The sequence below is a fragment of the Leucopleurus acutus genome (assembly GCF_964270905.1).
Source record: "Leucopleurus acutus genome assembly, chromosome: 9".
Taxonomy (NCBI): Eukaryota; Metazoa; Chordata; class Mammalia; order Artiodactyla; family Delphinidae; genus Leucopleurus; species Leucopleurus acutus.
Genome location: NC_139144.1, coordinates 38,639,726 through 38,928,083, shown reverse-complemented (window position 1 = coordinate 38,928,083; position 288,358 = coordinate 38,639,726). Strand labels below are relative to the sequence as shown.

The following is a 288,358-nucleotide window of genomic DNA, read 5'->3' as shown; positions in this document are numbered from 1 at the left end:
GAGTCATCAAAAGAGCACTTGCCTTGGAGTTCATCTGTATGACTTTCCTTCAAGTCAGTTCACTGGGCTTTAGTTTATTCTAAAATGGGAATGATCTTAGATCTATCTTTCTTTCGGGGTTGGCCTCCTTTCCATAGCTTGGTGGAATTCCCAGTGGTTAAGGAACTACAGCTGACCCTTGAACAATGCAGAGGGGTTGGGCTGCCAATACTCTGCAGTCAAAAATCCGAGTATAACTTACAATCGGCCTTCCACATCCATGGTTCTGCATCCTCGGATTCAACCAGCAGGGATCATGTAGAACTGTAATATGTAACACCGAAGAAAATCAACCTATGCATGGAACCTCACAGTTCACATCTGCCCTGCTCAAGGGTCAAGTGTGGTTCCTTTCAGTATATGTGGTTCCTTTCTGGGTCAACACCACACTCAGAGACAACATCAGTACCACCTTCTCCACGTCCACTCCAACTTGCTCATACATTTTCCATTACCCGCACCTCCCCTCAATTTACATCCTGGTAACTTCAAGCCTTCAGGAAAATAAAAAGTAACTCCTCTGTTCCAAAAGTTGGAGGACCACTGCCCCTAATAAGAAAGCATATAGGGAAGAAATAGCAATCCTTCGAGTATACATCAGCCCTACGCCTCACCTCCCACACCACTCCCGAGAGAACAGATTTATTCTTACTTACAGTGAGGATGGTTTAAACTAAGAAAAGTGCCCTACAATAGTAGTTAATATTTATTAGACCTCTTTTACTCTTCACAATAAACCTAGAAGTAATCCCGTTTACTAAATGGCCATGAGTTCTCAGACCCAGAGAAGTCAACTAATTTTCCTAAGGTCACATGGCTCATAATAATAGAGTGAAGATTTCAGCCGTGGTTCCCTAGAACAGAGTCTCAGCCACATCTGATTCGAACTCAAGGAAATATCCTCTAATTCTTCAGCGTGCTAGTCCGGACCAGAGCAGACTTCAGTTAAAGCATAAATCTGGTCCTCAGTTTCCTTTTGAGCACATTTTTTCCACCTCAGATACCCAATCCCTTTCCCACCCTCCACTAAGTCTGTTTTCTAGAAAAGAACCAGTCGGGAATTGTGAGTTGAAGCCACTACCTTGCCTCCACTGACAAATATTTGCATTTAAAACACCTTGCTCTTAATAGCGATGGTGGCTTCCCAAGGTGTATACTTATCTCCAAATGTAACAAGGTGTATACATTAAATATCTAGAGCTTTTTGTACGTCAATCATACCTCAATAAAGAAGTTTAGAAAAAAATACCTTGCTCTATTTTTCAGCCTAACAATTTCTCAGAAAGTTGCCATTAGACATCTCTGAGCAAATGTGGAGTGGAGGATGGGGCCAGAAATGTGTAGGCAGGGCAGAGGATTTTTCTTACTGCCTCAGAAAGCACACCACAAGCACCTGCCAATTCCACTCAGGGTTCCTTGCCTGGAGGTACCTCTTTCAGTGCCAAATGAGGAATGGAAATTGCACCCAAGCCTGTTTAATTCAGCTTCATTATTAACTTAGGACTCTATAGGATACCCAGATACAAAATAAATAGACGATGGTTGACACCCCTGGGCACATCACTACCACAGTGGACAGATGGAGCACACATATGAATACGGGAACCAGAGAAAAACCAAAAGTGATATCCAATGATAGGATGTGCCGACATAATTAATTGAGGCAATAACTGCTGTAGAAGATTCAGAGACTGGAAAAAATCAGTCCACGCTACAGAATTTGGAGAGATTTCCAGGAAGAGCAATGATTTGGTATAAGCCTTGAAGGATCTGAAGAGAAAACAGAAGCATTAAAAGTAGGAGAATCAAAAAACAATAGTGCACATATATACACTACTATATATAAAATAGATAATCAAAAAGGACCTACTATATAGCACAGGGAACTATACTCAATATTTTTGTAATAACCTATAAGGGAAAAGAATCTGAAAAAGAATATATATGTATGTATGTGTGTGTATACATATATGTGTGTGTGTGTGTGTGTGTGTATATATATATATATCACTTTGCTGTGCACCTGAAACTAACACAACACTGTAAATCAACTATACTTCAATAAAAATAAATATTTAAAAAATAAACAATAGTGCAGAAATGAGAACAAAAACTTGACCATGTTGAAACTAAGCATCTATAATTCTTCCCCTCTCCTCTCTGCCTTTTCAGTTATTCCACAAACATTCAATGAGCTTCTATTTTGTGCTAGACACCATTCTAGCATAAGGAAACTTACAGATGAAGACCCTTCATCCATAGAGCTTACATTCTGCTGGGGAAGACAGATAAATAAGCGAATAGAGGAATAACATAAACTCAGATAATGATAAATGCTAAGAAAAAATGGCACAATGGGATCGAGTTAATGAGGGAAGCTGTTATGGGCTGAAATGTGCCCCCCAAGAATTCGTATATTGAAGTTCTAACCCCTAATACCTCCGAACGTGACTGTATTTGGAGATGGGTATTTAAAGAGGTAATTAAGTTAAAATGAGGTCATCAAGATAGGCCCTAATCCAATTTTACTTGTGTCCTTATGAGAAGAGGAAATTTGGACGCAGACACACAGAGAGAAGACCATGTGAAGACTCAGGGAGAAGACAGACATCTACAAGCCAAGGAGGGAGGCCTCAGAAGAAACCAGTCCCGCCAACACCTTGATCTCAGACTTCTAGCCTCCAGGACTGTGAGAAAATAAATTTCTGTTGTTTAAGCTACCAAGTCTGTGGCACTTTGTTATGGTGGTCCTAGCAAATTAATACAGAAATCTACAATATTTACTGTGGTCAAGGAAGGCTTCTCTGAGGAGGTGACAGGTAACATCTGAGCTGAAACCTAAATGAACATTGTCCCAAGCGGAGAAAAGGGCCAGAGCAAGAGACCTGAGAGCAATTTCAAAAGACAGAAATCAAGCCGATATATCTGTGGCTCACCAAATGGGAGTGTGTGTTATAAATATTGTCTCCTGGAGAGCACAGAAATGTTCTCTCCTGTCTCACAGGGATGGTACACACAAGTACAGATATTGGGACCATAAGTGGGGAGCACTGTCCTTAGACAGGAACTAATAAAAGGAGGGAAGGCAAAATATGTGTGAGCAGACACGTCAGTTTTGTGTATTCTTTTTAAAATGTATTAGAAGACAAGGTCATCAGCTGAGGAAATCAGAAGAGAGACGGTGTCACCTCAATTCGTGGAAGAGTGAAGGTATGAAAGCAGTTTGTAGGACTGACAGTCCGTGTTGGTGCCCATTTGAGATCTGTGGCTACAATTTCAAAGGGAGAAAGTCAGCACAGTTGCTTTTCTCCAAAACTGCTCAGCTATTACATCAGGTTTGGAATAGGCAGAGTTGAATGTAATTGGGCTTGTGATATTGCAGATGCGTATGACTGGGGACAAGGGAATAAAGGGTGTTTTCAAGAGAGTGGTGATAGTATCAGGCCAAGGAATGTACACTTGTCCCTTCTCTGCTCCTCTGTGGACTCAGGTGCCCAGAGGGCTTTGTGCTGCTAGGAGTCCCAGTGGCTGGGTAGAATGACAAATCATGAAGAGTCTTAAATACCCAGAATGGAAAGTAGACTTGATCTTGAAGACAATGTGTAGTAATTCAGGATATTTTGAACAAGGAAATGATGATTTTTTAAATTTAATATGGTTCATAAAAAAAGGGAAACTAGGAGGGCTTTCCTGGTGGCGCAGTGGTTGGGAGTCCGCCTGCCGATGCAAGGGACATGGGTTCGTGCCCCGGTCCGGGAAGATCCCACATGCCACAGAGCAGCTGGGCCCGTGAGCCACGGCCACTGAGCCTGCGCGTCCGGAGCCTGTGCTCCGCAGTGAGAGAGGCCACAACAGTGAGAGGCCCGCGTACCACACACAAAAAAAAGGAAACTAGGAAAGACCAGGAGGTTTCCTCTTCTCTCTTGAGAAATCAGGATTTGTGGCGGTTTATATATACTTGAGTTTACACAATAGGACAGAAACACTATCATTAAAGAGCATCTTAGTAAATAAATTTTATCCACTGTGCAAAGTCTAGTAAAGAGAAATTAGTGACATGTGATTCTCATATCGTAGGGACTTTTATTATAAACATGATGATCAACAATGATGAATTTTCCAGAAAGTTTCACATTCAAGTATTCTTCCATTGTCCTGAATGATACCCTGGATATATATAAAACCACATGTCTTCACTGTTGTTTCAGAAAAAATATTATTACCATAACAACAAGGCCAAACACATTGACATTAAAAGAACAAAGACAGAATGCAGATTAAAACCTTATGTAAAAGAGATCCCAGAATATGGGCATAGGCAGTTTACTTGTTAAAAATTCCACCATTTAAGAATCCAGAGGTCCTTCACAAAAAGGACAACTGATTCGATATGTTCAGACCAACAAGTGGCCCAACACTGATTTTGCCTTAAAAATTAAGGAAAAAAGTCATTGCTCAACTATCCAGGCTCTTCCTGAGAGTCAAGGTACACAAGCTCAATTTGGGGACATTGACTGGGAGTTGAAGGGGAAAAGTCATTCTGTGTCCATTAGATCACCTTCTAGCCAATCTATTATTTAGGATATGGGTAAGATGCTGTAGCAAAGAGTCGCCAAAGTACAAGTGGCTTGAACAAAACAGAGGAATATTATTCTTTCATATACCGTATCTGGAAGGAGGTGGCTGTGTCTAAGAGCTCACTCAGTGGTCCCAGTTGAGTCCAATGTGTAGCTCTGCTATAATTGAAGGCAGGGGTTCTCAAATGTTTTGGTCTCAGGACACCTTTACACTCAAAAATTATTGAGGACCCCAGAGAAATTTGTTTATGTGGGTGGTATCTATTGATATTTACTGTGTTCAAAAATAGAACTGAAAATTATCAAATTATTTGTCTATTAATTTCTTTTTCAAACAATTATAAACCCACTGAATGCTAACATAACTAATTTTTTAATTATGTCTTTTAAAAAGTGAAAAGAGTGGCATTATTTGATATTTTTGAAACTCTCTTTAATGTCTGGCTTAATAATAGAAGACATGATGATGATGATGGTGTGGTGGTGATGACTGAACGTGTCTATATTCAATCTAGTGCAGTAGATTGTTTTAAAGTATGTGAAGAGAATCTAGCCTCACCCAACTGTATAGCTGGGAAAAGGAAGAGTATTTTAATAGCCTTTTCAGATGGTTGTGAATGTTGTTCTTTGATACTGCACCAAAACTCAAGTGGTAGTTTCTTAAAAGTTAGTTGCAGTATAGAATCTGAAACCGTATCAATGAACTTTTTATGCTCTGTCACATCAAAATCCACTGGTGGTGACTGCACACTGAATACATTTGTCAAAAACTATCACACAAATAAACAAAAAAGCAAATTTTCTTATTTTACACTTCATGTTTTACACACATGGGATATTTTACCCATGCGCGATTTCATAACATCATGCATCAGTCCTTTGGGAAATTATTGGTTCACTGAGTTATGCTGAACTTCCAAATGGTGATACATTTTCTTATACTATATCAGAAAATCATGTTCATTAATACCACCACCAATCTCATGAGAAAAGTTTTTAAATATTGAGCTGCTGTCAAGTTCATAGTGGCAGATACATATTTTCCAAAATTCAAATTTCTGTCCTCATCAGTGTGATTGATGTTCTCCAGGGGAAAGTGGGAACAATAACGTACAAAGCAAACACTTTCTAAGTAAGTGATCAAAAATGTAAACCCTAATATTCCATTAGTGAACTCGTAGTTCCATGGCTTTACCTAGTTGCAGGGTAGGTGGGAAAAAGTAGGCTCTAACTCTGAGGCAGCCATATCATCTGGAAGAGGGACAACAGATGTGGGCGTATAACTGACAATCACCACACTAGTCCAATTAATGAATAAGCACGCCAAGTGCAAGGACAGTCACAACCAAGGACCTGCAGACAACTGAGGACATAGCTACTTCGGCTTCGTGCCTGGTAACAGGGTGTAACACTGAACAGAGGGAGCCTGGAGGTGGTGGCTAGGAGCAGAGGAATTGCCCCAACCACGGCTCCAAGCCTGTGGCCAGGGGGATGGAGTACCAGGAAGAGGGTCCTCGAAAGGAGTCACCAGTATGACAGACAGGAGAGGATCACTGGAGAGACCCAGAACAGGAGCAGCAGAGAGAACAGCAGGACCCTCGAGGTCAAAAAAGAGGGCAGAGCACTCACAACCTTTGGTGAGTGTATGGTAGAGCACCCAGAAACCCCTTCAACTACAAAGAACTTTGGGTTGCAGGCGTATCACTAACTGAGCTGGGCCAGAAATCGGCTGCTCTGTAACTCTTATTGTGACCTCACTTTGTCCCCAGGCTGGAGAGCCAGGGTAAATCTGGGTGGTTCTATGATGTTTTTATAGCTCTACTTTGTCAAAACATATTCCTATTTGAGAGATGAGTCCAAATATTTTATTTGTATTCCCTTCTCTTAGCAACAAGCAGAGAAGGGAAGAGCCAGTTCTGCAGAAAACATGCTGTTCTGCAGAAAACCGATGTGAACTTAGCACACACAGGTAAAGAAACTAGGGGTAAAGGTAGCTCTGGTCACAGAGAACAAAATCCTGATAATCATAGCAAGTGTACTGGGAGCCAAGACGAAACCGTCTTTGCAAATCTAGATAAGTGGTAAATATGGGACCAAAAAGCTTTTAACTGCTATGCCTTATCTGATACACTGGCAAATGTACACAGTGGCAAAAGGAAAGAGCTAGAAGGCATTCGTTTTGAGACTGGATCCAGGTCAACCAAGAGGTCATAGGTCCTTGGGCTCCATTCCATCTGCAGCAAACAGAAAGTCTATTGTTACCCGGTTAAAGGGGTTTACGACAAAATAACTGTCTAGGGATCATCCTCATTCGTGTCTTTCCTGATTGTCTCCCTCAGGGCTTCTATTTTTTTTCCTGTACTGGCACTCTCTACCCTACAAGGGAAAGCAGTTTTTTAACATATGCTTCTGGTATATTAGCTCAGATTACAGGACATACAGACAACAAAAAAATATAAATGAAAGGCACATCAGAACCAAAGAAGCGAGAAATAAACATATATCCTAGCCTCAGGGATTTATGCATTCCCTGTGACTGGACATGAATTTTGAATCCAAGATTTTGTGCAGGTGCGGCAAAAAAGCAAACAATTATTTTCATGGTTCTCGATTGTAAGAAAGGAGGAAGCAAAATTTTTGTGGGCTCTAAATCCTCACGTTTTTCTTATGAGTTCTTTAATGGGAGTCATTGAGTTACATTATGGACATTATCCTCAATACCAGTTCTGTCGTCAAGGCAAATCAAGGCTCATTTAGCCCTAAGTCTACGACGTAACGTTGCTGATTTTCTGTGCAGATTTTCCAAGAACCTGCAGGAGGATAACAAATTCCACGTAGAGTGAACTAATAATTTTTAAATTATTTCAATTGACCTGAAGTAAGTCTGACCTAGCAAATACCTGGCCATGCTGGGGGGGACCAATGCTACCTTGGTGCTTGGTCAGGAAATGCTGCCTCCAAATAAATCAAAAGGTCCACCTCATCACAAAGGCTCTGGGCATCTCCACTGGCCTCTGTGACATGTATTTGATTTTACATTATAGGCCTTAATATAAAGTCCTGCCTCTGCCAGCAGTAACTGAAACTTGGAGCACATCACTTAACGTCTTGGCTGCGATGCCCCCATTTTTATTTTTTTTTTATTTTTTATTTTTTTGCGGTACGCGGGCCTCTCACTGGTGTGGCCTCCCCCGTTGCGGAGCACAGGCTCCGGACGCGCAGGCGCAGCGGCCATGGCTCACGGGCCCAGCCGCTCCGCAGCATGTGGGATCTTCCCGGACCGGGGCACGAACCCGTGTCCCCTGCATCGGCAGGCGAACTCTCAACCACTGCGCCACCAGGGAAGCCCCCCCCATTTTTAAATGAATAATAAGATAGCTACCATTTTCTGAGCCCCTACTCTGTGCCTGTCACCATTTCATATCTGTATTCCCAGCTGGATTATAAGTTCCATGAGAACAAGGAGAGTATTTCTTTCCACTGCTGTATTCCCATCATCTCACACAGGTCTGGCACATAGTAAATGCTTAATAAAATTTTTTAAAACTAACTAAATGTCCATTGTCAGGACAACCCCACAAGCAAGTGTTATTCCTATCTTATAGCTGAAGAAACCGTGGCTCAGAAAGTCTAAGTAACTTTCAGAAAGTCACACACCTGGTTAAGCAGAGTAGTCTGTCTAGACCCAGAGGCTGCAGCAATGGAAACAGACCAGAGCAGGTCCCAAGGCTCCTCCTGGCTCCAAAGGCAATGATTCCCCACAACTCATGGGCAGCTAATACCCCTTAGCATGGGACTGCTTGTTGTGGAAAGAGCTCTTGCTTCATGAAATTCCTCAACACTTTTCACCACCTCAGGCCCCCAAAGCTGTGGCTCCAGCAGCTCTGGGCATCAACCAAGGTGGGGAGCTCTGGCGAGGCAGGGTAATCGTCAGAGCAAGTCACCCTGGAGACCTCTTCACTTATCTAAGAGGCTCTGGTCAACGTCGCCCACTTCCCGCTGCTACCTGAGGGACATCAGTACTTCATCCTCACTCCACCCTGAGACTCAGCCAAGATGAGCATCACCTTGAAGCAAATCCATATAGTAAACCTACATTGATAAAGCAGTAGTTACGTGTGTGGAGGAGGACCACATGAGCTAGTTTATGGTCATTTTGTTATAAAATTCAAAATAGAAACACGTTCAACTTAGCTAGAGCAACTTGCTTTGCTGGTGCTCTTAACCTCCTCATTCCTTCAGCCACCTGTTATTTATGGAGGATAAAATCCCTCAGTCACTTCTTTTTTTAACATTTTTATTGGAGTATAATTGCTTTACAATGGTATGTTAGTTTCTGCTTTATAACAAAGTGAATCAGTTATACATATACATATGTTCCCATATCTCTTCCCTCTTGTGTCTCCCTCCCTCCCACCCTCCCTATCCCACCCCTCTAAGTGGACACAAAGCACTGAGCTGATCTCCCTGTGCTATGCAGCTGCTTCCCACTAGCTATCTATTTTACGTTTGGTAGTGTATATATGTCCATGCCACTCTCTCTCTTTGTCCCAGCTTACCCTGCCCCCTCCCCATGTCCTCAAGTCCATTCTCTAGTAGGTCTGCGTCTTTATTCCCGTCTTGCCCCTAGGTTCTTCATGACCAGTTTTTTTTTTTTTTTTTAGATTCCATATATATGTGTTAGCATACGGTATTTGTTTTTCTCTTTCTGACTTACTTCACTCTGTACGACAGACTCTAGGTCCATCCACCTCACCACAAATAACTCAATTTTGCTTCTTTTTATGGCTGAGTAATATTCCATTGTATATATGTGCCACATCTTCTTTATCCCAACCTAAGTTGATGGACACTTAGGTTGCTTCCATGTCCTGGCTATTGTAAACAGAGCTGCAATGAACATTGTGGTACATGACGCTTTTTGAATTATGGTTTTCTCAGGGTATATGCCCAGCAGTGGGATTGTCCTCAGTCACTTCTTAAAAATATGTTTCCCATTTGCTGAGGACTAGTGTAAAGCATGCAACAAATTTCACAGAGTGCTAATAGGGACAAGCCACGTGTTTCACTTTCTTCTCACCAAGCAAAATTGCTAGCTTCCCTTTCATCAAATGCAGGGGATTCACCATTTCATCCTCCCATCAACACAACTTACACCCTGCCTGTGACTGGGATCTAGGAACTCAGGGCCTCATTAAAGCCAATATCACAATTCCTTATTTCTTTTGGGAAGGAAAGCTGTGATTATTGTCTTCAGTGAATTTCTAAACCAGGGGAAGAAATTGTTTCAGCACTAAATTCAAATCTCTGATGCCCAATACCCCTCCCATAATGTCTTTGTTGTAGGTTGTGTCTCACTTCTTCCTCCCACAAATTTCTATTTACTCCCACCTCAAAATCCCAGGTTTCATTTCACAGAAGTAAGGTGTCCCCTTATCTTTGATAAAGGAGGCAGAAATGTACAGTGGAGAAAGGACAGCCTCCTCAATAAGTGGTGCTGGGAAAACTGGACAGGTACATGTAAAAGTATGAGTTTAGATCATTCCCTAACACCCTACACAAAAATAAGCTCAAAATGGATTAAAGACCTAAATATAAGGCCAGAAACTATCAAACTCTTAGAGGAAAACACAGGCAGAACACTCTATGACATAAATCACAGCAAGATCCTTTTTGACCCACCTCCTAGAGAAATGGAAATAAAAACAAAAATAAACAAATGGGACCTAATGAAACTTCAAAACTTTTGCACAGCAAAGGAAACCATAAACAAGACCAAATGACAACCCTCAGAATGGGAGAAAATATTTGCAAATGAAGCAAATGACAAAGGATTAATCTCCAAAATTTACAAGCAGCCCATGCAGCTCAATAACAAAAAAACAAACAACCCAATCCAAAAATGGGCAGAAGACCTAAATAGACATTTCCCCAAAGAAGATATACAGATTGCTAACAAACACATGAAAGAATGCTCAACATCATTAATCATTAGAGAAATGCAAATCGAAACTACAATGAGATATCATCTCACACCAGTCAGAATGGCCATCATCAAAAAATCTAGAAACAATAAATGCTGGAGAGGATGTGGAGAAAAAGGAACACTCTTGCACTGCTGGTGGGAATGTGAATTGGTTCAGCCACTATGGAGAACAGTATGGAGGTTCCTTAAAAAACTACAAATAGAACTACTATATGACCCAGCAATCCCACTACTGGGCATATACCCTGAGAAAACCATAATTCAAAAAGCATCATGTACCAAAATGTTCATTGCAGCTCTATTTACAATAGCCAGGACATGGAAACAACCTAATTGTCCATCATCGGATGAATGGATAAAGAAGATGTGGCACATATATACAATGGAATATTACTCAGCCATAAAAAGAAAGGAAATTGAGTTATTTGTAGTGAGGTGGATGGACCTAGAGTCTGTCATACAGAGTGAAGTAAGTCAGAAAGAGAAAGACAAACACTGTATTCTAACACATATATATGGAATCTAAGGAAAAAAAATGTCATGAAGAACCTAGGGGTAAGACGAATAAAGACACAGACCTACTAGAGAATGGACTTGAGGATACGGGGAGGGGGAAGGGGAAGCTGGGACAAAGTGAGAGAGTGGCATGGACATATATACACTACCAAGCGTAAAGTGGATAGCTAGTGGGAAGCAGCTGCATAGCACAGGGAGATCAGCTCGGTGCTCTGTGACCACCTAGAGGGGCGGGATAGGGAGGATGGGAGGGAGGGAGGCAGAAGAGGGAAGTGATATGGGAACATATGTATGTGTATAACTGATTCACTTTGTTATAAAGCAGAAACTAACACATCATTGTAAAGCAATTATACTCCAATAAGGAAGTTAAAAAAGAAGGTGTCCTTAAAATCCACATTTATTGTCATTGTGTTCTGTCTGTGTGGTTCGGTATGAATCAGGAAGGGCTTTAGGATCTGCTCTCATCAAAGCTAAGTAGCCCTGTGGACATGGCAGTGAAGTTGAGATAGAGGAGGGATGAGAAGGGGTCTTACCGTCCTGCCTATGCCATGAGCCTCCTTATTCTCCCACCACATACCTACAAGCAGCGTGAACTCAGAAACTGAGGGTCTGCAGTAGCCTCTCCTATTCTCCACAGGCACAAGGCATTGGATCCAACACTGGACAGAGAGGAAGAAAGAAAGAAAGGTGGACAAAAGTAGAGGAAAAAAGAGCAGTAAATAGAGGCAAAGGCAGCAGAGGGATGGGGGAGTGAGACAGAAACGAGGTAGTAAAACTTCAGATAGTGCCAACGCTAGTTATTCATTCACAAATATTTGAAAGACAAAATCCATGCCCTCCTGCAGCTGTCACCCTAGTCAGGCAATAAGATAAATCAGTAAAATACATAGTACGTTAAAAGATAATCAGCGCTAAGGAGAAAAATGAAGCAGAGAAGAGGGATACTGCTTGTCTGGGTGTGAGAGAAGAGAAGTTGCTTTAGTATGGTGTCCAGAGGAGGCGCATTGAGAAGGTGACACTGGAGGAAGACTTCAAAGACAGCAACACCAGCTTTGCTCACTCTCAGGCATTTCTGCAACATTTTGAGGCCCCCAAAATATTTAGTTTTTGAGCCAGTTGTCCTTTGTTGGTTTTCTGAACTTTTCTCTTATGATATTTCATCTATCATTTCTATGTATGTAAGGTGGAAGGGATTATCCAAGTCTGAACCCTCTGCATCATTCAGACCTGCGGTCGTTTCCGTGTGCCAACTGTAAAAGGACTAAAGCCTTATCCAAGAAGAGCCAACCTATCTTGTTTGGAAATCTTGTCCTGAGGAGGAAGGACCAGTGGGTGGTAGTAGTCTTCTGTGTTTCATCCTGCTGATGTTACACAGTTTAACATAGGGAGCTTCAGACCATGAGAGGAAAAGCAGAAGACATTTCATGAGAAAGTTAACCCCCTTGTTATATCATTAAAAGGTCATTTGAATCATCTTACTTGCACTTGGAATCTTGTTCAAATGTTAGGAAGGCCTTGTATAAAACTGGCTGGTGTCACATTTGCATAGTTTTTCACCTTCTTGAAAAAAAAAAAGCACATCCTCTCCATAGTAAGCTTGCACTAGGAAAATCTGTGAGGATTAACTGGAAGGAAGGGTTGACAGTGATGGGCTCATGTCTAGGGCGATTTTATTACTGATTTATTACTGATTTATGAGTCAAGAGGCTGAGGAAAGCAAGTTGAACAGACATGGCTCAAGAACCTTGAAAACATTAAGAAAACGTGGTTTGCCAAAACCCAAAATGAGAGCCTGAAATAGAATATCAATTTAAGTACATATAAATATCATATGTATGTGTACACACATAACACACACATACTTACACACAACTAAGCCCTAAAATGAAATCTTTCACTTAACATCTGCATTTGAACTAGTAAGTAAAAGAGTTGAAAAGAAATAGCTTGAAAATTCATCAAGGAAGCACTGCCAGAGGAAATTATTTTTTTTTTTAGCTGCACCACGCTTGAGGGATCTTAATTCCCCGACCAGGGATCGAACCCAGGCCCCAGTGGTGAAAGCTTGGAGTCCTAACCACCGGACCGCCAGGGAATTCCCCCAGAGGAAATTTTCATTGCCTTTCCACTGGTCAGCCTCAGAAGTGAGCTTGCACAATTTTGCTGTTTGATTAAAGGAGAGAAGCCAGCTCAGACTGGCTCGTGAGAGCTGATCGTTCACATCTCTTCCCAACTCATCCAGGATGGTAGCCTCACATAGGCCATGAGGGGAGGTTTACACTGTGGACATCACCAAATGCTACCAGTCAGGGCCAGAACACTGGTTTCTTCCCACTGAGAGCCTGATGACAAGCCTTTAGCAGCACACCACTAGGGAAGGGAGAGGCTGCTCTAGATAATCTAGGTGATTTGTGTCAACACTCAGAAGCAAGAAGGAGAGAAAGTGAAGTAAACGCGCTGTTATTAAAGGCACTCTAGGGAGTTGCGTGTCAAATTCATTTAAAGCTAAAGCATTCCATTTAGGTACAGGAGATTCCAAAAATCTATTCAACGCAGGATAATCTTGACTTCATTAAACAGAATGAGGACCAATAGCGCCAGCTGATCCACGAAGGATGAGGACTTCTGGGCAGTTTTCTCCAACAGCTCTAGAAGCCTCCCAAAACAAGTGGCTGGCTTACTCCAAGACGTATGTCATAAAGTCAGGATCAATTTTCAACTTTAAACTTATTTTTAAAATACTCTTTAATTCCTAAAGGTAAGAGATGTGGAAAAAACATGTATATATGAAATCAGGTTGATCCCACGGCTTAGCCATATACATGTCACTGTCTAAATCACCAATACAAGCCACAAACATTCCCTAATTACCCTCTCTCATCAAAGATCAAAGCTTTCATCAAAACTGAAGGACTTAAACAGTGCGGAGCAACAGTACAAAGAACCACAAGAAAACAAATGTCTGTCATAAAGTCTCTGTGCTCCTAGCTTAGAAATGTGCATGCTGACAGAGCTCATGCAAGTTCTGAGAATATATTAAATGTGACATCACTCAGTACTGAACTGGAAACTTGCTAATAAATAACGCAGAGCAGGAGGAGAGAGTTTGTTTATTTGCCCTCATTTATACACAACCCCAAAGTCATTGCCTGTGTTTTTCCAGACTCCTTCAACAAAACTTTTCTTGTGAATTCCTGTAACAGGAAGAATAAAACACTGCTATCAACTAGAGAAAATGATCCACTCCACTCAAATGGAGACTTCATTTGTGATATCTGCATTCTCTCTGTAGCTGTAATTTTTCTGAGTTGTTAGATAGTCAAAAAGCCATTACTATAATATAGCAAGATGGTTAAAAATCAGGTCTTTGGAGGCAGCCAGATCTGGGGTTTTTCTTCCTCTGCTACTTTCTAGCATTGTGACCTTGAACAAGCTACTTAGCAGAGATATTTTCCCTTTGTATAAATGGGGCTACTAACGCCTAAGCTTCATAGTTACATTAAAGGTTAGATGAAAGACTGTATGTTAAGTGATTAACACAGGGATTGGCCCAGAATAAACCCTCTATAAATGTTAGTTATTGCAGCTCTCTTAGTCAATCTTCTCTTAATCAAGCCACTAGATTAACTGACACTTGCTGATGTCCATAGACTGCTGAGCACTTACAGCTGCTACATTCACCTCTGGTACCCTCGCACCTGTTCACTCCTAACTGCTGTGTTGTCACTTGTTTTTAGGTTCTCAAAATTACAAATTCTGATGACATTTTATTTTAATTATGTACAATCAATGAAATTATATGTAAACCCATGAAATACGAATGGATAAAGCTGTATACCATTTCTCTGAAAACGTAAATGGTAGCTTCCAAAAGATTCATAAACACAGGTCGCTAGAAAAAATACTGCTAATATGTGAGGTACGGATGCATTGACTAGGAATACTGAGAAATTTTTTTTGACACTTTAAAGACCTATCTGGAAGGTTGCTTGAAAATTATCAGCAAATTATCCTTCCACTTAAAAATAACTAGCAATAGGAGAGGATGCATTGTGTGTGTGTGTGTGTGTGTATGTGTGCACGTTGAATAAATGAATAAAACCGAAGGGTTTGACCGATGCTTGGGGAAGAGGGAGTGAGGGGCAAAGGGAGGAGACTTGGTGTGACTCTTCCACGTTCTAGTTCTAAGTCTTTAGGCAAGGTATAGAGCCTAAGACAGGGCTGTAAACCAAACCGAAAGGCATGCATCTGACTCGGAATCTTTGAGGGCCCTTTCTAACTCAGTGGTTCTTGATACCATAGATTTTCATAGGAAGTGATGACGCATGCAAAATGATGCATGCTTGGTGTCCTAGCAGATGAAACACTGATCAGGGAATGGATAGTCACAAGAGGCTCCTTGATTTGCTGATGGGAATACAACAAGCACCCAAAGGACAGCAGCTCCTCAAGCAGGAACCAATAGGACAAAGCCAGAGCCGTGACCTAATCCTGCTATTGGGGCACAGGGCCAGGCCAGCTTACTTGCCTTGCTACTTCCATTTCACGATGGTGCATTTAAGCAGTTCCTAGAGATCCAGAATTGAAATCTCATCTAATTTACTTAAATGTGTGTAGATAGATCTGGTGTTCAGCAAAGGCACTTATAACCTCAAGTGAGACAAGTCTCAGATGCAGTAGCAACACTTGTCAGAGTGCTTCTTTGTGCAGTCAATAAATCAAAATTTAAATTTTGTGAAAATCACTCTAGGGAAGGGTCCACCTTGTGCTATTTTTGCCTCACTATAATCAACAGAAAAGAGAGGTGGTTTTCAAATGTTAGATTACTGCCATTTGGTAGAGATTATCATCTGAGTCCATTAATCAGAGTCTCAAGGCACTGGACAACCTACCAACAAAATAAGATAAGATGCATTAACATCAATTTGTTAATTTTTAGTGAGGCTTCAAAACGCCCTAGTAAATTACTGAATCATTTTAAGGATGTGTTGCTGCTTCTTCACTATTCCTCTTTGCTGTACATGAAAAAGCTGACTTACTTGTAATCAGTTCCGTTCCTCCTTTCATCCCATCGAAGATTACCTAATTCTCTGCTGTTACCGTCACTCAACAAAGCAGCCCATAAAATTGAAGATCAAATATAAACAGAGAGCATTAAATAGCATGGCAGGATTTTCAAAGCCATAGGATTCTTTAACAAAACTTACCCCCCAAAACTGGATTCACAGTATTAACACTGGGAGTTAACCTATAGCGTATCTTCCCCTTTGGAAATAATGCTTTCAGTTACTTAGAGGATGTCACACACTACTGCACTTCCAATGAGTTAGATTATATACAAAACTGCACTTTAATTGATCATTTTCTTAATCAATTAAATTTTAGAGCAAAGTTTAGCAAAATGAGGCAGAAAGGATTTAAAGTAGACTACAGGCACACCTTGGAGGTATAACAGGTTCGGTTCCACACCACTGCAATAAAGCAAATATCACAGGAAAGCAAGTCATATGAAGTCTTTGGTTTCCCAGCGCAGATGTTTACACAAGACTGTAGTCTATGAAGTGTGCAACAGCAATATGTCTGAAAAAAAAATGTACACACCTTAATTTAAAACACTTTATTACTAAAAAATGCTAGCCATCACCTGAGCCTTCAGCGAGCTGTAGTCTTTTTGCTGATGTAGGGTCTTGCCTTGAGGTTGACGGCGGCTGACCGATCAGGCCCATGGCTGCTGAAGGTTGGGGAGGCTGAGGCAATTTCTTAAAATAAGACAACAGTAAAGTCTGCCGCATTGATGGGCTCTTCCTCTCACAAACAATTTCTCTGCAGCACGCAACGCTACTTGATAGCATTTTACCCACAGAAGAACTTTTCTCACAATTGGAGTCACTCTTCTCAAACCCTGCCGCTGCTTTATCAACTAAATTTTTGTAATGTTCTAAATCCTTTGTTGTCATTTCAATAGTCTTCACAGCATCTTCACCAGGAGTAGATTCCATCTCAAGAAACCACTTTCTTTGCTCATCATAAGAAGTAACTCCTTATCTGTGAAAGCTTTGTAATGAGATTGCAGCAATTCAGGCACATCTTCAGGTTCCACTTCTAATTCTAGTTCTCTTGCTATTACTCATCTGCAATTATTTCCACCACTGAAGTCTCAAAACCCTCAAAGTCATCCAGGAGGGCTGGAATCAACTTCTTCCAAACTCCTGTTACTGTTGATATTTTGACCTCTTCCCATGAATCATGAATGTTCTTAATGGCATCTAGAATGTAAATCCTTTCCAGAAGGTTTTCAATTTACTTTGCCCAGATCCACCAAAGGAATCACTACCTAAGGTACCTATATTCTTACAAAATATATTTCTTTTTTTTAAAATTAATTTATTTATTTTTGGCCTCTTTTGTTCTTTGTTGCTGTACGCGGCCTTCCCTAGCTGCGGAGAGCGGGGGCCACTCTTTGTTGCGGTATGTGGGCTTCTCATTGTGGTGGCTTCTCTTGCTGTGGAGCACGGGCTCTAGGCACGCGGGCTCAGTAGTTGTGGCTCGCGGGATCTAGAGTGCAGGCTCAGTAGTTGTGGCGCACAGGCTTAGTTGCCCTGCGGCATGTGGGATCTTCCCGGACCAGGGCTCGAACCCGTGTCCCCTGCACTGGCAGGCAGATTCTTAACCACTGCACCACCAGGGAAGCCCCAAAATGTATTTCTTAATGAATAAGACTTGAAAGTTGAAATTACTCCTTGATCCATGGGCTGCAGAATGGATATTTTTGCTAGCAGGCATGAAAACAACATTAATCGCATTGTCCATCTCCATCAGAGCTCTCGGGTGACCAGTGCACTGTTAATGAGCGTACTATTTTCAAAAGAAACTTCTTTTCTGAGCAGTAGGTCTCAACAGTGGGCTCAAAACATTCAGTAAAACATGTTGTAAACAGATGTGCTCTCATCCAGGCTTTGTCGTTCCATTTATAGAGCACAGACAGAGTAGATTTCTCATAATTTTTAAGGGCCCTAGGATTTTCAGAATGGTAAATGAGCACTGACTTCAACTTAGAGTCACCAGCTGCATTAGCCCCTAACAGGAGAGTTAGCCTATCCTTTGAAGCCTTGAAGCCAGGCATTGGCTTCTCCTCTCTAGCTATGAAAGTCCTAGACGGCATCCTCTTCCATGATAAGCCTGTTTCATCTACATTGAAAATCTATTGTTTAGTACAGCCAGCTTTATTAGTTAATTTAGCTGGATCTTCTGGATGACTCACTGCAGCTTCTACATCATCACCTTGCACTTTTATGTTATAGAGATGGCATCTTTCCTTCAACCTCATGAACCAATCTCTGCTAGCTTCAGACTTTTCTTCTGCAGCTTCCTCAACTCTCTCAGCCTTCACAGACTTGAAGAGAGTTAGAGCCTTGCTCTGGATTAGGCTTTGGCTTCAGGGGGTGTCGTGGCTGGTTTGATCTTCTATCCAGACCACTAAAACTTTCTCCATACCAGCAATAAGCCTGTTTCGCTTTCTTATCATTCATGTATTCACTGAAGTAGCACTTTTAATTTCCTTCAAGAACTTTTCCTTCACATTCGTAACTTGGCCGTTTGGTTACAAGAGGCCTAGCTTGTGCCAGGCACACAAGAAATACTCAATAAATATATTTCTTTAATTATTCCTTTAAAGGAAATTTGCTTTTCCCAACAGTTGGGATCAGTTCAAAGAATTTAATGGAAATAAAAACAGCACAGGTTGAAGGCAGTTATCAAACCTGCAACTCCAAGAGAGGAAAACAGGGCTTCCCTGGAATAAAAAACAAGGCTTACACATCTGATCGAAGCAAACATAACCCACAGAATGGGAGTCAGTCTTGCTCCAGTTCATGGCGGCACCATCTTTCCAAGCTGAGTAATACGCCTCCCTACTGGAGAGGTCTGTAACTTACAAGTAAGATGCAGCACTTTCAGTGGCTCTTGAATATTAAATATTTGGAGGAGAATCTCTCATTTTCTATAACTCAAAAAAAGACAAGAAAAAGCTAAAACTTTTAGATTTTCTATTTCCATGGCCATAAATTAAACATTCTCAAAAATATTTTCACCAAAAAAGCCACTCTAAGGAACCACGTGGGGCATGAGACAATAGTCTTCAAAGTCGTCCCTGCTAGGAGGCGAGCTAGGAGGACAGGGGTCTGCACCTGTCTGCCTGCCTGTTTCCCTACACCTAGAGCAACAGAACAAGCACTGGAATTAAATCAATAGAAGTGGATTCAAATCCCAGCTCTACCTCTCACCAAGTGTAAAATGAAAGTCTCTCAGAACCTCAGTTTCCTTCTCCATAAAAAGAAAATAATCTCTCCTTCACAGGGTGCTGTGATAATTCAGGCCCAGGTATCTGCGTTTCAGACAAGCAGGCGAAATGATTCTCACTCAGGTTGTCTACATAGATAATATTCTAAGAAACACCGCCTTTATCCCAAACTTCATGTTCAGTGAGGAAACTGAGCCCCAAATCGTATCATCGAATGATTTTCTAAAAGACCTTCAGTGATTCTGAAGAAGTCTTGAGGGGCAGGGAGTGGGGTTGGCAGAGAGCAGACAGATGGGTGCCCATGATGTAGCAAGCAGAAGGGTTGCTTTGCCTCCTTTAGATATTGTAGCCATGTCATCGTAGAACTGACATCCCATTTCACTTCCAAATCCATATATATGATTACTTTAAAATAAATTTCTAGCACTGGAATTACTAGGTCACAGAATATGAATTTTTGAACGCTTTTGATACATGTTTCCAAAATTGCCTTCTACAAGGCTTATTTCAATTTTTTCTCCCACCAGTAGAGTAAGAGAGAAGGGGGACCCTCTTCAACATCCCACCAAATAATGGCTCAGGAGATAATAGAGTGCTAGCTAGGGCTCCAGCTAGAGCTACAGAGTTCCGCAGAGTCTCCCGTGGAATGTAATTTTCCAGGCAGAACATTCAGTTTTTGACACAGACCTGTGGTTGTGTCTTGTGTTTACAATATATTTTTGGTCAGTTGGTTGCATCCTTAATCTTTGCTGCTAATTTGGGACTAAACTGGATTACTTCACAAGACCTGTGGTTTCATGAGATGAAACCACAAATTCTTACTCCCAAGAGAAGCAAATTAAAAATGTTGCTTTGGATGATGAGCCTTAGTCAGTGAGTCAGAACAGAGCACAAACTTAACATGAAAGGGAGTGGAAATGGAAAAATAGTCAATTCCAAAGGCTAAAGTGAAGAAGCCAAATAGCTGGAATTTAACCATTTCACATATTTATACCCATTGCTTGCTGAAGAGAGAACTGTTATGTCTATTCAGTCTGCTTGCAGTTTTTTGCCTGTTTTTATTTTTCAATATCCATCACCCAAAATACAGCAACTCAGCATTTTCCGCAACATCTATGTACAATATTTGAGCTTACGTAGAACTATCTAAATCAACGCCACTCAAATTCTGATGTATGTACAAATCACCTGGGGGTCTTGTTAGAAATGCAAGTACTGATTCAGTAGGTCTGGGGTGGGGCCTGGCATTTTGCATTTCTAACAAACTCCCAGGTCATGCTGATACTGCTGGTTCCTGGATCACACCTTGAGTTGCAGGAATCAACACTAAATGTGCTGAGAAAATATGAAGGACATCATCTGTTTTAAGCCAATGGCTGTGAGCCATAGTACTCCATGAGTACTATCTCCATGAGAAGGAAAGTGATAGTAGAGTAAGTACCTGGACTTGAAATGACCCTTGTGCACCAAAGCCTATATTATCAATGACCCACCAATTTGTTACTGATGGGGTTGTGTGATGGGGTTGTGTTGCTCATAAGAAGTTGTGAATGGGTGGATGTGTGAGGGAGGGAGGGAGGCTCTTTCTGAGCCTACTGCATGTTCTCTGGATTTCTTTAAACCTTGGAGAATGGTTTGCAATTTTGAAAATGGCCCAAAGTCATTCGAAGCAAAGAGGCAGGACAACAAATACTCTTTGGAGAAAACAAAAATAAATAACTGGGACTGATTTTCTTCTGTGGCCAGTAAATGGGTTCTGAGTACGCCCTCAAGCTGGAGCCACAGACATGTTTGACAAAGAGCATCACATTGTGACGACTTGGAAGGCTAACACATATTTCAAGGTTATTTTGTTGAAAATTGACTCATTGCTCTTAATGGGGTGTCAGCACATCCGCAGGGCTTTCACAGATGTGTTTCAGTGGCGGGACGGGGGGGTTACAAAGTTCCTGCAATTGCATATAAAACGTGATGTGTATGTCCCTTGGGGTTTCTTTTTTTTTTTGAATCAGAGGAAAGAACTTTCTGCTCTCATCAGATTTTCAGAGATTTTCATATCTGGCAAAAAGGCAGGTTGGGAAGTCATACAGATATGTGGGCTCAAGCTGTCCACCTACTTGCAGTGTCACCTTGAGCAAGTTACTTACACTCCCTAATCCTCAGCTTCTTCCTCTGTAAAATGGCGATTACACCTACCTTGAAGAATGTGAGGCACCAAATAATAATTCGACGAATGGTAATCTTATCGATACATAATTATACAACAATCATGTACAATCTTACAGATATCCTATTCCTTGCCAAATGGCCTTGATTCTTCCTGTGCCAGGAAATGCAGTCTCCTTTTCTTGGAAATTGGGTCCTGCCCTGAAGACCCAAGTTTCTTGAGGCTGAGAGTAACTAAACTTGGAAGAGTTCCAATTATGGTGAGGAGAAATCTCCAATATAAATAAATCAGAGTTTCAATAATGCTATATATAATTATTCTAATAACGCTATCCATATTCATAAGCAAACTAGAGCTTCAAAAAGCCATTTCATCTCATTCTATACTATACATATCTATGTGTGTGATATATATGTAATATGTACACATACATATATGCAATTATTCATTAGTCAAAGATTCACTGAGCAACTTCTACACTCACATTATGTTGCTAAGCAAATGGGATACCAAAGGTGACTAAGACACAGTCTCTGTCCTGGAAAGCTTCATTACTAGAGGAGACAAATATGTAAACACATACTTGAAACAATATCAGCTGTACTAGCTAGCCCTTGTTGTTCACTTCTTGTCAGGTAGACACTATGCTAAGTGCTTTACCTGAATATTTTTATTTAGTAGTTCACAATAATATCATAGGTAGGTACTATCACAGATGAGCAAACAGAGGCTCTAGAGACACTGAGTGTCTTGTCCACGTCCACAGGTGGCAAAGGGTTCAAACCCAAGTCTGTCTAACCTGGAATGTGAGCGCAGAGCCAGCACATTTTCTTGTATCCAAAATGCTACAGGAGCAAAGAGACGAGAAGAATGCCTTGGCTTGGAGAGGAAAAGGGGTTGTTCATACTCCACAGCCACGTGTGGGTTTACAAAGAAAAGGGAAGCTGACTGAGTACCTAGAGCCTAAAGAATAAAAGGAAGCAGGGAGCTGGGATCCTGCCAAAGTCAGAGGCAGGGCCCTGGGAATCACCCTGTCATGCGGCCCAAGCAGCTTGGACATGAGCAGTGGGCACATTAGGACTCCCCCTCCACCCTCTGTAGCTCTCAGTTAGGTTCCCCAAAGGCTTAGACATTTTTATCTGGATCGTCATTTCCGTTTCTCACTACGGTATGAGTCACTGCTTCTCCATACTGCTCCTTTGAAGAGGCAATGCACGTCACACCCATCTTACACTGGTCAGTGGCGCTGGAACTGAGGAACAACCGAGGACAGTTATGCAACTAAAATCTCTAATGCCATGGGCCTGATAGCTGCCTTGTAAAGCTGTTCTTAGAGGGAAAAAAAGAAAAAAAATAGGTGTTTTGAGAACCTTCAAAAGGGCATGCTGAATACCTAGTAAAATTTGTGTACTTCTTATAAATACTTTTTGCTAACATACCAGTTCTTATGAAAGGTGCAACAGGTTCTTTATTTAGTCTTTCATAAAATGTTTTCTGAGGGCTACCACCTGCCTGGCACTGCTCCAAGCACTGGAGATATAGCTATGAAAACACAGACACAAAAAAATTAAAATATCTGACCTCAGAAAGCTTACATACTTGCAAATACAGCTGGACAGAAACATAAAAGGATAGCTCGATAAGGACCTAGTCCTGGCAACTAATTACACAGAGTGATAAAGAGAAAAAACTACCATTTCACTTATCAAAAGAGTTTCAAAATGAGTTGGTAAGTGGATGAAATTGTTTTTATCAGTTTGTTTTTTTACAAAAACAATTGTCTTTTGTTTAAAAAGTCAAGCAACATAGAAAATCGGCCAGAAAGAAAGCAATAAATCAACCATATCCCTTTTCCCAGATTAGCCCATATTATCTTTGTTGAACACAATTCTAGACACCTCTGGGCAGCTTTAGACATAGGTAGATAAAAGTGTTATATGATTAGGATCACACTATATGTGTGATTTTTAAAAACACAGTTAAAAAAAATTATACTTGAATTAAAAGAAGAAACAAAAGTCAGAGTAAAATTGAATGGAATTACTGAACTTCAAATTAATGTTCTTAACAGACAGTAGTACAAATATTCATCAAAGGGAGGCCTGGAAAACACAATGCACTGGGGGTGGGGGGCAGGGGCTGGTTGAGGAAGGGCGAGTGAGGACACAAGTCCCTTAACAAGGGAGCAGCAGTTCTCAGGTCCAGAATGGGCTTGAGTTGGATTCCAGTATTTTCTGATCTGGATTTTTGTGTAAAACTTGACCCAGAAACATGGGATTTTGTGTCAAACAAAAGATCCATTATATGACTTTAAAGTCATATTAAAACATTGCTGTCCTTTGCCGAAAACAACTAAGCACTTTTATTTTTTTTAATGTTTTTTTATTGTGGTAAAAGGCACATAATGTAAAACATACTATTTTAACCATATCTAACTGTACAGTTCAGTGGCACTAAGTACACTCACATTGTTGCAAAACTCTCACCATCATCCAACTCCTGAATTTCTCACCTTCCTAAACTGAAACTCTGTCCCCTTTAAACACTAACTCCCCATTCCCCCTCCCCACTCCCCCCACCGTCCCCCTTTGGCCCCTGGCATCTACCAATGTACTTTCTGACTCTATGAATTTGACTATTCTAGATACCTCGTGTAAGTGGAATCAAACAGTATTTGTCTGCACCTAATGTATACTGGAGTGCATTTCTAAGGTTAACTTGATATGTGTCCTGCAAACAGATTGTGAGTGGATGGACCTAGAGACTGTCATACGGAGTGAAGGAAGTCAGAAAAACAAATATCGTATATTAACGCATATATGTGGAAATTTAGAAAAACAGACGATCCTATTTGTGAAGCAGAAATAGAGACACAGACATAGAGAACAAACGTATGGACACCAAGGGGGAAGGGGAGGTGGTGGGATGGGTTGGGAGATTGGCAATGATGTATGTACCCTACTGTCTATGAAGTAGTTGACAGTTGAGTGCCTACTGTATAGCATAGGTTAAAAAAAAAAAAAACTAAGCACTTTTAGTGCCTTTTGTTTTTCAAGTATTTATCTCCAATTCCTAAAAATTGTGCTTATGCTAGTATTTCTTGATTTATCCATTTTAGGTATAGTCAGTTCTTAATATCAAAGATGACAATTAGTGTCCTTTCTTGTCACCCGATTATTTATGTTTAAATTACTATGGCATGGACATATATACACTACCAAATGTAAAATACATAGCTAGTGGGAAGCAGCCGCATAGCACAGGGAGATCAGCTCGGGGCTTTGTGACCACCTAGAGGGGTGGGATAGGGAGGGTGGGAGACGCAACAGGGAAGAGATATGAGAACATATGTATAACTGATTCACTTTGTTAGACAGCAGAAACTAATACACCATTGTAAAGCAATTATATTCCAATAAAGATGTAAAAAAAAAATTACTATGGCTATGTAAACTGTTTGCTGCTAAACCAAGTAGTGAGCTATAATTACGTCCTTCGCGTTCAACTTTTATTTTTCCAGAAAATAACTCTTCAATTTTTTTTATTTAGTTAGTTTAGTTTTCTATGCCACTATAACGACATAGTGAGGAATTCCCTCACTTTGAAACATCCTCTCAAAACAATCCTCCACAAATGTATCAGGTAGTCTACTGATCCCATTTTTCCCACCTGGAGATTTCCACCCTAAAGCACTTTTTTTTGCTACAGTGTGTAACTGTTTATTCTGGACATGTTTCTTAAAGCCTAGATTATATTCTTCTGATGTAAGGAAAGGAAGAATAATACCTTCTTAAGAATTATTATTTAAAGAAATATCTTAAATATTGGCTGCCTTTGTTTCATTAGAATTAGGCAGTTTTGTTGTTTTCTTTTGTTTTGTTTTTTGCTGAGATGGTTCTTGCTGACCCTTCTAGGCTCTTGACCACCTATATATATGGGCAGCCCACACCCAATCCTCTTCCACTGCAGTAAGAAATAACCCTTTAGAGTCAACATTTTTTTTTTAAAGTGGCTCATTTTAGGGGTTCATTTTTTTTTTTAAGAGAGCAGCAATTGCTCAATATTTTACTTTGTTTTTTTTTTTTTTCCAACATTAGTTTTGCTTCCTAATGTTTGAGGAAAGTTTGATGTTTGAGTTATTTTTCAGCAGAGTTTAGCTCTCTGAAGTTCAATTCAAATATTCTGTAAAGGTTGTTGTTGTGTGCATGCGTGTGTGTGTGTGTGTGTGTGTGTGTGTGTGCGCGTGTGCATCTTCTAAGCAATGGGTCTGTGGTCTTCATCAGATTCTCAAAGCAGTTCTTGATTCCAGAGTTAAAAACCTCTGCTTTATAGAAAAGGTGTGCTTGTGATTTGGAGAATCAAAATAATAAAGTTAGAAGGGACTAGAAGAAACCATCTGGCAGTTAAGCAATTAAACCATCCAAGAGACAGAGTGAGTTATCCTTTTCTGGGAATGGCTCATCCGTGACTAAAGTGCACAGCTCTTCACCTGTCAAAACCACTAGGCTTCAAGTCTGCTTCTGGACTCGAGAGCACAGTTAGGCTCTCTGATGAAGAGGCCTCTATTTTTCCTTATCACACAGCTTCAGAGGCCTCCTTACAGCTTTAGCCTGTTGAAAATGATTATGGGGCAACTGAACAGGGCCTGAAAAATGTGTCTGGTACAATTACCTAAGGATGATCTTAACAAATAAAACCCACCAAGTAGGTTCTTCTGCCAACCAACTTGACAAGCATCCCCCATGACGCAGGTCACACAAGTTACAACCTATGCAGATGGGCATCTCTCACTGTATGTGAAGCTGGGTTTCTGGGAAGTGTGTGGGATGGTGAAAAATGCATTGGACGAGGAGGTAGAATATTTGTATTTGGTCTTATTATGCTTTAAACTTACCATGTCCCGGGCTTCCCTGGTAGTGCAGTGGTTAAGAATCCACCTGCCAATGCAGGGGACACAGGTTTGAGTCCTGGTCCGGGAAGATCCCACATGCTGCGGAACAACTAAGCCCATGCATCACAACTACTGAGACCGCGCTCTAGAGCCCGCAAGCCACAACTACTGAGCCTGCGTACTGCAACTACTGAAGCCCGCGCGCCTAGAGCCCGTGCTCTGCAACAAGAGAAGCCACCGCAATGAGAAACCCATGCACCACAACGAAGAGTAGCCCCCGCTCGCCGCAACTAGAGAAAGCCCGCAGGCAGCAAGGAAGACCCAACACAGCCAAAAATAAATGAATAAACAAACAAACTTACCATGTCCCTCACATGCAACGTAAGGGCATTTAGGGGGAAAGGAACCAGCATTTTCTTTTTAGTACTCAAAAAGAGCCAAGAGAAAGAGATAAATAGTTATGTTCAGCTAATCTTCTCAATATTGGTATGGGATCTATTATTATTTTCATTTTATGGACTAAAAACCTAAGACTCAGACAACTTACTCAATATTACACAAACAGTGAGTCACAGAGTTGAAATTCTAACTAACCCCCTTATCTTTTTATTAATAAACTTTATTTTTTAAGAGCAGTTTTGGTTCACAGCAAAATTGAGTAGAAACTAGAGTTCCCATTTATCCACAGTTCACACACACACACCCCTCCCCCACTATTGACATCCATCAACCCTTTTGGTAAACACAAAAAAACAGGCATTTTTTTTTTCTACCGTAACTCTGAGATTCTAAACCCATTCACCTAGCACCTAATGTGTTAGAAGAATATCAGATTTTAAAGGGCCTATTATTAATCTTATTAAGCAAAAGACATTTTTGTAAAGTGAATAATAACAACTTCATTTATTTTTTGAGTAAATGTAGAGTTTCCTATATAGGATGTTCCTTAGTGTAGCATAAACTCTATTAAAATCTAGTCCGTATGACAAAATGACTCTCCTGATACTTAAATTTATGCACTAGGTCATATTAAATTATTTATTTGGAAGAATTATGTGGGATATACTATTTCTAAACCGTCTTCATCTGCATAAAGCTTCATGAAAACCAGGAAATGGAAGTACCTGATCTTGCTTCCTAGCTGGAGCCAGTCAATGGCAAATACTCAACAAGAGTAGCAAGAATAGAGGCGGGGAAATAATAGGCAAGAGAAATAGAATTCAAAAGAGTGTTTGGTAAAATGTAGATTAAAAACTTCAAAAAGATGAATGGTTTTAGAAGATTTTGAATAAGTTAATCTGTCAAAGCTTCAGTTTTCTCATCTGTAAAATGTAGATAATAATCAGACCTGCCTCATGGGACCCTGTGAGAAGGAAAGGAGATGGGCTGGGGGCCAGATGAGCCAGTACCTACCAGTGCACATGAGCATTAGAGGTTATCACGGCTAGTGTGTCTGCCGCTGCAGGAGGAGAACTCATTTCCCCTTTTAGCTGAATGGAGTAGAAGTTGTATTTGTGAGAGGTGGTAACAAAGTGCTTACAACCCTGAAGGTAAAAAAAAAAAAAAAAAAAGAGAAAACAAATATGTGGATTCATCTTGACCTTCGTTTCATTTTTTCCCTGAGAATCTACTGCTTGTTCCTTTCTTGAAACAACAGTATTTTAAGTTAAACTGAAAAATCTACGTAAGGCTTCCTTGGGAGGCAGAGCAGCCTGGGCAGCCACAGCCTTGGGTCTGAAGCCCATACTTCATTATTGGAGGCCTATCTTTCCTACCACATTAAAATCACATGGCAAAAACTCTATCCTATCTAAATAGAGAATCTCTTAGGCAGAGATTAAAAATTAACAGAACTATAACTTAAACGACTTGGGTCCCTGTTAAAACCTCAAGTCACGACTGTGATCTAGAAATTTTGTCTGTCTTTGCCCCACTTTCTTCATCAACAAAGTGGATTGTGAGTATACATATTAGAATCAGAGTATCTAAAATGTAACACATAAACTGGATTTTAGATGTCATTCAGTTTGACTTTTCCCCCCCCAAAAAAGCTGGAAAGAATTCCTGAGAAAGAAAAATGCAACTAAGGTTTAATTTTTCTCTACAGAATTTTAAAATTCTGTCCACATTCCTAAGCCTTGAAGAAAGAGGCCTCAAACTGAAGTGTTAGAGCCAAAAATCACCCAACAGGGGCCAAACTAGGATGAGCACCAAAATCTCATAACACCCAGCTCAGCGCCCTTTCCAGCACCTCAAGCTGCCTGACTCACAAAATAACATTTTTAGAAGCTAGCACACTTTTTCCCCACTCCAGGCTGTCTGGGATCATTATGTTCTGAGGTAGGAACAAAGTCCAGGAACACCAACAATTCAGCTCCAACAACTCACCCAGAAGCAGAAAATGAGGAGCTCTCTACCAAGGTTATATAAAACCTCCCCCCAAAACAATATCCCACTGACAGAAAAAGGCAGTAGTGTCAGAATCTTGGCATGTGGCCGTAAAGCTCAAAGATCAACCCCATTTCCAGATGTGCCTAAAGTTGCTCAGGGAATTCTCCCCAGATGCTTAAATTCAGCAATGGAGAAAGTCTTTAAGTTACATGGGAGTAATTATCCTTATCCTTTCAAAATATGTTGCCTTCTTTGAAATATAAATTACATATACCCACTGTAATTAAATTTCTCTGATGGAGAATGAATGGCGATTGGAATTTGGTTTTCCACTTGCTCTGTTTACCACAGGATACACTTACTCTGATAAATATTCTTCAAACTATTATTCTCAAGCTGATTATGCCATTTTCCTTTACAAGACCAAATGCTTGGGGGGAAAAAATTTTAAGTTAAAATGCCTAGGAAGGGTTTGTATAGTTCTAACTTTAAATGATCAGTATTCATTATTCTATTTAATTTAACTAGTAATGAAAATAAGTAAATGTCTTCCCAGGAGAGCCCAAAAGAAACCAAAGTGCAGTAAACTAGATTCTAAGAAGTGCTCTTTCACCTTCTAAGTAAGCCGTCTGCTTTCCTTCCCTTTCCCTTTCTCCTTCAGTCTTCTTTTCTCCATTTACATTGCCATCACCACTTTAATCACCTCAAAACCTCAAAAGGAGTTTTATCCCTTTGAAATACAATTTGTTCCAACCTGAGGATTGTTCTAAATGTGAACAACTCTGGAATCAAACATGATGGAAGCAAACTAATAAAAAGATTCTTTTGTCATCACTACCATCATTAATGTCATAATTTTGCTAAGATATAGGGCAAATTATGCATAGCATGTACCTATTTTTAATATTTGCAATTATTTGGGAAGCTAGATTAAATTAAGTACAATAAGTACAATAAGATATAGTCTAAAAAGTGGACCCCTCTGCCCCAGTCCAGGAAACTCCATCAATCAGTCTGTCCACTTCAAATCAGAAGACCAGATACATACAGAACATTTCATCCAACAGCACCAGAATATACATTCTTCTCAAGCACTCCAGGATAGATCATATGTTAGGTCACAAAACAAGTCTTAACAAAGTGAAGACTGAAATCATATCACGTATCTTTTCTGACCACAGTGGTATGAAACTAGAAATCAATAACAGGAGGAAAGCTGGAAAATTCACAAATGCATGGAAATTAAACACACTCCTAAACAACTAATGAGTCAACGAAGAAGTCAAAAGAGAAATCAAAAATATCTTGAAACAATGAAAATGGAAACACAATACACCAAAATTTACAGGATGCAGCAAAAGCATTTCTAAGAGAGAAAGCTATAGCAAGAAACACTTATATTAAGAAAAAAGAAATATCCAAATAAACAATCTAACTTGACACCTCAAGGAACTAGAAATAGAGGAACAAACTAAGCTCAAATTTAGCAAAAGGAAGGAAATAAAAAAGATCAGAGCAGAAAGAAATGAAATAGAGACCAGAAAAACAATATAAAAGATCAAAGAAACTACAAGTTGCTTTGTGAAAAGATAAACAAAATTCACAAACCATTAGCTAGACTAAAAAAGAGAAAACTCAAATAAGAAATAAAAGATGAGATGTTAAATCTGATAACACAGAAATGCAAAAGACAATAAGAGACAACTATGAACAATTATTAGCCAAAAAATTGGACAACCTAGAAGAAATGGATAAATTCTTAGAACAAGCAACGTATAGAAGGTGAAAATATATTTGCAAACCATTTACCTGATAAGGGGTTAATATCCAAAATATACAAGGAACTTATATAACTCAATAGCAGAAAACCAAATAACCTGATTTAAAAATGGGCAAAGGATTTGAATAGACAATTCCCAAAGACATACAAATGTTCAACAGGTACATGAAAAGGTGCTGAACATCACTAATCATCAGGAAAATGCAAATCAAAACCACAATGAGATGTCACTTCACACCTGTTGTGATGGCTATCACCAAAAAGACAACGGATAACAAATGCTGACCAGGATGTGGAGAAAAGGGAACCCTTGTACACTGTTGGTGGGAATGTAAATTGGTGCAGCCACTGTGGAAAACAGCATGGAAGTTTTTCAAAAAATTAAAACAGAACTACCATCTGATCCAGCAATCCACTTCTGTATTATATCCAAAGGAAATGAAATAGTATCTTAAAGAGGTATCTGCACTCCTTATGTTCACTGCAGTATTATTTACAATAGCCAAGACATGGAAACAATGTAAGTAACCGTCAACAAATGAATAAAGACGGTGTGCTATGTATGTATATACATATATAAATTTATATACACACATATAATGGAATATTATTCAGCCATAGAAAAAGAAGGTAATGTTACTATTTTCAGCAACATGCATTACAAGCTAAGTGAAATAAACCAAAGAAAGATGTACTGTATAGTATCACTTGTATGTGGAATCTAAAAAAAAAAAAAAAATCATAGAGAAACAAGAAAGTAGAATGACTGCCAGGGACTAGCAGGTGGGAGGAATGGGGGGAGGTTGATCAAAGGTTACAAACTTTCAGTTAGAAGATGAATAAGTTCTGGAGATATAATGCATAGCATGGTGACTACAGTTAATAATACTCTGTTGTATACGTGAATTTGCTAAGAGAGTAAATTAAGCATTCTCACCATAAACCAAAAATAAAAGGTAATGTAATGAATGTTAATTAACTTAATTGTGTAATCATTTCACCATGTATGCATTTATCAAATCTTCATGTTGTACACCTTAAATATATTCAGTTTTGTCAATTATACCTCAATAAAGCTGGAAAACATTTATCATTATCTGTGTAGGTGGAAACTAATTAGAATTTAGATTGACTTTCATTTACATTTATAGCAAATAAGTCAACATGCCCTGGTCTTCCCTGGGAAAAACTGTATTTTCTAAGTGAATTTGATAGCCATGAAATGTTGGGCAGTTCCAATATAACTCTCTTCCTTTCTTTTTAAGATAAAAAAACAGCCATGGGCTCTGTTGGGCATGGTAAGGACATAAGTTTTTATGCCCATTTGTATTTTCCCATTGGTACTAAGGGCATGGAGTCTAGAATCAGTGAGCCTGCTTCGTTTTAAATCCCAACTCCCTCGCTTACTATCTGTATCTCAGCAACTGTTTCCTCCCCCGCTGCCCTTCTGCGCCACAGAGAGCACAGCCCTGCCTTGTGCTGAGCTGAAGAACCCAGGAAATGCTCGACTGCAAGGCTGTTCTTTGTTCTCTAATTTATATTGAAGGAAAACAATTCTCCCACATTACAGAAAGGCAGGCAAGAATCCCAGGAGTCTCTTTACATCTTTATAACAACCCACCCTGGTGAGACCTGAGACCAGAATGAATGAAATCCAGTACCCAATACACACATCCCTACTACATGCAACAATTCTATTTGCTATTCAAGAAAAGCCTTGCTAAACGTATCTGCCTTATGATGACATCTGCTGGGAGTTTCTGGCACTGGAAGAAAAAAAGGCCAGATATTTGATATTAACAGCACTGCCCAGGGAGAAGAGAACTTAACAGGATCAAGAGTCAATGTCTTAAATAAGCTTTCAAACTGGGAATTGCATTGTTAAAAAATAATAAAATAGACCACAGGTGAGCCCAAAATACCAGATGCTGAGCTATGAAACTGAACACAAAACACAAATTAACATTCTAACACTGTTATCCAGCTTTTAAACATCCATCTAGAAAGAAAAGGATGAAATATATGACATTCTTCTTGGATGTGCTTGTACTTCAAAGAGTTTCTCATGCTAAAAATTGTCATTTTCTTTCAAAAAATCAAAGTATTTATTGAGCTTGATTATTCTTCATATTTAAAGAACAACTGCTATAAGTTTAGGTCAGACATCTTCAAGGGTTGGTTAAAAGCTTTCTCCTCTAACCTCAGGCTTAAATTCCAGTTGAGGGTGTGGCCAAGGCAGAGAATGGAAAGATCATGAGAATGAATCTTCCAGCAAGCCACTGACCTGTCTCTTCAGTGATGCTTAATTAAGATGATGCTTAAATTAAGATGAATACGAATGTTTCCCTGAAGAAGTAACCTAAGCTACAATACAAAAAGCACACTGTTGGGATGGGGTCTCCTATCATTCTCTCCCATGGAAGAGCAGACATTTGAATGAAGGAGGAATTGTAGGAGTCCACAGATGAATCAGAAAGTCAAAATGTATTATAACATGGACAAGTTATAATTTGACTTAATTGTCCCCGCTAAGGCAGATTAACATTAGATGCAATTAACCTACGTATTAGCTCAAAGTCCAATCTTCAGCTGCGGGTCAAAAGATTCATGTACCTAGATAGTTTTCATCATTCATTAAGGAAAATTCAAATTGGTATCATGTATTTGAGACGGTTAGACAAATTCTCTTTCCCCTGTTTTGTTCAGAGTAATAATTGGGACCATTCTTTAACATGTGATTAGAGATAAATTTAAACTAAGAAACGCCTGAACGTAATAACATTGCAATCTTGGGATTTCCAAAAAGAATGAAAAAAAATTATAAGACAAATTGGACAAGTCTTCTGAGAAAATGCCCTGGGCTATAAGAAAACCTCATCGCATAGTCCTTTGCTTCTACTTTAAGAGCTAGCATCCCATAACTGTGATGTCCAGATTTCAGTTTCATTTTCGTATTTAAGGACATGAAGAAACACAGTATTGAATCTAATAAAGTCTGAAGGCTTTGCTTCTAGCAAGACTCAAGTTATTCACCCATGACCGGCATGGGGTGAAAGAATGTAATATATTAGTATACATTCTAAAATCCCCCTTTTTTTTTTTCCCCATAAATTGAGCTCATCTTGAGGCAAGGCTACATAAGACCAAAGACTGTGTCCAGCTTCATTCAGTGCCATATCCCCACTGCCTGTGCATGAATGTCTGTGGAACTGAACCAGAAGCCTCTTCCTATGAAATAGCTACTTTCATACTTTTCAGCTACTTTGTAAGCTGCAGACCTGATATATCTGCATCTCAAAGCAAATTTTTCCAAGTCCTTTCTGACTCTCATTGCTTCCCCATCCTTCTCCAAGATCTACAGATTCCAGAGGTTCCCCCTCACCGTCCCCCTGCCCAGCTAGTCTGGGTCTCTCTTACACCACTCTGGTTGTAGAAAGAGGCCTCTGATTCTTACATAGGCCATCTGCTGCCTTGAACCAAAGACGTCTCTGCTGAATGAGTCCTTTGGCATCAGGACTCTGGAAGTGAGAGAAGAGGAACAAGGAGTAATTGCAGCCATCAGACTGGAGGCAAGCCATACAAAGGGGCCTCCAAGGAAAGAGTCACCCAAGAGGTAATTTTTGAAATGGCTCTTGAAAGATAAGTAGGGGCATGATGGGACGAAGCCAGGAAAATTCTAGCCTGTCTGTTGAATCCATGTCAGACGTTACTAGGTGCGTATAAATCATTTAAAAATTACAAACGGACTTCCTTGGTGGCGCAGTGGTTGAGAGTCCGCCTGCCGATGCAGGGGACACAGGTTCGTGCCCCGGTCCGGGAAGATCCCACATGCCGCAGAGCGGCTGGGCCCGTGAGCCATGGCCGCTGAGCCTGCGGGTCCAGAGCCTGTGCTCCGCAACAGGAGAGGCCACAACAGTGAGAGGCCCGCATACCGCAAAAAAAAAAAAAAAAATTACAAACATTATGCATCACGGAAGAAAAGACTATTCAAACAGCTTTACAACTAAGTATATTCATTTCTCTTACCTGATTATTCACAATACTCAATGCCTGTCTGCTTCCTATACAAACAAAAAACTAGAGTGACTGTATACTCAGATTAAGTTGAAAAAGTTTTGCCTCTGAACATAATAAAAAATTTTGTTAATGCTGTGTCTGAAGGTTTTTGCTGATCAGTTTTAAAAGCGGCCAATTTGACTAAAGAAGTTATTTTGCCATTGTGCAGTTATTTTATGCCTTCCTCTGCATGAGATGGTCTCTTCTTAAGGAGAAAATTTCTAAATAGTCCGCAAAGGAAATAGTGTTCTTTTAGGCTACTTCTATACATATTTACCAAATCTGCCCTTCTGGTATTTCCCAGCCACTCCCAAATGCTATCTCCTTATTCTGCATTACTGCCACAGCCTTGGCCCCTGAACTTGTGCACACCCTACCAAAATAAAACGTTAGCACTTTACTCCTGGGCACACACAAAAATGTTGTAATGTTTCCTAATTTTTTGCAAGTTCAAGCCACTCCCTAGACCTCAATCCACTCTGTGCATTTTATATTCCACTATTTCCCACTACATAGGCTTTGTTCTGTTACCACAGTGCCCCACTAGCGTGGACGTCTAGGGTCCATTTTAATAACTTCACTCCTTCACTGACCTCACCTAGAATTCTCTGCTCTCCACTCCACTACCTATTCAGATACCACCCATACTTCAAGGTTCACCTTAAGCTATATCTGAGAGCTTCAAGTGTTGAAGATCTCTCCTGCCCTTCTCAACAGGACTTAGGCCCATGACCAAATATCTACTGATCACATGCAGAAGCTAATCGTAAAACAGTGAAACAAACAATTTTAATCATCTTAATCAAACGAATATTATTTCTGTATACGCAATTCAGCTTCACTCAGTACCCAATACTAGTAATCAGCACTTCTCCCCATTAGTATAACTCAGATTCTCAAAATAAACTGCCTTTCCAAATCAACTATAAAGCCTATAGAAGGATAGAGATCGTGACCCCTCCCTAAGATTATGATTCAGAAGGTCTGGGGAAAATATATTTTCGAGTAGCTCCACAGGTGTTTCTGATATCCACCTAAGTCCAGGACATTATTTTTCTAAGAAAGATTCCAGCTGACTGTTTATCAGTTGACACACAAATGACTCCCCAGGAGTCAAAGAAGCCATACGAACAACAGGAGATTGGGGTTGATCTACTGATGAAACAAAAAGTGAAAAGTTTTGCCTTTACATACCAAAATTCGGCAGACCCTACACGGGTGATCAAATAATTCAGAATATTTACTTTGTTACTACAGTTACTCATACTGGCAGAGGTTCTCTATCATGACTGTGCCCAGAATAATCTGGAAACGAATGTATATACACACTGACCCACTGAACCAGAAACTCTCAGAATGGGATCTGGGGATCTACACTCTCATTAATCTCCAGGCAATTCTTTTGAGAAGAAAGATTTGGAAATCTCAGGCCATCCCAAGTTAATAGCTATGTTCCCTTGAGTCAGATTTTTGCCTTAAAAGAGCAGCCTGGTAAGTCTCAAGCCAATTCCACTAGACCTTCCTGCTATGAGTTCTTCCCAACGGCATTCCAGAAATCCATATTTGGACTGCTAACGACATAAGGAAGTAATAAACGATTGCTGTGGACAAATACAAAAATTTGGTTTTGGTTAGCTGATATTCTTTCATCTTTCCAATGGCCATCACAATGATTGCTTAACTAAGCTATTTTAATGGCATGAGCATTAGTGTGTTGTTCTAAAATCTTTCCATTGGCCATGACTCCAGCGTATATACCACTCCCCTTGCCTAGAAATAACCTAATATCCCGCTGTACAGATGACAAAAAAAAAGCAGCTGAAAGGTTTACTTTAAGTGCTTCACAGAGTAAATATCTTAACTGGGTATTCATATCATGAGCCATCCCCCTCTTGAAATTCACTTGGAGACAGTTTTCTCTCAACTGCAAAAATAACCATCATGAAACTTCTATTTTAATTACAACACAGGAGATATTTTGCTGTACACCAACCAACAAAGAAGTGTGTTTGCCAGTTGGTATTTTGCCCTTATTATACAAAATTGGAAATGGAAACTGCGGCCTTGATGAAAACATTGAAATTCCAGTAAGTAGGATTAGTCATACATTTTGGGTACCAGGGTTAGATTTCAAACGGCAAGTAAAAGTTCCCTGAGCTACTAGTAGAAGAAAACATTCTCAAAGGAAAATAACAAGAGCCAAAGCGGGATGAGTAACGCTGGACCTTTGAAAGGCCGGGATCTGAGCAAATGGCCTTCTCCCAGAGGAGAAGCTTCTCACCGAAGAGCTGGCCCACGGAGCTGTCTAGCTTGCTTTGAGGCAGCAAGCCTAAAATCTTCAGGGAGAAGGCAAATTAATGAAAACCTTTTTGGCTTAACTCCTCACAGCCTGGGAACTGCGGCCATCAAATCAAGAAGCTCTGAGCAAGGGAGTTTTAAATCAGACCCTGGCCAGAGAAGGGGGAAGGGCATCAATTGTAACAGACTGCTGACAGGCCTGGGGGCCTCCAGCTACCTCACTCACTCTATTATTGAGTGTCTGGGGGCTTTTTACTTCCACTCTCAATCAGGTCTCATTTTGGGGAGGCAACATTTGGACCTCCTTCTTTGTTTTGTATATTAGGACAGTTATCATTTTAACTGCAGAAAAAAAATTTTCATTATAAACAAAATCTTCATCATTAGGTAAAAGGCTAAGCCAGGGATCAAAAAATCTGCACTGTCACCCACATAATTCAGAGAAAGAAACAGACAAGCAGAGAGAGAAATAGGGTGGACACTTAGAAGTCCTAAGCATTTAATTAAAATAAGATTTATACATGTTCCATACACCTCATAATCCTTCAGAGCAGTGGAGTATAAAATAACCCTGCTGCAGTATGACACTAAGTGTCTTAAATGCCAATGGCAAAGGTTAGAGTATTTATGTGTTTTTCTTTCAAACCATCTATGCACTCCAAGTAATCTCTTTCGAAGCCATCAAATCCCCTCACAACTCACACAGAAAATTCAAGTCTTACTGTACTTCTTCTACTAAATCCTTCTCAATCAGAGAAGGAAATCAGCAAAAATAGTAAGCTCTTAGTAAACCTGAGGCTAGGCCTGCTGCCGTGCCCTGTTCTGCTCGGTCTGGGTGGCATTTGTTCCCATCCATGGCAGGATAAATATGGGAACAGATTGCCCATCTATCTTAGAGTCTGACAGTGTCCACGAACTTTCATGGTGGCACACTGCTCCTTACATGCCCCTTCCTCTTACCAAGTCAGTCTCTAATACGTAGTTCTGGGTTAGTCTCCTAGGGCTGCCGTAACAAAGTACCACAAAATGGGCGGCTTAAAACAGAGATTTATTGTCTCCCAGTTTTTGAGGCTAGATGTCTGAGATCAAGGTGTTGGCAGGGTTGGTTCCTTCTGAGGGCTGTGAGGGAAGGCTCTGTTTCACGCCTCTCTCTCTGGTTTGTAATAGCCATCTTCTCCTTGTCTCTTCACATCATCTTCCCTCTACATGCATCTCTGTACAAGTTTCCCCTTTTTATCAGGACAAAAGTCACACTGGATTAGGGCCCACCTAATGACCTCACTTTTATTTGATTACCTCTATAAAGATGCTATCTCCACATAAGGTCACATGTTGAGGTCCTGGGGGATAAGACCCCAATATATAAATTTTGGTAAAAATTCAACCCATAACAATCCTCTATCCAACCTTATACAGTAAACACTAATGCTAGGACTTCCCTGGTGGCCCAGTGGTTAAAACACTGCACCTCCACTGCTCGGAGCATGGGTTCGATCCCTGGTCAGGAAACTAGGATCCCACATGCCACATGGTGTAGCCAAAGAAATAAATTTTAGAAAAGTTAATAAAAAAAGAAAAGAAAAAAAAAAAAGATTCAAACAAAAAACTTAGTCCCCGGGGCTTCCCTGGTGGCGCAGTGGTTGAGAGTCCACCTGCCGATGCAGGGGACGCGGGTTCGTGCCCCGGTCCGGGAAGATACCACATGCTGCAGAGCGGCTAGGCCTGTGAGCCATGGCCACTGAGCCTGCGCATCTGGAGCCTGTGCTCCGCAACGGGAGAGGCCACAACAGTGAGAGGCCCGCGTACCGCAAAAAACAAACAAACAAACAAAAACTTAGTCCCCAACCTGATCCAAAAATATTACTAGACATGAAAAGAGGCAGGGAAATAATAAACCATATGGAAAAAAACATCAGTCAGTAGAAACAGATTAAAAATATAGTATCAGAAATAAAAATTTTACTGGATGGAATCAACAGCAGATCAGACACTGCAGAAGAAAACATCAGCAAATGTGAAGATAGCAGTAGAAACTATCTAATATGAAGCATAAAGAGAAAAAAAATACTAAAAAACCCCCAAAGCTTTAGTGATCTATGGGACAATATTGACAGCTTTAACATAACTGTAGTTGGAGTCCCAGAAGGAGGAGGAAAAATGAAAAGAATATTTGAAGAAATAATGGTTGAAAATATTCCAAAATTGATGAAAAGTATGAATTCACAAATTTAAGAGACTCAACAAAACCTAAGGAAAAATACAAAGAAAGTCACACTGAAGGAAAACATAATCAAATTGCTTAAAGCCAGTAATAAAAAGGAAACGTTTAAAAAGAGCCAGAGGAATAAAGACACATTAAATACAGAGGAACAAAGCTAAGAATATCACAGACTTCTCATCAGAAGCTATATAAACTAGAATACAATGAAAGAGCATGTTAAAGTGCTAAAAGAATAAATGAATATTCACGGGAAACAAAAGCAAAAATGGACAAATGGTCTGCATCAAACTTAAAAACTTTTTTTAACATCTTTATTAGTATATAATTGCTTTACAATGGTGTGTTAGTTTCTGCTGTATAACAAAGTGAATCCGCTATACATATACATATATCCTCATATCTCCTCCCTCTTGCGTCTCCCTCCCACCCTCCCTATCCCACCCCTCTAGGTGGTCACAAAGCACTGAGCTGATCTCCCTGTGCTATGCGGCTGCTTCCCACTAGCTATCTATTTTACATTTGGTAGTATATATAAGTCCATGCCACTCTCTCACTTTGTCCCAGCTTGCCCTTCCCCATCAAGTCCATTCTCTACATCTGTGTCTTTACTGCTGTCCTGCCCCTAGGTTCTTCATAACCATTTTTTTTTTAGATTACATATATATGTGTTAGCATACAGTATCTGTTTTCCTCTTTCTGACTTACTTCACTCTGTATGACAGACTCTAGGTCCAGCCACCTCACTACAAATAACTCAATTTTGTTTCTTTTTATAGCTGAGTAATATTCCATTGTATATATGTGCCACATCTTCTTTATCCATTCATCTTTCCATGGACACTTAGGTTGCCTCCAAGTCCTGGCTATTGTAAATAGAGCCACAATGAACATTGTGGTACATGACTTTTTTTGAATTATGGTTTTCTCAGGGTATATGACCTGTATCAATCTACATTCCCACCAACAGTGCAAGAGGATTCCCTTTCCTCCACACCCTCTCCAGCATTTATTCTTTGTAGATTTTTTGATGATGGCCATTCTGACTGGTGTGAGGTGAAACCTTATTAAACTTAAAAACTTTTATTCATCAAAGTACACAACAGAATAAAAAGGCAACCTATGGAATAGGAGAAAATATTAATATTTGAAAATCATTTATCTGATAAGAGGTATCCAGAAAGCCATTAAGACAGCTTCTATTAAACAAAACAAAAAAGGAAACAAGTGTTGGTGGATATGTGGAGATGTTGGAACCCTTGCTCCAGCCCTGTTGATGAGACTGTAAAATGGTACAACTGCTACAGAAAACTGTATGACAGTACCTAAAAAAATAAAAAATAGAGCTACCATATGACTCAGCAATCCCACTTCTGGGTAGATATCCAAAAGAATTGAAAGCAGGGCCTCAGAGAGTTATTTGCATACCTACACTCATAGCAGCCTTGTTTATAATAGCCAAGAAGTGGAAGCAACCCAAATGTCCATCAAAAGATAAATGGATAAATAAAATATGGTATATACATAGAATGGAATACTATGCAGCCTGAAAAAGAAAAGAAATCCTGTCACATGCTGCAACATGGATAAACCTTGAGGACATTATGTTAAGTGAAATAATCCAGTCACAAAAGGACAAATACTATATAATTCTACTTATGTGAGGTTCCTCAATAGTCAAAATCATAGAAATAGAAAGTAGAATGGGTTTAGGCTTGGGGGAGGGAGAAAGGAAAACTGTTTTTAATGGGTACAGAGTTTCAAATTTGCAAGAAGAAAAAGCTGTGGAGATCTATTTTACAGTCATGTAAATATACTTAACACTACTGAACTATACACTTAAAATGATTCAGATAGTAAAATTTACATGTTTTTTAACCACAATAAAAAAAAAGAATAAACAAATGTTAACCTAGAATTATATACCCTGTGAAAATATCTTTAAAAATGAAGGCAAGATGAAAAGGCTTTTTCGAAAAACAAAAGCTGAGAGAATCACTACCTAACCTGCACTTTAAGAAACATTAAAGCATATTTTTCAGGCAAAAAGAAAATGAGGGCTTCCCTGGTGGCACAGCGGTTGAGAGTCCTTCTGCCGATGCAGGGGACACGGGATCGTGCCCCGGTCTTGGAGGATACCACATGCCACGGACCAGCTGGGCCCGTGAGCCATGGCCGCTGAGCCTGCGCGCCCGGAGCCTGTGCTCCGCAATGGGAGAGGCCACAACAGTGAGAGGCCAGCGTACCGCAAAAAAAAAAAAAAGAAAAATGATACTAGCTGGAAATCTGGATCCACACAAAGGAATAAAGAATGCCAGAAATAGTAAATATGCTGGTAAATAGAAAGCTCTTATTTCTCATTTGTTAATTTCTTTAAAAGATAATTGACTAAAGCAAAAACATTATAAGGATATACATAGAAATAAAATTTATGACAACAAAAGTATCAAGAATGGGAGAAAGAAATGAAAATATACTGCTGTGAGAGTTATAAATTATATGCAGAGTGATATAACATTATTTGAAAGTTGGTTGTGATAAATTAAAAATGCATATTATAACTCGTAGAGTAACTTCTAAAAATATAAAACAGGAATAGCTAATAAGCCAATAGTGAAGATAAAACTGAATCCAGAAAAATACTCAATCCAAAAGAAGGCAGAAAAGAGGGGGAAAGAACAGATGGTACAAATAAAAACAAATAGCAAAATGGAATATTTAAAACTAATTCATATTGTTATTTGCATTAAATGTAAATAATCTAAACACTAATTAAATGGCAGAGATTATCAGACTAGATAAAAAATTATATGGTACCAAGAAATTTCTTTAAAATATAAAGATACAGATAGTGGGAAATAAAAGAAGGGAAATAGAGCTACCACACAAAAGCTACTCATAAGAAATCTGGAATCTATATAAATATTAGAATGGCTGTCAGTGGCTCCATTAGCTAAGCATTACCAAGGTGTCTGCCTCATTCTGTTTTACTAGTTCAACTTTGCAGGCTCACCTTCTTCTACTCACACCACAAATAGTAGCCAGCCTGGCCCAGCCTTAAAACGTCCACCCTGAACTTCCTAACCCCTAGTCAATTTTACTTTGAACCAGACCTCATGCCACTGCAGGGTCTTGTTAGGCCATTCTGCCTTGTCAGGGCCACATGCCTTCTTGGTTAAAAAGAGAACTAGCCCCACATTAAGTCAAACTCTCCATCTGTTCCCAACCATCCTTACTTCTCTAGCCCCAGGTATTGAGCTCTAGGTCAAAATCCATGTGGCTTTATCCTAGGTAGCACTGAAGTACTGCCATACTCTCTAGAAACACGCTACAGCAGGAATTAGTTTCTGCTTCCACCCCTACGGAAACAAATGAGAGACACGTGGAAAGACAGAAGGGCTCTATCCTTTGCCTAGCACTGCTCAAATTCTAACTAAGCTATTTCTACCAAGGTGCCCACATTGGTAACCCTATTTTACTTATATCTGTATAGCACACTGCATGTTTCAGAATAGTTTTAGCTACTTCATCATTTCTAGTGTCCTCCTCAGACTAAGAGAGTAGAGGCAGATTGCCAGGCTTTAAACACAGGGTCTATCATGTATTAGCTTTGTAAACTTTGGCTAGTTACTTAAACTCTTTAGGTTTTAACTACTTGTATGGTAGTGGGTGAGCAGACTTTCAGTTAAAAGTCAAAAACTGAAACCCAGAGGTATTATACAGGGTGCCTGAAGCTACCTACAGAATAATAGATCATGGATTACAATGCCAAGATTTTCTACGTATTTTGTTACCACTTCTCACCACCCCCATCACTACTTCTCTAGCATCATCTCTTGCCAAGGTTGTTGGTTTTTGAAATGGCTGGCAATGATTCCCACCTCTTGATATTCACACCCTTGTGCAATCTCTTCCCCTTCAGTGTGTGCTGGACTTAATGTCTTATTTCTGACAAATATGACAAAACTAATGGGATATCACTTTAGAGTTTAGGATTTAAAATACTTTGACTTCCAAATGAATCTCTCTCTCTCTCTCTCTCTCTCTCTCCCCCCACCCCACCCTCTGTCTCTCCTTACCCATTTGTTGCTCTCCTGAAGTAAGCCGCCATGTTCCTTTAAGCTCTCCTATGAAGACGATAGTATGGCAAGGAACCGAGGGTGTCTTTGACCAATATCTAGGGATCAGTCCAACAACAATCCACAAGGAACTGACTTCCATATGAGCGAGCTTGGAAGCGAATCCTCCCCTAACCAAGCCTTGAGCTGACACCTTGCTTGCATCTTTCTGAGATACATTGAGTTAGAGGACCCAGACAAGCCATGCCTAAATTCTTGACTCACAGAAACTGTGAAATAATAAATGTTTGTCATTTTAAACTAGCAAGTTCGGGGGTAACTTGTTATGCAGAAATAGATAACTAAGACACCTAGATGACGGCAACAGCCTTCTACTGGTCTCCTTACTTCTACTGTTGACCATCCAGAGAAGAGGCTAGCTTCTCCTTATAAGCAAGCCTGATCAACCTATCCCTCAGCTCAAAATCCTGCAATGGCTCCCTTTTCTTTTAGAGTGAAAGTCCTTATGTGACCAGAAGATCCTAAACTCCACTCTGCTCTGACCTCAAGTCCTACTACGCATTCACTTGCACACCAGCCCCACAGGCTTCTTGGCTGCTCTCACACGTGCTGAGTGTGGTCGCACAGGGCCTCCTCATTGGCTACTGCCTTTCCCTGAAATGTTCATCCACCTCCCCCACCCGAACTAGATACCCACACGACTAACTCCCTTGCCTCCTTTAAATATCTGATCAAAAATCACCTTCTCAGGGAGGCCTAATCTGACCATCCTACCGTAAATTGCCATGTACCTCCCACCCCTCACTCCTAATTTCTCTTGCCCCATAATATCTTTTTTTATTCTTAACACTCACCATCTTCTAACTCAGTGCATATTTTACTTATTTATTATGTCTGTTGTTTATTGGCTTTTTCCTCCACAAAATGTAGACTCCAAGAGAGAAATCTTTTTTTTTCTGTTTTTTTAGCAGAGGACTAATGAACTACCCTGCATTCAGTGATAATCTAGGAAGAGTTTATTCCTGTACAAAGATCACTATAGTTTTCTTTGAGCATGTAAAAATAGTTACCATGGACTCAAGTCAGATGCACTACTCTTTATAATTACTCTTTATTTAACATCACAGTTTTCAAGACTTTTGAAGCACTAATGAGATTTTATAGTGCCGAAGTCTATAGAGTCTACGGGGATCGTGCGAGCAGAAGTAAACAATCTCTGCTATAATTCCCTCTCCAAGGGGCTTTTATCACCACACCAGAACTTTAGAATTAAAAGGATAAAGATAGCTTAAAAACTAAAACCACTGATATAAAGTAAAAGTTTGAATGACATGTCCTTATTAGATGTATTAAACAAAATAAAAGCTCACACTCACCTATGAGAATATATGATAAGAAAAAAAGATATTTGGCTGCCAGATGAATTTTGTACTATTACATACTTGCCTTGCTGTGTGGGCGTATGGAATAGTCCCAAAGCATCCTTTATGTTTATCAGAAACTTGATTGTGAAGCAGTAATTCAATTTCTTTGTCCAGTTTTTATGGGCTTATATCAAACCTTGATTCTAAAACCAATTTCCCTGGTAACAGAAGCAGGATTCAGCTTGTCAGGTGCCCACAAATAAAGGCCTCTTTCATTCTTACTTCCTTCTAAGTTGAAAGGCCCTCCCTCATCTGTGGTGAGCAACCTGATTCCCAAGGCAGCCTTTGTGTCCAAGTAGGGGTGCAGTATTTTACTTCCAAGTAGGTGAAGGGCAACAACCCCCCACTATGTGTGTTAATAGGCTGCAAAGCTTAACAGTCCCAACTGAAGCGACACCTTTGCGTTTTGATACTTGAAACCTGACTGCCATGTATCTGTACCTCCATCCCTGCCCTTTCCCTCCCAACTAGGTACACAAGGCTGCAAACACCACACCACACACACACACACACACACACACACACAGAAGTAACGTGCTTTTCCAAAGCTGCTGTTAGACTCGCTTACATCTCAACAGCTGTGTGGCAATAAGAGAGAGCATGGGAAATTGAATGTTTTATACCTAACTGTTTTTAAGGCTAATGCAAATGCTTTCTGGGCTCAGCCACAATAATCCCTCCCCCTCCCCCTCCCCCCTCCCCTCCCCCTCCCCTCCCCTCTCCTCCCCCTCCCCTCCCCCTCCCCCTCTCTCTCACACACACACACACACACACACACAAAGGAGAAAATGAAGGCTTGTCCCCAGAGAGAGCTGTTTATGAGTGACATCAAATGAATACAATATGAGTCAATGGAGGCCACACATTTTTTTGGGCTAAACAACTTGTAAGGCCCTGGGATGAGACCCAGGACACTGATCTGGGGACATGCAGGCCCTGCCGACATCACTAACTCAGCTGCACATGAGAGGAATGTAGTTACCTGGATGTACAAGCAGATCTGCCTTGAGAAGCTTCTCCCAGAGCAGCCCCCGGTCCCCAGAAACCCATACGCAGGCGAGGGAAGGGTGGACAGAAGATGAAGAAGGGGAAGCACAGGTGTGAGGGATGGGGGCAGCCTGCATATTATCCTTGAAAACAACAAATCACACCTAATTGTTGAGAAGAAGCCGGTCCCAGTAGCTCGCCTCAGCCCCATCTCAGTCTTTGATGGCCACTGCCCCTCCTCGAGGCAGGGACATCACATTTCAGGCTGATCACTCATCTATTCAGAAAATATTTATTGAGAGCTTAGTATGTGTTGGGGGTGGAGGCACAGTAGGAAAGCAGGCAGTCGAGGTTCCTGCCCCCATGAAGCCGTAGGTGCAAATGCTGGAGCCACTCAGCCTGGGTTCGAATCATGACTCTCCCACTTAGCAACGGTGTGAGTTTTGGGAAAGATTTGCTTGATTTTTCTAAGCTTCAGTTTTCTCCTTGATAAAATAGGGATTAAAATATTACTTATCACCAAAGGCTATTGTGAGGATCAAGTGACATAAACTTCAAGTGCTTTAGAACATTGTCAGGCATGTACAGTCAGTGTTAGCTATTGTCACCTATTACTGTCACTGTGGTCACCAGCCTAGGGGCTGGGTGTACAGAAGAAGACAAAGCACATGGTCTGTGCCATTATGACATTTATACTCCACTGGAGGTGACAGACAACAGACAAAGAATCAAGGAAATATACAGTAGGTCAGCAATATGGATAAACATAAAGGAATAAAGAAAAATAAGAAATAAGGAAATGAAATGAAGCGACACTGGGCAAAAGGAAGGGAAACATGATTAGTACAAAGCACCTCCTCTTCTCTAACACACCAGACCTCCAACCTCCAACCACTGAACAGAATCACCGGGCTCTGCCTTCTTTTTTCACGCAGAAGAAAATAACCCCCTTGGAAGCCATCCTACAGATTCCTGAGAGTTGACAGTATTGTCCTATTTATTTTCTCTTAGAAGATTACCATTATTGTGCCACCCAGCAACTATAACTGTCAATCTACTTGGTATCCAAGCAATTTCAAGACACTCCAGTTTAAGAAGTACTACATGGAACGTGTAGTTGGGCACAGTTTTTTTCTTTTGACTCCATTCATGATAAAAGGCCTGAAAACATGAGCACCAGCCAATGTCACATCCACCCCGTAGCCACACACCCTTGAAAAGACACGAGACCATAATGCTGCCCTGACTTTGCAAGAAACAGCAGGCAAAGCGGCTTCCAGTTGACGAGGAAAACCAACATACATGGTACATCTCATTGCTCTTACCAATATAATCCCCAGAGAGCACCTTTAAGTGGCCTCTAAAATGGTATTAATTATTAAATGGAAGCCTCAGGGGCAAGGAGAACCTTCCAATTACATTTTTATTTACCCTCCTCACCTGCTGTTTGCTCAGGGTTTATTTAAAGTCATAATCACATCTCCGGTGATGGAGGATTTGGGCTGCTTTGTGGTCACATGTGGAAAATATTATATATCCACATCAAATGTGCATGTGGTCTCCCTTAGTAGAAACCGATGTCATGTCCCTTGAATTAGACCATGTTGCCCCTGTGCGCATGTAAGACTGAAGTCCACGGGGAGTCCTCAAGAAAAAATAATTCCTTAAATGATCCACAAGGAGCAAAGTTACTTAGACCTTAAACAGCGCTTTGCAATCATTGCTCACCACCAAAACACAAACAAAAGAACAAAAACTTAGAGAGTAAAAGAATAAAAACATGTACTGATTTGCAATATTATTTGGGTCCAAAAGTTTGTTCTGCTTTATCCATGCAAGAACAACGAGGAGATTCCTCAACACCTGTTAAACACTGAGGACCCCAAAGCTCCCGTTGTGTCTACTGGAGAGGAGAAAAAGGGGTTTGTCCCTAGACTCGGGGCAGGTTTCAGGGGCCTGTGACCAGTGTGGTCGCACAGGGTCTCTGGCTCAAAAGGTCCCAGAATTGGTATTTAATGCTTTTTAGTCACCATCTTGAATTTCCTCATAAGCTGAGCTTTAATTTTCCGCAGGTAATTTAGAGCCTCAGCTCACACAGAGTCCTGCCGCCTGCACCTCCCCACGGTTCCCGGATGGGCTCTCAGTCAGCTGCCCGACCCCTGACAGCCTAGACCCCATCCCTTTCCCCTTCTCCTTGCACCATCGGTCCACTGCGGCCCTCATACGCGGGCCACTGGGTCAAGTCCACAGAGCAGGGCTCGCATTCCACCACTGTGCTCCTCCCCCCAGGAGATGCCTGGGCGCTGGGAGGTCAGGGTCGGGCACACCCAAAGGCCCCAACTCCTCCGTCCACCGCCGCCCCAGCACACACACGTGGCTGGCAGCGCCACCATGCACTGAGCAGGTGACTGCGAGGACCAGCCTCTAGCCCACCGGGATCCAGCTCCTGCGTGCACCCCAGGGCACAAGCTGCAATGCAGTACGCTTGGCGGTCTCCACTTCTGACACGGCGGATGTCCCCACAGAAGGCATAAATATTCCGTCTCTTCCAGGACCTCACTGTTCCCCTTCACCAACCCCTGGCTTAAAAACTCCATTGCGGGCTTCCCTGGTGGCGCAGTGGTTGAGAGTCCGCCTGCCGATGCAGGGGACACGGGTTCGAGCCCTGGTCTGGGAGGATCCCACATGCCGCAGAGCAACTGGGCCCGCGAGCCATGGCCGCTGAGACTGCGCGTCCGGAGCCTGTGCTCCGCAACGGGAGAGGCCGCGATAGTGAGAGGCCCCCGCTCGCTGGCAACTAGAGAAAGCCCACGCACAGAAACGAAGATCAAACACGGCCAAAAATAAATAAATAAATTTTTTTTTAAAAAAAAACAAAAACCCATTGCTATCACGAGCACGTGCCCGTCTCCTTTGGAGTCTGGTAACCGAATTCAGCCATAATGCAGCTGGGACTTAGGAAGCACCGAAGGGTATAGTTACCTCCATCTATGTCGCTTGAGAGAATTGTTGGCACAGGTGAAATACTGATGCATCTCAAGTGCATATATATTAATGCATCTGAGCCTAGTCAGGGTCAAGGTCGGTCAGTCAGTCAGGGGTCAACTCCAAGCCCTTCGCAATCCTCCCCCTCATACCACAGCCAGGAGAGCCACAAGCTACTTATGTGTTTCCAATGATCACAACCGGGTTCAGGTGAAATCCAGCCACAGAGAATTCTAAATAGTCATCACTTTTCAGTTAAATGTAAGAACACCAAACCAACAAGGGAGTAGCAGTGATCAGATCAGGAGAAAATATCATCTCTTAAAGAGAAGCTGGTTCCTATTTCTCAAAGCTTAATGTTCAGACATCTGCAGTACTGTATCTAGAGTAGGGGGGGCCCAGGAAAGGATGTTTATTAAAAATGCAGATTCCTGGCCTCCACCACAGACCCACTGGATCTTAAAGTCTCAGGGGAGCTCACTGAATCTGCATCTGTTCAGGCTTTCTAGTTGCTTTTCACCCCATTGTGTGTGGGTCATTCTCATCACAAGCTTTCTATCACTGGAACAGCCATTCTCAAAAATTCAGTATTTATAGGAGTCGACTGGAATTCCTATTAAAAATCCAGATTCCTTGAGCGCCAAGCCCCTCAGAGATCCTAACTGAGTAGGTCTGGAATCTCCGTCGTAACAAGCAGCTCTCCCCACCCCCATGCCATCCCATCGCCCACATTTCTGATGCAGGTCTCAGAACACACCTTGAAAAATACTAACATTTTAAAAATCCCCCAATTCTTAGCTTTCTATTATTTTAGCACAGCTACAATTAAACTTCAAATCTTCTGACAACCAACTAATGTTATTTCAACACCTTTTATATGCTAGAGCCAAGGATGGGAAGATGGATTGGTCCTTTTCTAAAGATCGGAGCTCAGGAAGGAAAAACTGCCAAGTAGGCCACAGCTGCCACACACTTTAAATGTGTAAACCCATAAAATGTTGAATTATGTTATTGTTTATATACCATGAATTACAAGAGAGCGGAATCCAAGTTCTTACAGTAACAGTAGCTTCCATGTATTGAGTTCCCACTGTAGGCTAGGTGCTGAGGTAACAGTAACTACCCAACGATTTATACAGTAACTACCCAACGATTTATACATTTTTTGAGTTTACAATGTATCTTCAATTATAATGTTTTAGCTGATCTTTATTGCAACAGTAAAAGAAAAAATTATTTTTATTTCTATCTTGCTGAGGAGAAAACAGTTCTTAAAGAGCATGCCTATGAAACATGAAAGATCAAACTTGAAACCAAGACTCTATGAAATTGATGGAATTCCCATGATACCATGTATAATCAATCAGCTAATTTATGCTTGGTTGAAAACAAACAAACAAAATGATCCCACAATCTTTGTGGTTTATAACAACAAAGGTTTACTTCCTGCTCACATTAGCGTCTACTGCAGATGTTTTTCAGTTTCAACTGTCCATACCTTCTCATTCCAGGGCAGCCCTTAAACTGGGAGGTGAGTGCTGCTGTTGTGGCAAAAGGAGAAAAGCAACAGTGGATCACGCAACAGCTCACAAAGCTCCCACTTGGAAGTGACATATGTCACTTCTTGCTATTTAAATGGACAAAGCAAGTCACATGGCCAGGCTGCTGTGCAGGTGCTACTGAGAAGCAATACTTCTTTCCTGAGTGAATGGATCTGACATCGCTAAGCACTTCTGCCACTGAAATTCTGAGTCTGAAGCAGCGTCATTCTCTGATGTCAGCAGGAACACTAGCTCTCAGCTTCCATGGCATTCAGACGTGGGTTATCAAGAATATGGGATGAGAGACAAGGAGAAGTGTTTCTCTAGAGACAGTGTTAATCACAAGAAAATCTGTTCGGATTTGCAGGTTGCTCTCTGCCTGAGACAAAGGTACTCACAGGCTCTTTGTATTTGTCTGCGTAGTTTGCATTTGTGTGTGTATTTGTGGGGTCCAGCCTCAGAGTAGTATTACTAACCCAAGCACCGATTATTGCATAAATCAGCACCTTTCAACATCTAAACTCTGTGGGCAGTCAGTCATGAAGTAATTCATTACTAGTGACAAAATACCAGAGTTTTTAAAAAACCAGCATTTTAAAATAAATGTGAATAAATTTAAGGATATTCTTTAAATACTAGCAGGCTTGTTCACTTGCATTCTGTTTTTGTGAACAGGAGAGAGGGGAATGGGGTTACAGCTACTTCCTAAAGAATTGTTTGACCATGATTACACACATGGATGTGCATCCCATCTGTGAACTTCAATTTACATGTGTTGAGGCAGAAAAAACAGGTGGAGGGCCACTTATCTAAACCACGGCCACATTTATCACTTCTATATCATCACAGATATTTCCATGTGTGTTCTCACTAGCCAAACAGTAAGCGTCCCAAGAACAAGAACCACATTTCCCCCTTTTCATCCTGAGCGAGTGAGGAAAGAGAGGACTTTTATTTTCTCTTAGAAAGCAGATGAGCCTCTGAAACCCTCCTCAAAACAGAAACCTGATGTATCTGTTATCATTTTTCCCTTTGAAGTCAATAGGACTTAAACCTCCAAGATACACGGTACAAAGCACGGAATTATCAGTATTCCAAGCTCGTACAGAAACAACCAAGCTCCAGACAGCTTTGCCCGGGAACAAAAAGGAGATAAATGATTCAAATACAGACCCTATTTCATCATGACACAGTCTTCTATTTTATTTTTACATTTATTTATACGCTGGCTGACTGACTGCATGAAAGAGTTGAGTCAGATAAAGCCCTGCCTTTCTTTAAGTAGATAGGAGCTCCTATGCTAATTCTTCCTAAAGGCTCGGCCAACACTGGCACATCTAATAAATGAAAATGTATGAATAATAGAAAAATAATTTTAACTTCCAGGGAAAAAAGCTCTTTGATTTTCTCAAGGGAATCAATTTCACACACATCCTTTAAAGTGGGATCAATGCCTGAAATTTATTTGGAAAGGCAGAGTGTTTAGGTTTCCTGGGAGGAAACTGATTTTTTCACTTAAGAAGAAAGACTTCCACTTGAGAGAAGAAAAGAACATTCGTGCATTATTGGGTGTAACCATAGTGAGGTGACACTTTCCTATTAATTTGTATCAGGAAATGCCCCTTCTCCCTTAAACTATATCTTCCTGTCTCCTCTCTCTGGGGTTTGGCTGTACCTAAAGTTAAACCCCAATTTATACCAGTCCTTTAAAAAAAAAAAATCTGTATGACCCTTTCCATAACTAGTTTGCTATGCACAAAACTGCTAGTTAATTAACCTCTCTCTCCCTCCAGCCAAACCTTTCACTGTGAACTTGGACCCAAGGTTAAAGTCATGTGCGTCAGTCACAGGCAGCGGGACAGAGGAAGTCACAACCACAGTGTGGAGGTAGGAGGCTTTGGGAAGCTAACACGTTCTGTAGGTGAAGACCATGCCGTCATACAAGCTGTTTTCAGTGACAAGTACTTTGCATACATGACACTGTTTAATCCTCTCAGCCAGCCTAGCAGGCAAGATTATTGCCCCCATTTTAGAGTTGAGGAAACTGAGGCCTAGAGGGTTTGGATAACTTGCTTGTCCAAGTGTGTGCACATTTTTTGAGGCTAGATCTGTTAGAATTCAAATCCCCTATTTTTAACCACTCATTTTGTCCAAGGGGCTATGAGGAGGATACCTTTGAAAGGATAAACAAGAGATTGATAATAGAAGTTCCCTGAGGATAGGGAAGCAGGGAACTGGGGGGTCTGAGGATAGAGGAGAAGAGACAGACTTTTCATTGTCTGCCCCTTTGCACATTTTTGAATTTTTTTTTTTTTACCGTGTACAGTTGGTCCTCATTATTCATAGATTTCATACCTGTGAATTTGCCTACTGGCTAAAATTTATCTATAACACCAAAATCAATACTTGCATGCCGTTAATGGTCATTTGTAGACACGTGTCCAGTGTCAAAATATTTTGTTCACTGGAAGGAGCACGTTCCCAGCTGAGGTGGAACAGGGCCTATGCTCTGCTTCTGGTTGCAGCTCAGCGATGAGTCGCTGAGCATGGAGCCGTAGAGAAGCTGAGAATTTAGGAATCCAACATGAAGGAGTCATGCTAGACCAGAGGCTCCTCTGTTTATGTAAATTTTTCTGGGGATAGAGTCAGATCTGAAATCAAATTCTGAAAGGATTCCATGACCCAAAAAAAAGTTAAGAATTTTACCAATAAAATGTACAAATACTTTTTTTTTAAACTTCCATCATCAGTCTTAGCAGTTCTCTTTTTCAAAAAAATTTCTGAAAAGAAACAAAGACTACCCTCGTCAACCTCCAGCTTTACGGTGTGTAATAGACAATGACCCCAGCTGCTCTGAAATCCATTGTCATGTGTGCCATGAGGTCATGCTTCCCACTGGCTGCTTTGTGTGGGGCAGGGATACCGAGGTAGGCCTGTTCCTGGGAGACCGGGGACTTCTCACATGGTCTCTCGGAACCTTCCTCAGGCTGGACTATGTCTAGGGCACTTCCACCTAACCTTACCTCCCATTTCTTGTCTCTCTGCATTAACGTCGCATCCCAGCCTGGTGGCCTCATCCAGCTCCATCCATTCCCTCTCCCAAGGCGGTTCCCTAATAAAACTCCTTGCATGTTTAATCCCAGCCTGGTGTCTGCTTCTCAAACGAGCAGGACTAACCAAAGAAGCCAATGTCTAAAGTTTCGCAAAAGTTACCAAGTTATGGCCCAAAAACTGGGAAGCTGCGCTCTGTGCTCTGTAGTCAGCTTGACTCACTCACTGCCCACAGGACACACTCTGCTTCCAAGACTGAAAGCCACCAAGGTTTAGATTCAAGTCTTGAACAAATTACAGGTTACTGTACGTTACACATTACGTGCATAATTAAAAGCCTTTAAAGATCACACGTAAATGAATTTAAATCCACAAATGCCATGAATGTATTCCACTGAGAATCTGGATACCTCAAAACCATGAATTAGTCTAATAGGTCCAGGTGTCAGTCAGCCTCTGAGTCATTCCACACGCACTTCCTCCACCTGGATGCACCTCCCTGCGATTTCTACCTAGTGGATTTCCACCTGTTCTTCAAAATGCAACTCAAAGTTTACCCCATGTAGGAAACCCTGCCTGATTTCCCCTGGCCAGATTACCTCCCTGTACTCTGTTTCTTTAAGGATTTGTACCTGACTTTATCGAAATACCTATCAATTAAGCATTTTATTTCAGGTGCTGGTAATTAATGACTGACCCAAAGTGCCTGAAACAAACAGACTGCTAGCATGATTACCTCACAGAACAGGATGCCAGAGAAAGTCGGTGGTGCGGTTGATTCCGTCGCTCCACAGTGTCATTCAGAACTTACTCCTGTTCCATCCGTCCACTCGATCATCCTCAGTGAGTTAGGAATACTGTCCCTCAAGCTCTAACCACTATCACCTCAAAAACCTACCCAAAGTTGGGAAGGGAAGAGGAAGCACCCTACACACTGGCCTCTCATTTTTGACTAACGAGAAAACCCTTTCCAGGTCCGCCCTTTTATCTCATTGGCCAGAAAGGGTCACGTGGCCATTCCAACCAATCACAGCAAAGAGAAATAGGATTACATGATTGGCTTAAAACAATAATGATTTATCCCTTGAATGGAGCCCACCTTCTCTGAGCACCTTGCTGCCTCATGCCTAATTTCTTTTTTGAACTCAAGGCCCTGTTAGCCAGGAAGCTGGAAAGAGTGTCTCTGAGCAGAGAACCAGCAATGTCTGGCGCATCCCCGACTCAGAGTTCCCGGTTGACCTGCCTCTGTCTGCCACTGCACGCTGTGGAGTCTTGTCTCCCGTCCGAAACTGGCCCACAGTAGCATTCAATAAAAGTTTGCCGAATACTGGAAACATTTATTTGTTTGTTGAAAAATAAATGCAGCACACATGAAAAACTGTAGGAATGCTAAAAAAAAAAAAAAAAAAGTGGCTTACAAAATAAAATACTAGATAAATTTTCCAACACCTCCCCTAAAAGATTAATAGGAATGCTATCACAATTGTAGACAGGAATAGACTGGGGCTCAAGAATATAAATAACCAAGCTGAAACGACAACATGAACATTCTGACTCAGTTTCCATAGTCAAAATCACAGACCCCTGAGCTCTCTGACTCACACTCCAAATACGGTTTTGGTGTCCCACACAGGAACACAACTATTTAAATGGGGGCCACAGAATACATGACACACTGGGAGGTGTTACACTAGATAAAAGAAACACGAATAAAATTTCACTGGTGATCACAGAAAATCACAATCAAAACATGGGTTTTGGCGTTACATAGGATGAGCTACTCACCGAAAACCTCTTGCAGTTCTCCGACTTCAGAGGTTATCAACTGACAAATTGAATCGCCCTGTGTTGGTTCCCTGCAACAGTTCTGATCACACTCACCTGGCAGTTTTGTTTGCAATTGCATGTTTAGGTCACAGAAAAGATAGGTCTTATGAATTTGGGGGGATGAGAAGTCAGGAAAAGGATACATAAGGACGCCCAAATTCCTAGCGTGAGCAACTAAGTGGATGGTGGATGGAGGAGCAAATCCGAAGAAAATCCTCTGCCTGGAACGCTCTCCCTGAAGAGAAACCATGACTCTCCCGCTTACCTTGCACAAGTCTGGGCTCCGAGCTACCTCCTCCGAGAAGCCTTCCCTGACTCTACCTAGAATGTGAACACCATCATCCTCCATCCCCTTACCCTGCTTCATCCCTTCCCGACATTACACTCTATTGTTTTCTGTCCATCTCCTCCACTAGAATGTAAGTTCCAAGAAGGGAGGAACCGTATCTGTCTTGTTCACTCCTGAGTCTCCGGAGACCAATACATCTGGCACATAGCAGCTGCTTGGTAAACAAGTCCTAAAATACAGAAGAGCCAAGAGGATGACGATAGAGAAAATGTTCTGTGGTTTACACATATATCATGCAATCTCTCTCTCTAATGGAAAATATCTAATGGAAAAACGGCAAGATTGCAGAATCAAGTCATTTCCTTTTGATCGTTAATCATAATTCCACAGAATCAATCATTTCTTTACCTTGAAATTCATATCACTTCTTCTCATTAAAGTTTCCAGCCTATGTATTACTGTATTTTACAAATGTATATCCATCCATAAATATATATAATACACACGTGGCAGAAGCAGCCTAAAACAATTACTCCTAATTCATTTTCAAAGAGGCATTTTAGTTCTAGGTCAGAACGCCCAGGATCCCATATAAAAAGCTCTGGAGAAAAAAAACCCTGGAAAACATTTCTGACTCCACAGGCCTCACAAGGACACCTTTCAGACTGTCTGATTCAGAACTCCCGGGAGCAAAAAGCGATCCAGCACTTGTCCTGATAAAAGCCAAAACCCTTTCTTCAGAATGTAGCAGCCTTATCACATGACCTCAGCTGGCCTGGAGGAGAGCAGGTGGGTGTGACAGTAAAATGCGATACGAAGTTCTCCGAGCCCTAGGGACACTGGGGAGGGACTGGATTTGCTTCCAAGCACGCTCATCCCTTTGAGGTGTAGATGGGGGTCGGGCCTGAGAGAATGATTAACCTCCAGAGCAGCTCAGAGCTGAATTCCTCTCCAGCAGAGGGCTTCCCAAGTCTTTGTTTCAGGATGAACTGGTGCTGAGAACAAAGGAGAGGAGGGACAAGGTGGTGTCCTTTCAGCCTGTTACTTGCCTTTCGGTTCACAGTAGTGCTCAGGCTTGCTGTACATGACAATCACCTGGCAGCTTTTAAAATGCTGCTGTCGAGGTATGGGGCCCAAATAGCTGTTTAAGCTTCCCAGGTGATTGCAGTGTGCAACCTGACTGAGACCTTTAATGCAACTGTCTAGCCTGAGCTGGGAGGACACTTGCCAGACTCGGGTATCACTGATTCCGCAGAGAGGGCCATGGTCATGGCCGAATGCAGGAACAGTCCCTGACCTTGTCATTAAATCCTGCAAGCGGCTGCACTTTCGCTTTCTGCATGACCCCCAGTCAGCCCGAAAGGGAATTAGCCACTGCAGCTGTGATGCTGCTTAAGGCAAAGGAGCTTTCCCTTATGTTACTCATTCACCCAAATAGGGCACACACTTTTCTGATCCATCCTAAAGAAAGATTTGGGGTTTTGAGAATGCAGTCATTTTTCCATAAAGCCTTATGATTTAAAGGGTGGTCCTCTAGTATTGGCATTTGGGGGAAGCGTGGTGGAAATTCAGACCCACCCTGGACCTGTCTCAAACTATAAATCTTGCTAGATGGCGCAGAACGTATTAAAATATTTCTACTGTATTAAAACATACACAAGAGAGGGAGAAATACTCATAAACTGACAAATTTTGAGAGAGACTTGGGGAAAGAGGCAAAACAAGCATCTCAAAAAGGAGAAAAGTAACATAAACTTTGGTTCATCTGAAATTGACTTTTGTTATTGTTATTTGTTTTTGTTTTGTTTTGCTTTATGATTACCACCAGGAAGTGGCTAAATCTGGTAAAGGTTTCTTTAAACTTAAAGGAACAAAACTGGGGGAGCAACCAAAATCTTAAGAGCAAATAATTTAAGAATTTCTATAAATCATGTAATTAGTTTAGTGGGTCTAAAGGATTTTCCCTAAGTCACCATCTTCTCAGGCTCAGAATAATACATTTAACTTGAATCATAATTATTGCCTCCACTTGCTCAACATTTTACCATCTGAAGATCCTTGAAATCAAATATCCCATCACAATAAAAGTATTTTCAAGTCACGCAGTCTTAAGGATTATGTTACCACTAGGTGGCAATGTTGACCCAAAAGTGCTAGAAACCTAGGTAAACATCCTCTTTTTAACCATATTTTGCGGTTTATTTAAATTTGTTTTTCAAAGATCAAGACATCTGGAAAGGTTAGAAATTGCACTACTGTGCAGTGAAGACCAAGAACTGAAACATGTAAATGTAGAAAATCATCAATGAAAGACAACTGGAGGAGAAAGAAAGGGAGCTGCAGGAAGCAACAGACTGTCTGAAACAGCAGGCGGCCCCGGAATTCACGGGATGGACCTGAGAAAGAATTCAGTGAGTCTGGACAACCAGAGAATTCCTGATCGTGGTAATGTCCCCAAGGAGATCGCTGCCCTGTAGAACTCGATGCTAATATATCTCCTTTGCTTAGTAGCTTGAGAGGGCCCAAGGGAAACATATATTATGAGGTCTGATTGCAGGCAACCACATCATTCATCAGAATTTTCCTGACTTGCCCTGTACCTGATTCCTAGCTATTACCTTCAATGTCTGGCTTTGCCTGTGGGTTCCTGACCTTGCTGTGCTCTAGGACTTAGGACTTCAGCCCTCCCCTAGGAATCCATGCTACTCCCCCTACAGCCTCACCTTGATGTTACCTCCTGGACCTTAGAAGAATTTGACCCTAACTCGGACGATACTTGCGTCCCAGTCCAGACCCCACTCCTGCCAAATCTTGTTGCACCTTAAAACTCCCCACGCAGTTGCTTTGAGCAAAGAATCATCAATTGTTAGAGCTGGAAGTAATTTAGAGGTGTCATCACATCAATCCCTTTTACTTTTCAAGAGAAATCAAGGGGAGAGGAACAACAATAATAAATACTTAATACATTTCAGGCAGAAGTGAATTTACTGTCCCCTGGAACAAAAGTCCTGATGCGGGCAGCTCCCAGGGGAGTTGATTCAGTGGCTCAATGACATTATCAGAAGGCAGCTTGCCTCCACTTCCTCTACTCTGCTGTCCCCAGCGTGTTGCCTAAGAGGTCTTTGTGGTACGAAGAAAGCTGTCTCAACTCCAAGCACCACATCCTCACACACCAATGGCCTAGGCCATTTTCCCCTTGCACATCTCTTACTAAAAATGAAGAAAACTTTCACAGAATCCCAATAGCTGAGTTGCCTTCACAATTCATTAACCAGTACTGGGTCACCTGCCCAATCCTCCTTGAGTCTCAGATGAGGGAATGGAAGTATCGTAATGGGTTGTGACAAATCAGAATCTGACTTGCCTGGAGGAGGGGCGGGCGCTGGAAAACAATCTTAGGGACTGCCAGGATACAAAAAAGGGGAAATGCATCTTGGGTCAGCCGGCCGGCACTGACAGCTGCACCGGGGCAGTGAAACCAAGCACGAGGATATTGATGTGCTTGAGAAATGGGAGAGATGAGAAAACAGGGACATCCAGGCAACTCAGAGTCAAAGAGCATCCCTTAACATAGGGCATTAGTCCCACCATGACCTTCACTAGTCAGCCGATAGGAAGCTGACGGCCCCTGCTACGTTTCACATCAATTTCTCAGCACCGGCATACGTTGCTCAGTTGCATGCAGCATCATTCACTCGTCAAGCTGCCGTGAGCAGAAGTTTCTCACAATGAACCTGATGAGAGTGGAAGGTCAAAGGCAGGCTTCTAACAATTCATCCATTGATTCATGCACTGAGATTGGGCAGGCATGACTGCAGGCTCACTTAACAAGAGTTACACTCCATCATTCGGTAACTCTAAAAGCCCTATTTTATAGCTGAACCAACAAGTGTCAAGAATGAAGAGAAGCCCTCCTAGAACTCCCTCTAAGCCAGTGGTTCTCACACATGGACATGCATCAGAAGCATCTGGAGGGCTGGTTAAAATACAGATCGCTGGATCCATGCCTAGAGTTTCTGATGTAGTGGGACTAGGATGGACCCCCAAATCTGCATTTCTCACAAGCTCCAGGAGATGCTTATGCTGTTGGTCCAGGGATCACACTTTGAGGACTACAGCTCTAGGAAGGTCTGAGAGACTCCAAAACTGTCCTTGGAGCCTAAAGCTACTACAGCCTTGGCTGTAACCATTAATGTAGTTGAAACTTTCTAAATCCCAAAGGCTGCCACAGGCCTAGCTCACTCACACACAGTTGATTTAACTTTTACATATTTCAAAGGCATTACATTATAGCTGGTGGATCCTAAACCTTGGGTACATTTCTAACTCTCTCCCTCTCTCTCTCCCTCTCTCTCTCTCTCACACGCACACCACACATACACACAATTATTCACTTATTTATTAATTAAAGAAAATATTTACTAAATGCTACTGTATGCCACACACTGTGCTAGGCTTTTCTAGAAGAAATTATTACACATATAGGCCCTTCCCAAAAGGCCTTATATGACATTAGAGAAGACCAAGGCCTTATATGACATTAGAGAAGACCAAGCATGTTCACACATAGTTACATGGGTAACCACAAAATGCAAGCTTGCAATGAAAGCCATAAAGGAATTACAAAGTGAGATGAAATTTTGGAAGGTGAAGCAGTGTTTTTAACTCAGGAGAATAAAAGAAGATTTCAAGAAAAGATGTGATAGTTAAGCTGGACCTTTAAAGAAAGGGTAGAATTGGGACACAGGAGACCAGACAAAGGCCACTTCAAAGTGTAAACATGAGTCAACATAAGAAAAAGTGTTAAGTATATAAGGAAGATAAGCAGCTCAATATTACTGGGGTGAAGATGCCTGAAGATAAACTACATAGGGAAAGTGTTGGAAAGGCTTTTTAACACCAAGATAAGAAAATGAGTGAAAGTTTTAAAACAAGGAATTGAAATACTAAGGAATATTAACCCAGCAATAAATAATATGGGAAAGACACACTGTATGAGGGAAGGACTTGGAGTCAGTTGGGAGCTAGCTACTTTTAAAAAATAATCAAGGTATAAGAATAAATAAAAAATTCAACTGAGAATTCCCTTGAGATAGTTAGGAAGTCATTCAATGCATGATACCTATTTTTAGATGAAAAAATTAATACTAAAATATCTATACCTGGCCCATACATGCAAAGAAACCCTAGACTAAAATTTAACTTACTAAAAAAGGCATTTATTCAGGGCCACTATAATAGAAAAGAACAGCATATCAGAAGTTAAAACCTTCTTGAATTTTAGAGGAAATCACGTATTTAATGCTTCTTTTTTTTTTAGCATTAAGTCAAATGAACCGGTTGTGACTCTCTCATGATGATATCCCAGTCAACCAGAAATGCCATTCTGTAAACAGCAGCTTTACACCTATGGGGTTTTTTTCAACTAAATTTCCCCAGAGCTTTTTTTTTTTTTTCTTTTTTTCTTTTTTGCGGTACGCGGGCCTCTCACTGTTGTGGCCTCTCCCGTTGCGGAGCACAGGCTCCGGACGTGCAGGCTCAGTGGCCATGGCTCACGGACCCAGCCGCTCCGCAGCATGTGGGATCTTCCCGGACCGGGGCACGAACCCGTGTCCCCTGCATCGGCAGGCGGACTCTCAACCACTGCGCCACCAGGGAAGCCCGAGTAACTATATTTTTATTTTAATAGTTACATATTTATTTTAACATGTGATGAAAAAATATAACCAGCCTACCGGACCCCTTAGTTCACAGATATTATTTTTTTAAACATATATAATTTTAAACATGAGCCAACCTAAAGAAAACATTAAGTATATAGTAGTATTATAGACCTATTAAATATCAACTATTCCAGACCTGTTTTGTCAGATCTTTGACACCTCTGGGGATATCATATGGCCCTAAAACAAGAGTTGGAGATGGTCATTTTATCTCATGCCAGTATGGGGACCACGTAAAACAGGGATTCCACTTAAGGGCTGTGAAGGGGAAATACCTTAAAGTTCTTTTAGTATTTTCTTTTTAAGCCTGATTTGATTGAGAAAAAAAAATTGCGAAGACCTCTGGGTGTGCAAACGTGTCCTGAAGCCCCTTGAGGTTGATGTTGCTGTTTCTCTTGACAAGGTTACTCCCAGGATAACAAACAAACAAATCAATCAATATAATAAAATAATAAAAGTTGTCATTTTTTTTCAGAAGCAAATGCTGCTGTATAACACCAACAGTCCACGGTTGGTGGACTGTTCAGTCCACCAACCATGGAATTCACATGGAATTCACCCCATGAATTCCTAAAAATTAAAACACTTCCCTCCTCATATGACAAGACTCTATGTATTAGTCAGCTTGGGCTGCCATAATAAAATACCACAGACTGGGTGGCTTAAACAGCAGAATTTTTTTCTGACAGTATGGAAGCTGTAAATCCAAAATCAGGATGCTGGCCGTGGTTGGGTTCTAGTGAGGGCTCTGTTCCTCGCTTGCAGAAGACCACCTACTCACCGCATCCTCAAATGGCCTTTCCTCAGTGTGCACGTGAAAAGAGAGATTTCTCTCTCTCCCTCTTCTTATAAGGTCACCAATCCTATAGAATGAGGATCTCACCTTCAATGCCTCATGTGACCTTCATTACCTCTTTAAAGGCCCTGTCTCTTCTACAGTCACATGGGGGTTGGGTCTTCAACATACGAATTTTAGGGGAAACCAATTCAGTCCACAGCACCCAACTTTATAGCCTTGCTGTAATTTCCCAAGGACTCTACCTCCCTCTCAACACACACATGATTCTCCACCATCTGTCCCAATGGATCTGGGAGTCCGTTTTTCCAGCTTGCTTTCCATCCACTTTGATAAAGTGAATTTTGATGAAGAGAACTACTGTACTTGGAACCACAGGACTGCAAAGGCTCTCCCAAGAGCTGTAAATCAGCAAGAATTCTAAGCTACTGCAGGTGTGAACTAACTGGCAGTTTTCCCCAACCCTTCTATGTCGTGGCAGCCACAGCGATTCTTGGAACACGTTGAGATTCTCCACTTCTATCTGGTTTACAGACAAAACACTCAAACCCAGGAAGATAACCTTGTTGAAAATGGTGGCCACCTCAGCCAGCTCTCAGATGCCCACACTACCCTGACCCCATAAATTCAATAAATTGAAATCATTTTCCTGATGAAACAAGATAAAGCCACATCTGCCAGCCTTTCACTGCACTCATGATCTGCTCAGCTTTGATGCTAACCTGGGAGCTTCACCCTTTCTCTAATAGTATCTGAAGGCCTAGTCAATTTATTCTCAAGCCTTTTTCAAAACACAGATATTCTCTGCTTACTTATAGGTCATTCAATACTGGCTGAAGGTTTAAGCATTTAATTGTGTTATTTGTGTGGTGTGCTGGATTTTAAAATCAAATAGCTTTGCCCTTTATATCAACGACCTTGAGAAGTACATCAGGAAAAAAAGTAGATTGCTTTTATTTCTAAGTCATACAATACCCAACAAACAGCAGCTTAATCAAAAGATAATAAATTATCTCATATAAGCCAAGACTGGAGAGAGGCAATACCTGGCATTCTGTGAACAGGCTTCACTGTGTTAGGACTGGTGCCTAAGATTCTCCTGGCCTCTTCTTTGGGGCCCCCAATATTAAATCTGGCCTTAGATTCTCTTTTGATCACTCAAAAAATATTGGTTGAACACTACTACATTCCAGGATGATGCTAGGCCTTTCTGGGGGAAATACACACAAAGGCCCTGCCAGTAAGGCCTTATAGGACAGCAGAGATGAGCAAACATGCACACACAGAACTTCAGTGAAAGATTGCATTGAGAACCAGAAAGAAGATATAGATAATGTGTTGTGGAAATATAGAAGCTGAAATAATCACTTTATTCAGGAGGACCAGAAAAAGGTTTCAAGGAAAGAGGTAATAGTTGAGATGAGCCCAGAAGTCTGAGTAGGATTGGGACATGGGTTGGGGGTGAGGATAGAGCAAAGGCCACTCCAGAGAGAATAAATGCCATGAGCCAATGAGTATCACGGGAAAAGCATTAGGGACATTGGGAGGAAAAGCTGCTCGGCATTGCAGGTGTGTGAGTTGCCTGAAGACACAGACATCCTCAAGACGGGAAGAAAAGGGTGATAAAATCTCCCACAGAAGTTTCCATCACCCTCCTACTTGTCTCATAGCCAAACACTGTGTCCCCGGGCCACCCCTGGCCATCAGTGAGGCTGGGAAAGTGACTCTTTAGCATTTCCAGTCTTTACAAAGGAGACAGAGGTGAGAGAAAGAAGTGGGCGAGTGTTGGAGATTAGAAGTCAGCGATGTCGATCACAACAAGATACCTCATCTTTCCGGACCTCTGCTGCTTTCTCTGAAGCAGGGAATAATGGTGCCTTCGTGGGCCTATTATGAGGATTAAATGAAATGCAAAGCACCTGGGTGTCCCAGCAGCTGGCGTATAACAGGGACTCCATGTGTTCCTTTTCTCTCCTAGTTTATGTCCCTCCATCATATATAGTTTCTGCTCCGGGTAAATATGGAGCAATGCGACATCTATGATTATAACAGGTTAACTGACAGGCTAACTTATTTTGTTCTCACTACAGAGTGAGTCTTCTCTTTCTTATTCTAAAAGGGTAGTCAAGGTTTTTCTTTCCTTATCTCAGAGGTTTTGTGTTACAGGGATGCATGCAGCATTGTCTGGTATCCCAAAATCCACGTCCCACCACCACCCTACCTCACTCCTACTGGCCTTGGTTATTTCTTTATGGAAAACTCAACCCACTCAGAAGAATTATACCAGATAGTCTGAGGAGTAGAGGGGATGAAAGAATGGACTTGGACTAGAAAACGTGGGCATGTCTGAAGGAGGCATAAGATTTTGATGGTTTTATCTCAAGATTGGGAAGGGGGTGAGGGCTTTGCTGGTCTCTACAGTATACCTTAGTAAGGCTCCTTGTCTTATCTCAGCAAAGCCCATGATAAGGCTTGACCAAAAGGCAGACAAGCTAAGCAACTTAAATGTCCATCAACAGAGGAATAGATAAAGAAAATGTGGTACAAATGTACAATGGAATATTACTTGGCCATCAAGAAGAACAAAAGAATGCCATTTGCAGCAACATGGATGGACTTACAGATTGTCATATGGAGTGAAGTCAGACACAGAAAGACAAATATCATATGATATTGCTTATATGTGGAATCTGAAAAAAAGGTACAACTGAGCTTACTTACAAAACAAAAGTAGAGTCACAGATATAGAAAACAAACTTATGGTTACCAGGGGTTAAGCAGGGGAGGGATAAATTTAGAGATTGGGATTGACATATACATATATACATATTGTACATATCCCATATGTATAATATGTACATATCCCATACATATTGGGATTGACATATACACACTACTGTAATAAAATGGATAACTAATAAGAACCTACTGTATAGCACAGGGAAATCTACTCAATACTCTGTAATGGCCTACATGGGAAAAGAATCTAAAAAGAGTGGATATATGTATATGTATAAGAGTGGATATATGTTAACTTTACAGCACACCTGAAACTAATACAACATTGTAAATCAGCTATACTCCAATAAAATTTTTTTTTTATTTTTTTTTAAAAAGCTACTTACCTTCATGGAACCAAATAGGTCAAGATAATTTAAATACCAATATTGAATACTATAAACTCAGGAGGCCACAGGGCCTTATTTAAATGCTCTGGACAATAAAATGCACCTGGGATCACTCATATGACCCTGGGGTCAAGGTAAAGAAGACTCCAAATGACAGAGAAATCCCTACCTACCTTGCTGAACAAGAAAATAAGTTAAATTTGATTTAAACAAATAAGAGAAGCATGACTTTTCTTATACCTTGTATTATGAGTGACATTAATACCCCCTCCATTTTACACATAGTCCCACTTTTTAATTTTTGTTTTTGTTGCCTTTGCTTTTGGTGTCAAATCCAAAAAATCATCAACAAGATTGATGTCAAGGAGCTTACTGCCTATGTTTTCTTTTAGGAGTTTTATGGTTTCAGGTCTTACATTCAAGTGTTTAATCCATTTTGAGTTTATTTTTGTGTATAGTATAAGAGAGTGGTCCAGTTTCATTCTTTTGCATATGGCTGTCCAGTTTTTCCAACACCATTTATTGAAGACACTGTCTTTCCCCATTGTATATTCTTGGCCCCTTTGTCATAAGTTAATTAACCATACATGCATGGGTTATTTCTGGGCTCTGTTCTGTTCTGTTGATCAATGTGTCTGTTTTTCATGCCAATCCCATACTGTTTTGATTACTATAGCTTTATAATATAGTTTGAAATTGGGAACCATGAAGCCTCCAACTTTGTTCTTCTTTCTCAAGATTGCTTTGGCTATTCAGGGTCTTTTGTGATTTCATACAAATTTTAGAATTGTTTATTCTGTTTCAGAGAAAAATGCCATCAGAGTTTCGATAGGGATTGTATTCAATCTGTAGATTGCTTGGGTAATATGAACATTTTAATTGTTTCAGTCTATGAGCGTGATGTATCTTTCCATTTGTTTGTGTCTTCTTCAGTTTATTTCATCAATGTCTTATAGTTTTCAGTGTACAGGTCTTTCAGTGTACAGGTTAAATTTATTCCTAGTTATTTTTTGATGCAATTATAAACGGATTTTTTTTCATAATTTGTTTCTGGTAGTTCATTATTAGTGTATAGAAGTGCATCAATTTCTGTATATTGATTTTGTATCCTGCAACATTACCAAATTTATTCATTAGTTCTAACAGTTTTTTTATGGACTCTTTAGGGTTTTCTCTATATAGAATTCTGTCATCTGTAAGTAGTGACAGTTTTACTTCTTCCTTTGTAATTTGAGTGCCTTGTATTTCTTTTTCTTGCCTAATTGCTCTGACTAGAACTTCCAGTACTATGCTGAATAAAAGTGGTGAGAGTGGCATTCTTTTCTTCTTCTTGATCTTAGAGGAAAAGCATTCAGTTTTTTATCGAGTATAATGTTAGCTGTAGGCTTGTCATATACGGCCTTTATTATGTTGGGTAGGTTCCCACTTTGTTGCGTTTTTAGCATAAATGGATGTTAAATTGTGTCAAATACTTTTTCTGCCTCTATTGAGATGATTGTGACTTTTCTCCTTTGTTTTGCTAATGTGGTGTATCACATTGATTGATTGTGGATGTTGAAACATACATCCCTGGAATAAACCCCACTTCATCACGATGTATGATCCTTGTACTATATTGTTGAATCTGGTTTGCTAATATTTTATTGAGGATTTTTGCATCTGTGTTCATCAGGGATATTGGCCTGTAATATTTTTCTTGCGGTGTCCTTGTCTGGTTTTGATGTGAAGGTAATGTTGGGCTTGTAAAATGAGTTTGGAAATGTTCCCTCCTCTGCCATTTTTTGAAAGAGCTTGTGAAGGATTGGTATTATTTCTCCTTTGAATGTTTGGTAGAATATACCACTAAAGCAGTCTGGTCCTAAACTTTTGTTTGTTGGGAGGTTTTTGATTACTGATTCAATCTCTTTAATAGTAATATTTTTACTACTCAGATTTTCTATTTCTATATTATTCAGTCTTGGAAAGTTGTATGTTTCTAGGAATCTATTCATTATAGGTTGTCCAATTTGTTGGCATAAAATTGTTCATAGTTGTCTCTTATGATCCTTTGCATTTTTGTGATATGAATTGTAATGCCTCCTCTTTCATTTCTGATTTTATTTATTTGAGTTCTCTCTTTTTTTTCTTGGTGAGTCTAGTTAAAGGATTGTCAGTTTTATTTATCTTTTCAAAAAGCTGTCTCTTGATTTTATTAATCTTTTCTATTGTCTTTTTAGTAAATATTTCATTTATTTCTGCTCTGATCTTCATTGTTTCATTCATTCTGATAACTTTGGGCTTCATTTATTCTTCTTTTCCTACTTCCTTGAGGTGTTAAATTAGGTTGTTTATTTGAGATTTTTCTTATTTCTTGAGGTTACCATTTATTGCTGTGAACTTCTCAGAACTGTTTTTGCTGCATCCCATATGTTTTGGTATGTTATATTTCCATTTTTATGTGTCTTAAGGTATTTTTATTTCTCTTCTGATTTCTTCACTGATTCATTAGTTGTTCAGGAGTCTGTTGGTTAATCTCTGCGTATTTTCCAATAAATTTTCCTATTTTCTTCTTGTAATTGATTTCCAGTTTCATACCATTGTGGTTGGAAAAGATGTTTGATATGATTTCAATCTTCAAGAAGGTAAGTCTTTATTCAGTTGCTAGGATTATCATTGTCAGTTTTATCTTTATGAAATAATGATTACAGATTTATCTCCTGGCTAATTTGGAACAGTAGCCACACATAAAAAGAATTCTCTCCTTTGAAGAAGAATGTGTAAGTTAGAATAAATCCTTTATGCAATAAGATGTATTGGTGTGTTTTAAGGTGATCTCTGTCAGTATATGATTCCAAGACTTTCACCTGGAATACTTCCTTTTGGAAAACTTTCATCTGGCTTCTCTGAAACTCATTTTCCCCAGCTCCCAACCCCATCTGTCCTGAGACTACTCTAAGTTTCTATAGTTGATGAAAGCACAGTGGGCTAGAAAGAATAGCATAGGGAATGTGGTTTAGAAAGTCATTTCTAGAATTATTCTTGGCATGAAGCACCACTGGTATGGTAGGTATTCAGGGCTGAATCTACCGGGTTTTCCTCATGCTGTGCACTCAGACAAGTCTGAGATGGGTGATCTAAAGCCACTGACACTGCACTGTGATAACATTACTTCTCATTAAAGCTGCCATCCTGCTCAAGTAGTCCTCAAAAAATGGAACCATTTCTAGGTAGAAAAACACGTTCCTTGTTGTGGTCTAAAACCACCTCTCTCCTCTGGGTTCAGTTACAATGCACAGGGCGAAGTGCATGTCTCTCCCATGCCCCACCCCCTACTCTGGCCCATCCCCCTTTATTACCTGACCTCTTGTCACACCCCCAGGTATTTTTATCCCAGACTAATTTAATGTCTTAAGGGAAGAAGAAATGTTTTGGCAGTCACCTTCTGTCCAGAACAGCAATGATAAAGCATACATACACAGGGTGTACAAAGTGCTCCCACACATACAATTACATTTGATCCTCACAAGAACCCTATAACTTTCTTACCTGTAAGATTGTCTGTCATAAAATTCTTATATGTATATGTCCTTGCAGGCATATATCTGCCATGTGACAATCCTCCCCCTTGAGAGGGAAAACGATGCACTTGACATCACCAGAATGCATAATACTCCAAGGTTTGGGCCATTTCGTTTACAAGAGATAATTTATATAAAACAAAAAAGGGAGGAGTGGAAAGTACACAATTACTGCAGTCTTTGCTTTGCCTTGTGTCATAAAAGTTTTTCCAGGCTCATGTCTCGGAGACCCACATGAGAAAGGAAAGCATTTCTGAGAAGATACCATCATGGTACATCAACTTAAGTACAAAGGAAGGAGGCAGTCACTTCACCCTGGGAAGAAGAAGTGAACAGGCCACATACCTGGAGCTGCACCGTGGATGACTCTCTCCATGTCTGTCTCCCAAGACTGATGGGTGGAGGGAAGATATTCGTTATTCCAACATGTGAACCAAAGTGGAGAAAACTTCACCAACAGAAGGCTGAGAAAACAGTATGGGCAATGTCTGATGTTAACTAATGTTTTTGAGTATTAAAGACTTTGTTTAAAATAAAAACCCTTCTACCTGATGTCTATCTTTTAGAATTCTGAACCTTTTATTCATGTCTTATATAAAGAACTTGCTGGTTAATTTAAGGCTTGACAAGAAGAGAGTCATGCTTGAGCTTTAGCCTAAACTAGTTACGAGCTATTACATTTATTTTGCAAATGAGAAAACTGAGGCTTAGGAAGTCTAGAACTTCCTCTTTCCTCACATCCTTCTCCACATCAGGGGACACACAGAAATTGATCACTTTGGTACAGTTCTTCCTTTCTCTCATTGACACAGCAATATCAAATTCTCCAAAATAATGCAAGTTGACTTTCAAGACAAAACAAGTTTTTTACATCAAGTATTTCCCGATAAAGATAAAGCTCTAATCTGCAGAGGTGCAGGCATTGTTAGAAGAGTCAGTGAGCTTGAATCCTATTAAAATGACCCATCAGCCAAAATGGGACAGAAGTGTCACAGATATGGAGAGAGTAATTAGAAACAGGCAGGTGGACCACTGCCCTCAGGAGTCCTACTCAGAACGCCCGTTCTAGCCCCACATCCTCCTGACCACCCACACCTTGGGCTGAGCTCTGTACATATTTGGGCATCTGGAACATGAATCACCCCTCTGCCACAGACCATGGGCCACTTGTCCATGATGGGCGTGGTCCTGCCTGTCCCCGGCTGCTGAAGAAGTCCTATTGGCGGTACACAGAGTGTGACAAAGGAGCCATGAATGATGACATAGCTGACAATGCTCACCTCCTGAGATACCGTGCACCTGGAACCCTGTAGACTCTGCTAGGTCTGCCCTCGAGGTGGCCTGGACAAGCCTGCTGACAGTCAAAGCTGCTCTTCCTCGGGGCTTCAACCACCAGGGCCCTGAGTGACCCCAAGGGTGGGAGAGATCATTAATTTGAAAAACTACTTGTAACTCATTCAACACTGTGGTTGGGAGGCTCCAACCTCTGTCTCACAGATAATAAGGGGGTCGCTTTACGATCAATGTTTCTGATTTCTGATCTCGTCTCTTTCCACTGCACCATTATGCTACAAAGGTACTGAGAGTGAAGGCCAAGGTCAAAGGAGTGATGGTCTTGGAAGAACTGCAACAGTTGGCGAGAAGAAGAAAAGCTGAGTCTCCTTAGCAGACAGTGTGGCACATAGCACCCAGTACATTGACTTCAGAAGAAACCCTGCATCAAGAGATGCAGTCAATCAGCAAATGTCAACTAGACAGTCACAACCGAGGGAGAGGTGTCAGCACGCTAAAGCCTCGGGGTAGGAGAGGCTATCAAGCAGGTCATATTAAGTCCCTCTCACAGCTGGCCCTTTCCTTTCCACACTACTTCTATCTTCTCTGGGTGTCTACAGTCCCACGCATTTCATTTAGTTCATCTCATTTGTTTGTAGTTCAGAGGTGGTCACTTTCAAGTGTCCTGATCTTTCAAAGGAGGTAAATGGTTGTTGGACGAACTGAGCAGTCTTGAAGAATAAATAGGGATGGTCCCTTTCAGAAGATACAGGTGAGATTTGCAGGCAGGTGTCGCTGAGCAGCCCCAGGTGCTCTCTCATAAGAACAAACCCTCCGCTGTAGTCCACTTGGATTCTACAACGCTCCCTTGTGCAGAGCTGAGCCGTCACTCAAAGAGGATCCCCTTCTCCACGGGTTGGGCGAGGGTCCCCCCCAGCACAGGAGGCCATAGAGCCCCCTCACCTAACCTCTCATCTTCCTATTTTCATGCTTGTTGGTTTTGCTGTTTTTATCATTGCTGCTATTATTATTATTATTGAAATATAATTCATGTCCCATAAAAGTCTACCCTTTTAAAGTGTACAATTCAGTGACTTTTTCAGTGTACTCACAAGGTTGTACAACCATCTCCACTGTCTAATTCTTGATCTTTTCACCACCCCAAAAGAAATCCCTTACTCATTAGCAGTCACTTCTGCCATTCCCTGTCAACCAAGAATTTACTTTGTGTCTCTATTGATTTACCTGTTCTGGACATTTCATATAAATAGAATCATACAATATGTGGTCTTTTATGTCTGCTTTCTTTCACTCAGCATAATATTTTCAAGGTTCACCCATGCTGTAACATGTATCAGTACTTCATTTTCTTTTATGGCTAAATAACATTCCACTGTATGGATATACCACATTTGTTTATCCATTCATCCATTACTATACATGTAGGTTGTTTCTACCTTTTCCCTAGGAAAAATAATGCTGCTATGAATGTTCGCATACAAGTTTTTGTGTAAATACTAAAAAACTTTCTGATTTGCTTTTTATTTGTTTACAAAATCTTTTAAAAATACACTCAAATAGAAAGCTTTAGCTTTTACATTATATTGTCTCTTAAGTTTCTTTTGGTCCTATTATCATGTCACAGCTGAGCAATCTTCCTTTCTTATTCTTAAGCATCTCTAGAAACGTTGTTTTCCCAAGGCAAGTGATTGAATTGAGGAAGATTTCCTATGGAGGCATTCACAAGAGAAAGGATATTAATATACTTCAAAATAGCATTAGACAATACATCAATGATGTTCTTTCAAAATGACACTTGTGTCCATTACGCTAACCAGCAATTCTCAAATTGCGGAAAATTAACTAACTAGACACCAACTCGCATTCCTTAAATGCGCTTTTCAAGAAAAACCAAAGCAAGATGTATTTTTGACCTGCTCTACAACATTCATTACAAAGCCCAGCAGTGTGCCGAAATAAGTTTGGAATAAATAATTTTCAAATAAAAACATTAAAAATGAGTAAATAAACGTACATTTGATAGGTAGGAGACTCATCATGGGGGAAATTAAAAACTGTTTAGGCACAATTTCTTTAGAAAAATGCCAATCAAACACTAGAGATTTTTAAAATGTAAAATTTTATACGTTAAGGTAGTATTTCTAGAAATACAAAGTATTAAGGATTAGAGAATGTTGTTGTCTTTCAGATCAGTTTTGCTGATACTATTTTATTGTTCATAGGAATAACGATGAGCTGTACAAGCTTGTTAATATAAGCGGTAGGTCCTTCACCTCCTGGACCAACACAGGCTTCCTGATGGAAGAGCCATCACTCTTGCTGGGCCCAGCTCATTGACAAGAGTTAAGAATCAATGAAACATAACATGGAAGACAGGAGGGAAGGGAACAGAAGAAGATACTGAGAGAAATAGAAGGCAACTCGTCGTGATGTCAGGAGGTGTTCATGTGTCACAGATACATTGTCTCTGCTCTTTCTATTCGTTTTTAATTAATTTTTATTGGGGTCTAGTTGATTTACAGTGTTGTGTTAGTTTCAGGTGTACAGCAAAGTGAATCAGTTATACATATACATATAGCCACTCTTTTTTAGCTTCTTTTCCCATATAGGTCATTACAGAGTATTGAGTAGAGTTCCCTGTGCTACACAGCAGGTCCTCATTAGTTATCTATTTTATATATAGTCGTGTGTATGTGTCAATGCTCATTCTATTCTTGACATGACCTGCAAGCTACTTGGTGGCACTGAACACATCACTTCAAGTTCTGTTGCCTCAGTTTCTTGGTGTATAAATTCAGGCTAACATCACTCCCACTTAACAAGTTCCCATAGCATGCGAGGAAGAAAGTTGGAAAGGCTCAACCTGTCCCTGTAAAGATTTACAGCTCCCTGGAGCAAGGCAGGTTGGAGCTAAAAGTATCATTATTTTTGTAGTTAGAAAGTCAGAATCCACCCTCCATCATGCTTTAAGCCTTTGAAAGAGCTCTTTGTTTTTCTGCCTAAGCTTTGGCCCACCGGGAAAAATATGCTGTCTTTCAAAAGGTTTCTTTCATAAACAGGTCATTCTTTTTAAGTGGATTTCACTGACTATGTTTATTAACATGTAGTAACACTTAAGGAAGGTTTCATTTGGTCCTGGGAATAAAGCGATGTGGGCAGCCTGCCACCCCTTAGCCTAAAAAGAAATATTGTCTAGAACAAGGCCTGAAGCGTTTGGGGAGGCCAGCACTGTTGCAGGTTGCCGCCTGGGTCTTGCATCACTCAAAGCAAAGCAGTGCAAACAATGATGTGTGTCCCGGGGCGGGGGGCCCTCATCCTGGATAAGGCCAGTGGAGGAAGGCTTTCTTAGTCACTGAAATGATCTCACCAGAGAGAAATCTCTATCAATTAAAGGGAAGATGAAGATATTCGAGTTCACAAACAGCAGAAAATTTAGCTTGACAAGCTGTCGGTCCACGTTTTCTTTCTGTCCGCATCGTTAAATTCTTCCTCTGTTCTCTAAGTTAAACATTCCCATCTTTGATTTATGTCATGATTGAGCCTGTTACCTCTCCCTGTTATTTTTTTCTGATCTCACCTCTCACTACTTGTCTTAATTCAGGCCTTTTTTTCCCCCAACATACAGAAATCTTTTTGATGAAGGCCATCCTTAGAGATTTCTGGGACTTCATAAATCCTACAGTAGGGTTACCCATTAAATTCTTTACAAAGGTAAAGTCAGGTTAGAATGTGTCTCTAGGGCTCTCTGGAATGAAGACTGTAAGTGAGGAAGGGCAGCCTGTTGCCCAAGGGGTGTGTGGGAAGAGTGTGGGTGCAGCAGAGGGGCTGAAAAGAGGTGACCAGCTGGGAAGGCCCTTCGCTTCCTTTCCACTGGGTCTTTGTCTCCAGCAGAGCCTAGTGTTTGAAGCAAATGTTCTGCTTCAATATAAGGATATGCACTGCCTGTCCTTTCAAGCTCCCACCCCTTCCAGTTTCATTCCAGAATCATGAAATTCTGCCCTGCCATACGAGCTCAGAAACTGACAGAAGATTTACTGGAAGCCAGAAAGTTAAACTCTGACCAAGGTTTTTATCCAACACCCTCCCAGGGCTGGATGAAGATCTTCAGAAGTCCTGAGCCTGAGACCTGATGCTCACCACCACCCACCATATGTAATAGCATATTTTTTTTAAAGATCTAAACCCCGAAGTAAGTAAAAGGAATTTCAACGAAGTTCAGAATGTTAACAAGATAATGCAATCCCTTCTCTAAAACACCCATTCCCCCCCAGTTTTTGTCTATTTGTTTGTATGTCCCTACCCACTGGTGATCTAAGCCTAAGCTTGGCCTTTCTACCGGGGATTCTCCATCCGCCAACACGTACCCACCAACTGTCTTTCATTTGATTGGTTATTTGTACCACAAGCTTTTCCACTGGAACGACCATCCTTGACATGACCATCTCTTTCTAGAAGGAACTCCAAAGAAGTAGGAGGAGATTTTTTCTGGCATTTTAAACATAGACTCAGTGTATTTATTTAATACCTATTTCTTGAGCTCCCATGATGTTCCAAGGAGGACCCAGAAAGTCAGCTACATTACAAGAAGCATTAATGCTAGGGGCAATGTCACATGTGGACAAGATCTTGAAAGATGAGAAGTGAGTTAAGTGAAAAAGGCGTATGGCTCTCCCCAGTGCAGGGAAAAGCATCTGAAAGGAACTGTTTTAGTCTGCTTGAGCTGCTATAACAAATATATCACCCACAGTCCGGGTAACTTAAACAATAAACATTTTTTTCTCACAGTCCTGGAGGACAGTAAGTCCAAGATGAAGGTACAGGTCCATCATATGGGTTCAACCCTCATGACCTTACCTAAATCTAATTACCTCCCAAAGGTTCCACCTCCTAATACCATCACATTGGGGGTGGATAGGGCTTCAAAATATGAATTTGGGGAAGGGGGGAAACAAACATCAGTCCATAACAGGGACAGAGGCAAAGATAACATGGAGCATTGAGGGACTGAGAAGAGATCCACAGAACTCAACAGCAGGGTATAAAAATGGAGCTCTGAAGACAATGGAGATGGCACCATGTTAGGAATTATCTTCCAGGCTTTCAAAGAAATTTTTTCTGAAAACAATGGGATGCAAAAGGATTTTAGGCAGGGCACACCATGGCGAGTTTTGAGTTTTATAAGAATCATCCTGACCAGCTGCGTGTGAAGATGGATTGGTAGGATGTAATTGAACTAACCTAGTGGAAAGTTGGCCATGACTCTCCAAGAAACCTTTGTACCAATCAGAAAAAGTCACCAAGGCACCCTCTGTGGGCAGAGGAATTAGAGGAAAAGATCTTCTTTGAGCAACACAACACTGAAAAAGAGCCCCTTTGTGGAAAGAAAGATTGCCCTTCCTCCCACCCGAGGCAGACTTGTGCCAGGTGCAGGGCTGGGTCGTGGCTTTCAGCCACATTCACCCCGTCGCCCAGGCGACCTTGCACAGTACACACACTGTACACGTCTATGCACAGTGGTGGGGCTCACAGAGAGAGGCAACAGAATGGAGCAGCTGAAGGATGCGGGGAGAACAGAGATGCCTGGGATGACTCACAAGTCCACAGCTTGGATTTCTGGGTGAGACTGATGAGTCTAGACTTGCGTCACACTGCAGGTGACTGAGACATCCAAATGGGCCATCAGATATGATCTGCTCCCACTAGACTGCAAGCTCTGCGAGAGCAACGATAGTGTTTTATACGGGGTTGCCAAGTAAGGTTGTACGGTGGGCAACCCACATGACCCTGAGAAGCAGCCCTAGAAATGATTCTTAATACACGGCACTGAGTGAATAAATAAGTAAAAGGAAGCTCAGGAGAGAACTGGGCATTAACACCTTAACTCCTCAGAATACATCATTGAACCAACCTCCAGTTTCCGATTCAGCTATACACATTTTTAACCAGGGCTTGTGAAGTCTGGCCTTTTGACCAGACCTAAACATTGGGAGATAGAGTGGGGAAATGGGGTAAAACAAACAAATATGGTCAATCTGGGGGAAAGACCATATAATTAGGTCAATTGGTAATTTTTAAAGCACACTTCAGTCAGCAACTTAAAATAGACAGGGGAGGGCCTCCCCTGGTGGTCCAGTGGTTAAAACTTCACCTTCCAATGCAGGGGGTACGGAGTCAACCCCTGGTTGGGAGCTAAGATCCCACATGTCCCGGGGCTACAAAAACAAAACATAAAACAGAAGCAATAATGTCACAAATTCAGTAAAGACTTTAAAAATTGTCCACATCAAAAAACAATCTTTAAAAAAAAAAAAACCCAAAACAGACAGGGTAGGGTGTAGGGGATGGCAAGAGACAGAACAGGAAAGCAAGAGGGAGAAGCACTCCTCTCTATTCCATAGTTTCAATACCCCCTTTCCTCTTGAGTAAGGCTCAAACCACTGCAGAATGCCCTCTCACTATTTCCTTGCTTAACCTTTCTTGCCTTCTTACATCTTCATTCTTTTAAAAATCAACGTTTTCAGGGGGAAGAAGGATAAGGCTCAGGGAATAGAGATTAAAAATGAGAGTCGGGCTTCCCTGGTGGTGCAGTGGTTCAGAGTCCGCCTGCCGATGCAGGGGACACGGGTTCGTGCCCAGGTACGGGAAGATCCCACATGCCGCAGAGCGGCTGGGCCCGTGAGTCCTGGCCGCTGAGCCTGCGTGTCCGGAGCCTGTGCTCCGCAACGGGAGAGGTCACAACAGTGAGAGGCCCGCATACCGCAAATAAATAAATAAATAAATAAAAATGAGAGTCATCTTTGATGGTTGAGAAACTCTCCATGTTCAAATGTTCATCACAATACCAGTCTATCAGTTTGATGGAAATGCTACATAAGTGGCTGCTGCCTTTAAGGAATTACATCCTGTCTTGTCCTATAGCAATAACAGGGCTGAACCAAGACACAGAGAAAAGGGCTCCAAATCGTGTGCGTTGATAATTCCCGAGTTTCTCTGGTCCTCTGGTTTCTCGCCCACAGAAAGGAGTGGGAGCTACTCTGACAATAAACTGAAATCTACATCGATTTTCCTGCTTTCATGCATCTAGTCCATTTCCTGCTGTCATGAAGCATTCCTTACTGAGTAACACCACACCTGGTATTGTTTAACTATACTCAATTGGCGAAACACCTTGAGGTTTTAGAAATCTAAGAAACATTAAATTACTGGGGGGATGGGGAGGCAGGTCGTGATTATGAGAACACCGGAAATGTTCTTGTTCTTTTAAGATAAAAACTTAATATCGGGGGCTTTGTGAACCTGTGACGGCAATCTGTGGTAAAAACAGGTGGTTCACAAAATTTAGGTACCTGTTAGACTATACAGTTTTGTTATAAACAGACAGCAGCAGTGGCCCTGAGGGTACTTTTTCAAGCCGGTCATTTTTTGAGTTTGCCCACAAGAGGGCAGTGCTGCGTAACAGTTGTAGCCTTTGTGTGGGACGTTGAGGGCAGGCTGGGCAACTGTGCCCACCTAGGTAAAGCTTGAAGACTTTGGTTTTGTCCGTGGCCATGTATTAGGGAAAAATCTTAGCAAAAGTTACTTTTGTCGTCTCAGAAATTGACAGAGTGATCCTGGCTTAATAAATAGCTACACATTCTCTTGCTTCAACGCTGGAAATGAAGAGAATTGAAAGAGTATCATTTGGTTAATGACAGGATAAGTTGGGTTACTGAAACCCTTTTTGGTGATCTAATGCACTTTATGGGCACTTTTGGAGACTGTAAAAATTCATGAGATACACATAAGTATCCCTGAGACATGAACCTATCCTCAGAGGAGAGCTAAAAAACGTTTTACACAAGTACATTTTACAGGACAATTTAAACCTTATAACATTCTGACTATGTGAACAAAAGGAAAGTTACTAATCAAACTTCTGAGTTACAGTGACTGAAGTCTAAAGAATAAGACAGTTTCCAAATGCTTTTAGAAATGAAAGCTTTTGTGTGTCTCTCTTAATGTGCACTAGCCACGATTATGTCACTGACAACTTACTACAAGGATGAATACATATGCTAGACCTCCTCTAAAAAGAGTAAATTCAATTTCAGAAGTATGAGTTCAAATTTTGAACAGTTACCAAAAATTACCTACGTGGCTTTAAGGTTCCCTCTAAATTCTTCATGTCACAACAATCATGTTTTCTGTTAAGCCATATTTGAGAGTGAATTTCTGAGGGCTATTTCTATCATATGTAAAGGTCATATCTGGTAAAAATAGAATGTGTTCTCCAGCAATGAACAATCCAAACCTTAAATTAAGAAAACTACTCCATTTATAATAGAATCAAAAACAATAAAATGTAACAATTTAGGAATAAATTTAACAAAAGAATTGCTATACTTGTTCACTGAAAACTAAAAAATATCATTGGAAATTGAAGACCTTACTAAATAGAAAATTATCCCAAGTTCATGGACTGGAAGACATTGTTAAGATCTTCCAAACTTCTTAAGATGGTAACACTTCACAAATTGGCCTACAAATTCAACACAATTCCTATAAAAATTTTAGCTGCATTTTTTGCAGGAATTGACAAGCTATTCCTAAAATCCATATAGACATGCAAGGGATCGAGAAGAGCCAAAGCAATCTTGAAAAAGAAGAACAAAGTTGGAGGTCTCATTTCTTGATTTTAAAATGTACTACAGAACTACAGTAATCAAAACTGTTATTGACATAAGGATAAACATTGAGTAATGGAAGAGAATTGAGAATTTGAAAATAAACTTATACACTTATGGTCAACTGATTTTGACAAGGGTGCCAAGATAATTCAACGAGGGAAGACAAGTGTTTTCAACAAATGGTGCTGAGACAACTGTTATCCACATACAAAACAATTAATTTGGGGACTTCCCTGGTGGCGCAGTGGTTGAGAAACCGCCGGCCAATGCAGGGAACACAGGTTTGATCCCTGGTCCAGGAAGATCCCACATGCCACGGAGCAACTAAGCCCATGCACCACAACTACTGAGCCTGCGCTCTAGAGCCCGTGAGCCTCAACTACTGAGCCCACATACCACAACTGCTGAAGCCTGCACGCCCTAGAGCCCGTGTGCTGCAACTACTGAACCCACATGCCACAATTGCTGAAGCCCACGTGCACTCTAGGGCCCACACGCCGCAACTACTGAAGCCCACACACCTAGAGCCCATGCTCCACAACAAGAGAAGCCACCACAATGAGATGCCCGTGCACCGCAATGAAGAGTAGCCCCCGCTCGCCTCAACTGGAGAAAGCCCGTGCACAGCAACGAAGACCCAAACACAACCAAAAATAAATAAATATTTTTTAAAAAAAGAATGAAATTGGACCCTGTTTCATACCATGTACAAAAATTAACTTAAAATGGATCAAAATGTAAGACCTAAATGTAAGAGCTAGAACTATAAAATTCTTAGAAGAAAACATAGGTATAAATCTTTGTGACCTTGAATTAGGCAATGATTTCAAAGATATGATATCAAACCACAAAATGCATAAAGAAAAAAAATACATACATTGACTTCATCAAAATTAAAAAGATTAGTGCTTCAAAAGGACACTATCAAGAAAGTGAGAAGACAACCCAGAGAATGTGAGAAAATAATCACAAATCATATATCTGATAAGGATCTAATGTCTGGCATAATTAAAGCACCCCTAGAACTCAACAATTAAAAGACAAACAGCCCAATTTTAAAATGGGCAAAGGTTTTGAACAGAGATTCATCCAAGAAGATATACAAATGACCAATAAATACACAATAAGATACCCAACATCATTACTTGTCATGAGGGAAATTAAAAACAAAACCACAATGAAATACTACTTCACACCCACTAGAATGGCTATAATAATAGTTTTTAAGAAGACAGTAACAGATGGGCTTCCCTGGTGGCGCAGTGGTTGAGAGTCCGCCTGCCGATGCAGGGGACACGGGTTTGTGCCCCGGTCCGGGAAGATACCACATGCCGCAGAGCAGCTGGGCCCGTGAGCCATGGCCACTGAGCCTGCGCGTCCAGAGCCTGTGCTCCGCAATGGGAGAAGCCACAACTGTGAGAGGCCCGCGTACCGCAAAAAATAAGAAGAAGAAGAAGAAGAAGAAGAAGAAGAAGACAGTAACAAGTGTCGACAAAGATGTAGAGAACTGGAATCCTTATGTTGCTGATGAGAATGTAAAATGGTACAAACTCTTTAGAAAATAGTTTGGCAGTTCCTCAAAATTTGAGCCCAGTAATTCCATTCCCTAGGTGTATACCCAAGATAGTTGAAAACATGTGTTCACACAAACACTTGTACACAAGTGTTCATGGCAGCATTATTTATAGTAGCCAAAAGGTGAAAACAACCCAAAAGTCCATCAACTGATGAATAGCTAAATATCGTATGATATATCCATACAATGGAATAGTACTCATCCATTAAAAAGTAATGAAGTGTTTATATATGCTACGACATAGATGAAGAATTGAGCCAAATGAAAGAAAGAACTTATTTTAAAAGGCCATATATTGCACTCCATTTAAATGAAATTTCCAGATTAGCCAAATCTGTAGAAACAGAAAGTAAACAAGGGCTGGGGGTAGGGTGGAATAGAAGTGACTACCGATGGATGTGGGATTTCCTTCTGGGGTGATGAAATGTTACAGAATTAAATAGTGGTGATGGTTGTATAATTTTGTAAATATACTAAAAACCATTGAATTTTATGCTCTAAAGAGTGACTTTTATGGTTTGAGAATTGTATTTCAATTAAGAGAGAGACGGAGAGAGAGAATGAACTTTGGCATAATATTGCCAACCATGAAAGAGATGCAAGTGAAAATGAGGTCATTAAAATTTTTTAAATATGGCGCAGTGGATGAGAGTCCGCCTGCCGATGCAGGGGACACGGGTTCGTGCCCAGGTCTGGGAAGATCCCACATGCCACAGAGTGGCTGGGCCCGTGAGCCATGGCCGCTGAGCCTGCACGTCTGGAGCCTGTGCTCCACAATGGGAGAGACCACAACAGTGAGAGGCCCACACAGCACAAAAAAAAAAAAAAAAAAAAAAAAAAATTTAAATAAGGAACAGCACTGGAAATTTACTCTCCATCCAGGTCCCAAGAACATTGTTTGCTGAAGACAAAAGCTTGACGTTTTTCAATATATACTGGTTAGAAAATGACAGCTATTGACCTAAACAAAAAGAAACCCAAAAATTGTATTATGGTTTCTCTTTTTTTCAGCAAATACTTCTCTTACTAGTTAATATAAACAAATACTCCTGAACAGGAAAATTGATTAATATAATGTATTAATGTAATGGAGTATTATACAGCAGTGAAAATGAATAAATCTGTATTTCATCAACATAAACATGACCAAAAAGCAAATAACAAAATAATATATATATACAGTATGAGATCATTTATATAAAAATTTTAAAATGGAAAGCAATACCCTACACACAACACATATCACTTACAGAGTTATATATCTATTATACAGTATTCACATATTTATATGCATACACTAACACATATATAGTACATATATTTACACTATATAACATATATAGTATTAAAGAATTAAGTAGTAAGGATTATACATAGTAGATGGTATAATGTATATATACTGAAAGATTAAGTTTTAGATATATATGTAAAGTATTAAGAAGTTCATGCAGTGATAAGCATCTGATTGAAGAAATGGATACTCTTGGAGGATAGAGGAGGGTTATGAGAAAAAGGAGTAGCACCCACAGGACTATTTCAAGAACATTAATAATATTGTTTTCCTTAATCTGGGTCATAAGCACATGAGTTTATATTACTTTATTCTTTATGTTTTTGGTCTGTCAGAAACTTTCTAAAAAAACTCAAAAAAATTTTTTTAATTTAAATAATTATCATGACAGCTTTACTGTTCACCTTAAAATCACAGCCATCACACTACAGATGAAGCACTAAGAGCTTCTCCAAAATACTTGGCAATTGTCCAGGGGCAAGTATCAAAGCTTTAGAATATTTTAAGAAACGAAAGCAAGAAACCATGAGGTGGCCTGTCTAGGGTTCTCTTTCCATTGTCATCTGCTGAAAATATTTCTTAGTGCTTGAAAACCCATAAAGAGCTGGTACCCCAGAGCATCAAGTCAGTAGTCAGATCTCCTGGCCTGTGACTGGATTCACTCCAGCTCTCTGGTGCTGTGTCCATCTCCTGCAACCCAATTCTCAGTCCCACACCCATTTGCAGCGTTTTAGAGGACTGAGCCAGAAAGTATCCAAACTTTCGATCAAGTGATGAAAAGACTGTTGTTAATCTAAGTGTTTGCAAATATATGAAAGACGTGTGTACAAACTGTCTACATGAAACCAGTTCACAAAATTAAATTTTTTTTTTAAATTCAGTGATCTACCATTTTAGCTTCTATGACAAATTATCTAACTGCTTGCATGATTTTTTTCTCCAAATGGACCAAATTTAACAAGACTGGGGGGTGTTTTAAAAAGTATTAATGTGTGTCTCTGTGTGTCTCTTATGAATGTTAATGGGTGTTTTTTTTTATATTTTTATATGACTACTCTGTAACGTATACTTTTTAAATCAATTCATTCAAGCTATTACTAGGTAAGTAACCCCTAGAAGTAGCCATGAAAAAGTTAAACAGCAAAAATCCCAGGGCAGCAGCAAGTAGATAGCCTTGGCTGTCAGGGCTCTTGTCAGGGGCATATTTGTTAGCAATAGACTAGAAAACAACCGCAGCTGAAAGGACTTCTGGGTGATGCCCAGCCCAGAGGTATCTCTTTCTTGTCGAAAGCTAGAGAGATTCATAAAATTGCCATCTTCCCAGCATTCTGAACCAGCAATTTTTCCCAAGACCTCAGTTGAGTGCAGTGGCACTGGGAAAGAGCCCCTCTTCCTGTAGGGATCTTGTTGACAGCTCTGCAAAGTAACAGTGATCAACGCAAACAGCCAGTACAGATGAAATCCAGCTGTTGATGTCTTCCTAATAAAACCCAAAAGGTATTTCTGTATTTCAACATCTCCAGCAATTACAAACCAGACCTCAAGTCCTTCCTGATTGAAGAGGTTGCCGACCTGATTGAGAGGGAAGGACGGAAGCAAATTAGAAGACAACACAGGGTCAAGTAAGAGTGGAAGGGAAATGAGACTAAAGCAAGATATTGATAGAATCCCTCTCTCAGTCTCTGTCCCAACTGAATTTTTCAACTATAGTTTTCATTAAAGTCTAACATGCATATAGAAAAGTACGTAAATGATACAAGTAGCGCTTGATGAATTTTCTCAAATCAAACATACCCCATGACCACACATAATCTAGCTGCCCGGAAGCCTCTTTCGTGCCTCATTCCAGTCACTTGTTCTTCTCCAAAGGCAACCACAATTCTGGTTTCCACCATCATCAGTCAGTTTCACCTTCCTTTGAAATTTAGTGCACTCTTTTGTATTGGGCTTCTTTGCTTGACATTATGTGAGTGAGATTCATCCATGACCTTCTGTGTGGCAAGTTTGGTCATTGTATGAACAAACCGCAGTGAATATCGTCATAGTCCTGTGGATGAGCATTTGCTCATCTCCGAAGAGCCAAAGGTGCTGACACCCTAGATTTTCTAAGATCGGAGGATTTCTTCTGCAGTGCCAGAGCAGCCTTCATTTAGCAGGTTTGGGCCTCCAGGGTTGGAACAACAAAGAAGCATTTCCTTTCGTTTTTTAGTTTCAAAGGATTTCAAATGCATTGAGTCAAGTTGTTCTTAATATCCTCTCTCTCTTTAATGCCTGTGTAGTAATATCCTCTCTTCAGCCAATAAGTTGGTGAAGTTTGCCTTCTCTAATTTATTCACAATCAATCTTACTAAGAGTTTGTCAATTTTGCTAGTTTTTTTTTTGAAACCACTTTTGGCTTTATTGATTTTCTCTCTGATACATTGATTTTCATTGTCATTAATTAGTGCTCTTGTCTTTAAAATTGTTTTCTTCTCCTTTCTTTAATTTGGTGATTTTCCTAACGTTTGAGATGGAAACTCAAAAGTTAGGAATGATGGAGATCACTGATTTTTCAGCCTTTCTGGTTTCTAATATTAAGTTTTCTAAATTAAGGTGTTTTTTTTTCCATCTTCAAACTGTACTCTATGATGCTGGAACTTTTACTATGCAAATGACGTTTCCCCTCCCCCAACAGGTTACACTCTGCAAATAGGGGGAGTTGGAGGAAGACAGCAAGGCTGGAGAAGGAAGAAGGGCATCACTCCTTCCTGTCCCCTTGTTCTCCTGTCAGCATCTCCCCAGCAACAATGGCCTCTCATCCTAGCAGCACCCAAAAGCTCCTGATTCTTTTCAGTTCTCCTGGTCCAGCCTCATGATCATTTCTCAGCCATCTATCTCGACTACATATAGCATCTCTTCCTTGGTCTAAAGTCTCCAATTTCTTCCCTTTGTTCCCTCAGCCCTAGGATGGAAGCTGTTCCCTGCCATTGCTAGCCCTGTGTCACCTAAGTGTCCCTTATTAGCTTTTTCTTAAGTAATCCCTTTATTAATTTCCTTCCACTAAGATAATTGGTTTGGTTTCTGTTTTCTAACTGGACCCTCACTGCACTTGCCCCCAAACCACATGAAGCAAAGCGAAGCATATTCAAAAGTGGACTCACAATCTCATTTTCCTCTCCCCCAAAATTGCTTTTCCTCCTCTGTTAGGTATCTTTGTTGGGAAGCAGCCAACCAGAAATCTGGGAGTTTTTTCTCATGTTTTTCTTCTCCCTTCATCTGTATACCCAATGTCATCAAATTCCATTGATGCTGCCTCTTGTATATTTCCCTGGAATCTCTTCCCTCTTTTTATTTCCATTGTTAACACTTTAATTCAGGCTCAGGTCATTTCTCACCAGGCCCAGTTAATTAGTCTCTTGGCCTGAGGCCTCACTATATACCAATCCCTATTTTGATACCAAAATCATGTCCCATAAAGGCAAAGCTGTTCTCTTTAAAACACTCCAGAGGCTCCCCATGGCTACAGGGCAAAACTCAAATGCCACAGTAACACATTCATCTTCCAGCCTCTCGTGGGCTGATCTTCACCCACTCCCTCAGCTTCATCTGTCACTAATCCCCACCTCCCACCAGCGCAGCCTGCCCATCCCACCACACACACCCAGGACTCCTGTCTCAGCGGGCTGTGGCTTTCTTGAGATACGGAGCATCATACACACACAACTTGGCAGTCAGGGCATCAAGAAGCTTCCATGATGAGAAAACGATATTTTCCCTGTTTCTATATTGTCTTCATATTCATAATTTTGAATAACTATGGTAGTTCACTAAACTGATGCCCACAAATTGATAAAACATTTCTCAGTTTTTAGGTATGTAACTATACTAGTTGTGATGATTAATGTTAAGTATCAACTTGTAGCCACAGTACCCAGATATTTGGTCAAGTATTAGTCTAGGTGTCTCTGTGAAGATGTTTTTATTTTATTTTATTTTTTTGAATTTTATTTTATTCATTTTTTATACAGCAGGTTCTTATTAGTCATCAGTTTTATACACATCAGTGTATACATGTCAATCCCAATTGCCCAATTCATCAGGTATTTTTTAGATAAGATTAACATTTAAATCAGTAGACTTTGAGCAAAGCAAATTCCTTTCCATATGTGGGTGGGCCTCGTCTAATCAGTTGAAGGCCTTAATAGAAAGAAACCTAACTTCCCCACAAAAGGAGGGAATTCTGCCAGCAGACTATCTTTGGACTCAAATTGTGACTGATGTCCATCTTGACTGATGGACTACCCTGCAGATTTTGGACTTGCCAAGCTTCCATAATCACAAGAGCCAATTTCCTAAAATCAATCAATCAATATCTCTCCCCCATATATATGTATATGTACATGTATATGTATACACACACACACACATACACACATCTTGACTCTGTTTCTCTGCAGAACCCTGATTAATACGCTGGTCTTTATATTTTAGGTTGTTTAGTGTGTTTGCTATCATAAATACAATTTTATACTGGTGATGTTTATCTCAAATAATCATTTAGGATTGCTATCTAGGACTAGGTTTCAATTTTAAAAGGATGAATGTTACAATGCTTTTAAATAAATATTCCTTGATTTCCCTCCAAAAATGATTGTACCAACATAGGATGCCTCAGTGTTGTGTGATGTATGTGGGTCCCCACAGTCTTGTCAGCACATTTCACATTTTAATTTATAATTCCTTAACTATTCTCTAGGTAGAATATGGCTCTGTGCATTTACTTATCAGGTATGTTTCCTATTATATAAACTACTTTTTTACGTATCATTTGGTCATTCGTCCCTGGAGTTTTAGAGGTGTTATATGATTTCTTCACGGGAACATTTGTTATGAGAGAATAATCCTTACAAGCAATAGGTCTACATGTGTCATGGTTCAAGTACATGAGGAATCTGTTCTCTGCTTATGCAGGACACCTTCTATACAATGACTGGGACCCCAGGCCATAGAGGCTACGCCATCTTCAGCTCTAGGCTCCCAAGTTGCTTTGCAGTACATCTCCATTCCAGTCAGCCAGAAAAGGGAAAAGAAAAAGATGAGTATTCATAGGATAATTTTTTTTAGGTCAGGCCTGCATATGGAACACTTCTTTCCACCGTCAATCCATTCAATACACTCAGTCATACGGCCGACTCGGCACAGAGGTTCTGGGAAAGGCAGTCCAGCTGTGTTCTGGAGAAGATAACATGGATCAAGTGAGCAGCTGATGGTCTGTACATAGTGTGGAACCTCTGTGCTTGGTGGTAAGAACGTAGACTCTACAGTCAGACACACCCATCTGACTATCATATCAAGCAAGCAAGGTACTTCAACTTTCTGGTCCTGAAGTTTTTATTTTTCCAATCTGGCCATAAAAATAGGGGCCTTGTGGGGCTTCCCTGGTGGCGCAGTAGTTGAGAGTCCGCCTGCCGATGCAGGGGACACGGGTTCGTGCCCAGGTCCGGGAAGATCCCACATGCCGCAGAGCGGCTGGGCCCGTGAGCCATGGCCGCTGGGCCTGCACGTCCGGAGCCTGTGCTCCGCAACGGGAGAGGCCACAACAGTGAGAGGCCCGCGTAACACACACACACACACACACACACACACACACACACACACACACACACAAAATAGGGGCCTTGTAGGGCAATTGTAAGGACTCAGAAAAATATGTGCAAATTCCTGGCCTATAGTATATATACATACATACATATGTATGTCATATATATATACATATATGCATATATAATACATAAAATACATATTAGATTCCTTTCATAATTTTTCAGTTATATTTTTGGTAAATGTGTGTTTATATTTTGAACTTTTTGTCATTTGCATTCATGTTCTTCTGTTTGGGGATGTTAAATTGTCATGTTTCTATGAAGTTTTTAGTCATCTTTCACTTCGTGATTTCTTATGTTATTTCTAAGAGTTCCAAGCTATCATTCCTCCACTGTGGAGTAGGATGTCTGCTCCGTTCCTTCCAGTTTGTCTATGGTTTGAATTTTTATTTTCTTCTTTGATTCCCGTGAACTGCATGTTCTAAAACACCATCAGGATCCTTCCAAATGTCAAATTCCAAGGGTCAACTATGAAATAAGTTGAGTATCTCTCCTACCAGACTATACCAGGTAAGTTTTTCCCTCCCTTTTTTCCTCCCTTGAGTGTTGCCCCATCTTCCCCCCGCCCCCTCCTGAGCGCCCTCTAGATCTCTTCCCCACCGAACATTTGCCCAGTTACAGCAGCCCAGTTATGACAAAATGACTACTAATGGATTGAAGTAGTAACAGTGATCTTGTTGGGGAAAAAAATCACCTGGGAGCTTGTTAAAACGTAGAATCCCAAACTTCTGATTCAGAGGGTTTTGGTACCAAATCTTTATTTTAACAAGTATCCTAGGTAACTTTAAAACAGCTAGTCCCACACTTAGAAAAAGTAGCTTACCTCCATGTGTACATAAGATCTTAAACTATATAAAAGAAAAAGTAATACCATTATTTCAGGCACTTGACAATGAATAAAAAAGCTTTTCTGGGGAGAGTGTAAGTCTCCTTTATGCCTTCAAAACTGCAGATTCTCTTCTTTATGCTTACCCAGTACTGTAACCACCTCTTTTTCTTATAGCTAAGAATAAACACTCACTGTCTGTGGCCTTATCCAAGATCAAACCACGTGTTTTCCAGTCAACCTCTTCATGGGCTACGTGATTTACTGTCTAAGAAAACTAAAACCACTAGACCTCTCAGTTGCTTTGTGATGTGCTATTCTTATAGCCAGGAGGGAAATCAAGCAGGAATAGCAAGTTACATGTCCAAATGTGTATTTCTCTGAATGCTCCAGCCACTTCAATCTTATTATTGAGTCCTCTAGCAATTTTTCTCATTCTAAAGAAAAGATGTTCCTCTCATTTTCTTTTAAAATAACACATGCTTGTTTTCTTTCTCACCACATGAGACTTACATTTCCCAAACCCCCTTACGGGGTTGAGTAGATAAAACAAAACCTTTCTTAATAGCACAGTGAGTGTGACAATAGAAGAATCGCAGGGCTTGACAGAGTCAAGTTACATGAGTGGCTTCGTATAGTACCAGAGGCGTTTCACCCCAAGTGACTGCCATTTCAAGCATCACCCAACAGAGGCCTGATCTTAAAAGCACTAAAGGAAAAGAACAATAATTTAAATAGTACCCCGATGTGGAAGAAAGTGCATACACGGTGCGCTAAGACCTGTGCTGCTGACAGAGTGAAAGAGGACTGAAGGCCAAGAGCCTGCGGGATATAAATATTCTTCTAAGGACCGTCTAAGACATCTCTAACAGAATTATTAGTGGCTCCGTTTGATCATCAAATGAAAGGCTGTCATAAATCAAGAAGATAAAGGACAGTTTTTATCCAGAGGACTGAGAAGTCTTCAAACATCTGGTCTGGAAAAGTTCAGTGCAGTGAGTGTAATTCGTATATCCTATTGGAAAGTAGATTGAAGGATTGCAGTTGGCGCTTGTCTTTATTCAAGGTACAGGGATTAATGACCAGATAGGAGAGCTAATGACCCAGCCGGAGTGGATTATTATTCAGCCTGGCTGGCAGAAGTCCCTTTGAGGCTATCCTTTGTCCCACATTGTTCCATTTATTAAATGATCTCTTTTTTTCCTTAAAAGGAAAATTCACCTGTATCCCCCGCCCCAATTATTTTAAATTTTATTGTGGTAAAATACACATAACATAAAATTTACCACCTTAACCATCGTTAAGTGTGCAGTCCACAGGCATTGAGTACAGTCACATTACTGTGCCTCACCCTCCCCAATTTATTTTTAAATTATTAAGCAAACTACTGCACTGGTCAAGGACAAAAGAGAGGGTCCCGATAACAGTGGAAAATGGTGTCTCTGTCTCTCTCTCCACCTGTGATCTTAGGACAAATAGACAATTTTAAGTGCTTCCTCCCATATACCCTCCCCCCCCCACACACAGACACATACACATACACCCCACTACATAATGATGGAGTCCCAGGGGAGTCTCAGATGACACGGATGCCACTTGTTCTGTGTTCTGTCACTGCCAGAACTGCTGGCACCAGAGTTGCCAATCCACCAAAGCAAGGCTACAAGATTCCTTCTTCTATTTACACAGTCCCCGAAACATAGGCATCTCAAGTCCCTAACGGCTTGGTGAGACTTTCTGTGAACCCCTCTCTTTCTGCTCTGCTCAAAGCCTCTTCCCGTGAAATCGATTTTGTGGGCTGGGCTGGAAGAGACCCCAAATGACGGTGGCCATGTTATTGTCAGTTCTACCCTCCACTCCCAAACCAGAACCTTCTTATTAGAACAGACCTGTGTCTTCTGAATCTCTTACTACTCAGGATGTATACCTTTCTTCTCCTGCAACCACTCACTTCAGGACCCCCTGCCATAACCCTGGGTGTTGCTAGGCATTCCAGAGCAAGGGGAGCCCGCCGAGGCACAAAGCTGATCTCCAGTCTGCTCACCTACCGTGGGCTAGTGGTTGTGGATCTGAAGATGTGTGCCTCTAGCAGTCCTTTTACCCAGAATTGAAAGTAATTGTCAGCATGGATTGATATTAATAATGAACTTATTTGCTACTGGAAGAATAAAACTGAATCCTTGGACACTTTCCAGTTTTTAAATAAACAATGACTTGAAACAGTCACCATATGCCATCATCTCAAAGGTCAAACCTCACATTCACTCCACAAGTGCTACTCCCCCGGCCACCAAAGTAAAAACTGTACGACGGCGTAGATACAGAAAACATACAATAACATCGTACTGCTCTGTAGCTACAGCAGTGACAGAGTGCCTTACATTTATTTCTTTAGGTCTTTGGAGTATCCCTGTTGCTTGTCTATAGATAGGCACAGTATAATTTAGCACCTCTGTCAAGGTGAGAGGGGAAATATGAGTACCTCCATTTTACAGATGTTGTCGTGAAACAGAACCTGAGATAAAATAGCTGATAAGCAACAAAGCTAGGAGAACGGCAATCTCTTCAAACTCTGTAAAAATACGGTAATGCCTTAATGTGAAACTTGAAGACAGGAATATTGACCCCCAGATTATTCCACTCGTCTCTCCATCCCATTTCCCACGCATCCTCACCAGTTCACTCCCAACATTTTCAGTTTGGACCAACTGTTATTTATAGAGGTGAGACCTAAGGTAAGTGTATGAGTGTCACAGAAAAAGATTTGCAACAAAGGTTTGACTTTGGGTTTTCCTCAAGAAACCACTGGGATCTGACCAGAAGTCCTCATTGCCTAAGAACAGCATTGTTGACACTTAAACCAACTGCAGTAGGTAAAAGGCCACTTGTAGCTGGTACATACACAAGCAAACAACATAGTCAATGGGATTTGGTTTTGACATATTTAGGCTTGAGCAACAGAGCTACCACGTCATAAAATTCTTCTGACAGTTTTCTCTTTCTGATAATTTACTGGAAAACACCATAAACCTTGTAAACTTTCCACAGATGAGAACTGATCCTGTAAAATAATTCAATAAAAACAGAGTAAGAAAAATCGAAAAGGGTTTTAAGTGTGCTATGTAAAAATTTTGACCAAGTAATTACATTGAATTAAAGAAATTTGTGAAAAGTCTTCAATGTCGGTACAATTCCATTAAAATGTAATCATCGATCATTTCTTAAAACATTTTCATTGTGAAACTGGGGGTGTTCCAAACATGAACGTGTGAGCTTGATTACAATGGCTGGTGGGAAAAAATATTATAAATTTGCCCTGGGGAGATGGCAAATGATATCTTTTAAAAACCGGTGCCTCAAGAACTGGAGTTGCTAGGTGAGGTAGGTAGGGCTCATTAAGTAAGAAGTCAACCTGGCAGAAGGCAGAGAGGACCTGGAGGATGTGTCGCACCAGAAGGAACTGGAGAAAAGACCTGAGTCATAGACTCTCATTCAGCTCCCCAGGAAGAGGAAGTCGGCACGGTCAGCACCCTCCATTCTCCCACACACACAGTTTCAGGGGTCCTGCTTTTGAAGCAGGTGCCAGTACTTTTACAGCACTATTGTCATCAAATCCTGTGAGAGAGTAATTATTACCCTCACTTTATAGATGAGGAACTTGAGGCTCCTAGAGCTTAAGAAACCTGTCCCAGGCTAACAAAACAAAGCAAGACTCCATCCCATTAATCCCCTGGATTGCAACATCCTTTAAAATGTAGTGTAGAGAGAGCACCAAATCCTAACCACTGGACCACCAGGGACCTAGAGATTGTCATACTGAGTGAAGTAAGTCAGACACAGAAAGAAAAATATGATATGATATCCCTTATATGTGGAATCTAAAAAAAAATAGGGTACAAATGAACTTATTTACAAAACAGAAGTAGAGTCATGGATGTGGAAAACAAACTTATGGTTACCAGGAGATACAGAGGGTTGAGGGATAAATTGGGAGATTGGGATTGACACATACACATTACTGTATATAAAATATATAACTAATAAGAACCTGCTGTATAGCACAGGGAACTCTACTCAATACTCTGTAACGGCCTATATAGGAAAAGAATCTTAAAAAAAAAAAAAGAAGAGTGGCTATATGTATATGTATAACTGATTCACTTTGCTGTACACCTGAAACTAACACAACATTGTAAATCAACTATACTCCAATAAAAATTTTTAAATATATATAGTGTTGAAAACTCCAAGATGAAAAGATCTTTAGCATTATTCTAGGCTCTGAATTCTGTAATGATATTGATTAAATTAAGGAGATGCATCTTTTTTAAGAAGTTGATCTTACTTTCCAGTTGTCACCAAGAAGCGGAGAAATCAAGATTTTGTTTGTTTTGCTTTTAAATAATTGCTAATGAATAATACATAGATCAAATAATTGTTGTTGACCATTGTGTTAAAGGGATACACTCAGAATAATAGGTACACTGCTGGCCATTTGATAAATGATTAAAATAACTTGAAAATTATGGGTGAGTCCATATGAACTTTACAACCGTGTTCTTATAACATAAAACTTAAAGGAAAAGTGCCAAGATGCATCTGTGCTGGATTATAATGTGGCAGTTGTTTGTTACATGCAGAAAAAGCCCCAATTTAATAATGGCACTGAATAATGTTTGCTTAATGGTATCATTCTTATTGGTTATAAAATCATTAAAGACCATGGGAAGTCAAGATGTAAAGAGATCACATCAGCGCCTCTGGTTTGAACTAGGAGCCCAGTCTGGTGTGTGTGTGTGTGTGTGTGTGTGTGTGTGTGTGTGTGTGTGTGTGTGTGTGTGTGTGTGTGTGTGTGTGTGTGTGTGTATTTAAGGGGACAAGCAGGGGTTGGGGGAGGGTCTGGAGGGGGGATGGGGGCGCCCTGTGAAATGAAGCTCATCACTTCAAAGGGGTGGCTCTCAGAGAGCAGGTGGGCAGCTCTCTAGGGAATGTGCGGGGACAGTTGCTGTGCAGCAGCGCACATGTGGCCGGGCAGCAAATGAGGGGGGCTGGAAGATCAAAAGGAAACCTGAAAATCACAGGTCACCCCCAATCTGTACCTCTCAACTAGGATTACAATGTCAGACATTTGAAAGGGAGTGCCCGATCTTTACAAGGTCAAGAGCCACAGACTCCGGTGGGTCTGTAATGGATCTGATTCAGCAAGTTTCATTACTGCCAAGTACAGAATACATCCTGGCCTGAGAAATCAGGTAGCTCCCAAAGCCCTTTAAAGTTTGTGGAGGAAACCTGCATTCCACAGGCTTCCATGGGCTCTTTTGAAGTATCTCCAGGAGCTAAACAGCCTTTCCAGAAGGCTATGCTCATAAAGAGTGATGAAAGCTCTCTCACTTGGCCCCATTTTGTTCCTCCAGTGCTGCCGTCCAGGTAGAAAGAGGACAATCTCCTGCCACTTTGCCCTAAAACAAGGTCACCAGTCATGCAGTGATACCATTTCCAAATATTTCCTGTATGAGTGACATCCGAGGTCAATATACTACTCTTTGAGCCCTGGTCTTTTTCGTTGGTTAGGGAAAAAAAAGACTATGTTTCTAGGTTTATGTAGATAGAATTTCTTATATGCAATTTTAGCAGAATCAAATCCATGAACAGCCCATCTTATGCCACTCTGTGGTTACAGCAAAGGGTCTGATGGGATTGTTTCCTTATACATTATGAAAAACAAAACAGTCTAGTCATTGATTCTGTTAATTAACTTTATGAATACAAGCAATTCTCTATGGCCCTCTGTGTTCCGGTTTCTTCCTTTTGAAAGCCCCTTACCCAGTCTCAATGGAGGTATTTATGAAACATTTTGCCTAGTTCAACATAACATCTTAAATGCTGTGTTAAGGATTAAAAAGTCAGTTCAACGTTTTGTTCATGTAAGTCTTATAGATTCCATTTCCAAAATTACATTTTTTGATTGACTTCTACTGTTTTTCTTTAACTAAATACATTGAAAACATCTGCAAAATGTAGTCACAGTTTTGAGGTTCCTTGGAGAAAAACCCCTCTGGCTGAAAAGAATCCTTTTTTTTCTAGCTGTAATCACACTTGTACGGGTAATATAAGCCAGCATTACTCAGGCCTTTTCCTCCTCAGGTGGTGCTAAAAAGTCTGGAAAGCTTAGATAAAAGTATATTTTGCTCTGTGGCTAATACGTGAGGCTTATTACATTTCATATCTCATCTTGCATGGTTCAGTGTGTCCATCAGCACAATTTCACAAAATAACAAATCCAGTCTAATAAATGTTTAAGTCATGTTCTCTCTGCTTGGGTACGTAGAAATGTTAGCTTATTTGATTTAATTACAAAAGAGCAAATCAATAAACACTATCACCAGAAAATTTTAAACTATGCACACTCAATAAATGTATTCATTTAGTTGCCAACAAACATGCCAAATACTCTGGCAGAAAATTCAAATTATCTGATTATATTTGATTAAAACTGAAGTAAAACCAATGGGGAAAAAATATCAGTCGTTTGTAGTGAAACCCCAACAGGGAAACAGCTTACATAATAATTAAGTTTCCTATTGGATAATGTTTAAGATTCATTGTTTGAAAAACCAGGTCTTTATAAACAACAGGGACTGAAAAAAATCAATTCAATTAAAAAGGTCTCTACTTCTGAAATGCAAGTATTATTGACTTTTTATGATTTTCAGCAAAGAGTAATGACGAGACATCATTACCCAATGGATGCGTGAGGCGGTTCGACATGGGGAGGGACATGGCAGGAACAGTGGGGCCAGTTGTCTGGGGACAGGTACAAGGTGGCAAAGCTACCAGCAGTGATATCCTAGGTAGACCATCCTGTGTCAGAATTTTGGCTGTGATTTACCTGTCATGGTTTTTGCCCAAGTTGTTTTTCCAGCTTCCCCATAGATTCTGTCAGCCTAGATAGAGTTTTTAATAAATTCAAGTTTTACTTAAGTTAGCCACAATTTTACCATTGTTTGCAACAAAGCATCTTTTTTTTTCTTAACACTTTTATTGGAGTATAATTGCTTTACAATGGGATGTTAGTTTCTGCTTTATAACAAAGTGAATCAGTTATACATATACATATGTTCCCATATCTCTTCCCTCTGCGTCTCCCTCCCTCGCAGCCTCCCTATCCCACCCCTCTAGGTGGTCACAAAGCACCAAGCTGATCTCCCTGTGCTATGCAACAGCTTCCCACTAGCTATCTATTTTACATTTGGTAGTGTATACATGTCCATATATACACTACCACTCTCTCACTTCGTCCCAGCTTACCCTTCCCCCTCCCCATGTCCTCAAGTCCATTCTCTAGTAGGTCTGCGTCTTTATTATTCCCGTCTTGCCCCTAGGTTCTTCATGATCTTTTTTTTTAGATTCCATATATATGCGTTAGCGTATGGTATTTGTTTTTCTTTCTGACTTACTTCACTCTGTATGACAGACTCTAGGTCCATCCACCTCACTACAAACAACTCAGTTTTGTTTCTTTTTATGGCTGAGTAATATTCCATTCTATATATGTGCCACATCTTCTTTATCCATTCATCTGTCGATGGACACTGAGGTTGCTTCCATGTCCTGGCTATTGTAAATAGAGCTGCAATGAACATTGTGGTACATGACTCTTTTTGAATTATGGTTTTCTCAGGGTATATGACCAGTAGTGGGATTGCTGGGTCGTATGGTAGCTCTGTTTTTAGTTTTTCAAGGAACCTCCATACTGTTCTCCATAGTGGCTGTATCAATTTACATTCCCACCAACAGTGTTTGAGGGTTCCCTTTTCTCCACACCCACTCCAGCATTTATTGTTTGTAGATTTTTTGATGAAGGCCATTCTGACCGGTGTGAGGTGATACCTCACTGTAGTTTTGATTTGCATTTCTCTAATGATTAATGATGTTGAGCATTCTTTCATGTGTTTGTTGGCAATCTGTATATCTTCTTTGGAGAAATGTCTATTTAGGTCTTCTGCCCATTTTTGGATTGGGCTGTTCGTTTTTTTAATATTGAGCTGCATGATCTGCTTGTTAATTTTGGAGATTAATCCTTTGTCAGTTGCTTCATTTGCAAATATTTTCTCCCATTCTGAGGGCTGTCTTTTCATCTTGTTTATGGTTTCCTTTGCTGTGCAAAAGCTTTTAAGTTTCATTAGGTCCCATTTGTTCATTTTTGTTTTTATTTCCATTTCTCTAGGAGCTGGGTCAAAAAGGATCTTGCTGTGATTTATGTCATAGAGTGTTCTGCCTATGTTTTCCTCTAAGAGTTTGATAGTATCTGGCCTTACATTTAGGTCTTTAATTCATTTTGAGTTTATTTTTGTGTATGGTGTTAAGGAGTGTTCTAATTTCATTCTTTTACATGTAGCTGTCCAGTTTTCCCAGCACCACTTATTGAAGAGGTTGTCTTTTCTCCATTGTATATTCTTGCCTCCTTTATCAAAGATAAGGTGACCGTATGTGCGTGGGTTTATCTCTGGGCTTTCTATCCTGTCCTATTGATCTATCTTTCTGTTTTTGTGCCAGTACCATACTGTCTTGATTACTGTAGCTTTGTAGTGTAGTCTGAAACCAGGGAGCCTGATTCCTCCAGCTCCGTTTTTCTTTCTCATGATTGCTTTGGCTATTCGGGGTCTTTTGTGTTTCCATAGAAATTGTGAAATTTTTGTTCTAGTTCTGTGAAAAATGCCAGCGGTAGTTTGATAGAGATTGCATTAAGTCTGTAGATTGCTTTGGATAGTATAGTCATTTTCGCAATGTGCAACAAAGCATCTTAAATGTACAAAATATGATACAGGAAGAGGAGGTAAGGCAAATAAAGGAATGTAAAATGTGAATTTATTTGAGCGGAAAATGTAAGGAAGAAATAAATGAGAACCCAACTAATTTTTTAATCTGAGAAATTGGCAACTTATGAAGTTGTGAAACAGCTGACAAAACAGTTGATTTTTTAATCTTAGGGTGACAAGGCTGATGTATAAAGAGAAATAGGAAAATTTTAGGATGTTGGAACATATGACATATGACTATTTCTCAAAAAAAAAAAAAAGAGGAAGGAAGGAAGGAAGAAATCTGGGCAGATGGTAGCCTATTTGGAAGCAGAAAGCTTAAACATGTTTCAACTGCTGAATCCACCAACTTCTGGACTTTCTCTTACCTGAGTTAATACACTTCTGTAATGTTACACCAAATTGTTTTCAGTTACTTTTCATTATCTATCTGAAGTGCCTCAGGCCCATAGCCCATGCCTCTTCCCTCCTCCCCCAACATCGCCATTGCTGCTAAAGCGGGAGAAGCCAAGGACCTTCTTAAAGATCAAGCGAGTACACCCTGGAAATATGGAGTTAATATCTTGTGAAGAGTTAATATCCTGTGAGGTAAATCTTTGACCAATGGGAAATGGGGCTTATCAGATAAATTCTTTCCTACAATGAAATGTGGCCAGCTCTGCAATGCACTTCCTGGCACTCCCCCCACCCCCTCTTCCTCTGCCTCATTTTCCATTTTCCTCTCTCCTTCTTCTCTGGGATTGCACTCCCAAATAAAGTACAGTCTTCTCACATTGCTGGGGATGCGGGACCCAGGGAGGGGCGCTGGTGGGGAGGATGCGCCAGGCCAAGTGCGCTATGCTATTTTATAGAAGGGACTTGAGCATCTGCAGAGTCGGGTATCTACTGGGGTCCTAGAAGCAGTCCCCCCACGAATATCGACGGACAACTTGTATTCAAAGATGAAAGCTTCTGCTGCCTCTGTTTTCTACCAAGTTTGGGCTAAAATACCCCCAGATATTTAAAAATAGATCACATACTTCCAATCATCTTATAAAATTTCAACCTTGGCATCTAATTTGCCCCCTAAATTAAAAATGTACAAGCAAGTTGGATCTGTCAGCTTTATATTGAAGGTTTACGTATATCTAATAATTTAGGGGACAGTCTGGGAACCAAAGCAGTATTTGTTTGGGACCAGATCCCAGAAGAGGCCACAGGAAGGCGCCAACACTACCCGTTTGCAGCCTTGGGTTGCTTGTCCCTGTGGTCAGGCTTGCCACACACTCCACACAAAGCTTTTGTATATGTGTCCCCAATTCTTGGAATGCTCTTTAACTACTCAAGACACTTCTTCTCCAGTCTTGCACACACATGTATTTCAACTAATTATTCCCAGGACTCCTGACGGCTCACCACCCTACCCACCCCAGAGATAGACTCTGACCTTTGAAATTATATTAGCCTTTGGAGCCCACATCCTGACCATCTTGTCTTTATTCATTAAATATTAGTCTGAACTGGGCTGATAGTGAGAGATTTCATCACCAGAAGACACTATGGTGTCAGAGCTTCTTAATCTTTTCCAATAGTTCAGAAGACAAATTTGTGAGTACGTGTATCAACTGCACTTTCTCTCCTCATTAACTTCTATTTTCCCGAGAACATTGATAAGAAATAATAAAGTGACTAACGTTTGTTGTTTGTTTGTTTGTTTTTAATATAAGCACCTCTTGTCATAGGAGAGGTAAGGTTAGAGATAAGTTAAAAACAGCTTAAGATTTCTATACCTGAAGCATCTCATTTAATATGGGCCTGGTTATCCTTACCAAAACTTCTTTTACTGAGGCACTAACAGTACTTCTTTAGTTATTAAAGCCATTACACAATTAGAATACATTTGCCTGAAGTCTAAATAACATGCTCTTTTTGCCACATATTACATATTTTTGAGTCTAAATATCACCATCAATAACATATCAACAGATCTGAATCTCGGAGAAGAATCAACATTTCATTTCCAAATGATAGAGATTAACAAAGACATTGTTTTCACCAACAAATATTTGGACTAAATGGCTTCTTTCTCTCCAACACGTTGATGCTCCAAGTTTCTGCTAGAAACCATTTATCTCCAGATAGCAATTTCTATTTTCAGAAATAATCAGATACTGAAAGAGCTTAATTACTCCTACATAAAAACAAAACTCTGGTAATCAGTCCAAGAATTCAAGGAGTGGCATGACAAACTGCTAAAAAATAATACATGGTTGGCTCAATTTCGGAAATTGAGAGGAAGAGACTTATATAAAATAGAAACTGCGCATAAAATCTTTGAAAAATCAAGGTCCTAAGTTATAGTGGGGCAGAAAATCACCATAGATGATGGCTGTTCTCTCAGCCATTCACACTGTATACATCCTGGGAAGAATCAACCAGCCCCAAACTCCCATCCTCAGAGAGCCTCCCTGCTTGGAAGCCAGCCATCAGGCTGAGAGCACACAGCAGGCAGATTTCTTGAGAAAATACCTTTCCTCTAAAGTGGACAGCAGTACCTACTCTTGATTAGGCTGTTGATAGGATCAAATAAAATTCAAAAATGTAAAATAATAATCACAGAGCCTGGCACAAAGTAATTCTTCAATAAATTATACCTCTTTTATTATTGTTATGATTATGGAAAAATCACACATGCTCACAAAGTTTCTTATTTCAAATAATGTCCTTACTGCTAAGTCCTCTTGCCTGTCCCCTACCCTGCAGTTTTGGTCTCATTTGGCTCACATTCCCTGTTTATATGGAAATAAAACAGATTATTCTTTTCTGGCTTTTCAAAGAGAACAACTAAAGCTACATGTTTTGACTCAAGTCTTCTTGATGGGCCAAAGCAGGGGATATACGAGTATTTATAATATAAATTAATCCAATATTTCTCAACAGGGACAGTGCCCTTCATGGAAAACTTTGGAAACTTGTAGACACGTTTTTTGTTTGTTTGTTTGTTTTCTTTTGTTGCAGTATGTGGGCCTCTCACTGTTGTGGCCTCTCCCGTTGCGGAGCACAGGTTCCGGACGCGCAGGCTCAGCGGCCATGGCTCACGGGCCCAGCCGCTCTGCGGCATGTGGGATCTTCCCGGACCAGGGCATGAAGCCATGTCCTCTGCATCGGCAGGCAGACTCTCAACCACTGTGCCACCAGGGAAGCCCTAGACACGTTTTTTGATTGTCCCAATGTCTGAGAAACACTGTTGCTATTTAGTGTGGGACCAGGGATGCTAGATAGTCCAGCACTACAAAAAAGTTGTCCCACATTCCTCCAAATATTCAAATATTTCTCCAGACAGTCATGTGGATAAGAAAAAAATACATTAGACCTGCTCACAAACATCTGAGCCCAGATTCTATTTCTGTTCCATATGTAAACACAAAGTATATCTGAACACACTGCTTTAAAAACTCTGAGACTCGGAACAGAGGTTATTTACCAACTGGAATGGGAATATTTCATTATTTAACAACTGCTATGTCCATATTGGAATAAACCAGCTCTCAGCTCTGCAAAAATAGCTGTGCTTTTTTCTGTATTTTTTTTTAATCTGAAGAAATGAACCTGACAAGATGAACTGAACATTTTATAAGAAACACATTAATAAAGTTGGCAAAAAAGTTATCAATCTTTGTAAGAATATAAAGAGAAGTTTGAAAACTGTAAATATTGCCACTGAACGTTTTAAAAAATTTTCTAATCAGAAGGATCATCAAATAGCACAAATGATCACGGATGGAATAAGGCACCCAATGTTGCAGAAAAGGTGATCCTACCGGGTGTATGATAGCCTTCTTAATGTGAAGGAGGAAAACAAATCTAAGTGAAATAATGTATTGTCTTCCATTAATGAATAGTACTGTTTTAAGAATAACCAATAACATGGCAAAAGTCAGCAGCTGTGTAATTAATAGCAGTCAAATGAGCAAGACTTCCGTGTAATAATGAGGACTTATACAACAGTTTTAAGGAGAAAAAGTAATATAAGAAATGACCTTTTGGTTACTAATAATATAGAAAAGCTGTCAATGTACAAAACCTTTACAATTAATTAACAGGGAAAGTATTACCTTCCCCAATGTTACTTATACAAAAGGTAAAGTTGCACCTCATCGTTTAGCCACATAGGTTTACAGCAACTTTTAAAAAGTAGAACCAAGTATTGTGCCTTGACCATTAATTGCTAAGAATTGTAGTGAGAAACTCAACAAATCAGTAGATGCTATTAGTTTTATTCATAAAATTAAGAGTAACCCCTTAAATGATAGAGTATTTTGTAAAATACTCAAAGATATGAAGAAGAGTTTGTATACCTTATCCTACCAAAGGAAATAAGTTGATCCTCCAAAGAAAATTATTTGAGCTTGTTGGTTTCATGTTTGATACTACTGTTGAATACTATTGTTGATTTTTTATTCTATCAAATGAAAAATTAAGGAAAAGAATTAAAATGTTGTGAAATTACATGAATTCCTCTAAAATATATTTTAAAACTTAAATGAAATCCTTCTTAAGCTGGAAGGAAGTGAGATTATTAAAGTAAAAGAAAGTTTAATGGGAGTTAATAGAGAGTTTTACACAATTTTAAAGTTAGCTTGGCCACAGAATTCCCGGATCTTCTGTTTTTGCAATTAGAAAATGATTAGCTTAAACTATTGATTTGAAAATGCACTCCCAGTTAAAAGCTCTTTAAAACATTTGATAATGACATTTAAACATCTATATGTCCTTTATAATACCATTTTCTGTGATTTATCCATTTTTTTAAAAACATGGAACATATTAGCTAATATTTTCAAGAAGAATTAATTAAGTGAAAAATTGACTTTAGGAGTAAAGCATAATTTTACTAGGGTAACTGAAAAAGAATTGGATCCATTAAGACTTTTATACTTATTTCTTTAGAAAGAATCTAAATTATTTACTTGTAGCATTTTCCATTTACATATGTGGTTGGAAAAAAGTTTCACTGAAAAAGTGAAATTATTTCAAAATGCCAAAGCAACAGTGCATTGTAACAGAAGAGATAGGAGACTCCTTCTTTTACAGATTTACAACAAAATATTATTAAATTAGCAGATACACACAAAATGCTGGGATATCATTGAGTTTTACTGCTAAGATTGCTTTTTAAATAGTTCACATCATTGTCATACTTTAAAAAATTTTTGAAACATATAGAGAGGGTGTGGAGAAAAGGGAACCCTCCTGCACTATTGGTAGAAATGTAAATTGGTACAGCCATTATGGAAAACAGTATGGAGGTTCCTTAAAAAACTAAAAATAGAGTTACCAGATGATCCAGCAATCCCACTCCTGGGCAGGTATCTGGACAAAACTATAATTTAAAAAGATACAGGCACCCTATGTTCATAGCGACACTATTTACAATAGCCAAGACACGGAAACAGCCTCAATGTCCATCAACAGATGAATGGATAAAGAAGATGCAGTACACGTATATAATGGAATATTATTCAGCCATAAAAAAGAATGACATAATGCCATTTGCAGCAACATGGATGGACCTAGAGATGATCATCCTAAGCGAAGTAAATCAGAAAGAGAAAGACAAATACCACATGATACCACACATGTGGAATCTAAAATATGACACAAATGAACTTATCTATGAAACAGAAACAGACTTGTGGTTGCCAGGGGGAAGGGGATGTGGGGAGGGATGGGTTGGGAGTTTGGGACTAGCAGATGCAAACTTGTACATATAGGATGGATAAACCAACCAGGTCCTACTGTATAGCACAGGGAACTATATTCAATAGCCTGTGATCAACCATAACAGAAAAGAATATTAAAAAGAATGTATATACATATGTATAACTGAGTCACTTTGTTGTACAGCAGTAATTAACACAACACTGTAAATCAACAATGCTTCAATTTTAAAAAATTAAAAATATTTTTTGAAACATAATAAGCAACCTAAGTTGTGAAAATTCTATTTTGAGATTATTTCTTTGTATTACCCATTGTTTTTCAGTGTTGCTCCACTAACACTGGTGGGGACAGACGTTCAGACCAGACAACTTTTCTATTTGTGCTTCCATTTCCTTCTCCAATCCACACTCTGTTCCCCATTACTTTTCAAAGGTTATGGTCCTCAAGGCCTTTTTCTTTTTTCATTTTTAAATACTTCTCTAACTGATAAATACATTTTAGAAATACAATCAATGCTCCATTACCACATCTAAAACTATGACCATAAGTTGTTTGGTCAAATTTGATCGTTTCGTTTTTCAAATATTCTGCGACATTACGGGTTTATTTCGTACACTTGTTCTGTTAGTTACTGAGCGAGATGTATTACAGTCCCCTACCATATCTGTGGATTTGTCTACTTTTGTCATTTGTCCTGTCAAGTTGGTTATATATATTTTTAAGCTGAGGCTATATTATTAGATGCATACAAATAAAAAGTATACAACTTCCTGGTGTATTGATCCTTTTATCATTAGGAGGTGTCCCTCTCTATCTCAAGAAACACCTTTACTAAAAGAAAAGTAAAAGAAGCTTCAGGAGATAAGCTTATCTGATATAAGTATAGCTACAACAGCTTTTTTTTCTTGGTTACCATTTGCATGCACATCCTTTCATCCATTTATTTTCATTCTTTCTTTTTCTCCATACATAAGGTGTATTTCTTGAATGTAGTGTTTTATTTTTAAATCTAGCCTGATAATCCTTGACTTTTTATTGAATTGCATTTATATTTAATACAATATGTGTATTCAGGTTTGAGTCTAACATCTCACCTTTTTTATTCTATTTGGTCCATTTGTTTTGTTACTTTTTCCTTCCCTTGTTTGCCTTCTTTCGTATTAGTCAACTATTTTTATCCGTTCATTTTCCCCCTCTGTTAGCTTGTTAGTTATATATTATTTTAATCTGCCCTTATTTGTTATTAGAGACTATAGCATGCATCACTGACTTATTACCTTTATCAGTTCCCAGACATTTCAGGAATCTTACAACACCGCGACTCCATTATTCACTTTCCTGTCTTCTGTGCTGTAATTATCAGATATTTGCATTCTTCCAGTTTTAAGCCCCTAAAACATTATTCCTAAATGCTGTAAATAGTTATTTAAATTTACCCATCTATTTACCCTTTCTGTTATTCTACAATCCTTTTTGCACTTCCATCTTTTCACCTGGGATCATTTTCCCTCTTTCTGAAAACTCACTTTAAATTTTTCTTTTAGTGTAAGTCTAGTGGTACTGGCAAATCCTCTTTATTTGTGAATACATTCACTTTGCCTTCATTTTTGAAAGATCTATTCGTTGAATATATTAGTCTAGGTGGGCATCTACTTCTTTTAGGACTTTAAAGGTGTTACTACCTTGTCTTCTGTTTTTTACCATTTCTGTGGAGAAGCCAGCTTATCGTTTCTTCTGTGAAGGTAATATATTTTTTCTTTTGGCTTCTCTTAATATTTTCTCTTATTCTTTGGTATTTAACAGTTTTACTAGGATGTGCTGAGGTGTAATGTCTTTATATTTATCCTACTTGAGGTTAATAGAGCTTTTTTAATGTGTAGCTTGATATCTTTTATCTGTTTCACAGAATTCTCAGTCAGTGTCTTTCCAAATATTGTTTTTGTCCCATTTTGTTCTCTATTTTGGAGACTACTATTAAGTGTACATATCTTAGACTTTTTCAGTGTGTCATGTACCTTCTTTTTCCTCTTCATCTGTATGTTTTCTCCTACTTTATGTTTCTGTTCATTAATCCTGAGATGCCTTGTTAAACTCAGCTATAAAATTATTTTTCAATACTTGAATTTCCATTTTATTTTGTATAAACCTTTTATAAAAATAAAAGTTTTTGATGAAATACCCTCTCTTCTCTATTTTATTGAAATAATACTTACAGTTATTTTAAAATCTGTGTTGGAAACCTCCAACTGAATCACCTATTGATTTCTAATATATTTTTCCTTTCTGTTTTTAGTCATTTATACTTTCTTGCACAATAAAATGAATGAATGGAATGATAAATTCTAGAGATAATTTGAGCCTCTGGTTGACGTTTTATTCCTCCAGAGAGGATTTATTTTATTTTTTGGAAGGGAGGACATGGAGATAGACATAGTATTGGTAGATCATCTTGGTCCAATCTGGGCTTTAACTGTTTCAAAGCTGGGTTTCACTCTTTATAAAGGCTGGTATTTTTCCAAATACCCTTACTCCTGGGTATAGTTCCTTTTGATATCCTTACTGGAAGTGTGGGTGTTTCCAGTGTTCCTACTTTTTGGTGGACGCTGAAATCTTCATTTTCATCTCTGCACCCTTGTGAGATAGCTCAAAGCTCTACTCCATTTTCTAGCCTCTTAGCAGCAGCTGTCTGACTTCCAAGCTTCTTGGTTTAGTGTCACAAATGCACTATGTTTGAGGGGCAAGGTACACACCTCAGGGAGCTTCTCGTCTCCCTGGGCTCTTGGTGCCTCAATTTCTGATTGCCTCTGTAGTGATCTAATGTCTTAAAACCAACGTTTGTTTCTTTTGTCTAGCATTCCCAGATGTGCTCAGTGAGAGAGTTTGTCTTCAATTAACTACTCTGTTATTGCCAGGAGCCAAAGATCAGTCCTCCTGTTTCAGTCCCTACTGTTTTCACTTAGAAAGCTTCAGGATGGAGTCATGCTTTCTCTTACCATATCCAACAATAATGTGCACCAGGATCCTACAGACAGGCTTCATCACAAAGAAGTTCCTCAGCTCTGCCCGTTTATATCAGTGTATAAAGCATCTTTTTGACTCTCATCCTTTGGACTGGGGTTCAGTAAATCAAGTTTTAATGCTCGTGGTTTAAAGGTTCTTCCATTCAGGGTCCAATTCAAGATCCCATCTTGCCATTTCATATGAAGATTTAATAATAAATTATACTGTGGAATAACACTGAAGGCTGTCAAAGATTCTACTCTCTCAGATTCACAGAGCAGTCACAACTTTAATGATAATAATGTCTTTGTAGTTTGAAATTGCATTCTCATCTATTTTTATATTAATTTCTTATAGGGGAAATGAGACACAAAGAGCTTAAATTTTCTGATCACAAGGCTAGCTAGTGAGAGTTAAGACTGCAATCTATTTATTTTAATATATAGGCTATGTTTTCCATATTCAGCTACACTCTATATTTTGAACTGACAGTGTAGTTTGTTAGGTGATCTCTGCTTCCATTTCAATAAATCTGCATAAGAGGGCTGTGACATCTGTTATCTAATGGTAGTCACTGCAGGAGGTATCATCTGCACAGAGGCCTAGTACTTCTCAGACTTCAGCATCTTTTCCCTTTGTAATTCCTACCAGGGCTCCCAGTTAGGCTTCTGCAGCTCCGATGTTCTTGCCATTGCAGCACATACCAGTGCAAAATGGGGAATCCCACGCACACAGCTTCAGTCTCCCATGCTGTCGCCAAACATTTTCTGGTTCTCTCAGTAGTGTCCCACACTTCCTTAAGTGATTTCACTGCCTTTGGCCATGATCTAAAAATGGAAGTGAAATCCCAGTGGGGCAATATGAAGCAGGCTTTGTGCTCCCTACTCCTTTTGAATGCAATTCAGTGGCCCATGCAGAAGCCTTTGCCTTGCTTCCAGTACCATATAAACCTAGCCTGGCATTTTCTTGAAAGATAAGAATCTCTCTCTAAGCAAGTGGCATTCATAAACTACCCCTATCTGGGCTTCCAGTTCAGTTGTGCCAACATTCACATCTGTACGAACAGCAACCGAGCTGCGAGTTCTCAGCCCAAGGTTTGGTGTTGGGCGGCACCGAGGTGCGACATTCAAAGGAAAACCTCAAGAATCCTTTCCGTGTAGGCAGGACTTTCTGCCCAATTGGGGTGTCCACATGTGTGTGCCATTATGAAAAGGGCCTCAAGTTCGTTCGAATTTTTTTTAAGGATTTAAAAATAATTTTTATTTTATATTGGAGTATAGTTGATTAACAATGTTGTGTTAATTTCAGGTGCACAGCAAAGTGATTCAGTTATACATTTCCATGTATCTATTCTTTTTCAAATTCTTTTCCCATTTGGGTTATTACTGAATATTAAGCAGAGTTCCCTGTGCTGTACAGTAGATGCTTATTGGTTATCAGTTTTAAATATAGCAGTGTGTACATGTTAAGTTCATTCAAACACTGGTTTTTGGAAAGCAAGTAGAACATGCCCAGTACTGTTAATGCCAATGGATACTTTTCTTTTCAATATTTTCTCTTTGGCTTCGTGGCTCTGTCACTACCACCATGTGATAATTGGTTAGTCAGTAACTAAAATTGCTAAAAGCAAATGATCAAACAGAGTCAAACTCTAACATTAACCTGTCAAAAACCAGGAACTGTTTTTATTTCTCCCCAGGTATTGCCATCCGGTTCAGATAGAAAAAAAAAGTGGATCCTATATGCTCTGGATTAGCAGACTCTGTGAGCCCACATGGTCCCTTGGGACACATAAAAAGGAAAAGGTTTAATAAGTGATTGGTATTTTTATGCTTTATTGAGAAAGTTTAATTTTCACTTTTGTCAAGCTGTCCAGTTATAAGGATGGAGGTGGTAACAAGCAGAAAAGTTATATGTGTGCAAAAATCCCTTGAAATTAAAAAAATTAATTTTCTTTTGCTTATTTATGGATATCCCAAGAGAATTTTAATACTTTCTAGAAGGAGGAATATACCTCTAAAAAAAGATAATGGATTCATACCAACAGTGGGAAAAGGCAGTCATGTGTGGAGAAAAAAGTGTCAAATACATATTTTTATATTTAAATGTGCTATTGTTTACCATAAGAGATTTCAGTCAGTTTGTTCCAGAGGTTTCCTTAAACCTTACTAATAGTTCATTTATCTGTGAATAAAAAGGATTTGCTCTTTCTCATTATTTCTGCAGATCAAGCTGAGCATTTCTCTTGAGAAACAACTCATGTTTTTAGGACCAGCTCTCATGTCACGGGAAATAAAAAACACCATGTTGCAAAACAAAATTCCTTCCACCAAATTTCTTTTTTAGATTAATTTACCCCTTGTTCTTGATTACAGTCAAGAATTCCAGTCTCATGTGCATCCCCCAGTGTAAAAGCAGAAAGTATTCTGTTGAATTCCCTGAAGATAAGGAAAATGATTATTGGGACATAAAGTTTGGCTTCAAAAAATTCTAGAATTTCTGTCAGTGAACGTTTATGGGGACATTTTTAGTGTGTGTTTATTACAAAGTACGAGGTTTATAGGATAGCTTGTAAGTTAATTCCTGCACCAGTAGAAATTTAGAATTGCAGAGTAACTCAGAATGACAAAAAAAAAAAAAAAAACCCTGATATTCTGTCCTATGTATAAAAAATTAACTTAAAATTTATAAACTCTCAAATACCATGATCTTCATTTCTAAGGACTTTTACACATTCATGCATCTAGAAAGCACTCATAAAATTTTTGACAACCATGCTATTCTCTGCACTGCTAAAAAATTATGGTAAATATTAACTGTTTATCTTTTTTTTTTTCCCGACCGGGGCACGAACCCATGTCCCCTGCATCGGCAGGCAGACTCTCAACCACTGCACCACCAGGGAAGCCCTTAACTGTTTATCTTAATCTATTTTTTATTAGCTTTGCAACAAAGAAGGGAAGAAAGGGTAGTGACATAAATATCAATGAAAATTTGGGGACCTGTTTATTTGGGATATGTACTTTAAGATTCGAATTGTTTTTATGCTTCCTATATAATGGTGACTGTTATGAAACTGTGGAAAATCAAACCTTCGTTGTTGGTTTTTTTCATTAAAAATGATGTATTTTCTCCCTAAAACATGGGGATCTTGAAGACATTGATATCAAGTTTACACGGTATCCCGTATGGATTGCATTACCAATTTATGTAAACTTGTATAGGAATCTCTCCACATGTACATAGGCTCAGAGTCATATCATATCTGGGATTGTGTTCATCAAAGTACGAAATAATGTTTTCCTCTGGTGGAAAGACTTGAGATGAATTCTAATTATAATTTCATATTTCTCTTGATTATTTGACTAGCTTTCAAAGGAAGACACATTATTTTTGTCAGTATAGTCAAACCATGTATTGGATGCCCCCAAATGAAAGTTTCGTTCCTTGGGCCACTGCTGTGGTTTCCAACTTGAAGCAAGGTCTCCTGGTCTCCTCCTGAGACAACAGGTAGGGGTCAGCTTCTTGAACACAGTAGCTCTCTGAGCACCTCCAGGGCCAGAAATGTAATAATTTCCCGGGAGCTTCTTAGTTAGCAGCGCCTATTTGCAGGAACCTGTCAATTATCATCGGATTCTCTGCCCTTATCCCACCCAGCTGACAACACCAGGCAACGATGTTCAGTTTTTGACTCTGTGTCTGGGGTGAGGTCTGGATATCTGTATTTTCAACAAGATTATCAGGTGATACTGAAACACACGAAAATTCCAGAGCATTTGGACTCAGCTTTTCCCAGTGAATGTTCTCTGCCATGGAACAGAACTTTATATGTCCCACACATCAGTCCATCTCGCCAAAGTCTTAGCAACCAATGAATAACTCCAGCATCCTGAGATGACTCCTCAATGAAGTGGTGAACCAGAGTCATGTCAGAATAATCTTAGAAGCCAGGCCTGACCATTAAGAAATAGCTCCCTCCCTAGCAGGTCTAAGACCACAAGTGCCTTGTAAAAGCTACCTCAGGTTCTCTCTCTAGCTCAGGAAAGCCTCATAGCATTAGAACATTCTGGTCAAGAGTCCAGGCTTTGGATTTGACAGACTGCTTTTGAATTCTGGCTCCATCACTAGTTCATTTGGCCTTTGGGAAGGAGCAGTTACTTTATCTATTCAATAGAAATAATACCTACAGCATAAGATTTTTTGAATTTTCATTTATTATCAGCTTTACTAATATATAATTTGCACATATAATCACACGTTTAAAGTATACAATTCAGTGATTTTAGTATATTCACAGAGTTGTGCAACCATCACTACTGTCTAATTCCAGAACATTTTCATCACCCTGAAAAGGAACTCCATACCCATTAGCAGTCATCCTACAACTCCCTTTCTTCCCCCAGTCCCTGGTCACCACTAATCTACTTTCTGTCTCTATAGATTTCCCTATTTGGGGCATTTCATAACAATGGAACATGCATTATGTGGCCTTCTGTGACTACTTTCTTTCATGTATGTTTTCAAGGTTTATCCATGTTGTAGCACATACCCATATTTATTCCTTGTTATTGCTGGATAATATTCCATTGTACAAATATGCCACATTTTGTTTATCTGTTCATCAGCTGATGGACATTTCTGTTGCTTCCTACTTTGCGCTATTACGAATAATGCTGCTATGAACATTCATGTACAAGATTTTGTGTGGACATTCATTTTCATTTCTCTTGAGAATATACCTAGGAGTGGAATTACTGGGTCGTATGGTAACTCTATGTTTAACATTTTGAGCAACTGCCAAACTGTTTTCCAAAGTGGCTGCATATTTTACACTCTCACGAGCACTGTATGAGAGTTCTAGTGTCTCCATATCTTTGTTGTCTGTATTTTTGATTAAAGCTATTTTACAACTGAATATGAAGTGGTATCTCCTTGTGGGTTTTTGTGTGTGTTTGTGTGGTACGCGGGCCTCTCACTGGTGTGGCCTCTCCCTCTGCGGAGCGCAGGCTCCGGACGCGCAGGCTCAGCGGCCATGGCTCACGGGCCCAGCCGCTCCGCGGCATGTGGGATCTTCCCGGACCGGGGCACGAACCCGTGTCCCCTGCATCGGCAGGCGGACTCTCAACTGCCGCGCCACCAGGGAAGCCCCTCTCCTTGTGGTTTTGATTTGCATTTCCCTAAGGACTAATGATGTTGAGCATCTTTCCACATGCTATTGGCTATTTGTATACCTTCTTCAGAACGATGTCTATTCAGATCCTCTGCCCATTTTTTATTTGGGTAATCTGTCTTTTTTTCAGTGAGTTGTAACAGTTCTTTATATTCTGTATACAAGTCTCTTATCAGATATATGATTTGCAAATATTTTCTCCTTGTGGGTTGTCTTCTCACTTTCTTGACAGTGCAAAACACTTAATTTGGATGAAGCTCGATTTCTCTATTTTTGCCTTTGGTTTCTTATGTTTTTGGTACTGTTGCCTAATCCAAAGTCCCGAAGATTTATTTATTCCTCTGTCCTATAGAATTTTGGTGAAGATTAACTGAGATTATGTATGTAAATTCTAGACATGTAAATACCTGCAGAAAGTAGTTATCATATTTAATATTACTATTCAGAAAACTCTGGGCTCTGCCTTCCACCCTTATCTGGTTTCTCTTGTTCCCACCCCAGTGCCTTTCTCCTGGATTGTCTTCTTAGTTGGACTGGCTATCGGGCTTTGATTTCAGACTCTTTCTGAAACACTGCCTCTGGAAACCACATGACTTTTAACTTGAAGCAAGTGAGCTGACCCTTGCTTAATCTAAGTTCTGGACTGTCCAGGAGGGGGCATCAGACAACCAGAATAGAATCACCTGGAAAAATCAGCTTTAATCAAATAATACCTACTATTCACTGAGCACCTGCTGTGTGGCATACTCTTTACAAATATTATCTCATTGGATTAACTGTAGGCATTAAGTATTATCATCCCGATGTTATAAATGAGCCAACTGATTTTCAGGAAAGTTTAGTAACTTTTCCAACATTTCTCACCTTAGTAATTGATGAGCTGAGATTTGACTGAATATGAAGCCTGTGCTCTTTCTTGCATGCCACCAAGTCTTGCTCTTACAGGGTGGCAAGAAATCTTGAAGCAGCATTAGAACTTCCTTCTTTCTTTAGCAGCTCTAAACAGTATGAAAATATCAATAAGAATGACCGAAGAGAATATGTCCTGGACTTGGAGGACATTGAAGAAACTGGAAATCAAATTCATGGACCTCAAGGACTTGCAATATAAATTAGAATACAAAACACTAACAAGCAGCATATCTGAAGGCAGTTACAATAGGATACTGCCTCAATAAACTCAGCATTTTCTCTTCTGGACTGGTTTAGGATGTTTGTTATAGTTAAACACTGGCTTAACTTTTAAGAAACTTGAACCTGACCAATTTCTCTAAGTCACTATGCTTACAATTCAAATACACAGCCAGGGGACGGTTAGCAGTACTTTCTCAAATTCTTGTCTGACGCTTATTCAAGTGCAGATTCCAGAGCTGCTCTCCACATTTACTGACATCCAGCCCTCCTGCCTGTCATGCTGCCTTTCTAAGCAGCTCTTCACTAAAAAGCAAGAAGCAGCAAGTAAGAGAGTTATTTCCTCACTGCTGGATCCCACTTTTTGCCCTTAGAAAACAGCATCTCCCCGTTAAGTTCTCTTTTACTGAGAGTCCTAAACATTCTGAAATCAGATGTTGTTTATTTAAAGCCAGTAAAATGTATATTGTTTGGCACATAGTGACAGTAATAATAACTAAGACTCCCATAGCAATTATCATGGGCCAGGTACGATTCTAAGTCCTTTACCTAGATATTATCACATTGAATCCTCACAAAAGTCTCATCTTGTTGATACAATTATCGTCAAACCCATTACACAGATGACGAAACAGAGAGGTCCAAGGTCAAGGTCAAGCAGCTTGAAATTGATAATAGCCAAAATCGGAACCCACAGGCAATCCGGCTTCACAGTCTAAGCTCTTGAACATTACAATTCTTTTTCTTAAAAAATGATTTAAAGCAAAAGAGTAGAAATCAAACCCATATGTCCATTAATAGGGGACTGGGTAAAGAATTACATATTCCCCAAACAATGAAATACAGAGGTGAAAAAGTATGAAGAAGCTACCACTTAAGTAAAAGTCAGATGCAGAATGTGTATACTGTGCTGCCTTTATGTGTAGAATAAATCTTTTTCAAATTCATTTTTGAAAGATCTTATGTACTGGGAATTTAGCCTTTGGTTGTTACCATTTTCTTTCCAGTTTATCATTTGATTTTTGATATGGTTATAGTATAATTTGCCATGAAAACTTATTTTTACTTTATGTACTTTAGTTAATCTTTCCCTTTACAGCTTTTGGATTTTGAGTCATCACAAGAAAGACCTTCCTCACTTCAAGGATACAAAGAAATTCTCCCAATATTTTCTTAGTGCTTTTAAGGTTTGTTTTTGGTTTTTTTTTTTTGCGGTACGAGGGCCTCTCACTGTTGTGGCCTCTCCCATTGCGGAGCACAGGCTCCGGACGCGCAGGCCCAGAGGCCATGGCTCACGGGCCCAGCCGCTCCGCGGGGCATGTGGGATCTTCCCCAAACGGGGCATGAACCCGCGTCCCCTGCATCGGCCGGCGGACTCTCAACCACTGCGCCACCAGGGAAGCCCTAAGCTTTCTTTTTAAATATGGGACTTTTAATGTATTTTAAGTTTATCATGATATACAGGTGAGCTATGAACAAGCTATTTTCACAACACCCATTATTTTTTAAAATTTATTTACTTATTTATTTGTGGCTGCGTAGGATCTTCACTGCTGCAAGCGGGCTTTCTCTAGTTCTGGTGAACAGGGGCTACTCTTCGTTGTGGTGTGCAGGCTTCACATTGCAGTGGCTTCTCTTGTTGCGGAGCACGGGCTCTAGGCACGTGGGCTTCAGTAGTTGTGGCTCATGGGCTCTAGAGCGCAGGCTCAGTAGTTGTGGCGCACGGGCTTAGTTGCTCCGCGGCATGTGGGATCTTCCCGGACCAGGGCTCGAACCCATGTCCCCTGCATTGGCAGGCAGATTCTTAACCACTGCACCACCAGGGAAGTCCCACAACACCCATTATTAAATTGCCTTCTTTGCCCCACTGGTGTGAGATGCCCTGTTTATCATAAGTTGAATTCTCTTATGTATTTTGTATTATTTGTGGATTTATTCTGTTCTTTTGGGGACAATGTTTTTGATTTACAGGGCAGCCAGAAGCCATTGCCTTTGTACTCAAATATTATTATTTCAGTCCTGGAGATAAATTTATGGCCTATTTAATGTACCATATTACTGCCAGCATCCCTCATGGTCCTGGGGAAGTTACAGAACTAACAAACAGTGGGTTTATAGTGATGGCTCCAGAAGCAAACAGATCTAGGGAAACACTGGCCCTGTTGATAAAGATATTGTGCCATTCCCCCGATGAGATTTTCTAATTCATATCATTCTGTCCACTCAACTGTACAGGTACCTTTGGACAATAGCAGCCACGAGGATTGGGATTAGATTCACATTGTCTGTGGCCCGGAAGAAAAAGAACCACCTCCATCCATTCGCATGTCCTTGGCATTGTGTGAAAGTGCAGGATCAAACTCAAACATTTCAAATTTCCAGACTCTTAATTTGGTGTGTGTGTCTCTGCTGTTGGCTTCCAGGATCTGCCCATATTCCTCCAAAACCACAACAAAATGGCAGCTTGACTCAAGAATATGGTGAGAATGCCACAGGGCCTACTTTACCTAAAATCACTTTTCATATCACAAAGCTCCTGCATGGGCCACTCTGTGACCCAAAGTCCCTTTAATCCCCTAGAAAGCCTGTTTGAATGGCATAGACTTTCTGACAGTTTTTGAACTTTACAGACTCCATATCATACCCCAAGTCTAAAGTTACCCACGAATAGTGGGACAAGGCAGTGGGAGAGCTGGGTCACAAGACCTGCATGTGATGGAGCCAATGTTCTTGGTTCAACCCCTGCCCTGTGTTAAGCTCCAATAACCCTGAATGAATGTGTGTGCCCTCTTTAGGCCTGAACAGCTGGGAGGAAGGGGGTCAGTCACAAATTTAGGAGGTGTAAAATGCTGTGGGAAGAAAAACAAACCAAGATGGCAAAAACAGGTGCCAAAGGGCATTTGTTCACAATTCCATCACAATTTCATTTCTTTGTATATGATAAGCAGCTAAGCTGCATTAAGGAAAATTTCATGCTTCTTTGACCCTTTGATGTCCTGAAGAGAGAAAGAAATAACACCTGTTGCTGAAAGATTTTACAAGAGAGTAGTAGGCTTTGTTCACCAGCAATCTCAAGTGCTTGACTGTTCAGCACTGTGTATGAACTTAAAGATGTGTCTTTTAGATGTGTCTCTTCAAGTACTAGCTGAACAGTATAACTGTCCCTTTGTTATAATATTCCAATAGTCTGAGGATTATTTATTCTTAAGCCTGAACTTTTTATTAGAGAGACTTTAGAAAGTTTCAAGCTTACATCACAAGAGCACTGACTGGTCTGTCGTGGTCCAAAGCATCTCTCACAGGCCCCTGATGATTCATGAATTGTAAGTAGGAGACCCAAAGCGCAACACTTCTAGAGAACAGCCACACAGCTCTATTCCCAAAGAGCTTTGCCAGCACAGCCTGCAAGTAAACACTGGGTTGCAATATAGCCACTAGTGATTGGCTCTCTGGCTCCATTCACCCTTGCTAGGGGAGCTGCACATGCTTCAGTTTTCCCTCAAATTGTTCTAGGAGGCATCTCATGTGTCCCTTGGCCTGGTCTTCCTGGCTACCCTCCAGCACTCAGCCTTTTCTTCCTTGCCCACTCAGCTGCTAATTAATGTCTGTAGAAGGTACCACCATGGCTGCAGAGGCCCTCATGGTCACATCTGTGTCCAGATTGCAAACCAATGAGCTCCACACTGAGAGGTTGCCTCTTGGTGCTGACACCCAAGTTCCTGACATTTCATGCCCTCAGGATCATGGCTTGATTAATTTTTGACCTGGTCTTTCATTATAGCCTTTACGTTCAGACTCAAAGTGGAAATAGCACTTGAGGGCCATCTAAATGAAAGATAGACATCCTACTTTTCCCTTGAACCCTCTACCCTTAGAAGAGGTTCTAAGAACTTTCTTCCATCTCAGAAGGCTTCTCAGTCCTTCATGCCAAGGGAGCCCTGGCCAGCCTGTTCCCAGTCCTTTACGTAAGTCTGAGTCCCAGGACAAACTTACGTAGGCCTTCTGCTTTGAGATTAAAAGCAACACCGACATAAAACAACTTTGGAAATGTTATTTCTTCTTGAAGCTGGCATTCTGAATATATAATCCTATGGGTGCAGAACAACAGTTTTATTTCCTTTCAAATCATTGGAGCGGAGCAAGAATCGGTAATTCAAAGGAAATGGTCTGCAACCATGACTGTCACTTCACAGAAACAGGCCCACTAATTGATAAGCAGCATTAACGACGTGTTACATTTCCCGTGCGCAGCCCAGGTTTCTAGAAGATATTCTCTTCAAATATCAGATATTCACTTGGCCTCCCAGATCCATGAACCAGTCAACCTCATATGCTCAGACCTCATGGGCCATGGGTTTTCTCGTCCTGGCCATTTGTCCCCACTGTGATTCATGATCCAGTCCTGTTTTCAAGCTTAACTTTCCACCCAGTGGCATTCACCTCACTACTCAGAAGCAGGATGGAATAGTGATTAAGAGCAACTTGGAATTCTTGGTTTAACCAAGTCTTAAATGTATGACCTTGCACAGAGTACGTGCCTTGTCCCTGTAACTGAGTCTCTGCAGCTATACAGAATGGGGATAATGATAATAACAATAATAATACTTACCTCATGGAGATTTTTCAAGGATTACACAAGGCAAAATATGTAAAGCACTTCAAATGTCAAGCACTCACTAAATGTTAGTTAGGATGATTCTTCTTCTTCAGGAAAACGTAAGCCATGCTATCGATAAAGAGCAGTCTTGTGAATCGACTCTGAAGGGCCACTCTGAAGTACACAGTAAGAGGATGTAATGTAAAAATAGCTAGTTATTTTTTTAATAGTTTGTGAACTGCTTCACGGTAAACTTATTTCCATGACAACTCAACAGAAATAAATGACTCCATAAGTTAAAGGCTGTATCATTGTACCCTTCACACACCAGCATGACAGGGTGGCTCTAAGTACCAGCTGCAGATGGAATGAAGGAGAACAGAATCATTCATTTCTTTACTATTTATTATTTGATGCTGTTCTATCCACATAAGAAATCCCCCCAAGTAATCTGTAAGCTCAGCAATAATTCAAGAAATAGAAATGGCTCTGCAAAAAAATGTGTGGACATCATCTAGAAAACCTAGTTCCTAACAGGTGAAAAGTCTCGAAAGGAAAACAAATGATTCAGGCTAATAGGAAAATAACTCCTAAAGGAATGCACACAGGAAGAGCCAGGGCCCAGAGCTCTGCTGGGCCTTGCCTCCATCAGGGCTGTGCTTGCCAGTGGTTCACAGGTCCCCGAGAAGTGCTTTGATCTTTAAAGCCCCCAGTGCAACAAAGTGGTCCTGCTGAAGTGAGGGGAATTCATCTCAGTGCCATTTCTGAGCTATGCTGTCAGTTACATGAGTCCCAGATAATTGTCTGTGACTCCAAGGTTTTGCAGAGATTTGGAAAGTCCCGTCTTTGAGATGCCCTTTCTGATCAATGGGCAATGGGCAATGTTATTTTACCAAGCTTCTAATCCAGCCTCCCTCTTCACTTGGGACACATTCTCTTCCAGGAGGTTCTTAAGGACTCTCCTTAAGTCAATTACACATGCCTGAAAGCATCTGATTCGAGAATGAGCACAGCTGGGGCTCAAGCTGGTCCCAGCCCCAGAATGATTTTGTCAGTGACCAGGGTTACAGAGTCAGTGGGTTATAGAACTATTACTGAGAATCTTATCCCAACGTCCTTTCTCTGTTTTCCCTCACTGCATACTGCCTCACTCTGTGAAATATCACAAGGCAAGTACAAGCAGGAACAGTAGGCAGGAAGGAACAAGGTCTCACTACAGTTAATAAAGGAGTATCTTTCCCCTCCATTACCCTTCAGCAGAGGGGATTAATTAGTGAATTCCTTAAAAGCTGTTTTCTATGTACTGACTTCAGCCAAGCATAGCTTTGGTGGGATGTATGATGCTATTGTAATAGGAACCCAGACCTGGTGTCTAATCTTCGGTATATTACTAACTACATGATTGTAAGTATCACTTAAACCATCCTCTGCCTCCTCAGAGGTAACTCTATCCTAATTCTACCTCATATAAATTCTAGGTAAAATGTAAGTAACTGTCTCCTATGAAGATATGGACACCCAGAGGATGGATGAGCTTCTCTACAATATTTCTGGGATTTAGGACAGGAGTATGAAAATTATCTTATTTCCCTCTCCCAAAAAATGATTTTACTTTTCCTACGTTGCCCTCCCTGGTAACCTGTATTGGACAGGAGTTTGCCATGCTTGGGATGCTGGCTGGCCATGCCTACGACATCTATCAGAAATCTCCTTGCCTCTGATGCCTGCTGAGACAATCAGCTATAGGCATTCATGCTCTATACTACAAAGCCCTGCCAAAGATGACTGGACAAAGAATGGCTCCTGACCCAAGGCTAACTTCTGAGGTGGGCTGTCCTGAAATCTCCACCCAATAGGAATGCCCTCAACTGGATGCTGACTGGATAAATCAATCAAATCCTCTCTCCTGGACTGAACACAGAGACCAAGGAATGGAAACAAATCCCAGAAATGTGTTATGCACATAGACACATGCATGTCCACATACAAATCTAGACACATCATAGCCAAACTGCTGTAAAGCAAAGATAAAGAAAATAATCCTGAAGGCAGTTAGCATTTTTTAAAAGGATGCAATGTATATAAAGAAACAACAAAAAGAATTACATCAGACTTCTCATCCCAAAACATGCAAGACCGACAACAGTGACATTTTAAAAAAATTATTAATAGACTTTATTTTTGTTAGTAGTTTTAGATTTACAGAAGTGAGAGACAGTATGTAGAGTTCCATATACCCAGCCCCTCCCTAGGCTTACCCTCCAACTCTGCACACAGTTTTCCCTATTATTAACATCTTACATTAGTGTTGTACATGTGTTACAATTGCTTATTGTAATATAATAATTAATGTAGTTAAAATAATTATGTAATGTACAATTATAACAATGTAAACGATGGACTACATTAACTATAGTTCATGGTTTACACTAAGGTTTACTCTTTTTTTTTTTTTTTTTTTGTGGTACGCGGGCCTCTCGCTGTTGTGGCCTCTCCCGTTACGGAGCACAGGCTCCGGACACGCAGGCTCAGCAGCCATGGCTCACGGGCCCAGCCGCTCTGCGGCATGTGGGATCTTCCCGGACCGGGGCACGAACCCGTGTCCCCTGCATCGGCAGGCGGACTCTCAACCACTTGCGCCACCAGGGAAGCCCTAAGGTTTACTCTTAATTGTTGTTATGTGGGTTCTGACACATGCCTAATGACATGTATCACCATTTGATTTATAAAAAATAGTTTCCCTACCCTAAAATCTCCTCAACTTCACCTATTTATCCCTCTTTTGCCTCCTCCCAAACTCCTGGCAACCACTGATCTTTCAACAGTCACAGAGTAGCATATTTAAAATACTGGGTGAAAAAAAGCATAGTCAACCCAGAATTCTATGCACAGTGAAAATATTGTTCAAAAATTAAGGTGAAATAAAGACTTCTGTAGACAACTCAATGACAGTCGATGTGTACCACAGCAATGTTAATTAAAAATTTTCAGGCAGGAGTATTATGACCAAATGGAAACTTGGCTTTGCACAAAGAAATGAAAAGTACCGTAAATGGTAAAAATGAACATAAATATACTTTTTCTTCTTTTTAATTACTTTAAGAGATATTTGACTAACATAAAATAATTAACAGTTTACTGTAGGGCTTATAATATAGCTAAAAACAAAATGTACAACAACAGTGAAGGCAGGAGGAATTCAAAATATACTGTTGTATAATTTTTACACCACACATAAAGCAGTTTAATATTATTTTAAGGCAGCTACAGCTATGATAAGTTACAGTTATCCATTTTAAACCTTAGAGAAACCATTAATATTTTTAAGAGATAAAGCTAAAAGCCACAATAGAATATAAAATGGATTCATAAAAAATAATGCAAAAGAAGAGGAAAGAGGGAATAAAGAACAAACGTGAAAAAATAAAAACAACCAGCAAGATGATAAATTCAACCATTTAATAATTAAAGCAAATAGAAATGGTTTAAATACTCAAATTAAAAGGCAAAGATAAAAATACATAAAAAACCAACAATAACAACAAGAACAGTCAACTATGTCTTATCAACAAGAAACTTTCTAACACAGGGGTCAACAAGGATTAAGGATTTAGCTCATAGGCTAAATCTAGCCTGAAGTATTTTTTAAAGGCCTTTATTAATATTAGACAAAGTAGACATCAGAACAAAAGACATTAGCAGGGATAAAGAGGAACATTAAGCAATGATAAATGGGTCAATTCATTATGTAGACATAAAAATCTTAAATATGTATGAACAAAGCCTCAAAAACATGAAGCAAAACCTGAGAGAACCAAAAGGAAACATAGAATCACAACTGCAATCGGAGACTTCAATACCAACACTCCTCTTTCAGTAACTGAAAGATAAAGCAGGAAAAAAGAGGTAAAGATATAGGCCTGAACACTACAACCAAACAACCTGACCTAACCAACAATCACTGAACACTCCACCCAATTACAACAGAATATACATTCTTTTCAAGTGCACACGAAAGATTCACCAAGATAGATCATATTCTGGGCCACAAAACAAACCTCAACAAAGTTAAAAGAATGGCAAGTATATAAAGTATGTTCTCTAACCAAAACACAAATAAACTAGAAATCAATAGCAGATATATGGAAAAATCCCAAAATGTTTAGAAATTAAACACACTTCTAAATAACCCATGGGTCAAAGAAGGAGTCAAATAGAAATGAAATATCTTTTTAATTGCATGGAAAAGAATAAAAAACAAATCCAAATTTATGGGATGTAACTAAATCATACTTAGAGGGAAATTTATAGTATTAAATGAACATATTATGAAACGAAGTTTTCAAATTAATAATCTAAGCTTAAACCTTAAAGAACTAGAAAAAGAACAGCAAATTCAACCTAAATCAAGCAGAAGAACAGAAATAGTAAAGGGCAGAAATAAAACTAAAAGCAGAAAGTCAATGAAACCAAAAGTAGTTCTTTGCAAAGATTAATAAAATTAATTAAACTCTCTAGCCAATCTGATGAAAGAAAGAGAGAGGAGGTAGAGCAGGAAGAGGATGGAGAGAAGGAAAAGATACATATTACCAATATTATAAATAAAAAAGAGATCCCACAGATCTTACAATACATTAAAAGATCAGAGGGGAATACTATGAGAAACTTTATGCCAATGAACTTGTTATCATAAGTCTGTGGTTCCCAACCAAGAGCAGACACTTGGCAAAAATATGTGAAGACACAAGTGGGGGACTTCCTACTGGCATCTAGTGAGTAGAGGCCTGGGATGCTGCTAAACATCCCATCATGCACAGGACACACTCCCAAGACAAAGAATCATCCTGCCCAAACATCACTTTGGTTGAGAAACCCTGACTTAAATGAAATGGACAAATTCCTTGAAAGACATCAACCACCAAAGTTTTCTCAAAAGGAAACAAATAACCTGAATAATTCTTCTATGAAAGACACTGAATTCTTAGTTTAATATTTTCCACCCAAAAAAAAAAAAAATCCCACAAAACTCTAGGCCCTTCTGGCCTCACAGGTGAACTCTAACAATTAGGAAGAAATAATACCAATTTTGTATACAGTCTTTCAGAATATAGAAAAAGAGAGAATACCTCCCAACTCATTTTATGAAACAATTACCCAGTTACCAAAACCAGACATTACAAGAAGACTAATGACTAACACCCTTCATGATCACAGGCATAAAAACAAATGTAATAATAGTGGTTCAAATCCAACAATTTATAAAAAGGATAATAAATTATGAGCAATTGGGATTAATCTCAGGAAGACAAGGAGTATTCAACATTGGAAAATCATCAATGCAATTCACCATATCAACAGACTAAAGAAGAATAACCATATGATCACTGAAAATGAGGCAGACAAAGCATTTGAAACCCTTCAACATCCATTTGTGATCAAAACTGTTAGCAAATAGGAATAAAAGGAAGCTCCTGAGTCTGGTTAAGGGTATTTACAAAAAGCCTACAGCTCACCACCAAACTTAATGGTGAGCGAACAAGGAAGGGATATCCACTCTCATCATTCCTATTCAGTGTTATACTGGAATTCTTAGTCAGTGAAGTAAAGCAGAAGTGAGGGGGTGAGGGAGGGAGACGGGGAAAGGGGGCATACACATTGGAAATGAAGATTTAAAATGGCCTTTATTTTCTCCCTGTCCCCAAAATCTCAAAGAATCTTTAAGCAAGTTTAGCAAGGTCACAGAATATAAGGTCGATATAAAACACTGTATTTCTCTATACTAGTAATGCACAATGGGAAGTTAAATTATAGTACCATTTGCAATAACATAAAAAATGAAACACTGTTAAATCTAAAAAATGTAAAAAACTTGTTCAATGAAACTAGAAAACACTTATAAGTCATACCAATTCATGGACTGAAAGATTCAATATTAAGATGTCAATTCCTACCAAATTGAGCTAGTGATTAAATACAATCCCTATCAAAACCCTAAGAGGGTTTTTTGGTTTTGTTCGTTTTGTTTTACAGACAAGCCGATTCTAAAATTTGTACAGAGAAGCAAAGCAGTCCGAACAACTAAAACTATTTTGAAAACTAAAACCAAGTTTAAGGACTCATACAACTTAATTTCAAGACTTACTATAAAGCTATTCAGTATTGACATAAAACAGATATATATAGCTCCTTGGAACAGAAATCTAGAAATAGAACCACACACGTATGGTCAATTTATATTCAACAAAGGTGCCAAGGTAATTCAATGGGGGACAGGATGGTCTCTGCAACAATGATGAAGGAATAATTGGTCACTGATATGCAAAAAAACTTCAATTCATACCTCACACCATATATAAAACTTAATTTGAGATGTACCAAAGACCTAAATGTAAAACCTAAAACTATAAAACTTCTGAAAGAAAACACAAGAGAACATCTTTGTGGTATTGAATTAAGTAAGGAAAGCTTTCTTAGACAAGACAGAAGAAACAAACAGGAAAATTTGATAAACTGCACTGCATCAAAATTTTAAAATCATGTTAGCTGAAAGACACTGTTAAGGAAATTAAAAGATAAGGCACAGACTGGGAGAAAACCTTTGCAAAACACACATCTGTTAAAGAACACGTTTCCAGAATATAAAAGAATTCTTAGGACTTATTAATAAGAAACCAAACAACCCTATTAAAAAGAAATGAGCAAAAGATTTGAACACACAATTCACCAAAGAGATAGGATGGCAAACAAGCATATGAAAAGATGCACCAAATATTAGTCATCAGGAAAATACATATTTAAGTCACAAAAAGAGACAACCATACACATATTAGAATGACCACACTTAAAAAATAAAAGCCTTATAATACCAAATGCTGACAAAAATACAGAGAAACTGAAACTCTTATAAACTGCTAATGGAAGCGCAAAATGCTACAACTACTTTAGAAAATAGTTTGGCAGTTTCTAATAAAATTAAATATATACTTACCATATAGCCTAGCAATCCCTCTCCTGGGAATTTACCCAAGAGAATGAAAGCATACGTCTACACGTAGACTTGTACCGAGTGCTTATTCTGACACCAGCTGGTGTACTGCAGTACAATTTTGGTGCTAACCACTAGCAGTTAACATCACATTCTACAGGTTTAAAGGCACAGTCTCCAACCCGACTGCCCTTACTCCTGATGCCAGCCACACTTGGGGGTGGCCAGGCCACTGGTACTTTTGATTAACTGGCCACAAATCCAGGGGTTACCACAATTCCCTCAGGTTTGATAATTCACTAGAACAGTTCACAGAGTTCAGAAAAGCAACAAATTATGATTACAGCTTTACTATAAAGGATAAAAATTAGGACCAGTCAAGTGAGAAGACACAAAGAGTGAGGTCTGGGAGGTCCCACAATATGGAGCTTCCATGCTCTCTTCCCTTCCCATGGAATCAGGGTGGGTGGTCACACTTACTGGCACAGCAATGTGCTCTCCAACCAGGATGCTCTACTGAACTTTGATGTCCAGAGTTCTTATTGAGGTCATCACAGAGAGATATGATTGAAATCACTGGCCATTGACTGAATTCAATCTCCAGTCCTCCTCCTCTCCCCAGAGGTCAGCTGGCTCAAAGCCCCAAACCTCTAATCACATGGTTGATCTTTCTGGTGACAAACCCCATCCTAAGTCAACTCATCTCCTTAGCATAAACTCAAATGATTGAAGGAGCTCATGAATAGCAAAGACAATCCTAATGCTCACAAAATTCCATGGACTTAGAGTATACCTCCCAGGAACCAAATTCTTTATTATACAACAATGTTTATAGCAGCTTTATTCATAATTACCAAAAATCTTAAAATAACTAAATGTCCTTTAACTGGTGAGTGGATAAAATAATTATAGTATGTCCATATTATGGAATAGTATTAACAAGAAAAAGGATGAGTTATTGATACATGTTAACAACATACATGAATTTCAAAAGCAATATGACAGTTTTTTTTTTACACAGGCATTGTAAATGCAATAACTATCTACATAGCATTGTCTTATGATCTGTAGCATCAGAGGAACATATCCTTTTTCTATAATAATTACATTTAGTTCAGGGTTTTGCAACCTCAGTGCTATTGACAATTTGGACCAGATAATTCTCTGCTGTGGGGTGCCATATATAGGATATTTAGCAGCATCCCTGGCCCTACTCATTAAGATGCTAATGGTAATTTCTCCAGCCCTGACAGTCAAAAATGTCCAGATATTCCCAAATGGTCCATGAGGGGTAACTCATCCCCAGTTTAAAACTGCTACTTCAGTCAAACACAGTTTTTACAGTTTTCATAATCTTAAATATTTTGTGGAGACAAACATAACTTACATCAATGTAGGAAATTGATAGCATTCAAATTATGCTTTCCATTGGAAAACTCATCCAAATTTTGTATAAGTTAGAAACTTTAGAATAATGTTACTTTTCACACCAGAGCAAAAACATAGTCATTTTAAACCAAAATTATTAAAACTAATTTGTCCAAGTACTCCCCTTGTTTAGTAATATTATCTCATATTTTTCTACATTTACATACCTAATTATTAAAACAAGGACTAGCATTTTTCTTATTTCTTCTTGTTATACACATACAACATATGTATACTTTTGTTTCTTATGTTGTATCCTAGGCAATCAAGGCCATTAATTTAAAGAATGGCTAACTTTTTTCACTCACCTCCTTCAACAAGTATTTGAGTTTCATTAAAGTGCTAGCAAATTTGCCCATTGGACTTCTTTGCTTTCTCTCTGAAAATTATTTTGTTCTTTCATTTTCAATTTATTTAAGTCTGGATTAGTTTATTTATGCAATCAAAGCAAGAGCTCCATTAACTTTAAGAGACTTTGTAATTAACTTATTATCTACAGAGATAGGCAAAGGCATGTAAGTCTATCAACAAATACATTTAGAAAATACTTCATACTCATGTGATAAAAGAATTTCATCCAACTCTGAGCAAGCTGAGGGGACTCTAGAGGACGTGACTGATGGATTTCTTGTTACTTCAGTATATATGCCTGTGTATTTTGTTTTGTTTGTTTTTAACACAAAGCTCTTTTTCATATTTTTACCTGGCTCATCATGGAGTTTTGTTTTTAAAGAAATAAGAAAGAAAACTCAGGCTACTCAGCACCCTTCAGGTTGCACAGAAAGTCATGAAGCTCGTAACAAACCAGAAGTAATCTTTTCCATTCAACCTACAGTCCCATTCCACCATACATACAGACCCATTTATAAAACTCTTATAAAAACCAAGAAAAATGCTTAATTTCAACCACTCTTACTCTAAAACCACATAAAACTAATTTCAATTTTCCTTAAATTTTTGTATGAACTCTCTATTTGATGGTTAATCTGTATATCTGAATTAGATATCCTCAGTAGTGCATATAAATGATCAATTGTTGTGCTCACTCAATTCCCAGAACTTGAGACAATAAAGTGGATGAATGCCACCGGCGTATATAGTATTACAATTATATAGAGACCATTTTTAAAAGGCTAATTACTTCTCTTTTACAAAGACAGAAAAGGTTCCCCCCCACTTACACACACACACACACACACACACACACACACACACACAAGTAGCAGGCTTACTTTTACAACTTAATCCGTGAATCAAAAATAAAGAAAAAACTCACCGATTTGTTGTAGCAGCTTTGGAAGGAGGGAGGTCAGAAACACAAAGGATTGCAGGGAGCCACCATCTTTCAAGCAGGCACAAAAACTTTTTTTCTTTAATGTCTTTTTTAGCTTTCTGTGCTGTGCAAATAAGACAAACAACATGGAGGATTCTACCTGTGGCAGAAGAAACACCATTACGGGTGTAGCCTGCAACGTGAACTTCTTAATCCCAAGGCGAGACCTGCTATTGGCCAGACTAAACCTATGTCTGAAATGCCAGTACATTTTCTTAAGAATCCTCAAGATATGCAAACAAAAAAAGCAAATGGCTGCTTGAGAGAGAATCAGAAGTTCAGACCACAAAAAAATCAGCTTCCCAACATCGCTTCCACCAATAGAGAAATAAAAAATCTGTGCACTAATCAAAATCAGAACCAGACTGACCTAGACTCAGAAAAAGAACCAGAGGGAAGAAAAGTAGGAAACAGTCAGCAAGGGTGAAAGCTCTAATTGTTGAATGAGGTTCATCCCCGGAGGCAAACTCAGTTCACCTGGGCATCCCAGGGGAACTTTCACTTGTCAAAGGAAAACGTAGATACAAGAGCACTTTAGGAAAGGCTTTTACTTATAAAGAAGACTGCAAAAGAATTTTCAGGCTCTAGAAAGACTGACTCACAAAATAAAAAGGACAAGAGTTGAAAGTAAAATATCCCACAAGTATCAACGTTACTGAGTTAATAGCCTGGTCATGGGAGTAAAACAGCAATTTTCTCATGTAATCATCTCACATCTTTAAACATCAAGAAAAACCCTGCTTTTCTTGTTTATCTCTGTTGCAAAGTCCCTCTCTTCCCTTCCCCTTCTTCCCAACTACGGGATGCCTACTTAAATCAAGACAAGTTAAAATATTTGGTTTTGCTGCCTCTAGCTCTAGCCTTCTCCTCCTCTTAAAGCAGGGCTAGGCATCCCATTTACATTCTCCCTGTGACCACCTAGAGGGCTGGGATAGGGAGGGTGGGAGGGAGGGAGATGCAAGAGGGAAGAGATATGGGAACATATGTATATGTATAACTGATTCACTTTGTTATAAAGCAGAAACTAACACACCATTGTAAAGAATTATACTTCAATAAAGATGTTAAAAAAAAACCACAAAGAATTCTGTAACAGAAAAAAAAAAAAAACTAGCCGCAGATTCATCAGGTGTTAGCTTGTAGAGAAAAAACAATACCCAGAACTTAAGTCTTCAGTTCCTACTTTATTTTGTAAGTGAGAGCACAGATCAGTGGTTCTCAGCTGGCGGCAATTTTGCCCCCAGACATAATTTGGCAACGTCTGGAGACATTTCTGGTTGTCATAGCTGGGGGTGGGGGAAGTGCTACTGGCATTATGTAGTAGGTGGAGCCCAAGAATGCTACTGAACATCTTTAATGCACAGTACAGCTCCCACAACGAAGAATTATATGCAGCCCAAAATATCAATAACGCCAGTTGAGAAACCGTGGCAGACTCGAGTAAGATCACCTGTGTTGACATTTCAGCCTAATCACTTACCAGCTCTAAAACTTTGGTATGCTTGAGTTTTCCCATCTATAAACTGAAGAAGGTAATAGTATCTACACCTCACAAACTTGATTAGTAAGTGCTGTATAACTGTTGCTACGGGAATCTTTATTGGAAATACACAAATATGTTCCTCCAGCTTCTTGGATTGCAACATACATTCATAACATTATCACTATCTTTTCCCCTTTCATCTGCATCTGAATTGTCATGTTTCCACTTCCAGGTGTGGAGGCTTCTACACAAGGATAAATCTTAAAGATCTTCAGTGCAACTCATTGCTTTCTATTAGCCATTTCTTTGAATCAAGGGGTTTAGTTGTGTAGAAAAGAGTTAACATAGAAGGTATGACTGCTGTCCTTTGAAAGGCCTGCTTATAAGGTTGGCCTTTGTTCTCAGCTATCTGAGAACTTAGATTTTAGGAGTAGGCCTACCATTCCCAAAACTGATAGAAGTGGCTCAGTATGTGTAAACCGTTTGTACAAAATATATGGTTTATGTGGAACACATGCTTTCCTTCCAGGAGTCCAGAATTTTGGTGTTAAGCAGAGGGTGCCTACATGACCTGCCCCCAATAAAAACTGTAGGCAGGGCTTCCCTGGTGGTGCAGTGGTTGAGAGTCCGCCTGCCGATGCAGGGGACACAGGTTCATGCCCCGGTCCGGGAAGATCCCACATGCCGCGGAGCGGCTGGGCCCGTGAGCCATGGCCGCTGAGCCTGCGAGTCCGGAGCCTGTGCTCCGCAATGGGAGAGGCCACAACAGTGAGAGGCCCGCGTACAGCAAAAAAAAAAAAACCAAAAAAAACAAAAAAACCAAAAACTGTAGGCAGTCTTGAATTAGCTTCCTTGATTGGCCATGTTTCACACGTGCTGTCACAACTCATTGCTGGGGGGAATTAAGTGTATCCTGCAAGACTGCATTGGGAGAGGAACTTCGGAATCTCGTGCCTGGTTTCCCTGAAACTTCACCCCATGCACCCTTTCCCTTTCATCTTGTTCTATATCCTTTTGCTGTAAGAAATCTTTGCTGTATGACTAAAGGCCGAATCCTGAGAGGCCTCCTGGTGAATCACCGGGGGGTGGTCTTACAGTTTTCCAACAATTAGACCTATTGTTTTATTCCACTCAATTATATGTAAAAGTTCATGTTTGCCAACTTAAAATGTCACATTTCATACAATTCTCATACACTGTGCATTGGGAAACAGACATTAAGTATAATTTCCATTCTATTAATTGTTTTTCTTGTGAAGTACTAGGCTTAGCTGCTGCCATTGTTCCTAGATCAAACATAGCGTCTCCCTATTATATATGGATTAATGTCTGGCACATATTTTAAAATCTGACCTATATTACATTTCTCTCTCCTCTTTGTATTTCCTAGTTACTACTATTTTGATCACATCAGCAAGATAAGGATCTCTAAGAAGTAGCAAGTATTTTTCCTGCTTCTCAGGAGATATACTCTATTATCCCTCACTGAGTTCATTATTCTGGTATCCAGGGCCAAATTCAACTCCAATATCTCCTGTTAATTTTTCTAACTGTCCTTTTTCTTTCAAACACTGAACTTCGTATATGAATGACAAGCTAAAGAAACAGGAAAAAAAAAAAAAAACCCAAAACACCATCTCCCAAATTCATGGGTTTTTCTATATAGAGTTTAACTAAAGATGCCTCACCTTTTTTCCTTCCCTACTAAGATTTTTTTTTTTTTTTAACCACGTTCCTTGGGAACACTCTCCTCAAGCTATTAATAGGTATTTATGACAAAAGATTCTGTAGTTAACTAAGTTTGGGAAGTCAGGAAAACAAAGTTAAACAGAGTTATTCACTATATAACTTTTCAGAACCTTTGATACAATCATTTGAATTGTGAAGGAACATTTTAGGGTTTTGAATAGCATGTAGATTTACATAAGTTACATAAAAGTATAAAATTATTCCTTCAGGAACATCTTAAAGGGACCACTATTTTACAGTATGCATTTTGAGAAACACTATGCCTGCCCCTGGTAGGGTAGGAGTAATCACACTGATGTCTGAGAAGTCTTTGGATATAGATCCAAGAAGCCTGCAAAGACTATCGCCAACTAGGCAGAGCTACATTTCTGAGTATTGAGTCTATTGCCTTTAGAAACGAAACCTCTAAAAGAGCAGGCAGGCCAGGAATTTAAAATGAGATCAAACAAAAATTGTTAATGGATTACTTATAGATCTTCCTCTCTATGAGAAAATTATAATTTTGCATGTAGGGAAGTATGAAGTTTCTTTAACAAGTGGTAGTAAATTAACTGCCCCATAAAAGGAAAAATTAAATTCAGTTAGCTGTAAGTCAGTTATCATTCAATAGTTCATCTATCAACCTGGAACTTGAATTGCTTGATTTCTAAAATGAAAGGAAAATACACACAGATAATAAAGATAAGACAAGTGAGCAAGCATTTTTTCAAGTAATAAAAATACATCACTACTAAATAAAATTCAACAAAAAGGTTTGTTAATACTTTATTAGTATTTTCTAATGGACAAAACATAACGCAAACCAAATAAAATTTTTAATCTTCTTTTTAGTTCAATAAAAATAACTGACATTCTGATTGTTGTTCCTTCTTTGTTAAAGAAGTATTGATAGAATAGTTAGGCACACAGTTGACACTTACTGTACAATGAATGATATGCACAAGTTATCTTTTAACACTTATAATCCTAAAATGTGCTCTTTATATTTTTCCCTTGTAATACAGGAGCCATGCTCCTATAAGCAAAATTTACTAATAACAAAAGAATTTTACAAGGAGTGACAAAAAGACTTTTAAAACAAGTCCTTAAATAAAAGGATGCAGCAACAACGGAATGTAAGTTGTTGGGTTAAGAAGACAGCTTAAACTAGATCTCAAAACATTAAAAATTCATTTATTTTACAATTACTCAAATACACATGCATTAAATGAAAATATTGCACAAATTAAAATTTTAGATTGTGAAATTTTATATTGTTCTTAATTTTTTTAAAAATTGGTACACTTTCCTGGTAGCACTTAACTGTTTGATTTTTTTCCAAACACCAAAGCACAAACTTAAAATGAAGGAAGTGAAATATTCAAGGTTTTAAATTTAAAAAGAAAAAAAATTAAGGCTAACCAAGTGCATCCATTAGTCAATGGCACAATTGTTTTCAGCAACTATCAGAAAACCCTAATCATAGGAAATGCCCATCTAACCCTTATATATAAATCATACAATCAATTTTTTAGGTGAATTACTATAAGTTAGTAGTGATGGTTTCTAAAGTCTGTTACCTGAAAAGTCAGAAAACCCAAACAAAGAATGATTAATTTAGAAGGTTCTTGCCTAAAGGCACCACTGACTTAAAAACACATTCAAAAATCAAATATCAGAAGACATAAAGCCTCTTCATGTATATATTCATATATGCAGTAAATGCATTAAATGTAATAACTTTATTAAACATAGTACACTGTACTTGACTTATGGGTTAAATATTTTACACACAGCTCGACCAAGTCATTCAAAAAGTATCTCTAATTTTAGCATGACCACGGCTCTCTCTGATGTAAAACATAGATGTGCAAGGAGAAGATGCATAACCATTTACACAGACTACCATTTGACATTTCTGCTTTTGAAATATAAACTCTTTTAAACAAAAATTATTTTAAAAACCCATTTACTCAAACAGTTTTTGGTATGATTGCAGTTCTCTTGCAGGGCTCCATGAAAATTCACAATCCTGCATGACCTTTCTTTCCCTGGTTGATGGCCAGTGTTCCTCACATTATCTAGAAATGCTTTTTCACATGTACACACTAGGCTCTTACTCTTAGATTTATTTATGGCAAAAATATACTTGAAATGGGCAGGGGTATATCTGAAAATCATTGCACTTACGGCCATGCTGATGCTTCCTACAGACATGTTTCATATATCTTTTCTTCCAAAGCCTGGGGCATGAGGAGAGACCAGGGCAGGAAGACACATTGAGAAGAAGAAATATTATATCTTCCACCAGAGTCAATAAGGATCTTTTCTCATTTGGAAGTTTAAATGAAAGGGATTTCATTTATGTAATTCTGAAGACATGCAACACAGGCTGAAAATATGCATACTATAAGTATGCACAACAGCATTATTAATAAATATGATTATTATTATAAAGCTTTAAAGGAAGGCTTTATTCTATTCGGCTTCACTTTGTAAGTAGGATCTCAGTGACAAGACAATAACATCTTGTTCCAATCTTAAAGCTCCCAAACAACTGGGATACCAATACTCTGTCCCTTTATCTTAAGCACCCGGACGTTCTTTTAATACCAGCATCTTGGCTCAGTGGTCTGATAAATAGCTTCACTATTTTAAGGTTTTAGTGTTAAATATTTTTAAAACAAAAAACGCTGACACACCCAAACCCTTAGTCAGTGGAAGTATTTAAAACTATGCAGAAATCCTGCATACAAAACATATGAAGACTTCCAAGATTGACAAATGGAGAATGAGAAAACTATAGGAAATGCAGAGGCTCCAAAACTGGAAAAGGTATTACGTTGTTGTTGGTATAAAATTATTTTAGGGACTTAAATGTATACACCGAGGGGTTTTGCCAACTTGCTTTATTTAGTAGAATTTTACATTATGCAAAATATAAATAAAGCCTATTTTAAAAAATATTATAGTTCTGTTTTATTTATTTTCATATATGTACACTATAATAGAGTTAAGAATTTGTATGTTTACATACGACTAATAAACTCATTTAATCCTTTGATTTGCTATTTTTGCAATCACCTAACGTATGTCTAGATCACACAGTTTAAAATCATCATATAGTAACTTTCAATAGAGTACTGTTTTTTAAATTTCCACATTTTTAGAAGTATTTGGCAGTTCTTTCAACAAATTATAGCCCCTATTACATAATCAGTAATCTCTTAAAGATAAAGAAAACTGTAATAATTTTGTAACTTAACTAAGAGCCATCATATGCTTCTTTTTACACACAGAATGCCAAAATAAAGCTTATGACTGAGTACCGTTAAGAGCAAAATAGAGCCCTTAAGACACATAAGAATCAATTAAAATCTGTTTTCTACCAATGAATAACAGATCCAATGAAATTTTTGTTTTGACTGGTTTTATTTTATACTAGGTTTTTACTTTATGTCACAAAACTGTAATTTGGATATAATGTTACTTCATACTTTAAGGGCATTCTGTCACTTTCCCTAGACCTGAAACAGATGTTCCAAAGATCACTCACCTGGCTATCTACACTATATCAAAATTCTGAAAAAGACCTATAAAATCATTATGCAAAACAAATCCCTCCAAACAGCACATTGCACAGTTTCCCACTGTTAAACAAATCAGCCAATTTATCTGTGAACTCTTGTTTTGTGCTTTCCTTAGCTCTCATATCTACACTCTGGCACTTCGTCATTGCTGGAGAATGCTGATTAGTTTGAAACAGAAGAGACCAACGTCATTCTTGCTTGAGATGGGGGCAGTATCCTCTCAGTGTTGCAAAAATATGCACCAAATCATTTAAGACACAGAAATCTCTCTTGGTAGTGGCTGGATTATAGACAAGGATGAGAAGAACCACAGTCTTATGGATGTATTAATAATCTATTTTGAGACACTAAAAGACTGGTGCAGACACAACAGTATATGAGTTAAGCCCCAGAAGATCCGTCCATACCATCAGTCCTGGACAAAACGAACACCAGCTTCATAGATTGGAGTGTCACCTTTTCTGTAAAGAAGGCGCTTGAGTAGTATGAAGTTTCTGTTTATATTTCTGCATCTGCTTTGACCGTGAATGCAGTCTGTTGAAAAGTTCACGGAATTTATACTGTGGAAATAAGCTTTCCAAAAAGCCTTCCAAAAAGACATAAACCATCCTCCTATTTAACTGGTTGTGCTGAAACATTTCAAATACACGAAGAATACCTTTCCGTGTTGTCTCAGCCCCAATAATGTGCTTCAGTTCATCTAAATGAAGCGGGGGAGAGGGGAAATAAACACAATTCATTATTCAAAGGAAATCCAAGGCCTAAACTATGCTAAGTATGTAAAGTACAAAGCAGAGTAACTGATAAGTAGCAAGTATTCAGTTAATGACCTTAATATAAGTTTAATAACTGACTTAAAACTTATATACGTTTGCAAGCATGCATGCACTTACACAATAGATACTGTGAGACAAATACAGCACAGGAGAAAGCAGGAAACCCCAAATTAGAGTTGTAATCTTGTCCCTTAATACCTATATGATAACTTACCCACCCTGAGTTTGCATCCTCATCTGTAAAATGGGAATTTATAATAACCAATATTATTATAACTGTAAGAATTTATAAAGCCTTGATGAGATAATGTGAAAAGTGATCTGTAAACTCTAAAACACTATACACATACTTTTACTACATTTAATGCAGTCAGAAATACTATAAGAAAATGTGTGAAAGCTGATCTATGATTTCAAAAAACTTGCAACACAGAAACAGTGCCATTAAAATACTAAAAGCATAAAGACACTTACAAGGAGGGAATGCAACATGAGATAATAAGGAAAGGTTCCCTTCAAGGAAGTGACAACTGAAGTAGATTTTGCTACCTGGGCAGCATTTTCATAGGTGCAAACAGATGAAAGATTTAAGAACAGGAATGAGCAAATGAGCACTAAGTGGAAACAAAAACAAGACAGGCTCAAGAAATGGGGTAGTAAAGTTTGGTTGAATTTTAGGATTCCTGTAAGAGAAAGTGGTGAAAAAAATGGAAAACTGACAGTGCTGTGACTGTCAGGTTAAGCAAGTTCGGAGTTTACTCATAGGCAACATGAAGTTACTAGAGACACGTAAATATGGGAGCACCATGTATTATTCTTTTTTTTCCTCTTTTATTCTTGAATTTTATTTTATTTTTTTATACAGCAGGTTCTTATCAGTTATACATTTTATACACATCAGTGTGTACATGTCAATCCCAATAGCCCAATTCACCACACCACCACCACCACCCCCTGCTCCTTTCCCCCCTTGGTGTTTTCTGCATCTGTGTCTCTATTTCTGCCCTGCAAACCAGTTCATCTGTACCATTTTTCTAGGTTCCACACATATGTGTTAATATACGATATTTGCTTTTCTCTTTCTGACTTACTTCACTCTGTATGAGAGTCTCTAGATCCATCCATGTCTCTACAAATGACCCAATTTCGTTTCTTTTTATGGCTGAGTAATATTCCATTGTATATATGTACCACATCTTCTTTATCCATTAGTCTGTCAACGGCATTTAGGTTGGTTCCATGACCTGGCTATTGTAAATAGGGCTGCAATGAACATTGGGGTGCATGTGTCTTTTTGAATTATGGTTTTCTCTGGGTATATGCCCAGTAGTGGGATTGCTGGCTCATACGGTAATTCTATTTTTAGTTTCTTAAGGAACCTCCATACTGTTCTCCACAGTGGCTGTATCAACTTACATTCCCACCAACAGTGTAAGAGGGTTCCCTTTTCTCTGCACCCTCTCCAGCATTTGTTGTTGGTAGATTTTCTGATGATGCCCATTCTGACTGGTGTGAGGTGATACCTCATTGTACTTTTGATTTGCATTTCTCTAATGATTAGTGATGTTGAGCAGCTTTTCATGTGCTTCTTGGCCATCTGTATGTCTTCTTTGGAGAAATGTCTATTTAGCTCTTCTGCCCATTTTTGGATTGTGTGGTTTGTTATTTTAATATTGAGCTGCATGAGCTGTTCATATATTTTGGAGATTAATCCTTTGTCCACTGATTTCTTTGCAAATATTTTCTCCCATTCTGAGGGTTGCCTTTTTGTCCTGTTTATGTTTCCCTTTGCTGTGCAAAACCTTTGAAGTTTCATTAGGTCCCATTTGTTTATTTTTGTTTTTATTTCCATTACTCTAGGAGGTGGATCAAAAAAGATCCTGCTGTGATTTATGTCAAAGAGTGTTCTTCCCATGTTTTCCTCTAAGAGTTTTATAGTGTCTGGTCTTGCATTTAGGTCTCTAATCCATTTTGAGTTTATTTTTGTGTATGGTGTTAGGGAGTGTTCTAATTTCATTTTTTACGTGCAGCTGTCCAGTTCTCTCAGCACCACTTATGGAAGAGACTGTCATTTCTCCATTGCACATCCTTGCCTCCTTTGTCATAGATTAGTTGACCATAGGTGAATGGGTTTATCTCTGGGATTTCTATCCTGTTCCATTGATCTATATTTCTGTCTTTGTGCCAGTACCATATTTCCTTGATTACTGTAGCTTTGTAGTATAGATTGAAGTCCAGGAGCCTGATTCCTCCAGCTCCGTTTTTTTCCCTCAAGACTGCTTTGGCTATTCGGGGTCTTTTGTGTCCCCATACAAATTTTAAGATTTTTTGTTCTTGTTCTGTAAAAACTGCCATTGGTAATTTGATAGGGATTGCACTGAATCTGTACATTGCTTTGGGTAGTATAGCCATTTTCACAATATAGATTCTTCCAATCCAATGACATGGTATATCTCTCCATTTGTTTGTATTGTCTTTAATTTCTTTCATCAGTGTCTTATAGTTTTCTGCATACAGGTCTTTTGTCTCCTTAGCTAGGTTTATTCTGAGGTATTTTATTCTTTTTGCTGCAATGGTAAATGGGAGTGTTTCCTTAATTTCTCTTTCAGGTTTTTCATCATTAGTGTATAGGAATGCAAGAGATTTCTGTGCATTAATTTTGTATCCTGCAACTTTACCAAATTCATTGGTTAGCTCTAGTAGTTTTCTGGCAGCATCTTTAGGATTCTCTATGTGTAGTATCATGTCAACTGCAAACAGTGACAGCTTTACTTCTTCTTTTCTGATTTGGATTCCTTTTATTTCTTTTTCTTCTCTGATTGCCGTGGCTAGGACTTCCAAAACTATGTTGAATAATAGTGGTGACAGTGGACATCCTTGTCTTGTTCCGATCTTAGAGGAAATGCTTTCAGTTTTTCATGATTGAGAATGATATCTGCTGTGGGTTTGTTGTATATGGCCTTATTATGTTGAGGTAGGTTCCCTCTGTGCCTACTTTCTGGGGAGTTTTTATCATAAATGGGTGCTGAATTTTGTCAAAAGCTTTTTTCGCATCTAGAGATGATCATATGGTTTTTCTTCTTCAATTTGTTAATATGGTGTATCATATTGATTGATTTGCGCATACTGAAGAATCCTTGCATCCCTGGGATAAATCCCACTTGATCATGGTGTATCATCCTTTTAATGTGTTGTTGGATTCTGCTTGCTAGTATTTTGTTGAGGATTTCTGCATCTTTACTCATCAGTGATACTGGTCTGTAATTTTCTGTTTTTGTATTATCTTTGTCTGATTTTGGTATCAGGGTGATGGTGGCCTTGTAGCATGAGTTTGGGAGTGTTCCTTCCTCTGCAATTTTTTGGAAGAGTTTGAGAAGGATGGGTGTTAACTCTTCTCTAAATGTCTGATAGAATTCAACTGTGAAGCCATCTGGTCCTGGACTTTTGTTAGTTGGAGATTTTTAATCACAGTTTAAATTTCATTACTTTGTGATTGGTCTGTTCATGTTTTCTATTTCTTCCTGGTTCAGTCTTGGAAGGTTACACCTTTCTAAGAATTTGTCCATTTCTTCCAGGTTGTCCATTTTATTGGCATAGAGTTGCTTGTAGTAGTCTCTTAGGATGCTTTGTATTTCTGTGGTGTCTGTGGTAACTTCTCCTTTTTCATTTCTAATTTTAATGATATGAGTCTTCTCCATCTTTTTCTTGATGAGTCTGGCTAATGGTTTATCAATTTTGTTTATCTTCTCAAAGAACCAGCTTTTAGTTTTATTGATCTTTGCTATTGTTTCCTTTGTTTCTATTTCTTTATTTCTGCTCTGATCTTTATGATTTCTTTCCTTCTACTAACTTTGTGTTTTGTTTGTTCTTCTTTCTCTAGTTCTTTTAGGTGTGAGGTTAGATTGTTTGAGATGGTTGTTGTTTCTTGAGGTAGGATTGTATTGCTATAGACTTCCCTCTTAGAACTGCTTCTGCTGCATCCCACAGGTTTTGGATCGTAATGTTTTCACTGTCATTTGTTTCTAGGTACTTTTTTATTTCCTCTGTGACCTCTTGCTTATTTAGTAACGTATTGTTTAGCCTCCATGTTTGTGTTTTTTATGTTTTTTTCCCCTTAATTGATATCTAATCTCATAGCGTTGTGATCAGAAAAGATGCTTGATATGATTTCAATTTTCTTAAATTTACTGTGGCTTGATTTGTGACCCAAGATGTGATCCTGGAGAATGTTCCATGCACACTTGAGAAGAAAGTGTAATATGCTGTTTTTGGATGAAACGTCCTATAAATACCAATTAAATCTATCTGGTCTATTGTGTAGTTTAAAGCTTGTGCTTCCTTATTAATTTTCTGTTTGGATGATCTCTCCATTGGTGTAAGTGAGGTGTTAAAAGTCCTGCACTATTATTGTGTTACTGTCAATTTCCTCTTTTATAGCTGTTGGCAGTTCCCTTATGTATTGAGGTGCTCCTATGTTGGGTGCATATATATTTATAATTGTTATATCTTCTTCTTGGATTGATCCCTCGATCATTATGTAGTGTCCTTCCTTGTCTCCTGTAACATTCTTTACAGTCTATTTTATCTGATATGAGTATTGCTACTCCAGCTTTCTTTTGATTTCCTTGCATGGAATATCTTTTTCTATCCCCTCACTTTCAGTCTAGATGTGTCCCTAGGTCTGAAGTGGGTCTCTTGTAGACAGCACATATATGGGTCTTATTTTTGTATCCATTCAGTGAGCCTGTGTCTTTTGGTTGGAGCGTTTAATCCATACACATTTAAGGTAGTTATCGATATGTATGTTCCTATTACCATTTTCTTAATTGTTTTGGGTCTGTTTTTATAGGTTCTTTTCTTCACTTGTGTTTCCCATTTAGAGAAGTTCCTTTAGCATTTGTTGTAAAGCTGGTTTGGTGGTGCTAAATTCTCTTAGCTTTTGCTTGTTTGTAAAGATTTTGATTTCTCCATCAAATCTGAATGAGTTCTTTGCCGGGTAGAGTAATCTTGGTTGTGTGTTCTTCTGTTTCATCACTTTAAATATGTCATGCCACTCCCTTCTGGCTTGTACAGTTTCTGCTGAGAAATCAACTGTTACCCTTATGGGAGTTCCCTTGTATGTCATTTGTCGTTTTTCCCTTGCTGCTTTCAGTAATTTTTCTTTGTCTTTAATTTTTGCTCTCTGAGCTTCCTGGACTTCGGTGGCTATTTCCTTTCCCATGTTAGGGAAGTTTTCGACTATAATCTCTTCAAATATTTTCTTGGGTCCTTTCTCTCTCTCTTCTCCTTCTGGGACCCCTGTAATGTGAATGTTGTTGCATTTAATGTTGTCCCAGAAGCCTCTTAGGCTGTCTTCATTTCTTTTCATTCTTTTCTCTTTACTCTGTTCCGCGGCAGTGAATTCCACCATTCTGTCTTCCATGTCACTTATCCGTTCTTCTGCCTCAGTTATTCTGCTATTGATTCCTTCCAGTGTATTTTTCATTTCAGTTATTGTATTGCTCATCCCTGTATGTTTGTTCTTTAATTCTTCTAGGTCTTTTTTAAACATTTCTTGCATCTTCTCGATCTTGGCCTCCATTCTTTTTCCGAGATCCTGGATCATCTTCGCTACCATTATTGTGAATTCTTGTTTAGGAAGGTTGCCTATCTCCACTTCATTTAGTTGTTTTTCTGGGGTTTTATCTTGTTCCTTCATCTGGTACACAGTCCTCTGCCTTTGCATCTTGTCTGTCTTTCTGTGAATGTGGTTTTTGTTCCACAGGCTGCAGGACTGTAGTTCTTCTTGCTTCTACTGTCTGCCCTCTGGTGGATGAGGCTATCTAAGAGGCTTGTACAAGTTCCTGTTGGGAGGGACTTGCCCACCAGAGCAAAAGAGCTGGCTTTTCCTCTGGTGGAAAGAGCTCAGTAAAACTTTAATCTGCTTGTCTGCTGATGGGTGGGGCTGGGTTCCCTCCCTGTTGATTGTTTGGCCTAAGGCGACCCTACACTGGAGCCTACCTGGGCTCTTTGGTGGGGCTAATGGTGGACTCTGGAAGGGCTCACGCCAAGGATTACTTCCCAAAACTTCTGCTTCCAGTGTCCTTGTCCTCACGGTGAGCCACAGCCACCCCCCACCTCTGCAGGAGACCCTCCAACACTAGCAGGTAGGTCTGGTTCAGTCTCCTACGGGGTCACTGCTCCTTCCCCTGGGTCCCGATGTGCACACTACCTTGTGTGTGGAGTCTCTGTTTCCCCCAGTCCTGTCGAGGTCCTGTAATCAAATCCCGCAAGTCTTCAAAGTCTGATTCTCTAGGAATTCCTCCTCCTGTTGCCAGACCCCCAGGTTGGGAAGCCTGACGCGGGGCTCAGAACCTTCACTCCAATGCGTGGACTTCTGTGGTATAAGTGTCCTCCAGTATGTGAGTCACCCACCCAGCAGTTATGGGATTTGATTTTATTGTGATTGCGCCCCTCCTACCATCTCATTGTGGCTTCTCCTTTGTCTGTGGATGTGGGGTATCTTTTTTGGTGAGTTCCAGTGTCTTCCTGTTGATGACTGTTCAGCAGTTTGTTGTGACTCTGATGCTCTCACAAGAGGGAGTGAGAGCATGTCCTTCTACTCCGCCATCTTGAACCAATCTCCTATTATTCTTAATTATTCATAGTCAGGACCCTATAGCAGGGGCCTCAAAAGCAATACTTTATTGCTCTCGAAAGAAACATGCAACTTCCAAAATGTATATTTCTAACTAAGGTACAATATAATTTAAAGCAAATAGTTTTTAAATTTACTAAAAAACAGGTGAGAGATTACGTATATATAAAAATATATACTTTTACATCTATCCTCACTTTCTTCACATAAGTGTCTTCATCTCAGGGAGGCCCCCAATGGCTACCCTATCTGCAACTGCAACTCAACTGACACCTCCCTTTTCCTGCACTATCTATCTCCTCAGCACTTACCACTATCCAGCATACTGTGGTTTATCTATTTCTTTCATCTGTTTTCTGTGTCTCCCTAGTAGAATGTAAACTCCAAGAAGGCAACGATAAGTGTAAAGAATAGTGTCTGGCTCATGAAAGGCTCTCAATAAATATTTACTGTATAAATGCATTAAGATTTCTTCCAGCCACATAACTGAGTCAGTCTATAGCACCATCTGGTTTATTCTAACAGTATATTAATATCCTACATTATTGTTTCTTTTTATTTTTCTAAAATGTTATTTCTGTCACTTGCTTTTTATCTCCAAATGCAACAGTACAGTCTATAGGGCAGAATAAATAGCTATGTGGCAAATTTCCAACTTGTCAGAAGACAAAGTTGATTAAAATCTATGATGAAAATATAGTTTAAATTAAAAACAAAATTATATGAAAAGAAATAGAAAATTGAGAACTTAAATATAGAAATTTAAGTTAAAATAGAAATTGAGAACTTAAATATTTTTCTATTCTCTACATCCACAATTAAAATGTGGAGAAGAGATATCTAGGTATTTTCAAAGGTATTTATAACCAAAGAAGAGATCAAACAACCACCCAACTACACAAAACTGCTCTTATTGAGAGAAGACAAAACGGACAAAGTGAATCTCAATTAGTGAGACAGCAGTGTTCTAAAGTAACTCAAATTAGACCAACAGAATGCCACTATGTACACTTTCTTTAGGATCATGTTTTAGTAAAGATTAAGAATGGGCCAATCAGCTGTTTCAAAGGGATTCTTTGAAAAAATGTGTTTGTTCTCTTAAGTAGAACAAATATTCTTCCTGAAAACCTCATACTTCATATACTTTTATCAGCCCGTTCATCTGTCACAGAATTTATCATCAACTTCATTCTCAAAATGTTTCAAGGCAGCAAAGTGAAGTGGTTAAAAGCAACACTTTTTCTTCAAATGGTTGAAAGCAATGGCTTTCGGGGAACTCAGAGCTGAGTCAGAGTCCCAACATTCACTTACTAGCTATAAACCTTGGGTGACTCACTTAACCCCTTTGAGCTTCTGTTTCCTCACATATAAAGCTATGATGTTAACAGTACCTTGGCTTCATAATGTTGTTATGAGGGTTAGTTAAAGATATATAAGAAATGCCTAGCACAGTGCCTAGTATATGATAAGCCATCAAATGATAGTTATTATAGTCAAAAGGCAGCTATACTTAGAATGCTCAATGCCTTAAATTCAGAAGAAGTACAAATTAATAAGATTTATACTAAAAATGTTCACTTACCTGGCATAATTGAAAGTAATTTAGTTTTTCCTGCAACTCTTGTTCTCATTCGAATAGCTTTATCTCTGCATGGAACAGTCTCTGCTAAAATGCCATTTGGCCAAAAGGCATCTCTATTTAAGAAGATTAAATAAATTTTGTAAACATTTTCATTTTCTAATGATACAAGTTGGTAAAATTATTCCAATTTTCTAGAGAAAACACAAATGTAAACAGAAAAAGGAAACACTTCTGCAATTTTATATAGGTGTGATATTCAACAAACAGTAACTACATATAGGGTTCAATTTTAGGTATAAAAGGATATATACAAGAAAAAATAACAGAAGTATGCCCTGGAACAACTTAAAACTAAGCCAATATAAAACAAATTCTGCACCCACACCTTAGAGCTGTATTGATTACAATGTTTCTTTCACACATTTAATCCATTCTCCTTTACTTTCACAGTGTGCTTCATTCCTGTTCCCTAGTTCTCAGGCCAAAGGTAGGAATTGAGCACAGTAACTAAGCTTCCATCTGGGAATTTGGTCTGAGAGAAAGAGACTGCTCAGAGTAGTCCTTCTTAACTCTGACTGCACATTAGAAAACACCTGGGAGCTTTAAAAGAGCTTAAGGACCAGGGCCTCCACCAGATTAATTAAATCAAACTGTTTGCAGATGGGACCTAAGCATGAGTACTTTTTAAAGCTCTCCAAGTGACTCCAGTGTGCAGGCAAGGTTGAGAATCAGTGCTCCAGAAAAACAATATTTACCCACCCTGAAACAGAATGAAGGTGCCAGGGCAGGTGGTACAGCTTTTAGAAACAGTATGGTATTGTGAGGAGAAATTTAGCTTCAGATTAGAGAGACCTGTTTCCCCACTATCCAGCACATGAGGCTTTGGGCAAGCTGCTTAACTTCTCAAACCCTCAATTTCCTTGTAACAAAATGGAGACAAAAATCCCTATCTCATAAAATAGGATAAAATCAGAAAGTGTACATGAAGTAGTTAGTGCCAAGTAAACAGTGTTCGTAGTTCCCTTCTTTCTGTTACTTCAAAGTACGTGATGCCATGAATGTTTATGCCTTGCTTATCTCTCGCTTTTAGAAAAGTTGTTTGTCTGCCATGGCATGCTTTCCTTGAAGGGACTGAACCTTACCTCTCAGTTCCTGGTAAGAGGGCTAGACACAGAGAAGGGGTTCAGAATATTTTTGTAGAATGAACATATGAATTGGAGTATCACTACTATTAATCTGAACCTTTTCAGAGGTTCAAATAGTTAATAAAAATTTCGACCATGGACATACATATTTCTAAAATTCTTCATTTAAAAACAAGGTTAGCAGGGACTTCCCTGGTGGTGCAGTGGTTAAGAATCCGCCTGCCAATGCAGGGGATATGGATTCGATCCCTGGTCTGGGAAGATCCCAAATGCCATGGAGCAACTAAGCCCGTGTGCCGCAACTACTGAGCCCACGTGCCACAACTACTGAGCCCATGTGCTGCAACTACTGAAGCCTGCCCACCTAGAGCCCACGCTCCGTAACAAGAGAAGCCACTGCAATGAGAAGCCTACGCACCACAATGAAGAGTAGTCCCCGCTCGCGGCAACTAGAGAAAGCCAGCATGCAGCAATGAAGACCCCATGCAGCCAGCCAGCCAGCCAATCAATCAATCAATCAATCAAATCAAGGTTAGCAAATACAACTGAGAAAAATTAATCCTGGAAACTAGGTAACCTGATTATATGACCATGCCATGTCTACATTAATATTTCAATTATTTTAAAGCCACATTACTATGATAAAATATAGCCTAACATCTTAAAGATTTTTCATTTACACTTTTTTCTATTCTGGTTTTAAAAAAACAAAGATGAATAGGTCCATGGGACAAATGTTTATAATTCTTGCAAGTCTTTTTGCTCATCAGTGATGACTGAAACCAACTTTAAGGCCAGGAAGAGAAGGAATGCAATGAAAGTTAGTGATAACAATGCTCAACTCTGTACTATCTGAAAGAAGTGACTGTGTCTTAAGACATACCTGAAACGTTTCACTAAGTCGGCTACTTGCTCAGGTGAGGTCATCCAGTCAACATGGTCAACTATTTTTCTGAAAGGAAAGAAATTCAAATAAGTAAGGTCAAGATTTTAGAAGGTGAATAAAATAAAGAAACATTACTTTCATGAAGTAAGCAACTTAATTTGTATGAAGATTATCTCTGAGAGCAATAGTCTGCTTTAATGATCTTCAAAGACCCAGAGAAGGAAATTCACCTACAAAAGGTTGAGCAATCTACTTCCAGAAGTAAAACTTCAAAAGCTAAGTAAGATCAGCTCTAAGTAGTTTAAGAAAAAAAAGTGGTACCTATTAATAGTATCACCATATGTGGCTCTAATAAGCTGTTGAAGTAGGTTTTTGATATTCCTTCGCAACCACTGATTTCTCTCTTTTAAGTCGAATACTTCATCCATGAGAAGCAGCATTACCCTAAGTGGAATATTGTCATCCACCTGACAAAATATGGGAAGAAATAAGGATACGTTTATTTGAGTTACCTATCTACTATGAATGGCTAATTTTGCTGCTTTTACCAAATGACTGTTACTATTTACAGGTTAGAGAACAAGTTCTACTATAGCCTTTGTAACCAATATTTCATTCTAATTTAGAAAAAATATTTTTAACAGCCATTTTGACAGAATACAGAATTTTACAACTCTACAATGATGAGTAAATTCCAAGGCTGTAGTGAAAACAACTTCTCAAACTGGATTCATGATGGTCTTAGGAAAATATGATTTGGGATCTTGCAGTAGAGTCTGTATTAGTTTATAAGGCAAAGGCTAGCCCCTTTGCCTATTCTCTGAGGCATCTTTTTCAAATGAACAAAATAGTCTCAACATTTCTCTTTATTTAATAGAACAAAATACAATCTACACAGAGCAATCTGTTTTGCTCGGTTACTGCGTTGTATGTATATAGGTATTTTCATGGAAAAGAAGCTGAAATAAAATCCAGCTAACATTACAAAAGGCAACTAGATTACTAGAATTTTCTTTTTATTTTTAAGAAGTAAAAATTTGTACACTTTTATCATGGGAATATTCAATTAATGATATAAAAAGTAAAGAAAGACAACTAGAATGCTTTGATGCCGAAATATATCAATATATAATAGGGTGCAGGCTTAGATATGCAACAAAACTGCCATAATTGCCAGTAATTTTGTAATTCTTTCATCACTAAGCTACTCTTTCCAATTATTTCCTTATCAATGTTGTAATTTAAATACTTAAATTTTTTCATGAGAAAACAGCATGAGTCATACATTTTTCACTGTGTTGTAAACATTTTCTTAGCATACCTTCTCTTTCACATATTTTTCAATAGCTTAACCACTTTGGAGGCAAAAATCACTACTGCTCTATTCTCTGATCGAGTATAGTCATGAGTCTGATGCCACATGACAATTCTAATAAACAGTTAAATTGTAAAAACCCTTAACAAAAAGTATAATGTTATGGATATTTCAACAGTACAATGCATAATAAACATTCTAAAATATTCTTAAAAAAACAAAAATATTATCTTTAAGACAGTTTATTATAAAGAAATTCAATGAGAAACTGAAGAGAGATAATTATAACTTTAAAATAACTCTGCCTAATAGAATAGAATATAAAGCCCAGACCCAAATATATAAAATAAAAAGATTTGTGACAAGGAAAAACCATACACTGGGAAAAGAGGGTCTTCTCAGTAAATGGTGCTTAGGTCAACTGCACCCCTACCTCATTCCATACACAACAATTGATCCTAGATGAATGGCAAATCTAAGTTTTGGCACGGTAAACAAAAACAACTTTTTTTTTTTTTTTTTTTCCAGTATGCGGGCCTCTCACTGTTGTGGCCTCTCCCGTTGCGGAGCACAGGCTCCGGACGTGCAGGCTCAGCGGCCATGGCTCATGGGCCTAGCCGCTCCGCGGCATGTGGGATCTTCCAGGACCGGGGCACGAACCCGTGTCCCCTGCACCGGCAGGCAGACTCTCAACCACTGCGCCACCAGGGAAGCCCAACAAAAACAATTTTTAAAGAAAATCATAGGAGAACATCTTTGTGACCTTGCAGTAGGCACAGATTGTACACAGAGCATAAAAGCACACAAAGTAGAAGATATTCACAATACACAAATACTTATATCTGACAAAGAAACAATATTCAGATTATACAACGCACTCTTACTAATCAAAGACAACCAAGCCAACAGATAAAAAATGGGGGAAAGAGATAGACATGTAAGACAGGACACCCAAATGGCCAGTAAACTTATGAAAAGAGGTTCAACATTTTAACAGTCATCAGAGAAATGGAAATCCGCATGAGATACAACAAAGAGAATGGCTAAAATTAAAAAGGCATAACATATTGAGTTTTGGCAGGCTGTGAACCACTGATTCTCATGCATTGCTGATGGCAGCGGAAGCAGTACACACACTTCGGCAAATTATTTGACAGTATCTATTAAAATTGAACTTTTGCATAACCTCTGACCAAGTAATTCCATTCCTCGGTACAGAAAGAAATATGTACTTATTTATTTAATCAAAAGACAAGTACCAGAATGTTCACAGGAGTACAGTTCGTAATATAGCAAACATATTGTACTATACTTACAAAATGTAATTGTACTATAATTACAAAATTGCACTGTAAGGCCACAAAAATGAAGAAACCACAATCACACGAAACAAACATGGAAGATTATCACAATGTTGAGCAAAAAATGCCAGACTTAAAGAAGTACATACCTCACAGTTTCATTTATATAAAGTATAAATGCAGGGTAGAAGTCAGGATAGTGTTTATCCTTGGCAGGGGAGAGGATAGTGACAGGAAGAGAGCATTAGGGGCTTTCTGGGGTACTGGTAATGTTCTGTTTCTTGTTTATAGTGCTGATTACATGGATATGTTCAGTTTGTAAGAATTCATCAAACAATGTTTACAATATATGTACATTAATGACAGATATACATATTATACTATATTAAAAAGTTAAAAAGATCTGCCAAGTATGATGTGAATTTCAACTGAATGCTACCAAAATAAAATTAACTCACAGTATCATCAAGTTGAGCTGAAACTCGACAATGTTCAGGATCTGAATCAGTCTTTGGAATTAAAGGAGGAACCTAATATTTAAAAAAACAAAAAACACAGTAAACACACTAAAGCAGAAAATGAAAGAACACAATACAATAAACCAAAATTAGTAGTATCAAATATAATGAACAGCATTTGATTTGATTTTGGGGACAATATATAAACAAAATTTATATAGCATTAACAAAGTATTGACAATCTACAGTTAGAAACACAATATAAAAGGGTAATTATTTCATTACCAACAGATTTTCTTTCCTTTAAAAAAGGATTCATTTTGAGGTGGATGGAGATATTACTCAAACTCCCATACTTTTTAGAATTTAAAGCTAAGTAAGATTAAATGATTTAAAGACCAAAAGTTAGTAGCACAGTAGGGGAACAGAACTCCAATCTTTTTTCTTTACCATAAAGAGCCTGACAGTATGCTAAGAGGCTTAAAGGAACTAATTAACTGACTGTTATATAATGTAAGTTATGGAGGAAAAGGACAGAAGGACCAGTGCCAGTTGATAACCATTTCTCAGCACAGGAAGGACCATCAAGATCACCTGTTATAACCCCTTCACATTACTGGTGAGGAAAAAGAAGCCTGGAAAAGTTCAGTGACTCTTGTAGGAAGTCATATGGGTAGCTATCAGCAGAAGCAGCACAAGACAACCCTCACTTCAGTGTTAGTGTACTTCCCCATGATTAGAAATTAGGATGAAACATCAGAAAAGGTATGAGAATCAATAGAAAGTATGATTTACACACACTGTATTTCAGGAGTTGCCTCTTACAATAAAGAAATTCTATCAGTGTTTATATATATTTCCTCTTCATTGAAACATTCTAATAGTTACATGATTTCTTTTATAGTCTTGATTATAACCTTAAACAACTAGGTCAAAATTATTTAAAAAATGTAAATTAGAAGCAAAAAACTACTTGGTCAACTACCTATTCTGCTAGCGAAATGAAAAAGCTTCCCAAGAAACTCTTCTATGCCTCTCACAGGTATATACACAGTAAGATATGGCTGCAGAGACTGATGATGTTGAAAGACTTTTCCTCTCTTTGATCTCGTGAATCTTGATCGTGTGACTCAGGAGAAATTAGACTTTATGTTTGCTGATGAATACTAGTAAAACTAATTTACACAACAGCACATACCTGTTTTGTTATAAATTTTAATGACACTATAGAATAAACATGGCTAAATGGAATAAAAGAGTACAAAGAATGTTAACTTTACTTATTTTAAATATGTGCTTTAAATGGATTTTAAAATTCTACTGTAGTAGAGACTGAGGAGTGACTGGATTTTACAGTATCCATTTTCGATAAGCATTAATTCTCTTTAGTTTTTTAATTCTTTATGAGACTATGTGTCTATAGGGCTTTGGACTTATAAAGTAAAATAAGGTAAATCTAAGCAAGAGCTCAGTAAATCTTACTTGACCTAAAAATAGTTTCCTTTAGGCATTACTGAAAACATCTTACCTTGAAAAATGATTGCCTTATGTCTTGACCTAATCTTTCTGACATTTTGCCCATGTTGTCTGACATTTTAGTCATTCCCTCTGCGAAGCTATCAGGAAGGGATTTAACTGCATTTGAAACATTCCTCATAGAATTTCGAAGCGGATTTACAAAAGTGTCCATCTAAAGGGGAAAAGATATTATATATCATGACTTCACTGTATCAGATTTGTTATTCAACTGAGAAGCATGGGAAAATACAGAGTGCAACACATGAAAGATGTAATAATTTTCCAGTCTATATTATCTCATTGCATTTTAAAAGGATAAAACTGTTGTCTTCAGTGTGTCTTTAAAATCTATTTTCAGACATAAATATATGAATAAAATTTTTGAGTGACATGGTTATTGGTAGAAATGAATATAAACCTTGGGCTGCCTTCTTATTAAGAAAAACTCTGAAAAAATGAAAATTTTTCCAAACTAGAAATTGATGCAAGTATAAACAGCTACAACATACTTCTGGCACAAATTCAAGGCAACAATGACATAGATATTTTGAGGTGATATTAAAAAGCAAACAAGCAGATAAACAAACAGCTCAAATAACTAACAAGTAAGATTTATTTTTTAAAAAAATAATTTTTAGGATATGTTACATGCTCAATTACAATAAATGGAAGGAATCTGGAATCCATTAGGAAGAAAAGAAGCTGCAAATCAGACACGTAAGCCATACTTTATTAAGGGAGAATAGAAAACCATAAAGAAAATATGACAAGAGATATAAAAAGAACTGATCTCAGAGGGACAGGAAGCTTTAAAATTGACATTCTGAGAGGAACTTCAAGATGGCGAAGAGTAAGACGTGGAGATCACCTTCCTCCCCACAAATACATCAGAAATACAACGAACTACATGTGGAACAACTCCTACAGAACACCTACTGAACACTGGCAGAAGACCTCAGACCTCCCAAAAGGCAAGAAACTCCCCACGTACCTGGGTAGGGCAACAGAAAAAAGAAAAAACAGAAAAAAAGAATAGGGACTGGACCCGCACCAGTGGGAGGGAGCTGTGAAGGAGGAAAGGTTTCCACACACTGGGAAGCCCCTCCGCGGGCAGAGACTGCGGGTGGCGGGTTGGGGGGAAGCTTCAGAGCCATGGAGGAGAGCGCAGCAACAGGGGTGTGGACGGCAAAGCGGAGAGATTCCCGCACAGAGGATCGGTGCCTACCAGCACTCACCAGCCCGAGTGACTTTTCTGCTCACCCGCCAGGACGGGCGGAGGCTGGGAGCTGAGGCTCGGGATTCGGAGGTCAGATCCCAGGTCAAATCCCAGGACTGGGGTTGCTGCGTGAACACAGCCTAAAGAGGCTAGTGTGGTTGCCACAGCTAGCCGGGAGGGAGCCTGAGAAAAAGTCTGGAGCTGCCGAAGAGGCAAGAGACTTTTCCTTGCCTCTTTGTTTCCTGGTGCACGAGGAAAGGGGATTCAGAACGCTGCTTAACGGAGCTCCAGAGACGGGCGCGAGCCGCGGCTATCAGTGCAGACCCCAGAGACAGGCATGAGACGCTAAAGCTGCTGCTACAGCCACCAAAAAGCCTGTGTGCAAGCACAGGTCACTATCCACACCTCCCCTCCCAGGAGCCTGTAGAGCCTGCCACTGCCAGGGTCCCACGATCCAGGGACAACTTCCCTGGGAGAACACACGGCGCGCCGCAGGCTGGTGCAACGTCATGATGGCCTCGCCACCGCAGGCTCGCCCCGCATTCCATACCCCTCCCTCCCCCCGGCCTGAGTGAGCCAGAACCCCCGAATCAGCTGCTCCTTTAACCCTGTCCTGTCTGAGTGAAGAAGAGATGCCCTCAGGTGACCTACACGCAGAGGTGGGTCCAAATCCAAAGATGAACCCCGGAAGCTAGGTGAACAAAGAAGAGAAAGGGAAATCTCTCCCAGCAGCCTGAGGAGCAGCGGATTAAATCTCCACAATCAACCTGATGTACCTGCATCTGTGGAATACCTGAATAGAAAACGAATCATCCCAAATTGAGGAGGTGGACTTTGGGAGCAAAAAAATATATATATACATATATATAAATTTTTTTTTTCCCCTTTTTCTCTTTTTGTGAGCGTGTATGTGAATGCTTCTGAGTGTGATTTTGTCTGTATAGCTTCGCTTTTACCATCTGTCCTAGGTTTCTGTCTGCCCATTTTTGGTTTTTTTTTTTTTACTTTAAAAAATTTCTTTCTTAATAATTATCTTTTCCTTTTTATTTTGATAAATTTTATCTTTCTTTCTATTTTTTTCTCCCTTTTATTCTCACACGTGTGAATGAAAGGCTCTTGGTGCTCCAGCCAGGCGTCAGGGCTGTGCCTCTGAGATGGGAGAGCCAACCTCAGGACACTAATTCACAAGAGACCTCCCAGCTCCACGTAATATGAAATGGCAAAAATCTCCCAGAGATCTCCATCTTAACGCCAAGACCCAGCTTCACTCAACGACCAGCAATCTACAGTGCTGGACACCCTATGCCAAACAACTAGCAAGACAGGAAAACAACCCCATCCATTAGCAGAGAGGCTGCCTAAAATCATAATAAGGCCACAGACACCCCAAACACACCACCAGACGTGGACCTGCCCACCAAAAAAACAAGATCCAGCCTCATCCATCAGAACACAGGCACTAGTCCCCTCCACCAGGAAGCTTACACAACCCACTGAACCAATTTTAGCCACTAGGGACAGACACCAAAAACAACAGGAACTACGAACCTGCAGCCTGTGAAAAGGAGACCCCAAACACAGTAAGATAAGCAAAATGAGAAGACAGAGAAAGACACAGCAGAAAAAGGAGCAAGGTAAAAACCCACCAGACTTAACAAATGAAGAGGAAAGAGGCAGTCTACCTGAAAAAAAATTCAGAGTAATGACAGTAAAGACGATCCAAAATCTTGGAAAGAGAAGAGACAAAATAGAAGAAATGCTTTACAAGGACCTAGAAGAACTAAAGAGCAAACAAACAATGACGAACAACACAATAAATGAAATTAAAAATTCTCTAGAAGGGATCAATAGCAGAATAACTGAGGCAGAAGAACAGATAAGTGACCTGGAAGATAAAATAGTGGAAATAACTACTGCAGAGCAGAATAAAAAAAAAGAATGAAAAGAACTGAGGACAGTCTCAGAGACCTCTGGGACAATACTAAATTCACCAACATTCTAATTATAGGGGTCCCAGAAGAAGAAGAGAAAAAGAAAGGGACTGAGAAAATATTTGAAGAGATTATAGTTGAAAACTTCCCTAATATGGGAAAAGAAATAGTTAATCAAGTCCAGGAAGCACAGAGAGTGCCATACAGGATAAATCCAAGGAGAAACACACAAAGACACATATTAATCAAACTATCAAAAATTAAATACAAAGAAAAATATTAAAAGTAGCAAGGGAAAAACAACAAATAGCACACAAGGGAATCCCCATAAGGTTAACAGCTGATCTTTCAGCAGAAACTCTGCAAGCCAGAAGGGACTGGCAGTACATATTTAAAGTGAGGAAGGAGAAAAACCTACAACCAAGATTACTCTACCCAGCAAGGATCTCATTCAGATTTCACGGAGAAATTAAAAGCTTTATAGACAAGCAAAAGCTAAGAAAATTCAGCACCACCAAACCAGTTTTACAACAAATGCTAAAGGAACTTCTCTAGGCAGGAAACACAAGAGAAGGAAAAGACCTACAATAACAAACCCAAAACAATTAACAAAATGGTAATAGGAACATACATATCGAAAATTACCTTAAATGTAAATGGATTAAATGCTCCCACCAAAAGACATAGACTGGCTGAAAGGATACAAAAACAAGACCCATATATGTGCTGTCTACAAGAGCCCCACTTCAGACCTAGGGACACATACAGACTGAAAGTGAGGGGATGGAAAAAGATATTCCATGCAAATGGAAATCAAAACAAAGCTGTAGGAGCAATTCTCATATCAGATAGAATAGACTTTAAAATAAAGACTATTAGAAGAGACAAAGAAGGACACTACATAAAGCTCAAGGGATCGATCCAAGAAGATATAACAATTGTAAATATTTATGCACCCAACATAGGAGCACCTCAATACATAAGGCAAATACTAACAGCCATAAAACGGAAAATCAACAGTAACACAATCATATTGGGGACTTTAACACCCCACTTTCACCAATGGACAGATCATCCAAAATAAAAATAAATAAGGAAACAAAAGCTTTAAATGATACATTAAACAAGATGGACTTAATTGATATTTATAGGACATTCCATCCAAAAGCAATAGAATACACATTCTTCTCAAGTGTTCATGGAACATTCTCCAGGATAGATCATATCTTGGGTCACAAATCAAGCCTTGGTAAATGTAAGACAATTGAAATCATATCAAGTATCTTTTCTGACCACAATGCTATGAGACTAGATATCAATTACAGGAAAAAATTTGTAAAAAAAATGCAAACACATGGAGGCTAAACAATACCCTACTAAATAACCAAGAGATCACTGAAGAAATCAAAGAGGAAATCAAAAAATACCTAGAAACAAATGACAATGAAAACACGATGACCCAAAACCTTTGGGATGCAGCAAAAGCAGTTCTAAGAGAGAAGTTTATAGCAATACAATCCTACCTTAAGAAACAAGAAACATCTCTAATAAGCAACCTAACCTTACACCTAAAGCAATTAGAGAAAGAAGAACAAAATAACCCCAAAGTTAGCAGAAGGAAAGAAATCATAAAGATCAGATCAGAAATAAATGAAGAAGAAATGAAGGAAACAATAGCAAAGATCAATAAAACTAAAACCTGGTTCTTTGAGAAGATAAAGAAAACTGATAAACCATTAGCCAGACTCATCATTAAGAAAAGGGAGAAGACTCAAATCAACAGAATTAGAAATGAAAAAAGGAGAAGTAACAACTGACACTGCAGAAATACAAAGGATCATGAGAGATTACGACAAGCAACTCTATGCCAATAAAATGGACAACCTGGAAGAAATGGACAAATTCTTAGAAATACACAACACTCCAAGACTGAACCAGGAAGAAGTATAAAATATGAACAGATCGATCACAAGCACTGAAATTGAAACTGTGATTATAAATCTTCCAACAAACAAAAGCCCAGGATCAGATGGCTTCACAGGCGAATTCTATCAAACATTTAGAGAAGAGCTAACACCTATCCTTCTCAAACTCTTCCAAAATATAGCAGAGGGAGGAACACTCCCAAACTCATTCTACGAGGCCACCATGAGCCTGATACCAAAACATGACAAGGATGTCACAAAGAAAGAAAACTACAGGCCAATATCACTGATGAACATAGATGCAAAACTCCTCAACAAAATACTAGCAAACAGAATCCAACAGTACATTAAAAGGATCATACACCATCATCAAGTGGGGTTTATCCCAGGAATGCAAGGATTCTTCAGTATACGCAAATCAATCAATGTGATACACCATAACAACAAATTGAAGGAGAAAAACCATATGATCATCTCAACAGATGCAGAGAAAGCTTTCGAGAAAATTCAACACCCATTTATGATAAAAACCCTGCAGAAAGTAGGCAGAGAGGGAATTTTTCTCAACATAATAAAGGCTATATATGACAAACGCACAGCCAACACCATCCTCAATCGTGAAAAACTGAAACCATTTCCACTAAGATCAGGAAAAATACAAGGCTGCCCACTCTCACCACTATTATTCAACATAGTTTTGGAAGTTTTAGCCACAGCAATCAGAGACAAAAAAGAAATAAAAGGAATCCAAATCAGAAAAAAAGTAAAGCTGTCACTGTTTGCAGATGACATGATACTATACATAGAGAATCCTAAAGATGCTAACAGAAAACTACTAGAGCTAATCAATGAATCTGGTGAAGTAGCAGGATACAAAACTAATGCAGAGAAATCTCTTGCATTCCTATATACTAATGATGAAAAATCTGAAAGTGAAATAAGAAAACACTCCCATTTACCATTGCAACAAACAGAATAAAATACCTAGGGGTAAACTACCTAAGGAGAAAAAAGACTTGTACGCACAAAATTATACGACACTGATGAAAGTAATTAAAGATGACAGAAATAGATGGAGAGATATACCATGTTCTTGGATTACAAGAATCAACACTGTGAATATGACTCTACTGCCCAAAGCAATCTACAGATTCAACACAATCCCTATCAAACTACCACTGGCATTTTCCTGAGAACTGGAACAAAAAATTTCACAATTTGTATGGAAACACAAAAGACCCCAAATAGCCAAAGCAATCTTGAGAACAAAAAATGGAGCTGGAGGAATCAGGCTCCCGGACTTCAGACTATACTACAAAGCTACAGTAATGAAGACAGTATGGTACTGGCACAAAAAAACCAGAAATATAGGTCAATGGAATAGGATAGAAAGCCCAGAGATAAACCCATGCACATATGGTCACCTTATTTTTCATAAAGTAGGCAAGAATATACAGTGGACAAAAGACAGCCTCTTCAATAAGTGGTGCTGGGAAAACTGAACAGGTACATGTAAAAGTATGAAGTTAGAACACTCCCTAACACCATACACAAAAATAAGCTCAAAATGGATTAAAGAGCTAAATGTAAGGCCAGAAACCATCAAACTCTTAGAGGAAAACACAGGCAGAACACTCTATGACATAAATCACAGCAAGATCCTTTTTGACCCACTTCTTAGAGAAATGCAAATAAAAACAAAAGGGACCTCATGAAATTTAAAAGCTTTTGCACAGCAAAGGAAACCATAAACAAGATGAAAAGACAACCCTCAGAATGGGAGAAAATATTTGCAAATGAAGCAACTGACAAAGGATTAATCTCCAAAATTTATAACCAGCTCATGCAGCTCAATATCAAAAAAACAAATAACCCAATCAAAAAATGGGCAGAAGACATAAACAGACATTTCCCCAAAGAAGATATACAGATTGCCAACAAACACATGAAAGAATGCTCAACATCATTAATCATTAGAGAAATGCAAATCAAAACTACAATGAGATATCAACTCACACTGGTCAGAATGGCCATCACCAAAAATTCTACAAACAATAAATGCTGGAGAGGGTGTGGAGAAAAGGGAACCCTCTTGCACTATTGGTGGGAATGTAAATTGATACAGCCACTATGGAGAACAGTATGGGGGTTCCTTAAAAGACTAACAATAGAACTACCGTACAACTCAGCAATTCCACTACTGGGCATATATCCTGAGAAAACCATAATTCAAAAAGAGTCATGTACTAAAATTTTCACTGCAGCTCTATTTACAAAAGCCAGGACATGGAAGCAACCTAAGTGTCCACTAACAGATGAATGGATAAAGAACATGTAGCACATATATAGAATGGAATATTACTCAGCCATAAAAAGAAATGAAATTGAGTTATTTGTAGTGAGGTGGATAAACCTAGAGTCTGTCATACAGAGTGAAGTAAGTCAGAAAGAGAAAAACAAATACCATATGCTAACACATATATATAGAATCTAAGAAAGAAAGAAAAAAAAGGTCATGAAGAACCTAGGGGCAAGACAGGAATAAAGACACAGACCTACTAGAGAATGGACTTGAGGATACGGGGAGGGGGAAGGGTAAGCTGTGACAAAGTGAGAGCATGGCATGGACATATATACACTACCAAACGTAAAACAGTTAGTGGGAAGCAGCCGCATAGCACAGGGAGATCAGCTTGGTGCTTTGTGACCATCTAGAGGGGTGGGATAGGGAGGGTGGGAGGGAGGGAGACGCAAGAGGGAAGAGGTATGGAATATATGTATAGCTGATTCACTCTGTTATAAAGCAGAAACTAACACACCATTGTAAAGCAAGTATACTCCAATAAAGATGTTAAAAAATAAATAAAATAAAATTGACCTTCTGACTGTACAAGTGTCAGATAATTTCAATTAAGAGAACCATCTAAAGAAACCAAAGTAGATGCATATGGATCTCTCTGAGATTTTTTTTTTGCAGTATGCGGGCCTCTCACTGTTGTGGCCTCTCCCGTTGCGGAGCACAGGCTCCGGACACGCAGGCTCAGCGGCCATGGCTCACGGGCCCAGCCGCTCCGCGGCCTGTGGGATCTTCCCAGACCGGAGCACAAACCCGTGTCCCCTGCATCGGCAGGCGGACTCTCAACCACTGCACCACCAGGGAAGCCCTCTCTGAGATTTTTAACAGACTAAAACAAACAAAAGAAATGAAAGAAAGAGAGAAAAAGGAAGGGAGGGAGGGAGGGGAGAAAAGAAAAAGGGGACACAATAACCAAAGTCAAACAAAACTGTAAGACTATTTTTCAGAAAGTACTGAATCTCATAAAAACTACCACAGATATGAGTTATGTTGTATGCAAAAAGAAAAAAAAATAAAAGCAGTAAGAGCAAAAAAATGGAACCCCACTGCTTAAGGAACACAATGTTAACAGATGATATCAAGAAGATAAAATTCTTTAATATGCTTTCATGGTTTTCAACAAGAAAAATTAGAAAAGGTGAAATAGGTACTGTAATAAACAATAACAACAAAGAGCTTACTTCAAGATAACTGTAAAAGTTTTAGTAATTCCTTGGGTTAAGCAGAGCCAACAGTCTTATAGATATGCTTTCTGGAATATACAACCTTTAGGAGGGACACTATCACAGCACAACAAATTTAAAGAAGAACCAAAGGACAGAAAGGAAGAAGAAGGGTTTGAAAACCACTACCACTGGTGAAGAGAGATACAGAGATTACAAAGGGTAAAAAAGATGAAGTTAACTCTCTTGTGTGTGTACACACTTATGTGTACAATTATATATTTGGGTGTAAAATTATATATATGTGTATGTGTAATTCTAATTCTATATACAGTAGTTCTGAGTTAACCAGAACAGTGTGTTCAAATCAATCAGGACATTATTTCCAACACTGACATTACTGCTAAGTGTTTTTTTTTAACTGTAATAACTCTAAGTCATAAGAACACAAGTAGAATTTTTAAGAGAGGTAAACATGAGAATACCACACTTAAAATATACATTTTGTATGAGGTAGAATTTCAGAAGCATAAAAGGCAAGAATTTCACTTTAATCTTAACCTACATTAAAAACTGAACACCGTCAAAAATATTTTAGAATTTTATGTATCTTACACTTCGCAGTAGAAACATGGGTTCAACTAACATAACCTTAAGTTGGTTAAATGAATACAACCTCAAATCCTATCTAGGCATAGGGCTAACTACCACTGACACTCTTTCAAAATAAGAGAACTTATATCTATATCATGAATTAGATAACTGAAAAGAGCTGCCTGTGCACCAGTCCCAGACCTACAGAATCCATTTCTTTTTCTTTCCTTTTCTTTCTTCCATGTTTTTTTTCCTCCAATTTCTGAGGGCAAAGCTTAATCATCTGTGTTGGGGGTGGGGAGTGGGGGAACCAGGGGGCGTGGAAAAACCTCCACACATGATTATGACGCTCAACCCTGAAAGCAGCAGAATTTAGAAGCATAAAAGCAGCCTATCACAATATGATAATGTTTCCAGAATCAGGACTCATCTTAAAACAGATGTTTAAAGCAAAAAAAAAAAAAAAAAAGAAAATTGCAAAATTACCAGGCAGAAGAGTAAATTATGGATTGCCAGCAAAAGTGTACACTTAGCCTGACATACATAGATGTTGTCTATTCATTCAATTATCACCTCAGTTGAGTTATCTGTATGGGTAAAAACACGAACAAAGGAATTTTAACTTAAATTTAGGTCCCTATCTACAGCTTAAAACTGCCATCACACCATGATACAAAACTGGATAGAAAGGTACTGTGTACATGGAGGAAGACTGCTTGTCAATTACTTCTTCTAGGAATTGGCCCATAAATTTTGCAAAGCTAGACAAATTGTGTGGCCAAGTTAATGTGTTATAAAGTATTATTTCTCAACCTGAGTAGCTACTAATAAAATGTTTACAGGTGATTTTCTCTAATAGCTATTTCATTTCCAATGAAATATAATTAAGGAAAATATTAAACTACAATTTAGCCAAAAAGGAAATGTAGCTGAAAACTCCTAATTCTTGATATGCATGAAAATTATTCTGACAATCTAAAAGAGGTCAAGATGAACTTGGTAATTACCAATATGATTTATGAAAAATGTATGTTACTGTGGATTTCCAGAAATGATTGAGAAGGATTTTTAGACTCTAATTTTTAGACTCTAATGTGTATATGTGTGTGTGTGTGTGTATATATATTGGGCTGGCCAAAAAGTTCCTTCAGTTTCTAAGTAAAAATAAAAGCCGTATTATTCATTTTCACCAAGAACTTTATTGAACAACGTACTTACCCTTTTGTTCCACTACCTTTTGCCATTTTTCAGGCAACTTCATAATTCCATCCTCCCAAAACTTTTTATCTTTTTGAGCAAAGAACTGTTCCAGGTGCCTTTTACAGTCTTCCAGGGAATTGAAATTTTTTCCATTAAGAGAATTTTGTAATGATCTAAATAAATGGAAATCTGAAGGGGCAGATGAATCAGAATTTCCCAGCCAAGCCGTAACAGTTTTTGCCTGGTCATCAAAGAAACATGCGGTCTTGCGTTATCCTCATGGAAGATTATGCATTTCCTGTTGACTAATTCTGGATGCTTTTTGTCAAATGCTGCTTTCAGGTGGTTTAACTGGGAGCAGTACTTGTTGGAATTAATCGTTTGGTTTTCTGGAAGGAGCTCCTAATAGAGGACTCCCTTCCAATCCCTCCATATACACAACATGACCTTCTTTGGATGAAAACCGGCCTTTAGTTAGTTGGTGGTGGTTCATTTCACTTGCCCCACCATCTCTTCTGTTCCACATTATTGTACAGTATCCACTTTTCATTGCCCATCACAATTTGTTTTAAAAACGGAACATTTCCGTTGCGTTCAAGTAGAGAATCACACACGGAAATATGGTCTCTTAACTTATGTGGAACCCAAACATCAAAGCAGTTAACATAACCAAGTTGGTGCAAATGATTTTCAGTGCTTGATTTAGATATTTTGAGTGTGCCAGCTATCTCCCACATGGTACAACGTCGATTGCTCTCAATTAATGTCTCAATTGGGTAGCTATCAACTTCAATTGCTCTAACCAACCCGACTGTGGAGCATCGTCCAGCGAGAAATCTCCAGAATGAAACTTCGCAAACCACTTTTGACCCATTTAGTCACAGCACTTTCTCCATACACTGCACAAATCTTTATTTGCGTTTCAGTTGTGTTTTTACCTTTCTTGAAATAATAAAGCATAATATGCAAAAAGTGCTATTTTTCTTCCCTCTTTAATATTAAAATGGCTACACAAAAATTTACCAATTTTGATGTTTTTTTTTAATGCACGCTGATATGACAGTTGTCACAATACAATCTAACAAAGTTGTTTTGAATGAAGTTAAAGACAACTAAGCACTACTAGAGCCATCTTACGGAAAAAACGAACTTTTTGGCCTACCCATTACATATATACATGCACAACTGCTGGTTGGTAAAAAAGACATTGTCTACATTTAATATAATGCTTCTTTTATCTCAAAAAGCTCTTATCAATTTATTAGTTTATCTTAAAATTGATACAACCTTGAGAGAAGATAAGGTAAACATAAAAAAGATGGAATAGTGAAATGCATCTCTATTGACAATAAAGCCATTTAGAGCTGGAATTTAAACTCAATCACTTCAATCACGAAATATAAAGATAAGGCCACCATATTTTTTTCCTACCATTATAAGGTACATAACCTGGAATTTCTTATTAAAATAAAACATTCCACTTAGAAATGTTAACATTCACTTGGATGTTAAACCGTAGTATCCTTGAGAAATCACATGAAGTTCTTATGCTTACAGTTGTTAATCTTACTTATTTTGTACCAATTCCTTAATCTTTTTTAAGCAAGTTAGCCTTTTTAGAAGAACGAGTGGTGGGGAAGTCTTTTACTTTTAATTTTCATTTTGAAATAATTTCAGACTTTTAAGAAGTTGCAAAAATAATCCACAGAATTCCCACTTCCAGCTTTCCCAACTGCTGCTACAGCTCCTGCTACTACTGTTACTACTTCTAAGAGCCAACATTTATTCAGACAGGCACTGTAATACATAGATTATCTCATTCGATCCATACATGCTCTACACTGAGGATTAACACCTTCAATCTTTAGAAAATTAAAAGCCCAGAAGGTTAAGTAACATTTTGCAGGACACAGCTAATAAGTGGCAGAACAGGAATTTGAACCAAAGGTTGCCTGATTCCAATGTTTGTGTTCTCACCCAGTGAGCCTGTCTTGCCCAGTTTGAGCAGTAAATCATTTATTGCCTTAAGCTAGCATCTTAATAGGTCTTGTGTCCCCGGAATTTTAAACAATAAATATTTCACTCAAAAGGCACAAATACTTTCAGGAACATATCCTATTTAACATTTTTCTTATCCTTACTCCAAATAAAAGACATTTCCTCCCAATAAGAAGTAGCTCCTACTCAAGCTAACGAAAGCTGTGACCTGTCTTAGGCCAACTCTCCTTACTGTATCATTTCAAAAGCTTTTTTTTCTTGCAAGCTTTTGCTACATTTTAATCAATATGTAAAGACAGGAGTTTGTATTTATTAGATATACTTCAATAGTAGGCTTAATAAAGCATAGAAGATAAACATGCCAAGGAGCATTTAATAAAGTTTTCTAGTGTTAAAACATACACACAAATACAAATTTATCTTCTTTTATTAAAAACAAAGTATGAAAACAGACCTATAAAGAAAACCAATGCAATGGTCTGCTTACCTTACGAGCAAAATCCCCTTTCCCTTTACTGTAGGCTTTGTTCTCAAGGAAATCATACACATAGTGAGCCAAAGCTGGGGATGCTTTCATCATTTCAGGAGTTAACAGTAACTAACAGGAAAAGAAAAGAGGTATCTTATATTGATAGTATACTGAAAATTAACTATTATTTATAATTTCATCTGCTAGAAAGTTAAGAATGTATAGTAAAAATGTTATTTTTTAAAAAAAATTTTAACACATTTTTCTATCTACCTATCTACCTGCCTATCTATCTATCTATTTTGGCTGTGCCACGCGGCATGTGGGATCTTAGTTCCCTAACTAGGAATCGAACCCACACCCCCTGCAGTGGAATCACGGAGTCGTAACCACTAGACGGGCACGAAATTCCCCCAAATGTTATTTACTATTCCATTTTCAGGTTTTATAGCTTATACTAAGAAGACCCACATCAGTAAACTGTTATGTTTTTCACATTCTAATTTTAAAGTTAACATTAATAGAAAGTACATAAAATAATTCAAATTTTTTTAAGTATTAGAAGGCCCAAAACAAAGTATTGCTTTTACACTGTTAATGATACAGTCTAACATTCTAGCTTAATCTCTTCAATTAAAGATGTTTTGACATATTGAGATCATTACCTAAGAAGTAGACAATATAGCCACAATTAAAATACATATTTATGGCCCCAGATTTGGAAGAAACATGCTTATGTTCTAAATTTTATAAATAACTGATACAGATTTTAATGCAACTCAAGTTAATACATTTTAAAAAATCAAAATGTTTGACAAGAGTCATATAAATGATTTCAGATATTTAGCCTTAAGCCAGAAGACAAAGGTGAGTAATAGCAGATGTATATGTTTTTCCTACCCTTTCAGTAAATTATAATGCCATGGAATTACAATTATGGTTATAAACAAACCCAATTAAACCTATAAATGTTTAAGAGAGAGAAACCTTCCAAACAAAATATCAAGTACAGTATTAGCTAAGTTTCACTAAATATAATACTAAGACATGGTCGGCAAATTTTTCCTGTAAAGGTTCATATAATAATTATTTTAGGTTTTGTGATGCATGGAGTCTGCTGCAACTACTCAACTCTGCTGTAGTAGTGTAAAAGCAGTCATAGACAGCAGTAAACTAAATGGGTGGTTGTGTTCTAATAATAAAATAAACTCTTAATAAAACAGGTGGCAGGCTGGATATGGTCTGCTGGCCGGAATTTGCTGACCCCTGTTCTAAAGAGAGAAGTGGGGAGCTAATAGATGAGAAAAGTTTATAAATCATTCATTACTATAAAAAACCATAAAGTGATACTATTAAAATCTGGCATTTGGGTACCCAGGTCTAAAACAAAGTTATTTCTGATAGTCCCAACGGCTTATGCAGTACGTAACCTATGAGACACGTTTTATTATCCCATTATTCCAGAAGAGAAATCTACATGCTTAGCATGCTACACTTCGGGAAAGTCCCTTGGATCTATTCCTCTCTTGAATTATCCTGTAATTTTAGAAGCTTTAGAATCATTCTGGACCATGGCAGACAGCTATTCACTTTATCTGAGAATAAAGATCTATACAGGGGACTATATTTAATACCATGTAATAAGCCATATGGAAAAGAAAAAAAAATCTACTAGCTTTGGATACATCATGAAGAGCAACTATTTACTGAACTGGGAACATTTAACTGTCTGCTGTAAAATACCTAGACTGCTTAGACTTTACAGTAATGTAGAATGGATGTGTGCCTGCCGGTGTGTGTGTATATTCATCCAAACCTGAAGAAGCAAAATTCCTAGCACTGAGTGTCCAGAAAACTTCTAAGTTAATAAACAAACAGAGAAATAATATTTATAAATTACTGAGCAGATTGCATGTCACATCTCAGCACCTCAAAAGTGGCTGCTATCCCACTATTATAGTACAAACATTCTCTAATAAAGAAATCAGCTATATTTCTATGCTATATTGAAATGAAAATCTATCGGTAATAATAATGAACTTACCTGCAAATATGCATTTAGATCCTTTTTTCTCTTTTCTAAAAAATCTCTATCCATATTATTAAAAGTCTTTTTACCGGGAAGCTTTAATATGCTTGACAGATTTTCAAACTAGAAAACAAAATACATTCAGTAATCTTAATTTTTTTTTTCAAAAACAGAGAAGTATTTTCCAACTGACAATTTCTCTACATATCAAAAGCATCTAGAACAGATTCTGCAATATATTAAGCCAAAACCAGAAAATATAAAATACTGTCCAAATATGTCCAAACCACAGTTCGAATGTTATTTATTATAAAGAAGTTATTTTCTAAGAATGACAAACATGGATTGCTGATGAAGATGGGTGATATCCACATGGAGTTTCATTTTATACTCTCTCTGATTTTAAGATTGTTCAAAAGTTTCATAACAAAAGGTTTTAAAAAATATTTTGCTATTCAATTGGCTAAAAAGAACTTATGATACAGTACTGAATACTCTTATTATTTGTAAATTATGTGTCTTTAATATTATTAAAATTAATAATAAACGTAAAAAAATATTTTAACAACGCTTTAACTTGTGAATAAAGTATTAGCCAGTAAATTTTTAATAATCAAAGTTATGAGTTCCTGGTTTGGTAAAAAAAACTCAAAGAAATATTTTATATTGATGACTTCAAATCAGTTAATCACTGTAATAGCTAATTATTAAAGGAAGAAAAAGCAAATTTCAAAATATAGATTACAACTATATCATAACTCTCTATATACAAACAGTACAACACATACTTCTCCTACATGAAACTACATGAAAAATAAACTAATAGATAACTAAGAAAAAAACAAATTAAAAGCTATCAAGTATGTATCTTATCTTTGTAAAGCCACAAACAAAAAAAACTAAGTGTACATACTTGAAATCTAGCATTTACAGACTCCACCTTCAAAAGTCCAGATATGTAGGAATCTGCTGTGCTTTGATGAAGCACAGATTTTAACCATACTAGCTGCTAACAAAGTGGAAGAGCAAAGTCACTGAGCAAAGAATTGTGCTTGGCCAGCAATACCTAGTATCTAAAACTTGAATGAGCAGCCTCATTGCTTTTCCTTTGTGATACACATTCAGAAGTGCAACAAACTTTCTAAAACCATTCTTTGTTTAAAAACAACAACAAGGCTTCTGTAAAGAAAACTCATTCCTGGTGCAGAGATTAAAGAAAAGAGGAAATGAAAAGGTGTAGGATAATTTTCATCCCTAAACTGGAAGATTCTGATAAATTATTAAATGGAATGGCAAATCAGATGGTCGCTTGGAGCTATAATGAGAACAAGTTCATTACATGTTAATGCATGAAACTTAAAAGCAGTTCTTTCGCCCTAGCCAAGGCGAAAAAAAAAAAGGGGGCGAGGGGGAGGTCATTTACAGCAGCGGTCCCCAACCTTTTTGGCACCAGGGACGAGTTTCACAGAAGACAATTTTTCCACGGACCAGGGTGGGGTGGATGGGGGTATAGTTCAGGCGGTAATGCAAGCGATGGGGAGCAGCAGATGAAACTTCACTCCCTTGCCCTCTGCTCACCTCCTGCTGTGCGGCCCAGTCGCAGACCAATAGTGATCTGCGGCCTGGGGGATGGGGACACCTGATTTACAGGGCAAATGTTATGCTGTAGTAATAGTCACAAGTTTGGTGGTTCACAAAATATTACAATGGGTCAACAATGAATGAATGTACAATATAGAGTACCTGGTTTTATGAATTAATTTTTTTTTAAATGACACCTTATAGAAGTACATTTACAGTTTTCAAGGTGTCCTAAAAGATATTTAGTTTCCTAGAATAGGACTTATCCATGGTATCTTAAACTACTGACTCAATTTTATAGAATGCATAGTTTATTCAGGCATTACCAGTATGTTTTATTCCCTCAAAAATCGTATGTTGAAACCTTAACCCCCAATACTTCAGAATGTGGCTGTATTTGGAGACAGGGCCTTTAGAGAGGTAGTTAAATCAAATCAAAGCCCTTATAAGAGGGAATTTGGACATACAAAGAGACACAAAGGATGCGAGCACACAAAGAAAAAGTCATGTGAGGCCACATCAAGAAGGGGGCCATCTGAAAGACAAGGAGACATGCCTTAAGAGAAACCAAACTTGCCAACACCTTGATCTTGGACTTCTAGCTCCCAGAACTATGGAAAAATAAATTTCTGCTGTTTAAGCTACTCAGTCTATGTTATTTTGTTATGGCAGCCCTAGCAAACTAATACACCAAGGCAATATAACAGTACTCAGCAAAACAACAATTTATTTCCAAAACTTTAAAACATTAAAACTTATTAATAAAAAATTAAATGTAACACTTATTTTGTTAGAGTCTAAATTAATCAAACTCCTCTTAAAATTATCTGTCTGGAACAGAAAAAAATTACAAGTATTCACAGAAAGAAAATTTCGTATTATACCAAATTCCCATAAATTTGCAAGTAAATAAAAAAAGATATATGTGCTATGTGATGTTTTTTACAATGTATATCTTAATTTAATTTTATTTTTAACATCTTTATTGGACTATAATTGCTTTACACTGGTGTGTTAGTTTCTGCTTTATAACAAAGTGAATCAGCTATACATATACATATATCCCCATATCTCTTCCCTTTTGCATCTCCCTCCCAGCCTCCCTATCCCACCCCTCTAGATGGTCACAAAGCACCAAGCTGATCTCCTTGTGCTATACGGCTTCTTCCCACTAGCTATCAGTTTTACATTTGGTAGTGTATATATGTACATGCCACTCTCTCATTTTGTCCCAGCTTTCCCTTCCCGTTCCCTGTGTCCTCAAGTCCATTCTCTAGTAGGTCTGTGTCTTTATTCCCGTCCCGCCCCTAGGTTCTTCATGACCAATTTTTGTTTGTTTGTTTTTAGATTCCATATATATGTGTAAGCATATGGTATCTGCTTTTCTCTTTCTGACTTACTTGACTATGTATGACAGACTCTAGGTACATCCACCTCACTACAAATAACTCAATTTCGTGTCTTTTTATGGCTGAGTAATATTCCATTGTATATATGTGTCACATCTTTTTTATCCATTCATCTGTTGATGGACACTGAGGTTGCTTCCATGTCCTGGCTATTGTAAATAAGGCTGCAATGAACATTGTGGTACATGACTATTTTTGAATTACGGTTTTCTCAGGGTATATGCCCAGTACTGGGATTGCTGGGTTGTATGGTAGTTCTAATTTTAGTTTTTTAAGGAAACTCCATACTGTGCCCCATAGTGCCTGTATCAATTTACATTCCCATCAATAGTGCAAGAAGGCTCCCTTTTCTCCACACCCTCTCCAGCATTTACTGTTTGTAGATTTTTTGATGATGGTCATTCTGACCGGTGTGAGGTGATACCTCATTGTAGTTTTCATTTGCATTTCTCTAATGATTAGTGATGTTGAGCTCCCTTTCATGTGTTTGTTGGCAATCTGTATATCTTCTTTGGGGAAATGTCTGTTTAGGTCTTCTGCCCATTTTTTGATTGGGTTATTTGTTTTCTTGATACTGAGCTGCATGAGCTGGTTGTAAATTCTGGGAATTAACCCTTTGTCAGTTGGTTCACTTGCAAATATTTTCTCCCGTTCTAAGGGCTGTCTTTTGGTCTTGTTTATGGTTTCCTTTGCTGTGCAAAAGCTTTTAAGTTTCATGAGGTCCCACTTGTATATTTTTGTTTTTATTTCCATTTCTCTAGGAGGTGGGTCAAAAAGGATCTTGCTCTAATTTATGTCACAGAGTGCTCTGCCTATGTTTTCCTCTAACAGTTTTATAGTCTCTGGTCTTACATTTAGGTCTTAAATCCATTTTGAGTTTATCTTTCTGTATGGAATTAGGGAGTGTTCTAATTTCATTCTTTTACATATACCTGTCCAGTTTTCCGAGCACCACTTATTGAAGAGGCTCTCTTTTCTCCACTGTACATTCTTGCCTCCTTTATCAAACATAAGGAGACCATATGCGTGTGCGTTTATCTCTGGGCTTTCTACACTGCTCCATTGATCTACCTTTCTGTTTTTGTGCCAGTACCATACTGTCTTGATTGCTGTAGCTTTGTAGTATAGTCTGAAGTCCGGGAGCCTTATCCTCCAGCTCCGTTTTTCGTTCTCAAGACTGCTTTGTCTATTCGGGGTCTTCTGTGTTTCCACACATATTGTGAAACTTTTTGTCCTAGTTCTGTAAAAAATGCCATTGTAGTTGGATAGGGATTGCATTGAATCTGTAGATTGCTTTGGGTAGTAGTCATTTTCACAATGCTGATTCTTCCAATCCAAGAACATGGTATATCTCTCCATCTATTTGTACCATCTTTAATTTCTTTCATCAGTGTCTTATAATTTTCTGCATATAGGTCTTTTGTCTCCTTAGGTAGGTTTATTCCTAGGTATTTTATTCTTCTTGTTGCAATGGTAAATGGGAGTGTTTCCTTAATTTCTCTTTCAGATTTTTCATCATTAGTGTATAGGAATGCCAGAGATTCCTGTGCATTAATATTGTATCCTGCTACTTTACCAAATTCATTGATTAGCTCTAGTAGTTTTCTGGTAGCATCTTTAGCATTCTCTATGTATAGTATTATGTCATCTGCAAAGAGTGACAGCTTTACTTCTTCTTTTCCGATTTGGATTCCTTTTATTTCCTTTTCTTCTCTGATTGCTGTGGCTAAAACTTCCAAAACTATGGTGAATTAAGAGTGGTGAGAGTGGCCAAACTTGTCTTCTTCCTGATCTTAGTGGAAATGCTTTCAGTTTTTCACCATTGAGGATGATGTTGGCTGTGGGTTTGTCATATATGGCCTTTATTATGTTGAGGAAAGTACGCTCTATGCCTACTTGCTGCAGGGTTTTTATCATAAATGGGTGTTGAATTTTGTCAAAAGCTTTCTCTGCATCTATTGAGAGGATCATATGGTTTTTCTCCTTCAATGTGTTAATATGGTTTATCACATTAATTGAATTGCATATTTTGAAGAATCCTTGCATTCCTGGAATAAACCCCACTTGGTCATGTTGTATGGTCCTTTTAATGTGCTGTTGGATTCTGTTTGCTAGTATTTTGTTGAGGATTTTTGCATCTATGTTCATCAGTGATATTGGCCTGTAGTTTTCTTTCTTTGTGACATCCTTGTCTGGTTTTGGTATCAAGGTGATGGTGGCCTCGTAGAATGAATTTGGGAGAGTTCATCCCTCTGCTATATTTTGGAAGAGTTTGAGAAGGATAGGTGTTAGCTCATCTCTAAATGTTTGATAGAATTCGCCTGTGAAGCCATCTGGTCCTGGGCTTTTGTTTGCGGGAAGATTTTTAATCACAGTTTCAATTTCAGTGCTTGTGCTTGGTCTGTTCATATTTTCTATTTCTTTCTGATTCAGTCTTGGCAGGTTGTGCATTTCTAAGAATTTGTCCATTTCTTCCAGGTTGTCCATTTTATTGGCATAGAGTTGCTTGTAGTAATCTCTCATAATCGTCTGTATTTCTGCAGTGTCAGTTGTTACTTCTCCTTTTTCATTTCTAATTCTACTGATTTGAGTCTTCTCCCTTTTTTCTTGATGACTCTGGCTAACGGTTTATCAATTTTGTTTCTCTTCTCAAAGAACCAGCTTTTAGTTTTATTGATCTTTCCTACTGTTTCCTTCATTTCTTTCTCATTTATTTCTGATCTCAAATTTATGATTTCTTTCTTGTGGGTCTCCTGTAGACAGCATATGTACCAGGTCTTGTTTTTGTACCCATTCAGCCAGTCTATGTCTTTTGGTTGGAGCATTTAATCCATTTACATTTAAGGTAGTTATCAACATACATGTTCCTATTACCATTTTCTTAATTGCTTTGGGTTAGTTATTGTAGGTCTTTTCCTTGTCTGTGTTTTCTGCCTAGAGAAGTTCCTTTAGCATTTGTTGTAAAGCTGATTTGGTGGTGCTGAATTCTCTTAGCTTTTGCTTGTCTGTAAAGGTTTTAATTTCTCCATTGAATCTGAATGAATCCTTGCTGGGTAGAGTAATCATTGTAGGTTTTTCCCTTTCATCACTTTAAATATGTCCTGCCTCTCTCTTCTGGCTTGCAGACTTTCTGCTGGAAGGTCAGCTGTTAACCTCATGGGGATTTCCTTGTATGTTATTTTTCCCCTGTTGCTTTTTTTTCTTTTGTGGTACACGGGCCTCTCACTGCTGCGGCCCCTCCCACTGTGGAGCACAGGTGCTGGACGCGCAGGCCCAGCGGCCACAGCTCACGGGCCCAGCCGCTCTGCGGCATGTGGGATCCTCCTGGACCGGGGCACAAACCCATGTCCCCTGCACCAGCAGGCGGACTCCCAACCACTGCGCCACCAGGGAAGCCCCCTTGCTGCTTTTAATATTTTTTCTTTGTATTTAATTTTTGATAGTTTGATTAATATGTGTCTTGGCGTGTTTCTCCTTGGGTTTATCCTGTATAGGCCTCTGCGCTTCCTGGACTTGATTGACTATTTCCTTTCCCATATTAGGGAAGTTTTCAACTATAATGTCTTCAAATATTTTCTCAGTCCTTTTCTTTTTCTCTTCTTCTTCTGGGACCCCTATAATTCGAATGTTGGTGCGTTTAATGTTGTCCCAGAGGTCTCTGAGACTGTCCTCAGTTCTTTTCATTCTTTGTTCTGTATTCTGCTCTGTGGTAGTTTTTTCCACTATTTTATCTTCCAGGTCACTTATCCGTTCTTCTCCCTCAGTTATTCTGCTATTGATTCCTTCAAGAGAATTTTTAATTTCATTTATTGTGTTGTTTGTCATTGTTTGTTTGACCTTTAGTTCTTCTAGGTCCTTGTTAAATGTTTCTTGTATTTTCTCCATTCTATTTCCAAGTTTTTGGATCATCTTTACTATCATTACTCTGAATTTTTTTTCAGGTAGACTGCCTATTTCCTCTTCATTTGTTTGGTCTGGTGGGTTTTTATTTGCTCCTTCATCTGCTGTGTGTTTCTCTGTCTGCTCATTTTGCTTAACTTACTGTGTTTGGGGTCTCCTTTTCACACAATGCAGGTTCACAGTTCTCGTTGTTTTTGGTTTCTGCCCCCAGTGGGTAAGGTTGGTTTGGTGGGTTGTGTAGGCTTCCTGGTGAGGGCACTGGCGACTCTGTTCTGGTGGATGCGGCTGGATCTTGTCTCTCTGGTGGGCAGGACTGTGTCTGGTGGTGTGTCTTGGGGTCTGTGTACCTTATTATGATTTTAGGCAGCCTCTCTACTAATGGGAGGGGTTGTGCTCCTGTCTTGCTAGTTGTTTGGCATAGGGTGTCCAGCACTGTAGCTTGCTGGTCGTTGAGTGGAGCAGGGTCTTAGCGTTGAGATGGAGATCTCTGGGAGAGCTTTCACCATTTGCTAGTACATGGAGCCAGGAGTTCTTGGTGGACCAATGTCCTGAACTCGGCTCTCCCACCTCAGAGGCACAGGCCTGACACCCAGCCAGAGAACGAAGACCCTGTCAGCCACACGGTCTGTTCCAGGCTGTTTTTGGTGCAGGTGACTGAATGGAGTACAAGAGAGATAAGATCCTTGCCTCAGGGAGCTCACAGTCTCATGGGCAAGATGGATAGGAAAATCTGGAATACAAGACAGTGGAGCAAAGGAAGTTCTCAAACTCAGGAGATGAGCCTCTTGGTTACTTAAATCGAGCTCTGAGAAGCAGTGGCAGGCTGGCATGTGATCTGGGAGGAACATAGGACATCAGTAGCACCGGTGATGTTCTAAGCCAGGCCAGGGGTCGGAAGACGTTTTTAGATTGCTGGTTTGTTGTAAAAGGATATAACTCAAAAACAGCCAGATGGACGAGATGAATAAGGCAAGATATGGAAAAGGGCATGGAGCATCGATGCCCTGTCTGAGCGTACCACGTGTTTGCCAACCCAGAAGCTCCGAGCTATGTGATTTTAAAACAATATGAAACAGGTAATAATATAAAAAGTAAATAAAGCAATTATTTCTTCAACGTGGGGCAGAAAATTCTTTCACCTGTGCAAACAAATCAAGCTAAACATGAAGAAAAGATCTATTCAACAAGAACAACAGAACAGTTATGTCCAAAGTTATTAATTTCCTTATGAATATATAAAAACAGTCCTGTTAATATGGGCTCAAAAGTGTTTAGAGACCAGGCTTAACCTGGTCTCTGAACACTTTTGAGCTATTAATATTTTATCTCACTCTATTCACGAAGTACTTTAATGAGATTATCATGGTGGCAACCATATATTTTCCACTACTCTAATTGAAAAATATACTCTCTGGGGCTTCCCTGGTGGCGCAGCGGTTGAGGGTTCGCCTGCCGATGCAGGGGACACGGGTTCGTGCCCCAGTCTGGGAAGATCCCACATGCCGCGGAGCGGCTGGGCCCATGAGCCATGGCCACTGAGCCTGCGCGTCCAGAGCCCTGTGCTCTGCAATGGCAGAGGCCACAACAGTGAGAGGCCCGCGTATAACAACAACAACAACAACAACAACAACAACAACATATATATATATGTATACTTTCTGATTACTTAAGTAGTAAACTGTCATTTCAAAGCTTTAGTCCACCCAATCAAATGTCACCATTAATTATTATTATTTTATTGGCTTAATAATAATTGTTTATTTTAAAACGCTGAAAGAAGGATTCTCATGACTTAAAATAAATGTCACAGAACACCTATTCCAATTTATCCTATGATAAGTTATTTTGTTCTAAGTTAAAAAGAAAGAATATTTAATAAAAAATAAAACAGAGAGGGCTTCCCTGGTGGTGCAGTGGTTGAGAGTCCACCTGCCGATGCAGGGGACACGGGTTCGTGCCCCGGTCTGGGAAGATCCCACATGCCGCGGAGCGGCTGGGCCCGTGAGCCATGGCCGCTGAGCCTGCGCATCCAGAGCCTGTGCTCCGCAACGGGAGAGGCCACAACAGTCAGAGGCCCACATACCGCAAAAAATAAAATAAAAATAAAATAAAACAGAGAAATAGTTTGTTTACATTCGTTATGTTTAAGAGTCCTCATACTTCTATGAAACAAGAGGGTTATATTTGGTAAGAATTAAAAACATTATTTGGTTAATGTTAAACTTAATTTAGATTTTGGTTCTTCATAACTTAATGGATCAAGGATTTAACTGTTAACACCTGGAAAAGGACGCCATTTTAAATAACCATAGCTTTAAATTATACTGCCAAAAATAAAACCACCAAATGTCCAGTGATCCCCATCCGTACTTTAAACCAAACCCAAATACCTCTGCAAAGCACAGCACATACACACACTCTTAATATCAGAAATATACACTTATTCTAATTTTCCAAGGTATACCACTGATACTTCGTCACTAGTCCACAATGGTTAAGACTGGTTAAAATTTGATTTATTGGTTAAATGTGCAAAATCATTATAACATTCATGTTGCTTATAAAAAAATTCTTACCTTATTTACTTAGCTTTGGTCAATACCTTAGCATCCCTCAGAGCTATTTAGAATCAAACATGGAATCAAGAAACAATGTAAAGTACACAAACTTTAAAAACCTCATTACCTGTTCAGTGATCCTCATGTGGAAGTCGTGGAAGTCACTATAACGACGGTAGGTTTTCCACATCTCCTCACTGTTTAGACTGCGCCGGTGTACAGTGATGGCATATAATGCGTATGTCTTGCCATGATCATTACAAACGCCTGCCACAGCATATGGGTCATAGTCAGCATATACTAGTCATTTAAAACAAAATGAAAAGGAACAAAAGACACAGAAAGGAGGAAGATGAAGAACAAAAACAAACAAAAAGGACAACATGAAATGAAGAAGAATTTGAAATGACAGACTGAGACGAAAGGATGTCACCAAAGGATAAAATAGATTCCCATCCTCTGTACTCACATCCATAATGCGTTATATATGATGGCTACATTACAAAATGATCTACAAGTTTATGATGATACTGCCAACCACACAGCAATGTCTACTTTGGACTCTCTTCCCAATGAGCTTTTATTTATTATCAGTTATGATAACACAGTACCACCTCATACTATAGTATTAGAGTCTCTTAAATTTAATAGAAGAAAAACAACAGAAACAAAATAATAACCTCTGTACTAGCCTTCACTATTCAGCTCTAACTCGATAGCTTTTTAACTGAACAGCAAGCAAAAGCTATAGGATAAGACCTATCTTCTCTTTTGGCAAATCTCTTTCTTGTTTAAAATATTCAACAATTTACAAGTGTAATTTATTCTGAAGACTGTTCTAAATACTTATTTTCCTACTTAATTGACACAAACCATCCAAGCCAGGTAGGCTCAAAAATCAAAACCTATTCCTATTCTGTACTAATCTTAAGTAAAAAGACATATTTTGAATCATTTTGTCTTTCTCATGTTCCATTTTTTCCCTCTGTGTTGTATTCTATTCTAGATCATCTCTTCAGGTCTCTAAAAGTTTATCAGTCTCCACTCATTTGTACCTGGTCTGTTTCTTAATTCAGCCACTCACCTTAATTTCAATAAGTAATTTTTTTTACTTCTATAATTTCATATGGTTCTTTTTTTATAGTGTGGTATTCTTGCCTCGTTTTATCTCTACAAATGTTTTTAGCATACTCTTGGGCTAGGAAACCCTGTGGTACACAACCACTTCAGGATGGCTGAATCTAGACACACCAATATCGCGATACAAGACAGGCTTTCAATTTCATATGGGTGATAGATACCATTCCCAACCACAACCTTGACATTCTTTGTTCTTTCCTTTGACAGTAGGCTAAGTTCTGGTTCCTCTTTCACATCAAGCCACCTCTGTGACTCTGGGCTTTATGCAAATGACTGTGTTCCAGCTTCTCCTTGCCTTAGCCCATCCTGCCTCTTCTAAACTTGAGGGCATGAAAATGCTGTCAAAATCAAGACAGCAGTCTTCACGCTCCTATAAGCTCCTTGGCTTCAACTCCTCTTCATTTCCCTAAATTTGCTTTTCCTCATGGTCTATTACACCTGTAGATTTCCCCTTTTAGCTATTTTTATTCTGTTGTTTTCAGCCCTTAGATGTGTGGGAAGCAAGATTTCCCACAGCAGTTTAGACTACCATGTTGACCAGAAGTATAAACTGCTCTTCTAATAACAGATTATACTGATCCATAATTACAAAAAAAAAAAAAGTGGCCAAGCTTTGGAGCTGACTAAATATTTGTATTTTGTATATAATTAGGCAAAGAAGGGTCTGTGCAGCTTCTTAGTAAATTATTTTAATAATATAATAGCTACAAATCTATACTGGCAAACGTAGTTGGACAGGAACCTCTCCCAGCCTTTCATTAAAATTTTTCTAAGATTTGCACTTTCTATTCAAAATTGTCCTTCATTCCCTTACCATCTAATATTAGTGTTCCTGACTTGACAAAATAGAAGACTAGGGATAGACCTGGGTCATCTTGCTGTCAGAGGCTTTAACTCTAATATTCACTGTTCACCTCTTTCAAATATCCTTCACTCGGAGGAACAAAGTGTACAGCAATTTTTTGACTATGTGGAACAAAGTGTACAGCAATTTTTCATCACCCAAGAGAACCACCATCACTCAACAGAGTTAGCAAGGCAACAAGGGAATGGATTCACCTGTTGTGTTCAAGATACGTTTGGGAAAGGATAATAGGAAGCAGGGGCCAATTAGGCAGCAAACCATAACCAATTAGGAGTTAATAAGAACAAGGAGAATAGCAAGAAATAGAAAAGGAAAGAAGAAAGGAATGTAAGAAAGCATTCTAAAAAAGAATGATCAGATTTGTCACAAATTGATAGGCAAGGGAGATCATGACTAGGATGCATGCACAATAGGAAGAATAATGGGGCTATTATAAAAGAAGCACTAAGACAGAAAGGTAATTTGATTTTAAAAGATAATGAGGTTACATATATTTTGAGATGATGGTGAGATATTATAGTGGAAATAACAGGTTTTGTTTGCATTAGGACAATGTTACTACTCATAACAGGTGATGTGCAACCTCTTTGTTCCTAATCCATAGCCAGACAAGGAACTAGGATCAGAATATAAATAAATCTCATCACTAAACACATTGCCTAACGTAGCCAATATTTTTTAAAACAAGATTTCTCAGTGAAGAAGCCAGTACACTGTAGTCTATGGATCACTCCTTAAATAGCACTGCATTGGACTCTTAAGTTCTACTTCCCATCATACAGATGTTAAGGACATGGGATCCAGACTCAAAGAGACTCTGAAGCCCAACTCATAAAAGAAATCTTTATTGAACAAACACTAATATATAATGCCCACCATGTAATTACAAATACAGTTAATTAGTCCCATAACAATCCTATGAGGCAAGTATTATTATTATTATCATTAATATCCCATTTTACAGATGGGGAAATTGAGATACAGAGATGTTAAGGAACTCATCCAAGTTCACCCAACTATTAGGTGGAAGAGCTGGAGTTTGAACCTAAGCAATTTGGACAAAAAGCTGTGCTCTTAACCATTATACTATGCTGCCCCTTTAGCGTTTATATATAAATTTGTCTGACAGAAATTACAATTTATTAAAAATGCTTAGTATTATGCTACCGTATCTTTTAAGAAGCTAATAAATACTTGTTGAATGAATGGACAAAGCAGCTAGAAAACTAGAACCCTCAGAGAAGAGAAAGATCCACATAAGAAATATGGACATTAGTATCTTCTTCCACACACAAAAGTTTAAGGACTTGAAGAAAGAAATAAAAGGACAAATTCTAAATGTTGCACTTTAACAAAGGCTTTCATATTTCGAAGACAACTCAACAAAGAAGATAGTTCTTTAAAAGAATTTTAAAATTTTAAGGAAGGAAAAAGTGAGACAAATGTACCAAAAGCTAGAAAGAAACGCAACTAGACCCTCTGGTTTTATTGACAACAACGTATGCACCAACTATTTGGAAAAGATAAAGGAAAAACTGAAAGAGCAATTATAGATAACTTATTACAGAAATCTGGCAGAAAACACAATGGAAAATTAGACTCCAGCTCCAGTGAAAAGAAAACAAGATCTTAAAAAAAGAGATGCAAATGATCTTTTTAAAACTACACTTGTACTATTAAATCTCTTTCCAAATTATCTAAATTATAAGTATGAAATTGAACTCAGGTATTTATCTGTACGTTTATACTTCAGTATGTAATCTGACAAACACACTCTTATATTGTAGGAATACTGAGAAGCCAAATAAGAAAATCGGCATTGGCATTATCTAATAACCCAATAACAATGATGGAAATTGATTTTTTTCCTCAGTTCACTAGCCACTTTGCACATATGCTGATTCAGTCATGAATCTCACCTCATCCAAGCATTTGTTGAACTTCTATAAACTCCTATACCAAAAAGCTTCATTTATCCAGATATCTAATCTGACTTTGCATGTATGAAAACAAACATTAAACTAAAATCTGCCCCAAGACAATTTAATAAGAATTATGCAGACAATTATCAGCTAGACTCAAAGAAAAAGAAGATTGGTTTCAAAGTTTATTAGCCATGACAAAATGCTTAAAATTTAACCTTTTTCAAATGATAACAGTGACAACCTTAAAGAAAGGAAACACCCATGTAATAAACATCATAGAATCTAATGAAGAACATGTTACAGAAAAAAAGTAATTTGAAAACATGACTACAGAACAATGATTTATAAAAATAAATGTGGAAAATAATGTAGGAGTAATAATAGTCAATAGTTTTTAAGTAATAATTAAACCATGAAGCCTCTTACCAGTGTCTGAAATGTAAGCATGAAGTTGTACTGAGTCATCAGAAGACACATTTGAAAGGTCATCTAAAGACTGGGTGATGGAGGGGGGGAATCAGAACACAAAATTGTTAAATTTTACAGGAAAAAAAAATGTTAAAGAATTCTACATCATATATAACATTACTCATCTTTGCCCTATGTAAGCTTTATATTATTTGTATCTTCCCCCTCAAACAATAATCCTCTTTATTTATACTAATAGGAGAGAGAGAACCTAAGATTAAGAAACTATAAAACAAAGTAATTTAGTAATCAACTTAATACATCAGATTATTTCTTCCTTCATTACCTGTCCACATACTATAATTTGCTTCTTCTCAGTTATATATATTCAATACATGGCAAAAAAAAAATGTGGATAAAAATAAGCAGACATATTCTTAAATCAACATTTCAATTTTAATGCTGAAATATACTAGAGCCAACTTTGTATTCTTTAACTTAACACTGTTGTTAACTTAGAAATAGTTTTAGTTAATTTAGATTCCTTATCTATAAAATGAGAACAATCGTACCTACATCAAAGGGTTATGTGAGGACTAAAGGAAAAGACATGTAAAACATTTAGAAAACTGCCTAACATAAAAAATGTTAGCCATTATTATGATTACTCACTAAATGAAGTGAATCCACAGTTTAAGATATTTTAAATAATTTTCAAAAATTATTCCATAAACAAAAAGTATTACTGATCGATTCAGAATAAATCTTTTGTAACTATGGACTTTAGCTCTAAACTTAAAACTTTTTTGCTACATATCCATATACCCACACATACAAAGAAGGGAACATAACGCTTTATAATGAAGGCAGACTGTATGGAAAAGAATTAACACAACAGACTTGAAGTTGCTCTCATTAGAAAGGACTGCTTTCAAGGTTGGCCCTTGGACAATATCTGGGAAGTCAGATTTAGAAAAGGTTCCCTCCATTCCCTAACTGCTAAGAGTGACTCACTCTACGTAACTATCTGTACAAACAATGTGGTTTATGCTGAATACCTGCTTTCCTTCTGGGAGTCATTTTAGTATATGCTAGGCAGAGGGTGTCTGTGTGATCCACCTCCCATAAAAACCCTGGGCACTTAGTATCAGATGAGCCTTCCTGGTGGCAACATTTCACACATGTTGTCATATTCACTGCTGGTGAAATTAAGTCTGTCCTATGTGACTTCCATGGAAGAGGATTCTTGGAAACTCGTGCCTGGTTTTCTCTGCACTTTGCCCCATGCACCTTTTCCCTTTCTTGATTCTGCTTTATATCCTTTTGTTGTAATAAATTCTAGCCATGAGTATGACTATGCCGGGACCTGTGAGTCCTCTTAGTAAATCAATAAACATAGGAGTGGTCTTGGGGACCTATAACACACAGACATTATATGATTCAGACATATTTTACACTTAGAAAACCATAGGATTGAATGAACTTTGGAGTATTAATGTGATATTACCAGTTATTACTAAGAGTCATCTAAATGACTTAAATGAAGCCATGCATATGACACAAAGCCATTTAAATTAAGCAATTACAGTCTAAAAAGAAAGCCAAGATTCTATCTACTAAAGACTGATCATCAGGAGAAGCAAAATTTGATAATTCCATACAGATTAACCACAAATCAAGTGGGAGAACCATTCAATTAAATTAGGTCTAGTCCAGGCTTCACCACTGATACCTTAAGAGACTTTAGCCATATCAACTAGTCTTTCCTGTTTCTCAGTTTTCCCAATGTTATAATGGTGTAATACCTGTTCTACAATTCTATCAGGATATAAAGTGAATGAAAATACTTTGAAAAGATATAGAATGCACTTATTTTTTTAAGTGCTCACCTGACCTACAATAAAACATTTTGACAGAAACAGCACAACTTTTGTTTTAGTATTATTTTTACATGAAAGATAGAAGCCCCAGAGGAAATGGAATATTCTACAAAATTTAAGATTGTTATCTACTGTAATCTTCTTCTAATTACAAGCTAGCACCAAGAATATAAAACAATCACCTTTTTCAAAAAAAACATCATTATTATTGGTAACCTTCCCTTGCAGGTAACATTTAAAAAGCTAAATGCCGCTTACTTATTACTTTAAAAACGTTAGCATCTTATATACTATGCAACCCAGAAGTTGTTGAAAAACTCTGTATAATATATAAATGTCTTTTTAGCACATTTAAAATATACAAGTAATATTATTTTCATTAAATATGATTAAAAAAATCCAATGCGATATCTCTTAACCATTAGTCACAGTTACAATGCATATGTAACTATCAACTAGACTACATAAAGTTACAACTGGTGAAATAATAACCACAGAACTACATTGTGATTTAGAACTATAAGTATCGATTAGTCATAGAAAACTGTGATTTCAAAACAAGTGCATTAATGCTGTCCTGAAATAAAATCAGTTTGTAATGTAATTCTTGGGTTAAGATTCTTGAATTCCTTGCCAAAAAAAAAAAAAAAGTGTTTTTTTTTTTAACACTATGCTAAGATAAAAACCAAAAATTCTAATTTACTATGATAATCAATTGAGCAAACACAACTACAATGGCACTTCTAAAAATGTTTATAATTTATGTGTCAGTTTCAATCACAAAATGAGTAAACCACCACATTAAATATTTTCTTTGCTTAGTATACTGGAATAAACTATTATGATCTAGTTTATAATTTTAATACAATTAATAAATGTTATCTTCATCAAACATGAAAAATATCTGATGGTTTTTAAAACAATTCTTTATAATCTTAAACTATTTTTTAAAATGCAGCTGTTCATTAAAATCTATGTATTAAAAAAATAGAATTGAAAACAGTCTAGCTACTTAAAAGCTTAGATTTAACAGATGTGAAAACCAAAAAACTGTAAGTCACTGACCTCAAGTGTGACCTTTTTCAATCCACACTGTTCTGGTTTATATCACTATGTGATAAAAGGGATCTCTTTTACTTGAAAAAGCATTTATTCCCAATAGGGAATGAAGAAAAAAAATATTTTTTACTAGTGTTCAAACACTTGTACAAGCACTACAAAGGTGAATATTAAAAAATTTCAAACCAAGGAAAAGTTTCATCACATTTGGAAACTTTCTATATAATGGGCATTATATTGCTAACACTCTTCATTCTCCAGGACCTATTCGTTTTCATTATAACTCTGTGGAATATGAGAAGTAAATGGTAATGACACCAAATAATTTAGGAAAACATTTAAAATGTTACTAAATATATGACCTAACGCTATGGCTGATTTGCTTTAGTGTTTTGTTAAAGGTTATACGTTGCACAATAATAGAACATTTATACAATAAAGTAATTTTAGAAATAAATGTAGTAGTGAGGAACATAAGACAATGGACCTCTAAACTATTTAGCTATCACAAAAAGTTTGAAAGAAAATGTGTTGTAGGTAGAAGGAAAAACAAAGCAAACAATCTCCGCCCATCCCCCACAAATTCTGGACTGAAACTTTCATAGAACACTAATATTTCTTTCCAGCAGCATTTTATGAAATAAGGTATTCAATGGCAAGGATGGATATATAAAAGAACTGAAATGTTCATTGTTTCACACTTCACCTTGAATATATGAAATGTCAATGACAGTTTATATGCTAAAAACATGTCATTCTTAAACCTGTAATCATAGAATACAGTTGCTTAATTCTTGTAAAACCCTCTAAGCTTAAAAAAAGGGTTTTTTTACAATAACTTGAATCTTTTATAGTGTAGACTTTAAAGAAATATCTTTTAAGTTTTCAGATATCCCAACTAATTTTATATTTCTTTTCTAAATACAAGAAGAAAAAACTAATTCCAGTGTAAACATTTATATGTCACAAATTTACTGCCCATCATAGCACTGATCAGAGTCATTTTCAAATATTAAATACTGGGGTTGAAAATAATAAAATCATTTTTTATCAACTGCAACTAAATCATTCAGGTGTGGCTTAAGCACATTTTTTAAAATGAAAAAAAATTTCATGTCATTTTTAAGTTCTAATTAACAGATCCCTTATTTGTGAATTCAATATTTCTTTAAAAGCATAACAACTTCTTACAAAGGATGACTTGGGGACTTCTAATAAATCATTTATTTACATATGTTAAGGCTCAGTCTTTCATATTGTTTTCAGGCCACTTTATTAATTAAGTACTCATAACAGTACTTACCAAATTTATGCTTCCTGTAGGAGACCCATTAAAAGATTCTGTGAGAAGGGAAATTCAACTTAGTATACAGTAAAAAACTTTTGAAACAGTGCTTTATCTATCTAAGGTTCAAACACCAAGAACAAAAGTCACACAAGCCAAGATATAACAAAACAGTAAATTGTGGTACACTATTCCCAAACACCTATTCCCATTGTTTTCCAAGCCAGATATTTCAGTGAAAATAGTTATGTACCTAAGTTGCTCCCCCCCCCCAAAAAAAGGTATTTATGTACAGGAAAGCAATTATTATATATTTTATTCTCACAGTATCATATTAAGTTGTCTAATACAATGTAGATATGAGGTAAACACTGCAGAGTGAAGTCCACTAGGAAATGTCAGAGGTATTTTGCTATTTCTGTCCCACTGGATTAATATTACAAATAAAATTATTCTTTAATATGAAGGATAAATAGATTGACTTTTAATATATCTATAAAGTCTACTTATTCTTGGTTGATCTGGATCAAAAATATTCAAAATCTAGATTCTTAAATGAATATACAATTAATAGAACAAAAGATACATAAAATCCCATGTGTAATGTCATTTAATTAAAAAGCAACTAAAATTATTTTTAAAAATTAACGTTAGAGAGTAAGTGAATTATTAAAATTAACATCTTTCCCTCAGAATTTTAGTCTATATCTGAGCAAATTAGGTTACCAATTAAGATATCCCTCTGTTAAAAACACAAATGAATATATGGTAAAGCAATATTCATAAACAGTTTAAAGTTAATGTATGGCTTGTAGCCCTTAAGAGATTATTTATAATTTGGATCTCTAGATGGGTCTTCAAAGGAAATTTCTATTACTCTTGAAATAGGCAGTTGGTGTTGCTTTCCAACTTCAACAACTCTAAATGCCCAAGAACATTTCTCGGTTCCTCAAAACTTTGGTCACAAAAATAGGAAATCCCACCTAGGATTACCCCTTGGTTAACAGCAAGGTGAAAATTAAAATGAGTAAACAAACAGTTCTCTAACCTCCTTATTCAATTATATGCCTCCTACCTCCTTCTGTGGTCTGCCCACCTCTTAAGTCTTCCCACCAAAGACATGTCAAATTAAAAGAGAAACTAGGAGCAAAACAAGGCATAGTTTACTTTCTTGATCAATAATAAGATCCAGAAATAGAGTCTAAAGCCAATCTAGGTCCACATTTAATCAAAACTTTAATAACTAGTTATTAATATTAGAAAACAAAAGAAACTATTGTTTGACATGATGAGAAAAACGTGACTGAAATTAAAATTTAAAACAGCACAATTTAAATATTTTTAAAAGGCTGTGAAAGTATGTAGGAAAAAATACTCTTAAAATAATTTAAAGCTGAACTAACTAAAGAAGGCAATTACGAACAAAGAAAGAGAAAAGGAAGAAAGGGGAGGAGAGGAGGACAGAGAGCATGGGTTAGCACGCCATCCAGCCACCTACCTACCTACCTACAGAAGTCTAGTTAAATAGGAATGAAATTTCTTCCACAGCAAAGAAAAACCACCAGCAAATACTATTACACATGGTAAGATTTGGCCCACTAATTTTGTGCTCAGTTTAGGCTGCATTTTCTTAAAATCAGCTACATATTAAACACTAGATTAGGTAATTATTTCAAAATGTCTAAAAAGTAGCCAAAACTTCAGGACGTTAAAAAATACACAAAGTGCCAGGAAGCTTAATTTGAAAAGTCAGACAATGAATTTATAACCAGAAGATTTAAGAAAGGCCTATTTTTAATTAAACAATCTTATAAAGACAAGAAAATCATAAGCATCACTATTTGAAAAAGTTGTCACAAGTGCCTAAAACCTAAACAATGACAAAGATAATATACCTAACTGCCATTTTTAATAATAATGTTTCATATTATACCCATCATTCCACATACTTTTTTCAAATCATTTCAAAAAAGGGTTAGGCAATTTCTCAGTTATAAAATATATAAAAGCTCATCAATTAGGACACAGAATGTTAAAAAGCAATGTCCTAGAAAGACGAAAGAGATATATATATACACTAATTCCAAACTACAATCAAGGATTCCGATGTGAGGGACTACTCAATGACTGATATATAATAGAAGTACATTTACTTCAGATCAAAACTAGTTGCAGAAAAAAAACTTTTAAGCTACTCTGTGTTTTAAATAAGTATGAGGTTTTGAGAAGTTTGAGACAACATAAATAATTTGCTTCCATTAGTTGCATACAAGACAAATATAAATGGAAGCTAAAAGTCAATTTAGAAGAATTTGAAGTTCTTACACTATAGGATCAAAACCTACTCCCAGAGAATATATTGTTACTGTCATCATTATATAATATTTAGACACTCAGATATTAGCTGATTATGATTCAATTTATCCTCTTTCATTCTGGGTCAGATAGCAAATCTGTTTCACAATACTAAGGAAACTTCTAAAGTAGACAAAATCAACAATAAAAACATTTTAAATAGTCCTTTCTGGAAGTAGAGTTCCTACTGCAAATTTCATAGCAGCTATGCAAAATATTTTTCAAGAGACAGTAAATAGATATACTATATAACATACTTGAGGTACACTGAATTTTACTATTCATCTCCCACAGAAGTGCTCTTAAAAAAAAAACACTTCCTCAATTATGCAATCAAATCCAGTTAATAAAATATTATCCCAATTTTACAAATAACCAAGATATTAGATCAACAATCAATATAAAAGTTATTACAACATGGAAACTTCTGTAACTAGATTTCTTAGATTATTTAAAAAGTAAAATCTTGCTGGAGAGGGTGTGGAGAAATGGGAACCCTCTTGCACTGTTCGTGGGAATGTAAATTGATACAGCCACTACGCAGAACAGTATGGAGGTTCCTTAAAAAACTACAAATAGAACTACCATATGACCCAGCAATCCCAGTACTGGGCATATACCCTGAGAAAACCATAATTCAAAAAGAGTCATGTACCACAATGTTCATTGCAGCTCTATTTACAATAGCCAGGACATGGAAGCAACATAATTGTCCATCAACAGATGAATGGATAAAGAAGATATGGCACATATATACAATGGAATATTACTCAGCCATAAAAAGAAACGAAATTGAGTTATTTGTAGTGAGGTGGATGGACTAGAGTCTGTCATACAGAGTGAAGTAAGTCAGAAAGAAAAAAACAAATACCGTATGCTAACACATATATATGGAATCTAAAAAAAAAAAAAATTGTTCTGAAGAACCTAGGGGCAGGACAGGAATAAAGACGCAGACGTAGAGAATGGACTTGAGGACACAGTGTAGGGGAAAGGGAAGCTGGGACGAAGTGAGAGAGTGGCATGGACATATATACACTACCAAATGTAAAAGATAGTCAGTGGGAATGAGCCACATAGCGCAGGAAAATCAGCTCGGTGCTTTGTGTCCACCTAGAGGGGTGGGATAGGGAGGATAGGAGAGAGATGCAAGAGGGTGTGGAAAAAAGGGAGCCTTCTTGCACTATTGATGGGAATGTAAATTGATACAGGCACTATGGGGCACAGTATGGAGTTTCCTTAAAAAACTAAAATTAGAACTACCATACAACCCAGCAATCCCAGTACTGGGCATATACCCTGAGAAAACCGTAATTCAAAAATAGTCATGTACCACAATGTTCATTGCAGCCTTATTTACAATAGCCAGGACATGGAAGCAACCTCAGTGTCCATCAACAGATGAATGGATAAAAAAGATGTGACACATATATACAATGGAATATTACTCAGCCATAAAAAGACACGAAATTGAGTTACTTGTAGTGAGGTGGATGGACCTAGAGTCTGTCATACAGAGTCAAGTAAGTCAGAAAGAGAAAAGCAAATACCATATGCTTACACATATATATGGAATCTAAAAACAAACAAAAAAAAATTGGTCATGAAGAACCAAGGGGCCGGACGGGAATAAAGACACAGACCTACTAGAGAATGGACTTGAGGACACGGGGAGGGGGAAGGGAAAGCTGGGACAAAATGAGAGAGTGGCATGTACATATATACACTACCAAATGTAAAACTGATAGCTAGTGGGAAGAAGCCGTATAGCACAAGGAGGTCAGCTTGGTGCTTTGTGACCATCTAGAGGGGTGGGATAGGGAGGCTGGGAGGGAGATGCAAAAGGGAAGAGATATGGGGATATATGTATATGTATAGCTGATTCACTTTGTTATAAAGCAGAAACTAACACACCATTGTAAAGCAATTATACTCTAACAAAGGTGTTAAAAAAAATATAGAAAAAAATTTTTAAATAAACAGTAAAATCTCACTAATATAGACTAGGGAGTGGGGAGGATAGGTAGAGAAGAGGGGAGGCTGGAAAGCTTCCATAATAGAGGTATTTTTTAAAGCAGTGCTCACTATCTAATACATCTATTATATCTCCAACTTCAAGTGGCCCTGTCCATAAAATCTATTCATAAGTAAATAAGCATAATTAAAGCACTTTCTTAAAATAATTCCTTAGTCCAGGGCTTCTCTGGTGGCGCAGTGGTTGAGAATCCGCCTGCCGACGCAGGGGAAACGGGTTCGTGCCCCTGTCCGGGAAGATCCCACATGCCGCGGAGCGGCTGGGCCCAGTGAGCCATGGCCGCTGAGCCTGCGCGTCCGGAGCCTGTGCTCCGCAACGGGAGAGGCCACAGCAGTGAGAGGCCCGCATACCGCAAAAAAAAAAAAAAAAAATTCCTTAGTCCAATCTTTCCCATTTACTTTGTATTTACATTGCTTATTTGCTGGAAAGTTTATCAAATACTAGATATTTAATTAGAGTTTAATAAGTACTTCTGAACTGAATCACAAGTAAAATGGTCATCAGGTCTAAAATCTGCAAACTGTACTCTAAGTGCTGCCTCTCCCACTATTCTTAAATAACAAATTATTTACTACTAATAAAAACTGATATTTGCGTTTTAGTTTATATTTGATTTTTATATACAGAATTCCATTAAAATATGACAACTCTGAGGTAAGATATTATTATGAGAAGAATATTATTCCAGATTTACAGCTGAGAAAGAGGCTTAAAGAAATTGTTTGGCCAACATCACACAGGCAATAAGAAAAGGATTAAAATCTAAGTATTATGACAAAGTCTGCTTTCTTTACTATAACATGTAGATAGAAAAAAACTGAACGATTGGAATAAATGACTCTTATAGCTTCTCCCAGCTTATATTGGGCAGGATTTGGAAAAGGGTACAGTTAAAGAGGGAAAAAACTGTATTTTTATGTTTTATAGTTTATGGTATATTCTCAGATTCATCACTTGTTATTTCATTTAATCTTCTCAATAATCCTATTGCTAGTCATGACTATTATTACTTATAAACAAAAGGGAAACTACCATAAAAACATTGGGGTGACACAACTCAAGAAAACATGCTTCTTTAAGAATTCTATTTTCAACAGTTACATTCAAATTTGTTATTAAATTTTAACATTTTAGTTTAGTATAGTAAGTAAACTTTGTCATTTAATTACAGATTTTTAAATATACTACAATTTATATTTGGGTTTCAAAAACATTTTTTATCTTATTTGAAAGGACTTTTTTTGGTAAGCAGAATATATACAGGAAAATACATATACACATAAATGTACAACGTGTGCCACCTTACCTCCATCACCATCATCTGATCCTCTGAAACTAGGATCTTTTAACATATCCAGCTCAGCTAACATGCGCACATAAAGTGCATTCTGCCTGAAGGAAGGATAAAATCTTTCATCTCGTAGCATCAATTCATATACCTTATTGAAATAAATCAAGATATTCAATCATTAATGCAGATAATGCAGTGATTTCCACTAATAAGATTTCAACGAAAGCTAGATAGAGGTCTTACTGTAATAAATTACAGGTTCCATATTAACAAGATGTCAGTAATAAGACTATGTCACAACCAATAATTTTTTTCTGGTCCCTCCAGCACCCAAATTGTACTGAAACAGGTCCTACTGCAACACAAGTCACACGACAGCAGGTTACATAAAATGTTCCAGAAAGTAGTACTCTCTAAGAAACAAGTACACATAAAGGCTCAAGACACATATTCAAATAAATGAATCATGTTATTTATACATCATCAATTCATAAAATTCTAGAATCTATATCTGGCCCTGCAGTCAGATTCAAATTAAACAACCCAGCTAAGGATTTTCCTCATTTGTCAATTAAATAAACAAAGAAAAACTGGCCTACCTTTTTTGTAATTGTGAAGTACTGATATTATTACCATAACTCATCTTTTTAGTTACCACCGTACTTTCTTAATGCTTCAATAACCTTTTATAAACAAATTACATGCATATAGAAATATACATTGTTTTCGAGAAAGATATAATGATAAATGTTGTACATAATACCTTCCTTTGAATGTCATCAAAGATTTCAGGAGTTGGATCTTCATGATTCAAAGTATCTGCTAATTTTGCTACCAAATAATCATCAACAGTAACTCTTGGAGATGCCTGACAAACAGAGAAAAATAACAGTAGTATTGATCTTTGGATTTTCTATATACAAGTTAAGCCTTAATAGTAGGAGAATAATGGAATCATATTATTGAAAGTAACTGCCAGAAAATCCTTGGTTTGCAAATGACACCCTGATGATTAAAGGCTGAAATAAGAGCTAGAACCTTCTTGTCATCACGTACTACACAGTCGACGTTCGACAAACATGGATTTAAATCTTGACTTTTGCCGAGCAACTTACCTCTCACTAGGCTTCACTTAATCTGCAAAATGGTGGTAAATACCACATATGGTTATTATGAGGATGAAAAGAGATTTACGTAAGGCATATGGGTCTAGCACATAAGAAACTCTGTCATTAGGAGTTAGTGTTGAGCACTCAGTAGTCCTAGATGTGTATTTAATAAAATACCAAAAGAATAATCCATTCGTTATTTATCATTTAAGGTTAGAAACAATCCTTTTGAATGGCATCTAAAAGAGACTATGCTTATCTTAATTTGGTTTTATAATACTGCAGCAAAGTTCCCACATGATACAGGATGGAAAAAATCTGAAAAGTTAATTTGTTCCAACAATTTCCATCTCAAGGTGCATAATGTGACAGATACTACACAGAAATATAAAATATCATGTTCAGTGTGAAAAATTACTGAAAGAAAATAACGCTGAGAAGCTAGAAATATGGTCATCTTTGGCATGTCAACTTTTGTATTTTTAGTTCTGAAGGCTCTAGAGAATAAATGAGCAACAAGGATGGTAACTTTTAGAGAAAGTACCAAAAGAATGCATTGTTCAAGTGATTTCTCTATGCTAATAGACTATCTAAGGAACAGAAAAGAAGATATATCAAGAAAAGAAAAAAAAGTAAAAGTAAGTAAGTAACCTGGGTATATATACAGACAAAACTATAATTTTAAAAGATATATGCACCCCATGTTCAAAGCAGCACTATTCACAATAGCTAAGACATGGAAACAACCTCAATGTCCAACGACAGATGAATTGATAAAGATGTGATAAATATATACAATGGAATACTACTTGGCCACAAAAAAGAATGAAACATGCCATTTGCAGCAATGTGGATAAATCTAGAGACTATCGTACTAAGTGAAGTTAAGTCAGAAAGAGAAAGACAAATACCATATGATATCACTTATATGCAGAAGCTAAAATATGACACAAATGAACTTATCAACAAAACAGAAACAGACTCACAGACGTAGTGAACAGACTTGTGATTGCCAAAGGGGAGGGGGGCTGGGGGAGGGATGGATTGGAAGTTTGGCATTAGCAGATGCAAGCTATTATATATAGAATGATAAACAACAAAGTCCTACTGTATACCACAGGGAACCATATTCAATATCCTGTGCTAAACCATAATGGAAAAGAATATGAAAAAGAATGTGTATATGTATAACTGAATCACTTTGCTGTATAGCAGAAATTAACACAACACTGTATATCAACTACACTCGAACAAAATTTTTTTTTTTAGTTTTCTTTCAAGTAAGTAAACAGGAGGCAAACGGCTACACAACTTCTAATGCTCCCTTGTTAATTCAACACTCCTGGTAGTAAACCCAAGTAGGTTGTGTGGTGGTTGTTTTTTGGTTTGTGTGGGGCTTTTTGGAGGAGGAAGAGAAGGATACTTACCTACTATTTGTTTGTGTACGAGTGTGGTGTTTTGTGTTTTTTTTTGCGGTACGCGGGCCCCTCACTGCTGTGGCCTCTCCCGTCGCGGAGCACAGGCTCCGGACGCGCAGGCTCAGCGGCCATGGCTCACGGGCCCAGCCGCTCCGTGGCATGTGGGATCTTCCCGGACCGGGGCACGAACCCATGTCCGCTGCATCGGCAGGCGGACTCTCAACCACTGCGCCACCAGGGAAGCCCATGAGTGTGGTGTTTTTTTATTTCCCCCCAACTAAGAACAGGAGAACTAAACAACTTCAACTATGTGACAAAGATCAGAGAGGAACAAGATTTAAGTTAGTTTTGTCCTTTCATTTGCCCTCTAAGCTCAGTAAAACTCAGTTTCTAGGAAATAAGAGAAAAATTTGAAAATAATAACATTATCTATTTATCTAGTTTAATTTTTTCTATAATCTCTGGAATACAGAATTGGATTAAGCCTCATCCTTGGAAGAGGGTGACCAAAACTTTCAGAGAGCCCACCTTTCAAAAAAAGTAATATGGAAGAAATACTTACACATGTTACTTCTTTAACATAAAAATACAAAAATGGGTGTTTTTCCAAAATTATCTATTAATCTGTATTCTTTACTTTTCTGTTACACAAATGTAGTTATTTAAACAAAACAAAAGGACTAGTTAACAGTGGCAATTAGTAATTAATTGGACTAATCAAAAAAATGTCTGAGAATATTAATATACTTAAATGTTTCTGTACTCTGATACAGCAACTTATTTTAACATATTTTAAACTTTTTACTTTTAAATTTAAATATTGTAGGCGTTATATTATATATTCTTAAAATATAAAAATGTAAGACTTTTTAAAAGATTATACCTATAATAGGACTAATTAAATAGATATATCTATATTTAATAAAAAGTAAACAATTACTTTTCTTTTTATTCCATGATCTTGTAGGGTATTTTTGTGTTGCCCTTTTAAACGATACTTCTCTGATCTGCCTGCAGCCTTCAGGATATTATTTTATGCAGTGGTATAACTAAGTACAATCAACTATAAAATAAAATTCACTATGACTTTCAGCTCTGCTCTTAAGGCTATATATCACACTTATTTCTCTAACCAGTGCAATGTCATGACATCAAGTAAATATCCCTTCAATAAAACCATTTAGGCAAAGAATAATGGGATTTTACTCACTAAAAACAGCAGGTTTTTAGACCTGTAGGGATTTGTATCTCCAGATTTGTTTCATAGACCAGCTGTTTGTCTATCAGGTCCTTTGCATCTATGAATTCATCATACAGGCTACCCATGTCTAAAATGCCCATTTTTAAGTACTTCGAAGCATAATGAATGCCATAAGTTAAACCTCTCCTTTTCAAGGAAAATGGTTTTAAAACACACAGATCATTTAAATGTGGTAAAGGTGCATTCCAAATAAATTATAGTTTTAGTAAAGAAAGTGAGAAAATCCTCTTTAAACTAGCTGTTCCCTTCTGGTGATATTTGAGTTCTCAATAGCCTTAGTTCCAAAAAGTGAGTCATTTTTTTCATTATATGAGTTTTTGTTACAGCCTACACATAAAAAACTCAGTTCAGTCCATCCATTTCAAGGTTTATTTTAGTCCCTCCAAAAATCATTCAATAGTTTTAGAGAAAGCATATAAATTTCTGTTTACGTTAATTTATTTCACCATACTCATTCTTGATGCATTTTCAAATGAGAGGACATTATTCTTGTCCCATTCTTTGAAAATATGATTTACCGCAGGCCATTGTTGGCATCTTTACTATGACTGGCAACAATGATAGCCATCTGGAAGGCAAATGTCTAAAGTTTTCTCCTGACATTTTGGTAATGTCAAAATCTCAGAAAGCTGAAGCAATAATATTGTTCAGAACATACAGGTATAATAAAACTGTATGGGAAAGCAAGTGAATAATTACAGAAAATGGGCTTCATCAGGAAGCAAGGACAGGTAAAGAATATATAGGGATCTTTAAAACTATAATGAATGTTCTATTTCTAAAGCTGGATGGGGTATAAAGGTGTTTGCTCTACTATTATTCTTAAAACTGTGTACTCTTTTAAGTAGGGTATATTTCATAAGGCAAAAATGTAAGCAAATGCACAAATAAGCAGTTTCCAAGTAACACTCATACTTAAAATTCAAATACAATTTTTGTGTTAAGTATAAATTAAAAGGTTATTATAGCATAGCCATTAAAAGTACTGGAGTGTGAGTAACCTTGAATCTTGAGGATTTTTGTGTCCATATTCATGAGGGATATTAGTCTGTAGTTTTCTAAATGATGTCTTTGTCTGACTTTGATATGAGAATGACACAACTCATAAAATGAGCTGGGAAATGTTTTATTTTTTCTCTATTTTCTGGAAGAGTTTGTGAAGTATTGGTATTATTTCTTCTTGAAATGTATGACAGAATTCATACCTAGTGAAACCAGCCAGGCCTGGGCTTTTCTTTGAAAGATGATTTTTAATTATTAATTAAATTTATTTACTATATTTTCTGTTTCTTCTTAAGTCAGTTTGGCAATTAGTGTCTCCCCAGGAATTTGTCCATTTCATCTAAGTTGTCAAATTTGTTGTCATAAAGTTGTTTGTAATATTTCCTTATAGGCCCTTTAATTTCTATAGAGTTGGCAGTGATGCCTCCTCTTTCATTCATGATTTTGGTGATCTGTATCTTTTTTCCGGGCCAATCTAGCTAAAGGTCTGTCAATTTTGTTGCTCTTTTCCCAACTTTTGGTCGTACTGATTTTTCACTATTGTTTTTTCTGTTTTCTATTTCACTGATTTCCATTTTGATCTTTACTATTTTATTTCCTTCCTTCTGTTTGCTTGGGTTTGTCTTGCTTTTCTTTTTCTAGATTTTTAAGGTGAAAACGTAGAATGTTGATTTGAGATCTTTCTTCTTTCTCATTAGGCATTTAAGGCTACACATCTCCCTGTAAGCACTTCTTTAATTGCATCCCATAAATTTTGATGTACCGTGTTTTCTTTTTTTTTTTTTCTTTTTGGCTGCATTGGGTCTTCGTTGCTGCATGCGGGCTTTCTCTAGTTGTGGCGAGTAGGGGCTACTCTTCTTTGTGGTACGCGGGCTTCTCGTTGCGATGGCTTCTGTTGTCGCGGAGCAGGGGCTCTAGGCGCGCGGGCTTCAGTAGTTGTGGCTCGCGGGCTCTAGAGCTCAGGCTCAGTAGTTGTTGCGCACGGGCTTAGCTGCTTCGAGGCGTGTGGGATCGTCCTGGACCAGGGCTCGAACCCGTGTCCCCTGCATTGGCAGGAGGATTCTTAACCACTGCGCCACCAGGGAAGCCCCGGAAGTCACTTTAAAGTAAATGTACTTTAAGAATAAAGGAGTCTGGAAGCCTGGGTCACCCTATTATTCACTGCTTCTCGCTCTCCACTCCTCACCCTGCCTCACTGACTTTCGTTGGACTGTGGCATGAGAGAGAAATAAACCTTTGTTGAGTTAAGCCACTGAGAATGTGGAGAGTTCTAACGGGTTTATAGGGCTGTTCAATTCTTGTATATCCTTGGTCATTTTCTGTATAATTGTTTTATCAGTTTTTGAGAGTGAGTATTGAAGTCTCCAACTATTATTGCTGAACTGTCTACTTCTCCCTCAATTCAGTCAGTTTGTGCTTCATTTACGTGGGGGCTTTGTTGTTTTATCATCCTCATCAACTGACCCTTTTAGAATTATAAAATGTTCCTCGTTTCTCTAGTAACAATTTTTTGTCTTAAAATCTATTACTAATATTGGTGTAGCCACTCCAGCTCTATTTTAGTTACTGTTTGCATGGTTTACCTTTTTCCATCCTTTTACTTTCTACCTATTATCTACAGTGTGTGTGACCTTGAATTTTAACTGTCACTTTGTATCTGCATGACCCTGGACAAGTTAATTCAATTTCCTAACTGAATCAGTTTCTTCACGTATAAAATGAGGATAATACACAATAATACTATTACCAGGATTAAATAAGGCAATGTAAGGCAGCTGCGCATAGCAGCATGAATAATGGATATTTACAAGTACTACAAAAATCATTATCAATGATACTGCCAGAGAAGATAAGAAAACAGTAATCAAAATATATTCTCACCTTTTCTGATAAATACTGTTCATAAATTCCAACAGCAGCTGCTCTTAAAAGACCTTTGGTTTGGTTGGTTTGATGTCTTCCATCTTTCTGACGACTTGATAAAACTTCTAGCTGTTGTTGGGCTGTAACCCGGTATCCTTCCACTGTCATCCAGAAGAAGAGATGTGCCTGACCTCCAGTTTGCTGCATGTAATCTACCAAAATCCATAACAACATAGATATTAAAGTCACACATTTTTGGGTGCACACAAGTTAAGAAGGATTAAAGTTTCAAATACTTAAAACTCCACATTTTCAACATGTTTAGAAAATGCTTGAGGTTAAAAAAAATAGTTATATCATAAACTGGTTAGGCTGAGAAGACCAGTTATGCAGAAAAAACAAATGGAAGCACGTATTTTTTTTAAAAAATCTGATTTTTCACTAAAATATCTCTAGGGGATAAAACTGCCAGAGAAGGCTTCATCAGAAATAAACTACTTCACCAACATTCAGCTTCCATTCTCAACAAAGATTATTAATCACAATATTACTATTATCATAAATATTAAAAATAACGTTTGGGCTCTTCAATAAGCCATGCATTTTTGATCGTGAAATGAAGAATCAGGGAGTTTTGCTGGAAATGTCCCCCAGATAAAAGCAATTTTGATGTAATATTAATAAAATTAATAAATATTTATATATTAAAATGGCATAAAAACAAAGCCCTCTCCCATTCATGCACCAAAATGATATACACAGGTTATACACACCAAGTATTCCTGATAAAGTATTCTTTCTCAAATAACTTAAATTTAAATTCATTGTAGAATCTCCTGGGGTTTATTTAAAAGCAGATTAGCAAATGCACATTGGAGTTAAAATAAGCATTTATTTCCTCGACAACAAAATAAATCTCTGGTTTCCAAAGAAAAGGGAGTATTTCAGAGAATGAGGGGTGGAAGAGAGATATATATGCCACACCTAATACCAGGTATTTAAAATTTAACAATATTTACAATTATTAAAAATTTCAAGGGTTATATTATTTTTATAAAATGGATTTACCTACCCATAAAAAATTGTAGTGCAACATTGTCTACAAGAATGCTGTCCAGGGGGACTGTGCAAAGTTTCCCAAAGTTTGCTGCCAGTTTCACAGTATTTATGTCCTACAAATAAAAGTTAATGTAAATTAATATTTCATCTATTCACTCACTAGGTTAAAGATCTTTACATAGATGTAAAAATTTAAGTTAAAATGGAATAAAAATAAAGGTTTCTCTTCTTGTACATGTGGGTGCCCAATAAAAAGTATCAGCTCACTGAATTTCCTAGAGTTATTTTAAGAGCTGCTTAGTAAATATACATTAAAAGTATGATAAGCACTCATTTCTTCTAATAAAAAAATAAATCTAAATGTATTTTCATGGATTCTCTAACTCTGTATATTCCAAACAAAAATGAACATTTTAGGAGCTAAAGGGGATATCTGGATCACCTTAATATGTTCAAGAATAAACAAATCCCAATATTTTCAAGTACAGATTGACGTCTATCTACTGGGAAAACAGAAAATATTCCCGAGTTAATCTGCTCCTAACGGAGTAAAAATTCTATAATCTTTATAGAAAGTGTATTTCTTTTCAGTCTACCTAAATAGTAAATTACATATACTTCAAAGCAAGAGAGCTACATAGGGTGGAAAAAAAATTTGTTAACAGGTTCAAATTTAGAGAATCTACATGTCCAGCATTGTGCTAGGTGCATTATACACATTACTTCATTAATCTCCACAGCAATCCTATTGGATAAATACTACCAATCCCACTCAACAGATAAGAAAGTTGAGGATCGGAAATGTTGCCTGGGGTGACAAAGCTGGTTAGAATGAGTCAGTGTCCTCAAAACCTGCTGCCCCTTCCACAAAGAGCCATAGTGTTTCCAGGAATGATTTTCACCAGCTTCTCTGCGTTCCCAAATCCATATCTCACAATCCTCTATTTTTAAAAAAAGATAGACAGGTTTTCTGAAAGTTAGATAGGCTGCCTTATTCAGGAGCAGATACTAAATTAGGCATAGGAAAAGGAAGATGTTTTGAAAAAAGGAGAAAAAAGCTTTCTCTGTAATTAGTATCTCTCCTTCATATAAGTACTTAATAATAACAGATTACCAACTTAAAATGTCTGGGGTAAAGCAATCTAGTCCCAGCGCATGATTTCTCCTAAGTCTTCCTTCCACAGATTTTATCATCTCTTTTTCCTATCCAGCAGCACCTCTATAGATAGGGAATGGAAAAGAGTATTCACTATCACTTTATTTCTGATAAAAAGAATAAAGCACCTCCTAAGACTTTAAGATAAGTAGCATGGTTAAAAAATTACATCTCTGCGAAGAGTGTGAGTTTTCTTCCAAAGGAAAACACTGTATGACTTGAGCTATTAAAAAAGGTAAAGGTTGATATTCAAAATAGAATTGACAAGCTTCCAAACAAGGTTTCAAAATTTCAAAAGGATTCAATATCGGAAGGTGTTTAGGCAAACAGACTTTAAATAATGATGCGTATGGATCATTAACTCTTAAGATCTAGGTAAGGTAACTAGATAAAGAAACAGTAAGAACAAGTGAAACCATATTATTCTTCTATTCTGAATTTACATGCATGTATAAACTCACTTTAAAATATAGTTAACTGAAACAAAGACAGACAGACATACACCCGCACACACACATAAATGACAAATGTGGGCCTCAAGTAATGTAAGTTATAATTAAACTAGCAAACTAAACTCAAGATTTTTAAAAATAAGTCTTCCATTCCTTAAGGAATTTAAGTACACTGCAAATTACAAGACCAGAGAGTCACAAATAAATTTCCAAAAGAAAACCAGCATGAAAAAGGTGACTACACTAAAAACTAAATGTAGTAAAAAATGTTTTTGTTACGTTTTAAAGCCCCAAATCTCTGCTTCTCCTTTACAATGAAAGTCTTCCAAACAGCTACCTGTAATCACAGTTTCTAATTCACCTCTTCCCATTTTCTCCTGGACTGACTCCAGTCAGGGTTTCTCTCCACTATTCCAACAAAATGCTATCATCAGATCATCAATAATCCCCCTGCTGGCAAACCCAATAGTCAATTCTAAATCTTCATCTTACTCAACTTATTAGTCGCCTTTGATATACCTGATCTCTCACTTCTTTAAACATTTTCTACACTTGGCTTCTAGGATATCACACTCCCAGGTTTTCCTTCAATCTCACCAGTCACTCTGTTTCTTTGGCTAGATCTTTCACTTTGTCTTAAACACTAAGTAACTGCAGGGCCTCAGGACTAAGTCCTTGATATCTTCTTACTTAAACTCATTCTTTTAGGTAACCTCATCCAGTCTCTTAACTTTAAATAAACATCTGATAATCCTGAGGATTCTCAAAGTTTGTTGCATCACTAAACATTCCCTTGAACTGGAGTTTACGAATTAGCATGTGTACTTGAATGTCAAACCGGGATCTCAAACTAAAACATTCAAAACTTGATTCTCTCTTCCAGACTTCCTCCTCCCTCAGCTGTATCCATTTTAGTAAACAACAACACTTCATACAGTTGCTCAGGCCAAAATACTCTGGAATCATCCTTGAGTCCTTTTTTCCTCTCTCACCCTGTATTTAAACCATTAGCAAATCCTGTTAGCACTGTATCTAGTCTCTAATTACTTCTCACATGAACCTCCACAGACATCTCTTACTGAACTAATGCAACAGTCTTGTAAGTGATCTGTTTCCATTCTTGTCCCCACCACTCCACCACAATCTATTCATCACAAAGAGTCCAAGTAATCATTTTAACTCATAAGTCACATCATGTCACTTGCCAGGGCAAATCTCCAATGGATTCCTATCACAATTGGAAATTTTTAAAATCTTACTATGGCAGTAAACCCCAAGGTTCCTCTCTAATTTCATTCCTACTACTACAATCCTTTTCATGCATTCCATACCAGACACAATGACCTCCTCTAACTCACCAGGCACTTTCCTATTCCAGGGCCTTTGCATGCTCTCACCTTTGCCTGCAAGATTCCTTTAAAAAAAAAAAAAAATTCACAGGACCCTCTCCTTATTCACATCTCTCTCCGCTCAAATGTCACCAAATCTCTCAGCATATATCTAAAACACTCCCAGACATTCTCTATCACCATACTTTACTTTACTGATTTTTTTCACATTTACTTATTTTTTACATTTTTTACATAATACATCAAGTTATATATTGGTTAATTTTCTGATTCTACAACTACTGGGTTGCCCAAAAACTTCGTCCGGGTTTTTCTGTAAGGTGTTATGGAAATGTAAGCTCCATGAGAGAGATTTCTGTTAGGTCCATCTAAAAAAAGGTGCCCAGTGTACAAAATATAATAAATGTTGAATTTTGAATAAATAATACATGAGTAGATAAATATATAAATCAAGAAATAAAATCTTTAATTACTTCAGTATTTTTCATGCAGCATTTTAATCTCTTTAGCTTGTTTTAACAAATACTTTCACTACATTGTGTAAGATAAACTTTTTTCTAAATTCTTAGTTCTTTTGTAGAGTGCTACACTGGTTAATATTCTACCTTTTGTCATTTGCTAGACGTTTTAATGAATATAAAGTATTTATAACTAAATATTAACTCAAAAGTACTTTACTTACCTTGCCTGACTGCAACCGTTGTATTCTTGAGTCACATACTTTCTTTACAAATAATAAGCTATTTATTTGATTTTTGATGGTGTTGATATCTAAAAACAAACAAATTGATTATGAGGTAGAAAGTGGCAGTGTTACTTGTGAAATACTTTAAACATACATTTACTATAATTTAACATAATAACCAATGAATAGAGCAATTATTTTATTTAATAAAAGAAACTGGAAACTTTACAGTGAAATTGTTTAATTAAAATTAAACCATGCCAATTATCTTTACTTCAGAGATAACTGCAATAATAAGAGTCTCATATTCAGAAAATTATCGTGCTTTAGTCTCAGCACATATTAGCATAATAAAAGTCAGATTTACTTAAGGTGAAAACAACTAATAGCATCAAATGACATTTAGGTAAATTAAAGTTTTGTTTGAAGACACAGTAATCATTAAAGGAGTAAAACATTCTTATGCTTAAATAAATTATCAATACTTACCATCACCAGCTGTATCTAGAGATCGAAGATATTGTAATTCTTCTGCTGCTTTATCTCGGACTGCTTCTAGCTCTCCAATATTGTCACTCAATTTAATAATGTTCATAAAGGCCTCATAGTTGCAGTTAGAATCACGGATCTGAAAATAAAGTTTAAAATACAGATGGGAGGGAGACTCGCTTAGGTGAAAACAGAATCTTGAGTGCCTACCATGGGCCAGGCACAACTTTCCTCTATATCCCCACTGTTTATAACAAAGCAAAATGAAAATCTCTGTACTCTTGGTACTTAAGTTCCTGTGGGTCACAGACTATTAACAAAGTAAGTAAGATATATAGCACACTACAAAGTAAAGAGCATGCTCAGAATGTCTGATAATAGCAAGGAAGCCATGATGGCTAGAGCTAAACTAAAGAAGTGTAGAAGAGTAATGGAGATCAGTGGTAATGGAGGGCAAATATGGTAGGGTTTAGTAAATATTTTGGCTTTCACTCTGAATGGAATAGTTACTGGAGAGTTTTAAACAGAAGAGTGGCATTCTCTGACATAAATTTAACAGAATCACCGTAATGACATAAGTAACTGTTATTTCATCTTTTTTCTCCAGCCACTTGCTATTTAAGAATAGAAATGGAGTAGAAGGTTAAGTTGGATTTAACCAGAGTGTGGTTTCACCAAGCAAATAATAAAGTGAGAGAGACAGGAAGGTAGTTGAGGATGTTGTGAAGGAATGTATGACCGCCAACAAAATTTAAGCTAAGTGAAACAGTAAGGGGAGCTATGAAAAGGTGGCCAACTTGGGATACTGTCCATTCTAAACAAGGAGTCAAAGCACTGGGGATTTGTGTAAGTCTGGAGCTACGGAAAAAAAAAAAGGCCAATGAGCACATGAAAAAATGCTCAAAATCATTAGTCATCAAGGATGTGCAAGTTAACCATAACAAAATGACAATGCCAAATGTCTATCAGAATGTGGAGAGACCAAACTCAGTGCGAGTGGAAGTACGAAATTATAACACAACTTTGTAGGACTACTTGGCAGTTTCTCTCACTTGGTATAAATTTTACTTCAATAATACAACAAGAAGTAGGTTTTCAAAGACCTGATTTTTCTAAGAATACATTAAGAAACAAGTTAAGTAGCTGTTCACTTATCTGCTCTGGGTGGGGTGGTAACAATATGAACCAATTAGGTACTCTATTCCACAGTCAGAGATAGGACTTAACATTAACTAGTTTGTCTTAAAAAGAAATAAAATATATATTTCGAGATGAATAATGCAAATCCGTCCACACTGTTTTTAGAAATGACTTAAAAATTTTAAACTATTCTTGGGTAACACGAACACTTTATATAGAGAAGATGTATGTTACTACTACACTGCTCTAAACTTTTCCTTTCAAATAGAAATAAACTATGCAATTAGATATCATTAATATGAAATTTAACTGGGTGAAAGAGTAAGAACTGAGCCAATTTTAATCTTTATAATACCTACACATGTAAAGGGTTTTCCACACAAATAATGCCAAAAGCGTGCAAACCAGACAACAAAGTAGGCTAAAGATCCTTTATTGATATATTCTTCTCTTTTAAACATATTTTCTGATATTTTATAGCTAAGTACAATAGTGATCAATTCCTGTTCATTAGATAACAAAAAGACCCACCCATCATACACAATAATAGTACCAGCCCAACTGTGGGGAGAACAAGTAAAAATTTGATGGTCTGAATTCTTTCTTGAGTATGTGTTAAATCCCCCCAAAACATTTTTCCCATATAACTAATTATATACTTAATATAAGCTTAGCAAAAGAAAAATTGAAAACTGAAGAAAAATATAAATAGGAATAAAAATAATTCCTAACCTCATGAGTGAGAGATAACTATAACATTCTGGTAAGCATGCATCCTTTTCTGTACTATAGGTAAGATTATACAGTACTGTACCCTGATTATTTAAGGTAAGTATACAATATCCATTTTTGTGTTACAAAAAAAATTTTTTTTAATGTCATTTACTCTTGCTTTATTACTTAAATGTTTTTAAATTTGACCTGTGTTTCCTACTTCTTAAAAAATCATTTTGTGGGCTTCCCTGGTGGCACAGTGGTTGGGAGTCCGCCTGCCGATGCAGGGGACGCAGGTTCGTGCCCCGGTCCGGGAGGATCCCGCATGCCGCGGAGCGGCTGGGCTCGTGAGCCATGGCCGCTGAGCCTGCGCGTCCGGAGCCTGTGCTCCGCGACGGGAGAGGCCACGGGAGTGAGAGGTCCGCATACCGCAAAAAAAAAAAAAAAAAAAAAAAAAAATCATTTTGTTACATAACCAATACTCCTTGTGAGTAAAGTGAAATATATAAACAAAAGAGAAAAATTAAAACTTTCAGGATCCTACCTCTCTATTAACATTTTAGTCAGTATACATCTTATCAGAATCACAGTCATTCATAAATATATAATTACTTATATATTTATTTTTTAAAAGATTAGATATCTATACATACATCATTTTAAATTATGCTTTTCACATAAAAATATACATATCTTTTCATATTCATAAAGATACACTACCATAATAATGGCGGCATAGTATTTTATTGTATCAATATGCCTAAATTATCCCTCTATGTGGGACAATTAAATTGCTTTCAATTTTTTAGTATTACTAGCAACACTGTCATTAATGACCTTAAATCGGATTGTTGCAAACTTGCTTATTAGCACTTTAGAATAAATTTCAGGAGTAGAATTCCTAAGCAAAGGACATGTATTGTTTAAAATTTTAATTAAGCGGATATGCATATTTTTAAAGCTCTTAGAGCCTAGCAGTACTCTGAAGAAGCTGACAAAGGAAACGAAAAATCAAGTTCTGTGACCTCCATGAAAGGCTCTGGGAACACAAAGATAGTAAGATAATTTCTGCCTGCAGGTAACCCACCATCTGATGGGAGAGACAAATACTGCAACAGGAACAACAATAAAAAATGGCACGTCTGATAATGGATATGGTTAAACAAAGAACAATTAAGTAGTTCCTTCCTAGGAAAGCTAGACTGAGTTAACAGAAGACACTGTGGGGAAGAAATTTCAGATTCAAAAAAAATGAATCAAAGACCTAGAAGTACCTATCAAAGTATTCCCAGTAATAGCCCATTTACACTCTTCCTCAGCCATGAATTTATTGAAAGCATATATAACCAGAAAAAAGAAATCAGAGCTAGTAAACTTAATAACCACTAACCCTCTGATATATCTGACGAATAAGAAAACTGAGTTATCTTATAGACATACTAAGCAACTTACAGAAACAAATTTAGAATAAAATGTAAAGTACATACTATTTAAGTAGTTCAGAACACAGCTGTATTTAAAATCAAATAGTTTTTTAAAATACTCATCATCTATATACACACAGACAATAAAATATCCTTTTTTAAATTTAAATAAGTAGAAACAGCACCAAAATTGTAAGGAAGATTACCTTATCAACAAACTTTCTTACAGAGAATTTGGCTGGTACATTCAACACATAAGCAAATAGAAATACTGAAAATATAAAGATTATCTTTAGATGTATTTTTACTTAATTTCTTGAATAAATTATTGCTTAATCATCCTGACCTCCAAATCATATTTGTACATTTTAAAAAACTGTTTTAAAAACAAGAGTTGTAATTTTACAAAGTACATACCATCCATATGATATATTGATTAATATAATCAGGATCACTGAGTTGATTTATTAATGGAAGAAGAATTCCTCGTGCAAGGATTTCCTGGACAAAAATTTTAAAACACAAAAACAAACTTAATCTAATATACTTCTCAAATCAATAGCACAAAGTAAATTTCCTAACACAATGCTGTTACTTAAGAAAGGTAAGGTACATGTAAAAGTAAAACTTGATAAATGACATGATTTTACAAAAAGGTGAGCTAGTACACCTCATTTAAATGAGATGAAGCCACCTATATCAACTTGGATACATGGCCACAATGATAAGTAGAGTTGAGTGAAAAAAGGCAAAAGGATACTTCTAATATGTTAGCATTTATACTCATTTTTAAAAGGCAAAACATGGCACTAAAAGTGTTTATGGATTCCTACATCTACATTAAAAGTATAAAAACAAACAAGAAAAGGAAAAGATACCAATCTTAGAATAGTGATTGCCTTCAAGGGAGGGACAGAGCAACTACAGCAAAATATTAACAGTGGTTAAATCTGGGTTGTTGGTACATAAATGTCTATTGTATTATTCTCTATACCTGTCTGAGTTTGAAATTTACCTAATAGAAGATAATAAAAATAAAATAACATATGTTAAAACAATTACTCAACATTCTTTAGAATATACCTTCCCATTCTTTGCAGCTGTTTATGCTCCTACCTATTAAGATTCTGCCTCTCCTTCAAGGACTGAATCCAGAAATAATTTTCCAATTAAATAAACCCTGATCATTCCAGCTGAACACTTTTTCACTTATATGTTTAAAATACACTAATGCCCTGTATTTAAGCCATTTATCACATACCATTCTCTATGTAATTTTGTGTCTTCTACTTCTCTCATACACTACAGCTCTTCAGGAACTTTTTGTATATGAGTGAGATTAGTTAATCTATTGATTTATCTATCTTCAAAAATATTTAGCCTCTTCTTCTCAAGGTCATTGTCTTAAACATGGCTGGAATTTGATAAATATTAAATGATGGAAATGAAGAAACTAAGAATTTAATGCTGATTCTACTAAGACAATATTTTTACCTGTTATTACTCTTCAGTCCTTTATGCCTGTGAAATCTAAATTTATGAAATATCATTTCTTATGAATACTGGAGAGGCTAAATAGCTACAAGTTTAACAGGATGTTTCACTTTTCTAAGTAAAGGACCAATTTATTTACTTATCCCTTTCCAGATCTCTAATTTATCTGTGCCATTTTCTGGTGTAAGTTCATAGAAGGTAGCCTTCACTTTATTTTCCTTTAAAGAAATACGTTATTTAAATTCTACTTTTGTAAGTTGCACAAGTCTTTTGACAACGTTTCCCCCATGATGAATTCGTATTTCCAAAAGGCACTAATGGAGGCTCCAGTAACTTTCTGAAATCTCTTTTGAGACACCGTACAGTCTCAAAGTAGAAGAAATTGCTTATTCTTTCAAGGTTAGCTTTAACTCTAACTTCTTAAAAATTATATTTATTTATAGAATCCCTTCCTTCAAATTATGTATCTGACCACAGAAGCTCACATTTTAAAATGTACTTTGTAAGGAGAAAATTCACAAACAAGTATTTTTTGAAAGTTTCTTTTCAAAGTGAGAGAAAAAAACATGTGGACAAAATTTTTGAATAAATCTAGTGCTTCTTATTAGTTAATGCAAACAGTCAATATATCTCAGAAAACTACGCTGATCTCCTAATCTGCCTCATGAAAGGGTTTGGTTAGTCAAGATGTAATCATATGACTCAACAATTCCTCTACAGGTTCTAGTGAGAGCTCTAAATATTCCAAAATATGTAGCAATTTCCAGATAATTTTCATATACTTTAAGACAAGCACCAGCTGCCAAATATGAAGGCTCAAAAGATAGAGTCATTGAGGACATGAATCTCTAAATCAATAAAACACGGTAATGGAAGAAAGGAGTAGCAATTAAACAGCAATTATCTCAGTCAAATACTGTGATCTGTACAATCCATACAAAGGATCCATCATATAAAGGAAAGAACTAAGAACTCTCTAAACTGTTATTTAATCTGAACAAAATGTCTTTTGGGAAAACCTAGATTTAATTATCAACAAAAGAAAACTGATAAAGAACTATCAAGTTAAAAGAAAAACAAACTGATTGCAGTGCTCCAACAATTATACTCAACTCAATTAGACTCAAGCAAAAATAAATAAAATATTGGTCTAAAAGAACAATCTATGGCAAAACATATTTGCTCTTTAAACAGTCCTACTTAAACTATAACCCCATGTAACAAGACTCATCTTCATTCCTGTCTCCTAAAAGTCAATTTAATCTTTAAGGAGCAGCAATAGCGTGTCCACCACAGCCAGCAAGAAGGACAAATAGGTTTCCTTTTGCATTAAACCCAATTCTCTGATTGGGTATGTGCTATGTGGCAGGCACTGTGATAACCACTAAGTACATAATCATGATAAATACAAAATATGGTCCCCGTCTTTATAGGACTTAGGATTCTACTGGGGGAAAGAGGCATCAAGCAAGTAAATGCAACAACCAAATTGTCATTTTAAAATATGGTAAATGTTATGAAGGAAAACAGTACTTACCTACACTAATAGGGAATTATGAGGGGGCTTTTAGATTGGAGGCCTTTCTGAGGAAGTGAGATATGTGGGACAAATACAACTTAGCCAAGAGAAGAAGGAGAATCATTCTAAGCAGATGAAAAAGCGTACGAGACAGTCCTGTGGTGGGGAGAAATGGCACTTCTGGAGAAGCCAATGTAGCTGGAACATAGTGACGGCATGGCATGAAGGCCAGAGAGGTAAACAAAGCCACTTCATGCACAGTCTTATTGTAAGCCTTTTAAAAGGACTTGAGATTTAAAACATTTCCTGGATAGTTATTACTGGGATGAAGAAAAGACTTATAAAAGGTAGACAGGATTTGGAGGCAAGAATAAGATTTCCATCTTGGGCATCTAAAGTTTAAAAGGGCTGTGAATCAATCAAATAGTGATTTTAGTGGGCAGCTGGTCAGAGGGGCCTAGAGCTCAGAAGGGAATCTGGCCTATAGACATAAATTTTTATTAGCATTTGGCTGGTGTTTAAAGCCACAGGAATGGATGAGCAAGAAGAGGGCTAAGAACTGAACAACTTGGATAGTTAAAAGTTAAGAAGAGGAATTAAAGCATACAGAGGTGACTAAAAAAGAGACCGATGGAGGAGAAAAAGAGAAGACAGTAATGATGTGGAACCCAAGAAAAGACAGAGTTTCAAGAAGGAAGACATGGCCAGCCATGTGAAATGCTGCTGAGATACTGCCTAGCAGTGGCTATCTGGAGTACCAGGCAAAGACTCTGCTGCCAAATAATCAGCATGAATGAGTATGATGACTGATTAGCAGTATCTTCCTTCAGTGGTAAGTGTGAATCTAGTGATAGACATGCCAGATATTTACCTCCCTTGATAATGACTAGCCCAAATGATTGGTCTTCACTATATATAATCTATCAGACTCTTCCCATCAAAATCAAGCATTTTCTTCTCACTTCACAGTACCATTACCCTACCTGAGAAGTGCACTGAACTCAAGTTAGAGAGCTATTAGGAAATTGATACTGCTTAAATAATAACAAACAAGCATTAAATAACAACAGACACCTTAGGAAGTGGTGTATCTGTTCTGCAGAATGGTAGACTAAAGAGATCATAAGCTTTCATTTTTAGAAAAATTAAAAACTTCAACTTTACCCATTCAGCCAGGGTAAGGGCTAATGTTAGCATTAGCTAGCATTTCTCAATCACAACCAGTAGCCAAAGCCAAAATATTATTCCTTTACATGTGTACAAAGAATATTACTCCAAAGGTTTATACTCAGGGAATAGATGAGTCCAAGACTACTGTTCTCATCTGACTTAACTTATTTTCCAATGACAAGAAGTAGAATCTTAGCTACCCAGGTTTTTTTGAAAGTTTCTATCCAGAAGTGTTACTTTAGTCAGTCTAATTTAAGTAAATTTATAGGTGAAGCTATATTAAAGAAAATTTAAAACATATCTTTGTTATAACCCAAAATCCAAGTATCTAACTCTAACTCAGGCAGTTTTCAAGGTGTTGTCCAGGAACCTCTGGGGTGTAGGGGGAGACAAGCATACAGTGATATTTTCAAAAAGGAACATGATGGTGTGATGATACCATTAATGGAATGTGGGCTTGTGTATTTGTGTTCCAAAATTTCTTAGTTTTAATTTACAATACAATAAATATTGATAGATAAAGCCCACATAAACAGAAGCTCTTTGGGGTCCTCGATAATTTTTAAGAGTGTAACAGGGTCCTGGGACGAAAATTTTAATAATTACTACTCTAAGTTTCTTTACAGCCATGTATTTTGTATGAGCTTAGGCTTACCCTGACAAAGTATCGCATGATCTTGTTCTGGAAATCTCCAGGAGGTAGCAATAAATATAATAAGACCTCACACAAATCCCTTAGGAATCCTAGAAATAAAAGAAGTAGCTATAACAACATTAGAAAATATGAAGTCTCCACCTACTCTTGATATAAAACACAAATAAAGGTAGAAATAAGCAGTTGCCTGATTATACCAGCTTATTACCTTAGTAATCAGTATTCACTAAAAATCCCTTTATTATTCTCCAAATAGCAAGTATTCATTCATCAAACGAATACATATTTTTTATTCTGCCCAATTCTAACCCACATTTTGAATTGTTGAGAAACTTCAATTACAAAAGTATTTTCCCCAAAAAGTTTTAGTTGTACCATGTATTCTACACTTCTACCACACATCTTTGCATACTTAAAAGTTATTTGCACATTTAAAAATACACTTGTAACTATTTTTTCAGGAAAGAACTTCCACCGTCTTGGCAGGTAATAACAAGAAGAGTATGCGCTTCTATTGGGTTGGCCAAAATGTTCGTTTGGGTTTTTCTGTAACATTATGGAAAAACCCGAACAAACATTTTGGCCAACCCAATATTTTACTGATTGAGGAGGTCTTGATTTACATAAAAGGACTGTACATTATTATATCTATTTCTTACATTTAGTTATTTCGTATTAGTGCTAATGAAGTAGCAGTTAAGAACTGAATTGCACAATAAATATAAAAAAGGAAAGAAGGAAAAAGGGAAAAAGCGGAAAGGAAGGCAAAGAAATAAAAAAGCTGAGCACATTTTTTAAAATCTAAGAAAACAATTTCCACAACCAGAAATGCGTTTCTGAATTGTTCATATGCTGACACTTCCCGGGAATATAATTACTGGGTCAGAACTAACTTTTTGGCCAATGCAATAAACAGCTAATCAGAAAAATGTGCCAAGTAGCACAGACTCCTAGTCGTTGTAAAACTAGGAAAAGACAACATCCTCAGCTAAAGCTTATCGGGTCTAACCTCTCAAAAAGAAAAGTACATTCAACTCTATAAATTTCATTTGAAATATTATAATCATTCCCTTAGGAAATATTCAGGGTAACAGGTGTACTCTTGAAATAGAAATAATAAATTCAAGGGGAAGATAAATTACTATAGATCAAAAAAAGTAAATTTATAATTATATAATGTTTCAGTTTGCTGTATTTTAAAAGATGACGAAAGAGGTACTCTTTAATTGCCATCTTTAAATTTTAAAGATGACCCTTAAAAGAGAAAAAAGAATCTGGAAACTATTTTAAAGAGTTAAAAAATACAATAAAGTGAATAGTAGCAGTGTCTTTACTATGCTGCCTGTCCTGTAAGAATAATTTCACTCTTAGATTTTACACTTATATTTGTTCACTGATTCTGCTAACTTGTCTCCAACCAATGTGAACAGTTACTGTTCTCAAAAAAGTTAAACTGAAAAGAAAACCTTCTTCATCTTTGGGAGATGTGCACACTAGGTCACGGCAAACGTCCTTCTCCATTTCAACTTCAACTTCAAAGAAGGTATCTACAAGATCTTCTGCTGTACCTGGACAAAGAAGGAACAATTCAAGACATACAGAATAATAAAGAAAAACAGATTTAAAAATCCGAATTTTCAAAGGGGATAAAGATATTACCTTTTACTTGATCATCTTTCTCTGTTATCTTCTGTTGAGCCTTTCTGAATACTCGTAGGTGTGTGCCAAAATCATCTACAATGCGTGTAGTAAAATAAGGTTGCCAGTCTATTTCTTTTGACCTTACAAAAAACACATGACATAAAAGCATTATATAAATGCTTTTTTAATCAAAATATAAGTTTATTTAATGACTACTGAAAGACATGATTATCAAAAGAGACTGAATTTATTTATACTGAGATTTTACTCATTTAACCACTACTACACCTTAGCATTCCCTTTCAAGAGACCCAGTTTATCAAATCTACTTAAACCCTCGAACAATATTCTTTGAAGTATTTTATGTGCCAAAGCTTAAAAGTACTATCTAAATGCTTAAAATAAATAAGAGAAAAAACAACAGGTATATTATGCAATTTCTCACCCCAGACATAACAATATATTAGGAATTCAGAATGTTTTTGCTTGCTTTTAAAAGAGCAGTTGAGATATTTCTTGGTTCCTTCTGAACCCTTTCTGAATTCTCCACATTCTTCCTTTTAGTTATACGGTCCAAGTTTTGAACCAAATATCTTTGGTATGAGCCTGACTGGTTTCTGTTTGCATATAAAACACTTAAAAACTTAACTATTTGAAATAACTATAGTCACATGGAAATGGTTTAAAGAGTAACGTAAAATACCACACTTACCCATGAAAAAGGTGATTACTAAGTTTATTAAGTTACCTAGTACCCTTATCTCTAAAGCAACAGACCTCAACAAACATCACTAATTTAGTAAACCAGTGAAACAGATAACAAATACAACAGATAAACCCAGATTATACATCTCCTTGGATTAAGTGATATTTTTAAACAAACATGTTATTCAATGCTGTTTTCCTTAAGTTAGCACTAAAATTAATTCACCCCTTTAGGAACATACCAAATAAACAGAAGATAAAGAGGCTACTCATGAAGATGCTAGACAATGGGGGAGCAAAAAAAAGTTACCATAATTCATTATGCTAATTCACCATACCTGTATAATAAAGAAGCTAGTGAATAAGTTGACTTGATTACTGTCTTTTGAGAAAAAACTTTTAAATGTGGTAATGGCATTGAGGAATGTAACAGATGGCTATTTTCAAACAAAAACATAAATTATTAACACTCATAATTTCTAATGCACAATTATGATTTTGTTATATACATGGAAAGAAAGAGTAAATTATAAGTACATGAATACAAACAATTTAACAAAAATAAATGTAACCTGAGCTCTGGGATCTGAGGAGGGGTTACCATTACTCAGAATGTAAGAGCCATGTATATAAGCATACACTAAACTTGGTAACAATACTCAGTCTCAACATAAAACCTAAAATAAAAACTTAAACCTAGAGGTCTCTAGAGTCTCTTTTTGCCCTTATTTTAAAAAGAAAAGCACAATCTGTGTAAGCATCTTTCAAAACTCTTTACATGAATATTTGTACAAAATCATCCAAACCTGAAAATTTTATAAGAACAAAATTTACTTGGTATAGGCCATTAGCTCATTTAATCCATAAAAGGTTCATTCTAACAAATTTAGAAGAAAGCAGAATACATAATCTTTCAAATTACATATGTTCTGTTTCATGGTACAGTGCTATTTATAGAATTTACTGAAATTTTCAAACAAAACAAAATTTATTAATTTTAGAAGGCATTTTAAAACCTATCTCAATTCATTATGGAGGATGTAACGACATTTAAAATGACTGAAAGTTAACAAGTAATGCAAATACATGAAAATTATTTTAAGTATTAAATACAGATTTCTACTTTCAATATACAAATATATTGAGGGTGGGGAAAACAGGGAACACAGTATTTCATGTTCTCTATCCAAGGTCATCATTTTCCCTCTGCTTGACTCATTTACCCGGAATACATGCAAATCTATTGTAAATCTCAACTCAAAGGAACTGTTCTAGGTTAGGAAGATAAGAACAACAGTAGTACATGACTTCCCATTTACATAATTAGGAAAATATCTACTAACAATTTCTAGTAGTATTTGTCTTAAAATTTGAAAGCCACACTTCCTTCTATTGATCCACAGGTAGTTTTCTATTAGAGCTCTTAATATTATTTATTCTTAAGTCATGCCTACAGTCAAGGCTCTTTTTCACTTTGTTTAAAATATTCCCCCACATGACTCCTAGTAAAAACACCTGGATTATTACACAATGAATCCTATTATCTACACTTCCATTTTATTATTACTTAGAGGCTTTCACTTCTTGAATTTAAAAATGAGAGCATACTTCCTATATGACCAAGAGAATAAGGGATATGTTCAACCCTACCCTGAGAATATACAATTTATATTAGGCCCCTGAAGCTTATATATCTTGACAGAATGCTTGTAAGAATTATGATGGTTAATTAGGAATGCAAATAAGCAATGAAGTCTCAATTAAAGAACAAAAGGAAAAGTCAAACTACCAAGTGTAGCTCTCTGATACATTTGGCATGCCTTATCTTCATCTCTAACACCATCATCTTATTCCTGGCCTTTTAATTGATCTCCCACGTCCACCCTAGTCTACCCTCCATTCTATTTTCCATACAGCAGCCAGACTGATCTTTTTAAAAATACAAATATGATAATACAAAACAAGAGCCATAAAAACCCTTTAGTGACTCTCCGATCATACACAGCTGGGACCCTGCTTACTTCCTCATCATTTGTTCCACTGTCTTCCTTTTCTGTTCTGTGTTTACCTCAATGCCTCTGGACAGACTATTCCCTCTGCCAAGTTTGCTCACCCTGTCCACTCTCCATAAATTTACCTTCGCTCCCCCACATTCCTTTGACAATTCTCACTTATACTTTAGAGTTCACCTAAAATGTCAATTCCACACGGCACTCTTCGTTGACCCTCACCCTTTGCTTTATTCCTTCAGACAAGTCTGGATCTCTGGTTACATATTCTCATAGCAGCACATTTTTCACTTTTTATAGCACTTACAACCTGCAGTTAAATAATTCAACTGCTGAGATAAAAATCTCAGGAAGTCAGGGATTTTGTCTGTTTTATTCCACTATGTTTTATTCACTACTGGTGTTCCCCAATGGCTAAATAATATGTTAAACACTGGAGGCACTTGATACATACTGATTTATTGATTTCTCTTTCAGGGTCAGAGCACTGTTAATAGGTGCTTGGAGAATGGCCACATGAACCGCATACAGCAACTGCTTCTTTACTCCTTAAAGTTCTGAAATAGGACATATATTGAGAAGCTCTTTTTGCGTCTCTAAACCCCAAAGCTACTTAATGCTAATGCCAAAAAAAGGCAATGAATGTCCCAAATATGTGGGCTGAGACTGAGATTACATAAATTGCTTCACTGGGGCCATCTATTCTAAGCAGTATACAGCTCATCATCAGTAACACAAAAAACACATCAAAATCAACTAAGGCTGAACTGGACAGAATACATGTCCTTGATTCAAGTAAAAGATACACCATTTCATTAGCTGTGAAATTCAGCAAGTCACGTCACCGCCCATGGTTTTTCTCTAGGGACACTTACAGCTTTAAGAACCTATGATTAACTACATACCCATCCCAACACACACACACACGCGCGCGCAGGAACACAATACATAGAAAAGTGGTAACTGGTAAGTAAATTGAAATATTTGATCAAAAGAAGGAATCATGAATGTATTTCATTTTAACTTAAATCATATAAATCTTTCAGTATAAGACTAAGATAAGACCTTTTGATTAATGTTTTGCTAAGTGTTATTAATGTGGCCTTTGTCTTGAATAAACCATTCTCACATTGAGGAAGTTATGGTTTCCAGTTTCTTTTAAATGGCATTAACAACTAACGACATCTGTGAACAAATCCAAATGCAGAGTAAGAGTCTTTCAAGGCTTTTCACCAACATTTTATAGTTGTCTTTTACACACCTAATCCTACTGTGATCTATTTAGCAACTAGCTGAGTAAATTCCAAAGCAAGTGATCTCTTTTTCATAGGAACTACCCTGTCATACTCATATTCTTTAATCTATGTAGAAGTAAATTAAATTATATGATTATAAAAAAAAGTATAAGCAGGGTACACAGGTTCAGAAACAAATACAACTTCCTTTTTTAACACACTCAATTGTCTTCCTCCTCTAAAGCATCCATGCTCAGCTCATACCACAAAACAATTATATCAGACTTTCTGTGCCCAGGAATCGACAACTAACTTCTGATAAGTTTAAAAGTCAAAAGGTAGGGACAGAAGTGGACAGAAGTACTAGAATGTAGCCTATTAGCCTAGCTTTAATGCTAAGGGCATGAGTCAGTATGTCTTACAAAGGGAATGGAGAATAACTGGCTAACTAAAGAGAATTTCTATTACAGTAGTACAGAATTGGTACCATTCCAAAAATAGCTTACAATTTTTTTTGATGATACCCACACACAGAAATAAGTAGAAGTTAGTTAAGTGCTATGTCGTAAGTCAAAAAGGATTAATTAAAGAGGCCACACTACAAACATATTTTGATGAATGACTAGTATTTAAATGGGGTAAAGAAGGATATAGGAACAGACAAAAGAGGGATATGAGCATGGCCTATGCAAGAGTCATCATGTAGACCTGCCTAACTAAAGAAGTGGGTGACCATTTGGCAATAGAGGCAATCTTCACACACTGGGCAGAATACTGCCCTGGAAAAGGTCCTTTATGTCAAAACGATAAAAGTAAAAACTGATTTTCCCACAGAAACAATCCTATAATAAATGTTACATTCCTGATGCTGTATTATTTTTTCACAGAAATGACTACTAAGACTTTATTTTAAAACAGTGAGAATGACATAGTAGGGACCTCCCTGGCGGTCCCAGTGGTTAAGACTCTGCACTTCCAATGCAGGGGGCATGGGTTCGATCCCTGGTTGGGGAGCTAAAGATCCCACGTGCCATGTGGTGCAGCCAATAAATAAATTAATTAATTAACTAATTAAATAAAAAAAGAATGACACTGTATCTGCAAGTATGTATGTACGTGTATGTATGTATGTGTATATATATACACACACATGCACATGCATATATAAAGACTTTTTAAATGTGTATTAATCAATAAAGGTGATATAATAACCAACTGCATAAAATTACAATAATATGTATTAATCTCCTATATGAGGTCTTTTACCTTCTAATTACAAAATTCAGACATTTAAAAAAATCATTAGTATAGTAAAATTCCTATACTAATGATTTCTAGTTTTTCTGGGTAGATTTTGACAAGCATCTTTGAAGACATTTTGAGAAGTTTTATTCCACTAGAGGATTTTTAGATCACTGACTCAGACATCTTTTGCTGAAAGTGGGTGTCCTATCTGTGAAAGAAAAAATTCCTTCCTTGAGTCACGGAATCAGACAGTAACTTCCCCCTCAGACTTCACTATTATAAAGGATATACTCTTTAAAATACATAAACCTTTACATGTTTCCATCCTTCAAGAGTCCTTGAAGGAGTACGCTGTTAGCGTCAAAAGCTTCAGCCTAAAACTGAATTTGAGCAATATTTTAAAAGCAGAGAATTGTAAACTTGCTCCTAAATCCACTAAAAGATTTCCCCTTCTTCCAGCCTCAATTTGCTCATATTATAAATACTTCACGTTACCATAACCACCTCCCTAGAGCACCTTTGTTTCCCTTTTAAAATCTACTTTAAGGATGTAGTTATAAGGATTGAGTATAAAATAATGAAACTGAACTTACATTAAATTTACTATTACTCTATACCATAATTCTTAAAAATATATGGAGAATTACTCTTTCATGGGAGCTATATTAGCAACCACACGAGGTAACAACTTTCATTACTTCATGGTTGCTAACCTGTCTGCTCCCTTCCCTTGGCTGCACTGTTGTATGCTGAGTAGGAGAGCCAAATGTGCACATCTCTCTCCTAACTCCACATTCAGTGACTTCATACCGACAGCTTAAAATCAACCATGGTGGGAGTATTTACACTTCACAAAACTTAAAGGAGTCGACTTATAAAACTACAAATTTATTGTTTTCAGTATTCAGTACAGAATAGTACTAGTTTGGATAATCAAATAAAAATTTTTAAAGTTTCACTGATACAAGACTTTTAACTACAGAGAAAAGACTGGTCTAGTAAATATCTTTCACGTTTAAGTCTTGTATCCTTTCTGACCATGCAGAAATACAATAAAAGGTTTAAATAAAGTTTATCATCACCCTACTCTAAGATCTCCTATCAGTAAAACAACAGACTAGAGGAGCACTTTAATCCCAAAGTAAATTAAATCTAATTAGCAACCCCACACACTATAAAAAATAACTCCCCAAATGGTATTCAAAATGTGGGGTGTGACAGAGAATGTGAGTGAGTGTTTTGAAGAGGAAGTATGAGTGAAAACAAACAAATCAAGATTAGTACCAACCATACCAGGGAATCTCAGTCTTTTAGAACTGAAAGAGATCTGAAATAATTACCACAAACCCCTATAATTACAGAGCCAAAACTTAAATTACTTATTCTAGATTATATAGTTTTGAGATCAAGGCTTTGTTTAAAAAAAAAAAAAAAAAAGCAAAAACAGCGTTCCTAACTTTCAATCTGGTGTCTTCTCTGCTATACCTTAACAACACAAAACCTTCTGACTCATAAACATTATAAACAAATTGGTAGAAATGGAGAAAAATTTAGGCATGCAGTTTTATATAACCATAGTAAAGGAAATGGTATTTAGTGAACTATAACTCCACCTAAGAAATCCATCCAGTTCTACATCCTGTGCCCCAATGCTTCAAAGAGGTCAAGGATGCATAACTTTTAAAGAACTTGGATCTTCAAATATAAAGAAAAACTTAGATAGAGGAACACACATGAAGCACACTCTATTTTAGGGGTTGAGTATAAAGAACACAGAGCTGGAAGCCTTAATCAAGCTACAGGAAAAGAAAAAAAAATAACCTGGGGCTAAGTGTGAATCTTCTTAAGTATAATGTTAAGTATTAAATATTAAATTCATGCTATTAAGTATTTTAATAAATAAGGTTTTCAGTAAAATTTACCTGATAAATGAAAAATTCCTAGACCCAACAGTGAAATATATTAAATTTTGTGGAGAAAAATTACCAAGGAAGTCATAAATGGAAACTCGATTAACAATAATTTATTGAGTATTCACTACCTTATCATGTACAAAACACTATATTTAAGCATTAGTTTCAAGATAACTTCCCAAGGAAATAAAGATTCAGTGGCTACCTATACAAAAAATGTCATCTACACCTGAAAAACGGTTTATTTTATTTATGTGTTTGCAAGAATATAAAAAACAGAGAAACAGGAAAAGGAATTTAGTTGCAAAGTCATCCTAGATATTTTTATTGCTGAGCAACAAATGTTTCTGTCTTGGGCTACAAGAATAATACATGCCCGTTTTGTAAAATGTAATTTCCTTCTTTAGATTTTCTGTATCAGCTATAAATTAGCCTTAAATCCACAATCCAAAGATCACTGTTAATATTTTAGTGTTTTTCTTCTAGTCTCTTTGCTATGCTCACATACTTACAATTTTTTACACAGCTAAAAATCATATAGCGTACACTACTATGTGTGCTTTTTATTCTAATGTATTTCCTACTTCGTTAATACTACGTTAATATTTTAATGTATGCAAATCTATGTATTCCAGGGGTCAGCAAACTCTTTCTCTAAAAGAGCCAATTAGCAACTATTTTAGGTTTTGCAGGCCACATCATCTCAGTCAACTCTGTCACTGTAGCACAAAAGCAGCCATCGACAAAATGCAAACAAATGAGCACAACTGTCCAATAAAACTATACTTACAAAACCAGGCAGCAGTACAGTACACTCAATAATAAAATGATAAATAACCTAATTTTAAAATAAGGAAAAGATCTGACAGACATTCTCTATATACAAATGACTAATTTGCACATGAAAAGATGTTCGACATCGTTAGCTATCAAGGAAATGCAAATCAAAACCATCATGAAATACCGCTTCACACCCACTAGGATGGCTATAATCAAAAAGACAGACAATAACAAGTACAGGAAAGGATGTGGAGAAACTGGAACCCTCATACATTGTTGGTGGTAATGTGTAGCCACTTTTTAAAAGTTCGCAGTTCCTCTAAAGGTTAAACTAAGTTACCATATGACCAGAAACTCTACTCCTAGGTGCACATCTAAAAGAAATGAGAACATTAAGTCCACACAAAAACATGTACATGAGTGCTCATAGTAGCATTCTTTATAAAATCCAAAAGATAGACGCAACCCTACTGTCTGCCAACTGATGAATGGATAAACAAACTGTGGTGTATCCATACAATGGAAAATTATTCAGCAATAAGAAGCAATAAGTAATATATGTAGCACCATATATGCTACAACAAGGATGAACCTTGAAAACATCACGCTAAGTGAAAGAAGCCAGTCACTAAAGACCACATATTGTATTATTTCATTCATGTAAAATGTCCAAATGCATAGAGAGAAAAAGTATATAATTGACTGCCCAGAGCTAGAAGCTTAGTGGGGGATATGGGGAGAGACTGATAGCAGATATCAGGTCCCCTCGTGGGGTCATTAAAAAGTTCTTAGGGCTTCCTTGGTGGTGCAGTGATTGAGGATCCACCTGCCAATGCAGGGGACACGGGCTCGATCCCTGGTCCAGGAAGATCCCACATGGCACATGAGCAACTAAGTCCACGCAACTACTGAGCCTGTGCTCTAGAGCCCACAAGCCACAACTACTGAGCCCACGTGCTCCAACTACTGAAGCCCGCCACACCTAGAGCCCATGTTCTGCAGCAAGAGAAGCCACTGCTATGAGAAGCCTGCACACTGCAAGGAAGAGTGGCCCCGGCTCACCACAACTAGATAAAGCCCGTGTGCAGCAACGAAGACCCAACACAGTCAAAAATAAATTAATTAATTAAATAAATTTATTTTTTAAAAAAAGTTCTTAAATTGACTGTGATGAAGGCTGCACAACTCTGTGAATATACTGAAAGCCAATGACTTTGAGTGAACTGTACAATATATGAATTATAAAAATATACAGTTAACCACCCCTGGTCTATTCTATAGATATAAACACTTTAACTTTTTCTCCCCTTTTAAATATTTAGATGGTTCCTAATTCTTTTTGCATCTTTCTGATTAACATCTCTTTTGAGCTAAGTTTTCAAATGGCAAAGAATATAAAATGACAATAGTATAAAACTTCACTGTTGCAAATGTCCATTCATTGTACTTGCCTTTTGGACAAGTCTAGGAACATACGATTTACATTTCTATGGCAAAAGGGAGTGAGAAAAATGGAAAACAAACTAAAATCAAGCAGGACCCTTGGGAGCTTCCCTAGACAGATCCCACCACCACCACCACGTCTTCCACCTGCCTCTTGTCTGTAGAAAAACTTCAGGCAAAGAATAAATTTAATCAAAGAAATGAGAAAATACAGAAACAAAGGAAAATAGTCAAACAGGACAAAATAATAATAGTTCAGTCCTTAAAGTCAAGGACCTTTAGTTCCTCCTCAAGGGCTACAGATAATATTGAGCCATATCCTCTGAGCTGTTTTACAGATATTAAAACCCCCACCAGGTGGAAAAAGTTAACTACTTGATGACCAGACTGTAGCCCTGGCATAAGCTGCTCCATTTTACACAATTCTAAGAACTGACCTCAAGGAAATGGGAACAAACTGACCCTGGAACTGAAGATTCACTGTACTTAAAGCAATCGAGATGATGCTAATCAGACCACCTCATGACCAATTTCAAGACGACTATCAGAGCTTACTATGCTGCTCTGCACAAAGCCCCCTCCCTCTGCCTATACACCCCTGAAACTCCCTTTTAAAAGCTCTTGCCCCCTGATCAGCAATGGGGAGTTGGCTTCTGGACATGAGTCCACCTTCTCCCCGGGTTGCCAGCCTCCTGAATAAAACAACCTTTCCTTTCCAACCAAAATTTGCCTCTCAAGCAGCGAGCAGTGGGACCTGAGTTCAGTAGCAAAACCCCCTGTTATTCCAGGAACAGTGATACCATCAGCATCAGAACCACTGAATCTCAGAACCTACATTTCCTATGTCCTTACACCATGGGAAAACCCTTCAGGAAGGAACACAGTAGCATTAGAATATATCTCCTTTCCACTAACCCTAGGGTTCAGGGAAACAGATGTGTAGAGTTAGTAACCACATTTCACTTTTGAGAACAACAAGGTTCCTTGTTCACTTGTACCTCCTCATACACTAACCTTATCCCCCTTCTGAGAACTGTGCTCAGATTATTCCTTTTGCCTAACATGTCCTTTATCCCTCCCTCTCCATCTCAATACACCCATTCTTGAAGTCCAGTTTTGGCCTCAATCCACATGAGGTCTTGATCAGTGACTCTGGTCCATTCTATCTCTACATGAAATCCTCTAAATGCCACACAAATCACCACTTTATTTCTCTCCATTTCATGTGCTTTAATTTTGTCTCCCTTTCCCTTCCCCCTCAAAAAAAAAAAAATAGAGCTAAGAAGACAAGGTCAAAGAATCTGTGTATATATCCTAGGAATGTAACAAATAACAAAAACAACAATAATAACAAAGAAGTTAACATTCACTGAACACATGCTATGTGCCAGATCCTATGATGTTTTACATGCACTTTTCCCCCATATAATCATTACAACAATCCTATGAGAAAATTGCCCCATTTTACTGATGCAGAGATTTAGGCACAGAAAGTCAAATAACTTGCTCAAAAAGTCATTTATTGGTCGACAAATACTTTATGAAATATTTCATGCACATCATCTCCTTTGCCCCTCACAAACTCAGAGTGTGCTACAAGTTCAGCATCACTGCTGTACAGAGTTGTTAAGAAATGTTCTTTTAAGTACATTGTAACTTAATGGTACAGGTAGAATTATAATACAAATCTCCCAGGGCTTTCTATCCTATATCATACTATCTTATTTGAAGAGAGAATAAAAATACATGGGTTATCACAGATTCACCTGCTAAAGCTCCAGCCTAATTTATGCCCAGGCTCCACAGAGAACTCAAGTGCTATGGGAAGGTTTCCTTCCCTAAACTGTTACTAGAATAACAGGTACTAATGTTAGTATGAGGTGTTATCATTACAAAGTACTCTCTCACATGCGATGTCATTTAATCCTAACAACAACCTGATAAGCAGACATAGGTTATCACTAGACTCAAAGAATTTATGGTTTTTACCCATTCAAGGCCATAGAGCTTAATAAATAATAGAGCTAAAGCTCAAAACCAGAACTTCACACTCTAAGTATATCCTTTTCTTCCTGTTATATCTCAAAATGAGTATTTTGTTTTATGTTGATGTTCTGTAATTGTTTCCCCAAGCTGATGAATAAATATGAACACTAGAATTTGGTGGTCCTAAATCTTTTCTGGGTTCATAGGCCCTTTTTGAAAATAAAATCTATGGAATCACTCAATAGGAAAAATAACAGACAATTTTGCATACATCTTCAGGGCTTCATGGGCTGTTGGTTAAGAACCCTATGCAAGATTGTAATTTGAAGGAGAGAAGTGATAACTTATGCTTCACAGTGCACAGCAGACAAGAATAAGAATTTTTAAAGTATTTGAGTGATTATAACCAGGCTTAATTTTCTTGATATTCACATTGGAAATAGTCAAGGAGCCTCTGTGAAGACATACATTTTAGTAGTAACAGAAAAAGCCAATGAAGGACAAAAATAAAGTCATTCACAGAAAAGGCACAAACAATAACTGAGCTTTACTGTATGCTACAGGTTTTACATCATATTGTTTTTTAACCTGAAAGCAGCCTCAAAAGTAGCTTATTATCAGCTCTGTACAAATAAGGAAACTAAAGCTCAAGAGAGGCTGATTAATTTGCCCAAAAACTTAAGACCAATGAACAAGCAAAGATATAAATTCATATCAGTCTAGTATGGAAGAAACCTGGCTCTTCCTGTAATTACCCAAATACTTAGCTTGAACGCACAGATTAGAGGAGGGGGAAAAAAAAACTTACGACAGGAAGTTTAAAGAAAAGGTGGTTATAAGATCAAAAACAGGGAAAGCATTGCAATGATATGAAAGAAAGGTGGGAGAAACTAAGATTAATAACCTAGATCATAATATATCTGGTAGCGAGTGGAGGAAAGAATACTAACTATTAAGAACAATCTGATTCTAATTCTCGCTCTGCCCCCAACTCAACAGATAATCCTAGACTAATCGCTTAATCTTTCTGGAATTTAGCTTCCTTCCTTGTCTGTGAAATTATGGATGTTGGACGGCATAAAAACTTAAACTTCTAAATTCCTTCACAACTTTGAAAACATTTTCACAAGAACTATTTTCATTACATTCCACTGAGCAGGGATTTTGCTTTATTCATTGCTGTATCCGCAGCACCTGGCTGGTACAAAGTAGACACAAAATATTAGTGGAATGAATAGATGAATTTGATCATGACAATAACCCTGTGAGGAATGCAGTACTGGGCAGGTATTTATTATTAGGCTTATTTCACATGTGAGAAAAACCAAAATCCAAAAAATTTTTAATACTTGCTCACAGTACTGCGGCTAAATGGTAGAGCAGGATACAAACTCAAGTCTTCCAATTACTAGTTCAAAGTTCTTTCTAGGTCTAAAATTTTTTATATTTTCATATACTCTTAAGCAGACACAAGAATAATGAACTCTTCTTATTCCCACTCTTCCAAAGGGAGAAAAACATCATTAGGATGGTGTTACCATAAAAAGCAGTGAATGACCGATTCAAAAGAATGATCTTAAAAAATACCTAACACACAGTAATGTTACATATATGAAATAAGGAGATAAAATCCAATTTCTGACTTCTTTGATTATACTTTATTATATTTTCTGTGTTCCACAGTTAAGTCTACACTCCTAATTATGGCTGGCTACTTTACAATGTTTGCTGTTAATCATAAGGGAGAAGGAGCTCAAATCTATCTAAGTAAGGTTAAAATTCAAACCATGAAACTTACTGTAGGCCTCCTCAGTGACCTCAGGCTGAGGAACTCACCTCACACTCTAAAGATCAACTGAATTATAGAAGAAAAAGTCTTGACAGGGCAGCATGAGCTAGAAATATCTAAGTGAACAGAGATGGAAACAAAGTAACAGCCCTAGGGCAAAGCTCTATTCTCCAAGACTCTCAAAAGTACAAAAGTATATTTCAAGAACCTAATTAGGGAAGAAGAGGGGTTGGTTGGAGAATAATACCTTCAGATTAGACAGTGTACTCCTGGCATAGCAATGCAGCCTCCTGCCTTGAGGCCACAGGCTCATAGGAAAATCACTCTGTGTACTGGGTAGCAAATTCTTTTATTTAAGAAAAAAAAAGATTGCAAATTCGCCCAAAGATAGAATCCTTTCTTTCAAAAATAAATAATTTCTGCATATGAAATGCCCTCCCCAAAATCAAGCAGTTTAAATACAAGGATATAGACCAAAATATTTTGTTATATGGGAGGCAGTATGTAAGGGGTGTTTGTAAAGTGAGAATTTTTGTATACCTCAGAAAAGTTTCTTAAAGGAAACTCATTAAAATACACTTCTCTTCTGAAAGTAAACAAATAAACTGAATACGTATTCTCCACTGACTTATGCTCCTTTGGTTTCTTCTTCCTCTAAGAGGACCCCGCTAGGTATGTGCCAAAAGTGAGCAGTTATGCTGAACTATTTTCAGAGCGTTTGAATAAAACAGAGTATCTGGGGTCATGACCTTGGCATCTCAGTGAGCCCCAGTCTATGCCGCCATGGCCACCTACAAGGTGGTGCTGATCCCACACAGGAAAAGCACACAGAACCTGTAGAACAGCTTCAGTGGCTGGAGCAAAGCCAACATGAGCCCAGGAGGCGTGAGGAGGTGAAGCACCACATGCAGGTGCTACAAGATGCTGGCTAGGAGTTTGACATCTGCTTCACCATGGTGCAGAAGAAAGCCATTTGGATCTTCTGGACAGCACTGGATGCCAATGACCAAGTGTGGCTGCCAATAGTGAGGACTTGACTTCAATAAAGCAGAAACTGCTGCCAAGCAAGACGAAACCCAGGTAAAGATCTGGACACGCTATTATGTCCTACCACCTCTTATGAAGCTCAACCACCCTTCTACAGCAACATCAATAAAGACTGAGGTATGCAGACCTCACTGAAGATCAGCTACCCTCCTGTGAGAGTCCGAAGGACACTATTGCCAGAGCTCTGCCCTTTTGGAATGAAAAAATAGTTCCCCAGATGGAGGAGGGGAAGGGGGTACTGAATACAGCCCACGGCAATAGCCTTCAGGGCACTGTCAACCCTCTGGAGGGTCTCTCTGAAGAGGCTACTGTGGAGCTGCACCTGCCCACTGGTAGTCCCAATGTCTATGAACTGGACAAGAAGCCCATGGAGTTCCTGGGAAATGAAGAGCCCATGTGTGAAGTCATGAACGCTATGGCTGCCCAGGGCAAGGCCAAGAAGTGAAGGCAAGCAAGCAGCCTACTTTCCCAAGGACACCCCCCTCCCACCCCATTCCTCTGCACCTCTTCCCTGCACATGTCTGTGGGTATCTTAAGTTGTAGCTCCAGATGGGGATCAGTGGCTCCCAATTTTCTTTTAGCCATTTTGTCTCCTGCTCCCATTTCCTTCATACAATCTAGTCAGAACAGCACCTATGGGGCAAAGGGTCCTCAGTCCAAGCCAAGGGAAGACTTATTCAAGAGGGTGGAGAGGAAGTAACTCTGGGACTTTTTGCTAGTGCTTTGTTTATTACTAAGGCCCTGCTTGAGTAGAAGATAGGCAAGAACCATGCTAAGATGTGACCAATGAGGAGGAACAAGAGAGCTTATTTGTGTTCCCAAAAGCTAATCCTGTACTATTTTGTAGTCATGTGACTGTCTGGGAGGCTCTAGTTATTCCAGTAGAAGATGAATGTAACCTGCATGGTGATTCAAACAAACATTTCCTCCATTACACCAAAGGAACTCGCTCCAGAAGATTAGGATCAATCCTGAATGTTTAAGTGTTGCATTTACTTTTACAAAATATATATATAAAATACATATATGTTGTGTCTATATTTGTACATATTATATATATTTCATATATTATTTATATATAAATATTAATATTAAAAATACCAACAACAACAAAAACCTTCTGGGGATTTTAGTGGTGGTTAACAGAAAACAAACTATTCCTTACACCAATATGAGATAAGCTCCCTGACTCCTAAGGTATAGGACTTCACCCTGTTGTATGTTTCAGAACCCCTCCCCTGCCTTATTGTTTTATGGCCATAAAATGCTTCTTGATCATGTCCAAGCATGTCTTTCACTGTGTCAGATTTCCGAATCATGTTCCAGTTGTTTGGCGCTGCCACTTGGCCCAGTACTCATTTTGAGCATAACTGTACTAAATCCTATTTCCAGAACAGTATAATAAGGGAGTGATGCAACTAAAAACAAAATAAAACAGAACAAGAGTATCTGGGTAAGAGGGGAAAAAAGTATTATCGGTAAGTGGGATGAAAGACTTTGAACAGTCACATGATTGGACAACTGGACCCTGAGGAAGAAACGGACGTACAGACTAAGAGAACAGGGATTAGTCAAGATAAACATTCTGTAAATGTAAAGGAACAAAGGTTTTTATGACTCTAGTTTTATAATCTAAGAGTTATCCCACAATATTAATCTACTGTTCTACTTACCATGTAATAAATCAATTTTCTCCTTCCATTTGAAAGTTATTTTCCCTATTGATACAAACAATATTTAAATTTTTCTGCATAAATACAATGCAGTGACCTTACCTAGTAGCAAACTGAATGAGTGCATTCTGAAGAGTCTGCCTAATTTCAAGAAGAAAAGATTCATCATCACTTAGTGTATAATACCAATACTGGACATAATCCCTCAAGGAAAATTGGATAACCTAAAACAAAAATATGGAAAACAATACAATTTTTTAGGATTTAAAAAGTAACAGTGGCAAAGTAAAACCTGAAAAGATTATTTGCGATTTATATTTACTTGCTACATACTAAATTGTAGTGGTAAATAACTGCCTTCATTAAAAAAGCATCAATATACTAAAACACATTTCAAAAATTTTTCAATTATTTTGGTAGCCCAATTCATCCACTGCCCAAATTTTTTAAAAAATTAAAGAATTATCTATGGCGAAGCCCCACCCAATTTCAGGTAAAGATGAAGCCTGCAGAAAAAATAAATTTCCAATGCTATAACATAATGAAGTTTTAATCAGTTTGATGGAATGAGATGCAAAATAATGTCAAGAGACGCTAATAATCTTGGAAATATGTTTTCTTTTGAGAATATCATCAGATTCATTACATCAAATTATAAAAATGACAATTCACTTAATTCTAATACCGGTGATGCTGCCAACAGCACTGTTAGCCAATAAATAGCAAATAATACAGTTTAATGTATTATGTTTTTGCAAATCAGACAAAGTAAATATGGGTTCATCTAAAAAATAGTATTACATTTTAAAGTATACATTATTTGTAATAATCACAAAATCAAGAATCGATGAAAAATATTTTTGGAGGAGAATAATTTGAATTCTAATTTTTAAAATATTTTTGAATGAAACCATAAATATCCATTTAAAAAAGTAATTAAACTAGTAGGAAAAACATCTGATTTATCAAACCACTAAGCTTGTTCATTAGCTGAAGAGTAACATTTTAACTATAAAATAATTAGAAACATTATCAGATGTCAGTAAAACCTTTTTTTTCCTAAATGTAAATTCAACCAAAAGGCTTTAATATCGTATTAAGCAAACACCTTATTATAAATAAGTTCATAAGTAAGGCAGCATCTTTATGTACAGACTCCAAGGACAGCATTATAATGAATTTCCAGCATATTACACAAATAGCAAAAATTCTTCTTTAGTATTTTCAAAAGAAATGCACCTAGCACACAACATATGGAATTCAAATACCACATACTGAAACTCACTTGCTGGAGAGGTTCATCAATTATATTGGCACCTGTCAATCTTCTATCGATCTTTATAGTCCTGGCTTCCCGTTTCATTTCTTCTAAGCACTGAAAGGAAACCATAACATTCTATTACATAGTTTCTTGATTTAAAGTCTCTGTAGTTTACTTCTAACTAAATATTCATTGTAACTTCCCTGTCATTATCTTCAAGTTAATAAATGACCTTATTTCTTGAGACTCGGGTATAAAGCAAACACTATTTCTCAAATTAACAAAACTAGACATCTAGAAAAAAAATCTTGTGTCATCACCAAAAACAATTATCAGCAAACATTATTTAGAATGTGAGAAATTGAAAATATCAGATATAATATTGCCATATTTCAATGAAACTTTAAAATCATAAGTTAGTGTTTCAGGTGAGTCAAATAATTATCTTTATTAAACACACCCCTATTTCCTCCTTCTCCCTCCCAGCCCAAAACAGTATACCAGCTGCCAAATGAATATATTTTAAATTAATTTTACTTAGGGATGGTTTTTAGCAACTAAAGAAAATGAATATTTCTCTGTAGTCTTCAGAAAGACCAGTGACCTGGAAATCGGGTGAAAAGTAGTAAGACACTCTTCAATTAAAAATACAAACCAAAGCACACATACATATAAAAAACATATGCCTCGAGTTATCACATGCAACCTCTAAGATTTTTTCATAAAATATACTTAGGAATCATTTTAGAAATAGCAATCAAAATCACCATTTTTATACCATATACTAAAAAACAGATTATAAAGACTTAACCAGTCTTGACTATGATTTATTACTGTTTAGGATCTTAATTCTTAAAATATTTTGCATCCTCTCTATGTACCACTCAAGTGAGTGGAAAATATGGATGGCTAGGAAATGATTCAAAAAGAAAAGGCAAAAAAGCAAACAACCCAATAGAAAAATGGGCAGAAGATCTTAATAGAGATTTCTCCAAAGAAGACACACAGATGGCCAGTAGGCACATGAAAAGATGCTCATCACTAATTATTAGAGAAATGCAAATCAAAACTACAATGAGGCACCACCCACCTTACACCAGTCAGAATGGCCATTATTAAAAAGTCTACAAATAACAAATGCTGGAGAGGGCATGGAGAAAATGGAACCCTCCTACACTGTTGATAGGAATGAAAGTTGGTGTAACCACTATGGAAAACAGTATGGAGGCTCCTCAGAAAACTAAAAATAGAGTTATCATATGATCCAGCAATCCCAATCATGGGCATATACCTAGACAAAACTACAATTCAAAAACATACACGCACCCCTACGTTCACTGCAGCACTATTCACAATAGACAAGACATGGAAACAACCTAAATGTCCATCAACAGATGAATGGATAAAGATGTGGTACATATATACAATGGAATACTCCTCAGCCATCAAAAAGAATGAAATTATGCCATTTGCAGCAACATGGATGCAACTAGAGATTTTCTTATTATATAAATGAAGTAAATCAGAAAGAGAAAGACAAATAGTATATGGTATAACTTATATGTGCAATCTAAAATATGGCACAAATGAACCTATCTCTAAAACAGAAACAAAATCACAGACAGAGAGAACAGATTTGTGGTTGCCAAGAGGGAGCGGAGGAGGGAGGTGGGTGGACTGGGAGTTTTGGGTTAGTAGATGCAAACTATTACACTTAGAATGGATAAGCAACAAGGTCCTACTGAAGAGCACAGGGAACTATGTCCAATCTCCTGGGATAAACCATAATGGAAAAGAATATTTTAAAAAAGAATGTACGTATGTGTATAACTGAGTCACTTTGCTGTACAGCAGAAATTAACACAACATTGTAAGTCAACTATACCTCAATTAAAAAAAAAAAGGTTCATTTCCTCAGAAAGATCTGTGAGCAAACTCAAAGAATACACACTAAAGGGAGTTTTAAAGGGAGACAGAAGTAAGTTTCAGAGATTACTTTAAAAGTTACAGTAAGTATTAGAAAAAAATGTATTTATCAATATGATAGTCTTATTAGCACATAATGGATAAGTTAATAATTGTAAAATTCAGTTACTGGCATCAACTCCAGACCATTTGCCTCTCTTCATACAAGAAAAACCATCCTAATCCCACAATAATAATTGAAGGCAATGAGAATCTGAAGCCTACTTCTAGTACGCAATTCCAATTTTATTTAGAGTATGATATTGAAAACAAAAGAATAGGAAAGATAATATAAAATTGGACTTGAATTATTAAAATTATAGAAACTGCACAGCCTAATCGCAAGCTCTATTTTTCAAGTGAGTTAAAGAGAAAGTGCCCATTTTCCTCCCTCTGGTTCCGATGCATTTATTTCATTCAAAACAGTATATTCACTGACATTTCCACAAGTCATACACATGATGCACTGAAATTCTAAGTTAAGACAGCAGGAGAAGACCCCAAATTTCTATCTTTTCCTCAAATTTGCATTCTCACCTTTAACATCTAACATGCATTTTCTAAGCCTGATCAGATAGACTCTCATAAATTTACAGTGAGCATTAGTGAATTATAGGAAAATCTGCCAAGCCATATAAAGATGATCACATATCATCACTGCGTACAGCAGGACTTTAAGGTTTCACATTCCTTTACCCTTCTTACCTTAGGAATCCCAGTTGATGTTGGAGGAAGAAATGAGTGTTCACACTGCTCTAGGTACTTCTCTGAGTTTGTTTTTCCAAAGAGGAGAGTAACCACAAAACCCCTGAAAGAAATTTAATTATAGATACAAAAACAAAACTTCACTACAATTTAACACATCTATTTATAACCAAATATATTTTTCAGATTTAATTGATGGCTTACCATTCACTAAAAAGTCAGTTTGCGACTTTTGACGAGGCGCAAGGAATTGACAGATTTTGTTAAGTTCTCAAGTTTAAAACAACTATAAACATTTTGTGAATTTATACAATAATGCCTTTACGAGTTTTCATCCAATATATTTCATAAAGAATCTCAGGCAACATTTTCAAACTTTAGAAAAATAAACCTTCATTAAATAAGTAGGCAAGCTAATAACCAAAGACAAATGAGATGTACATCTATAGCTATACCCACATTTCTATAATTCTGTTAACTAATTAAAGAGAGATATAACTTGCCACTATGAATACAGAATAAACAAAGGCTATACAGGAAAAAAAAAAGATCCAATTTACGATTTGTTTAAAATAAGACTGGAATTTAAAAAAGAAATATAAATATATCCCCAAAAGTTAATTATTTTTAAAACAACTATGGAGTCAAGGTAAGATAAAATACTGGTTTAGAATACTTTGTATTGACTAAATGCTATCAGTATTTCCTACATTTAAAGTTTCCCAAATAAATCTAAGCACTACTAAGTAGATAGGAAATCCATAAAAGAATATTAAATTTTAATTTTATAATGATTTACAGTAATCTTACAATGATTGAAAGAGTGCAGTTGGGGACTTCCCTGGTGGCGCAGTGGTTAAGAATCCGTCTGTCAATGCAGGGGACACAGGTTTGATCCCTGGTCCAGGAAGATCCCACATGCCGCGGAGCAACTAAGCTCGTGTGCCACAACTACTGAGCCCACGTGACACAGCTACTGAAGCCCGTGTGCCCTAGAGCCCGTGCTCCGCAACAAAAGAAGCTACTGCAATGAGAAGCCCACGCACTGCAACAAAGAGTAGCCCCCGCTCGCCACAACTAGAGAAAGCCCATGTGCAGCAACGAAGACCCAACACGGACGGACGGACGGAAGGAAGGAAGGAACGAAGGAAGGAAGGAAGGAAGGAAGGGTGCAGTGACAAGAAAGGAACAGTAAAAAATTAAACACAGTCAGCCTTAGCTATTGAAAGGAAGATTCTCAAGGTCCTCTGCTTTTTGTGGCTATCTGCCATTTCACCACTCTTCAGTACAGGCACCACATAAGCAAGGAGGAGCTTGGAGAAACAGATAAAGTCAAATCAACTCATGTCATCAATTCTGTTTCTGTTTCTTTTTTAAAAGGCTGGCCTCAGAATTATCAGTAAATTTCACATATCTGTGTTGTATCTGACATTATTACTAAAAATCAAGTTGGCCTTGTATTTCAGTTTTACCTAGCTGTAAGCATATTTAGACACAATAAAATGCTGATATTAAGTTAACAATGCATTTCTAAAAACATTATCATAAAATAAACGTTCACCTTTGCCCACAGTGTGACAGTAGGAAAGTAAGCTAAGGAATAATATGATCTTAGAAAGAACCTAATTAATAGCTTCAGCCTTGAGGTTTAAGTAAAAACAGGTGCTACTGCATAACCAAACAAACATAACGGGAATGCCATTAAATAACTCATATCAGTATTGAAGGTATCCCAAAATAACCAGAAAAAAAAAACCACCAAAATTCAAAAAAACAAAAACCAAAAACTTCTGAGTCGTTTTCTTTCCAAAGGGTTTCTTTATTTTAGAAAATAAGGGGTTACCATTGACTATAAGCAAAACATATACATTATCAACACTGTATACAGGTAAACTGCAGAACTCAAAAACTTAAGTTTTACTAGCCAAAAAAAAAAAAAAAAAAAAGATAGTTTCCATGAGAAAATGTATTAATTCCTCTCTGACTTGCATTTTAACTAGGAAAAAGAACAAAAACAAATCTTTAAAACTTACACAACAAAAACAAAAAAACACTAAAACTAAGAAATGATTTTTAGTTATATGTAATGTAACTATTTAAGATTGATATATAAAAGCCTATTTTTGCTCTTAAAATTCATAAGGCACTGAACTATATAAATAAAGCTACATTAAAGAAAGGACAATCATTCTTCATAATTAGAGCCAAAATTAGAAAGATTTTTGACTCAGGAATTGTGATACTCACTGACTGTAACTGAGTAACCTGGGAATGCTTAATTAACTAATCCTCTGATATGATTCTGGATGCTTGTTAGTATATAAATTGAAGTCCCCTTACTGTGGCACTATATTTCCTGACATCAGTAGTCTGGAACAGAATATCAAATCAATTTATGACATAACATGAACTTGGAATTTCAGATCCTTCCATGTGACTTAATATTATCTAAAGAGTTTATAGTGGCCCTCCCACACCTACCAATATCCCAACTTATCTAAAAAACTTCACAGAACTTTACAAATATCCAAAAACTTTCTTGAAATTATTCCTTAATAAATTAGCAGACTCAAAAAGGGAACAACAAAGGTTCCTGGGACTTCGAAATGAATGGACTCGTGACCCTTTTCCCTTTCCCAAATTTTATATGGAGCAGTTGAGTCTAAGAGAAAGGATTCTCACCCCTCTACCTTCATCTGTAACGCTGCAATTTCTTCCCTTTCTGAAGTATTGTAAAATATTCTGAAATCCTTCCTCACTTTTGCCAAAGGCTTATTCCATTAGTGAAATAAAAGAAATCTTTCCTTTGTGAGAGAAACATCTCCTCAATTTCCTTTCCAATCAATAAAAGCAGCCATGACCTTGTGGGGGAGTGGTGCAACCATGCAGGTCTGGCCTTGATTTGTGACTAAAGAATGTAATTTAGGAAGCCCAAATGGCTGCAGATCTGTAAGTCTTCAATCATCTTTATAATCAATAAAGATATTCAGAACTCCATTTATCTGATTCCTATGGCTTATTTCTTAATTGTCTCAGTATATAATACCATATCCAAGCAATTATAAGGAAAATATTAAATCTAATATAAAATACAGTTTTATGAATAGTCCTCGATGTAGCTTCCCAGTTAAATTAATTCTCACTTGTTCAACAATCAGTGGGTGACCTCCCTATAAAATGGTTACACATGATTTTCAAACTCATAACCTGAAAAATGTGACAGGTGGTATATATATTCAGAAGCCATCCCTTCAGTGTCTTATACAGTCTCTCTCAGGCCACAGTTTATATATGCTATTCAATTCAGCTAAGTCCTCTAAACCTACAGGCTCAAACAATTCCTCCAAATATTTGGGGTCTCAAAAGATTTTTCTGAAAGAACTCATAGGTATTCACTGCACAAATAATTACATAAATGTATTACACATATACAAATACACATATATATACATACACACATAAACATTAACAACAAAATGCTCATTTCAGCTAAACTACCTTGTTCAGAGTACCTAAGTAGCAAGCATCTCTCTTGTTTATACATTTTCTTACATATAATTTATATCTGATACCAAACATTCTACATAGGAAGCTATACTAAATCATGACTGAAACCTCTCCTGTAAAGTTTTATCAACTCAAGGTTAAAGCATAAATACTGTAAACCAAATAACCATGAAGAGAAAAATGGCAAAATCAGGTGTTTGTTGGAATTTTCTAGAACAAAATGACAGCATTCACTAAGGGAAATAATTAACACAATAATTAACATTAACATAATAATTAACATTAGTGTCTGAAGTCTAATCAATGAAACAGTATCTTCTAGTCTGTAAAACTTGATGTGTCATCTCAATTTAACTTATTTATCTTATTATTATAATAGATAAGGAAATTTCAACCTTAAAGGGGAAATAACACCAAAAGGAATAAAAAAAATCTTAAAAACTTTTCAAGTTACACAAAAAAGTTTATATCATCAGAAATTGAAATTTATTTTTAAAGATGATGACCCATATTGCTGGTACAAATCATAACCATCATCGTTTTTATTTCTATAGTTATCTTAATTTTACTATTTTTAACTCTGGTAAAAACAATTTGCAAAAATAGCATTCACAAATCATACTGCCATTTCTCATGATCATTTTTTTTTCTTATTGAGGTCTCATGGTCATTTGTTTCCATTTTGAACAACTGAACATGACATGAATTATAAAATTATCATTGAGAATACTTACCCACCCACAAAGCAGAGGATATAAAATGCCAAATAAAATATTACAAAGGGTCCAAACGTTATTAGAGAAAGGACAATGCCAAGGCTTCCCCATCCCCATATGGACAGACTGGTCTGAAATAAAGCAGGAAAAAAAATCTTTTTAATAAATAAATAATTTTCCATAGGAACTAGAAAAGAACCAACAAAACTTTTACATAGTTTATGTTTCTCCTTTTAAGCATTCATGGTATTGTTTCAGTAATTTTAAAAATATTTACTTTTGAAAGTGTTAAGTACATTCTTGGAAATTTATCTCCCAGAAACAATATACAAAATCTATATGTAGAAACAAATTTATAGCATATCAGCAACGATTTTAAAAAACAATCTATTGGCAATATAAATGAACAAATTACATAAATTGTTGAATGACATGAAAAGTGATAAAGTATTTATAATAAAAACATTTATACATTTATATATGCAAAAGCATGTATGAAAGCTTAAGTAGACAACAGATTGTACTTGTTTATATTTCATCTTAAAACTACAGCATGAGACTTTTTAAAAATTAAAATTTCAAGGTAAAAAATCCATGTCTCACTAAAAATTATATTTTTATTTACTCAAATTATTTGCAGAAATTTGTAAAATTATAACTGCACAACTTCCAACTTCCCGTTACCAAAATTTACCACGAGTTCAACAAAACATCTCTAAAAATTCTCCATCCTGTTTCCCTATTTTGTTTAGAATTATACTGTATTATCTATTAAAAATACTCCTTTTGTTGAAGGCAAACTGGATTTTAGCAATTTAAGTCATTATGAAATAAATAAATGTATTCAGTTCAACAAGTTCCTATATCCATTTGCCTTATACTGTGAGGTATACAAAGGATGCATTTGTCCCACTCCTGCCATCAAGAAGCCCAGAGAAGAATGTCTTACAGGAATGAAACAATTAGACACTGAACCAAAAGAAAATAATAGAAAGCATTATAAGATGCTAAACTGAACGAAATTAATGACAAAAAAACTATGGAATAGACAATAAGTGCTATGGACTATGAGAGAAAGCACAGTTTTACTTATTTATTCATTCATTCATTCATTCATTCACCAGTCATTGACTGCTTCCTATGTGCTGTAAGTTCAAAGTGCTGGGGATATCACAAGGAATAAAGTATACCCTCATAAATCTACATTTTAGTAAGGGAAGAACAACAAGCACACCCTCATGAATTTACATACCTTTGTAAGTTTACATTCCAGAAGAGGAAAAAAGACATATAAATAAGTAAATATATATCAGATGGGGATAAATGCTATAGAGAAAAATAAAACAATTGCATGTGGTTGATCTAAGAAGCTTTCAATGATTAAGTGACACATGAACAGAAATCTTAGGTAAGATATATGGAAAATTTATAATAGTCTTCCTACCCCCAAATAATATTTTTCCATTTATTCATATCATCTATGTCCCTCAGTGAAGGGTTTTTTTAAATTTCTTCTATATAAGGCCTTCACAACTCTTGTTCATTTGTATTTTTATTACCTTTTTTCCTCATCCTGGCCACATCTTTTTAACCAGAGGACAGAATGCCTACTGATGTTTCTACCCTGCCTTCATGATCTCCTCCTTGAATCAGCTGGGGATACTATTGCACCTATGAAGTGCTCTCCCCTGACTTCTTTCCAAGAGCTGAAAGTAGGCCATGGTGGTTTAGAATAAAGTACAGAACATTTCAATCCCTCTGACAATAGTTCTGCTGAACATCCGGGACCTGATCCACACTATAGTACCGCCAGATGGCCAACTATAAAAAACAGATGTGATTTCCCAAGATTCATTCAAAACCTTTTCCACTGACTTTCCTGAAAAGAGTTCTTACAAACTCTCAGGAAAGCTCAGACCAGACTATGACCCAGATACTTTATCCAGCCTACCTTCTTCAATGATATTTGATGTAATATTAGCAATATTACTCTTTCTTTACAAAGTTATATTTACGCTTGCTCGCCATTTTTCATAGCTAAACAACTTACTGTTTAAGGATCTATTCAGAGGTTTGAACAATGAAACCAAGCAAAATGGCTATCTCTGGAGATAAAGGAAAGAAGGGAGCATGCAACTGGAGGACAATACACAGGGGGCTTCTCAAATACTCAATACTCAAATGTTCTATATTTTTTAACCAGGTGTTTGCTCTAAACTGTATAAATGTGTTATGGCTCCAACTGTATGACTATCAATTAAAATTTAAAAATTAAATTTTCAGGGCTTCCCTGGTGGTGCAGTGGTTGAGAGTCCGCCTGCCGATGCAGGGGACACAGGTTCGTGCCCCAGTCCGGGAAGATCCCACATGCCGCGAAGCGGCTGGGCCCGTGAGCCATGGTCGCTGAGCCTGCGCATCTGGAGCCTGTGCTCCGCAACGGGAGAGGCCACAACAGTGAGAGGCCCGCGTACCGCAAAAAAAATAATAATAAATTTTCAAAAAAGAATCACAATTATATAATGTGGGAAAGATTATTAACTCATTTAACAAGGGGAGATGCTCAATTGTCTAAAAGCTCAAATTTTCAGAATCTTACAAGTCTCTTCTTACTCATTTGAAAATGGCAGCAAAAATCATCAAAAAACAAACTCTTATTCATTCAACAAATATTTGGTAATAGCTACATGCCAGATGCTAGTGATTTAACAGTGAACAAAGCAGACATTACCGTCATATGAAAAAAAAAAAATCTATGGAGAAGAACCTTTCCTTAATTAAGTTTGAGAGGAATTTCTATATTCCAGGGACTAATAAAATTAAACATTTCTAATCAAGCAAGTCAGGTGCTCATTTGTTTTGTGGTTAATCTCATAATATTTAACTTCAAATAAACTATTCAATGAAATATCAGAATAGAGAATTGTCCAAAATTGAGAAAGTTTCATGTTATATTTAGTGTTCCCATTTACACATTTGGCTAATATTATAATCTTAACTGGTGAGATTAAGAAGAACATTTGATCTAAAACCATTTAAAATTTTTGAGTTCTAATTATTTCCTAAGATGACACAGGATGATAAAATTTACAAAAATTTTGCACTACATCAGAAACTTTTTACAAATTCAGAACGGAAGCCAAAAAATATAAATAAATCCACTTCACAATGATTTACATTAAAATAATACTTGATATGTTACTATTTTCTTCTCCAAACACAACAATCAACACTGAAATATTCATGTGTCTGGTTCCCTAAAATCACCGACACACCAACTGTGAGATGGAAGAAACCTTCGTGATCATCTACGGCAGTACTTCTCAGACTTTAAGAATCTTAAATGTAGGTTCTTAAAATGCAGATTCTGATCCATTATATCTGGGGTGGGGTCTGTGATACTTTTATTTCTAATAAGCTACCAAAACTGTTCAGAACTAAGGACAATTATATATTTATAATTCTCCTAAATTAGCCTCTAGGTCCACAAAACCTTACAATTCCAGAACCCAAAACCTCTGAAAATCAAAATTGTACCAAGTATTCTATATACCTATCTCATTTAGTCCTCAGAACAACTTATGAAGTAATCAAGAAGGTAATACAGCATAGTGCTCAAAAAATATGAACCCTGGAGTTTAACTATCTGAGTGCAAATCTCACGTTTACTATTTATTAGCTGTGTAACCACTCCACGCCTTCATTTCCTCACCTACATTACGTGGTTTTTTGGGGAGTAAATAAGCCCATGGTCTAGTGGTCGATTTTAGCTTAATCGTTATTATTATCCCTAGTTTAACAACATAGAAACTAAAATACAGAGAAGTTTTTTTAAAAATGGCCCAAGGTCACACAGTTAGTATGAGAGTGGGATTTGATCCTATTCAAATCCTGACTCCATAATGAACCTTAAAATTTGTCAGCTGACAACTGCCTGAAATTAAAACTCACAATAAGAAAAAAATGTTAAAATCATAAATGAGTGCTTTCTTTTATTTAAATATTCATCAGCTTAATATGCCTCCCAAGAAATTAGTCAGAACACTACTTGTAATGAATGTTATAAATTCCTGGTTTGAGTATCAAGTACATAAATATAAAGTATAATTTTTATTAGACAATCAGTTTATCTATAAATAATGAAAATAATTTCAGTTTCAAAGGGTATCAATTTTATTAGCATGCCCTGGTTCTTATATGTATCAGTTTGGCCTTGAGCAGAGGGACACACAGATATAAAAAATGACTCCTGCTGCCAAGATGCTTAAAATCGAGAAGTGACAATGTAAAAAATCTTAAATGCCTCCTGATAGTAGAAAGCAAATGGAAATAATTTACATTGTGGTATTTTATGCCTATCAATTCATACTACCATTTATCTTATTTCATCCTCATCACAGACTTTTATTGGGCTGGCCAAAAGGTTCGTTCAGTTTTTTCCGTAAGATGGCTCCAGTAGCACTTAGCTGTCTTTAACTTCATTCGAAACAATTTTGTTAGATTGTATGTGACAGCTGTCCTATCAGCATGCATTTTAAAAAAAGACTTACAAAAATTGGTGAATTTTTGTGTAGCCCTTTTAATATTGAAGATGGAAGAAAAAAAGCAACATTTCCGGCATATTATGTTTTATTATTTCAAGAAAGGTAAAAACACAACTGAAACGCAAATAAAGATTTGTGCAGTGTATGGAGAAAGTGCTGTGACTGACTGACTGGGTCAAAAGTGGTTTGCACAGTTTCGTGCTGGAGATTTCTCGCTGGACAAGGCTCCATGGTTGGGTAGACTAGTTGAAGTGGACAGCGATCAAGACGTTAATTGAGAACAATCAACATTATACCATGTGGGAGATAGCCGGCACACTCAAAATACCCAAATCAAGCGCTGAAAATCATTTGCACCAGCTTGGTTACGTTAATTGCTTTGATGTTTGGGTGCCACATAAGTTAAGTGAAAGAAAACTTCTAACCGTATTTCTGCATGCGATTCTCTACTTGAACGTAATGAAAACGTTCCGTTTTTAAAACAAATTGTGACGGGCGATGAAAAGTGGATACTGTACAATAATGTGGAACAGAACAGATCGTGCGTGGGGCAAGCGAAATGAACCACCACCAACCACACTAAAGGCCGGGTCTTCATCCAAAGAAGACGATGTTGTGTATATGGAGGGAGTGGAAGGGAGTCCTCTATTATGAGCTCCTTCCAGAAAACCAAATGATTAATTCCAACGACTGCTCCCAGTTAAACCACCTGAAAGCACCATTTGACGAAAAGCATCCAGAATTAGTCAACAGAAAACGCATAAACTTCCATGAGGATAAATGCAAGACTGCATGTTTCTCTGATGACCAGGCAAAAACTGTTAGGGCTTGGCTGGGAAGTTCTGATTCATCTGCCCCTTCAGATTTCCATTTATTTAGATCTTTACAAAATTCTCTTAATGGAAAAAATTTCAATTCTCTGGAAGACTGTAAAAGGCACCTGGAACAGTTCTTTGCTCAAAAAGATAAAAAGTTTTGGGAAGACGGAATTATGAAGTTGCCTGGAAAATGGCAGAACATAGTGGAACAAAAGGGTGAATATGCTGTTAAATAAAGTTCTTGGTGCAAATGAAAAATGTGTCTTTTCACTTAAAAACCGAAGGCACTTTTTGGACACCCCAATATGATAGGAAAGGTAGCAGAATACAGTACTAAAAACACAGAATCAGAAATTACAGGTTCCAGTTTGCCACTAATGTTGTATGTAACCACTGCAAAATCACTAACCACTTTTTGATCCAGAACTCACACTAGCGCAATGAAGAAGCTGAGCTGTGAGACCATCCCTCAAGTCAAGCCTATCTAAAGCAGACTTGATTAAGTAACTTGGATGCAGAGCTACGCATAGACTCTCCCGGCTACGTGTGGAGAATGGGGCTAAGTGCAAACAGCTATTTTATATATTAATAGATCACATGAAGAACAGATTGTCAGAGCTCCCAGAGAACGGACCTTGGACTCTCATAAGAGTCTTACTAGAGTGAGTCAGCCACTCTCAGTTATATTCACCTGATATGTCTCAACATATTACATGGCATAGGGCAGCCAGATAGGGCTGAGAATCTTAAAGCTGATATTACTTCAGTGCCAACCTGGATCACAGAAATTATATAAAAGAATTCAACAACAAAAACAAGTACCCATAAGAAGAGTCGCTTTATTGAAACTATAGATTGTTTTCCGTCCACCTTATTCCACCTATAATAAATTGGAAGTTCTTCTCCAAGTAATTTCAGTAGAATGTGCTCCTGACACAGAACTTTGGCTCATTCAACATTACATAATAATTTAACCAAGGCCTGCTACAAAGAAGCTGCTCACTAAATACAGAACTAATTAATTAATTTACTAACTAGAGAAATTAAATAAGGGAGGGAATGGAAAGAGAAGGAAGGGGAGAAAAGAGAGAAAAAGGGAAAGGGGAAGAAAAGGAAAAGGGGAAGGGAAAGTGAACGCTAAATTGAAGTCCTGCCCCTCACTCCCACCTTAGGACTTTAGGCAGAGTTATACATTCCTACCAGCACAACCTTCACCAAGCCCCCAACCTCCAAAAAAAATAAATCTCCCAAGAGCTTGGTCCTTTTTCTCCCATAGGACTGATGTACAGAAATAACATACTTTTGACTGTCTCAACATAACCTACATCAGCCTACATCACAACTTCCCTTTCAGGGAGGCAGCCACGAAGAGGCAGCCACACAGGGATCATCAGTACATTTAGCTAAGTTGGTCCCAAAGCCCCTCTTTTCATACTCCTGGGACACGGAAGTAAAGATCCTCTTCCACTCACGTGTATTTAAGATACCTAGTATACCCTTGTGAGGATGATTAAAGACTAGCATGATATGGTGCACATTTTCAATCCAGCTGTTGAGCCAGGAGGGATAAAGGGTCTTGTCTCCAAGATGGCTAACTGCCCAGCTGGCAAAGATAATGGCCACTGGCTACCTGTGGAGATTATCCTCTCTCTCCCAACTAGGGGTGCCCAGAATAATTAGGTTATATACACACATATACACCAGCCCCATGTATTTTTACTTCTTTGGTAACAGAACCCTCTCCCTTAAAACAGAAATCTATTGTTCAACTTTTATATATTTTCAAGAATTAATTATGTACACATATGTAGGTAACTACTTTAACAAACCCTTCAATGTTATATTAGAGCAGTAGTTATAAAAGATCATACACTACTACATAATTAGGACTCCTAGCATACAATGATGAAGAAAATACAAGAAAACAAAAAAACCTACAATTACTTCAGTGTTTTTTAAACTAGATACCATCAATTACAAAATAACTATACAGTCTGAAACAACAGCAGGTACATTCATATGCACTTGTTTTTTCAGGATACAAACTAAGTTAGGCTGCACAACCCCTCCCCAGCCCACAGCCCATACATTGGGGATCACTGGAATTAGAGTCTAAAAGAAATTACAGTACTGAAAAAACAAAGGACTGTATTTACTGAGTGCTTTCCCTTATAAAGAATAATACAAGTATTTAAAATGTGGATGGAGCAGTATAGCAAAGAACAGTCCTGACAGGCTTCTAGTAGACTCAAAGCCTCCAACTTCAAAACCATGTTAACAAGGTTTCCTGAATTTCCAATTAAAGGTCCAGTAGATACACAAAGCTGAAATAAATTAATCAAAGGTGATTTTTAGAAGCTGTATTTTTATAGTTATACATAATGTTTTTGTGCCTTAATAATAAATAACTGCAGGACTTCCCTGGTGACAGAGTTGATAAGAATCTGCCCGCCAATGCAGGGGACACAGGTTCGATCCCTGGTCTCGGAAGATCCCACATGCCGCAGAGCAACTAAGCCCAACTACCACAACTACTGAGCCTGCGCTCTAGAGCCCATGAGCCACAACTACCAAGCCCACATGATGCAACTACTGAAGCCCACACACCTAGAGCCAGTGCTCCGCAGCAAGAGAAGCCACCGCAATGAGAAGCCCGCGCACCGCAACAGAGTAGCCCCTGCTCTCCACAACTAGAAGCCCGCGCACAGCAACGAAGACCCAGCCCAGCCAAAAATAAATAAAAAATAAACTACAATTAAAATAATAATAATGAAAAAAACTGCAAAAAATCATAGTAAAGACTTTTTAAAACAAACGTTTAACCTAGAGGGATGGGATAGGGAGGATGGGAGGGAGACGCAAGAGGGAGGGGATATGGGGATATATGTATATGTATAGCTGATTCACTTTGTTATAAAGCAGAAACTAACACACCATTGTAAAGCAATTATACTCCAATAAAGATGTTTAAAAAAAAAGAGAAATAAAATAGATTATTTTCCTTATGTTTCCATTTGACAGATAAATGTCTATTTCTAATTTACATATACATCAGTCTCATTCCTAAACAAATACATATGTATGTATACATGTATATATAGATAACATACAAAAAGGAAAAGTAGTCCCTTAAAAATAACTGATTAAAGCAAAATTTTTAAAGCTACTAAAGAATAAGACAGCTAAATTTCTAATTATGTGAACTAAAAGAATCCATCAAGATATCAGAAAAAAATACCAATCCTGGGCATTTTGAACAAATTTTTTTGTATCAGCATACTTAACCTGATTATTTTTTTAATTCAATTACATACCAGTAGAGGAAAGCATGTATAGCTATCATTCATCTAAGAAAGGGAGGGTGAGAGTTATAAATTTATAAACATTTGCTTATTTTTTTTAAATATAAGGATATACAGAAATTTTTTTAAATGACGATCTTTAAGGAATGGAGAAAATGGGGTAGAGGGGACAGGGATAAGAACTGGACACTGAAAATACCTTGCTCTGTAAATCTGACTTTGTATCAGTATAAATATTTTATATATAAAAAGAATTCCAAAAGCAATCTCTAAATTTCAAAAGCAAAGTGAAATTTAAAAATCTAACTCAATATACTAACAATGTTGGAATAACCACACAGAGAAAGCAATATAGTAATTTTACTATGAATCATTGCTTCGGTAAAAAATAGTGTTGATAGTTCCACTAAAACGAACTAGGGCTATTGGAGGAATGGCTGATTCCAAGTCTGGAGCAGGAACTGAGTTTAAGATGGGCCTGGAACACTTTGCCATACCAAAAAGCTACCAAAGATTACTAAGAATATGTCAAAACTCAGCAGACAACCTGAAGAGGCTTCACCTGGCTAAAGATGGAATCAGTTACACTAACAACTGCAATGTATTGGAGCACTTCAAATATTTGAGTTCATGAAATCATAGAAAGATTTTTAAATTTCATTGATCACCTTTGAAGGGTTCTAAAGAACCAGCTCTTTTTGAAAAGTGGTAGAGAATTAGGCATTTATCAGGCTAATCAGAGAGTTGATGAAAAATCGGTTTCTCTTTAAGGAAAAAATCCATATAAGAAGAAGAAATGACAGAATATTGCCATATTGCAATCCCTAACATAGTTAGGGATCTACCAGTCTAACATGTGCAAGGAACGGATGGAGGGGGGGGGAGAGAGAGAGAGGATGAAAGAGAGAGAGAGGATGAAAGAGAGAATATGAACCAGACATTACATGCCTCTTGAAATAAAAATACACATCACCATCTATCAAAAAGTTTTGTGCGGGTGGGGTTGGGGGACTCGAACCTGAATCTGACTGAGGAAAAGCAGAAGACTGAGAAAATGTTACAATACATCATGGAGATGAACTTAGCAAAATTCAGACTGTGAGAAACACTAAAGGGCAAAAGACCCAATTCCTTCAACAAATAAAGGGCAAAGGGAAAAAAAAAAAAAAAAGAGAAAGCGGGAAGAGGAAGGTTGAGGAGAACCTGTGGGTTAAAACTGCAATATGTAGAACTTATTCAACTTGATTTTAACAAAAATACAGTGGAAAAAGAAGAAGAATGAGGAGAGAAAGAAGGAAGAGAAACTGGGTAATTCTAAATATCTTCTGAATATTTAATGACATTAACAAGTTACTGCTTATCTTTTAGCTTAAATAATGAATGGTGCCAGCTATTATGTTATAGCAAAAAGAACCCTTATGTTTTAGAGATGCATGATGAAATATTTAAAGATGAAATCATGTATCTCGAATATGCTTCAAAATAATTCTGAAAGTGGACAGTAGAGGAAAAATGAAAAAGGATATAGACAAAATATAATTAGCCATGAGCTGGTAAATGTCTAAGCTGGGCGTGACAGAGGAAGTTCATTATACTAATCCTTCTACTTGTAATGTTCAAAATTTTTCACTAAAAACATTTTTTAAAACACACACAATAATCACAAAATTCACTTACATAGTAAATGTACTTGCATTTCTTAAGGAACCAATGCAGGAAATAAACAGTGCACAAACATGCTACATGTTCACAGCCCAGAGATTAAACTGGGATTAAAAATTTCCTGTGATTAGTTGATAGTAGAGCAATATACACTCGGCTATTCAATTAAGAAAAAGATTCTTTTAAATATGGAACTACTGTGAGTAATGACTTTTAATATCCTATTTTATGTGTGGGTTATGTATTTATTTTATATAAGAATTACTGCCTTTCAAAATAATTATTTGGAGGGGTTACACTGATCCTATAATAATTAGATAACCATGTATTTGACTTTAGTTATACAAAGATGAATCAGGCAGTTTCTGCCCTCAAAACGTTCATAAACTAAAAAGGTAAAATACACATGTAATGATAACACAAATGCAGTAAGTGCCATAATAAAAAGTTACAAAGTGTTTGGGAATACAAAAAAGATAAATCCTCCAGAGCTTGAACAGTATTGACACTCCTTTAAAATTGGTTTCCAAAGGCAGTTTTGCAGTTGAACAAGAAAAATCAATCTCTTTTCTTTTCAGTTACCCACTTCTTTCCATCAAAATGGTATTACCCGAAATTAATTACTCACTTGATTTACTAAAGTTTTGGTAATTTCCAAAAATAAAAATTCCAAGTGAACAAAGATTCACAACTGCTAACGCTACATAAGAGTGTGCCACAGGGGAAGTAATCTTTCATGCAAAAGTAGGACAGAGAATATCATTTGTTTACTAAACTTCTAAGCCCAATGCTCAAGGCTATTTATACTTTTATGTGTAAATGTATTTAAAGATTCCATTTATAAATGGCAACAAAGTAAGTTGTGAGAGATAAATGCACTATTGAAGAGTTTCCAAAAACTACACATACCCAAATACAATCTTTTAAACAAATGGTGCTGTCACAGACATCCACAAAGAAAAAAATTAATCTAAGACACGGATCTTATACCTTTCACAAAAATTAACTCAAAATGGACACAGACCTAAATGTAAAACATAAAACTCCAGAAGAAAACTTAGGAGAAAACCTAGACAACTTTGGGTATGGTGATGCATTTTTAGATATAACACCAGACATAATCCATGAAAAAAATAATTGATAAGCTGGACTTCATTAAAATTAGAAGCTTCTCTGTACTTAGTACTTTCCTTTTAATTTTGTTATAAATCTAAAACTGCTCTTTTAAAAAAGTCTTTTAAAAAACTACATATAATCACAAATACAAGATGATTTTACAACAGGAGAGAATGGTAACAAGACAGCACCAGTCATGAATTATAATAAACTGATACATAGTCATTATCAATGCACAAAAGTATGAAACTCAATCGTCAAACTGCTCAAAATTCATTCAACTTTATAAAAATGTAAAGAAACCTATTTTTACATAATGTTAAAATTAACTATTTAGGGGCTTCCCTCGTGGCACAGTGGTTAAGAATCCACCTGCCAATGCAGGGGACACGGGTTCAAGCCCTGGTCCGGGAAGATCCCACATGCCATGGAGCAACTAAGCCGGTGCACCACAACTACTGAGCCTATGCTCTAGAGCCCACGAGCCACAACTACGGAGTCCGTGTGCCACAACTACTGAAGCCCACAAACCTAGAGCCCCTGCTCCGCAACAAGAGAAGCCACCGCAATGAGAAGCCCACACACCACAACAAAGAGTAGCCCCCGCTCTCTGCAACTAGAGAAAGCCCGCATGCAGCAACGAAGACCCAATGCAGGCAAAAATTTTTAAAAATAAAATAAATTTTTTTTAAAAATGTGTCCTTTAAAAAATAAATTAACTAGATTCATTTCATAGATTTCATAATCTCTTATCTTAGGACAGGAAACAAGAGGTCAACATCTCTGATACAGAAAACCTTAAGAGAAACAATAAACATACACAGAATATGTATAATGTAATTAAGGAAAATTGAGGATCAGAATTTTAGTTGACATAATACATTAGCACATACTTCAACTACCTCCACCTAGACTCCCCTCCTCCCAAAGAAAATCACACTGTCTTTATTCAGGATACCTAGTGTATGAATTCCTCTCATAATCTACTCTAGTGCGGTCTAACATTCTAACATTTTGTGGCACAGTTTTTTAAATATAATTTTTACTTGTGAGATCTAATTTTTAAACAAATGGAATTTATTTACAAGGGAAAGCTGTTGCTAAAAGGGAACATGTGCACTCAAAACTACGTAAGTTCCACTTGCAGGAATAATTACTTTTCCCTCCCATGGAGAACAAATAGAAAATCCAAAGGTCAGTTCCAACATATCTCCCTGATTTTCCTATGGAATGAGGATATTTTCTATAAAAATTCTTTGACTCGACAAAAATAAATAAATACAGTAAGCCCTAACAAATTATACTTTGAGTACACTGAGTAAATCAGGTGTTCAGAACTTGAAACCCACCAAGTGACAGAAACATTATTATTCACGTGGGTTACATTCTGGTGACAAAACACCAAAGCTGGGTGTGGGGATGGGGGTGGGTGTGTGTGTTTAATTTTGTATTTAAATATGCATGATAAAATAATAGAAAAATATCCTCCCTAACTAAACACTCCAGTTTCAAGTCACTGATCATGGTGCCCAGGATCAAAACCTCAGCAAAGAAGGAATTGAAGATAGGGAGGATTCATTACCAGAATACTTACTGCAGATGGGATGGGAGTCAGCCCATCTGATTTCATGACCCTTTATTACTCAATCGTCCAAATCAAGAGATTGAGCCTGTCTCCTTTTCCACTACAGTCTTCTGAGGCTTCCAAGTCAAGTTTCCTCTCTTACCCTAGTATGCAATAGAACCAAACACACCTCAGACATCTCAGTAGGTGATGATGGTTGGTCTTTGTTACAAAGAATTTAAGGTTTGAGAAAGGGATCAAAAACTGCCAGCATATTTTAATTCAATAAACATTTTTTAAAAATCACATAAAAATCAGATTTCTGACTTTTCTTGAAAAACAGAAAAATCTGGCATCAGTGGAATCACCTCCCTGCAAGGCAATAATGGAATGAAGCTAAGTGTCAACAATCCCCATGAAAATGAGCCACAAACTCCTCGGTAGTGCCACAGTCCCAAAATTTGCTATAAGGTGTACCAGATGTGAGTCCAAGACGTGATTTATCACCGTAACTTTACAGTTGTTTTAATGAAAGAAGCAAAATATTTATCTGTATCTATGTTACTATCAGAAGAGGAAAAACAAAAGATAAACCAAGAAAGTAATATGTTTAAAAAATGGCAGACAACCTATTTCTTAGTGGAAGTAGAGGTAGAAATACACATCCCCATTTCATGAAGGGATGTGAATTCACATTAAGCGTTTCCTTTCCCCTAGTTTAGTCTGACAACAGACACTTCAAAGAGGAATAAACTAATAGCCTCAAGAAGAATCCAGTGGAGTAAAGAATGGAAGGAACAAACAGGGGCTGCAAGGGGGAAATTTCTGAAATCTGTTAAAGTGGGAAAGAATAAAAGGCAATTAAAGAGATCAAAAAACTTTCTACTGCTTTGCAAGTATACCAGATTATCTTTAAGCAGAAGAAAGCCTGCAACGCCCAGGATTCTGTTTTCACTCTCCTACAGTCTTACTATATATGCAATCCCTGAGTAATTTTGTTTTCTAATCTACCACTTTTAACTACCTCATACGTACCATGACTTCCAAAACTGTGCCTCCAGCCCAGATATACCTCCTGAATTTCTAACACTTATATTCAACAGCATACTGAACGCTTCTGCCTGAATTTCTCATGGGTACCGCAAACTCATCATGTCTAAAATTAAATTCATTCCATACCCCAATTTCCTATATTCCCTCATTTAAATTAAAAGGAGGAGATGTCGACATAGAGAATGGACTTGAAGACACAGGATGGGCAAGGGGAAGCTGGTAAGAGTAGCATCGACATATATACACTACCAAATGTAAGATAGATAGCTAATGGGAAGCAGCCACATAGCACAGGGAGATCAGCTTGGTGCTTTGTGACCACCTAGAGGGCTGGGATATGGAGGGTGGGAGGGAGGCTCAAGAGGGAGGGGATATGGGGATATATGTATGCAGACGGTTGATGCACTTTGTTGTACAACAGAAACTAACACACTATTGTAAAGCAAGTATACTACAATAGAGATGTATTAAAAAATTAATTAATTAAAAGGAGGCATCACTGCCTATCCAATCACTGAAAAGAGAAGTCGTAAGAGTTACCTTGAACTGTCTGTCCTCTTAGAACTCCCACATCTAACTAGTTAGTTATATTTTACATCTTAAATATCTCTTGGGGCCCCCCTCACCACCAAAGCCTTATACAAGACCTTCATTACAGCCTGCAAGACTACAATTCCTGCCTCTCCTCTGTTACATCCTCCTCACTGCCAAAATGACTTGAAAAAAAGAGTCTGAAATACCTGGCTTTTTCTTGAGTAGGACCTGTTCTCTTGCTTTTGTTCTCTAGGATGGATCACCTTTCCTCTCTAGCAAAATCTCTATCAAGTTCCCTTCAAGAACCAGATCAAATTAATACCCTCCATAAAGCGAGTCTTCCCTCATAGGCACCTCTCCCTCTTCCCAGATAGAATGTTCAGTCCTTGCATTCTCTGCCTCCACTGCACTATTTAAAGTTCTATAGTAATTATTTATGAATATCTGCTTTTTCTAAACTAGAAACTTCTTTCATTCATTGGTCAAACATTTATTACAGTCTAGCATGTGCCCCCTATATCCAGGCTCTGCAATAAAGGATTATTCTGGGCCTCAAGAAGCTCACAATCTTGTGGAAGAAGAGAATTACATATAAAATTATACAACAATACAGTAAGAAAAATGATAGGCATGCATCAGCTATTACAAGGCTCTAAAAAGAAGGAGCAGGTAATCTGACCCAGCCCGAAGGGGAGGAGGGGCAGCAAATCAGAGGAAGCGTCCTGAAAAAGGTAACACCTAAGATTAATTTCAGAGGATAACAGGACTCAGCCAGGTGAAGAAGAGGGCAACTGATAAAGAGAAGACAACAGGAGTGGGCATTGAAGCAAGAAAGAGGGTCCCATGGGGAAGGCACTGAAGGTTGTTTTTAAAAGGTAGATTGTGAGAAGCATATGGAATTTTCAAGTTAAACCATTCTATCAATTATGTGCAAGATTTGAAATAGGCAGGAAAACCTATGAAAAGCAATTACAGTCATACTATCTAAAAGCCAGAAACAGGTCAGAAGTAGTGGGGATGAACACATGTCTGCATAGTGGAGAGATATCGAGATGACCGACCAATAGATCAATAGATTGCATGGGGCATGACAAAGAGCCATCATCACAGCTCTTTAAGCTTGAGTAGTATCTGGCTGAACAACTAGTCACTCCAAACAAGATACAAGAAAGAAGGCTGGGGGATGGTAAGTTTGTTGTTTTGCTTTGTGGATGAAGAAGTGAAGTTCAGTATGGGACATGTTCCGAGCAAAGATACATACAGATCTCAGTGAAGACAGACAGCAAGCAAATGGATATAGTGATACAAGTTATTTTCAAGGGAATCCTCAGGACTACTAATACATAGAATCAAAATTGATTACTACACAGTCATCTAAAAAAATGAGACGGGCTTCCTTGGTGGCGCAGTGGTTGAGAGTCCGCCTGCCGATGCAAGGGACACAGGTTCGTGCCCCGGTCCGGGAAGATCCCACATGCCGCGGAGTGGCTGGGCCCGTGAGCCATGGCCGCTGAGCCTGCGCGTCCAGAGCCTGTGCTCCGCAACGGTAGAGGCCACAACAGTGAGAGGCCCGCGTAACGCAAAAACAAAAGAAAGTAGTTAGGAATTCTAATCCTAGCTGGTTTCTACTCCTAGCTCTGCTCAAAGATCATGTGAACCTGAGCAATCAAAATGTCTCTCAACCTTTGTTTACTCACTTCTAAAAGGAAGTGGATTATAGACTTCTTATATATACTTAAATGGCTTAAAAATTAACTTGAGATGATAGTATGAGGGGTGTGTGTATGTGTATATACAACAAATTCAAAGATATACTCAGAGCAACTCTGGAAGTCTTTTGTGAATTTCTGTTACTGCAAGAAGAATGTAAACTTGGAGTATAAAAGGGCTCTTTCCTAAAACGCTTAACTGGATTATATGTAATAAATTATTTTTCTATTGAGATCATCACTAAGGCTACCAGAAATCCAAAAAGCAGTACCCGAAGAAAAATGTAGTATCTATGTGAAAATACGAAACTGCCGTCCAGGACAAAGTATTCATCTACTACACCGCCTCCCTTCTTGGACTTCTTAAAAATGCCTACCTACTATGGTTTAAACCATCTTCTGAGGGACTCCTTAAGTACAGATCACCATGCTCTGAAGTATAAGAATGACTCCCACCACACTGGGCCACAGTTACAAGGGTGGATTTCTAAGGCTGGTTTACTGGTCTGTTAGACAGTCTGACAAAATAGCTCTATCAAATAATATAGGTAACCCAGAGTAAATGGTGACTCTGATCTGGCCAATAAAGTCTTCTCTTGGGGCTGTCAGTTGATGGTGATGGGAATAAAAGCAGCAGTGAGGCAGTAACAGAGTCAGTCAGGATGGCACAGCACCAGCACAGTCACTTACAAAAGCCTAATGCTAGGAGTGTCACAGGTTACCCATGTAGCTAGATCTGTATTATATATATTGTACATGACCTTCTGGTGGCCAGATATGTGTTGTATCCATAACTCCAGTCTACATCTCAATCTATCTGAAACCATACAAGGCAGCCGTTTCTGTTGTATTGTGAAGTCTGGCTATCTAATAAGGCTCTTCTTTCACTGATTTCACCACTACCTCATAATAAAATTCTTGTCGACTAAGGGATTATTCCAGAATTCCTCTGTGCCTTACATCCTTAAAAAAAAAAAAAAAAGTCTACCATACCTAACACTTTTCAAAAAGCTAAATGCATTCTATGTACCTTTTAGTAGGTCTCTATCTTCTAAAACTAAAGAAATAAAAATAATGACCTTCAGCTTCTTTCCTCAGTACTAAAGATGTAAGTTTATACTCTGTTTTCTCTGTTAACAGAAGAACTCAATTAAATCTTCCAGAGCTGACATTAGCTTCTTAACATTTTTTTCTTTCTTGGCAAACATAATTTAGTGAGGGTCATTTTATGATAAAAAACAAATTAAAAAATGAAATATTGAAAGAAATAGGCAGACTTCAATAATGTCAGAAGGTCATTATTTAGTCCAAACTAAATCAAAATTAGCCTTATCTAAAAAACCTCAGATATCTGATGACTATTTAACCTATCTTAAACCATTTACTTTATATTTTCTACAGTATCCATTTATCAAGTATAATACAAGGCACTATTTTCATAAAGATGTTACAGTGATAGGATGGCCCCCAAATGTAAAGAGACTCAAAAAACAATTCCCAAACCCTTGGCAAAAGTAGAAGACAAAGAAATGTGACCTGCACTAAAGTCAGTTAAAACCTATAAATAACTTCTTGAAGGTTCCCAAGACTATTTGTGTTACTGTTTCCCCCCATTTTTTCTTTTTCATTATTTTCATTTTACCTTGCACAGTAGGGAGATTTACGTTTACTTAGACCTCTAAAACCGTTCTCTGGGTTCTATGAACATAAATAGAGTGAGAGAAAAGAAATGAAGGAGCACAACTTCACTTCAGTTTGAATGACATGAACAAAGCAAAATCATATTCAATAAACAAATAAACCACTGGAACAAAGATAAACAAACCCGTTTGAAAAATCTATTGTATAAAATGTACTAAATAAGAGTTGATATCCTAAAAAAACAACAACCAAAAAAAACTGATCTTTGGCTCATTTTCTTTTTCAAGTCACCATGATCTTACATAGGAGAGTAGAAGGGAAACAAATAAACAAACAAAACTGGGGTTATGTAAAATGGTACAGCCACCATGTAAAATGGTTTGACAGTTAATCAAAAATTTAAACATACAATTACCATATGACCAAGAAATTTCACTCCTAGGTATATATCCAAAAAGCCTAAAAACTCAAATACATATACATACATGTTCACAGCAGCACTATTCACAATAGCCAAAAGATAAAAAGAGCCCAAATGTCCACTAATGAATGAATGGATAAACAAATTGTGGTCTCTACTTACAATAGAGTATTTATTATACAATCATAAAAAGGAATGAGGCAGTACTGATATATGCTACAACACGGATAGCACATTATGCTAAGTGAAAGAAGCTAGGCACAAATGGTCAAATACTGTATGATTCCATTTATATGAAATACCCAGAAAAGATAAATTCATAGAGACAGAATGCAGAAAGGTGGCTGTCAACGGCTGGGACGAGAATAAAATGGGGAGCAAGTGTAATTCGGGGTGATTAAAATGTTCTGAAACTATATAGAGGTGGTGGCTACACAACTTTGTGATTGTACTAAATGCCAATAAATTGTTCACTTATAAAACGGTAACTTTGTTATGTCAATTTCACCTCAATGTTTTGAAAACTTAAAAAAAAACTGGGTCAGCTGTTAGAAGACACAATTTCTACACCCAGGTTGTAGGCCAACCACTTATAGCTGACCTCTCTGAGCCTCAATTTCTTCATCTGTAAACGCGTTGGGAACAGATGATATCCAAGCTTCCTCTCATTAACTGATGCTCTATATCTGCAGCTCTGAATTTTTAAAGAATTGTATCATATAGGAATATATCTGAAAAACAAAGCATGAAGTACTGGTTAATGTTCTCAGCAAGTTTTACAGGAAAGTCATTAGAAAGTTTAACAAAATTGCTTCTCCTAATGACTTTAAAGAAAGTGGACATAAACATTAAAAGGCACGTCAATGAAGGCAACTCTGCAAGAAGTAAAACTAATGTGTTCTAAGATTGTAATTTTCTAGTAGTCAAGCTATATCCAAGGATACAAATTAGAGAATCTAACCACAAGTATAAATAAACAAATAAATAGATGAAATTTGAGAATCTAAAAGAAAGACTAGATTAAATAACTCTCAGGCATTTTCCCCTAATGTCAATTCTTTCAGGCTTTGAGAGGTGCTGAGAATCATATAATCTGCGGTCACTGAAAGTGGGTAGTCTATATTCCGATTTAGAGTTAATCTATATACACCTAAAAATAAGGTAAACCATAAAAATTAAAGAGCCTAACTAGTGTTCTCACGACGCTACTTCTACAAGTTAGCAGACTAAAGCCGCATAAGCAAGCCAAAATTTTCCTCAGGAAGCAGCTTTGGATATATACTCTAACATAATAAATGTTCAGCTGAGTTATCAGAATTTACCACCATACAGTAGAGCAGAAATAATTTTGGCCTAGAAAATTTAAGCCAAATGATGTCAGCTGCCACAGCCAAAGAAAAATCTTATTAACATTCCTATGAATAGTCTAAATCCGTATTGGGAAAACTAAACTATGAAATGTCCCCACAAATGACTGAGACAACTGACTAGCTGTGCAGAGTTTTTCAATAAATATGAACTGACTTTTAGAAAAATGAGAACCATTCATACCCACCTAAACATAGGTAAATCAATGAATGCAATCCAAAAAGAGAAAAGGAAATCAAGCACCATTTAGCATAATTGCTCCTCAGTTTTCATCTTGCTAATAAGCACATCTGAAAACTATGAATACAAAAGATACATATAAAAAAATACATGTCACAACCCAGCGTTAAAAGCATCCTTTTGATGTAACCTAAATCCCTATGACCCATCATAGGTATCATATGCTTGGTGTCACAACCTCAAAAAGTTACTTTTACTTTCATAATTCAAACACATGTGAAATAAAGTCACTGTATACAAAATCATCTAATTTTAAAAAGTACAAAAGCTTTGGGCTTCCCTGGTGGCACAGTGGTTGAGAGTCCACCTGCCGATGCAGGGGACACGGGTTCGTGCCCGGGTCCAGGAAGATCCCACATGCCGCGAAGCAGCTGGGCCCGTGAGCCATGGCCACTGAGCCTGCGCGTCCAGAGCCTGTGCTCCACAGCGGGAGAGGCCACAACAGTGAGAGGCCTGTGTACCACAAAAAAAAAAAAAAAAAAAAGTACAAAAGCTTTAATCATGGACATATATTTTGCTCAGTAAGGGCATATGGGTTTAAATTACTAGTTGACATGATATACTGTAATTATGCAAAAGTATATTTTCTACTAAGCATACAATTTTCTTATTTCTACATCAGGCTATTACCAAATTTACTACTTTACTACTTACCCTATTCTGACCAAAAACCTATTAAAAATTTTTGATAATGTTTCTGAATGAACTCATCATTCAAAAGTAATTCCACAGTTCATTTGCATAACTAGAGTAGCTCTTGAACTCTGCAAGTATTATACTTTAAAACACTTTCTTTATTTTAAAAGAAATATAAATTTTCTGCACTCCACTGACAGTGATATCTGATGTTCTCATCTTCCAAGTTTAACAATGCAAAAAAATCAAGTTACATGTCAAATTAATCAAATGAGTTGCAGTAAACCAATTTATTCTGACAACAAGTTTGAATCAGTGTAACAATTATAAATTTCTAGTCTCATATATAGCTTATACTTTAATCTAGGGTGAATGGTTTCTTTGTGAAACTGACTTCAATTCTCTATGCATAAAATTCCAACGTATAAATAAGGGAAGTTTGCGTAAATAATATACAAGGTCCCTTTTCACTGTTTCTAAGTCTATACCATTTCTTCAATGTTGAAAAAAATCTGGAATTGGGCAATTAAAATTGTTCCTGAAAAGCATCAAGTGTAAAAGTAAAGAAATAGCAAAGGCTTTGCCATTGTTAGGTACAGCAAAGTGTCAAACTCACACAAGCAAGCACGCTGGAGTGAGCAGAGCTATGCTCTGCAGACCTAACCAAGCCTTGACACTCCAGAGCCTCCTCCTGCCAGTGTCAGGACAAAAGAGACCAGGCCCCTAATCACTCACCTAGGAGCCTGTGGAACAGCAGCATGAAACTCTGGGCCTCTCCATGGATCTTATGCAACCAATCCAAACCCCTTAACAAAGAGAAGAATACAAAGCTAGGACTTCCTACTAAGTTCAACCCCAGGTCTTAAACTGACTCCTGAGAGCCACTCACCCAATTCCCAACTTTCATCCACCATGGGACTGCGTAATGTATTTTCCAGATTCATTATGAACCCACTATGCCCTGTTATCTTTGGTCACTACCAAAAGATAAATTTATTACAGTTATCAGTCCTCTCCTGGACTCTAACCACTGTACTGTTCTTGTTTTTTCCTCCTTTATCCAACCTCCCACTGCTTACCTTCCTCCCAAAACCTCCCTCTAGGTTTACTCTGCTCCAGGGTAAAAATAAATGGATCTATATCATCAACAATTTCACTGTTTGCTTTAAGTAAAAGCTGCTTCTCCTGCCTCACTCTCAAAGGTTGCTCATTCTTTCATTTGTCATGTACTCCAACTTCATGATGCAGGGTCATGTTCCTAACCGTAACTCCCAGCCAGTTTCCCATAAAAAAACAAAAAACAAAAAAACAAAAACCCTGCCACTGTGCAATTGCTGCACATTAGAATTCCCAGGGGCATTTTAAAGCCCCACTGCCCAGGTTACACCCCATACAAATTAAATCTGAATAGCTGAGGATGGGAGCTAGCCATTAGAATTTCCAATGTGCAGCAAAGTTAGGGTAAGAGCATTAGTAGTTTATAAAGTTCCCCAGGTGATTCCAAAATGCAGTCACAGGTGCAAACCACTGCTCCCCAAGGCACTCCTAATCATTCACTCAAAACTCTTGACATGCTTCTGTCCTAAGTACTACATAACCTTGAATTATTTCAACATGCATCCACCCAACATTCTTTTTCTTTCTTTTTTTTGGCCACGCCGTGCAGCTTGTGGGATCTCAGTTCCCCAACAAGGAATTGAACCCGGGCCACAGCAGTGAAAGCGCCCAATCCTAACCACGAGACCAACAGGGAACTCCCAACACTCTACTTTTAATATCATAAGCATTTCACCTCCACTGACATTCACTGCAAGTCCATTTTAGCCACTTTAAGACCACACTCCAGACTTCATCACCCTGTCTTCTCTGAATGGGAAATGTGAAAATTAACTATCTTACTCTCTGATCACAATCTTCCAGTTCTAAATTAGTTAAACCTACTGCATCTATTTTTCGTTATCATTCAGAATTGCAGACACTTAATTCTACTTTCTCCTTACTTAGCCCACTTCTGCATTCACTTCCCTATCTAGACTGGACTCCACAGTTCACCATTTCAACCACTCTCTTGCCAATATCTTCATTTATCACATTACGTTGGCACTGTCTATTTATTTTCCTGTATATACCATATACGTAAGTCTCATGAGATCATAAAATGTATATGCTTTATTCATTGATGTATTCCTGTTGACAAGTATAACATATGGCACATCCAGTATACTCTGAATAAGTATATATCGAATCCACAGATCTTCTCAGTAATCATCTAAATCAATGTGATATACACATCAATATTTTTTCCTAGTGATAATCTTCACCAGATTACGTTCCTTTCTTATCATTAATTGGCATCTTAATACTTCAATTTCACTTGCCCTTTGTTTCTGTGTCAAATCAATTCAGTGAGCACCTATCTATATGGCAGAGGGAAGGGGAGAAGACAGGAGTATAAAGTGTAACAATAAACACTACTGGAAAAATCAGATAAACACTTGAGAAACTTATAAAAGTGGGAAAAGATAATTTACAGCACCACTTTTAAGAGTAATTTTTTTAACTTAATGAAAATTTTCTCTCATGTGTATTAAATATAAAGAAAGGTATAGAAGTATGTACCCAGACTGCTTTCAAAACAGAAAAAGCAAATACTTTCACTTCTTACTAAATACACTTCTGCACTGGTTTACTCTTCAAGCAGCATGAACTTTTTTAAAAATATATATTGCAAATAATACTTTATTCTTTTTAGATTACACATACCACTTTTCCTACAAAAGACACACCATATCCTTAACTCATTTTATTTACATTCAATTAATAGTCATTTAAAATGTTTAAGTGAATACACTATTATGGATGTTTATTTCTATCAAGCAATCATCAAAAAGGCTGTCATAAAATCTGTACTCCAGCAAGTGAAAAACATGAAACTAACATCTTGTTTGAGAAAGCGACACATAACAATTGGTCAAATTATGGTAATAACGAGGGAATAGCTTAACACACATAACCTTTAAAATGAACTGGAAAATCTTAAAAAACAGATATGTATTTGTATATTGTCAAAGTTTAATTAGGTAGTAAATAAAATTTTTAAAACGTTAATAAGTATAAAAGAAGGTGGAGATGATGAGAGCAGACACATTGCTGCAAGTGACTATGAAGAGGCAGCGGGACCATAATCAGAGATGATCCTCAAGAATATCATGACTGAGCTGTGATTCCTGGACATGTAGTGTTGCTGAAAGAATAAGCCGGCCTAGTTAGGGATCTGCAAAGTCAAGACCCAGAGACTCAGAATGTGCCGGGAGAAAAAATAATGGATAAGCACACCAATAATAATGAAATAATAGAGCCAGGAATTCAGGAGAAGGTAAACAGATTACTACAGACAGAGAGGGCAGGACTAGAAATAAATAGTCTCTGCTTTTGGAGGATTCCTCCTCCTCTAGGGGGTGCGGTTAACCATGAAAACACTCAAAGCATGGCAACTGAGGATTGGAACACTGCAAAATTTTAGGTTACTGTAGCTAGCTACTCCACTACAGAGCAGAGTGGTTTTTAATTACCTAGCACTGCTACAATGTAAACCAAATGCCTCATCACCCTCAAATTCTCAGTAAAGTCTTCTATCAACACACACACACACACATCTAAATATGATAATAAAATTTAAGAAAAAAATTATTTTTTCAAAATTCAAGTTGGGGAAAACTATAATGGCTTAATTTCAGCTCTATTTTTATGTATTTAGTTTGTCTTGTTTATGTGATCCTTGATACCATTTCCTGAAGCTAATTACAGAAAATATATTACAAAATTTAAATATTTTTGACACAAAAAGCACAGTCAACAAAAGAAAAATAAATTGGACTATGTCAAAATTTTTAAATGCTGTGCTGCAAATGATACCCTCAAGAAAATGAAAAGCCAACCCACAGAATGAGAAAAAATATTTGTAAATCATATACCTAATAATGAACTTCTACCTGGAATATACAAAGGACTGTTAAAACTAAGAAGGACTTCCCTGATGGCGCAGTAGCTGGGAGTCCGCCTGCCAACGCAGGGAACACAGGTTCGATCCCTGGTATGGGAGGATCCCACATGCTGCAGAGCAGCTAAGCCTGTGCGTCACAACTACTGAGCCCGCACACCACAACTACTGAGCCCGTGTGCTGCAATTACAGAAGCCCACGCGCCTAGAGCCCATGCTCCGCAACAAAAGAAGCCACCACGATGAGAAACCCGCGAACCACAACGAAGAGTAGCCCCCGCTCACTGCAAAGAGAGAAAGCCTGCGTGCAGCAACAAAGACCCAACACAGCCAAAAGTATATAAAAATAAATTAAATAAATAAAAACTGACTAAGAAATAAATAATCTAATTTTAAAATGAGCACAAGATTTGAGTACACATTTCTCCAAAGAAGATAATATAAGTGGTCATAAAAAGCATATGAAAAAATGTTCAACATTATTAGACATTAGGGAAATGCGAATCAAATACACTACAAGATATCACTTCTCAGCCACCAGATGGCTATAATCAAAAAGACAGATTATAACAAATATTCTTGAGGATGCAGAGAAATTAGAAGCCTCCTATATTGCTGGTGGGAATAAAAATAGTGCAGTACTTCTGAAAACAATTTACAGTTCCTCAAAAGGTTAAACATAGAGTTACCATATGATTCAGCAGTTCCATTCTTAGTATATACCCTAGAGAAATGAAAACAGGTCCATACAGAAACGTGTACACAAGTGTTCATAGCAGCACTATTGATAATAGCCCCAAAGTGAAAATAACCCAATATCCATCAATAAATGAAAGAATACACAAAATGTGGTGTTTCTATACAATGGATTACTAGGCAATAAAAAGAAATTTGAAATACTGATGTATGCTACAATATATATGAAACTTGAAAACATGTTAAGTGCAAGAAGCCAGTCACAAAGACCACACACTGTATGATTCCATTTATATAAAGTGTCTGTAACAGGCAAATCCATAGAGACAGACTTGTGATGATAGCCTGGGGCTCAAAGCAGGGAAGATTTGGGAGTGACAGCTAAAGGGTAAGGGTTTTTCTGTTTGAGGGTAATGAGTTCTACAACTTACTGTGGCAACAGATGCACAACTCTGTGAACATACTAAGAGCCACTGAACTGTATTCATGAATGGTATATAAATTACATGTCAATAAAGCTGTTTTTTAAATTACTACTTACTAAACAACAAAGAGAAGTAAAATAAATAAGCAAAAGAGGCTAAAGTCCAGACACACAGATCAATGGAACAAAACAGATTCGAGATAAAAACAATTCTAGAAATAAGTATCTAAAGAGATAAAGTGCAGAAAAGGCACTATCTTTACTGCAGTGGTTCTCAGCCAAGGGCAATTATTTCCCCAGGAAACATTTAGCAATGTATGGAGACATTTTTGGTTATCAAAATGGGGGGTGGGTATCACAGAGGCTAAGGATTTTGCTGTGTGCATCCTACACAGCATCCTAATGCACAAGATAATCATCCACAACAGTGAAGAGCAGAAAGAGGATGAGAAAGAGGAGGGACTTCCCTGGTGGTGCAGTGGTTAAGAATCCGCCTGCCAATGCAGGGGACACGGGTTCGAGCCCTGGTCCAGGAAGATCCCACATGCCTGTGAGGGATAATACAGGTTATGCTATTCCTGTACCTAGGTCAATGTATATGGATAAAGAAAAGAAAAACTAGATTTCCACCAACAGTTTGTGAGAATTTTGAAACGGCTGAAAATTATGTTGCTTGTAATTCTAATCATATTCTTAGAAATAATTAAACACACTAAAACTTGTATTTCTTCTAATACATTTAACAACAAAAAATGATTTTTTAAATTACACTTAAATCATTCCTTTAAAAAGCTCTTTTTCTGAATAACAGAGTTCTAATTCATTACATTTCTTGAAACTACTACGGGAATATTTTAGTGAGGAAGGAAGCTTTATTCCACTATATTTTTCAAGGCCAGAAAGAAAACATCAAAAGGAAATTAAAATGTTGAATGCCCAGGTTTCTCAATAATTCTCCTCCTGTTCCATAAATATCTTGTTCTCTTTAGATTCTGTCACTTTAATACTACTAAAATAAAATCTATTATTTTGATATAATACAGTATTGCACTTGGCATTTCTAACCCAATAATTTGTCTACAGCCTACCCACTCTATTTGAGCCACATTACAGTAAGTACATAAAGATCTTCAGGGGCTTCCCTGGTGGCGCAGTGGTTAAGAATCCGCCTGCCAATGCAGGGGACACGGGTTCGAGCCCTGGTCCAGGAAGAACTCACATGCCACGGAGCAACTAAGCCTGTGCACCACAACTACTGAACCTGCGCTCAGCCCACGAGCCACAACTACTGAGCCCACGTGCCACAGCTACTGAAGCCCGCGCGCCTAGAGCCCGTGCTCTGCAACAAGAGAAGCCACCGTAATGAGAAGCCCACGCACCACAGCTAAGAGTAGTCCCCACTCTATGCAACTAGAGAAAGCCCACGTGCAACAAGGAAGACCCAATGCAGCCAAAAATAATTTAAAAAAAAAATCTTCAAACACCAAGATCATTCTCTATCATTACCTCATACTGAAAAATAAACTCAGTCACACAGCAATTCACCTTAAGCTCCTTTTACAAAAGTGAATCAGAAAGAATGAATTTAGTTTATACATTAGAAGACTGTTATTTACCAAAGTGTTCTCTACTACAGCACACAAAACTTTTACTACAGCAGTTAAATAGTGCAATGCAAGATAAAACAGGCCATATTCATAAGTGGCCCCCCTTCACCTCATTCATATAAGACTGTAACAATACAAGAATAATAGTCCCAATATTGACAATTCAACTTCTGCTTTTCCCCATAATATATAATACAAGGGGAAACTACAGTAAACAGGGTTAAATGTTCAAAGCACAGCCTAGCACTGAACTGTCACCAATCTCCTACCTCTCCCTTTCTTCTTATGAAAAGGAGCATCCTCTGAAACAGCAGGAGCCATGATGTATTAAGTGTTAGTATTAACTGTTTAGTGCTTTGCTAACCACTTTATATAGATTTCTAATTCTCACAACTCTATGACATAAGTTATATTACTAACTCTATTCTATAGATGAGGAAACAGCTAAGTCACAGAAGTGGACCATGAACTGAACTTGGTTTAAAATTTAAGCATGGGGCTTCCCTGGTGGCACAGTGATTAAGAGTCCACCTGTCAGTGCAGGGGACATGGGTTCAAGCCCTGGTCCGGGAAGATCCCACATGCCATGGAGCAACTAAGCCCATGCGCCACAACTACTGAGCCTGAGCTCTAGAGTCTGCGAGCCACAACTACTGAGCCCAAGTGCCACAGCTACTGAAGCCCACGCGCCTAGAGCCCGTGCTCTGCAACAAGAGAAGCCACCACAATGAGAAACCCGTGCACCGCAGTGAAGAGCAGCCCCCACTTGCCACAACTAGAGAAAGCCCATGCACAGCAACAAAAACCCAACGCAGACAAAAATAAATAAATAAATTTTAAAAATAAAAAAAATAGGGCTTCCCTGGTGGCGCAGTGGTTGAGAGTCCACCTGCCAATGCAGGGGATGCGGGTTCGTGTCCCGGTCTGGGAAGATCCCACATGCCGCAGAGCGGCTGGGCCCGTGAGCCATGGCTGCTGAGCCTGCGCGTCCAGAGCCTGTGCTCCGCAACAGGAGAGGCCGCAACAGTGAGAGGCCTGCATACCAAAAAATAAAAAAAATTAAAAAAATAAAATTCAAGCATGTCCTGAACCATTATTTTACACCGACTCTTAAGTAGACTTTTTTAAAAAAAGGATATGGAGGGGGATGGGCAAAATTCTGCACATATATCTAAGGAATCAAATAAAAGTGATTTATTAAGATTTAAAAATTCAATTTATTGGGCTTCCCTGGTGGTGCAGTGGTTGAGAGTCCACCTGCCAATGCAGGGGACGCGGGTTCGTGCCCCGGTCCGGGAAGATCCCACGTGCCGCGGAGCGGCTGGGCCCGTGAGCCATGGCCGCTGAGCCTGCGTGTCCGGAGCCTGTGCTCCGCAACGGGAGAGGCCACAACAGTGAGAGGCCCGCGTACCACAAAAAAAAAAAAAAAAATTCAATTTATCAGAAAAACCTGAAGTAACTAAACTGACACTAATATCTTAGTCCTTGGTACCCCTTAAGAATCTGGTGTAGATTTTGTAGGTATTAGTATTCAGATAACTTTCAAGGTATATTCTAGACTTGGTACAGGTTCAAACAAATTTCCTTCATGTTCCTGAAGGCTGTACAGTAACAACTCCACATCAAAACAATGACCCTGAAAGTACTACAAGATGCTCTTAATTCACAATAAAAAATAAAGCTCAACATTGTTCTCTGTTAACTCAGAGATTATGAGGCTTTTTAATCAATATAAATTCAGACAAGAGGTATACAATCACAAAACGAAATTATACTGAACTGTATATTATTTAAACTGTATTTATTAACTGTATATTATTTAAAAATATATACAAATTGTTGTATACATTCGCCTTTTAAATTTTTAAGCAATGGAAAGTATTTTTAAACCCATTAAGTGGAGTATAACTTAAAAAATAAAAGTTAAATTATTGTGGCCTCTTTAATTTGCTGGAGGTAGGGGAAGGAAAGGGTGAAGGTTAGGGGGAAAAAACTGAGAAAGCAAGCACGCCTACAGACATAGAGGAGAATAATAAAAGAGGTGAGGGAAAAAATCAACACATCCACAAAGCAACAGTGACAAGGGGGAGAAAATAAGTATAGTAAGGAAAATAGAGACAGACACAGATTCACCCACAAAGGACCTTGATGGTATAATCTTCAGCTAACTAAAATGTTATTATCACATGAACACTCCACTCTTTTTTTTTTTTTTTTTTGCAGTACGCGGGCCTCTCACTCTTGTGGCCTCTCCCGTCGCGGAGCACAGGCTCCGGACGCGCAGGCTCAGTGGCCATGGCTCACAGGCCCAGCCGCTCCGCGGCATGTGGGATCTTCCCGGACCGGGGCACGAACCCGTGTCCCCTGCATCGGCAGGCAGACTCCCAACCACTGCGCCACCAGGGAAGCCCAACACTCCACTCTTTGAATATAACAATGTATTGTACTATTACATGAATGCAGATAAGCAGCTCCTGAATAAAGGAACTGAATTTACATTCTTAATACCCATATTTAGATGTATAAGTACAAATCATATTTGTAATAACTTAGCCCTAAGTCTTTTTCTTAACCTACTACACAGTATACTAATACCAATCAAGCTAACTACATAATTTTTTTAAACAAAGTATTTTAACATTCCTCATCTTTCTATTCCCTATAAAAAGGAACAATTCAAGAGAAAAGCTTAAATAAATTCTGAGCTACTTTACATAGAACTTTATCAAATTGACAAGAACCTTAGTACTTCCCATAGCAGAAAACTACACAACACTGGCATCTTTTTAAAGCATAATGTGAGATTATACTACAACTTTTCCCTTTCACTTCATCTACTGTAAAAGCTTTAGTGGGCAGAAGAAATTATTGTTCAGTCAAAAGTTCTAGTCATGACCACAGTATACAAGTGTCACCTCTCTTGATTTCCTCCTGATATTTAGTCTAGATCTAGCTCTTAGTGCAATACATAATTTAGAAAGTTAATAAAAACTGAGAAAGGGAAGAATTAGATCATCTGCATCAAAGGGGATTATTTTGTTTAATTTGACATTTTAAAACTTCCTCAATAAAACAAAGACAAAATACAAAAAACAACTTCAAACACATTCTAAGTTATAAAAAAATAAACCACTTGTTATTTACTTCTGAGGAAATAATAATTAAAATCTAGTTATTTCTTGAGTTTTATTGTGGGAAATACTGTGTGCAGTACTTAACATGGTATTTCACTTAATACTTAGAACAACCCTATAGGGTATCATTAATTTAAAAGTTACACAGATGAAAAAACTGAGGCTCAAAAAGGTTAATAACTTTCTAAGGTCAAAATACTCTGAAGTGACAAAACAGATTCAAATCCAAATAATCTGACACCAACGGCCACTCTTAACCAAAAGCATACACTCTTCTTCAGAAACTAAGAATGTCCAATTTGTGATTAGAAGATGTATATGTGGCAGGGTTGGGGGAGAGAGAGAGAGAGAGATGATTAACACTCTGAGTCCCAGTACAAAGGCAATCTCACTAACTTCTGGAGTTCTATAAATTTTGCATTAGTGCCTATTATTTGTTTGAATATTCTGAGCTATCAGACATTAACTGGTAGAGCTTTTATAAATTATAAAATATTCTTAAGCCTAATTGATTTTTCTAAAATTTTTATATAATCAACACACCCACTATTTGTAAAGTCCATTATTTCAGTTTCTTTTTCTGTACCTTTGTTGTGTTCCACCTTTCAAGTTGTCGCCAACCTCCCTCTAGACCACTTCCTCTTACTCTGCTAACTCTTACCAGGATTAGACTATTGCAACGGTTTGAGTGTTGAGCACTTAGGTAGTACTCAAGAAAAAGTGTATGACGTTAGTAATTAACACTGGACATTAAAGTAGCTAGTTATACTAACAGTTGTGATCTGATTAAACACCCTGAGGAAAGTTCTGAGGAAGAAAAAATGCCACCTCAAATAATCTCAGGAAGAGAAATCAAGAACAAATTCTAAAGTACAATATTACGACTTGGAGAAACATTAGATAATACATAATATCATAGTATCTTAAAATCAGACCATTATTTCCCAAAATCTATGTAATAACTAAACTGAGGTGAAATTTTATTTCAGACTTAACTCTTCCATTAAAACTGTACAACTTCAGTTTTATAACTTCCAAGCTTCAAATGATCGTGAATCGAAGAGCCATTCTCCATACATATCCTGTTGTCACACAACTCTGGCCTGAAAATAAAAGATGTCACAATACAAAGAATCACAGACTCGCTCACCTGCCAAACCACAGCCAGGCTAAAGATAGCTCCAGGGTTCCAAGAGCAAAACCAATTCAGGTTTAAATAGAGTAACATTCAAGGACTCTCCAATAATGCAGGGCTAAGGTCAAAACAGGATTCACCGTAGGAATTTCACAGCTGCATCAGAATTAAAAGGTCTCTCAGGAAATTGGAGAAAACAGTGCAGTAATCTAACAATGGTGAATTATTCCAGATGATTGTATATGAGCCTCTGGCACTAACTGAAAGATCATTAAACCAGCTGCAGAATTATTTTTTTGAACTTTTCTGGTACATATTATTTCTGAATATACAGTGGAATTATAGATGGGTGAAATGATCTAACAATGCTCTAAGAGTGACATTGAGAGGTATTTTAGGTAAGAGATCGTGGTAGCAGCTGCCCTCCTAGAAAAGGTACCCCCCAAATGTCCAACTTTTTGAAATTCATGACTAAATTTTTACTCTTACTTGCAACTTCGAGACAACATTAAAGGTCATACAAACACGAAACACTCAACAAAGCACCACAAAAATCTGCATTACTGTACTATTATAAACAAAGCTTTAGGTTTATCTAGTTCAGGAATACAAACGAAATCATAAAAAGTAAGTAGTAAAAACAAAATAAAATCCAAGTTGTTCTTGCATTTATGATTTGTTACATGAAAATAACATCAATCTAATCAGATTCTTCTCTGTAGGAAAAATTAAAACAGAATTACATTCTAACTGAATGCTTAATGTTCACCTTTTTTTTTTTGTCTAACTTTTGTGTGCGTGTTTTGTGATCCCAAACATAGTATTCAACCACAGTGTACTATTTTAAAAAGCCTAATGGACAGAGATAATAACCAGTCCTTGAAGGGTAATTAATGTGATAGTTTAAATTTATCAAAGACGATTTTTGTCTTAGTAATTTTTCAATTTTACTTTCATTTTGCTGGAGGGAATATTCAACATTCTTTTATTGACAGATATTTAGTGAGGACTAAGCGTGAAGCTCTCTTCCAGGCACTGGGAATACAATGGTAAGCCGCACATTCAGGAGTTTACACGAATATGTAACATACGGGGTAGGGACCAAGTACTACTTTTACCAAGGTAATGGAATTCAGCTACGTCTTTCAGTAAAATCTGGTAGACCTCTTAAGGAGATATAAAGAGTCTTTTCATAAAAACAAAACAAAAGACAAATTCACTTTTTTTTTTTTTTTTTTTTTTTTGCTCCTCTGTTCTCTTGTGTTTTTTTTTCTTCCACTTCTCACTGTGAATTAGCTTGGAACGAATAGAGACAGTAGAAATGGGCTGACTCTTCAGTTGTAAGAAGCAGCTCATTTTAGAGCAGCCATGTCATCCAAACTGGTAGTTTTACCTGGAGTTAACTAAAGCAAATGCAAGTAATTACCTTTTAATTACATTCTCCAACCTTTTATTCCTCTTAATTTTTCATCTTTTAATTACGTAATTTGTTTTATTCTGACAAAAGACCTCAAAGCTTCAGCTGAATGATGGCCAAAGTGGCACCAGTTAGCTCTGATAGTGAATTTTCTGAGGGCAGGTTTCAGGTCAGACACAACTGCAGCACCAGAACTTAGCATGTGCCTACCACAGAGTAGGGCTATTTATGTTTGGTGAACAAAGTGATCCACAAAAATTAATCTCCATTAGTACAAGTTACAACCAAAGCCTTATAAAAATTGTATTAAACAATTAAGAATTAAGAACTTATTAATTTATTTCTTAAGACTCTACCAGGATTTTAATAATTTACCAGGGTTGATTAAAAATAAAGGATTTCTTTTCCCACGAATATTTCACACTGTGTATACACAAATGACTACTAACCCTCAAATAAGTAACCTTTTTCAAAATATTTTTTGGAACTGCCCTTTCAGAAATTCTCTGGAATCAATTTACCAACCACACAAGAAGCTATCCTTATTATTACTCGGCAAGACATGCTCTCAGTCTATTTTTTTTCCTTTCCCTTCTTTTAGTCTAGTCCCTGCCTCTCTGTAACTGCACCAATGGCCAGGGGATACCCTCTTTCTCCTGGGATCCACTGAGAAGCTAGTAAGCCATAAAGCTATGGAGCCTAGAACCTGAATTCATATTAGTGTAAGACATATAGAGAACAAAACTGATGTATTAACCACTAATATTTGTATAATGATTGACAGTTTACAAAGAATTTTATTCTCTATCATTTTATTTGATCTTCATAACAATGTGAGAGTAGCTAGGAAGGTGCTATTATTATCCCAATTTCACAAAGAAGGAAACTAAGGGTCAGAAAGTTCAAACAACTTCCCCAACGTCACATCATAAATAAGTGGTGAAGTTAAGACTCATCCTTAGAAATGCCTAACATATAGGTCATATTCGTGTAGCCTCACTATTGTGGTAGTTGATAGACAAAGTATGCATCACCATGACTTCAACCTATTACTCAAGTTTCAACCATTTTTTAACATGATAAAACAGAGCTGTCCACTTGCTTTAATTCAAAGTTCCCCCTCCTCACAAATATATAAGGCATTGTAATACGAAAATTAAACTTGACTCAGAAAGTCAATGTTAGAGTTCCATCAACTGAGGGAGCACTTGATGGTCTGTGAAACCGCAGAATTTCAAAACACAATTTAAAAAACCATACCCTGAGAACCTCACTCAGGAATGCCATAAAGTCACTTAGCTTTGCCACCAAATGGCTAATTAGTGAGTAGCCAGCATTGGAAACTCTTAACGATGATAGAACCTGTTTTCTTCCTCTTCCAGAAGCTCATGCTCCCTCCTTTTCCATTATTACTCAGCTAACAGAGCTTACTTGATCCACCTAAAACGATCTACTTCAAACATCCTCGCATACCCCTTTTTTTCTCTTTACTCTAGACAATACTCTTTATTCCACAGTTAAACTAGAAATGACACTAAACATAAGCATGAGCACATCTAACAACGTGATTAAATTAACAGATAAAGCACCCTTTATAATCTGTAAAAGTGTATACATGTGCTGGTAGTTAATACACACAGAAATGTAAACCCACACACTTTGCAGTGGCCTTATGATTCACAAACCAATGCCTTGTACCTTTAAAACTACAAACGTCTGTACTTTAATTCCGTATTTCCTCAAATAAATAAAAGTAATTTTATAAACTTGTAGCAATTAAGGCAAAACTTTTAAACACAGTGGACTAGTTAAGAAACTTTTATCAATTTCTATGAAACACTGGTCAACAAACTTTGGAACAATGCATCTGAACACTAGTATCTCCCTACCTAGGACTCCCAAGGATGGTTATGTAAATCTAAAACCTCTATTTTAATATTCTGAAATGCCAAATGGAAGACCTACATTTATCTAATATAAAGTTGTAGAGTTTAACTAAAAAATCACACATTTGCTTTTGTTTGCAATTCTGTCAACCAGCTAGCTAGTTGATAATCAGAAGTGATGAAAAAACGGTATATGCGTGCTAGAATAAGAAAATATAATGAAAATAAATACTAAACAAATATAGTTTATTTATAAGCTCTCTGAAAGTCTGGAATCAGTGGGGGGAAAATAAAACAAAGGCCCTTTAGAATTCTTGAGAAATGGTTGGCAATACTCAACTTGGCTTGTCAAAAGATGTAGAGTGGCAAGCCAGCCTCATTCTAGACAGTAATGTCCTTCTTCTTCCCTTATAAAATCTCTTTCCCACCTCTTAACATCCTCTGAATAGCAATGGGCCTATGCTTCTTGTTCTGGTTAGTAGCCTTTATAATGTCATTAACTAATAATGAAAGAAAGAGCTCACGTCATGTAAGGAGTAACCCACCCCAAGAGTATTTCTCTTAACTAATGTATTAACCAACAAAATCAAGTCATAATTTTTTCTTAAGCACTTACTATGGGCAAGAGTGTGTGTGTGTGTCTTTAAAATGAGCTCTGAAAGTCCAAAGACTCTCCCTTAATGCACAACTCATCACATCTCAGGATTTCCCAAAGCGAAATACAAGAAACTCTGTAAGTATCTGTATTCGTCAGGGTTATCCAGAGAAACAGAACCAATAGGAAATTTTTTTAAGATTTATTATGAGGGCCTGGCTCACAAGATTATGGAAGCTGAGAAGTCCCACCATCTGCTGTCTGCAAGCTGGAGAGCCAGGAAAGCCAGTGGTGTAATTCAATCCAAAGGCCTGAGAATCTGGGGATCTGATGGTATAAATCCCAGTCCAAGGGCAGGAGAAGATGAAATGAAATGTCCCAGCTCAAACAGTGATGCAGAAAAAAAAGGGGCAAATTCTTTCTTCCTATTGTTCTATTCAGGCCCTCAAGAGATTGGATGGTGCCCACCCACGCTGGGGAGAGCAATCTACTTTAACAAGCCCACCAATTCAAATCCTAATCTCATCCTCATCCAGCTGCACCATCACGGTGGTACCCAGAAATAATGTTTAATGTGGCACCCCAAGGCCAATCAAGTTGACACATAAAATTAACCATCACAGTCTCTATGCAATTTGACACAAGTTCTAACACATTCTTTGACAGCAAATCACCTATCAAAAGCTATAAGAAGTCCTTTTTAACTTCCGTTAGGCAAATCTTCCAAATTTATTTGAACTACAAAATTTTACTCCCTTAATTATTAACCTGGGACCTCTAAAAGTGCAGCAGTTTATGCCTTACCCATCTGTACCATATTTGTTAACCACAAAATCAAGAATGAGTGTTAATATATTAAAAAATCAATAAATCTAGATGGAAATAACTTAGCACAACTACAATTTTTATGTAACATTTACTAATGCTCCACATTTACACACAACCCAAACAACTACTAAGTTTAAATAAGTACGATTTTTATTCACTATTTTTAAAAGCACAAGTGTCAACAGGCTGGTAACTGGTTTTTATGCACAGACAATCTCTAGAGTATGCCACAGCAGTGGTGCAAATTCAGCATATTTTCCTACATCTTCTATAACTTTAGTTCTCTATAATAATACCTGCTCAGAAATAATAACCCCAGTAGCTTTTTAAAGTGTGTGTAATGAAAATTTACTAATAAATATTTCATTATATTTGAATGTTGTGAAAATTCAGATTAATTGAAACAAGTTCTCAGGTAAACATCCTATACCGTAAGTCTGATATGTGGAAGTTCACTCCTATTTAAAAAAAACGAGTGGGTGGGGCTTCCCTGGTGGCGTAGTGGTTAAGAATCGTCTGCCAATGCAAGGGGCCACAGGTTCAAGCCCTGGTCCAGGAAGATCCCACATGCCACAGAGCAACTAAGCCCGTGCGCCGCAACTACTAAGCCTGCACTCTAGAGCTCGCAAACCACAACTACTGAGCCCATGTGCCACAACTACTGAGCCTGCACTCTAGAGCCCGTGCTCCGCAACAGAAGCCACAATGAGAAGCCTTCGCACCGCAACAAAGAGTAGCCCCCGCTCTCCGCAACTAGAGAAAGCCTGCGCGCAGCAACGAAGACCCAATGCAGCCAAAAATAAATAAATAAAAGAAAGATATATTAAAATAAATAAATAAAATAAAATCTCTCAAGAGAGCTGAAAACTATCTATGGAGAGGAAAATGGTCAGAGTTCTATACTGAGAGTCAGGAGATGGGATTCTAGTTTTACCTTTGCTTCTAATAATTGTTTGGCCTTGGGTAAGTCTCTGGGCTTCAGTTTTCTCATCTATAAAATGACTACTCACAACCACAGATGAGATCCAAGTACCATTTAATGTGGGCCTTACTTTGGAGAGGTAATCCAGTGTAGTGGTTAATGATAAACTCAGCAGAGACTGCCCAGGTTGGAATCCCGGCTCTTCCACTTAAAAGCTACACACAGCACGCACGCACGCACACACACACACACACACATACACACACACACAGCAATAAAGCACATCTAACTACTATCACTGACTTACTGTTTAAAATATTTCACTGAAAGATGAAATTATTTTAAAATACAGTAGCTTCAGGGAGTTCCCTGGTGGCCTAGCGGTTAGGATTCCGCGGCTTTCACTGCCGTGGCCCGGGTTCAATCCCTGGTCAGGGAATTGACATCCCGCAAGCCGCGTGGCACAGCCAAAAAATAAAATAAAATAAAAATACAGAAGCTTAGAAAGTTCAGCCTTTCCAAATCAAGACTCTCATTTTACTAGCAAGCACTGAGTTCATGTGAAAGCAGTACAACTCTTCAAAGGCTGCTAACCTAAGCCAAATTTAACCAAAAGATTATCTCATAAAATACTGTACATTAGCAATACCACTGAAAATTTATTATAAGGCTAATTATTCCCAACAAAATATCACACTAAAGGTAAAAATAGAACTTCTGCTACTTGCCTTTTTTTTTAACCTAATACTGCTAATGACAACAGAGCTTATGATATACCATAATCTCTGTGAATAAAATTAACCATGGGAATAAAATTAACTACAGGAATGAAAAAAATAATCTGTAGAATTCAGAAATATAAAGTGAACTACAAACTACTAGAAATAAGTAGTTCATGAGTTAAAAATCAACCAATAAGTATTTACCAGGCCCTCCTACACCAGGCTGTGTGCAGATTATTAAGTACAAATACCAAAGTATGAAGTTCTTCAGAGTTAATAAGGCTGGAAAGGCAAGTCCTTTATTATCACATTTTCACACAACAAAAGCCACTCATCTACAAACATTTTTATGTCCTCGTTAGCCCAAGTAGGAATACTTCTCACTGCCCATTAAAACTGTTTGCTATCCTTAGTTCAGCCCACAAAGATGCCCAAACTAGTCCGTGACAGCTGACATTGGAAGCTTCACAGGACTTAAAGTGAGTATAGCTTCTAAGATATTTCCTCAAATCCACAAGCTTCAGAATTTATCTTCAATGACACCCACACTAACATATACCACAACACATAACTGTTAACTTAGGTCAAGTACCTATTTACAACAATTTCGTTCTTTCCCTTAAAGTACTGCTAGTAAAGGCAAACTCTACTTCTTCAAAAAGTCTGCTTTTTGCAATGGTCATCAAGCACTAGAAAAGGGAAATTGATTGGCTAGTCATAGTTGCCCTACTTCCATTTCAGAACCAAGGGAGAAAACTGTTCCACTGAGAGTACCAAGGAAGTCTTAAGCAAATCAAGAGGATAGATGCTAAACTCAACTTCCAGATTCCTACGAGTTAAGCGAAAGGTGACAGGGTGTGGGAGAGGGAGGTGATGTAACTGGGCTATCGAAGTATCCCCCTGAGAAAAAGAGGTCCTCTTCACGAAGCAGTCAAGGTAGGGGGTGGGAAACAAACCGGTCTGGCCGAGTGACAAACCCAGGATGCTGACCGAGCTTGGAGGTGGAGGGCCCTGGAGGCCAGGGACCCGCGAAGAGAGAGACCTCGGGAAAACCGAAGGGGAACAGGAACCAGCAGCAACGCGGAGAGACCGACACTGCCACAGACCAGCGTGTAAGGGGACGCCACGAAGGGAGCGGCGAGTTAGGAGACAGCGACGGCAGGAGGAAGACCAGTGCCAGGGGCGACGAGCAAGTGGCAACTGCGAAAGAAGAGGCACAGGCAGCCGGAGGTGGCGGGACTGTTGAGTCAGCACAGCTCCTCTTCAGGGCGCACTTGTAGGATCCCCGCTCTACTCGGGCCCCGGGGCCCGCTACCAAGGGTCGAGACCGCAGGCGGCGGAAATAATGTTATCCGACCGGCAGGCGCCGGCCCCTTCCCCATCTCACAGGTAAACACTGGCCGCCGTCGCCGCTTACCTCTGTTAACATTATTACACCCCGGGGAAGTGAGCTCCTTCCTAGCCTCGCCGCATGGCAACAGCCGTAGCAGCAGCGAAAACTGCCTGAGCCGCCGCCAACGGCGGCAACAGCTCCTTCAGTCCTCTCCCGGGCGGCGGCTTTACTCGGCTTCGCTGGCTTCCCCCCGGCCCGGCAGCTCTCGACGGACGCGCCGCCATCTTGGAAGAGCGACGTCCGCGTCTCCCCGCGACGTGCGCTCCCATTGGCGGGCGCAGGGGCAGCCGGCGTCTCGTGACCGTCGCCACAGCGCCGGCGCGAGGGGAAGTGGAGGCGGGTGGCCGGAGACCCAATCGGCGCCAGCTGAAAGGGCCCTGGGGCAGGGCGCAGAGGCCGACTTGGGACCGCTGGGAGGGCAAAGAGGCCCCAGCGCGATGCCGGCCCGGCAGTCCGCGCGCGCGTCCGCGGCGGCCGCTGATCCTCCGCCGCACGCCGGGGTCGGTCGGCCCTGGGGTACGGCGAGACGGGCAGAGGCCGAGGCTTCCATGGATGGCGCTGCGGACCTCGCGCGTCTCGGGGACAAGGCGGCAGATGTCCAGTAGAAAAACTTCCCTCTCGCATATCTCCGGCCCCGCGGCGACCCAAGAGCAGGAGGGGGATGTTCGGCTTTCTCCACTGTCTGGGGCTTAAATATGAGCTGAAAGTGCTCCCTGCTCAGCCCCTCTTTCCTTCTAAACTTTGACAGAAACTTTCCTTTGTCCTTACCAGTACTCAGCGTGTTCTCTTCTGGGGTGCGCGACAGGTAGTAGAAGTGATAACAGGCATATCAGCTTTACCCCGGTCGTAGCAGAGTGTCGCTGATTCGGTGTTTGGCCAGCACCTGTATAACAATGAGGGCTTGGTTTTGCTCTTCCTAAGAGACCTCTAAAAAATGTAAAGCCAATTTTGCTTTTTAACTGCGGTCCGTACAACTTCTCTGGCTTCTTGATACAGTGTGTGCGTGTGTGTTTGTGTGTGTGTGTGTGTGTGTGTGTGTGTGTGTGTGTATCATGATGAGCAAATTTCAGCACGTGTCATTGTCAATAGTCCTAACTTAAATGGGACTGAACTCTGGAACGCAGGGTGCATAGAAGCCCCTGTTACTGACACCGTTCTGAACCTGCCACTAGGCGAGTTACAGTGTGTGAAACTGAAGGCAGTCACTTCTACCTGAATTGTAATGAAAGTAATTTACCTGAACCTGCTGTCAAAGTGAGTTACCCTGTTGTATGTTAGAAACCAGTTTCCAAGGAAATTGACAAGTAAATTTTCAAATTTGACACGCAGAATCCTTCCACCTCTTTTAAGGGGTTACAGAGGCATTTGGGAAAGAAGTTCCTTCCCCTTAACCGGAGTCCCCCCTTCCGTTAACAATAGTACTGTTGTGTAAAATGAAATTTACCTAATACATTACTCTTATATTCTCAAAACATTAAGTAAAGGCATTAGAAACTTTGTGTTACCTCTGTTGTGTCCTTATCAAGGAAATAGAATGATTCATTTAGGTAGCCAGGTAGAAATTCAAGATAAATCCTGATTTTACTCAATTCAACTAAGTGACGCAAAGTAATTTGCTGTTGTTTTAATCTACATCTAATACATAACTTTCATATTACTGGGCCAGCAAAATTCTGACCTCTGCAACAGAATAAAATGTGTTACAGGGATTGACAGAATAGCCATGAATAGAAAATAAGATTGGAAAATACTCTCTGGCCTAAGATATTAAGGAAACGAAGAGATACTAGAGACAACAAGGAACCTGGAAAAAGATAACTGTTCCAACCTATAAATAAGAAAACAGAGGAGGCTCATTAATATTTAAGATACCAACTAGTAAATTAAAACTGTAATTTAGGTGTCTGGCCTGAGTATTTAATTTTCACATGTTTTTCCCATTCCAGAAGGAAGGCATTTTCACTTATTTTAAAGGTGATAAATTAAGTGTAGGCACAACTTGAGGTTTGTACCAACCTGTAATATGACATGGCTATGCTTTTAACATTTAGAAGTTTGTCCGTAGACCTAGGAGCAAGCCAAAATCATTAGCTCCAAGTTTTCTCCACCAGAGTTCTTTCTGTGACCTAAAAAACCTTATGTTATCTAGCCTCCCCAGTTCCACCCCACATCCACCTCTCTGACCTCATTTCTGCTAAGCAGTGCTCCTATAACAGCAAGGCATCCTCTAGCCCTGGGGCCTTTGCACTGAATATTTATCTGGAAGGATCTTTCCACCAGGTACCTGCATGGCTAGATCTCTCACTTCTGTTCCATCTTTGCTCAAATACCACCTTTTTCAAGGAAGCCTATTCTGACCATCCTCTTAAAATGTTGCCCCTCCCCCAGTGTCCTCCTAAAAGACTCCCAAGGAAAAGGCCTAATTAAAAATGAAAACAAAATCCTTTGTGTTGAAAGAATTTTTTTTTCAATTGACCATTGTGTGTTCTTATCTTGCAATTAATGGGGGAATTACTTTTACTGTCACTAGAATGCCAGAGAGAAGTTTATGACAGAATAGTAAGCTGAGCCTTTCCCGTAAGCTTATATTACTGCTGATATTTTCAATGGTGATAATGGGATGGGAGGATAATAAAGATAAAATATGTTTAGAAGAAAAGCTTTCTTGGGCTTCCGTGGTGGCGCAGTGGTTCAGAGTCCGCCTGCCGATTCAGGGGACACGGGTTCGTGCCCCGGTCCGGGAAGATCCCACGTGCCGCGGAGCGGCTGGGCCCGTGAGCCATGGCCGCTGAGCCTGCGTGTCCGGAGCCTGTGCTCCGCAACGGGAGAGGCCACAACAGTGAGAGACCCAAGTACCGCAAAAAAAAAAAAAAAAAAAAGCTTTCTTATGTATATATACATTGGCATGAGTCAAAGTTAATTTGCTAGCAAGGGAAGCAACAAAGTAAATAAGGTATGGCATTTCAGAGATTTATGGAAGTTGGGAAAGAGAATGCTTGTAGAAGCAGCTAGCTTCAAAAAAAAAAGTAAGCATCTAATTTGGCACAGATTACAGTTTCATACCACGTGGTCTTAAAAACATCCTATCAGTTGTTACAGAGGAAACCTGGGACAGGCTGACCTGAGATGCCACGTTCTTTGGCTATCAATCAGAAATTTGAAACAAAACAAAACTATCCATCTTAAGAAACACATGATAAGGATACATCTGTGGTTGTTATTGCAAAAGGTTTGATTCCTCAACAAGCAGTGTCCAGTCTAACACAGGAAAGGATGACAAAAAGAGGTCAGAGGCAAAAATCAAGTGTGTGATGCTTTTAAACAGGCCACTGCCAGTGATTTCCAAACCTCCGAGCAACAATTCCGAATATCCAATTTGCCTAATTTTTTAATTTTAAAGCAAAGAAAAAAAATTCATCTACATATTCAGGTTGTCACATGTTAACTATAATCCTTTTTGAGAAACTGTAAAAGTATAGCATCAATCTCCCAAGCAAATTGCATCTATCAAACAGTTGTCACATTTAATCTTTTGGTTTCTTAAACCATATTATTAACTCCAGTTTCTTCATAATGCAATGTCATCAGTGTCACCTACCACCTGTACTGAGCATTAAATAGTACCATACATTCATTAACAAGGTCCAATATCACAGCCAGTGAATCAGTATTAAAATAATGCATTGGCAACAGAGAAGACACATTCTAAGAACAGACAGCAGCAGGATATCCTGATTCTTACAGCTTTAGTATGACAACAGTAAAGCAGAAATTTCAAGGCATTTAAGAGTGTTCTGAAGTCTAGCTTCGAATAGCTCCGCAGGTGCTTTTTTCTTACACAGTATTTTTTGAGGAAATACTGAGGCAACTCAAGACTAAGAGAGAAGCAGTAATAAGGTGAAGTTTTGCTAACAGCAGATGCAGCCATAAAATAATAATATTCACAAGTCCACAATGGTACCAAGATCTCAATAGAAAGGACCATATTACAAATATGTAGAGTCTGTAGTGTATTTCAGAGATTTTACTAGATCACTGACAGCCCCAGTCAATAGTTTTTAAAACAAGTATTTTTACACGATAAAAATCAGCACTTTTCAAACAGTTAATTCTCAATTTTGAATACTATTTTTCAATATATGGGCCAGGTGCTGTGGGAAGCATTTCGCATATATTGAACAATTGAAAAAGACCATCACAGTAGATCTTATTACCCTCCAGGACATGAGTTTAGTAACATTCCCAGGATCGCCTATCAAGGATACATGCTATCAACAAGATCTTGAAGCTGACCTCAGTCACCTCCTTCTCTTTGAGTATAGATCTACATAAATTATTTCAAATTATTTTGCATAGGTGACTTGTCTCTTCTCCATTTTTTATTGATTCAATCATTTCTTTATATGCGTATGTACTCGTAGATATTTATTTTATACTTTGGGTTAAATCCAATACTATTTTATTTGGTTGTTCAAATTGCCTCAGCTTTGGCCACTGGGAGCTCTTTCAGTTGTCCTATGTCCTTTTAATATAATCCCATCACTGGGGGATGGTTTTTTGTTTTTGTTTTTGAGTACTTCCTTAATTTCTCATACTACAAGATACTTCAGGCTCATCATACCTCTGTCCTAGAATCAGCCATTTCTCTAAGGAACTTTGGTTCCTTTATTGGAGAATGGTATTAGAAACCAAGATCTGTTCTTGGTTTCTAGAAACTAGAAACTAGGAACACATCTAAAAACTAGATGTGTTCTTTGCTACTGGTGGTGCCCTTTCTTTTCAGCCCTTGCAGTTAAGAAAGCAAGGAAATATATGCATGTACACTAATCTATATAAATACACCTATCTATATATATTTCTATATGGAACCATCTGTACCTATATTAAACTAAACACAAATTCACAGTGATGTCTACAACTCTAACGCATTACCAGAAGGATCATTCTAGCCTCCTTCCTTGGCTTATCTGTAAATTTTCACTCCAGCAGTGAGAAACCTGATTCCTACTATCAGCCATCCATTTATTTACTTGTTCAATTCCAGTATGCATGTATAGCTGTATCAGAATTGTTAGCCCATAACCCCTTGTGAAATCAATTAGAGTACAGTCTCTAGGTGCAGTTTCTTTTATCTTTAGTCTTACAAACTTCAGTCATTTCCAAAGTTGCTTAGTTCAGTACCTTTCCTCCCACCCTCTTCAGTGAGGTCATTTCTTATATTGATAATATAGTTAGATTCTCTTGTTGCAGTCTACTTTCTTTCTTGAGATTCCCCCAACCTCCTAAATAATTTGAATTTTTAAATTCGCATACCTTAAGTTTCACTCTTTATGCTGATTTCTGACAAACGCATAATGTCACATCATACAGAATAGTTTCACAGCCCTAAAACATAAAGAGAAACGCATAGTGAAATTACTTTTACATTTTTATGCACAGACCCAAACAACTAATGATTTTATAGAAGAAACCTCACTTGGATATAGAGATATCATAAATATATATACATCTATATTATATACATATATAATATTAGATATATTAGACATATAATCCTCTATAATACCTGATATTAAATTCTTACCATGTGCCAGGCTCTGTTCTAAGTGCTTCACAACAACCCAAGAATATAGGAACTGTTATTATTCCCATTTTACAAATGAAGAAATTGGGCCCCAGAGAGTTAAATTTTTTTTTTTTTTTTGCGGTAGGCAGTCCTCTCACTGTTGTGGCCTCTCCCGTTGCGGAGCACAGGCTCCGGACGTGCAGGCTCAGCGGCCATGGCTCACGGGCCCAGCCACTCCGCGGCATGTGGGATCTTCCCGGACCGGGGCACGAACCCGTGTCCCCTGCCTCAGCAGGCGGACTCTCAACCACTGCGCCACCAGGGAAGACGAGAGTTAAATTTTTTGTCCTAGTTGCACAACTAGTAGAAGAGAAAATATTGAATGAAAAAATTAATATATACATACATGTATGTATATATATACACTGTATAGTTATATATTTCAGAATTATATGTGTGTATATATTGTGTTTTCAAGTATATTAAATCAGTTAACTTTAAAAGCTAAAATTTTTCAGTGATCCTGTCCCCAGTTTCTTATGTGAATCATAAGAAAAGTGACTGGCCTTTGACCTCCTGTTTCTGCCTTCAGCCAAAGGAGGAAATGAGAAGAGGAATCAGTACTCACAGACAGAACCTAGTATGTCCACTTATTTAAGGCTTACCTCAGCTAGTTCCATTTTTACAGAGTAAGGGTGAAATCAAAGACTGCTATTATATTGCTTCCTACTTTACTAGCTTAACAACGAAGGTAAAAAAAAGATTGTTCTGAGTTACCAGTGTTTTTAAATGGTTACATATTACGTTAATTGGCATAAAGTTAATGAGACCTGCCTTTACCCTTGCATATATGGTAATCTTTCTGTTTTCAATAAAATTTTTAAATTTAAAAATAACTGTAATAGGCACTTCCCTGGAGGTCCTGTGGTTAAGACTTCGACTTCCAATGCAGGGGGTGCAGGTTCGATCCCTGGTTGGGGAGCTAAGATCCCACATGCCTCGCAGACAAAAAAACAAAACATAAAACAGAAGCAGTATTGTAACAAATTCAATAAGAACTTTAAAAATGGTCTACATCAAAAAAACACTTTAAAAAATTAAAATAAATTAAGAAAAACAAAAATAACTGTAATAGATGTACATACAATTGAATGGAAGAGATATTAGACACATGCCCCATAATATTGGCCATGGAATGAGAAGCGTAGAAGCCTGAGAAGATTTGCATTGTGGTCCTGTCTTTGCTATTAAATAGGATTAAACCTTGAAAGTGAAAATTCATCATTTTTTGAGCTTCACTGTCTTTTTCTGTAAAGTTAAGAGCTTGAAACATATAATTAGATTAACACTAATATACTGTGTACATGAATACAGTCAGTTGTTGCTTGAAGCATTGGGCAATGCACTGCGGCTCAAGATCAAATGCTCTCTAAGGTTTCTTTCAATTTTAAAACTGTGGTACTTATGATAGCAAGTTTTCCTATCACTTTCCTTCAACAAGCATATTCATCATTACCTTTTTCAAAAACCTTGCTACCAAGCAGAGGCAGCTGTGAACTGTTTGTAGTAATGAACTCCTTGAATTACCACCTTTCCACTTAAAATGAGACACCTCCTACCTTGGAACAGCCATGTCTGCAAATATCCGTGAACAGAGAGATCAGCAGAAATGTCAGGAAGAGTTCTGGTGTATAAAAAACAAAGCAAATAATCAAATAAAAAGCACCTAAAATCACGCTATTCTTGAAATCGATAGGACATTCACCTATTTTGGATAGATAAGATTTATCTTGTTCACTTAATCAGCAAAATGCTGAGGGTTTCACATTTTATCTTTAAAAATAGATGTCCTTTTTGGGTTTTCCTGTTGCTGGGGAAGTGTACTTTCTGTTGCTAACTGAGAGCTAAATGTTCTGCTTTGAATGGAAGATGTTTGTTTTTATCAGTAGGAGTGGCAGAAGGATGAATGAAGGAATCCCCCCTTTTTTTAACTTGTTTCTGTAAGTGAAATGTCTGCCTTCTGGGTAAAAGCATATGATTGGCTATTTACCAGAGTATCCTTTAATAGAATCATGGAATTTGCTCATTTGTTTACACATTACTTTATTCACTAAACCTTAAATGAGCTAACTATTCAATTTTTAAAGATCACAGGGTTATGGAATTCTTATTGAAACACCTGTTATCACTCAATCTCTAATGGTTAGAAGGTACAAAGAGATTATCATCTTTGCATTTTTGTCTGATACAATTTAGTCTCAAAAGGGGGAGGGGAATAAGAAATAGATGAGATCTGACTTTCCTTTCAAATCTTATGATCATATAATTAAAATACAAGGCATCTTCCTCTTCATCTTTATGTATTACTGTTTGCACTATTTAGGGCAGGAAACTGAAAGGGGAAATATCACAGGCAAGCAAATTTGAACAAAATATTACTTTGGTATATTTACTTTCATGCTTAAAACTGCATTAAAAAAAATATACCCATTCTGGCTATCCTCAGCTTAAGGTAAGAATTACAGAATTATTTTTTAAATGTAATTGTCTTAACTTGAAATTAAATTCTATATTATCACCATCTTAATTGTATTGTAGTACTCTGTGAAAAACTGTTGATTTCTTAAACAAGGACTTTTGTTTTGTTTGAAACTATGTCTCTCGGTAATTCATCAAGTTTATACTTTATGGTTATGCCAGAAATTTTGGTTACACTGAAACTCTATGCTGTGAAAAATGTAATTGAGTTTCCATCTTCCAAATTTCATTTTTTGTCTTTAGAAGTAAATTGTTAATCTATGAGCCACTGGCTTTTGGGAAAGAGAGAATATTTCATTATATCTCTCTAAATCATTCTGTGGCATGATGATGTTGCCTTGGCCTAGTCATTTCATTTTCCTCCTGGGCATTGAGGGAGATTACAAATCCTGCCTGTCTAGGTGGGGTCCAGTAACTAGCTCAATGGAATGTAGCAATCTTCCTCTCTTTCCACCTTCCAAGGTGACCTTGCATGCTATGCTAGATAATAGAGACGAGTTGGAAGGAGAATCTGCCCACCAGATCCAGAAAGAAAATCTTTGGACTTTGCGCAAGTGACAAATTCTTTTATTATCTTGGGTTGTTGTTACGGTGTTAAAACCCTCTCTCACTCTACTTACTGACAGTAGGAAGTGTCTAACCTGAGAAATCCCCCCCTCCTCGCATCCTCCCCACCCCCTGCAAATGAGGGGACTGTTTTAAGTGATATTACTTAAGTAGATCCTCAATAGTTCCACTTTTTTTTTTTTTTTTTTTTTCGGTACGCGGGCCTCTCACTGCCGTGGCCTTTCCCGTTGCGGACCACAGGCTCCGGACGCGCAGGCTCAGCGGCCATGGCTCACGGGCCCAGCCGCTCCGCGGCACGTGGGATCTTCCCGGACCGGGGCACGAACCCGTGTCCCCTGCATCGGCAGGCGGACTCTCAAACACTGCGCCACCACGGAAGCCCAGTTCCACATTTTTTTTAAGGAGAACCATTTTAAAAGTTACGGCCTGGGTGTTACAGATTAGACAGATACACACACAGGCGTGCGCGCACACGCACATACACCAACACACACACACATAGGCACACAGAGACGGCTCCCAAAGATTTCTGGGAGAGGCGGATGAACTGAAGACCCTGTTCCATCCAGTCTTCTCAGAAAAGAAAACCAGGGAAGTTAATGGAATAGAAAAAAGAGTGAGTAATAGACAGGCATGAACCAGAATCAAGGACCAGTTGCTCTGAAAATCCTGAGAGCCTTCCCGGCGAGTTCTAATAGCCACTGCCCAAGTATGCAGCCAAATTAGGAACTAAGGAGGGTTCAGACCAGACCAGTGTTTGACTCAGGAATTCCATCAAAGAATGACTTCCTGGTCACTTGGAAGGTTTTGCCCTGGGGATGTCTTACAGGTACTCCTCACCTCTGACAGAGTCTCCCACACTGAACAGTTCACCTGGGAACAAGGGAACTAATGTTTTTAAACACCTCCTCTGTGCCAGGTGCATTCCGTACCTTATCTTTAAACCTCATGGTAAGCAGTGTTAGCCCCATTTCTAAAATGAGGAAATTATGGCTCAGAAGGTTATTTAACTTGCCTGAGTCTTCTGCTAATAAACAGCAAATCTATTTCAACTTTCTGACTTGAAACTTATCTCGTTTTTTCCCACGATACTTCCCCCAAGCTCAGCCTCAGATCTAGGATACCCTTCGAATGGCCAATAAAAACCTGTCTCTTTTCCCAAGCATTTCCTGCTTTTTACAGTCCAGATCTCTTGAGGATCTCTTGGAATAAACTATCATTTATCTAATGATGACTTGTTTTTCCAGTTTACTCACTTTTTCCTCCCTCTCATATAAGAAGAGACAAGGGTATGAGCCCAATAGCATTTTACCTGATTTCTTCTGTTAATTTGTCAAATCTAACCATAGTTCTCTAATGTAAACACGCTTTACCTCTCCTGGTTGTAAAATGCTAATCTCACATATTTATTGAATTTTTCTTGTTGATTAGCATGCATTCCACGTTCATTATGATCTTACAGAGCGCGCTCGAGGACTCTTTATCATTAACAGCAATATGATTTTCATATGTCTGCCTCAGGCCTATTGACCTCTGCCTATGACATACCTGCACCATAAGCCAAGGGTATATGGTCTGTTTCTTTCGTTCTGCCTTCCTTGCCAGGTGAGGTGCCAGACTTTAGCTGTGTCGGGTCTGTTCTCCTTCACTTTTCTCCCTCAGAGGCTTATGGTTTTGTGTTTTTCCAGACGAATTACATCTCCCTCTCCTCACCTGCTTCTGACATTGACGACTCCATCATTAATCAACTCTTCTTCTTTCTCCTTAGGCCAGTCCCTAGTCCCTAAAGTATCCTTCATGACCATGGTCATAAGCTGCCTCTGAGCCCCATTAGAGCAGAGAGGGATGACCCTGTGATTTGTAAACACCAGAAAGAGCAAACCACAAAGTGAGGTTGTAACTTCATCAGCAGGCCTATTTTGCTGAAGCACATCGACATTTATGAGAAGTTAAGTCCAGGTGGTTTGCAAAGTCTCCCATTTTTGACATCACAGACTACTAATGTAAATTTATTTTCAGTCATTTCTGGTGATTTTTCTCCTAAGCTCCCGATAATCTTTCCCTATGTATTAGTCTCATTCATTATCCCTTTTCTTTTTAACCAATTCCTCAGGAACACGTTTGGTATAATGTATTTCACATAATTGTATGGGGTTTTTTTGCTTTGCTTATCTTTAGAAATAAAGACACTAAAATGTTAAATGTACACTGAGGAAACCAATAAGGTTTTACAACTGTGCAACGTTTGAAAGCAACAAGTCTATATACAACATCAAAGACAAAATAATTACTAAATGACACAATTACTATCCAGTTTCGAACTTAATTTATTTAGTAATTATTCTCATTTATCCACTTCTTTTACTGATTAAAGCACATGAGGGTTTGAGTAGACACCTCTATAGTCAATGCTAAATACATAAAAGTAAAGTAAAATATCGAAAGTGTTTCTCACTCTTATTTTCCTTTATTCCTATTTCTTGGCCAAAGCATACTCAATAAAAGACAGCATTATATCTGAGATAAACAGCATTTTCCTAGCGTTCATTGTCTCGCTTTGTCTAATATTTTAGAAAATTATTAGAGTGTGAAAGAGATTCTGATAAGAGTTTATAATGTGAAGAAATAGAAGTCAGATTTTAATCACACACATCAGTGAAGGAGCAGAAAAGGCTTTCAGAGATTCTGCTTTTGCTTCCTTTTCTAACAAAAATCTAAAGCTTATGGAATTTACACGTTTTACAAATGTGATAAAATAACCTCTCAATCACTTGCACTAATAAAAAGAGAAAATGGATTTGAAAAATCACAAATAGTGAATAATCTAAAACTTGTCAAACTATAAAGTAAAGCCATTGAAATTTGAATGTATCTAATGCTGGATACCCACCTAGCTATATTTACTGAGTATATTGTTTTAGATAAATCTAGAGATTTAGAAATGCCATGGCAGAATCTTGATGTTACATGTCGGCTCGCTATTTTACGATAACTTCAAGTTATTATTTCTTAACTGCCTTTTCTTCATAGTAATCATGCAAACCATCACTAGTGGTGTTCTGGAGCTGGTTCAGACTGACTCATGAACTCAGGGAATTGTTAAAATTCTTAGAATTTTACTAGTTAATTTTTAGATACAGTAATTATTAAAAATTAAAGTATATAAACTTATAATTAAATATATTATCTATAAAACAAACATAATAAGTACTCAAAAATCTTCACTTCCTAATTATTTTACTACTTTTTATTATTATCTATGTTTTGAGGTTATTTATGCTTAGAGTATGATGAAAATACTACAGAATAGTGTGCTAGTTCTCATTTCTTCCCAACTCTTTGTTTACTGATGTCCTATTAGTAGCTTAAAATAGGCTGTGGTGGGAGTATTTACACCATGGAAATTGGTAATTATTACAAGTCAAGACGAATTATTGTTTTGCTGATTTTCTAGAGTTAAGAAAGTGCTCGAGAGAACACGTTAATAATGCATATTAAACTTTAAAAGTGTCATGACTAGCTGTTACATTGTGAATAACACACAAAAAAATTGAGGAACTATCCTTCCACTATTCAAAAATTATTATCCAATTCAGCAAAGAAATTGTTCACACAACTGACAAATGAGTGAAGTTCTGGCATTTTACTAGTTAATGAAAAAGAAAATATCAGCCAATATTCATGTTTGTCAAACACTTGTCAATTGCAACCACAGTTTAGCCAGGATACAAGAACAGCAAAAATCAGCAAAAGCATCAAACGAGAATCAACTGGCTATATTCAAATAATAAAAGTCTTGAACACTGTATCATTTTTAATAAGTTGTGTGCCACTCATTCTTTATATCAATAAAACGTGTAATAAGTTTATATGCATCTTTTAATATATGCATGCATGTTTTCCAGAGAGCCAGTGTACAAGCTCACTACTGTCTAGCACTTACACTCTGACCCCCTTCACACAGCCTCATTTTATTAATCAGTTGCCAGCTTACTCCCCTCTCTTCCAGTCTCACATTTGATTGGTTATGACCTGAACGATAAAGTCCTTCTCTGGTTTTGATACCTGGCTGCTCAGGAGCGCTGTTCTTCCTGGGGTTGCCAAGCTGGATCTGCTGGCAGGTATGTTCTCAGCCACATGAAGAAGGCATCCCTGCAACAGGAGAAAATGAGATTAACGTGCCAAGAGAAGTAGAGACAAGCAGAAATATCTGCACTTCAAGGAGTGCAGATAGAGTATGTCCTGGTGATGCTGACTTCCCAGATCCAGTTCGTCCTATAGGCATTGCTTCCTATAGCCATTTCTTTGAGTTATTTCAATATCTTCCCAGCTACATGGCCCAATACCTTTATGTTTGCCTTAAGATAAAATGAGCTGGTTTTCTATCACTTGCAATTATAGAGCCCTGACTAATACAAATCCCTATGCAGTTAATGGACAGACTTCAGCAAGTCTGTAAACTGCCTGAAATTGTATGCAAGATTTTGTGTGTTTGTGTGTAAGTGCATTTTCCCCCCTGAGAATAGGGTTCATAGCTTCCCTCAGATTCACAAAATGATCTATAAACCCACAAAAGCTTACTTAAGTTAATGTGAATCGAAATAAACTAAACCTGTATCTTTCTGTGTCAAAACTTGCTAGGCATATATACTACACCAATCTAGAGGTGATTACATTCACCTGAGTATGAATTTGAGTTTGTCTTTGTCTGATGTTTTTAACCTAGACTTTAAGGCCTCCTAAGAGTCTTAAATCCCAAAGGCACTTAATTTTCACTTAATTCCTTCCTTGTTGTTACATTCTTCACATACTAGCCTATTTCTATATGTGTGATATTATGAACATAGTTCTCAAGAGAGACTAAAGTGGGAGACACTTGTTATTCATTTGACTTTTACCAAATGAACATCTGATAAGAAGCCAGTATCTATATTCTATCAAAGCTTTAAAAATGACATTTATCCACCTTTAGAAATAACTTTCAAGGAAGTAATATCAGGCATTAAATCCAAATTGGATAAATACATATCAGTTGTTTTAAGATTATTTTCTAGGTTAAGAGGTTAAGGAAATTAAGTTACAGGGCAGGAAATATTTTTATTGGGGCAAATTAAAACTGGGTTCAATATGAATAAGAAAACAGTAAAAGGTAAGAAACCCATCTTGTTGTCTTGTGATGTTAGTTCTCAAGTGGAAAATAACTGTATTCGATAAAAAGCAAAATAAAGTGTTCCCAGTACTAGGCATTCAATCCCTTCACTTCAGCAAAAGCTAAAGCAATTTCCGAGGATGATTTTTGTCTAAGAAAAGTAATTTATTGCTTGGATAAGCATGACATAGAAGGCTGTGCAGGTACCGCTCACCTAACTGAAGCAATATTTTGTTAGCCTCTGTAAGAGTTTTGGTTGATTGTACCTATTGCACTAAAAAGAAATTATTTAAATCATATTTAAAATATAACAGACACAATAAAGTAATATAGTCAAAATGTCTTTGAAAATAAATTTGGTTTGAAAATTAAAATGTGATACCTTTAAATTTCTAAAAAATAAAAACACTTTGTCATCAAAGCCAATAGACAGCATTATAAATATCCCGTCAAGACAGAAGTGAATAAACAATGTTTAAGGCTTATACGAATACAACTAGACTAAGATATCTAGTGTAGTAATGAGAGCTTAGGAGCTAAAGCTATCAAGTTAAACGGTCCATTTTAAGAAAAAAATGACTACATTTAAACTTTACTCTAGTTGAAATTTAGTGTTGCTTCTTTAAATCACATAAACTATTAAGTTGAGAATGATTAATCAATGCACAGAAAAAGAATTGTAAACTTAGTTCTAATGTTACAGTAGGTTATACCTATTTAATGGGTAGTTGGGTTGGTCCAACCTTTAAGGCTAGAGTTTATAACTGCCTTGGAGTCTATAATTCTCTTCATAAGTACTTCTCATGCTATTGGCTATAATGTTAATCCAAACATGTACAAATAGATTGATAGATAAGCATGACACAGAATACTATGAAGGCCTTGATCACCAAACAGAAACAATCTTTTACCATCCTTTAATAAGGCTTGGTACAATAAGAGTAAGAAATTGACCCCTGGATGTTTCTGACTACAGAACTCAGATTTTCATGATAGTTCATTATAATAGAAGTGCAAGTTAACATGGCTCTAGGTGTTCAACTCTAAGAAGAAAAAGTTATATGCAAAAAATTGGTTTGGGAGAAGAAATATGTAGTTCCTTATTCTTCATTATCTACTTATCGATATTATTCATTTCTTCCATAAGATGCCTTACACTGACAACAAAAGTGGTAACTTGCCCCAAAGTAAAAATATCCTGTAAACTGAGCTTGACACCTATTTAAGTCATTATTCTGTGTAACCTGCAAATAGAGTCTAAAGAGGCAAAATAAATAATCAACAGAACCATGTGGCAATTCCTCACAATAAAGACTTTATAGATATTGAGGAGTATAAAAAACAATACACAGGGCTTCCCTGGTGGCGCAATGGTTGAGAGTCCGCTTGCTGATGCAGGGCACACGGGTTCGTGCCCCGGTCCGGGAAGATCCCACATGCCGCGGAGCGGCTGGGCCCGTGAGCCATGGCCACTGAGCCTGCGCGTCCAGAGCCGGTGCTCTGCAACGGGAGAGGCCATAGCAGTGGGAGGCCCGCGTACCGCAGAAAAAAACCACAGAAAAACAAAAAAAAAATACACACTGGCCTACACACAGCACTGACTAAGAGTTAGGATATTTTCATACTATCTGGGTGAAAATTACAAGCAGGTGATATGCACAGTTCATCGATATGCTTAATACACTTACCCTGTGAAGTGTACAGAAACTATCAAAAAAGAAATTATGAACAGTGTTTCAAACATTTAAGAAGTTAATGTTATATTTCAGAAGAGTAATGATTAAGCACCATTTTCTACTTCATACAAGTTACTTAGATATCTGCATAAGTTTTCCTCCTACATACAAAAAGCTGATAATACTAAATAGCAAAAACCAATCACTGATGCCACTAATATTGACATTTCTAGAAGAAGGACAAATAATGTAGCACCTTTCATAGCAGACAGGATTCCTACTAGAGGCCTGGGGGATTGTTCTCTACTGGGTTTCTTCTTTTTCCTATTTCTCATTTGCAAGCTTGTTCCCGTAAGATAACAGCCTAGCCAAATGAATAACCTTTGTTTCTGAAAAGAGCCTCTGCCCCAGGTCCCTCACTTTAATAAACAGGGATCAGGAACCTAGAAAAAAAATCATTAAATATTCTTTAGTAGTATCTCCTGAAATACAGCATCTAGAATTAGTCCTAAGTAGCCATCCTGGTGCCTTCTCTTTTATGCCATACCCTGACTTCTTTATCTTTTCTAATTCACGAGTAACTCTCAAACTGAAAGCACCTTTGACCCAAGAGATAGAGAGAGAACCTGCAAGGGAGGAGAAAGACATACAAATGTTGCAACAATTCAAGCCAAAGTACATAGGAGGCCCAAAGTTTACTTCACCATGTCTAATTTTAAGTTTAAAATTTTGTTTAAAATTTTAAGTTTAAAATTTCATCTCCTTTTTCCAAAAGTTCCACTTCTATCCTCCACCCCAAGCATTAGGACCATCTTTTCTACTCTCCCCAAATTTGAAAGTGGTTGAGAAATTTTAAAAGA

The 288,358-nt window shown here is 37.7% G+C and overlaps 1 protein-coding gene and 1 pseudogene across 4 annotated transcripts; one reads left to right on the top strand and one right to left on the bottom strand.

The window, feature by feature from the left end:
• Window positions 1–132,139: 132,139 nt before the first annotated feature.
• Window positions 132,140–272,626, bottom strand: SNX13 (sorting nexin 13; the record flags this gene model as incomplete). Of its 3 annotated transcripts, XM_082846760.1 has the most annotated exons (26): window positions 132,140–133,569; window positions 141,865–141,977; window positions 143,893–143,961; window positions 144,217–144,362; window positions 146,970–147,041; window positions 148,498–148,659; window positions 161,358–161,468; window positions 163,384–163,491; window positions 172,944–173,116; window positions 177,173–177,242; window positions 181,397–181,434; window positions 187,075–187,207; window positions 187,823–187,927; window positions 193,731–193,924; window positions 194,785–194,884; window positions 198,411–198,499; window positions 198,903–199,041; window positions 202,598–202,681; window positions 207,019–207,107; window positions 208,485–208,586; window positions 208,678–208,799; window positions 224,587–224,708; window positions 225,770–225,859; window positions 228,416–228,518; window positions 232,657–232,769; window positions 272,027–272,626. In XM_082846760.1, the coding sequence occupies 26 exons, from the start codon at window positions 272,624–272,626 to the stop codon at window positions 133,322–133,324; spliced, it is 3,495 nt and encodes a 1,164-aa protein (XP_082702886.1). In that variant the 3' UTR covers window positions 132,140–133,321. The 3 variants fall into 3 exon arrangements, with proteins under 3 accessions (XP_082702886.1, XP_082702887.1, XP_082702888.1); XM_082846761.1 differs by lacking the exon at window positions 272,027–272,626 and having other exon boundaries at window positions 172,944–173,083; window positions 232,657–232,857; XM_082846762.1 differs by lacking the exons at window positions 228,416–228,518; window positions 272,027–272,626 and having other exon boundaries at window positions 232,657–232,857.
• LOC309966577 (phosphoglycerate mutase 1-like) lies at window positions 221,261–223,843 on the top strand (annotated as a pseudogene). The gene has a single exon. The product of its transcript is annotated as a phosphoglycerate mutase 1-like (transcript).
• Window positions 272,627–288,358: the final 15,732 nt, after the last annotated feature.